Source organism: Hippoglossus hippoglossus, chromosome 5, assembly GCF_009819705.1.
Source record: "Hippoglossus hippoglossus isolate fHipHip1 chromosome 5, fHipHip1.pri, whole genome shotgun sequence".
NCBI classification, from domain to species: Eukaryota; Metazoa; Chordata; class Actinopteri; order Pleuronectiformes; family Pleuronectidae; genus Hippoglossus; species Hippoglossus hippoglossus.
The window spans coordinates 6,658,399-6,902,705 of NC_047155.1; the positions used below are offsets into that span (position 1 = coordinate 6,658,399).

General features: G+C 41.3%; 4 protein-coding genes across 6 annotated transcripts; 2 read left to right on the forward strand and 2 right to left on the reverse strand.

Moving 5' to 3' along the window:
* Positions 1 to 5,847: 5,847 nt before the first annotated feature.
* pacsin1b (protein kinase C and casein kinase substrate in neurons 1b) lies at positions 5,848 to 29,184 on the reverse strand. 3 transcript variants are annotated; one of them, XM_034585908.1, is made up of 10 exons: positions 28,994 to 29,184; positions 14,537 to 14,662; positions 11,775 to 11,931; positions 11,451 to 11,686; positions 10,221 to 10,376; positions 9,316 to 9,491; positions 9,122 to 9,242; positions 8,194 to 8,318; positions 7,600 to 7,796; positions 5,848 to 6,464 (listed from the first exon to the last, which is right to left on the reverse strand). In XM_034585908.1, exons 2-10 carry the CDS (start codon positions 14,594 to 14,596, stop codon positions 6,355 to 6,357), a joined length of 1,338 nt encoding a protein of 445 aa, XP_034441799.1. In that variant the 5' UTR covers positions 14,597 to 14,662; positions 28,994 to 29,184; the 3' UTR covers positions 5,848 to 6,354. The 3 variants fall into 3 exon arrangements, with proteins under 3 accessions (XP_034441799.1, XP_034441801.1, XP_034441800.1); XM_034585910.1 differs by lacking the exon at positions 28,994 to 29,184 and adding an exon at positions 21,141 to 21,264 and having other exon boundaries at positions 6,355 to 6,464; XM_034585909.1 differs by lacking the exon at positions 28,994 to 29,184 and adding an exon at positions 17,462 to 17,588 and having other exon boundaries at positions 6,355 to 6,464.
* An 837-nt stretch (positions 29,185 to 30,021) lies between these two features.
* On the forward strand, positions 30,022 to 33,650 carry rps10 (ribosomal protein S10). Its single transcript, XM_034585911.1, has 6 exons — positions 30,022 to 30,153; positions 30,593 to 30,742; positions 31,880 to 32,054; positions 32,948 to 33,025; positions 33,268 to 33,323; positions 33,566 to 33,650. The coding sequence occupies exons 2-6, from the start codon at positions 30,593 to 30,595 to the stop codon at positions 33,605 to 33,607; spliced, it is 501 nt and encodes a 166-aa protein (XP_034441802.1). The 5' UTR covers positions 30,022 to 30,153; the 3' UTR covers positions 33,608 to 33,650.
* A 3,170-nt stretch (positions 33,651 to 36,820) lies between these two features.
* nudt3b (nudix (nucleoside diphosphate linked moiety X)-type motif 3b) lies at positions 36,821 to 43,764 on the reverse strand. Its single transcript, XM_034585382.1, has 5 exons — positions 43,366 to 43,764; positions 41,851 to 41,961; positions 39,432 to 39,476; positions 39,258 to 39,342; positions 36,821 to 38,993 (listed from the first exon to the last, which is right to left on the reverse strand). Exons 1-5 carry the CDS (start codon positions 43,462 to 43,464, stop codon positions 38,797 to 38,799), a joined length of 537 nt encoding a protein of 178 aa, XP_034441273.1. The 5' UTR covers positions 43,465 to 43,764; the 3' UTR covers positions 36,821 to 38,796.
* An 11,536-nt stretch (positions 43,765 to 55,300) lies between these two features.
* Positions 55,301 to 212,663, forward strand: LOC117761660 (metabotropic glutamate receptor 4-like). The gene is made up of 11 exons (XM_034585752.1): positions 55,301 to 55,997; positions 87,887 to 88,925; positions 146,269 to 146,485; positions 177,379 to 177,514; positions 177,742 to 177,896; positions 178,608 to 178,748; positions 188,033 to 188,233; positions 198,172 to 198,308; positions 199,849 to 200,784; positions 208,548 to 208,794; positions 210,823 to 212,663. The coding sequence occupies exons 2-11, from the start codon at positions 88,383 to 88,385 to the stop codon at positions 210,870 to 210,872; spliced, it is 2,763 nt and encodes a 920-aa protein (XP_034441643.1). The 5' UTR covers positions 55,301 to 55,997; positions 87,887 to 88,382; the 3' UTR covers positions 210,873 to 212,663.
* The last annotated feature ends 31,644 nt before the right edge of the window (positions 212,664 to 244,307 follow it).

Genomic DNA, 244,307 nt, shown 5'->3' on the forward strand with positions numbered 1-244,307 from the left:
CTGCATTTTACGTTATGTAACATTTATCATGGAGAATCCAACTGCTTTAAATAAAATATGTAGAAAAAAGAATGAATAATAAAACACATACAAACACACTAAACAGACCACGAAATTACAAATGAATCTATATTTGTTGTCGTGGATCCATGAACGACAATGTTAGCACAATACTGAAATATCAAAGTAATAATTTGATGGATTAAATGAATAAATAATACAAATATTCATATCTTCCTCAGCATAAGCAGTAATTCACTTTGGGGATTGTCCGACTTTTCTTCGTGGGCCTTTTAGTCAATATCTGTAAATCACATTATCCGCTGTACCTTGTGTTTTAGTGCTAATTAGCACTTTCTAATAAATGCTAACAGTCTAGGATTATAAACATGATAAATGTTATCTGCTTAACAAGAACCTGCTGGTGTTGTCATACTGATCATGTTGCCGATGTTATTATTTAGCTCATAAACAGCTGCTGGCTCGGAGTCTTGTTATTTGAGTCCAGCAGGTTTTTTATTTTTACAAAGTCTATTTTCATTCACCAGTCCTTCCAGATAAATGTCATGACAAACATCTATCATGCCAAACAGGACCGAGTCGGTTGTTATCTTTGTAAGTTTTGTCTGGATGTTGTGGAATTAAATTGCTCATAGTGAAAAATGCTACTGTGCATAAAAGAAAAACCCTGAATGTTAAAATAATGGACAAAAACAAATAATAAAAAGTATATTGAATATGTTTTTCTATTTTGAAAAGATGTGGAACGACTTTATTTCAAAACATGTGTTATTTCAGATTTATTTTCAAATGCTTTGCGTGTTCACACTTTACACTCTTGCTGCTATAAACAAATTCCAACCAAATGTAGATCCTCAGTGTTTGTCTGAGCAGGGACACGATACCTGAGCCTCACACAGCCTCAATAATCGTTATTTTCTAACCACACGTGCACCTGTGTGCTGTCGACTCCATCTCTGTGCAAACCAAACCAAACCCACTTCTCTATTCATTCTGCAAAGCTCAGCAATCATGATGCAATTACTCGCTTTGTGCGTTTGTTGACATTTTTTATCTTCACCAACTGTTTGAAAAAAAAAAAAATCCAACAGGTTTTTTAAAGCTTTATCATAACTGCTCCTCACATGCAGTGAGCCAGAGGCTGAATTCCTGCCAAGAAAACGTGTCCTCGAGCGACATGGAGCTGTTCAATCGTGCAGGTTCAAAAAAGGGGGGAAAAAAACAGAAACCTTTGTTCTTGGTTTTCAGTCGGGGGGTTAAATTACTTCTGCATTAACTGCACAGGTTTCAAATCTCACAGCGGGAAACATCAATTACAAAAAGCATCAGGAAGAGTTAACGTGTCAGTCGACAGGTGGATGTTGAGAGTGTGAAAGCCAGGATATAGTTTAGAAGTTAAAAAACAGGGATTACACAAATTACAGACCTGTCAGACAAAGTGACTTTGGCACTTGCAAGGACTAATAGTTTATTAACAGGCCTCATGTTCATAAATTGTTCATGCTCCCATGTTGTACCATCAACAACATTCATTTTAATTCTGCATCCACCCTGCAAACATCAAGTCTTATAAATGTCTTAAATTCATATCCAATTTCAGTTTTGTTGACATCAAAGTTAATTCTATATTTTTTTAAGTTTGCAACAAAATGCAACAAAACTTTAGATGGGAAATCTTTTATTTCTGCTTCATCAACAGGGAATCTTCTCCCAAAATACCACAAAAATATGACTTTCAGCAGGATTACGCAAAAACTACAGAAGAGATTTTATTGGAATTCTGTGGAAGGGTGGGCTATGGTACTTGTCCCATGGAAATCAATCAGGCATATTAAGGGGGAATGAAATCTGACATATGCATCAAGTTGGGCTATTTAAATACATGTATTGTTATAAAAGGTTCGACCTGTACACTGACTTCAAGCCACACAATTCATTTTAAATAGACAATAACTTAAAAAAGTAAATAAATAGCAAAAATAAAAGTAATTGTTGTCTGTTTGTCAAACTGACACCAAGATGTGTCAGTGGGAATAAAAAAAAAAATCCCTCGACCACAAGATATATTAAACAAAGTAAATACAGCTGCTTTTTTTTACGTCATCTGGAAAGAAAAACCGACATATAAACAAATAATAACCACAAATTTGACAAGAATTGCAATAGTGGACAAATGTTGATTCAGTTATCACAGCACAAAGAGGAGGCTCATTATCTTTGACGTAATATTGACAGGCCTGAGGTCCCATGGGGAAAAGGGCCTGTCCTGTTGCCGTGTGGGAACTGTGCTGGTCTGTGGATGACGTCTGAAAACTGGAAGCAGTTGTGTGTGTGTTGAATTTACAGGAATGATTGTGTTTGTTTGTGGGAATGCGGTGACTTCATGCCTCTGAGTGTGGTTACTGCTGACCTCTAGTGCCAGAAAGTGTTCATAAAAGTTATTAAACCCAGGAGGACACAGCAGCAACCTGGATTTAACTCTTTCACAGGCCAGATTAAAAGAGAGGGAGTATAAGTACTGTACTTAAGTACAATTTCAAGATACATGTACTCGATTTAAGCGTTTTAAGTTTACTTCGCTACTTTCAACTGACAGTTGCAGGTACTAATTAATTGTTCTACTTTCAGTGTTCGTCATTCTCTGCTCGTGAAGAACAAGTTTAACAAAACAACCGTCACTCAGGAGCCAAAATCATTCAACTTAAAGGAAATAAGAATGTGACATATATCATGATAATTATTAATTTAAAATCATCTTTTTTGAAATCTTATTATTAAATTACATATCACTTATTTGGGGTCATATTGCATAGTCCTAATATAGAGGTTTTAAAACAAAATGATAAAATAAAAAATTCAAAGAAAAAGCAACATCTGAGATTAAAGCAGTTGTTCCCAAACTTTTTCCGACTTGTAACTGTAATATAAAATATGACATAATGAACTGTGTGTGTTTCACTGATGAGTTTTGCTGTTGTGTGACTCGACACATCTCTGAATTCTCCACGTTGTCATCACAGAGGCTTGTTTGGGCCTGACAGTTTTCTGATGACATCGTTTATTGTTGCGTATGCACATGAACAGGCACTACAGTTTGGAAATGACTGAAGAAAGAGAAAGCCCTAAATCGTTTTTCCTTCCACGTTGCAGCTCGATGTTCAGCGTGAGCAGAAAAGAAAAACGGAGCGTTTTCTTAAAAAATATGACTCAACTGCAGCCGTAGCTTTACTTTAACAGAACCCTTGTAAAAAAGTCCCATTCTGTTTCAAATACAGTCAAAGACAATGAACGCTAAGACAGTTACGATGCGGAGGTCTTTTAAAAATCAGTGAAAAAAGGGCCTGGGTGCAGCGTCGGTGTAAACTGAGCTGGACGACCTGGCATCGGATTCTGTGGCGAGCTCCTTTCACTTTGTTGAACGTGATGGTTTAGAGAGTCTTTGGAGAGGCAGGGTGGCAGAATTTGGCATAAGGCAATTTTTTCGTTTCACCAGACTCCGAAGCCAGTGTTCACAGGAAGCAGCTCTTTTTTTTAAAAAGCACACAGAAGCACAAACACCTCAACCAGACCCACGTCCCTGCAGAAACCGTCTCATCAATATTTCAGAGACGGATCCTCTGTCTGCGTTTTTCTCGCTGCAGCTTTCTCTCCGTCTGCATCAGTAGAGAACAACCGTTGGTGTCGTATTCGCCAACGCTCGTGGTTACCAAGAGTAACGGAACCGGTCTCATATGACATGTAGAGCACTGACACATCCACTTCTAATCTTTGTTCATTCAAAGGTCCAGTGTGTAAGATTCAGGTGGAAATTATCTATTGGCAGAAATTGAATATAAAATAACTAGTTTTCACTAGTTTGTTTCATCTAAATTGTACAAATTGTTGTTTTCTTTACCCTAGAATGGGCCATTTATATATAAATACTTTATACAGTAGCCCAGACTGGACAAACTAAACACCTTTTGAGTTTTTATGACAACTGAAGGCTGCCACAGGTTCTCTTTCATGTTTGGAAGGGGAGGTTGAGGTGAGGTGGGCTGCAACGTGAAACTGAACCACTAGATGTCACTAAATTCTACACACTGAACCTTTAAGGTTTGATTTAGGTTTTCTGACCAAAACCCAAATATTTAAATATAAAGACGTACACTAGAAAACTAAAATTGTTTACCAACTTAAAAAAGACAACAAACAAATAAAGATTTGATTTAGTTTTCCTGATTAAAATGTAGATTGTTGTTCAATAAAAAATACAAAAAACAAAGGTTTGTACATTGAAAAAAAGGAAATAGTAAAAAAAATAGATAAAAACAAATGAATTTAGATTTTTTCCAAAGTTAATAATTGTGTCAATATAAACTTAATTTGAACATACTTAATTAATTTGTGTGGTATCAATTGACAGTGTTTTTTTTTTTATTGAATCAACAATTTTCTCTTTCCAGTGTAATACAGCCAGTATTTTAGAACACAGTGAAACTGATTACAATTCAAATCAATGGCATTATTATAATCATCGTCATTATTATCCCGATGAAAATTTTAATTTAATCCATATTCTGTGAATAACTTAGTGGAAACAAATGGAGGCCATGCACTGGATCAGTTCAGATCAGAGCGGTTAACAGTGTTGGGGAGCATCAGCATGCACATAATCACAGAGATAAGAGCCGGAAGCCGATAATACACAGTCAGTAGCATTCACTCATAGCAAACAGGTCTCAGCAGGAAGTAGAAAGAAAAGACAAATTAAAACTTTTGTTGTGAGATGAGGCTAATACAGCCGTGAGCGAGTGTGACTTTCCGGGCAGGTTTTGTGGGCGTCTAAATTATTAACTCACGTAGGAACAAAACAGGAGGAGCGAGTCGATGAAAGAGAAAAGTTTGAACAGCCACGTTGTCGTAGACGAGTGGGAGCGGAGGCTAATGTAAACAATCCTCGCAGAAGTGTGGTGGAGAATCTATTTCCATTTCAAAGAGAAGTTCTGCTGAGAAAGAGAAACTGCAGGGAGGTTGTTTTGTATTTTTTACAGAGGGCGAAGTGTTTTATCTCGTTTTTCCAATTACAGTGATACGCTGTGGAATGGAGCAAAAAACGACTAAATTTATAGAGCAACATTTTTGAGAATTATGCTTATTTACGCTCATTTGCCGACAGTTGAACTCGATGAGAAGATTTGTTTTCCCTTGTTCCCAATCTTTATGCTAAGCTAAGCTAAGTAACACTTGTAATGTTGTCAGACCCTTAGCAAAGATCCAGAATAACCTTTTGAGCATTTTATTGATGAGTTTCTGTGGACATTTTGTGGACTGTCGTAGTTGCCCCATTGGATTACATTGGAGCCCATCCCACCGTGTTGAAGCTGCCAGCGGAGACGATCTACTGGACCAATTTCAGAAGTTTTTGTAAGTCCATCATCTACAAGGCTTTATCCTTTAAGGGACGGGGGCGTCAGGCCATCACAGGGCCAACAAAGACAAACAGATATGTCAATCTAGAGTCTCCAATTAACCAGTTTGAGATGAGGTCCAGACATACGGAGAACATCCAAACTGTGCACCACCGTGCTGCCGTTATTTAATCAGGAAGGTCTAATTGAGTGATATATGTATGTATCTTCTACCGGGGAATCCTGGTTAAGATGGGCAGCAAATAAAATTCATATATATTTCATGTATAAATAAAAGCAGGGACAGACACCACATAAAATATCAGACTATAGCACAGATCGGTGGCAAAAATAAATTATGGAAAATGAAAAGCACATGTTCAAAGTAAGGAGACTGTTGTATGAAAACTGATTTGATGTATATTTATCGCACAGACACGAGAGTGGTGTCAATCTTCTCATCTAAAACAGCAAATGAGCACATTTCCCCCCAAAAATTGTCAAACTATTCCCATGAAGCTAAACATGTAAATATTTCACAAAGGAAGAAAACTGTACAAGTATCCAGACTGTAAAAAAAAAAAAAAGAGATTAGAATATATACATGAAATGCACAATGCATGGCTCGTTCCCGCTGTCCAGGCACCAGTGACGACACCATATCAATAAGATGAGAGGACATACTGTATGGCATGTTAGCATCACAGCTGAAATCAAACACAGCGACACACAAAAAGAAACTCGGATGTTTTTGCTTGGGTTGCGGAGTCTGTGGGTGATTCGGTTTCAGCCTCGTCTGTGATGAGCGCTGCGATGGCGACTGAGCCCCGAGAGCACGAGGAAGCTTTGCTTTGAAAAGTCTCTGGCAATGTGCGGTCATGACCGGACGGTTCAGTCTGGGTTTGTCCCCTCCGACGAGACAAGCGTCCTCAGCTGGAGCAGGTTAGACCGGCTCCACGTAATTGGCCGGGTACAGACCCAGCTGGCCGGTGTCCAGACGACCTTTACACCAGCCCTGCTCGTCCTCCTCCTCCAGCTTCATCAGCTCGTCGCCTTCATCGATGAGAGGAGACAGAGATGTGCGGCAGGGTGAAATCACATGATAAAAAAACATGTGGGACTTCAGTTTATCCTTAAATAAATATACGGAAGAGGAGGGTATTAAGTCGAGTTAAGTTTTTACTTAATTAGAAATGCTTTTACATATTTTCACATACTCCAAGAAGCTGCTGAAGTTGTTGGTTGTTTCCTCAGACTTTTTAAAATTCTCTGTTTGGACTGGGTTTTGGGATTTATACTCCAGTTGTTTGGACTTTGATCTTATTATTTCCTGTTTTACTTTGTCAAGTTTTTCTCTCTTGCTTTTTTTGAAACTTCCTGTCTTTGTCCCATTTCCTGCCTCTGTGTGTGTCTGTCCACTCCTGATGTGTTTCACCTGTGTTCAATCGTCCTCTGTGTATTTAGTCTCGTGCTCCCAGTCCTCCCAGTTCCTCTCTTCAGTTTCTTTCCTGCTCTGTTCCCTGATGTTTTCTCTCGCTTCTGGTTCCATGAGTTTTGGATTCGTGACTTTCCCTCAGACTGTAAACTGGTCTTTTTGATGAAATACTCTTTCTTTTTAATGTTTTGGGGGATTTCTCATGAAATAATTAAGGGATCTTGATGAAAATAACAAGGCACATTTAGGGAACTGGTATCTATGAGTGTGTGCAATTTGGTGCAGCTTGATTGAAAGGAAGGGGACTGTTGGGCCTCAGCAGTGGGATTTGCTCTACTGACCTCTATATATATTTTAAATTTAAATTGACCGGTTCTTATTGCTTCTTATTGTTTCATTGTTCAAGCTTCGTATCCTTAAAACCTTATTTTTGTGCCATGTTTTGGTAAAGTATGACAAAACACTAAGATTCTGTTCGTCTCTAGTGGATCTGGATATTTCTCCTGATTTCATGTAACTGCATTTTGCTCATGTTGGTTATAGCTTTTGTTTTGCTTTTGCAATTCAGCTGGATCAGTGTCAGGATCGTAGTATAGTGTGTGTATATATAGTATAGTATATAGTATAGGAACCTTGCTTGGAAACTAAACGATGGCTTGAGTGGAAACTGTTGAGGCAGCGATTCAACGCGCGCGACGGGATCAACCCTGTGACCTTCAGCGTACGTCAGGAGTCCCCAGGCACGACTCTCACCTGCTTGGAAGCTGAGCTCGTCCTGCTCCTGTCCGTGGTAGTCGTACAGCGCTTTCACTCTCACGCCCGTCCCCGCCTCCTCGTCGAAGGGGTTCACGGCTCCGTTGGTGTCGTTGCCCGAGTCCGGTGCCGTCTGGTCCTCGTCCGACCACTCTGTGGAGGCCGTGAACGCCTGGTTCTTCTCGTAGCTGCTGACACTGAACACAACACAGTTCAGCAGAAAATTAACCATTTATATATTTCATTACTGCCAGTTTATAGGTTTCATTGAATCTTTCCAGTGTGTAGTTTTTTTTTTGTTCTTTTTAATAGCCAAAGATTTACACAGGTATTGCTTTCATTATTAATAGTAATATATGATGTGACATGCTGTGTTTTTAAAGTACCTTTTATAGCACTTTTTGCACATGTGAGCAAAGTATTTTCTATTCCTAAAAGATAATTTATAAATACTTTTAAATAAAAAGAAAGAAATCCATTACATTTTTCTCGAGAAGCTTCCAAATATTAAATCTGTATCAGACAGTGAAGCTCACGTTTGGAGAATCAGAAATGTTACAAGACACACAAAGTATAAAAGTGAATATGTTTTACCTTCCGCGGTCTTCAGCCTGAACTTGGTCCACTGCTGTTGTGACGTTGGTCAGCATGACGCCATCGCTGCCTTTCTTTGACTTCTCCTTCTTCGAGATGCTGTGGGAAAGATCTGGGTTGTATTCCTGTGAAAACACCATTGGATTGAGATTTGTTATTTCTGCCCTGAGTGATAACTATTTCTCAATGAATCAGTGAAACCGTGTATCATTCAGTAGGTTGTGTACATATATTTGTTGTTATAATTAGCGACATGATTTGGTCTCTGCAAGCAGAAATGAAACATGTGATTATTTGCATATGGAGCATGGGAGGTGAGATCCGATCACACATTCAGGACAAATTCTAATACCAGGTGTGAACAGGGCCATTTATTCAGGGGATTGTTTATTAGGAAAAAGTAAATACACTAAAACTAGTGATTTGTTGTGTTGTTGTGTTGTTTCTTTTATTTAAAATACCCTCACTAGTATTATTTTATAAACAAAATTACTTTTATCCAAAGGGACTTCCAATAACTATTAGGGGCACTACGGCGTGCAGATGGGAAAAACTAGATCTAACCGCCGACCTTGTGGTTGGAGGACGACCGCTCTACCCCTCAGCCACAGCCGCCCATGAATCATAATAACAAAATAACAAACGTGTAAGTATAATGTATAATTCAATAGCACCAGAAATTGGTTATGGCCGTTAACCTGAACTCTCTGAACAAAAATAACATTATAATGTACATGAAGGTAATTTTTTATATTTACTGTTGTGTTAAAGCTGAGTGTTTTTCTCATCTTCATCTTTATTGCTCCTGTCAAACATGTCAAATGTGACACGTGTGATTGGCAGCACATGAGACGGGATGCTGCAGGTGTCCAGGGACGATATCACGTCCTCACATTGTACTCATGAGCCTGCGAAGACATTTCTGTACCTCAAACTGGGGCCAGTTCATGGGCATGTCGGGGCCGTGGATGTTGCTGAACAGCTTCAGGTCTTCCTCCGCGCTGGCTGACGTGATGGTGCGTTCAAGATCTCTGTATACTGTGGCATAACTGTGGGAAAAAAGAATTCAGAGTGAGTTATGAGCGGGTTTCGTCGTCTTGGTGGTTTTTGAACGTCTCGGACCTTTGGTTCTCTGTGAGGTTGAGGTGGCGTTTGACGTCCAGCAGCACCTCTCGGAGGAAGCTCAGCCTCTTCTCTTCAAACTGCTGACACTGGTTGAACATCTGCTCCATGTTGTCCATGTACTGAGGCGTGCTCTTACTCAGCTCGTCCAGAGACTTCTCGTACTTCTCCTTCGCCTTGTTTACGACAGAAACAAAAAACAAACGCTCAACAGCGTGACCGCGAATGTTTCACAAGTGATTGGTCATTTATTTGTACTAATGTCTAAACCTTTAACGGCTGTGAGGACTTTTCATACAAGCACATTAACAGAAAACGAGAAAGTAAAAGCCACAACACGGAAACACACAATTACAGCAGGAGTGAAAACGTACAGATTTACTTTACTGCGGTAAATTGTCTTTTCTTTCCTTGACTCAGACATCCATGACTTGACCACAGTAGATAACTCTGCTCGTTTCATTGTCAACAACTGACTGATGTTATAGTTGTGTTTCTGTTGTGTGTCTTTCGTAGTTGTTTAGTGGCTTTTGCCTTCGTGTTTTCTGTTGTGTGAGACGTCTCTGCCGCCGTACTTCACCACGTCTTCCTTTTTTTCCATCTCTGGGGTCAAAAGTGAAGCGTGTTGACCTTAAATGTGTCTTTAAGCACGAGATTAAGTCATGAGTGTGAAGGTGAAGGCCGTCACTGAGGATCAGAGTCCACCTCCCCACAGAACAGCTCGTGTGGAAGCAGTGAGGGGGGGAGATAACAATCTTACGCTGACTCAACCCCTGCTGCCTTTATAGCTAAAAACCAGCTGTACATTTTTTTTAAATAGCCACTGAGCTTTGACTTGTTCTTTTGAAAAAAATAGCTGTTGCGTGAAGTGGATCCCACAGATCTGTCGGAGCTGCAGTTCTCACCTTCTGTGAATCCTGTTTGCACTTGTCCAATTTCTCTTGGAGTTTCTTCTGCTGGTCGGCTGCGACCGAGGCCTCGCCCTTACTGTTGGCCTCTCTGATGGACGCCAGCTTCTCCTCTTTACAGGCCATGTGGTACGACTTCTTGGAAGCCTCCAGCTGCAGCGGGAGACACAGCATAGATGAAACTTTTTGTATGAAAGATATATGTGGAGAAAATAAATAAATATACATGAAACAAGCATAAATCAAATTAGGCTGCAACTAAATATTATTTTCAAGAGTAACTGAGTAATCATTTGGTTTTAAAATGTATGAAAAGTGTGAAAGATTTCATCAAATGTCTTGGTCTGTCTGACCAACAGTGCACAACTCAAAGATTCAATTAACTAACACGTGACAAAGAGAAGCAGAAAATCCAGACACTGAAACGAGGATGTATTTGTACTTTTGCTTCCGATTATTTTTCCATTGATCGACTAATTGATTAACTATGACGAGGAAGTAGAATTTTCACCCCCTTGGCCATTTGTTGGTTGGTTTGTTTGTTTGAAAACAGGATTTTGCCAAAACTACAGCACGGATTTCCATGAACCTTAGTTGAAGGATGATGTTTGAGCCATTAAATTTTGGAGTGGATCTGGATTTTTTTCACATCTTCTCTCTTTAACATTGAGAGATATGGTGTTTTTCTACATATGTATCGATCTCTCAGAGAATAATTCATGGATTTTGATGAAAACAATCATATTTGCAGAACCGATATCGGTGCAGCTTGATTGAATTTAAAGGGACTGTTGAGTTATTTTTAGATGTAGTGAATCACAGTCTAACTTATAGTAATTTTGTATTGCATATAATTGTATGTTGGCGGCTTACTTTGTCGAGAAAACAGTTTATTTATTTTTAATGGGTTTTGTCTCAAAGTAAAAAGTGAGTTCAGTCACATCGACGGCTGCTGTGCTGCTCTTGTGAAAACTCACTTTTGAGAATTGTGACTCAGCAACTGTAAAGAAATGTAATTTGTCGCTCCAAAAAATTATATCTGAGAAAGTCAACAGCAGCACATCATCTCAGAAACAATGTTGTGGTAATTTCTCAACACTGTCAACACCACAAACAAATCTCATTCATCACTCGTGGCAGAAAACCTCAAACATTCAAAACGAACTCAGGAACCTGTTTTTCACTAGGATTAAAAATGGGCGGATCAGTGAAACCTCACTCCCTCACCTCTTTTAGCTTCTTGGCCCACGGTTTCTGAGCCTTCTTGAAGCCCTCGTCTGCCTCTTTGGTTTCCTTGAATCCTCCCATCATCTGTTTGTGGTACGAGTCCTTCTGCCAGTTCTTCACCTTCTCGAAGTCCTCGTTGATCAGATGGTTCTTCACGTCCTGGTGGAGCTCGCTCACCTTCTCTGCCTCCGTCATCACCGCCATCCAGGCGCGCTCGACCGTGCCGTACTGAGGTCCTGCACGGCGGAGGAACGAAGGGATGAGCAAAAACACTGATGCTTTGATATCAAGGCGAACGACCTCCAGACGTCGCAATCGTCTCACCTTTGTCCACCAGCTGTCTCCATCTCTTGGACCACTCGGTCAGCTGCTGCGAGTAGGCCTTCTCGATCTTGGCACGCTCCTGGATGCAGTTCATCACGTCGTTGCAGAGCCGGTGACCATCGTCGATCCGCTTCACTGAGCGTTTGTAGTTTCCAACCTGACAGGAAAAAAAACAATATCTCAAGTTTCTTTCTGTAACTTTATTTGACCGTTAGCTGTTGTATATTGTGTGTTGTTTCTTTTTAGTTTCACATGTTTCATTTGTTTTTTCTCTTTGGTCGCTGCACGGTTTCGGCCTCTGGCTCTGCCCTGGTATTTGATCTGAGGTCAGGTATTGATTTACTGTTCGACGCTCCTCAAATATGATGAAGGAAAAGATCGACGTCTTTCTGAGAGTCGGTTGAGAGGATCAATATCACTTCCACATCTGTGTGTTAAGTAGCTTAGCATGAAGTCTATCTTGGCTGTGACCAACGGGAACAAAACCTGTTTGTTAATTAAAGAGCGTGAGAGGTGCTGTGTGAGTTTTTAAACTTAAGAAAGTGGAAGAGCAGCTGATCTGAGATAAGTCGACAGGCTGCTGCATCATATTAACGGGAGCAGCATGAGAGTTGTGTCAGCGAATTAAAGTACTTTCCAAAATGTAGAACTATTTTCACTTCCTGCTTGAAGATTAGATTAGTGTCATCGATGTAAAGCATAACAAAGTCCAAGAGCACAAGACAGAGCCATCAAACGGCTAAATATATATTAATTGCCAATTTAATCTTCTTTTGATCGAGTAATCAATTTATCAACTGTGCTTGAAGATAAAGATAATCTGTCGGGGTCGATTTGAGAAAATCTGAATTCCTAAATTGTTATTCATGCTCTCTCTTAAAATCATATTTGCTGCTTTGGAAATTAGAATGTGGATTTTTGTATAATGTTATGGATATTATGGCTGTGCAGTCTATTGCTATTGTCTCGTCTCAGCCTGCAGGTGATGCACTGAATAAACTGAGTGTGTGTGTGTGTGTGTGTGTGTGTGTGTGTGTGTGTGTGTGTGTGTGTGTGTGTGTGTGTGTGTGTGTGGAGTTGCAATGCCATAAATGTCAGTGGGGTGTGTGGGCAAGAAGGATGGTTTTGGATTGGATTGTGTTTTGTGGACTCAACACTTCACCCAGTATATGATGAGTAAATTTCCATTTTTCGGTGACCTACCCCTTTAAGTTCATATAATTTATAACCCCATGGACGCAGGAGCAGCAGCCTCTCAGAGAGCTGCCGGCTCTGCCCGGATACAGAGCCAACCACAGCTCACTGCATCCATCTCACACCCTTATGACACAGGGGAAAATCTTTGCTGCGTCTTCACTGGAAGAAAACTACATGTTTACCTGCTCCTCACGGAACAATGCCCTCAACAGACGTGGACTAAACGTGTTCCACAGCAGCTCTGGGCTCCAGCAGAGCCGAGTCAGCGATTAGCCGAAGCGGCACTGCAGCAGCTCGGCTGTGATGTAGTGAGCGTGTGCTGAGAGCCGACACCTCGGCTAAAGGGACATGATGAGGATAAAACACACACACAGTCGAGTCTGAGGAGAAAACGTGTGTGAAGACAAGTGTTTTACTGCGGAGTAAATCCATCCCACGTGTAGCGTGTCCCAACATGCAGCTACAGTGTCTCTCCAGTTTGTGTTTACACTGTGAACAGTCTCCAGCTCTCATATATAATGAAAAGACTTCTGGGAACTCAAATTACAGCAAAATTATATGTGTTTGAAAAAGGTTGTTGGTTATGTAATCCTGTGGGAGAAACCCCCGTACAACACACAAGCTCAAACAAATAATCAATTATTCAATCGACAAAACTCTGCCTCGGCTTTGATGGATGATTAAATCATTTTTCAAGCAAGTTTTCCCTTCGCTCTGCTTCTCATACACTACTACTTCTTTCTTTCCTTATGTGACTGTCACAGTCTCACTTGTAATAAGAGATGTTTAATATCTGCCCACAACAATATCGAACATTTTTTATTTAATTAATGTTATTGTCAGGCAAGGGAAACATTTCAAGAACTTAATTAAATAAATGTCTTTTATTCCTTCTAATGTCAAGGCAGACAACCCAAATACAGACCGCACATGGGGACAGGTCACATACACAGTTCTATTTAGAGTTATGGGCTCAGTACACAGGTACAGTCAAATCGTGCAGAGGTATCCAAACCCACAGAAGCAAAGGCAAGGTCAAAAAAACCTGGTCATATAAACACGAGGAGTAGTAAACACTAGGGGAAAATGCTGGATGTTACAAAAAATATTTGCAGCAAATAACAAACTCAAACAACTCAAACAACAAGGACACGACGACAAATCAAAACCTCGTCAAACTATCCCAATAAGAGCAGAGACGTGACAAATAAGACCTGAGGAAACTTAGTTCAGACTCCTCGAGACCCGCAGACACAACGTCTGAGGATCAAGTGACGCGTATCAGCCATTTCCCTTATTTTCTGACTAGGCTACAGGTGAGTGTTGTAAATAGATCAGACTCCGAGGTCTGTGTATGTGATTACACACTAACCATGAAGCTGTTGCTACATACAGACGTGTGCATTCAAATCTGTGCCGACACGCAGCTGATGAATGACATCTATGTGTCCCCCCCCCCAGATAGAGCAGGTTCAGAGGGAGTTCATCACTTGGCAGTGTCAGCTCCCAGTCAGGTCTAATCTGTCAAAAAGGTGTCCCCCGTCCCCCCCCGCCTGCTGCCTCACCTCCCAGAAGCTGTCTGTGGTCTCCTCCTGGCTGCCGGGCTCCTCGAACACCCCAGACATGGTCCCAGATTTGGCAGGAAGGCTTCAGGCTGTGGCGGTCTGCAGCAGAGTGACGCTCCTCATGCACTATGAAGAGAAGAAGAGAAGATGAGCACGGAGGAGTGTGAACACAGACGGAGACGTGAGACGCATTAAACACCTCCTGAGCTGATGAATCTGGTTATAAGAACAACCTGGCATTAACATGTGGCCCCGCATGCGTCTCGGGGTCGGATCTCACGGAGACCACATGTTAAGACCAGGTGTCTGGGTCCATGTCGCTGTAAAAAACAAACAAGCTTATTCATCTTTTGGTTTCGTCGCATCACTTCCAGACTGAGTAATTATTCCTGCAGCTCATGTGATCACAACGTCACAGTTTTAATCCTAATTAGAGGAGGGGAAGTATTTATGTAACTGGGGAAAAGCAGCACGTGAAATTTTAAATGCAAAATGCTTGGAAACAATTAACCATGCCGGCTAAATGCAAGTGAAGATTATTCGATAATTTACCTCTATTCATGGCCCAGATTCTTTGTGACTGAACATATTTGTAACTTTGGCTGCTACAGGTCTCTCAATTAAAACGTAAAAAACAAAACCACTGCAGATGAAAATCTACCTGATGCAACTCGGACGCAAATTATGATGTTAAGAAGAGGTGATGTATTAAAGTTTATTCACGTTACACAGACATCCGACTGGCTAACTGTGTGTTTTTCCTTCATCGAAAACGATCAGATCTATCTGTCCACCTCCCTGCGTCACCTACTCATCCATCTACTGTATGTTTGACTGAACAGGCTGCTGTGCCTGGGCCCAGGAGGTCAAGAGGTCATCTTTGAAGAGACAGTTTGTTTTGGAAAACGACTACAAAGACACAAAATGACCAGAAAGAGATGTAGAAACCGATGAGCTAAAAGGTGCAAAACAAACCACTGTGACTACAAAAAGATGCAAAACCACAAAGAAGCTGAAAAAGAAAATTACTTCAGAAAAGAAAAATGTCTACAAAGAAACATAAGAGATGGAAATCAGCCTTTATCTCACATTATGCTTTGTAGTGTTAGAAAACCGTTTCATATTTGTTTATTACACTTTGTCACTTGCTCTGGGGAAGGTAAATAAACTTTAGGTACTTAATTACGATCACAAATAGATGCCAAACAACCACAGAGGGACCTCAAAGAGACAAAAAAGGTAAATTGATTGATTTTCAAAGTCACAAAGACGATCAAGACGGCAGTGAAGTATATGATTTCAAAGACTCAGAGTAAAATGTCATAAAAGACACAGACAGACTTTAATAAGAGCCCGACAGCAATTTCACGAAGGTACTAAACCATTTAACTGTCACAGATTCACAAAGTGTGTTCAAATCATAATGGGTAGGAGATGACCAGTCTCTGTTTTATCTTTTTATCGTTCTTCAAATACAATATGAAATGATATTTTGACTGACATCTGAAGATCCATGAATTATTCCCCCCGGAAATCAGTGAGAATGAAATAAAACACCCTGTCATGCACAGAAAGTGCCAAAATGCAATGGGTTCTTTCTTGGCCCCTGTTTCACCCTTACACCAAGTTTCATGGAAATCTGTTGAGCAGTTTTTGTATAATCCTGCTAAAAATACTAAAATGAACAAATTTACAAACGCAGATGTAAACATTTCCTCCTTGGCCGAGGTAACAACATGGTTAATTCGAGAATTTGATCAGGATCTGTTGTTAGTGGTTGGAACTCATTCTAATTTGAATGCTTCATTTAACAATCCATAGTTTGCTGGGAAATTATCCTCAAAAGATCATTTTGTTTAATCTGAAGTAAAAGAAAACTTTGAAAGGGATTTTGGTCCTGATTAGAAATATATGTAACATGTTAATTAGTGAGGTTTTGTGGTGCTGGTGGTTTGACTTTGTTTGATTTGTTTATTTTTTTATGGCAAATTCGAAACTTAAACCGTTATTTGATTAGTAACGGACTGTTATTATCTCCTTATCGACAAAAAACCTTGACACAGACAAAGCTGCGGATGAGGAAGAGTTGGATCCAGAAGAGACACCACAACAAAACAATAGAGCGAGAAGGAGCAGGGCTGTGTTGTGATAGGAGGTCAGGGGGAGGGGCCGGAGCTGTGTGGGTATTTGGGTCAAACGTGAACCGACGGATGGATCAACACTTTTCACAATGAAGCGATGAGAAAATATTTTAAAATCCAGTCAATCGGAGGAAATCTCACCCGAGAGCTTTGGGCAAAACCAACCGTAGCGTGGAGCGCGGGGTGGAGAAGTGGGTGTTTATCATGCTTGGTTAATCCATTAGCAACATGCAGAGAGGGGGCTTTTGTTCAGGGTAGAGCTTCAGATAAAGGCAGGAAGACAACCGCTGACTGGCTTCTTCCACTTTTCATCACAACCAACAAGTGAGACGGACGCAGGAATCTGACTGTATTTCTGATTGATTTGGAGGAGACTCTCCAGAGAGTTATTCAATGTAGACAAACAACGCCCACATCCACATCCACACACAAAACCCCCTAAACATTGGCAGCACCATCCAAGGTTTAGCCCCTTCTCCCTTCTTCGATTCGTTCTTGACTCTGTCTCCTCTTCTGCAGCCTCAACATCCTCACAGACAAGAGCACCAGGAATCCCCCATCCCTCTGAAACAAGTGCACAGATATAAAAAAAACAAAAAGAAAAACACATCACCACAACCTCGCAGCATCGACCCGTCAAGAGAGTCACAACCCCCGGAGACAAAAGGCCGTCAACGCACCCAGAGAGAGAGAGAGAGAGAGAGAGAGAGAGAGAGAGAGAGAGAGAGAGAGAGAGAGAAGGAGGGAGAACGCAGCCCCTCTGCAGAAAGCAACAAAAGCTTACCCCTGGTCCTCCATGAACAGCGGCTAAGGCTACAGCTAGGAGAAAAGAGACACGTGGGCTCCTCTGGCAGACAGCCCCTCTCCTCCTCCTCCTCCTCCTCCTCCGCCTCCGCCTCCTCCTCGCCTCCTCTCCTGTATACGTTTTTGGTTTTGCTCACCGCCGTCCTCTCTGACTGGCTGGAGCATCAGCGAGCACAGCAGCAGAAGAGGAGCCGGTCACCCTGATCTCAGATCTGAGGACTGCTGGCCCAGAGAGCACTCTGCAGGAAAAGACTGAGTGTGTGTGTGTGTGTGTGTGTGTGTGTGTGTGTGTGTGTGTGTGTGTGTGTGTGTGTGTGTGTGTGTGTGTTTTTTCTCAATGAGCGAGGGATAATCCTGTGGTGCTTTGGCTGACAGGCTCAGACGGAGCAGCAGGCCAGGAGGAGGAAGCTAAAGGGGGGAGTAGGGCGGGTGGGTGAGATGCTGTAGTGTGGACGTGTGGGGGGGGGGGGGGGTTCAATGAGCAGAGCGAGAGAGTTGCAGCTCCATCAAAAGTTCCAACTCTGAAGACTGGTTACCTATTACTAGTATTATAAGTGGGCGGCTGATCTCAGTTTTCCGGTGCTACCAGGATGTTATTTGAAAGCTTAAAGACTTAAACTTCCTCCATGTCAATACACCACAGTTTCCTCCGGCAGGCTCCAGCCGGGTGGAGACTAAAGTAATGGAAGGTTATGACATATCAAGTGGAGCATTTGAAGGGCGGAGGTAACTCTGGGACAGATAAAGCTTGAACGGTTCAGATTGAGCACGAAAGGTCAGAGAGCAGGTCTGTGCTGTTGACACGGCAGCCATAAAGTGATTAATAATTACACAACTGGTCATAAAGTTCAGATCAAAAGTGAAGCTACACAACTTTATGGCACGTAGAAGTAAAACACCGAGACAAATGAATGTATAAATCAATGAGATTCATGAACAAAATCATTGTTAGAAGAAAGAAGGAAGTTACTGAGACGTTTCACCAGGTTGATTCTCCTCATTTAAAGCTCGGCCCTTATCGAACACATCCTGTGCTTTTCTAAAAACTGCTATAGAACAACAGAGGGAGACGTCGGTCACTGTGACCTCCCTGACAACCCCACTGTCACCGTGAGACCACAGGGGACGACAGATTGTCTCTTTTAACTGATCGTCTCTCCGAGCAGTTTGCTGCAGGTGAGGAGGAGGACAGACGTGAGGATGAGGAGGATGAAGATGACGTTGTAGAAAAGATTGCGCTACAGTTTGTGATCAGCGAGAGGGCATTTGGTTGCATTGTGGGAAATGCAGGATCCAGTGTTTTTGGAAAAGTTTCTTTTAAAAGTCAGGATTTCTTGGCTTCTTCGACTACAGTTTTTATTAATCATACCTTTCTAAGAATCACTTATTTTCTTGTAAGAACTGTTTAATGCCAACATTCAAATATCATATTTGCACCAGTATATCTATATTTTTACAGAGTCCTCTTAAGAAGATATATTATAACAATATAAGTGGAGGACAGTGTAATGGAGGAAAACTGTAAATAAAGATGGACGACGCATTTCCGCTTCCTCCCCATGTCCAGAAATGAAGCCAGAATATCCCAGATACAAAAGCTGCCATCTTTCACAATTGGAATCTGCACTGGTGTTGAGGGGGTGGAGTCAAGGTAGCGAGGTAACGCAAATAAATGCACTCACCCAATCATCATTCAGTCTCAGCTGTCAATCATGACGTTTTTATAGCATCAAATAACAAATTAAAACCAAACTTATCAGAAACATGAACACTTGAACAAACATCAGTATCATGAGAACTACATAAAGTAATAGAAAACTATCTCGTGAAGCTAAACTCTTTTGGTTTTGTCCCATCCGCTAACCTGGAGGAGACAGGGTTTATGAGCTATACTGCAGCCAGCCACCAGGGGGCAATTGTGACGGCTTTGGCTTCACTTTTAGCGACAGTTGTCATCTCGTCCGTCTTTTTATCTACGGTCCTGACCGTCACATAGAAGTTTTTTTATCCTCAAATATCCACGACCAAGACGCACATCCTCTCCAAGTGTCCGTGGATTTACCCTCGGGGCACAAACAGACATCTCGGCCACATTATTCAAAATGCAGCACTTTCTTTCCCTCAGGACAAGGTGTGATGCTGCTGCTGCCCTCATCAGATTCAGCTCCTATATATAGAGGCACATTCATCAATAATTCACACTGCTGTGTAAACAGATAGGTGAGACGACCGAGCCGACTCACACGGACAAACTCTTTAAGGTTTGAGGTAATCTCATGTCATTTCCAACACAATTAGATCATGAAACAAAGAGGGTGATGTAAGGGAGCTGCACCGCTGACTGCGTGTAGTTTGTGTGTTTTACGCATCGTACGTCATGATATTTTACAGTTTAACCAAACTATATTATAAATAACTATAAATATAGAGAAAACTAAAATACAACCAAATATATAGAACTTGAATTAAGTAACTAAACGTAATTTATTAACGTAAATATAACAGATACATCTTTTCTGCATTTTTCAATGGTTTTCATATCTGCTCACATAAAAGCAGAACCCAATATGTCTGTGAAAGGTTCGTATCGGCTGATTTGTATCAGCCCACTGATAAATTGTTCGGGCTGTAATCTACACAGCAATCTGACCTTCACAGCAGTGGGAGAGTTCATTTCAAATGTGGTGTTATTGTGTGTTTATGTTGTGAATCAATACGCTTATCCCCAGTTTCCACAGAGAATAATATCACCACTGATACTGCTGCGATAAACAAAGGATAAACAATTCCAGCTCTGAAAAACATATCCTGCATCCTCATCTGTCATCTCGGCTGCGAATAACAAATGTTGCAGGACAATAAAAATGTGAAGGAGGAACTGTGAGAATCTGCACAGATCAACAGATGTGATATCATCATTAAAGAAGCGATGCTGAAACATCCCTCTGCTGCTCGGGTGGTGTTGCTTAATGACCACCAGTGGAAGAAGTGGTGCTGTTGTGCATTTCCCTGATACAAATGTGTGTAACTGTATTAAGAAGAGAGAGTCCAACGAGAGAATCCACTGTAAAAAGAAATATAAATCAAGCAGCTGAAAACCTATTTGTCAAATCCACGGCAGCCCGACGGTCTTCAATATTCATGTAGCTTCAAGAATACAACTGCTGAGCACACGCTGACTAACCCATGTGTACAACAATCCTGTTTTTATCAGCTAGAGCCGTTTACAGTGCAATCAATGCAAAATTGATCAGCAAGCGCAAAAGGTGACTGCGGAGGAAACAGAAACTCAGATGAGCAACGGCAGAGTGAGAAGACAAATAAAAGAGGGAGCTGGATGCTTCTTATTTGTGTAAATGTTCCAGGGATGTTCAAGGTTACGCAACAGAAAAGACACCGAGAACAAATCCATACCCTCAGTCAGATAAGACAAAGATCGACGTCTGCGTGAACGGAATCTGAGATGATTTTCTCCACTGTGGTAACTTTCAACTCAGAGCTGCATTGTCTGTTAAGTGTCAGAGAACTTGGAAAACAAAGAGAAGACAGTTGAAGGAAGCTCGCGGCTGCTAACTTAACTCTAGCGGTGTAAGAAGCAAACATCCAGACGTGTCATTACAGATCAGAGGAACAGTTTTACCTGGAACCTGGTCTGTCACCTGGTGCTCGGCCGCTCGGTCCTCGACAGCGTCACTCCCAGTAATTGTCTGACAGCTTCAAGGAGAATCGACACCTGAGACCGAGAGTTAAAGAGCGTCTCTGCTCACCTGCAACCATGACGCACACACACACACACACACACACTGTGAGACTGAACTTTGACAGATCCCTGAGAAGGCGTATTAGACCATCAATAATTAGCTAGCTGCAAGGAAGGGTGGAGACTGAGGGCTCTCCCTTGTCACACACATTCCTTGTAACCACGTACAATACCTCAGCCCTTAAGGGGTCGGATTTAAAATCACTAGATTATTATTTGGATTAGCACCAAATTGCACATATTCCCAGATATCATTCCCCTAAACATGCCGGATTGTTTCATTAATATCCGTGCTTGCACCGTACACCTGCTGGAGTGCAATCTCCGGTTACCTGATGAGGTAACTGTGTAACCGGCCAAGAGCTGATGTCATCAGGTGGTACCCAACCTTTACTCAGCTGCTGCAATGCTTAACCACACCACTGGCCGGTAGGCGTCCCTTCGGTGGCACATCACTGCCCATCAACTCATGGCTTCCATCTTCCGTCCTCTTTCCTGCTTCCACAGCTTCCACAAGAAGCTTGTTCCGCCTCCTCCCCAAGAAAACAACCAGCGTTAGCCACAGCTACCAGTGTAGAACGCATCGTGGATAATCTCTTACAAGAGTTCCTGACCTTGTTGTCTTTGCTAACAGCTGCTGTGTAGTTAAATTCTGCATTTTACAATGAAACAACTGTTTACATGTGCAGGACACATTGTTGTTATAGAGGCCCAGAGTGCATGAGTGGTCCCGTGTCCCGTGTTCTGGCGTTTTAGTATGGACAGGGATTACAGAGCCAAAACATTCATGTGGACAGTTTCAGTTTGAGCAGGACGTTTTTCAAACCACAACATGGTCGCATGGATGTAGACTTAGTCTTTCTATCTAGTCCTAGAGCTGACAACAGCTGCCTCGTTGATTTTGCTGGGAAATCCTTGATCTCAGCAGGGAACAGGATTCCTGGATCCGACTCATCTCACCAGATCTGCACCAAAATGAATGTGTTCCTCCCTGACCCACACAACATCTTTCCAACAAGTGGTCCCTGAGGTCTTTACGTAATCCTACTTTCTTAGGAAACAGACTGATTCACTCGATCAATACAGATTTGCTCCACCCGGGGATTCAAATAAAAAAGAAAACCACAGTTAGGTCAGGAGGATTTAATTTTTTCCCAGAAATGAAAATGAATCCCAACAACACACAAATCCACAAAGCTCTTTCGTAATTAGGTGCAGTGCTGAAAATAAAAGGAGTCAGAGCAGACAAAGTGTGTGTGTGTGTGTGTGTGTGTGTGTGTCCTCTTATATTGGCCACAAGCTTTGAGCTGAAGCAGCCGATCTCTTCTCCAATCATCGTACGACACGAGCCGCACACAGGAGGACACAACACGCTGCCATGACTCTCTCCTGTCCCCTGGAATCCTTGAAAAGTCCTGAAAGAAATGAAGCCACTTGTCTCTCCACGCAGACAGATGCTCGTCTCCTCAGTACGGGCCATCTGTGTGTCATCTAATCATGTTCCTCCCTACAGGCCTAACTTCATTTGACCCCGGTGTTTGGTCCTATTATTGCAGGAAGTAATTTACGACAAGTGCGCACGCTGCAGGACTGGTGTTGCTCCTCGTCCTATAGGAGATGATCAGGCATTCTGCGTGATGGAAATATGGGGTTTCCATGGAAATTAAATTAAATATATTATAAAGTTCAGTGACTGTTTTACTTATATACACATTAATCTTGTTTTTGTTCGACCATAGACACAAATATTTGACGACTGAAGCTGCATCAGTAAGTTGATTAATTGATTATTCAATTAACAGAAAACTAATCAGCTACTATTTGATATAAATAAATAATCATTCTTTAACTCCAGAGAGTGAGGACTTGGTGCTTTGTTTCATCACAGATGATTCATAATGGTCTTTTGACTGTTGCTCAACAGATATAGAACTGAAGATGTCACATTCGACTGTCGGGAGTTAAATGGGCCTTTTTCCTCATGATTTTCTTACATTTTATATACATCAGAAAGATTTATAGATAATCAAGAAAATATTTGACACACTGCACAGTAGCCTTTACTCTTGTATTTCTTCATTTTCTAACTTTATATTCTATTTATGTAATTTCTATCTGCTTGTTTGGTCTGGATCTTTGGATTTTTCAGTTTAGTCCGAACCAAACTAACAGGTGTGAAAGATTGCCTCAAGGAAAAGAAGCTGAAGTGAGTCACAGGATTACTTGTAGTCTTCGCCTCAAATGATATAATGTTTGAATGTTCAGGACGTTCATTTTGCTGGTGGTAAAACCATAGTAATATCACAGTGGCAACAAAATCAACATCTCCATTCAAATGGATAGACTACTTGATGCAATACGAACCAATCAACCAATCATTGGCTTTATATGACCACCTCCTCTTGTCTCTCACATCTGTGAGACTTGGCTGGGACATTTGTATGCATGTGAACGATTGGAAACAAAGAACCAATTTCTTGTTCTCCAGGGTTAAAAGAATTCAATCAATATTCCAGGACGAGTGTGGAGGGACCTCTGTGCTCACTGCGCTCCATCCCATTTTGTTTTGTAATCGCTAACCTCTTTTTTCTCTGATGCCCAGTGCAGAGCAGCGGACTAGACAGGGCATTTATTGAAGCCCCTGGTTTCAGCTGCTGGAGACACAGTGCGCACACACACACAAACAAACACACACAAACACACTGACACACACTCTGAGCCCCGGACAGAGGGAAGCTGATACAAGACAGGAATCTCTGAGGGCGAGATGCAGCGACTCATTCACTGCAGCTGCTAAAAGCTATGAGAGGTGCATACACACACACGCCCGCACACACACACACACACACTCAACCACAAACACATTACACAAAAAGCCTCAGTTGTTGTTCTGATGAATGAAAACTCCTCTTGCTGTTGGAAATGAGATCCACTCACAGGAAACAGGATGCAGGTACGAGGTATAAATTAAATATCGTATTTTTATTGCATTGGCAAACACACAAAAATCCATCAATACTGACACAATCTGAACTGAAGCAGTTGACAAACTTTAACTTCTTTTCTTGATGTGTTTAATTGGTATTTAGCTTGTTTTCCTCACTCTTTAAATCCACGTTGGGTAACTTGAAATCCTAAAACAAACGACAGGTTGGAATGGGTGCAGCTGTAATCAATACACAAATGCATCTTCAACCTAAAGGGTCAATCAATCAGTCAATTGATAGAAAATGTGCGTTTTAAGACGTTTTTGCAAACAAAACTAGAAGGTTTCCCGAAGTTTCGGCTTCTCTGTGGGATTTGCTGCTTTCCTTTGTCCTTGGTGTGATAATAAACTAATTATTTTGAAGTTTTAGACTCATGGAACAACACAGGCCATTAAAAAACAACATCTTCAGGCCCATCAACTTCAAGAGACTGTGTTTTCACTGTTATCTGTCATTTTAATCTGTCAAATTACCGATCTATTACTCGAGAAAATAAATAATCATCAACATCCAAATCACATTAACAGTCACTCAAAGACCTGCACACAGCACCTGAAACACACGGCAGCATCAAGCTCCCTTCCTTCCGCCTCATTTGTTTGGGAAGCACTTCACCGGCACCATAAATCTGACACGCCGGAGCCTCGGAGGACCAAAGCAAACCTGCAGCCAACAACTTCTAATAGCCTCCCTTGTTCCTGCGAGATGGCTTCTGCGATGCACCATCTCTACTGCAGAGATGCCCCGGAGATACGCACTGATTTATTACGCTCCGCAAAGTGGAAACATGCACGACACGTGACGCGGACCCACAACGACTTGTACGAAAATCACTTTGTTGACTGAAAGTCTCACCAGCAGACACACGAGGCTGAGGCACGTTGAAACTTAGTCTGAAATGACAATAATAAAAATGAGTTTTTGACTTTTAACGACCAAAGCGGTTGAAGGGTGAGACTTCAGTTTGTCTGGCAGCAGAACCATCTGTGCTTTTGAAGAATTGGCAGCAACCAGGTAATTAAAAATGAAGACAGTGTATAAATATTAGAAGAGGCCTTACAGGTTTATTGTGTAGTTTGTTATTTGAGGGGATCTATTGGCAGAAAAATGTATATAATATTCATAATTACATTTTCATTAGTGTATAATTGACTGAAATTAATATATGTTGTGTTTTTCTTCCCTGAGATTGAAACCTTTAAATCTACAGTAGCATCTTTAACGATGTCGGCCATGTTGCACTGCCATGTTTCTACAGTAGCCCAGAGCAGACAAACCAAACTGACTCTAGAGAGGCTCTTTCGTGTTTTTTCATAACCTGAAGGCCACTATAGCTTCTCTAGAGACCTGGACTCAGCTAAAGCTCAGAATATAAGAGCTGAACACATAGGGTGTTGGCATGAAGCTGCTAAAACCTGCTTATTAAATTCTGCTGATTCAGGATCTGTCGGCTCGGTGCAGAGTCAGACACACGAGCAGGGATTTTTAATCAGTGTCTGGACGGGTGTTTCTAAGGTTACGTCCACACTGGTGCATGTTTTTGTTGTTAAAATGGAAATGATCTCCGTCCATATCAATCAGAGGAAATCTCTCCGTCATTCAAACACACCTGGACATGCATATCACATGAGCGTTCACATGCGCTGGTCATGTGCATGCAGATCTAATTATGAAGCAGGTTGTCAACTCTGCAGTTGGTTGCTTAGGTTTTTGTCTTTGTGGTGAATACAGCTGACTGCATCATTAATGTGTGTATAGTATTATTTATAGATCCAAAGACATGAGTGTTTGTATGATAATGACAAGTCCAAATTACTATACTAGAAGAAAACAGACTATCATAATTTTGTTTTATGTCTATTTGCAAAAAAAAACGATTGCTTTCTTAAGTATTATCTGATCCTGAACAGCCACATAACGACACCTCTGCCAGTTTTCCTACAGAATCGCACCATCACACAGTGAAAAAGCCCAGAGTCTATTCATGTGTGGTATCAGCTGGACAGACAGGACCATGGGGTGCAGACCCCTGAGGCCTTTCAGGAAATGCAGCCCTGCCTTTTTCCCATGATGCCTTGAGAGGATCCTATCTCAGGCTCCAGTTACCTTCCAGTTCGAGCCAAAGCCAAAAGCCCAGTTCTCTCACCACTCGGCTGATAAGGACGAGCCTCTGATCCTGGATGTAGGATCCTTTCGACCGTGTTAATCAACAGCTTCCGTGTTTGATTTTACATACAGTACAATACGAGGGTCATACAGAGAAATGGTGGAATTACGTTTGTCTCATTACTTTAATATAAATACAAAACTTTGGCTCATTTAACATTAATTATAACTTAAGTCTTTTGATTTGAAATGATGCATGAAATCAAATGAACTGCTGAAAGTTTTGAAAGAAGCATAACCAGTCGAACACAGACTTGATGGAAACTCGATGACACTGGAACATAAAACCCTTTCTGTCCATAATAATGACGACAGTGTGAACCGTGACGAAGCTCATTGGAGCCGGTGCCTGAAGTCAGCGTGAGCAGACTCACATGACGTCTCCATCAGGGTTTCCCCAACCACATGACGCAAGTGCAGCACTTAAACCAAATGACATGCATCATTCATTCAAATAATATAACGTTTTAATCAATACAATATTAGTTATATAGAAAGCATATTTCACTAACTTTCTCTAGATTTGGAGCCAGTACTTATACTCATATTTTCATGTTATACGTTCCAGCGTGAGTTTGTAAAATATTATAGTAATTCTCAAAAGGAGCTGAGATAAAAAATGATTTTTTTCATTTGCACTGACCTCAACCCAGATGTGAAGCGGTGGACGTCTGAGGCCATTACAAAGGCTAAAGGGACGTGTGGAGAAGAATAATCGCTTTCTTTCAATTATCTAATGTCAGGAGGGGCTGGTGAGCACCAGCTGTCACGTGCCAGCCTTGTAGGAACAAATGGAAATTGAAAGCAAACTGTTGTGTCTCTGCCCCGCTGGGAATAACGTGGTCAAATTTATTTATACAGAGAAAGAAAAAAAAACAGGATTTCGGGTTTAGTCTAATTAATTGCATTACCAATGACACCTCATCTGTCACTGCTCCTCCATAAACAGACAGGAGGGCAGCAAATGAAATGAGTGTTCCTAATTTGTCACATGAATTAAACCAATTAGACACCCGCTCAAATAAAAGCAGGGACACACACGGATCCACTCAGCGATGAGATTTCTGGGAAATAGAGCAGAAGTTTGTCCAGCACTTGGATGACTGTGTTTGTGTTTCATGAGAAAAACACTTCACTGACTCACAATGTTTCTAAATGGTCCTGAAAGCAGCAGAGTGTTTGTTCTAGTCACGTTATTGCAGGTTGATGAGTTCGATGAACAGAAACGAGATGAGATGATTTCATCTAAACAAACATTTACTGGAGGGGATTTATATTCAGTCTGCAAACACACTGAGTGAGAGGATTTGTGTAGCTGTAGTCATTCTGTGTCTCTTTGTTGCTGTTTTGCATATTTTTTCGTTGTTTCCTGGTCATTTTGTATCAAAGTATTAACACTTTTTGTTCCTTCTGTGTCTATTTGTTGTTATTCTGTGTCTTCCTGTCATAATTTTGTGTCTCTTTGTAGCTCTTCTGTATCTCTTCGTAGTTTTGTGTGTTGTTGTGGTTATTGTGTGTCATTTTGTAGCTGTATTAAGTCACTTTATTGTTGTTTGGTTTGTTTGTCTTTACATTGTTGTTTTGTGTCTTTGTGTTGTTAATTATGTGTCTTTTCTTTGTTGTTTTGTTTCTTCCTGTGATCATTTTGTGTCAGTTTGTAGCTGTTTTTTCGATTTTGAAATTGTTTGTGTATTTTGTTGTCATTTAGTATCAAAATTTGTGTCTTAGCCTTGTTATTTTGTGTCTTTCTAATGTTGTTTATTGTCTTTCAGGTGTTTGTTGTGTCTTCTTGTGGGTATTTTGTGTCCTTGCACCTGTTTAATATCATTTTTCTAGTTTTGAGTGAATTTGTGTTCATCTTTTGTCTCTTTGCAGCTATTTCATATATATTGAAGTCGTTTGGTGTCTCTATGTTTAGTCAATTCGTGCTCCTTGTGTGTCTTTGAGGTTTTAAGCTGCATCGGTCCATCAGAGTTCAGAACCGTGGACAGAGCTCGCTCGCAGTGAGAGATGGAGGTCGACACTTCCCAGCAGCTCTGACCTGATCCACCACCAGCTGCTCTACTCCGGCCATAAATCAGAGAAATGTGCTGGTGTGGAGGAAACACAGGATTTCCCCTGCACAGACGAGCTGTGGGACTTTATGGACATCATCCCTCCCTGTGCCCTGCTGCAGCCTGAGCCGGCTCCTCTCTGCATCACAGCTTTATTCCACACTGCAAATGCTGCTAAATGCAAATTTTCACAAGTCAAACTGACATTGCACTGCATTATTTTGTATCAGAGGTGTCACAAAGCAGGAGTTTACAGTCTGGTTGTGGTTTGAGTTGCATCTCCTGCATCTCACCCTAAACTGCTGGTTGTTATTGTGCAAACATGAAGCCAAAATGAGACTTAATCCTCAGACTTTCCTTCTCAAATCGATTCATTTGTTAACATCATGGACTTTAATCGTGTCTCCTCTGCAGCATCAGTGGTTAACAGATGCCTCCTCTCATCGACAGGGTTCGTAACCGTTCAGCGATATAAGAAGCTTTGAATAAACCTATTGGACCAACAACAAACCAGCAGTGGACACGGAATAGAAAGAGACACATACCGGGATGAAGATGTAATCCAGCTCCTGCGTGCGTTGTTTAAAATGTGATCATTGTCTTCATCAGCAGCCTCAGCCTCCGTCCTCTCACCGCCGGTGAATGTCTCTGAAAGGAGCCGCCAGATGGGGGATGGTCCGGGCTGCTCGCGTCAAGGCAACCACGACGAGTAGATGACTTCCCGGAAGCTCTTTCAAAACAAACGCTGTAAGGTATGGCGCCAATTTACAATTTTTAAATTTTAATTTAATAGTTAACGAAATGACACACAGCACAAAGTTGATAAAAAAAAACCATATTAATAAAAGGTATTAAATAGTGTAAATTAGTTTTTTCAACATACAAGGAGTTTGCTTATATAACAAAATATATTAGTGCAAAACATTGGGGGAATAGGCCTATAGAGAAAATTAAGAAGCAAGTAGCCTGTAGTACAAAACTATACAATAACATTAAATAAATACAAAATAAAGGTAATAATGTATCTTACAAAGGACCTCAGATAGGCCGAGTAAAGAAAAAGGCAATGAGTGACATGATATACTCCATGCACTTTATGTATGTTATAATCATTACACCCAAGAGCCATATACTACACAGGAGTAAGTCTTTATTTTGTAAAGAGTAGTTTCGGGAAATGTATGGTCAATATCTGAATTATTAGACCATGAACGATTTTACACTTTTTTGCACCTGTTTCTATTTGCAACTCAAGGGATTTAAATCCTGGACATGATAAAGCAAAAAAAAAGAATCTCCCACACAAATGTTTAAATAAATCAATTAATAAAATAGTAATGATGCACATAACCTTCCTTAAACCCTCCAAACTAAGGGAAAGAGACACAGTTTAAAACCATGAAGAATTACCTTAAGGCTGTGTTTTGATATTGTTGATAAATTGTGCTCATTTTGTGAAATACGGATGAAAATCTAGAATGATACGTGTGTTTGTTTGATATTCACAAATAGATCAAATACAATAAAGATACAATGTGTTTTTTTCCAGTTTCTCTCTTTGGAGATATTACATCATTCAGACGGCCTGTGTTCCTCCACACCGGCAGGGGGCAGCAACTCCCCTCCGGGCCCGAGCGCAGGGAATAACCCTTTCCCACCAACGACAGTCGTTCCTTCCGGCTCCGGTCCCCTCACAAGTGGAAAGGTAAAGAAAGACCCGGCGATTTAAATCTGAATAAATCTGCTTCATCTGCGTCTCTGCGAAACTTTAACGTTAAATATTCGACTGATCTTTGTGTCACTCGGGGAAACGTTGAAGAATTTCGGCTCCAAATGTTTTTAAACGGCGGATATTAAACTTAGAAGTGGAGCAGTCACCCTGAGTGATGGTTCACGAACTGGCCACCATTTTTTTTCCTTTAAAACACAGGCCTCCTCCAGCAGCGTTACCGTTTATTAAAGTGTTCTTTCAAGCACGTGACTGTAAACGTTAATATACATTTTTAATTCAATCAAGCATTAGCCCGTAGCTTCTCTGCACCGTCTCCTTCGGTCGCTAGCTCGATCGTGCTAGGTGAGCTAGCCCGTTAGCGTGCTGCGTGTGGGAACTCTTTGACGCCTGAACCCGTTTCCTCTGTTCGCAGATGCTGATGCCCAAGAAGAATCGCATTGCTATCTATGAGCTGCTCTTCAAGGAGGGCGTCATGGTGGCCAAGAAAGACGTCCACCTGCCCAACCACCCCGAGCTCACGGACAAGAACGTGCCCAACCTTCATGTGATGAAAGCGATGCAGGTGAGGCACTAGTGAGGATGAAGGTTCAACTCTGACTCTGTGGATTGTGTGTATTTGACAGAACGCTGCTGAGTTTAACTGTGACAAGGAAACAGGTTTATGTTATAGTATATGTTAATGTGGGGTGTTCTTTGGCGGGTAAACTACTATTTGTAGTATCAATTCACTTTTCATTCACCTGGAGGATTGATTATAACGGTAAGGAAACTGTTCCTCACATTTGCGAGTTCAAGCCAACAGAACATAAGATGGGAAATGGATTGTAGCCATGTCAAAACTAGAGGTGTGGACATGTCTCCATTCTTAGATGCACCACGATGCAGATGTGGATGATGATGAAGTGACAAGAACGTAATCAAATCATATTGTTTTTAGCGATGTTCCTTCACTGAATAGTTATAACAGCGCTGCATCAGGACAGACGCACATTAAAGTTCCGGTCCTCCTGTGTCAGCCTGTCGGAGTCTGTTTCCTGCGCTCGCTTTACACTTTAACCATAAACACCATTACTGACCACAAGTTATTAGGACATGTACAGGACTGACATTTTACTTTGTTTGTTTGAGTTGCTTTAGAGTTTATGGGACACATGTTTAAACTTGCTACACGAGACGCGCACAGTCAGGACATCAGGGTTAAAGTGACCGGAACAATCCAGGGTCCTGATCCGAAGTCATCGATAACTTAATACATGAAACTATAAGTTTGTGTGTGAAGAGTAAAAGAGACGAGCAGACACACACACTCCTGCAGACAGAAGAGAAGTTCCTCCTGCAGATTATGACACAACGCACTGTTTTAACTTCGTCGTTGCAGAAGAAGCGACTTCCCGTTTATCCAGGATCACAAATATGAATTCAGTACGTTTTTAAATCAAGATCAGTTCTAAGTGTGATTGATTAGAAAACAGCAGAGGAGCAGAGTCACTTCAGTGCAGTGGTGCTGCTGAGGGGGGGGCATGTGGGGCCACCTTGATGTAGTAAAGGCCACAAATACATGTAGATGAAGATTCGTTTTATTTACACGTCTGGGTGAAAACTGAAGACTTTAAAGATCCTCTGTATCAACGGACTTTGATTGTGATTTGTTGTGGTAGCATCTACAGTGTTTTAATACTGTGCTGTCTGTTTTTCTCAGTCCTTGAAGTCCTGTGGGTACGTCAAGGAGCAGTTTGCCTGGCGTCACTTCTACTGGTACCTCACCAATGAGGGCATCCAGTACCTGAGAGACTTCCTTCACCTTCCCCCTGAGATCGTGCCCGCCACTCTGCGCCGCCAGACCCGCCCTGAGGCCGCAAGGCCCAGGCCCAAGGGTAAGTGCCCCTGTGTACATGTTGTGTGGCTTTGGCCAGTTGTGTTGTTTCTGAAAAGCCATTATCACAATGTACAGAACACAGGCAGTGATAACTTCACACATACTGTTATATTAAATCTTCTCTGTTCAGAAGACATTGAATTCATTGTACACTGATGGTAACTGTTGGAATCAGACATAACTACACAACAGATCATTATCTGCTGATGTAAACCTGCTGAGTGGAAACATACCAAAGAGCTTAACTACACACAGAGAAAGGGCTGCAGCTGTGGCTCATGTTGACTTCAGCAACTCAGATTCTTTCCAGTTGTTTCATGTAGATGGTTCATCCACCAGTTAAATCTCTGGATGCATCCACAAATACAATTTTAATTAAACATTTTAAAACAAATTATCAATGCATGAGAAAAGATTTTAACTATCAGAAATAATGTCTGTCTGTACTAACATGCCTGAAACACGTGACCATTCACTGGTCATGTGCATGCTGGTGTGAACAGGAAGCAGATTGTTTACGCTGCAGTTGGTTATTTCATCAATGATCTTCCCTCTTTAGTTCTTGAATCTGGTTAATAATGAAGAGGTTTTCATCAGTTCAGTTCACATATGAAATGTGTACTAATAAATAAATCACAGGGTTTAGCAAACATCCTGAGAGAAGGTTAATTCTCCAAATAATTTAGGTTGGTCATGAATAATCTGCACAATCTTGAGGCCAGATGTTTTAGTAATCTTTCTGTCAAACACGTATTTAGCTAGGACCCTTGGTACTAAAATAATTGAAATGAACTTTCACTCATTTTACAAAATTCTCTTTCACCATTTTGTGACGTGAAAGAAACTCTAATCAAAGTGTAAATTGAATGTGTTTTTCTTTTCTTGTTTCAGGAATGGAGGGAGAGAGGCCCGCCCGCCTTAACCGTGGGGAGGCTGACAGAGACACATACAGGCGATCTGCAGCACCTCGTACGTATACTATCCCATAATACTTATCTTCTTCAGCTTATGTGCTTGGATTGTATAAATTGAACTGAAATCTCAAAATGACTTTCGTTCAGATATATTGAATTTTATAAACCAATAGATGAATGATGAGAACTTCAGTTGCAGGCCTGGTTTTAATACAAATAGTTTAAACTCTGCTGTATGTGTTAGAAGTGTGAATTGATGAATGTCATTGGCTGACTTGTTCATGATTCTTCCATCAGCTGGTTCTGACAAGAAAGCAGAGGCCGGTGCAGGAGCTGCAACAGAGTTCCAGTTTGTAAGTACTTTTCTTAATCTTGTTTAAGTGTTTTGGCTACAAGAAAATCGTGGACTTTGTTCTGTTAGGGGGAATCAGACTTGATTTCTACATCAAATATTATATATTTTTTTACAGTTGTAGTTTTAAACTGTTTAAATTAAGGAACGTCAGGAAGCTACATATTGTTTTATTGCAGTGATCAAACGTTTTGCTAATAAACCTGGTTTGAGTGATGTACTGACAGAAGCTCTCTGTTGCAGAGGGGTGGCTTTGGACGTGGCAGAGGACAGCAGCCTCAGTAAATTTCACTGTTTCTTTGTACAATAAAGAAAAATCAAAATACAACCTTTGCGTCTGTATTTAATTATTGGTGATCGTGGTGACTGTTGCGTTGTTCTGCTGTGATCTTGTTTTGATGCTGAGCAGCAGATATAAGAATTAAAGAGTGAGCACAGGTATATGGGGATGACGGTGACCAGGTTTAAACTAAAATATATTCAACATGATTAAGTCAGTTTTACTGAACATTAAGTTCAGTTTCCGAACCACCAAGGACCTTTTAGGTGTTTGAATGTAATTATAAAATGTATCTGTCTCTGCTGTAAGAAGATCTATATCAAAAGATGCCTAATTAAGTTTTCAACTGAATTTTACTCTGCACCATCTGACCTGTAGCAAAGACTCAGATGGTATCTAATACCCAACAGTGGGTCCAGGGGGCATTGTTGTACTGCAGGAAGAAATATTGATAAATATTTTTAGTTCATATCATCCATGCTGATTTTTCATCACTTTAATATTTTGGCCTGTATGATCATACGTATTCTGAACAGCATTCAGGACCTAGTAAGTCATTAGAAACTTGCTGCCTGTTCTATAATCTAACAGAACACTCCATAGCCATTATCAAAACAGTTATTTTGACTTTTTGTCCCAGGATGTAACTGTTAATCGCAATAAAGTCACTATAAATTACGATTCACAACTATGCTTGTGCTGTGAATTGTCAGGCCAAGTGCAGAAAGGGCCTGTGGCTTCATGTATCTGGCTTCAGGCTGTGGTCAGTGTTGGATCAGATAGTGGATCAACCCGACAGGCCTGGAGTCTCTTGATGTTCCATTTTCAATCACCAGGACTGTGTGGGTTCATTGACTGTCCTCTTACCATCTCCCTCATTTTGCTCTTAACTTTATTGCACCTGCCTCGTTTGCTCATATCAAACCTTTTTAAAGTAGATTATTTGGTGACTGTCTAACTTTAACATAGACTTATAAAATCCATCTTTTAAAAAGCATCAGTGATGTTTATTTGCAGCTTAATGTTTGATATGCACATTAGATCATTTCATGTTAATTCCTGCTTCAAAGTTCAAAACCAGTTCATTGTAATAATCTAAAGTAGATCAGAGCTGCAGTGATTAATCAACAGGAAATGATCTGCTACAACTTATCAGTTTAATCACATTTAAGCAAAACTTGCTGGTCCATGCATCTCAGATGTGAAAATATGGTGCTTCTTCAGATATTTGATTGTAAAGTGAATTTGTTTTTGACTGTTTTAAGCAGGAATTTGAATACATCAACTCTGGGTTATGTAAATTGCCACTATTGTTTCTGCACAATTAAGGAAAACTTCAGATTAATCAAAAGTTACAACCCAATAGGTCAGTGTGTAATCTCAAAATCATCTCTACATTAGAGCATTTCATGTATTTGTGTGACAAACAGTACAAATTCTCACAGACACGGGCCTGAATGTGAAATACTGGTGTTTATTTGTTGGCACATTTATATTACAATCTTCAGTCTTCTCGCACTGGTTTAATTCCACAGTCCCAAATGACAAGAGAGGAAAAGAATATTCCAGTGACACACTTCAGAGAAAACAATTGCGAGTAACTTCGAGGCTGAGGTTGACAGCTACAAGTGCACGTGTTCATTTTCTTATTCAATTGCAAAGTATCTTGGGGGCAATGTTTTGTTTAAATAAATTTATATTCGTAATTTAGCTGATTGTTACAATCCTCAGCCGTTTAGTGATGTGCTTTTCATTTTTTTTTTTTTTTGCTTTGGCCACAAGATGGGGCCAGTTAATGGACATGACGATAAATATACTTCATCAGTGGATCCCATTGTTCTTTAACTAATAAATCCTCTGTTTTAACCAAGCTCACAAGCTTCAATATCATAGAAAAGGGTAGAATTGTTTGCTCCATCTTAACGTTAATCATATGGAGATATTCATTTCACAAATGCCCTCCTGAACTTCAGCCTGAATTACTCCATTTGTGACGGAGCATGAGTTTTGAGTTGAAGGGGAGTCGTTTAAAAAATAAAATAAAGAAAATCAATTAATTAATCCTTATTGACCAAAAGCCAGAGTGCGTCCTCCGGCTGTAAGGAGGCTGTGTTAGCTATATACAAGACATTAGCTTGTCAACAACACAACGGATTAAAGAAAAAGCAGAAAAAAAAAAATATGGATAAAGAACAAGTGGTCATTAATAATCAAGTCACTGGCTGTTACTTGTGGAAATCCTCCTCACATTCATTTTGCCAAGTATCTATCGCCCACATCAAACCACCGAGAGTGAATTCAACCATTAAGCCAATTACTGAGGGTTAAGTTTGGTTTTTCATGCCACAAACTGGTTTGTCCCCTTAAAAGTCTAATAGCACATTGAGATGAAGACTAAAAGCGCTAATCAACACAAAAATCTCAAAGGAAGTGCCAGGCAGGGCATCGTAAAGCAGGACTTTGGCCACCGCACCTTTCTGATACACAGCAGTAAAACCAGCTCAAAGTCACTCATTGTTGTGAAGGAGACTTTAGACCTCTTTCACCTTCACTGTCATTTAGGGGGAAAAAAAGCTGTTTCATTCCTGGATTATCACAAGCCGGTCTGAGGAGTTTGTGTGAAGCCTAATTCGCTGAGAAGGTGAAGTCACCGCAGCCCTCGCCACGTCTTATCAGTCTCTTATCTAGTTTAGCATTTAGTCCACTAGCTTTCAGTTCTCCATGTTATTGCCCACAAAGGCAATTCCTGAATCATGACAACGGGCAGCTCTCGTATGTTTGCAACCAAAACTGCAATTCCCATGATTTTTAGACATGAACAGATGGTAAAACACAGGAATTGTAGTTTCTTTCCCAACCTTCAAAGCCAAATTGTTTCTTTTATATCAACAGTGGCTCACATACACATATTGATGAATGCAAAGAGAATTATCAATCATGTAATCATCAATCTAGCCTGATATTGACTGTTTTGGGTCACTTCAATTCTCATAGCGTTTGCTTGTTTTCAATGAAAAGGCTACAACTCAACGTTACCTGCCTACAGTTATACGGCAGACACTGATTAACACAGTGGAGAATTGGGCAGCTTCAAGAACAGTATATTACCATTACATTTAACAGGTGGACACAAACGTGTCTCAATTAATGTTTCCCTGTAAATGTTGGATGTGCGTTTAAAGCTCGTTTCAATGTCCCCAAGTGGCCAAAAAATAAGCTGTTGCAGGTTTAAATATAGACAGAAAATAACAGAATGATCTTTGAGCTTTTGGGAAAGAAACTACTGAAAGAATCACTCTGAGGGAAATATACTGAAAACCAGTGGAACAGCTGTTGGCTTAAAAAGACAGCAGGTGCTAAACTAAATAGGAGGTTTAGAAACAATTTTTCGTAGCTTGGCCAAAGTAAAAGCAAAAAAACCCTAATCTCTTGACGTTAATTAGATTTGGTCTGAAGAATATTTGAGAGTTTTTGATTATAGGCTCTTTTCTCGCATGTACGATCTCAGCCACATTCCCCGTTCTTCTATCCTCGGATGTTCTCTTCGCTATCTCAAGAGAAAAGTCCAAACCGCTCCAGAACCAACAGCGAGAGGTTCAATCAATTCTTCCAGCCTCGATGACACTCACTGATGTGTAAGATGTGTTTAGTCATTTGTACTCTCACCTTTGATCTATACAGAAATAAACAATTTACAATAAAAACCTCTTACATGCTATCTACAGCGCCTCCAGTTTCACAGTATTGAGCCAGCTGCCTCGTGCCACAGAGGCCAAGTGACGCAGCTCAGTTAAAGAGACTTTTGCCAGACGTTAGAGAGGAGAAGAAAAAAAAAAAAAAAGGTATCCAAAAGCATTTTACATGTTAAAAACGAGGTCTCAAACTGTACAAGGCTTGTTGTTCTGCATCTTGCCCAAGACAGCATTTTAGATTCCATTACTTTCAATGTCAAGCAGGTGTTTTGAGTGTTTCTGGGGATGCAGATTAAATACTAAGGACAGAAGGGTAAAAAAAAAAGAAAAAGTGCCCACTAACGTCACCTGTGCTACGAACACAATGTAAACAAATGCTTTTAACCAAACTGAATGTGAGGAGTAAAATGCGGAAATGGGTTTAATAACTTAAGTGATATGTGCTGCATTTTGAAATTACAAGTCCATGATAATTGAAATCTACCGCTTCTACCTTCTAAGTATGTGGAGGAAGACTTTGTAGTCAGTCACAGGAAAAGCATTAAACAAAAAACAAAGGAAAGAAAACAAAATGGGATTAAAAAGGAGGTAAAGACACTGAGGAAAACGGTGGTTCATTTACATTATATGTTGAAATTCTTTCACTCTCTCCAGTCTATACGCTCTGTTTGAGAACGAAACCTGTAGTGCTTGGGTTGTTTCCCCAAATAAGAGCGAGCGCACTTGAAATTGAAATACTACTGAGGGGCCGTATCCTTCTGATAAAAGAGACATCAACAACCACGATAAGTAGCAAAATGAAGAGACCTTTTCCAAATAATCCAAAAGACTTCACCACAAATCTGTCGCGGTCAGCATCAGGTCACTCGACTGAGCGTGACGCAACACAACGGTGCTCATGCAAGACAAGTCACTTCCCACAATTCTGTTCATTCAGACAGACAGCACTTCTGATCCTTACAGCGGGGGGGGGGGGGGGGGGGGGGGGAGAGAGACTACACTAATGGGCCCATTCATTCACAGAGAAATAACCAAAGAAAAATGGAGGAGACATTAAAAAGACCACCAAAAGCCTTCAGCTTAAGCACTAAGTATACACTTTTACATTACAACAGTAAAAAGTAGTTCTTGCATTCAATAAACACCACGCTAAGGGCGCTTTAAGGAAAGAGAATGAAGGGAGCAAGAGGACATTTCATGCAGTTGTCAGTAAAAAGAAAAACAAAAAGAGGTGGCAGGGGAGGGGGGTCCAAAATTACATTTACAAAGTGTTTCAGACTTTTCACCCAACACTTGTCATCAAGTCTGTGCCACAGTTCTGGCACAAAGGAGTTGGCAAGGCAAACCATGTTATTGAGACAAAAAGAAAAGAAGAAGAGTAGAGGAAGAAGAAGAAGAAGAAGAGGAAGAGAAGAAGAAAAGAAGAAGAAGAGACACAAATAAGAGCGCAAGTGGTGGCGAAAGCTCAAAAGCTCCAGGGGGTGTCAGAGTTATGGTTTTAGTTATCTGATGCCAGAGACGGAGCTCTGATTGATGCTGTAGGTAGGGGAGAGGTCCCCACCTATCGTGGTCACCAAAGGTGTTCCGTTACTGGTGAGGCAGCTCTCCTGGAGCGCCTCAAAGTAGGTGGCCTGCACGGGCTTGTGACACAGCAACACTCGCATGGCTTCGTCTATTTTAAACCATTCCCTTTTTCTCCCTGTTGACAAAACAACACATCATTGTGGAGCAAGTTAGGACATGAGGAGGAAAAAAAAATCGTAATCATAATTATCTGCACTATACGCAGCAGAGAAGTGAAAATCACAAGGGCAGGAACAAAGCTGGTGTTATGACCGGCTCCAACAAACATGCAATAAAATCCCTCGACTGTGATATTACTGAGGCTGAGGCGAGACAAATAAAGCCACTGACATCATGTGACGGCCTGAGAACTTTGTCGAAAACAAATAAGGTGATTTACCAATGTTGACAGAGTCCTCCCAGTCCTCCAGCACCTCCGTTACGACAAGAACGTAGACGTAGGTTCTGTGTTTCCTCTCTTGGTTCTGTTGGGGAGAACATTTTCAGTTCTCATTCGCAAACAGTGTGTGTTTACATGTGAAGACCAAAAATAAGTTGACAGCAAACAGCTCACCTCAAATACTCCAACTAAGCGACCTAAAGTCCCCTTCACACCGGCCTGAGAAGTAAAAAAGGAAATGTTAAAAGAGATTAAACACTGGATTTTTCTAAATATGAAGTTATGGGGTTTAATCCAATGTGGCTCATACAATAAAAGCCCTGTAGAGACAGGGGCGGAGTTGTTGATTTATCTTTATTCAAGGTATTTCTGGTGCTTGTTGTTTGTGTTGCAGTGGATTACATTACATCATAAGACTGTTTTTATCCCCTGCAAATTCACTCCATCCAGTTTCTGGGAAAACTGAATCCACATAATAATGCACAAGGACAAAAAATAACAAAACACAAACTCTTTTACTCGATTTACTGATTCTTCATTCACTTTACTCACGTCACATTTCAGTGCAGTGACGTTTAATTTAGCCAAAGGCGAGATGAAACTGGTTTGCATGGAAATATCTTCAAATGTCTACTTTTTAAACATTTGGTCTACAGTGAAGACAAAAACAGAAATGTTGCGAATCCAATCCAAACAAAGAGAAAGTTATGTCAAATAATCGTTTAAATTTTTGCAGTGCTGTAAAACAACTGTCAACACAGTTGTTCGTTTCTCGCTTATTGTCACACACTGACCACTTCTCTAAGAGATGCTTCCAGAACACGTCAGTCGCAGATACAATTTCCGTGATCATAAAACTTAAGCCCCATGTCATCAGCTTTCCTTCAGAGCGGACACCATGAACTCTTCTGTTCCTGTTCCCTTTAAACACATACTAATAACAAGAAATTGGGATCTTCACTCCCAGAGGAGAATAGCAGGTTAGATTTAGACACAGAGCCAGGCCACTTGCTGACATCTTTGAAGGTTCTTCTTCAGGTTCCAGTTTCAGTCTATAAATAAATGTTGACTCCATGCACTGTACCACAGACTCAGTGTTGTACTCTTACGTCCTCCAGCTAAGATCATATTAAATACGACCAGGCTCACTTCTAGAAACCCCAAAGATGTGCCAAGGATTAAGTAATAGGCCAAAAGTCAACCTGTATGTTTTTATGAGATGGAAAATGTCTCCCAGCTCAAGCATTCGTGTAACTCGAAACCACTGGTCATCGACTTGGAAAAAGATGTAGAGCATTGAGGCTGAATTACAAGTTATGCAACGCTGTCCTGTGTCTTCACGATGCAAGGCCGGGGGTGTTTGACTACCAAGGATAAGCAGAGGTTGTGACTAACAAGGAAGCTCTAACTTTGGGCCTGCTCCAGATTGCTGTGTTTTCACTGTCATCCCTGGAAAGACTCCAAACCAATAAGCACCAGCAATCACTCACCACTCATATGGTCATTAGAATGAGCTTGTAAGGATTAGGATATGTCCTGTTACACCACCGTCCAATAAGAGGCTTAGAAAGCCACAGGACGCGGTGATGCATCGAGAACCACTCAAAGTCGCCACAAAGTTCCTGATTGTGGTCTTTCAGCACTTTCCACAAACTTCAGTAGTGATGTGACATTGCTTTTGACCCTGTGGAAATGTGTTGGCAAGGCACAGCATCCTGGGACCGCCAAAGGAACCACACTACAAGAGCCAGGATAAGAAATGATATCAGCGTCCATCATTGTGATGGATCACACACAAGAGAAGAAGCTTTATATGGTCAGTGACCCGCCAAGGGCTGACAGCCGGGCAAAATTTACTGTCTTCAGTGCCCTCTCGCCATTTTGATGAAAATGCTGAGGCGATAAACAGCATGGCCCCTTAAGGGCCTCCTGATTTAAGGAAAAAAAACATAGGTAGCATCAGCAGGATATTGATTTCCAATGAGCTTCAGAGCTGTGGACTAATTGCTATACATCTCCTGCACAGATACAAATGTCCAGTTTGTCCTTCAAGATGACGCAACAAGGCTGCTCTGGTAAAAATAGAAATATCTAAAATGTATGAACAATGAAAGTCGATTGTTTTCCTTCATTTGACGATTGGACAGCACCGCAGTGGCACCTCTGGTTAGCCAGTGTACAATCTCAGTGTAACCTTATTTGACACCTTAACACTGCTTTGAAACATGATGCTATGATACAGCTTACGCGTTGCTAGGCTTTCTCTCTGTCCGCACAAACAGGATGACTGCACTGACAAAATGGGCTTTGAGAGCAAGGTATTAGGGCCCAGCGTTAAATACAGATATGATTTAATAGAAATGAAATACAAAACATTGCATGAGCCTATGCTCAAACCAATTTGCCACGCCGTGAATGGAAATCCATTCTCAGAACAATAAACCGAGACTAGAAAGGGATGTTTCACATTCATGATTAAAATACAAGGGTCAAGTAAAGTTTATACAGGCAGCCTTGGTAAAAAAAAAAGAAAATAGGGCCCGAAATAAAAACTCTAACTAGATGTAATAATGAAAAATTATAAACAACTGACCTCTTCACACACTTCTCGAGCTGCTGCAATGTTAGGCTCTTCCTCCGGCTCCATCCCCCCTCCGGGAACTATCCACTTGTCTGGATGTCGACTACTGCTCACCAGCAGCACCTGAAATGCATCCAATGCAAGACAGTTCAGAGACCAACATCTAACATAACGTTGTTTGTTGATGTGTGTTCACATTACACAAGCACTGTTGCACGAGCGTGATACATTTAGCAATCTGTGTTGGTAATAAAGCCCAACGGATGACACAACAGCAACCTGTCAACTACCCCCGACACTTGAAGTGCTACACTGGATCTATCTCTGAAGTTGTGTGTCGCTGGATACTGTGTGAACGCAGTTAACTCGCTGTGTCATGCTTGTTTTCAGTGGCTTGGGCTATGAATCACTGGGTTTGCTCCTTTTCCAGTTCACGGTGTCAGTCTGCTGTGGTAAATCTGAAACTTGGCTGACTGTCGATCTGCTGGATTACAGTGTCTGGTTAAAAAAAAAAGGAGAAGAAGTTTGGAGCTACGTGCAGGTCATACTGATGTTTCCTGAAATCAGCCCATGTGGTTCACAAGTCTTTCACCAGAATGAGGAATTAGTTTAGTCTCATTTCATCTCCTTCCCGGGTCAAAGGAAGAAAAAAAAAATGTTTCCACTACAAAGCCATCTTTGTGCTTGTTGTTGTTGTTGACTGGACCTCCGCTTCCCAAATCGCTCCTGATCTCAAATAACCCTTTGCAGGGGTAGCTGCAGCGACTTTGAGAGGGGAGAGCACGGAGGTAGCCACATTAGCTCATTAGCACAGATGTCAGGTGGGGAAATGTCAACAAAACGTGTAGATGTTGACACTGAGCAAATATTACAAAGCCCAGAAATATCCGTGTTGTGAATATAGAGTTATAAAGGATCAGTGACGGTGTTGCAAAGTAGCCGGGTATCACTACCAGGGGTTGGTCTTCTAGGCTAAAGCTAACACGGCTAATGGCTACATGTCAGTGTTTGGCTAGCAGGACCAGTTGCATTAACACCATCACAGTTAGCAGCAAGTCACCTAAACGCGCCAAATAACCTCTGAGCACCGGCAGATAAATGTCTCCACCTGTCACTCTATAAATCTAAGTAAGTATTACCATCCATTAAACCGCTCCTGGTGCTACGGTAAGCGCTCAGGACAGCCCGGACCAGGGGCTGTGGTCGCTGGCCGAGAGCCGGCTGCCCACGGCGGCTAGTTAGCAAGCTAATGCTAGCGTTAGCATGCAGCTAGCGGGCTGGCTCGGCGTGAGAAGCGGAGGCTGCTGCCCCGCACAGCTAACGGGGCTTACATAACCGCGAGTACCCGCTGAAAACTACACATTTAATTCACAACACCGGGAGGCTGAGGCGGCGGCGAGTTGGTTCGTTTCCAAGCCGAAACACACGCACAAGCCGCGGGGACGATCGATGTAACAAGACAGGAGGAGACACCGAGGCGGCTAAGGTTAGCGCGGCCCTCCCGGACGGCAGCATCCCCGGCCTCACCTCCTCCTCGCTCTCGCTCCTGAAGCACAGACAGGCGGCCCGCTTCTTGTAGCCGTCCCCGTCGTACGTCCGGGTCTGGTTCGACTTGAGCTTCATCATCTCGGGGGCAGCGGAGTTCAGAAGCACGGCTGAGTTAACCACGTTAAGAGACGACGGCCGCAGACGCGCAGTCCTCCTCCGGGGAACCTCGGCGTTTCACTTAAAAGAAATAACTTCTTCTTCGCTTCATTTTCACAAACCTGGGCACAGCTACGGCACGGTCGCCATTACAAGGAGCCGCTACGCCCACGACGTATTTTAACCTCTAACAGCTCGGGGAGCGTAAGGAAATCACTCATCGCGCGTTGGAGAATTCGGAGCACGGATCTGCGGTGGGGGGGGGTTGAAACCACGCAACACCACGCTGTGTCTGGAGGGAAACCCGCACTTAGATGCTCCAACTGGCTCCCGCGACCACTTGTTAGAGACTTTTTTATTAATACAAGCGCGTTCCGGCTCACAGTGAAGAATTCAAATGTTACGTTATCCACGTAGTATGCGGTCAGAAATAGCAGAATTGCGCGCAGGGTTTGGTTTATGGGTTTCAGCACCGCAGGTAATGGACAGCGACAGAGTGATCCTCGAAACTGTTTATTTTTTTATACATTTAAGCTTTTCAACAGGTTCAAACTGAAGTGACTGGTCGATTAATCAATTAGAGCAAATGTTTGATTATCAGTAAACTATTTTCACAGTTTTATTCTTTTCATGCATGAATTAATATCAATTATTTGCTGTTTAATTTTCTGAAAAGTGAGAATTTAACAACTACTTGTATGGGTTGTTTGCATTGATGAATGCAAAGAGAATTATCAATCATGTATTGATTCTATAGCCCGATATTCACTGTTTTGGGTCACTTCAATTACACGGCAGACACTGATTAACACAGTGGAGAATTGGGCAGCTTAAAGAACCAGATATTACATCTATATCTAAATTAATGATGCTTCTCTGTAAATGTTGGATGTGTGTTTAAAGCTCTTTTTTATGCATGAATGAATATCAATGTTTCATTTTCTGAAAAGTGAGAATTTTGTAGTTTTATTTGACACACGGTTCAAAAACCTCACACCATTTCCCCATTCAAGTTAATGGGAATTTGACTCCACAGCCATTTGAACATTTGCCATTTTCACTATTTTCTGGCATATAGCGACAAAACAATTTATCAGATTATTAAAAAAATAGCCATTAGATTGATTTTAATAATGGTCATCAAATCATTATTTGATTATAAGATTATCATGGCAGAATAAGCGTAAATTAGCCAAGGGTACTACTATCATATATTAGATTAATTGATTTAATAGTTTCATATCTCCAATACTTTTTTAGAATATAGGACAAGATGGTGAATATTCCTTATCCCATTAATTTAGGTTAGCAAATACCAGTAGACGTTAGCAGGTGTAGTGCACCTTAGGGTCATAAAGGGTTTTGTCCTTGTAATCAACGACACAGGCCGAACTTGAGGGTACGCTGAGGCTAAAGGGAAATCTGACTGGCTACTGGCTTGTATGGCAGCACTATGAAAGCCATGTGGCCGCTGAGTAGATCTGACATCATTACCTCTATGCCTTTTGAAACTAAACACTATCCCCCTTTTACAACATAGGACAAGATGGAGAATATGCCTTGTATACAGCACTAATTAATGCCTACCACCAGTTGATGTTAGCGGATGTTAGCGACTATCTTCAATATCATAATATCAAACATTATCACCCTTATTAACTCCACCATTAAGGATGTTATGTTTTGGTCTTTTATGTTTTTTTGTTTGATAGTGAGCAGGATTACACAAAAACTATTTATTCCCCATGAAATTGTGTGGAGGGGTGGTGCATGATCCAAGGAGGAACCCATTATATTTGGGTGTGGATCTGGATCAGAGGACACTTTGCCTTGGTGGAGGTATGTGCTCTACTGCCAGTTGATACCTTTATTGTTTAAGGTTGCCAATGTCCTGTCTTGTCTGTTTGAGCCACTTGAATGCGTCATTAACAGTGTAATTCTAACTAATTATGTCCTTGTACAATTCTGTCATTAATTTCTCATTTGCATCTTAAAACAATATATATCTTTTATTGGGAAATAACAAATGTTTATGGCATGAATTCGCTGAAGTAATGAGCTTCTGTATATGCTGAATGCATGTGTGAACACAAACGCAGCGGGGAAGCAAATAGTGCAGAGTTTTCATGTGCTCATGACGTTAATCCTCTCGACTCACTTCAGTCGTCTTCTCGCTTTAGGGGACATTTCTCAGCCTTTGTCTTGTTCTCCAGAGAGAGGGAACATCATAAAAGTCTTTGGAACTAATGACATTTAGCTTTAGTAAAAGAAGTAACAGCAGAGGGATAGAAGGGTGAGACAGGAACTGCTGCCAAGTACAAACACAGTTTTAGGATATAAATTATAACTATATATATTTACTTTGCTTTGAAAATCTCAGACCAGCAATAATATTTCATATCAAAACAGAGTTCAGATAACTTGAACTGGATAATAGACAAAACTATAGTCATTTTACATTTGCTATCAGCATTTTTTCTTACATGATGCTACGACTGTTTGTTCTGTTCTGATTCATGTTTTTCCATCAACCTTTTTCATACCCTATTTTTATCTTTATATACTGTGGTACTTTTTCTGCTGGAGTCTAATTGCTCTCACTGCTGCAACATTTCAATCTCCCACCAGACATCAACAGTATTTCTTCTTATCTTATTTACTCATGATCCCTCTCCAGTTTCTTCCCATAGAAACAGAAATCCTTACCTCCCTCTTCAACTGAGTCACGAGTCTATTAAAACAAATCTCAGCTTTTTCTATCCCAAAACTTTTTTGTGCCCCAAAAAACACCAGTTTTATACCACAAATGTCAAAATACATCTATATATTTCTATATATACATAAATAAGTAGAGTCCTCTTTTATTATTAATTATTTAATTTAATTTAATTTAATTATTTTTATATCTATAACATTTAGGAAAAAATGCACTTTATTACAAGCACCTGCAATATAATGACAATCTAATACAGTAATTCTGCAATAAATCTTACCTACTAAAGTTTGTTATGTATATTTTTTGCACATAACAAACTTTAGTGATATATTCTTACATACACAAACTTGTGTGTACAAAACTTACTCTAAAGGGCTGTTGTGGTTTAGATTTTGCATTTTTGGATTATAGTGGCAAAAGGTAAATGAAATTAGGTCCCAAGAAAAGTTTAAGAACTAATTGCACAGTTGTTGTGTTGGACAATGATACAATCACCAGTTGCTCATGATACTGGCCTCCACCACTTCATGTTTGTTGCTTAGTCAATTGATTATTCATTAAAAAACCCACAAAATGAAGAAAAGAAAAATATGATTAATTGGATGTATTGCCTCCGGCCGCCTGCACACAGTAAACACACAACAGTAACATATAATTAAATATGATTAAACAAAATTTAATATTCTTTAGCCGGAAGGCAAATCAAAATATTCTCAGCTTAAGGAAGATAAATTGTTTAATTTACTGTAAGCATTCACATTCAGCACTAACACATATTGATATTGACGGAGGGTTATTAATAAAAAGATAATATGGAAATGCTAAATTACAAAAGCCCAAACAGTCTATGTGGTAAAAACGTGATATTCCCACTACACATCCAACCCCAACTCCTAATGTTGCTTTCAAAAAGCAAGGTTGTGAAAGCAATACATTTCTTGGGCTATTAGCAAGTATTGTTTTTAATATTTATTAACCTCATAATTTGCTGATTGTTTAATTAAAGTATTGTTTATTTGGTCTATATAATGTTATTAAATATAAATATTACAGAATAGTAAAAAAACTAAACCTCACCAAACAGAATTTTTTTTCAAAATAACAAACAATCAATTACAATTAAAATATTTGTCGATCAACAAATCAATAGTGAAACAAGTTGATGCTCTAATGATTGTACTTTTTTCAAATGTTTGTTGGCCAGGCAGTTTAGGCTAAGTCGCCCATCTCGTCCATATCTTGCAAAGGTATAACTGTCACATTAATTATTCAATAGTGGTTATATTATGTAAAAACTGTAAGAAGAACAAATCCTATAATCTGTTTCATCCCGAGCTTCATGCCTGTGTCTTATTTCAGGGGGACGAGAACAGGCTTCATACAATCAAACTAGCTGTACAGTGTATAGGGTCATACTCAAGAGGTTGCACTTTTACTCTCTGCAGTTGCTATGGCAACCATTTTTCTCTTTGCAAGTCTCTGGTGAACCATTCACACACTCGGGAGCAGAAATAAAGTCCCTGTCTTTTCCAAAAGAGGGCGCTCACTCCTTTCAATAAACACATACGTCATATTTAAAATAAGAGTGCCACTCCATTCTACAATTGTTGTGAATTACAAAAAAATACATTTACTAAATAATTATTTGGTCACTAGGAACTCCCTGTTTAAATTAGATATCTTCTAATTACTTCTTCTCCAGTATTAGCTTCGCTACACTGGCTTCCGGTTAAATCTAGAATAGAATTTAAAATTCTCCTCCTCACCTTCAAGGCCCTTAACAATATGGCACCATTATATCTTAAAGAGCTGTTAGTACCTTATCAACCCACTAGAGCACTGCGCTCCCAGAATTCAGGCTTACTTGTCGTCCCTAAAGTCTCTAAAAGTAGAGTAGGAGCCAGAGCTTTCAGCTATCAAGCTCCTCTCCTGTGGAATCATCTCCCACTTTCAGTTCGGGAGGCAGACACCATCTGTACGTTTAAGAGTAGGCTTAAAACCTTCCTTTTTGATAAAGCTTATAGTTAGAGCTGGTCCAGGCTTGTCCTAGACCTGCTCTTAGTTAGGCTGCTATAGGTTTAGAAGGTCGGGGGACACATGACACACGGAGCTTCTCTTTCCAGCTTCTCCTTCCTCTTCTCAATCTTTATCACATCAAAGTAATTCATATCCCATCAATACATGTTACTGACTTGACTTCTTCCCCGGAGTCCCTTTGCCTTATCGTCCACAGATCCAGGGCCGCGGCTGTGGCCACATCATGGATTAGGATCTGTGGATCACGTATCAGAGGTCGTAATGGTGGATCCAGTATGGCGGATTCTGCATCGTGCTGGCTGATCGTGATAACAAAGGCAGATCCTTTATCGTGTTGGCATCAGATAATGGTAGTGGACCACGACCGAGGTGGCAGCTGATGATGGATCCTAATGGCGGCAGTGGACAATAACTGTGGACTATAGTGGCATCCGATCTTGATGGTGGATCATGATCTTGCTGGCTGCTGACCATGGACTATGATTGCAGCAGGACTGCTCGATACATAGTATTTCTCCTCTGACACTCGACCATTAATGACATTAATCCACCAATTCACTGACCTTCAGTTATACTTCAAAATGTTTACCCTAATCAATGCTGCTAAAACCTTTATCTTGATGTTCTCCTTTACACTTGACATCCATTGCACTTCTGTCCGTCCTGGGAGAGGGATCCCTCACATGTGGCTCTCTCTGAGGTTTCTACGTTCTTTTTTCCCTGTTAAAAGGGTTTTTAAGTAGTTTTTCCTTACTCTTGTTGAGGGTTAAGGGCAGAGGATGTCACACCATGTTAAAGCCCTATGAGACAAATTGTGATTTGTGAATATGGGCTATACAAATAAAATTTGATTGATTGATTGATTGATTCTTCGTACGCTACAACACTTAATGCATGTCTCTCCATCTGGGAAGGAGTTGTTTTACTGAGATTGTCCTTTTTGTGTATTAAAATCTGAGAGGTTTCCCTTATCTGATTCGATGGCCTGAGGATATACAGTTATACATTGTACAGGTTTGTCAGGAAAATACTAATAAAGGGAAACATATTAAGTTCTTTTTAAGTTTTTAACTGATGTCCATATGAAACCTGATTACTGCCTCACATTAGCCAGTGATGTTGGTCAATATGTCTCACGTACTAACAGTATTTACTTGTTTCAGGCAGATGTTGTGGGTGTGGATACAGGTAAGGCTTATCTGCACTCAGCTTTGTACTGAAACTATGTGTAAAGGATGTTATACATGCAGGGAAACGTTTTTGAAACCAAATATGTTGCCAGTTAGTGGCAGAGTTGGAAGAAGAACTCAGATGCATTCATTAATTTAAAGTATCAATAAAAATACACATTTACATGTAAGTGCTCCTTCAAAGTCATACTCAAGTAAAAGAACAGAGGTTTTTTCAGTTAAAGTAAAGGAAGTGGCAGAAAACGGTCCCCTGTGACTGATAAAATAAATGAAATGATCATAGACTGTTGATGTTTAAGCTTTTTATCTGATACAACATCTGCTTTATAGTCCTGAGACAGAAACGGCACAGGCCTCAAGGGTGTAAACAAGAGTAATGTTGCATTAAAGTTGTATTATTGTTATCTCTTTATATTCTGTATATTATTTACTGCAGATAAAAGCAGGGTTTGTTGAGCATGAGCAAGTTGCACAGCTCAAACATTGAAACAGGTTTTCTTTTTTTTAGCTAAGGTTAGTTTTTCCAGTTACACCTGCTGGTTACCGAGTGTAAATATGCGACTAATATCCACATAAAGAAGACGTCTGGGCCTTTAATCCAGTGGTGCATGATAAAAAAAAATCATATATACCTCCAAGTAAAAAACATTGCTAAAAACATTGTAATGTTAGCTAGTTTGACATATAAAGGTGACATAAAGTGACTCTAAACACACATTTCTCCATTTCTATTAAAACTAAAGCCTTAGAGATAAGACCTTAATGTACTGTTGGCACATCTTACACTGAACAGTTTGGAAATGACATTACAGCTATTGTGATTTCATCTTGCAAAGCAAAGCTAGTTGTTCGTGCAACCAATGTAAGCACCAAAAAAGTATTGATTAGCACTGATTAGATGTTTTAAGCCAAGTTACAAGTTTGAAATTAGCTAGACGTCTCTAAAACTTTCAGACCTTAAAGTATATTTACAATTTAATGTAGAAGTCTGATAAACCCATTTGTTTGCTAGTTAAACTCAACTATATGAGAACTATCTTGTTAGCAGTCACCTACAGCAGCATATGTCGGCACATAGACAGAGCAGACACAACCAGAGTTTGATTGTGGCACAAGTAAAGACCAGGGGATTCCAGCTTGAGTGCTTTATCTCTTCAATCCCTGTCCAGACGTATGACACACAACTAAAGGCTATGCGGTGGCTGAGGTTTGTTTAATCGAAGACTGCAAAGATATTGGCAACGTTACCCTTTCGAGCACCTTTTCTCTCTCCAAGTAAATATGCACGTTAATGACTAAATAAGCAGGAGATTGTGTTGTTCTGCCCAAAGCCAGACTAGATTGTGCTCGGCTTCACACACACGAGAAGCAATTTACTCTGTTGTGATTTTCTGGGTTTAAAGTGACTTTGGCCTCTCTCTGTATGGTGCCTTCTGCTAAAAGGCTTAATCTCAAATCATTAGTTTCAGACATAATGCTCAATAAGAATATATTGGATGTTTTTGGAAAAGAAAGGATTTAAAGACTGAACAAGCATATCAACCATTCTCCATTCAGAAAATCTACTTTAAATCAAACACACATCGCTCTTATTGTACTTTAACTCATCATATCATTATTTTATAAATAAATGTGTCACTCACCACTTTTATCTGCTAGATATTTGTTAATTAGCTTTGATTATAGCAAATTTGCCTTAAAAAAAACGATTACAGTTTTTAGTTTCAGTTTCAGTTTTCACGACAGAATAATAAATAAATAAATGTCAAAACCTAACCACCAGGGGCTGCTCTCATGCCAGTTACAACTTGTCCAAACTCATTTCTAATGGCGTTTAACTAAAATAACCCAGAAACTATGTGCACAGAATGTTTATAGATTATGAAATCAGTGAAATATCCCAACTAAATATGTCATAATTATAGAAGTAGGGTGATAAAGACGTTACAAGCTTGAGAAGACCTTAAGTCTCGTGCTCCTTGGGTGAAGCTTACATCAGGCTCATAAATGCACATGTGTAAAGTAAATAACTGCACCTTGGAAAGTAATACATTTTTCTGCATTTATTTCAGGTTAATTTCAAACTATTATGGCAGATACATGCTCCAGAAATGAGCAGAAACTCAAAAGGCTCAGAGGTTTCAGTGGGGAAAAGTGCAATGAGTCTGCTTCCACTCTACACACCCACAGAAAAATTATATTTTTAGATCAGAGCTACATGAAACATCTACATACTGTACATCATGGTTCATTTTTGTAATTGTTGGCATCGGAGTGGAAACATACATCTGACTGCCAGCTGCAATATAACACTATCATCTGTACACAGTTATTTACAAAGACTTGTGGGGGTGATATCTGCCATAAATAATTTCAGCAGCACATTTAATTCCTATGCTTGAGTAAAGCAGCAAAATATGCATACTGCTATATCCTGAACTGCAAATTGACTTCAGTAATGTCCTACTTTGTCTGACCAGCGCTCAAAAAACAAAAAATAGTTGTTACTATCATTTAAGATCAAGACAAGTAGCAAATTTCAACATTGGAGAAGTGAAAATATCAGATTTTTAGAATTTGTTTTCATAGTAAAGAGTTAAACAAGCAGTAATTGTCCATCAAAAATAGTTAGAGCTGAACTTTCCTTAGGAATATTTGCAGGGAGATGCCTAGGAACTAGATGTATTGCTTATACATCTAGGTTATTTATCTGTTTGTGTTTTGTAAAAACTAAAAATGTCCTGAATAAAATGTCAGTGTGTTGGATAAAAACAATGAACAAGCAACCATTTTCACACGAGGAAGGGAATAACATCAGAAAACCTCTGTAAGCAGTTCATCATGGATTTTATGAATGATTTGTATATTAATACATTACTACCCTACTGATCCTGCAGTAGTGGTGACTGATATAATTTAGATTTAAAACATTTAGGTATTCTTCAGATGAATTATAACTGACTGTTTTTCCTTGTGCACACTCTGCACCATAGACAGAATTTACACAGCCTCTTTATATAAAAAAAAGGCTTCAAGGGTTCAAAAGTTAAACGTAACAACTGTCAGCCAATCACAGTTAAATATTTATCACTCACACATATGGCCGATCTCTCTGCCCTGGCCGGCCTCTTTCATCTCTGTAGAATATAGCTTCAAACAGACGACTTGTCTTCCAACTCGTGAGTGTGTTAGAGAGTCCGAAACTCAATTTGATATAATCAAATGTCAACAGATACAGTCTGCGTGTGCGCAGAGTTCAATTTTAGATGTCACAGATGTTGATGAAAAAAGATGCAAGACACAAACATCATATTAGATTGTTATTTATGTGATGCAGAGGAACTTCCACTCCTCCTCCTCCTCCTCCTCTTTCTTCTTTTCATCAACGTCGTTATTCTTTATGGGAAAACTTTTACAGCAGCTCCTCTTTCGGCAGATTAATTCAACGTTTAGTGAAGCAGCTTTGAATTCTCTTCAAAGTCTTGGATAAAGAGGCAAAAACAATCCTCATAATAACCGAGAAGGTAAAACAGAAACCAGTTGTCGTGAGCAGAGGTCATTCTAAACTAAGTAGTTTGAAAAGATTATCCCGTCACTAAACAGAAAATCTCCTAACCTCGGAATTTACATGTCGAGTAATTCCTATAATGTATCCATGAAATGAGAGACGTCTGGGGGCAGGTGATTATGCCTCAGTGGTTCTTCTTCCTCACTGGGATTTTCACAAGTGACTGGAATTAACATGGCTTAAATTCTCTCCGGCTCATGGCTAATTGAAACAAGTAATCTCCAGAGTTTGCCTTGCACAGTGGGCCCGGGGAGGACTCGGCAGCGTCCTGTGTTATCCTTCCAGCAGACTCAAGGCCGCGTACTGGTGCACTGCATCTGAAAGCAGAGCAGGAATGGGTCTCCTGGTGGAAATAACTTTTGTTTCCCATCCTCCACAACTAAATAATTTACTTATTATGCCAACTACGCTAAACAGAAATAGAGCGACGGTTTGAGGAGCTGACAGATGGAGCACTGATGCTATGTGGGGTAATAAAAAAGTTGTAAAACACTGTTCAATAATGTGCGCAAGTTAGCACTGTGATTTTTTTTTTTCTTCCTTGAGTTATATGGTCCCCTGGCAGCTCACAGGGCCGTCACTCAGTGGAGTCATTTAGCTGGAATTTGCTCCAGCAGAGGTTAGGGATGGAAATTCAGGGGCTCAGCTGCTTCGGGGGCCCCACAGAGATCTGACACACTCCCCTCAAAGGACCCTCCCAACCCCTTCCTCTCCGCACACCTCTCTTGATGTGGTGGAGCCCGTCCAACACTCCACAGGTGTGACCCACTCAGACCCGTAAAGGCCTCCTCAACCCCGAGATCAAGGAGGCAGAAAGAGCAGCTGCGCCGACAGGGAAGCAAAAGGAAGAATTATCACCATGAGGCTTCCATTGGACATCATGGAAAATGAATCGCCACCTTCTGCAGGTTGCACTTAAAATGACATATGAGGAAGTTCTTTGTGTTCCTGCGACACACTTTCCAGACTTCTGAAAGTTAATGGCCGAAATAAGCCTCCATCGTTCACATTGAGGTCTCAAATAATAACATTCCATGCTTGGTTTAAAACTAATTTCTCGCTTTTTTGCTGGATAATGTTGGACACACATAGAAATGCCCTTGGACACGATACTCTGCCGCAGAATGTGGTGGCTGTCAGTCAGAGTGGAAACACACACACAGAGATTTGTGCAGCTATCTTTATTAGGACTTAAAATTAAACGATTTGCGTTAAGTGTAAAAAGATTTAGGTCTTGACAACATGAGTAATACCTGGACCACACACACACACACACACACACACACACACACACACACACACACACACACACACACACACACACACACACACACACACACACACACTCCATGACTTCAGAGAACATTTTATTGACTTAAATTGATATTCTGGAGACTTAGCCTAACCTGAACCTTTAAACATGCATTTAAAAAATGTAATGATTAACATTATGGGATCTAGCTTTTTGTCCCCATAAGGAAGATAAGTCCCCATAATAGGACTGATAAACTAGGATCTAGGTCCCAACAACATGAGTAATACCTGGACCACACACACACGCACAGTTGCCTCCATGACTTCACAGGACATTGCATTGGCTTTCATTGATTTCCTGGAGACCCTAACCATAGTCACTGAACTTAAATCTTAACCTAGCCATAGCATTTTTACACCTTAAAAATGAACGATTTGCATTTTTGCTTTTTGTCCCCATAAGGCAGACAAGTCCCCATAATGTGATTGGGGGTAGGTCCCCACAACACCAGTGATACCACACACACACACACACACACACACCCGAGCATCTAGATTGAGTTTTCGCACTCATGTGATTGGACTTGATATATTCGTCACGGTCCACGCGCAGAGACTCAACACACTGCAGCACCTGTAACGTGCGCGTCCACCCAGAAGCATCACATTTGAAATAATGACACCGGGACCCTCCTGTCGTCGTCACCGTGGAAATTGAAGCGATTGCCTGCCGTGCCGTCACACTGCAGATAATTTAATAGTCACAGAATATCATCACATTAAGACATCGCCGTTTTAAACATCGGGGCTAAAAGAGAAAATTGCTGCGTGTGTAAACGATGTGGAATAGATCAAATGTGAGTCTGTTAACTTCCATAAGTGTTGATGGCGCTGGAGTTTATTAAGAGTTGAATGTGTGTGATTGACTGAAGACTTTCACAAATGCAAAAGAGGCTGCGTGTGTGTGTGTGTGTGTGTGTGTGTGTGTGTGTGTGTGTGTGTGTGTGTGTGTGTGTGTGTGTGTGTGTGTGTGTGTGTGTGTGTGCAGCCACTGCCGTAGAGCTGCTGGTATTACATGCTGTAATCTGGCATTCACTCCCCCCTTCCACACACACACACACACACACACCCATTGATGGTGCATTCTCTCCCTGATAAAGGCGGTGTGCTGCGATGCATTCAACATCAATCACTTCCAGCGCGCGTACCCTCTCCAGTCCATCAGCCGGGGGAAGTGCTCTCGCCTCGGGTGCGGGATACGCGTCTCTCCGCTTCATTATCCCGTAAGAATCCGATCCTCTCCGCGGCGGGGCGGTATCGTATGAGTGGCTCTGTGCTCTGGAACCTGGACGTGCCATTTATTTATTCTCTCCCCATTCACACACTAAAGAAGTTGGGGGGTGGGTGGGAGGGAGGGTGGGGGGGGACTTGAGACTTTCAGCACCACTTTCTCCGTGGACAGCGCTCGCAATGGTTCCGGCGCATCGACGCAGCCTCGGAATTGCGCGTGGATTCCCTCTGGATTTACTACTGAGAAACATTGTTCACATGTTGATCTGAGGAGAGAGGAGAAAGAACAAACCCACCAGCTTTCTTATTATTTCTTTTTCCCCCTCAATTGCCGAGGAAATCCCCCCCTCAGCCCGAGCGAAGCAGCCGACAAGATACGATTTTTTCCTTTTGGATATGGGTCACTTCTTATAATGCAAAAAAAGGGATTCCTCGTTTCGTGCACGGGCAGGATGAAGGGGTAAGTGCAGCCACCCAACCTGCCAAAAAATGGGTCATCTACCGCGATCAAGTGTTTCGAATAGAAAACGTCGTGACATCAATTTACTTCATCCTCAAGACGGAGTAGTGTCAACAAGGAAACGATGCGAATCTAAAAGGACGGTGCATGCAAAAAAAACAACTGTTTCAATGCCTGAAAATGATGATTGATTCGTGGCAGCTTTTGAAAAGTAGATGCGTGTGTATGTGCGTTGCCTATCAGGAGTGCAACGCCCAGAACTGTGCATGCATTGATTGTTTTTACGCGTTGTCCGTGGAGCTTCTTGGACGTTGCTGCGCCGCACACACACGTCTCAAGTCGCAGAAAATAAGATTACCCCCCCAAAAAAAGCATGAGTCAATATCCCAACTGCTGCAGCTTCAAGGTTTTAGATGCAATTGTGGTTGCATCTCTAAAAGCACATATTGGATAGAATTGGGGAGGGGGGGATCGGGGGGGATCGAGGGGGGATCGAGGGGGGATCTGTGCATCAATACCAGCCAGTTTGTGCAACAACGGGATGCAAACAGTCGCAGCTCCCCCACATTCATCTCATCCCCACCTCCCTTCTTCTCTCCGTGTCCCCCCCCCACCCCCACCCTCAGCCCTGGAACAAGTTGAGTCACGTACAGGGGGGGGGGCTGGCTCCCTGGCTGGGTGGTGCTTTGTGAGTGTCTGTCGCTGGTTGGTATTTGGGGGGGGGGGGGGGGGGGTAAACGTTGTGAGAACTATCGATTGTCAGTCACTGTGCTGTGCAGATGTGCACCCTCCTGGCACTGGAGGCGTGATTTGGAGACGGCGTATGGAAGTGCTGATGTGAGGCTGCTGCTAAGCCCCCCCCCCCCAGAGCAAACTTTAATAGGTTACTTAAGCATGCACGGCTGTTACTCCAAGGCCATTCCTTTAGTTGACAGGGATGTACATTGGGCTTTAACTTGCATGTACGCAGTTTGTCTGTTGGCATACAAAGCGATGCTGGAGATGCTCGTCAAGATTCCTATAAGACAAAACAACTACACCTGACTCGTAAAGACTATAATTATTAATATCGCTTCCATTTCAGGCTACTCTCCCTCAGGCCTTTTTTGTGGGACCAGAGATTAGCTTTGTGCTATCTTGCTCTCATAGCTTCAATTCAAAGTGTGGAGGGGGTGCTCTGTGTGATTACAGCCAAATATGCCATTGTCTGCATTCCCTCTGAACTTACAGCCAAGAGGGGAAATGTTCCTCATATCAGTGGGTAATTATCTAAAGAGTCTGACTCAGCAGAAGGGAGGTTTTTTAATTCAGTTTCACCAGCCTCCGAGCTCTCATGGGATACATTTTATGTCTTACGTCGGGTTATTCTTGTTGGCATGTTCCTCACAACTGCAGTGACTGATAGCCTTACCTGGATCTAGCTACAAAGCGCGCTTAAGAAATCTCCCCCAGAGAGAGATTGGGAGGAATACTCCATATGTGTAGATTGTAGCTGGGCGAGAGGTGCAGGGCTTATTCAGAAAGCCTTAGATTTACTTTCCCGAGCTTTGCCTGGCTTATCTTGTCCTGCAAGTTAGTTTAGCAAGTGCAGACTCAGCGTTAGACCCCGGGTTCGCCCGCTGCTAAGTTCTCATATGTCATGGGCCAGAGTGTATAATCAGCTATGAGGAGATACTGTAGCACTGCTTCATTCTCTTGCTTAATAATACAGGAGGACACGGCAGAATGTTGTAGCTTGGCCAGAGGATACAAACGCTTCTTTACGTTTCAGGCTGTTGGCAACGGGGTCATTTAATGAACACATCACATTCACTTGATGGATGATCAAAGCGATTGAAATCATTTCAGGGTGGGGGGGCTTGATCCTGTTCTCCACTCTGCAGAGAGACTCCCCCCACACCATCTTTTACTGTAGCTGCCGCATGGATCCAAGAACAAGACTGCAAGAAACACACGTGTTGTGCTCTGCTTCCCAGAACAGACCCGTGGTTAAATTCCCGACAGACCTCCGTTGTTCCCCTTTTACAAAGCCTCGTGCTGGTGTACAGAGCCCAGGTTTCAGCCACATTCTCCTCCTGGCAGACGCCATCTGCTCACTGGGGAGGTTTTCCAAACAATTCCATATTAAAGGCAGCGGACGTGAGAAACATGGCAACACTACAAACACAGCATCCTCAGGTTTTTTCCTTCAGTATAAAATAAAAAACAGGTCACTTAATTTGGGAAAAGAAGGGAAAATACCAAAGTAAACACATGGCTAAATAAATTGTTGTGTTTATGTATTTAAGTATTGGAAGGTTTATGTGTGTGTATATATATATATATGTATTCACACACAGAAACCAATCAGCACCTATCTGGTTTTAATGAGTCTTTTATTTCAAAATTTGACGCTCAGATTTTGTAATGCATTCACTCAAAACCCTGCACTAACACTCAAACAGCCCCTGCTTGTGCTTCGATTTGCTCTGCTTGTTTTCAAACTGTGCGCTTGCACTCTGATATTTTAGTTGCTTGCACTCCGATGTTCTGCGATCCAGCTTCAGCTCGTCTCCTTGCTTTCAGACCACCTATGTGCATTTTGGGATTTCTCCTCTGCTTTTGAATATATATTTTCTTCTGCTCTTGGATTTTTTGTTGAAGTTTGTCAAAATTTCTCAACCAACCTAGTTCGAGTGTCGTGTCTCTAAATTAACTTGTTGTGGTTACTTGCGCTGTTGGTGCTATTCCCATAAAATACAGTATGAGCAAAAACAAACAGGGTTGCGTCTATCTTTTTTTATAGTTACTAGCTCGAGGAAATCTGCCCAAGCAACAAAATATCTGAGTGCAAGTGTACAGTTTGATCGATATTTAAGCACAAGCTAGGGCTATTTGAATGACAGAATCTGAACATGAAATCAATAATTCCTGGTCTCAAACTGAAAGACCACATTCTTGAATAAAGATAGAAAAAAAATCCATACATTGACAAATTGTCCCTTTCAGAAACAGTAATTACTCTCTTACATTAATAATCTGAGGTTTTCTGGAAAACATCCCATAATTAGGAGCCTGCTACTCTTATTATGGTGAGCGTTTAAGTCTTATAATGGTTTTTCAATCGACGATATTTAAGCTAATGGACACGTGTTGGGTAACTTGCATCATAAGGAGTTTCATAAATATTTCATAATATTCCGAATCAGTCTGTAATAGACCATCAACGCTCACAGAGATTTTCCATTATAGATGGAAATTAAATGTTTGTCCTTGTACCAGGATATTGCATTAAAACAGATGGTGCGGTGCTCTGAGGTTATACTATTCAAATTTTGCACATTAGCTTGTAAATTTATAACTGTGAAGTAATGTGGAAAAACAACAGGATTTCAAATTATTAACAATGGAGAAAAACAACAGAAAGATCCAGAAGAGGGATGCTGTGCATTTCCTGACTCATCATACACACAGATTCTTCCTGGGGCAGCGTTGTGTGAAATGGAGTGTGAAATGAGTGCACTTAACATCCCTGCAGTAGATTATACACATTATCTTACGCCAGGGTTTGAGAGCATCTTGCCTCTCGCCTGCGAATCTGTCATCAAGTTACATTCACCTTTACTCCAGTCCATTTAATGTTCCCCACAGGCCCCAAGACCATCTCTTCAAACAGTCCCGCGCTTGTTGTTCCAGACCTGCATGAAACAATATCATCACGTAACTCGGAAGGTTCACCTCGACTGACTTGGAGCGCCACACGGAGTTTGCGTCATTAGTGCTTCATGCTCTGCATTTTGCCCTTTATTACAAACTGTGCTCATTCACCTCTGCCCATGAGGTGAAGTTTTCATCTGCATTTGTTTGTAAATTAGCAGGATTAGGCAAAATCTATACACAACCAATTTCCATGAAATTTTGTGACGGGTTGGGGCATGACCCAAGGAGGTGGGATTTACATTTTTAAGTGGATCCAGATCAGGGGGCAGGTTCAGTGTATATTTTTTTCACCTTTTAATTGATTTCTCAGTTGGAAAAAATGCAATTTGTGCAATTTGGTGCGGATCCAAATAAAATACAGATCCTGGGAATTTAAAAGTGGTTTCATAAAGTGACTGTTGAGCCTTGGTGGAGGTTAATTGTAATAAATAGTATGTTGGTCATATTGAAAGAAGAGAAACATACTTTGATATACATATCACACGTGAAAGCACTAATGAAAGAAGCTGTTGCCAATGTTATGTTTCATTTTTTGTCTGTGTTGTGTATTTTTCTAATTAATTTGTGTAACTGATCAGGAGACATGTTGACAATCACAAATTTTGCAGCACAATTAACGCCTTTGTTTTCATTACTTGGTTGTTTAATCATCATCTTACTGCAACAAAACATTTAACTGTACAACAGGGACCAGTGATTAGCCTCAGCCATGGGCCAGTTTTTTTTCAGCCTTATTCAGAGGTGGGGCAGCTTCTATAGAAGAAAATAAAAAAATCTTTTAATTAACTGATTTATAAACATGTCTCCGGATTTTATTTATATTGGCAAAAGTCATAATTTCCATGATTTTGTACTAACTGAGCTCCAGCAGTCATGGTGATACTCTTATCTGCGGCCTGCTTCAGTTATGATTGAATGCCAGTATTGATGTTGACACAAATTGTTCTGTGCCAATTTGACCCAGGAGTCACTTCTACACAACAATATAATCACTGAATTATTTACATATACGTTATTCTACATATATTATTTTGCTGGTTTGTTGTATTGTTGTGTTGCGTAGATTGTGTATGTGAGCAGCTTCAGTCTCTGTCATGAGACTCCACCCTAATCATGTGACCTTGTCCACACTCATCATGTGATCACTTGAAAACATCTGGAAGAAAGAGCCCAAAGGCAACCATCTTAAATTACCCTGAACAAGGCTTCAAGTTATAGGCATTTTTTACTATTGAAAGTATACTATATATATATATAGTATTATTTACATCATTTGAATGTGACCTAACCTCCCTGAGTGCCTCAAATTTCCCGAACCTTCTGCACAATGTACTTATACTTGATGATGACATTTTTTGTGAGAGGGAAAATCAATTATACGTGTATTTATTTAAAATAGGTAAATATATCATATAACAATATAAATGTAACTAGTTAAAGGAAGAAAATACATTTTATATAGTTGTGTATAGAAAAATCCCTTGTTTCTGTATCTCGTTTCGATATATAAGTGATGAGCAGTTCTTAGTGTAACACTGTTCAACAACTGTCCAGGGAGCGCTGGGCCTACATCATAGAACAAAAGATGTATCACTCCTTCCCGTTCACTTTGACTGTCTTCACCATAAGTGGCCTCAACAGACCAAGATGCAGTGGGAGGAAAAATACTGCACTCTGAGTGAAAAGGGACGTGTACGAGTATTTGGTTTTGCGAGATGTATTCAAGCGCCCGCAGCTCCGTAATTGCTGGAAATGACTGTAACAGACACACTTCCTCTTGTCAAAAAGGCATTCTGGGAAACCACAACTCCAAACAAACATTAGCTGCAGTGGAGGTGAAGGAGGCAGGTGGACAGAGAGTGTGTGCGCGCGTGCTCTAAAGTAAATAGCACCCGTTGTTAATGAAATCGATCCTTAAAGATTCTGTAAACATTTTCTCAGTCAGCTTCCAACAATGAGATGTAACAGTTACAGTTGTCTAAGATAAGAGGTTTTCTGTATTTTACATACTAAGCATCAATAGCATTGATTTGGAGCCATGTTTCCGCCCACCTGGCGAACACAAGTTCATTATTCATGCTCTTGTAGCTCTGTTTTTGGTCTCTACCACCTCCTGAGGGACCTTTTTTAGCGCCTCTATTAATCAACTCATTACCTATTATGTCCGCCTGCTGTTTGTTCCTGTGCAAGAGATTGAGTTAAGAGTTAATTAGAGAACAAATGTCAGGAGTGTGCTCGTCAGTGTACGACAAACAAGGTGAAATCACTGTTTCTTTCCTATGTCCCATAGTCCTCAGCTTCCTTCAAGCTCCCTCAACGCCGACCTCCCAACCACCACCTCTCCCTGAGTCAAATTTAACAGCGCAGCGATGCTCCTGCCTGGATGTGCTTTCCACCTCTGAATGTGGGCGTAGCTGGACAGAGGCAAGAGTCTGCTGTGATCTCGCTGCATTGCTCTCTGTATATTCAATTTGTGCGCAATTCGCCTGGAACAGCTCTGCTCAGCTGACAATATGCAAACAACGTGAAAGGGGTCGTTCATCGTTATGAACCACACAGAGAATTATCCTGTGTCTGCAGCTTTACCTGATGAGACGTGTTCAGCACCAAACAGCAGACGGACTCATAGTGAAGCATTCAGCAGCTGAAGGACCTGATATTTCTATTAGTTAGAAGAGATCATAGAATGTGTATAAAGATGGACGACATGACTGCTCCCAAAAGTGAGGCCAAAGTGTCTTGATCAAGATGTAAATCCTGCCTCCTCCATGTTAGTGGATGGGAGATGGATTAGTCATTTAGTTATACTCATAACAATGATGTATGTCCAATTGATTGATTGACACCTGATTGGTCGAGCATGTGTATCGACAGGAGTTCACTACCGTGGCTCCACCCCCTGATCGCTTCTGAGCAGACTCTGGCTCCAAATGCCCAAGATGGCCGTGTTTGTATCCGGGATAGTATAGCTTGATTTCTGGATAGTGGGAGGAAGGGGAGACACATCCTCCGTCTTTATATACAGTGAGACACCCCACTTCTAAATCACAACAGCAGGGGGAGAAGTTAAATAATGTGAGGTCTACAAAAAAGTGATGTTCTGCTGCACATCATAGCAATCAGCCCCTTTTCTCTGTAGTTGCTAAATACTCGTTGTGTGCCTGATTTTTGTCGCAGGGCTGAAAGACGCCAAAACGCACTGTGCAGAGGTGGATGCTAATTCTCCGTGGTTCTGTCACTCTGAGCGACCCATTTCAGGTTTCAGAAACTTTGATCCATTGTCAACAGGAAAATACTGAACGCTGCAGTTTGAAGGACAAATCAAAGAAAAAAACCTGAATAAGAGCGAGGAGGAATATATAAAAGGCTTAAGAAATGCAGAAGGCCTCAACTCTGACGATGCGACTAAGGACTCAAGACCTTGTTACACGAAGCACAACACGTACAATGGTGAGATCAAGGATAACCTCAGCAGATGGCAATCACGTGGACTATAGACTCAAATCCTGGTCTCCTTTGTATATGAAGTGAAGGCTCTTATGCATTCACCTAAAAATTGGCCGGGAATCAAGGCTTCACCCGCGATCTGCGACACACTAAAGTGAAAACTGCAAATGAGTTGTTCTCCTGTCGAGATCAGTCAGCGCAGCCTATAAAGGGAACGCATGGCTCCTACTTACTGGAATATGGCTGATGCAGTCAGGACAAGCAAGGCAAGCAGTACTTAACCAATTTAAGCTAAAAATAGCGATATATGTCCTTATATCTCACAACAGCATTTTCTCTCCCACAAGGGTCTGCAATGGACTTTTTGCATCTATGTTACAATTTACTGCCCTCTGGTGGTGGTAGCAGACCATTGTGTTGAGAAGTGGAGAGAGCAGCATTTCGTTTTTGACGTTGTCTCTTGCACATTGCGGATAATCGTCAGATATTTGATGGATGACTAGCAAGGACTGTATAAGATGGACGATTTCATAGTTTGTTAAAAGTGAAGCCAAAATATCCTCATTGCCCCCTGGTGGCTGGCTGTAGTATAGGCCATAAATACTGCCTGTCGGGCAGTTGTCGGGATGCGTCATCCTTCTTTGTAGATTGACTCACTAGGTTTCAATGCGCTAGTTATTATATCACACACATTGTCATACACATGCAGAGGTGTGTGTGGAAACTGCATTTTTGCATTCAAACATTACAAACAGTTTTTCTTCGTAAGCACTAAAATGTACTAAACAAATTACACTGTGATCTTCTCTGGGCACGAATCTGCAGAAAGTTTGAGAAGTAGTTTGAGACTTCATATTGTTACACAAGAAGTGCAGCCTCTTTTCAGGGATAGTTCAGTCGGTGTGGGCTGTGTTCGCAGCAAGTGGGAGAACGAGAGAGCAGGTGTGTGAGGCTGGAGCGCAGAGAGAGAAGTTTGCAGTTGAGCTGGGAACACAGTGAATGTGCAGTTTAGGCTGTTTGTCAGTAAACAACTCCTCGAGGCCCAGGCCAAGTTCCTGCTCCTTGACGCCATCGGCCTCGGAGCACATCACAAATCTGCCCTGTGCTTTGATTGATGATGAGCCAGGAAACACAGGGAAATACGGGATCCTTCATTGGCACTGGAGTTTGTAATTGTTAGTTAACGGTAAATATTTTGAGGATTAAGATAAGAGTGATTTATGGATATTTTCTGCTAATTCAAATGAATAATCCTAATGGGCAACTTCTCCAGTTTCTTATCACCCCAGTCAGTAGTTAAACCTGCCTTAGTCACCAGATCTTGTGTATATATATATATGTGTGTGTGTGTGTGTGTGCCTACCTGTATATCTGCCGGTGTGTGTGTGTGTGTGTGTGTGTGTGTGTGTGTGTGTGTGTACCTGTGTGTGTACCTGCCTCCCTGCCTGTCATCCCATCTGCCTGTGAGCCTGTTCCTCACCGTTCACTTCATCAGTCGCTCTTTTAAGTCGTGCGTGTGGCTGCTCGCTGTCTGTGCTGTTACCAGCCACCACGACAGTTTAATGCTCTGCTCGCTGATACAGTTGAGAAAACAAAATGAATTATGTTTTGCTGTAAAGTTCAGTATGAACCTTTTGTAATTTGGCAGATCTGTTAATCATCAACGCTCCCTTGTTATGTTGACAGAACACTATCTGTCTCTCTCTAAACATATGTGCAAATTACAGTTGTGAACAGAAACGTACGTTCCGACCACACGGGGATGTGAGAGATTTCAGAGGTGAGGCGCTGTTTTCATAATTGAAACATCATGTGTGAATAGTCATCGTGTGGACTTTCAGACTCAATTCTTTTTCCATTAATAAATCAAACTAGGCTTGCAGATTAGCTTTTTTTTGGACAATTCCATATGGTTTGGATTCTTCTTTTTACTCTAACATTCTTCATTAGTTCTAGTTATTACAGTTATGGGCACAATAGGATCCATTCTAGTGAGAATAACTCCCCAAAGGTTTGTGGCAAAGGGCTCCAGTGCACTCACAGATGTCAGGATGCCATAAAACATTGTATACCCCTAAATGTTTTCCTGCATAATGGGCCAAGTCTGAATTATACATTCCACTGTCTGAACTCGGCTCGATCCTGTCCATAAACACCCTTAATGTGACAGGTTTGTTGAGTGGAGTTCAGGTGAGGTGCTTACAGGAAAGAAGAAGCTCTGCAGATGCACTTCAGCTGCTCGCTCCCGACTGGGCCAGCGAGAGGATAAATGCAAAAAAGATGCAGATTTGATGGGAGTAGATGCTGATTTCACCTCACATGTAGATGAAAGTTCTCCTAAAACACGAGCCCAGACTTCAGAGTTGCCGGGGCTTCATCTGGGGACTGCTCCGGTTCTGCAGTCACACTCCGCCGGCTGGCACGAAGGTGTTTGATCCCCCCCCAAAAATGGCTTTGCTCAGAAATAGATCGCTGTGCTTAGTGTGATGAGATCAGCGTGGTGCAGGTTCTGGAGAATCGACAGAACATGAAGAGAGCGCTGTGGCTGCTACACGGCCGACGTGCCCCAGAATTAGCATGAGCGGGCACCGAGGTGAAGTCAGAATCCTCTCATGTCCTGCGGTGATTCATTATCAGCCACAACAGCGATGCCCGTATTGTCCTCACCTTGTGAGTTTATGTGCGTGCGTGTCACACGTGCGTGGCAGAGTGTGGTCGTGGAGACACCGACGGTTTCAGGGAACTTCACAGAGGTGGGTTTGATTACGTTTGGCAGGTGTTTGTGTGTCTGTGAACACATTTTGTCACCTTGACAGCGTCACGACCGTGCGAGACGCGGTAATGAAACTTTAGTGTGTAGCCGAGATCGAAATGAAGGTCGAGTTTGGAAGAAGGGCGTGTTCCTACCCACGACTTCTGAGTACTCATGCAATCATGTAGTAATGACTCTTCAGTACTTGTAGGTCTGGACGTCAAAAACCTCTGTTGTCTTTTTAAGAAAGCGAAAGAGTTTGACAGTGAAACCTGGTTCATTTTTAATCAGTTGTGCATCATTTACTGCTACTAGTGGCGTTGACTTATTAAAAATGTAATACAAATTTGCAATCACTGGTGTAGATGCACATGAGGGCGTTAACTCAATTTATTTCATATACCGTCTTAATTGCAGCTCCAACACGGTTTCAAATTGTAGCTACAAATAAATATATGTATGTGTGTTTGTGTGTGTGTGTTTGCACAAACATTATTTTTAATTTATTGAAGACACAACCTAGGAAGGAAGGAAGGAAGGTGGGGAAGGTGGAGGAACAAGCAGAGAGGGATTTGTGCTAAATTGAGGTGTGTGAGTTATTCCTGTTGTATTTTTCACATGACAGCAAATAAGAAAGTAGCTTGCGTCGACTTATCAGCATTCACACATGTGAATATTTATTGAATCCCCGTGCTATTGATTTAATCCCCTACATGTGGGCATCATTAACAGGGGCTTTACCAAAATAAAATCAAAACCTATATCTCCTCTGACCAAATGCTGCACATGCACACATGAGAGGCAGAAAATGAAATAAGTTGTGCGGATATCTGCCTCAACCACATCCGCCCACACTTTGCTCTGCACGGAGCACAAAAGCATACGTGCACGGTGTTGAAAGCCACTGACACAAACACGGAAAAAAACTATACATGCTCAGGGACATAGACACGTAGGACAGCACGCTACACACACATGACGTATGACAGGCAAACATGCGAATCACAAAAAGCCTGCACGGCTAAGGGGGCGGCTGCAGCGGGAGTGAGTCCACGAGCTGGATGAGAGCTCTCCTGAGATCCCTGGAGCCCATCGTGGGTGTTTAGTCTTTCCCGCGGGGGACGCTCGTTGCTTCTGCGGAGGCAGGTTCAGCTCGAGGATTAATGAAAAGCTCCATCTTAGTCATGAAAAGAGCATTTTCACAATCTATTTAACATCATGCATACCAAAGGCTCACATTAGGCACCGTTGACTTATGCTCGCCTACAGCAGTGTTTCCTGATGCATTCATTGCCACTGCTGTGATCTTCCGTGGGTAGGCTGCCCCCCCTCCAGCAGTGCCCATTGAGTCTCTTGCATTTCTCATGTTCGCTGTCATAAAAACTCATTCTTCAGCGCCGAGATGAAAAATGGCGCGCGACAGGAAGTCTGAGGGATTTATTGAAGAAATTAGAGTAATAAAGCTTCCCGTGACTTTAGTGTTCTTTTGGGGTAATGTCTGTTTTTCTCTCTTCTGTGCGGTGATGGATGACTGTCCCACAGAAACAGGAATGAGCGGCACAGAACATGATATCAGACAATTCAGTCGAACATTCACAGGTGAAACTAACTCCCTGTGAGCGGGGCTGTGAGTGGGACCAGGTCACATGATTGTAATGCAGGATGTTACTACCTCAGCAGCCGGGCTGACCCGACAGAGGCTAGAGTGGTGTAATAGGCTCCAGTGGAAAAGCTCAGAGAGGAGCATTCCATGAGTGCTGGATGTTATTTCAGCGGTTGCCTCTGGTGAATTATTTAGTGCAAAGGGTTGTAATTACACAGCAACTACACAAGGCGATTAGGTTGTGGCATGTCCGGATCTTCCCCGGAATCACAGGGCTACGTGACGAACCCAAAAGGCATTCCAGGAAACTGCTCCGTGCACCCGCCCGCCTCTTGCACCTTTCAGCTCTGTCAGCGATTTCTCTCCTGCGTGGCAGTGGCTGGCGTCAGGGCCGGCCCTCTCAGAGCTTTTAAAAGGTTGTTAAAGGTCCTCGCGTATCCCCACCCACACCACTCCAGCCAGCCCGCCCACAAAGCCCTCCAAGCAATCACAGCTTCTCAGGATGTCAGCGAGCATTATGGTAACCCCCCGCCCCCCCCGCGAATGCCTGTGATCAGGGCTCAGCCATGCAGGGAAACTGGGGGGGGGGGGACGAAGCCACTCGCTCGTAGCAGCCATGGAAACGACCGGTCATCTCTGCCACACTGACCTTTCAGGGCCGTCTGAGGACTGTGATGTGACGGCGTGGGCGATGGCTGATGGCTGATGGGGAAATTAATGCCTTGATTCATCTGTTGGTGTAAACACAGGATGACAGGCACAGTACAACAAGATGCAGCTATAAGACTCAAATAAGACACAAATGTCACCCAATGTACTTTTATAAGGGGAAGACAACTGGAGGGCCCATTACATGGCTGCGCTCTCTTGTCCTGTCCAGGTTGGTTCGTCTGTCATGGTGAATTGGCAGCGCTGCAAATTCTGCCTGACAGCGGAAGCTCCCCTTAGGGAGACTAAGTGGCATCAACCTGTCATAGTCGCACACTGTTGCTGACAAGGTGATGACGAACACCTTTCATTAAAAGGCAGAAGCCGGGTTGTTCCTCTGAGGAAGCATGCTCCGGTCTTAATGTCAAAGGGAATGGACTGGGGCTGGAACAGGATTTTATATGTCACCATGATGCACTCTCAAACATTCATAGGACCCACAATCAGGGGCAGTGGGAGGTGAACTCCTGCCTGGATCGGACCTCTCGTGGAAACTGTTTGAGTCCTGTCACAAGCTGCCAACATCGCCGATGCTGCAGTAAAGCAATGTGGATTCATATTGCTCATATCCACCAGCGGTGACGGCTCCAAATGGCAGTGACAGGTGAGTATTTTGACAATTTAAAAATTCAGCACCTGAGAAAACCCGGTTCGAGAAGTCATTAAACTGCACACGGCAATACTGGCCAGTGTGTGACTGCTTTAAAGAGACAGCAGAGGCTGAAAGCTCATAGCTGGCAAAAGAAACATTGCTGAGTTTGGTTTTCTATAGTGGGAGCGCTCACTTGCTGCTGACTAGGAGGCCTTTTCACCAGCTGTGACAGTGTGGGACGGTTGTTGTTTTCACCTCGTGTTTGTGCGTAATCATGAACAGAATGTAGTACTGCAGCGGGAACGACCGCAGAGGCCATTTTGACGACTCTGGCAGGTGTCTGTCTGACAGATGCTGTCGACGCTTTAGCATCGCCACCATGTGAGATACGGTCATGCAGCAGGTGGGTAGTTGAGTGACGGCCAATTGGAAGCCGAGTAGCGATGTGTTGGAATGTCAACATGTTGACGGGGGTTGCAGCTGGTGCTCTCTAGTTTATTGCAAAGTTTGATTTGTCACTTCTGAGGGAAAGCAACAGCATATTTAAATTGGGTTAAGTTGCATTTACCAAAGCCTGAAGGTGTTTTTATATCATCTTTTTTACGTTATAGCTTCTAAATGTAATATAGAGCCTCCATTTGATTTTGTTTCTGATATACTGTCTGTTGTTGCCGTCACACGGTCACACATGTGCTTGTTTTGACAGATGTTCAGTACCTGTTAGTGACTGAGGGAGTCAAACTGTCAGCCTGTGTTGCATAACACAGTTTTGCACAATGGCTCATCACAGGCAAGAAGAGAGGAGTCACCTGCTGTAAAGAGTCCGAAAAACATACAAAACAAACAGTAATAATGACGCTAATAATAATACTGTAATTCATACGGCGAGTGAATCCATCATAAACACATTTACAGTTTCCGTAGGATCAGAAAAGATTGAAACCTACATTTCCATTGATTATTCAGCTGAGCAGAAAGGGAAAATGCGGAGCACTGGATCCATTAGGGTCCACTAGCAGAATGTAAATTATCACATTAGGAGCAATAAAATAGCTGGAATCTCTCGGCAAACACAAGTGTCTGAAGTGCTGCTGGCGCACGGCTTCAAATGAGACACAGCTCCCACACCTACAATCCATCCACAAATCATTACCGGCCAACTGAGTGACATCAAACCCCTGACATTACGACAAGTTACTACAATCTCCATGACAACTGTGATTGCAGGAGAGAATGGCGATCTGTCACCGGCACTTCCTTTTGTCTTCGCTTTCGTTCGCCGGAGCTCTGTATCATCGGATTCTCTCCAGACTTTGAGATCTGTTCAGTTTCAGCTGCAGCAGCATCTCTGAGCGAGGTGATGAGTGAAGAGTTAGAGGACTGCACCTCCGCTCTCTATCGCTCTGACCACACTGTTTGATTGTATTGATTTTTCTTTTTCTTATTTCTCTGTTGTCCTGCTGGGTATTTGGAAGATACACTGTGTAAAAGAAAACAACCTGGGATGTTTTTTAATATCATTTCAGAATGTAATGAAACACAATGGAACAAATTTTGAACGACTACATTGGCAAAACAGTGTTGTACAGTGACAACCTTGAAATTCAATGTTTCTTTATGCATAAAATAACATATCTAGGAAAAAGGAGTGACAAACACATATTTACAACATATAAAAATGTATATATGAAACCTTGACATGTAAAAAGTCCCAAAAAAAAGGCTTTATACATTTTATGGGTGATGTCGTCTTATCGTCGTTATTTTCACTCAATGTATTCTTGAAATCCCGAATGTTAATGTTACAACCTAAGTGGACAGATTTCTTCTATTTTCCTGAGTTTAAACAGACCAAAAAAAGGTAAAAATTCAGGAGAGATGTTTTGTAAGGTTTTCATGTGCGTGTGACTACATTTATTATCGGCTGCACAGTTTTTTCCATTTGGCTGTTATGATGGCACAGCAGTTCCACGGCCATAGATCACGTTTCCATGCATACGGAAAGTGCAGTCTATAATGTGATGTAGACAGTAATGTGAGTGAGGTGTGATGAGACTCTAACAGCTGTGAAGAAAGCCTCGTTGATATACTGTATATATACAGAGTATACACGTAGAATCAAAATGATGAACAGCTGGATTCACTTGTTTTACTGAAGAAGTAAGATTTGTTGTTATTCCCTCTTCCAAGGATTTTTGTTTCCCTCCTGTTCACTGGCTTGATTTTTAGGTGGATGGTTTGTTTACTTGTTTGTTTGTCAGGTGGATGATGCAAAAATCACTGAACAGAATTATTCAACATTTGGTGGAAGGATGTGACACCACTAAAGAAAGAACCTGTCACATTTTGGGGCAGATTTGAACAAAAGGGGCAGTTCCAGGAATATTTATCACTTTCTTTATTTCCACCTGAATCCAAGGGAAGGATCTTGATGAAAAAAGAAATCAGCCATATTGACCAAACTATTCCCATCAGTCTTTATGTTTAGTGCACGTTAGCAGATGTACTAAAATACTCAACAACACATGGTGCTACCGGTTAAACATCAGCACCTCAGCACGGCCTTTATAAGCATGTGTCATACTGTAGTGTAGCATCACTTTGCATAAGTACAACCTCACAGAGCCATGAAGCCTGGCTGCAGACTCTTAGTGCTTTTTGATTTACGTTGCATCGCATAAGATAAATTATGCCACATATTACACATCATTCTACAGCATGCATCAGCTGCACAGTCATTAAGTGAGCTGTGGCTCTAGGGAAGCAGAACTTCCTATTATGATGCTATAATGATCTATAACCAATGATCTATAACCAGAGAGCTGTAGCGTTTGTGCTGGTTTGGCTGATAATAATGCACATTATATATCCATCCAGTATCTATACTGTTTATCCTGTAAGGGTCATGTGGGGGTGGGGGGCTGGAGTCAAACCCAGCTGGGTGCACCCTGGACTGGTCGCCAGTGTATCACAGGGCCAAGATATAGAGACTATTCACATTCAGATTCATTGTCAATTTAGAGTCTCCCACACATAGAGCTGAATTGTTTTGGCCCAGATTTGGCTGATATCCCACATCCGGCTCACATACTGCATGGTATGATGGCGCTTGGGTGATCCTCTCCTGTTTGCCACATCTGGGCCATAATCACCATTTATCACATGGACCACTTCAGGTCCACATCTGGATACCACCTTGTAGAGCACCATATGTTTGCCACAGAAGGCCCACGCTTGTTTATGGATATTTGGGCCACATTTGCTATTTTACAAGTGGGCCACTTTAGACTCACATTCATTTTGTCCGTGGCCACAAAAAGACCAGAAGTGCTGCATTATTGCCTGAAGTGTCCCACATGCTTATGCTATCTGTGAAATACCCTAACCCCGATCTTCATGTCTCTGGACTGTAAGTGGAAGCTGGAGAAAGCCCACGCAGACACGGGGGGGGGACATGCCAACTCCACACAGATCGACCCCGGCCAAGCTGTGAGTCGTCAGTGCAAATCCACTGCACCGTCCTCATTAGGAATTATATTACACATAATGTTATCTACAGGTGTTACTCTGAGGGACACAGGGTTTGCACGTATTTAAAAATTCACTTCAATAATTTGCACTCACTGTTATTTTGTGGCCGAAAGGTCATTTCAGGTATTTGTGGAAGCTGTTCCACCTGTTCATGAATTTATGCATATCTCATATCTCGGCCACACCTTGTTGCATGAGGAACATCTTTAACATTCGCAGTATTAGTTGTGTTGCCACGTAGCTGCTTGTGGACGTGAGGTCGGAGTTGTTGTGCTCGCAGGTAAACGCTCACACTCATCACAGCAGATTGGACGGCACTTTAATAAGAGGTGCGGACTTTTAAAAATTAAATTGATTTCTGGACGCAGTCTCTTTTAGTCGGCACCTAGCGACAGAGCAGCGCTATCTTCCAAATGGATTTTCTGAAATATCTTTGTTAGACAGACATAATGGGTTATGACTGTGGACAGAAAAGTAATCACGAATTAGTTTCCAAGGTTGTGTCAGTTAATTAGTACCTGATTAAGCGGTCAGCGGAGATGTCTGCGCGCTGCTGTGTGTGTGTGTGTGTGTGTGTGTGTGTGTGTGTGTGGGGGGGGGGGGGGGGGGGGGGGGGGGGGGGGGGGGCGGGCGAGCTGTCTCCATCAACCAGAAGTGAAGTGAAAAAGAGAAATTATTAGAAATGTTTCACGCAGGCAGTGCAAAGGCTGCACAATGTAAAACAAAACAATGTCGCCGAATGAGCCAAGTTTTTACAATAATGTGGCAAACAAAAATATATAAATCACTGAGGAGAGAATTAACCGTCCATTTAGTCGTGCACAATAAGAGCACAAGGAAAGTCTTAATCAGAAACATTGTTTGGCTTTTTTAGTTTTTTACACAGGAAATGACTTATTACTTTTGCTGCTGCGGCGAGAAAAAGAAAATCTCATCAGCATTCAAGGTTTGCTCTCTATAAACTTGTCGATGACATCCTCTCCTCTCGCCCCTGAAGACTTGCCACTGTGTTCAGGGCGACTTGTGAAGGCATGGCTCTGTAAACTGATGTTTGAAGTGAAGCATGAATGCAGACTGAGAGGCAGCTTTATTTTTCCGGAGGAGACGTCTCTCTCCTCCAACAATGTCCCTTTTCTTTTTCATTGGCGCACTCTCGTTTTGACACCGCATAGTCCTGCTGTCTTCAAAAGTGTCATATGGCAATTACGCAGCGGTTAAGATCTCGGAGTTAGGAGAGGCCCTGGAGTTAAGACGTGTGAATTATTCTCACTCATATGCTGATGTGTTATACTTGTGTGTCGGGATAATCTCCATCTGCAGTCACGACAGTTTTACTCCGTCTGAATCTATAACTGCAGATTTCAATAGGGCTGAGCTCGAACAACCATAGACTCTAAAAGAATATGCACGACGCGTCTCCACTTCCTCCTGCTGTAGGAAAAAATGAAGCCAAAACATCCCATATACGGGGGCCACCATCTTGTTCTTTTGAAATCATTTGAGGTCAGAGTCTGCAAAGTAGTGATTGTGGAGCCGTTGTGACAAATACACGCACTTTATCAATCGTGAACAAACATCAGTGTGATAACAACGACCTAAAATGACAGAAATGATCTTATTTAATATGTACTTTTACTTTTTAGATTGGTCCATGTCCAGTCTGCTAACATGGAGGAGGTGGGGTTTATGACCTATGCTGCAGCCCACCACCAGGGGGCAATAAAGAAGATTTTCAGACAACTGTTAAAACTGGGTGTTAAAGCCGAAAAGTGCCAAAAACATAGATTTAAACCAATCACGTCTTGTTGTGTCGAGACATAGAGATAGCTTAGTGTAACCGGTCCTTCCCTTGATGGGGTTGCACTCACTTTCCTGACCACAGCGAAAAGATGCAAAGCAACAGAACAGTAAATATTAACCCTCTTATCCAGTCACCTGTCCCTATAGAGCCCTTCATGTCATAGTCTGACATCAGTTGTCTCCACTAAACATCTTCAACCCCTACTTCGTCTCCATCTTTACTTGTGTTGAATGAAACTCAGATCCTGGTGAGTTCCCATCACATTTTTCCAGATTATTTCATGGGTCCTCACTAACAAACCCTGTTAAAGATTCCCATCGCTGTTCCCCTGTAACCAAGACACAACGAGTGGCTGTTGCCATTTGGCTGCATGTGTGGATAAATAAATGTGGTGAACAGAAGGACATGCAGCCGACACACACTGACCATGCCTAACATGATGTGTGTCCATGCCCACCTCCAGCTTGGGGAAAGAAATGTCCCCTTTGCTGCCAACATCTGCTGCTACAGATCAACAGCTTGGATATAGAAGTGTTTGCCTTTGGTCCACATGGGTGTTTGACGGATAATAACAAATAAGCTATTTAAATACACAAAAATGAAATCAATACATATATTATCAATGGAAAGGTGTTTTTTGCCGCAGCGAGGATTCACCCTGAACATGTCTGAAGCGTAATTCATGGAACAGGTGTTCACACTCCTGAGCTGGCAGCGTAATTGAATCAATTATGCATAAATAGGATTCTCCACGTGCATGATAAAATGAAGATTCTCTGTCGAACAAACTATAGATCCAGCACCTGGTGTTGCAAGAAAACACTCCTGTTAATAGAAATTAGAGCGAAGCAGAAGAACAAGGCATTGGTCAATAGATGGTCTGACACAGATGAGGCTGCTGCTTTGCATGAATATAATTGTAATGATAAATTCTAATCTGAACGTGTAATAATAAACACAAGCGTCCTCATTTCCTTTTTGTCCTGGTTAGAAAACTATTTACTTATATCATGAAACTATTATTCTATCTATGTATTATTCTATAGAGTCAAGTGTTTTCTAAATTAGTTGATAAATTCTTTGGTCAAAATATCACATTAAAGTTTCTCAGAGGCCAAGTTGACACGTTCAAACTGCTGTTGTCTCATGTCATGGACAATATCATCAGATGTTTACATTCTAATAATAACATAATAAAAGAAAATAATGACACAAATTTCGTGTAAGTAAATCTAAATTTAAATTAAATGTCATCCTGAGTTGAAATAGAAATTAAATGTTATTTTTTGTGTGTTGGTCCAGGGTTAAGTTATACTACAGACGAGTAATATTCACAGTTTTAAGAGAAAAGGGAGGATTTGTACCCGTCTCTTGATGTACTGGACCGCTGTGGGATATACACAGCAGGTGACTGTATTAAAATTAATGGCCTGAAGCTTTGGAAGTTGGAATAAAGCAGGATTTTTACATATTTTAGTTTTCTTTTATCTTTTCCCAACATACCACTTTTTTGCTGTTGCACAGAAAGAAGTTAGTTGAGTGAACGTCTGATGTCTCGTCGTCTCGGCTTTTTCCTTTATTTCCTTTTGTTCAAGGAGAAGAGTGCGGGAACATGGAGGAGCTGTTGTCTCCTGTTGTCTCACAAACTTTTAGGTGCAGACACTTGAGTTTTCACCTAATCAGGCCATTCTGCATCTTCCCAGAAACACGAGAATATAAACGTTCCTCGTCTGGATGAAGAGAGGTGTTCTGGGGCTGGGTTTCCTCCCCCGAGTTTGCAGCTCCTCCCGTGTTTTTGTTTACCAGCAGTTGAAGGTGATGTCTCTAATCTTAGATGAATTTTCTCTTTCCCCTGCAATTTATATACAATGTTTTTGATAAGAGCGCTGATGGGATTCAATAAGCAGATCTGAGGCCAGATTGAGACTCTCGCTCAGACGCTTGATGCTCGTGCGACTGTACATTGTGTCGTTCCCTTTTATCTGGGAGAAATCAACCAAACACAGACTACACCTCCAAACCACTTGTTCTTGCTGATATGCCCCAGTTTCCCATATGTTGCGGCTTCAAGTGCTTCTTTTGGAAGCGGTTGTCTCAGGAGCGCAGGTTTGATGAGACATAAATTCCTTAATCCTGACAGGCAGGCGGGTCGAGCTCAACAGATACAGTAAATCAATCAATCCGTCTGAGGAGAAGCAGCCTTCGGTATCGACTGTGACCTCCTTCTTTACACACTTTCTAGGACGAGCTGAGCAGAGGAGGCTTGTGTCGTCTTCTCTCTTCATGCTACAGCTCTCTAACATGGGGGTTTGTGTAATTGCTCATGCGTGAGGGGAAATGATGATGCGTTGTTATCCTACTTTGTGGTTGTAGTCTGTCATACGGGTACAAATAATGTCCCCGTCTGCGTCAGGACTGTACATGAAACACTAAATCCCACAATTCCTACCAAACTGTCCCTATTTATTCTTAGTGAGCGTTGAGCGGCAACACAATTTCTCTCTCTCTCTCTCTCTCTCTCTCTCTCACACTTTCCTAAACCAACATAAATATATATATTGTGACCAAAATTATCATGATTATAGGTATTATCGCTGTATTGTTAAACATCCCCCTCCCAAAATAAAATTAATTAATCAATCAATGCATTACTAATTACTCTCTACCTGTCTGTGGTGTGTGTGTGTGTGTGTGTGTGTGTGTGTGTGTGTGTGTGTCTGCCTGTCTCTGCCACAAACTGACGATCACGTGTCTTTAGTTATTGATCGAAGGTGTCGGATAATGAATCCTGATTGTTCCAGTCACTTTAACTCTGATGTCCTTGCTCCTCACGTCTCGTGTTGTGTAGCAGATGAACTACGTGCAGTGCAAGATGTTGGACTTTTTTTTTTCAACATGTGTCTCATAAACTCGGGTGAATCAAACGAACACAAACAAACCTCACATAACAAACCGCTGCATGCCCGTCTGTGTGTGGGACACAAACAGTTTTTACCACGAGCCTCACACCGTGGTAATCAACCGCGGTTACAATGATAATAAGAATTTTACCGTGGTTAATCGTAAAACCAATAACATTTCATCCCTATGTGTATTTATTTAATGTTTTAATAGTTTTAATATATTAATGTTTCATACAGTTGTATTGTCGCTGCAATAAGGACGATGGTTACACTAAAAAGTACTTAGATTTGCTATTCTTCTTGTGTTTTGTAGCACCTGTGCTTTTGTGTGTATTATTTTCATAAAAATTGTTAAAAAATAAGCGCATTTGAGCCAGATGATGAAGTAGGTTAGGCATCATTACCGAGCAGCGCTTAGAGTCAACAGGAGGCTGGAGATGGTTCACCTCATGCCATCTTTTTTCCTGGACCATTAACCAGGCGCACAGAGTGAGTGAGAGCAGCCTTCTGCGCCAGAGGCTCGGAGAGACCAGGACGTCTGCTTGTATTTCAACCTGTAGGTTCAAGATTCAAGTCTGCGCTTGAATCGTACTCAATCCAGGCCCCGAGGTGCACGTGTGATGATGGGTAGGAATTGAAAAGCTTAAAAAGGAGGGAAACCTGGTGGTGGTGATGAATATAAAGTTGCTGCCCTTTTTCCCCAGAAGCAGCTAAACAAGCGTACAGGAGGCTGAGTGAATAAGACTGTGCAAAGACAAAGACTGGGAGCTGAGGAATGCGTGGGCGTGTGTTTCATCGTTGCAGCGAGATGATCGTCATCGACTCAGTCAGTCAGCGAATGGGAAGTCAACAATTTTTAATATGCTCTTCTGGCTCCCCGATGGTTTCCCCTCATAGCATCTTCATCCTTTATAAGCCGCGTGAGATTTTTGCCCTCCGCTCTTCCAGCGCAGGAGAACCGGGGCTTGTTCTCACATTTCAGTCCATTTATCTCCGGCTGGATGCAGCTCAGTGAACTTAGCCCTCCATTAGCCGGGCGAAGAAAAGCATCGAGAGCAAGTAAACAAAAAATTTAGGGGATGGACAATTTCTCCCACCCACCCCCACCCCCCTTTCTCAACCTTGTCTTCCAAATGACTTACGGTAGCGTCAAAACAACACATTACACTCGGCGAAAAGCACGACTCTGGCCTCGTGCTAATAAGCCTTGTTTGCATGTCCTTAAAATCTCTGTAGCCGGCACAGTAATGGGGCAGCTCTGTGGTGCGGTTGTCACAGAGTTGATATTTCCAGAGATAAATTGCACCCGTGTTTTTCTCAGGGTTCTCAGGGAAGGGAAATCAAACAGCCACAGTCAGCTATTGCATAATGTCGTGTCTTAGCAAGATTTACCACATATCTCAGGGTTCTAAATAAATCACAACTGTCAACTGCATTTTACGGTTTCTGTAATTAATGCGCCCCACAGTTAAAATATTCAAGCTCCCCGCTCCCCGTCTGTGTTTAAATCTAACGGTGACAAAACGCATCAGATGTCAAGGGAAAGAGAATGGGATCGTTTGCGAGATTGCTTTTCCCATCAGTCTCCTCTGGTGGTGGGAAAATACATACATCATGCTGGACATGAGACCATCAATGTGAATGAACATGGTTATTAACCTGGTTAAACATTTCAATTCACTAGAGATGTTTCCAGTATCCGGTACCAGTGCATTTAACAAAGAGCAACTCATATAACGTATTTTAACAGCTTTATGCTACTAACTATCATTGTTGAATGGCTTGGTTCATGTTAAACTCTCTATATGAATTCCATATAACATCTTTGATTATCTAGATTGACATTCCAGGAACACACAACGATTACTTCCTTTAAATTACTGTTAAGAGGCACTTCCCGTGTGGAATTTAGCCAAATTACTGACATCTTAGCTAGCTCTGGCTAACGCTACAGTATCAGAAATCACTTCTTCTGTGCTGCTCTAAAAACAGTACTTTTCAATGACAAATGCTGTTTTGGACTGACGAAGAGAAGAAAAGCTCTATCTGGGTGAAATGATTGTACTTTAAAGATGTGGTATTGGATTGGTACTTATATTTTTGTATTCGCTGATGCCCAACACAGCACTGTTGGTAGCATCAGAGGCAAATCTAAGGCTGGTATCGGAAAACCTTTAGTACTTGACTTTATTTCTATTAAGAAAATGAGTTGATCGATATAAAACAGATGTACAAAACACTTCCACATTCCTCTTCTGAGATGCTTGCTAGCGTCGTCCATTTTCATAACAGAACAGCATCAAATTTCTGGCTTAGCAGTAGGTCAAAGGAGGGGGGCGTCTCAGCTTGGTGCCCCATGCACTTGCCTGCGTTTCCTACCCTGTTGCGACGCCCCTGCTTGTGCTCTAATGCTCTCTGCCTCGACATAAAGACGACACCATCACAGGGAGACAACAGACCTGCATAGATGGTGCACAATATGCACACACACACACATATAATATACATGGTGACATCACATACACAACAATGTGCAGTGAATGTGGTTGCGTCAGCTGTTCAGCTACCGGACTGCCGGAGGAAATAAATTGTCACCGAGATGGGTGGTTGTGTGATTTGATGCTCCGGTAACGTGTCTCAGATGAAAGCGACGAGCTACAGAACATGAGCGGAGCGGTTTTCGTCCTTAATGATGTTTTGTGCCTTTCCTCTTGCAGCCAGTGGTGCTAGATGTTATGAAGCAGTGGTAGTTCTGTGCCGGCGGTTTGTGCTGTTGTGTTTTTTTACAGCCCTTTGGAGCGGTTTGCTGTTCTGAGCAGCGAGGATGCCAAAAACCACACTGAGATGCAGACTGCGAGAACGATCTCGATGGTGCAGCGATAAAAGTTCACAAGAGCTTTGGTGCTGATGCCAAAACATCATGAGACGACTCAGAGAGTGCAGTTGGTGCTGTGGATTCTCGAGGAGGCAGTTGTTGTGTGAGGTTTTCTGAAATGCGCACAACAACAATTTCAACAAATGACCCAAAGATAGAAACATGGTTTTATTTGATCTTACTGACATTTAAAGGGACATTTTTTTCACAGAACTTGTTGCCGATTGATCCAAACACTGCGGTGTCATCCGCAAATTTTACGATGCTGTTGTCATCGTGGCTTCTGGTGAAAATATTTCATTTTTATACCATTGTAAACTTGAAGGACACTTGGAGAGCCCATACCTCTGCCAAGGCTAACGCTCTATCTTCCATGTTAGAGACTGCCATAAAAAAAAATGTCTTGATCTGCCTGCGCAAAAATTAAATGGGTTCTTCCTTGGCTCCAGTTCTGTAGGTTTTGCATCATCCTGATAAATAGCAAACAGAAAAACGCTGATGAAAACATAACCTCTTTGGTGGCGGTCATTTAAAAGACCTTTGAGCTTTTGGAGAGAAATCTGAGGAGTTTCCAGAAAATTGTGATGGGTATTTGTCACAGTTTTCTGGTATTTTACAAACTAATAATTGATTTATAATCAGCAGATTGAACCGATAATGAAAAAAATCATTAATTGCAGCCCTCCACCTCTAAATGTGCTCTACAGAGAGCTCAGACTCATGCTGCTAAGACTGAGAGAGAATCCGATTCTAGGAATTATTATATAGATGTAATAGCTCCTAAAATGATCCTAAAAGTGGCTTCACAGTGTGCTGTAGAAATTTGCTAAAGTTCATACTGATCATTATTTTAGAGGGGAAGTGCTTTTTCCTGCAGGTTTCCCTCGGGATTCTAAAGACAATCATATAAAAGATGGATGAGAAGTTACAGTGGAGGTTCACTGTGATTAGTTGAACCCGGCTCTTCCGTTGTTCAGTTGCATTTATATCCTGCCCAGTTAAATTAAAACAAGCTTGTATGAAATATATATATATATATGAGCACAATAACCCAAATAAGTGTCGCAGCTGGAATAAAATAAAATATGTTTTGAACTAATAAGATAATTGTTGGAAGCTTAAACTGTTATTTTTCTATAATTTGCTTCACTTGACTCACAGTGTGCACATCAGACCGCTGTGCTCCGAGAGGTACTTTCCTCTTTGCCAACTGTTTGCAACTCTGGTCACTTATTACTTTGAGAATTTTTAAAACCCCTGCTCACCTGCTGCAAGGCTCGGCCGAGGAGCTGCACTTTAAAAAAAGGAAGTTGAAGCATAATAGAGCAGAAACCCCACGTTTCTGCATCGACTGCACAGATCTGAGTGGAGGAGGCTTCTCTCTATTGTGAAGTATAACACGGGCTGGTATCGAGATTTGCTCTTTGTCTCAAATGCATAGCGTGACAGCTGGCAAAAAAAAGCATCAGTGTACTTGAAGACGTTCTCTGTGGTGATGCATGGAGGCGTATGAAGGCCTGAAGATTCACTGTGCACATGCTTAAGCAGTAACTGTGCTGGGGTGGAAAGTGTTGATGCTTCGTGATAAATCGATGCCTCTTAAGACATTGTATAGATTTCTATAACGTTTATGTTTAATATGACCATAATGATCCGTGCGCTGATGATATACAGTATCATCTCAGTCGATCTGTAGCAGCTGTTCTTAAAATCCATCATTCATTTCAGCCATTTTACAAGAAAAACATCAATCATCCTTCCCCATCTGCTGCTTTTCGCCGTTTTTTTATTATTACTGAATATCTGAGGCAAGCACAATATCACCTTGTTCCTATTTTATTACACAGGAGCATTAATAAGAGTAATTTTTCAGCCGATTAATCTAAAGTTTAAATAAAAGTTAAGTGCAGCCTGAGACAATGAACTATTTAGTCTTGATGTAGCTGTAGATGACAGATTGGCGCAGGGAAGCATTATACTGCTGCACAATAGGATACTAAAAATGGCAAAGCAGCAACAATGGCATGAAACTAACATGTGACAGAATTGTTTAGGACCGGAGCAGCTGTTCTAGAAGGCACAGAAGAAGAAGAGCACCGATGGGAGTAGTTTAGTTTATTGCAGTTCTTCAGCTTCCTGCTCAAAAGTCAAGTTAATAAGTTCATTATAATAATAACCAACATTAACCTATAAATGTACGAAGAGCGTTAGGGATTTTGAGAGTGTAGCGGTAACTTAATGAGAATAAAGTCATGATTCTAGGCTGCGTGTGATTTTAGAGGGGGAGTATCAGAGGATCAGCCTGTCTTATTATATAATATATATTTATAATTTGGCTCATCAGCACCACATTATCATAAATATCAGGACTTTGAAAAGACTGTGCAAGAAACTGAATCTGTTCTGCAGAAAGAACCTCACGGACTGGAGGAGGAAATGCTTGGTCGTGGTTGAGGAGTTTCTCAAGAAAGCGATGAGGTCGGTGATCACGAGCTTGGATCCAGCAGGACTCTGACTAACATGAGTTCTCCCTGCTGCTTATTCCTAAAATGAAATATGACCTCATACGACTTTATTCTCGCAATATTATGATTTTATTCTATTCTATAATGACCACATACCTCTCTGCAAATGTCTTTTCTTCATAGGCCCTTATTACTCTGTCCCACTAATATGAACACAGAGCAACGTTGCAGCTCTCATCCACTTTACTGACGCATCCTCTCTGGGCAGCATCTTCTTAGCTCTCCAGTCCATGTTTGCATCTCAACCCTCCTCCTCTCTCCATTCATTTCCCTCCGAGCGGCCCTGCTCTACCTTCCTATTGATCGTCTGTGCAGCTCCACCACGCTGGAGTGTCAATTAGAGAGCCCCACCTTTCCCATCTGTGAGGGGAGAGCTACAGCTTCTCCAGAAGTTTCCCCCGGCCGGCTTTGTCATCTATGGAGAGGAATTAGACCCAGGATGTTGACAAATGAGCATGACCTGATCTATGATTGAAAAACAACATGTATAAACCTGTGTGTATTAACATAACACCAAACCACAAGCAATGTCAGCGTATGTAGAATAATTCACACACAAACATTTACCAATGTGTTAGTGAACCCAGACGAATGTCAAGGATATTTAGACATTTGTTAACAAAGGAAGCTTTTTGAATCCCAACATTTTTCAATTTGAGAAGTAAAAGATGTACTCATATTCGTCTTTACATCGTTTGCTAATAGTGTGGATTGGAACACATTTGTGAGTTTGTAAAATTGTGCCTTAAACGGTTTAACACATTATTACATTTGATTTTTCATCGGAAGATAGTGTCATACACATTTGTGACCATTTTGTGTCTTCATTTCCCAGCAGCGCCTCGACTCTCGGACAATGAATAGGGGAATAATCCGCTGAAAATGAATGTACACATATATCAGCTGTATTTCTCATGCAGCTCTGATTGGACTATAAAAACGCTCGGGCAAGAGCCGTGAAATTTCTAATTTGGAGCAATAAAAAAATATGAGGGAGTCTAAAGGTGAAGTGGCTGGTCACATTCGGATGAAGTGTATTTTTTGAGGACAAGCGCGTTGAGGAAAGTGGAAGGAAGGAATGTTTCTCAGTGACTGGGTACGATGTAAAGCAACTCCCACGCTGTGTCTTTCTGTTCACCGTCGGATTCATATTTTATTCATTTATTTATTGCATTTCTCGCTAAGTTGAATCTTCTGTGATAAAGTTGTTCAAACAGACACTTTTTTAATGTGCAGGAGGTGAAATCTTTAAATTGTTTCAAGGAAATGTTATTATTTCACTCACATTCAGGTTCATAACTTTAATTTGTGTTATCACTTGAAAAGGTTTTCATGCTTTATTCTTCAGAAAACACATCAGTGACCTCATCCTGTCCATCACTGCAGCTCCTCTTTTCAGCCTCTGTCTGAAACACTCGGCTTTTGCCTCTTTCTCTTTGTCGTGGACCAAGCAGTCAAGGACAAAACACAAATTTAGAGCTCTTGGTTTGGTCCTTTGCTTTGGCCTTTGTATAGAACCAGGCTCCGCCCACAGCTCAGGGTTTCTTTTTCTGGACCAGGAATCAGAATCCAGGCAGGTAACTCAAACAAAGAGAAATTAATTAATACACTTTAAACCGACTTTCAAAGGAACAAAGGTCTTTAAGAAGAAAACAAAAGCTTAAAAAGCACAGTAAAAGGTAAAAAGATTTGGTATTAGGTCTTTATGACATTAGAGTCGGTCCTCATTATGTTAAGGCACTTTGGTTGCTCTTTGAAAATAGTTATTTTTAGGTGTAAGGGAGGTGTAAGTAATTCTGAGACTGCAATATTCCTTCATATCTGTTGAAATTGACAGGCGTCTAAAATCTCTTTCATTATTGCCTTAAAAAGATCTTAAAAAAGTCTTTCATTTAACTCATTGAAACATGCAGAAACCATAAAAAAATTTGATAAAAACCACATGTCTCCCTTTAAATAAACATGATTTTAAACAGTTCTGGTGTTGTCAGAATTAAGGCGTTGCTGTTTGACTCAGCCGCTGCTGCTCCTTGCGAGGCCAAGTCACAACAGACTTATTTGCCCGAAGGTTATTGCACGGCCTTTTTAAAATGAATGCATAAGTCTGCATCCTGAAATACGCTCGCGCACCTGCGGAAAGGTTGCTCTCTCCCGACAGAATCTCCAGTAATTCCTGCAGCTGTCTTTGACATTTTGTCTTTGGAAATCATTTTCCTCACGTCTCTGTTGCACATGTTTGTTGAGGTGAGCCATTTGTAAACAAACACACATTTTGTCTTCTCATCTGGAGACTGGTTCTCTCTGTGAGCACAGCGATTCAGAAACAAAACCAGAACTGAATCGTCCAGCTTTAAAAAATATTAAATGAGCCACAGCATTGAATGTGGGTTACAGCAGGGCTCTGGAAACACACTATACACTGAATGCATTGGTAATTGAGTATGCTAATACTGCACTTTTCGACTCGGTTACTACATCACCACGTGTCATGTTGAATGAAACTCTGAGGGGTGGTCTGGCCTAACCCCCCGCGCTTGATTAAAATGGGATCCATAGATTTCCACCGAGTGATGAAATGAAGTGATTAATTCAAAGGATCTAGGCAGCCCACCCTGAACGAGATGTTTCCGATTGTGAATTATCTACATCCTGGTCGGAGAGGAAACACTGTCAGATATTCATCTGGAACGAGACAGAACACAGCGACTAACCGGATAATGCTTCATGTAATCTTGTGATGTGGAAGATCTTTTTTCTTTCAAATGCACGTGTGACGCTCTGTCAGCTGGTTTTCAGAGTGAAGCTCTTCTCTGTACAAACACAAAGTCTGATGACGTGTGTCTTGAAATCAAAAGCCTTGTAGAACATTTTCTTATTTGAACTCTGCAGTGTTCACAGCTGTATTTTTTATTCTTATCTTGCCTACCTCTCTGCCACGATACGCTGGCAGCAGCAGCAGCAGCAGCGTTTGCTCTAAAGTCAGATATGCTCGGGCATGGTGCTTATTCGGTTGCAGGGGCTCAGGTGAGCTGGCCGACTTTCCAGTTGTCATCCGCTCTGCAGCAGTTAAAGTGGACCCGCAGTGAATCAACTCTGAAAAATTACTTCTCACTCAGTGGGAGATAGTTGGGTGTATTCAAAGGACCTTGTCACTTCCAATATGCTCTCAATGAATCTCGGCTGTTGCAGTTTCAAGGCTTCAACCCACTCTGCTGGAAAACCAATGTCTACAGCCCGGCTCTGTGACTGTGTGCCGCTAGATTGTTCCTTCAGAGCCTATTACCGCTTCAGGAACGAACAGGGTGTAGATATGTACATGCGAGATAGCTTGTAGTGGCATATTCTGTGTGTCTATCCAGCAGGCATGTGTCGTGCGTGTGTGGAAGGAGGAAAAAAGCGAGGAAAGGTGGGAGTGATACTGTCAGAGTGCGTAGATGCATGACAGCACGGAGATAGGAATCTTAACATCCAGTTTTAAATCTGTATTATTTACCTGGCGCGCTTGTTCACGACACTTGAATCTGTACAGAATCTGCATTTAATGCCCCCTCACTGCTGCAAAGCAACAGACAGAACCACCTCGGATTCAGCTCGGTGCAGCTTCTATCATCGAGCCGAGAGAAGGTTTTATGCTTATCGACGTCCTGCTGCTCTGTTTCAGCATGTGTGAAATATTCCTATCCCTTCATGAGTAAAACAACAGGCAGCAGTGATCTGATATTAAACCGAGTTAATAATAAGACGCTGTCATTTTCTGATTATCTCAACCCGAATAAAGCAATACTCGTAATCATGGACTGTGTATGAAGATTGACAACAGCTCCCCTGCTCCCTGGTGGCTGGTGGCAGTACAGGTCTTTGGCCCCACTTCCTCCATGTTATTGGACGGGCCATGGACATAACTTAAAGTCAAAGTACATGTCATATACATTTTTTCTCAAAGACGGTTTCTGACATTTGTATTTATACAGCACTTTTCGCGTCTTGATGACCACTCAAAGTGCTTCACAGTACAGTTTATTGACATTCTGAACCACCTAAGACTGGGATCGAACCGCCTCTGGGTAGAAGACGGCCGCTCTACCCCCACAGCCACAGCTCTCATCTCACTCAAGTGTATATTTTTCCGATAATTTTGGTTTTATGTAGTTATTTGATTTATAAAAACAGGATTACGCGTTGTGGCAGGACCTTGTTACCACGGCTCCATCACGACTGTGCAGACTCCTAATGCGCAAGATGTCAGATTTCCCATCAGCATATTTTAGCTTCATTTCTGGACAGTGGGAGGAGGAAGAGACGTGTCGTCCATCTTTATATAGAGTCTATGCTCTGAATAAGTATTAAACGACCTTCGTCATATTATGTAGAGATATACACGTCCTAATCACATTATAAATTCCTATCGGTGTTTTCAAATCATTGTACGACATCGACATGTGCGGCAGTTTCCCAAATGCTGATCATGATCACACTGTGCTCTTTGAATGGGAATATGCATGGGATATTCTTTTAGCACTTAATACAAGTATCAAAATCTAAATGAATAGTAGTCTTAATATTTCTGTCTTTATAAACGTAGTCAGTGATCTGGATAATACTCCGGTCAGGTTTTTAAAATGTACTTTATCCTCTGCTGTGTTAACGGCTGCTGCTACAATCAGGTTCCATCTTAATGCAGCGATTTCCTAACGTGGATTTCTTTCCTTTGTTCTTACTTTGGATATAAAACCTGTTCCCCGTCTGTAAAACCATAATCACAGTTTCAGGCTCAACCTGTTCGTCTGTTGTACGTTTGACTCTGAGACCGCATGAAATACATTTTAATATATGTAACAGATTTTGCCTGTAGTCAGAAGAAATGCGTAGGTGAAGTTGGAGTTGGCACAAAAACATTCATCAGCTTTATCAGTTCTTTTTAAACCTTAATGTTTCCAATGATTTGCAGCTTTTGAAGACATATATGTGATGCGGCAGTGATGCATCTTCTGCAAAATAACAATTTCATTGCAAAGTCCTAACACAGAACAGCAACTTATTATTCCCTCCAACGGAAGCAGCACAGCGTGGAGCCATTAATAAGTCTGACTTTTGAAAAAATGTGACGTGCAACAGTCACAGAACGTCAAATTATTGTGATGGAGGTTAAGTTCATCCGCTGACATGGTTGATGGGTGAGAATGAAGCACAGGGGATGTGACTCTCTCTGCCACGTCAACCCTGAGAGCCCGTGGCAACCTTTTGAATTCAAAGCGGTAGACGTAGGAAGACTGTACATACGGGAAGAGAAATGAGTTCGGAGGCGGAACAGTCTCTTCATTCCACATAATGCTGCAGTAAAAAGGTTAAAGAACAGGGGTATTGAAATGCTCGTACCAATATAAATCCATTTGCCTTTTTTCCCTGTTTCCTCTCTCCACTGTCTCACCACCCTTCTCCTTTTCATCTTTCAGGAATTTACAGTGAAGCCTGTGGACCTAAGCAGGCCTGAGGGCTCTGACATATACCAAATCCCTGCCCACGGGAACGGGGGAGATTAAAAACTTCTGATTGAGGTGGAGAGGAAAGAGGAGCGGGAGAGAGGGACGCAGAGAAAAACACCTATCGCTCACCTTTGTTCTTCCTGATGCCCCAAGTGAAGGATCTGCACAGGAAGAGTGTGTGAATAACAGCCGACGCAAGAGCAGCTGCCCACCGCCGTGGTCAGAGGATGGAGTGAGGGTGTGGAAGAGGAGAAGAGAACTGGATTACAAGCAGTGAAAGAGCCGAGCTCATATTCTCTGTTAATTGAATGCCTGCGAGAGAGGGGAGACATGAGAGGAAGCCTTTTCCGTGCCAACTGGTATTGCAATTAACCCTCTGGCCATCATAAAGTAATACCTGGCTTCTGCTCTTTTCTGATTGCTGGGCTCGGTCGCACAGGGGTGGACGTGCGCTCAGGCCGTGATCATGTCTCAACCCTCGGCGTGTCGACCGGATTGGACCGGCTGTCGGAGGAATGGCCTGCTTCTGTCGCTGCTGCTGCTGCTACTCAACGGCTCTCTGAAGGCCGCCCAGGCTGCCAAACCCAAAGGGCCAGGACACACACATTTGAACTCCATCCGCATAGACGGGGACATCTCCTTAGGTGGGCTCTTCCCGGTGCACGCCCGAGGGCACGACGGCAAGCCGTGCGGGGAGCTGAAGAAGGAGAAGGGCATACACAGGCTGGAGGCCATGCTCTTCGCCCTTGACCGCATCAATAATGACAATAATCTGCTGCCCAACATCACACTGGGAGCACGTATCCTGGACACCTGCTCCCGGGACACTCACGCCCTGGAGCAGTCGCTCACCTTCGTGCAGGCTCTCATCGAGAAGGACGGCACCGACGTCAAGTGTGTGGGCGGCGGCGCGCCCATCATCACCAAACCTGAGAGGGTGGTGGGGGTCATCGGAGCGTCCTCCAGCTCGGTGTCCATCATGGTGGCCAACATACTCCGCCTGTTTAAGGTAAGACGCGGGGACAGATTGTCCCAACATGCACAGAACATGCAGGAGCTGTGCTTGGATACTGAAAACTATTATTTGTGCTTTATCGATCCTCATATATATCTGTGTGAATAATTAATAACGCCGGCTGATACAACATGAGCCGCTGAGCAGAACGATATGTGTTGGATATCTGCTGCCGCACGATGGGCACTTTCATAACTTTAGATAGGAAAATCCCCTGGTGAATCTCAGCTCTCTGACTATTGCCCTGGAGGAGCTGGTTGCTAAGCAGTGAGAGGTATTGCCTGTCACAGATGTGATTAATAGGATACGTCTTGATTTCATTTTCACCCTATAGCCCTTCTCCAAATCGGTTTGCTGTTTACATCTGATTATACGCTATGGGAAAAAAAATCAAGTATGTACATTGCACATGGACATTTAATGAATTATTTAACACATTTTATTTCCCGTCCAGCTGTAGCCACGGTGTGCATAATAGCCATTTCTACACTATTGAAGGTTTGATTGGTATTTACGGCTCGGCTCACAGCAGAATAACACACCTTTCTCTCCTTTAGAGGGAATTACGTTTCACAGAGTTCCGTCGTGTGTTTGAAACAGTTTCACGGACAGTTAAACATTTTAGCATAGATATAACTCAAATTACTTTCAGTGGGACCGGGCGAGTTAGTGGCTTATTGAAATTCTGTGTAATTAGAGCGAGGGATTCTTCCTCAGATAATGCTCAGACTTCAGAAACCGACTTAAAGCACTGATAATAATCCGGAGAGTTCCCTCCTTCACCTTGATATTGCATTAAAATTCATGTCTAAATCAAACTTTATTCCCTCCCGTCTTGCTTATAAACACCTCGAGGTGAGACGGTGTGTCTGGGTCACAAAACGGCCCCCGCGGCTGATTCACTGTCTGTCCTCTGCGGCTGATTAACTGTCTGTCCTCTGCGGCTCCGGGTTTCCCGTCATCACATCGGGTTTTAACCTCCCTGACTACAGACTGGATTTTGATCGGGCTGCTCCATAAATGTTGATGATTTGAATCCTCAGCGGAGAAGCCGCACGTCTGAACCTCGTCTTGTCAAAGCATCTGTCTTAGTGTTTTTTTTTGTCACGGTGTCATTGTACACGGAGCAAAACAGGATCAGAGTGCAGCCTGTGACAGAGACCTCAAAGATCTGTAAAGGGAAATAGAGAAGGATGATGATCAGAGGAAATTACTGAGGACGAGGATTGATTGATTGATTGATTGATTGATTGATTGGTTGGTTGGTTGGTTGGTTGGTTGGTTGGTTGGTTGGTTGGTTGGTTGGTTTCTATGTCAGCAGGATTAAGCAAAAACCTCCGCATGGATTTTCACGTAACTTGGTAGAAGGATGAAACATGAGCCGAGAACGAACCCGTTAGATTTTGGTGTGGATCCAGGATTTATATTTCAATTTCTTTAACATTGTGTGATTGGGCGTTTTCTTGGTTTTTGACATTTTTTTACCAATTCCTCAGAGAATAATTCATGGATCCTGATGATTTATGGATTTTATGGATCTAGTGAATTTGAATGTGGTTTCATGAGGGGACTGCTGGAGCTCGGCAGAGGTACTTACTCTACGTAATGATATTCAAGTTGATTAATTTATCAATAAAAAACATTTCAAGCACAAATGTCCTAAATTCATCTTCTCCAATGTCATGAATTAACTTACTATTGTTCAGATTTGTCTTTGGACAAAAACATACAAGACAAAGACAATGAGATGGACACTTTGATGAATTTGGGGTATTTCATAGATCAATAAATACATTGAAGAAATTACTGGCTGATTGAATATTAATGAAAGTAGTTGGTAATTACAGCCACAGGTGGTGGAAATTAGAAATATCTTTTAGTTTCTGCTCGTCCTCTCTCGTGTTAGACTGAACCAGACCGGACTCTGGCACTGCTCCCTCTCCCGCCCTCGAGTGTGATCAACACCATTATGCCGGCGCTCTGCAGGAATGAGGCTCTACAGTGTGATCGGATGTTATTACTGAGCCATGATCAGGAAGCACTTATTATTTTATTGTCTAAATCTGGTGTTTTTACGTCACCGATGATGACGAGGTACGAGCGAAGCCAATGACATGTGAGTCTGGAGGTAAAAACGTGAGACTTCATGCATATGTCTGCTGCATGAATACTATAGCAATACTCATACTTAGGTAATTGCCTGTATAGTGTCTGACCAGTATGGATTTCTGGGGGCAGTGAAACATACATGTATTTGCACTGTTTCCTAAGATGTTGTTATCGAACCTTAGGACAAAGACATATTATTATGTCTGATATTTTACAAATACTAGTAATTACATTAAGAAACTTTACATATTCTTTTCCACAAACTTTAAACATAAAAAACACAACTTGTCTTTATTTATTTATTTAGTAAAAGTGTCCATCATAAAGCATAACCACCAATACGGATTTGTCTGTGAGAAGCTGGTATTCCCTGATATTTATTGGCCAACAGAGAAATCAGTATTTACTGTTAGGTAACAAAAGTCGCAGTAAATCATCGTAAATATGTGAGTTAATTTGAAAATCAATCATTTGGCCTCTGAGTTTCGGTAGGTTTTAACATTTATACGTTTTTAATGCTTTCTTTGTGTATTGGGTAATATGATGCTCCACAAACTCCACCCTGCTCTACGGTTTATACAGGATGAGTTGTTAATCTCTCAGATTCCACCCTTTTACAAACCACATCAGAGTTATGCTGCTTGTCAACATTAATCTGAGGGAAGCCGGTGTATGTGTGCATCTAATCATACCTGCAAAGCCCTGTGCATGATCTCTACATTGCTCCCACACAATAAATATGCCAATATACGTGCTCACATAGGTGAGGGTCTGTGCGGGACACGGTAATGAGCGTCTCCAGCAGTGCGCTCTTGATCCCACTCTCCCATGGAAGCCTCAAATCTTTGGTCATTAGCACAGCGCTCACCCTCTCTTCATTAAAGCACGTAAGCGGTGTCCTTGCATATTTAATTTGGACTCTTCTGATCTCCTTTATCTTTATCCTCAATGTGTACAGTGTGTAAGCATCCCCCTCTCCTGCCTCCTCGTATGCAGACAGCTGGAGGTTTCAGAAAGCTGCTCCAGTCAGACGGCAGGTTGAGAAGATCAACACAGCGAGATCTCACCAGTTCATCTTCAGTTACCATCACTCGGGCCTGTGAGTCGCACAACTTGAAAAATCTAACGCTTTCCGAGGGCCAATCAATCAACATCCACTCTAATTGAATAACAGTCATTACAACAATCAAAAAAGAGAGTATGCTCCTGACATGATGTAAAGCAGTCTGGTCAGTTATATAGATTAAACTGTAAAACTTTAATAGAGAGTGGTGTGTGGTCATCAAGGTGGGGTCCTGAGTTATGGCTTCCCAGGGATCCACCGCTCAGGCAGATGCCAGCTGCTCCTCCTGGTCCTAGAGGACCCGCTGATGACCCCGGAAGGTTTGAACTTTACTGCCGCCTCGTAACACGCCCTGCAACCTGCGACACATTTGCATGCACGATCTAGAGTCGGGCGAGAAAAGGAACCAGCAGGTCGCTGCAGCCAAACATAAATGTTTGCTTTAAATTGAGGCAATGCATGCACACGGATACCAGCTCAGCATACTGATGAAGACAGGCAGACTGTGAGGCATTTAGAAACGTGCACTGCTGTATGCTTATTCACCCACACACTCAGACACACACACACACACACAAACCACGTGCATGACTGCACCTCTCAAACGCAACATGTATATAAACACTTGATACAAGCGTACACAAAAGCAATCAAGCACATTTACACACAAACCACTTTAAAGCCAGCAGCGGCGGCAGCAGCGCCCGCCCCGGTGTAGTTATCAGGTTTACGGAAAAGTGTTTCCTCAGCACTCCGCTGCATACAGATGTGGACCAGAGCAGCTTGATGAATATTTTACTTCAACCTTATGTAACTGTAGCACACGGACCGGGAGCTGCAGCTCGAGAAGATCTCAGTGGAAAATTGTGTGTGTGTGTGTGTGTGGGGGGGGGGATAATCCAAGATCACAGATAAATCGTGTCAGATGACAACATTATTCAGATCACAGAGTTGACAGACACCGACAACACAGGCCGGCCCCTCTCCGCTACCTGCTCATCTCTGCTGGAGCTGGGAAACAAGATGGTCGACGCGGCTCCACTTCCTCTTGCTCTCCAGAAACAAGGAGAATGATAAAAATTATAAGAACGCTGCCATCTTGGGATAATTACACAATTTGGGGCCAGAGTTTACTTTTTAGTTTGGCCCATGTCCCATCCACTAACATGGAAAAGGCAGGGCTTATGGCCTATACTGCTGCCAGCGACTGGGAGGCGATCGAGAGGTTGTCTTTACTTATGGGGTACAGTCATGTCGTCCATCTTTATATCCAGTCTATCGTTGAAACACAGTAAATTTAAATAAAGTGAGTATATATGCTGTATGTGTATTTATACATGTCTTTATTAGCTTCTGTGCAGAGAAGCTTATTCATTAACGATATATTGACCGACTGATTTATTTACTTAGCAACTCGCATCACTGTTCGAGTAAAAATGAGCACGGACATTTGGCAGCGTGATTAAAAAAGTGCCAAAAATGACATAAATCATCTAAAAGAAAAAATTATTTAACATCTACTTTTTAGTTTGGTTCATGTCCTGTCCGTTAACATGGAAGAGACAGGGTCCTATGATGCAGTCAGCTACTGGGGGCTTCAATTTTCTCGTCCATCTTTATAAAAAACTCTATAATAATTCTTCTCACCTCCGCTGCAGCAAAGTGTGGCTCTCGTTCAGCTGAAAGAGAAAAAAAAAATGTTTTTATAAATTTCATTAGTTTCACTCTGTGGTGCACATGAGGAGCACAATGGAGAGGCAGTGACCCAGCAATAAGAGGCTCAGCGCGCTCCGGCCCTTAATGCTCACTGGGAAGCATTTTGCCGGCTCCTTGTTCTGACATTACAGCTTACTGCTGGCTGGACAAACCACCGCACGTCCACTGGAGGGGTTAGTTTCAGCAGCGCAGGGACCACAGACCGGGGAAAACAAACACAAAACAAAACAACAATGACTTTAGAGGGGGAAAAATACAAGAGGCTGACTTTTTCATGCAAAAGCACACAGGCCTTCAGCATCCCACTCATTCTGACATTTTCTCTTACCCCGAGTTAATGATCTTGTTTATGAGTTTCCCACTGGAGACGCACACAAGCCGACGGACTGAGCTTATTGGATATGCGTCTGCACATTGTGTCTGAATCTTACCGAACATCTTGCACCGGCAAATATCCTCTGCCGGGGATTTTCATAAAGGTTTTCACATCTGATTCTGACCTGGGCTGTTACTGCCCTCGCACGGCATCGCTGAAATTATGGTCAAGCAGTTTAAGTGGTTTGAAATGTCATGAAAAAGCACAGCCAATAATGTTTAGTGCAGGGTAAACACCACACAATATGAATTGTTGATTGCGAGCGAGACCCTGAGCTGTCGAGCATTATTTTCCAATGAATTATTTTTACACGGTAGCTTTGCCGGTTAAAACTTGTAAATAACAACTGTGAATGTGTTGAGAAATACATTTTTAAGGCAGATTACAAATTATGCACAGTCTGTTATTACTGTTACCTAATACATTGTTCTCTGATATGAAAATTTATATTTTACGGCACAAACAATGCAGAAAAGATACAATATAGGTTATTATTTAAAGTTATTTTTATATATATATATTAAAAATAACGTGTTTACAGGTATTTCAATTGCTGCAGTGCAATACAATGATCCAAGATCGTGATTTTACTTGTAATTTATTTGCAAATGTACATAATTTAGCTTCTGCTGACAAATCGCAAGTTTCGACTAACTAATACAATTTTGCTAGAAAAATTACCACTCGAACATACATCAACAACCTAAAATGACAGAAACTCACTTTTAGAATAATTTATTTGATGTGTACTTCTTTAGTTTGGCCCTTTTTTTTAAATTCAGATTCTAAAACTGCTCACTTTTTCCTTCACTGGTGCATTTGCTACAGCCGTGACTCACTTCTGAGTGTGTGCACGCTTTAAAACAACACTTAGCAAAAGCTGCCATTACACCAGAGCTCGCAAGGTAAAAGCTATCATTGTCGATCTCATTCAAAATATATGCATCTGGCGGAAGCTCAGCCGCACGGCGCCCTGCGAGGAGGATGGCAGATATCATTAGCAGCTGACAGCCTCTCTCATGATTCCTTGAATGAGCGAGCTGATCCATTCTGCAGCTGTTTTGTGGTCACAGCTCCATCACATCACGTCCCTCCCTCCCAGAGGTCGCTCACCATCTGCTTTGTTGCAACCTCTTTTTAGCAAGTTAACGGTTATTTCCCCCCAGTTGATCTTCGACTCCTGCAGACGTTTTGGCTTCGGACCAGTTTGGTAAAAATCAATTCCTGTTTGATTGGTGCGATCCAGAAACGGTGCAGTAACTGCTCTTCCGCAGCATTGATGAAATTGTCGGCAGTTAATGTTTGACACGGGACGATCCATCACTTTTAACATTTTTTTGTTCTCAGAATGAAACAAAAAGCACATTTCTATACGAAATAACCAACACCTGTCAAGCTAAATGAGCAGTGACATCACATGCTCAAAGGGATTCCAGTTACTTTAGGTGTTTTGTGTAGGTTTGATTATTTCATATACAGCTTATAAGACATTGCAATAAGTTGGGTTATCTTTGTAGTCAGTGTTTCTGACGTCACCTTGCGTCAACTACTGTTATTACAAACAGCAGGTAGCACCAACTCTCCAGCAGGTGACATGAAACCATCACATCTGCAGTGGTTTCCCCCCAAAACCATGATATCATGTCGTCTTCTTTCTTTGGAAATTTTATCAAATCTTTCATTTAAATGAAATCCACACTCCTCCACATTAGTGGAAGGGACATGGAACAGACTGAAAAGTACATGTCAAAAAAACATTTTCTTAAAAAAATGTATCTTGAAAATGATTTCTGTCCTTTCAGGTTGTTCTTATCACACTTTGTTCAAATTATATATTTTTGTCCCGTACATTTGGTTTAAATCACTGAGTTGATGCTATGGAAACGTGGTGAAATGTCATGATTGACAGCTGAGACTGACTCTCGATTGGTCGAGCACGTGTATAGACGTCTAGAAGGTTGCAGCAGACACATTGTCCATCTTTATTTACAGCCTGTAGGTTGCCCACAAGTTTAAAGACTCTGGAGGAGCCTGATAAATAGTGCAGGCGATAATCTGACTTCTTTTATCGTCGTCAATCCTCCGCTTTCTGACATATTTCTCCTAACCCCGTTATGGCCCTCTTATGGCGCCTTCTTGAAACGGGGGGGGGGGAAATGGTTGATGTCATGAAATTTCATGCTTCATCTCATCTTGTTCTGATGGTTTTTATTCGCCTATAAACCTTCGAGTGACACAGCGGAATGACGGCCCCGCGTCAAAATTGATTTAGCAGCTCGTTTGGGGGAATGACAGCTAAATCAAGATAAACTGGGATCAGCCCATCGAGGCATCTCGCCCCGACCAAACCTACTCAGTCAGCCACGATGTGATTGTTCACACTCGAGTCATTCACTCCCAAGCCTTTTTAACTTTGTTGTCCTCTTCGCTGTCGATTAACTTCATGCAACGTGTTTAAAGTTGAGTCTGAACTGTTGTGAAATCAATTTGTTATATGATGTTTGTAGTTCATGCAGTTACACATTATACTTTCACAAAGTTGTGGTGTTTATAGGCACATTCAAGTCGTATTGTGTCATTGCTGTTACTTAAAGGTTTCAGTATAAGCATATTTCCATTGAGACTATATCACATTCTTCATGTGATAGAAGACTGGAGCGTGTCATTGTTGTGTCCAGGAGGGAAAACGAGGCACAAATGAAAAGATGCTACAGGACATTGTTGGTCTGTAATTTCAAAATGAGAGCCATTTTGGCTGCAGTACTGTAAGTCATTGTGGGAGCTGCAGATAATCATCCCGCTCGGTTCAGGGAGGTGATATTTTTCCATTTTCTGTGTTTTCCTGTAGCGTATGAAGCCAACACGCCTTCTTTCTTCCTTTTGTTGATATCTAATATACAGTAACAAGATGTATCAGCCTCGGTTTTTTTGATTCCGATCAGTCAGACATTATTACACTTTATGACATTATGTTCCTCGGACCAGGAGAGGAGCTTTAGCCTCATCCATGTTATTTCATTCTGCTCATGCACACACTGCTGGTCTGGCTGTCCTGATGTTTTGGTGATTTGGCCAAATCCTAAATCCGAACAAGGGTACATGTTAGCTTGATTCCACTATTGGCAGCGACTGTTGATTCACATGCATGTTTGAAGTCAGTGGTTCCTAATCCAGTTACATGACCAGTTGAAAACAGAGGAGATTTAGATTTGAATAATTTGTAGAGTCAAAAATCACATAAGGAACTATTTAACTGGAAACACAGAGGAAGTGCCACTAAACTGCTTCTCCTCCTATGGGACGATTCGTTCTGTGGTCCAGCCCCAAAACCTTCTGATGAATTGGAAATTAGAAAAACATTAAAATCATTAAAAATTGATTTGACTATCTTAACACACCACCACAGAAAAACATGAGTAGCTTCAACGTGTTGTGAACAGTCGTCTCGTTCCAAAAACTAAGTTGTAGACATCATTTTCGATCCTTTTAAAAAGCAGCTGGCCAACTCCCCGAGCTTTGATGTAATGGAGGAAGTGATACAATACGATCCAAGGGCTATCTTTGTGCTCAGGGCACACAGACACACACACACACACACACACACACACACACACACACACACACACACACACACACACACACACGCTCTCTTGCACTATCACTGCAAAACTATCTTTATTATTGCTTCTCCACTTCTGGTGTTGTTCTGCTGCTGAATGAATAAGTGACTCATCTGTCTGAAAGTTCTGACGAAAAAAAAGGCCACAAGACAGACACTTAATAACATCCGCAGTAAGAATATAAGAGCTGCATCCCCGAGGTTTCACCAAGATCGGATGTGACTTAAATAAATGTTTTAAATCAGGAGTAATTCCTGATTGCATTGCTTGTGATCCTTCATGATACATGTTTTCTTTCCTTCTCACTCTGTTTCGCTTGCACGGAAGAGACAAATTACTGGAGGCGAGTGCTGGCCTCTTCAGTCGGATCTGTGTGTGGCGTGTTTTCCTGTATAATTATATTGTTTTGCTCCGTAATTATATTTTCGCCTTAGCTGTGATCTCATCCCGACGAATAAAAGTGACTGTGTGTCTGTGCAAATCAGACATAACAACATTTCTGTATCTTCAAGAGTTGACAAACGTGCATCCGTAATCCAGATCCAGACCTTCTACCATCTGTCAGTTTTTCTTCACACGCCAGACACACTCTTGTGTCTGTGTGGCTAAGTGTGTGTGTGTGTGTGTCTGTCTGGCTTTAAGCACATATGTGCATGTGTGTCTTACAGGCTGCTTGTTTACACGTTTAATTGTGTATATCTGTTTGTTTATATGGAAATGAATTCTGTCTTTAACAGACACATTTTCCTTAAAACATGAAAACACAGAGAGTGTGAGATCTGCCTGTGAATTCTCACTTGACTCAGTACACTTTCAATAGATACCAATTTTTTTTTACTGCGTAGAATCCATTGAATTGGTTTGTCCCTTTGAAAATGTGACCGTGTCAGTTGTGTGTTTGTGTCACATTGAATATGGCAGCGAAAACAAGTACAAACACATGAGAACTAACACCTCCTGCTGCCTTTATCTAACCCATGTGGGCTGATCTGTAGCTGTATCAAAGAATCAATGTTTCATTTCATCCTCAGTGATACTTTTGAGTGACAAGATAACAACTTCGCCTGGTTTCAGACCTCTGGATCCAAATCTTTAGTTTAGTGTGACAATAACAGCCTTTACATACCAGGAATTTGTTCTCCTAAATCATCCATCCATTATCTATAGCACTTATCCGTTGAGTTTCATGTCAGGAGGTGGAGACAATCCCAGAAGACACTGGGTGAGAGGCGGGCTACATCCTGGATGGAAAGCTAGTCCATCACAGTCCATTACATTGGTGGCTGGTCCTTTTACATGCAGCCCGTCGTGTTTTACTACCATAGACTGTATATAAAGACATATGTATAGATATGTATAAACCCTGCCTCCTCCATGTTATTCAATGAGACATGGACCAAAAAAAGTCAAAATACACGTCAAATAACTTTATCTCCGAGATGGTTTATGTCATTTTAGGTCATTTTTATTACAATTACTTACAGGTTTGGTTGAGTCCGTGTATCGGTGGCACCTTGTTACCGTGACGCTGTCCTGCACAGACTCTGGCATCAAATGGGGTCATCGATGTTCATATTCGGAATATTTTGGCTTAATTTCTTAATAGTGGGAGGAAGTGTATCAGTCTGTGAGACGAACAACCGTACAGAGACAAATAACTCACATTCACACCTACGGGTAATTTAGAGGCTCCTATTTAACCTAAGCTGCGTGTCTTTGGACTGTGGGAGGAAGCCGGACTACCTGGAGAAAACCCACACAGGGCACAGGGAGAACATGCAACCCCCCCCCCCAGGGAAGATTGAACCCTGAACCTTCTTGCTGTTCCAGCCGGCAATCAATTTGCACAGGAAAACAACCTCATGTTTATCCATGATTTGTTTTTCCATCTGCGGCTTCTGAATCCAACTTTTAATTCAGACACTGGAAGCAGCACAATCCTTTTAAAATCTAGTTCTGTTAAGTTGGACCAGTTATTATCAGCTGGCGGTGTGACAGACACACAACGACTCTGCATGGTTACCCAGGGGAAAACATTATCTTTAAAAAGCAGAGTGTTTTTATTGTGCAGGGAACAGATCTGATTTATCTCTCACGTCTCCTCCTGTGTTTCTTTCTGTGTGTTCAGCTCATGCTGGTTGTTAGTTTCCTCCCCGATGCTCCAGTTTCCTCCCACTGTCCAATCCCATGTAGGTCAGATCAGTTTGGAGACTGTAAACTAGATGTGTGAGTGACTGTTTTATGTGTTGGACCAGTTTCTCTGCCTTTATACCTGATGCCTATACACCCCTTCACCCTAAATGGCACTTAATAGAAACAAGTGTGCATGGAAAAACTACACCCGCTGAAATAAATCTGAGCGGTAAATGTCAGGTGTTCGCTCAGCCCTTCGAATCTCATTTTCTATTTGACAGTTGCCGAGATCTAATATAGAAATGAACTGAGGAGGAAATAGATGCACTAATTTCTACATTGACTCTTGCTTCAATAGACAATTCCCTGCAGGAATCGGTCACATGCCTGCTGATTTGCCTATGGTGGCATATGAAATAAGCACTTTATTAGGACCAACTCACCAATAGCGGGTATAGCTCTTCTTCCGTTTGCTCTCAAAAAAACACATTCACTTCGTCGCGGCATTGATTCCTCAACATCCCTTTGAGATCCTGCTCCGTCCTAATTCAGTAGCATCACATCCTTTCCTGCACATTTGTCGGCGGCCCATTCATTCTGCCAATCTTCCGCTCTGCCACGTCCCGAAGGTGCATGTGTTGGATTCAGATCTGGTGACTGTGGAGGTCACTGGAGTTCACTGAACTCACTGTCATGCTCATGAATTCAGTTTGAGGCGACTTTTCCTCTGTGACACGTTGTGTTAACATGCTGGAAGTAGCCTGTGGCCGTAGAGGGATGCACATGGTCAGCCATTGTGCTCATAAGGGGCTAAGGCAGTCAAATAGTGATTGAGTTTTGTCATGTTAATTGTATCAGGGGGCACAGTTTATTTCATTCAATGTATTTAAGGTTATTTTATGTGATTTTTCATATATTTGTAGTATTTTGAATAGATTATTTTAACAAGTATATAGCCAGTGAAATATAATGGTTATTAATTTACTTATGATTAATTATCTATCCAAGTTTCAAAGTTATCAAAAATTCTTATAAAGAATTGATTTCTTTGTCTTTGCACATAGTGAATTTTAAATCTTTGGGTTTGTTCTATTTGTTAGACAACAAGTTCACGTTTTGAAGGACATATTACTGACACTTTGTAGAGCAAATTATTAATGAAATCATCAAGAACATAGAAGTGATTATAATTATTAGATGATGAACGTTATTTGTAGTTGCAGCCTTGTATCCCTCTGTGTTCTTTTTGTGAATACAGCCACAATCACATAAAGGTTGTTCTGGGTAAACACATGAAAGTAGATAAGTAGGTTGTGGGAAGAGGAGTTCGGCAAAGATAAAAAAAATCACATTGTGCTCTGAACAGCCTCAATTATTCATATCGAACAAATTAGCAGTTTAGATGAAATAAGGTTTTAATTTGAGGCTTGACTCAAACTCCTGAGTTTTGCCAGAAAAGTTTTGCCAACTACTTATCTTTTGCTCAAAAAACGATATCACAATATTAAAATATACCAAATTAGAGTGATTTTTCCAAACAATAATTTGTATCATCTTCAGGTATTTGTCCTTTCCCACCCGGTTACGAGGTTTCCTACAGATATTTGACATGACCTTTTCTAGTCATTAATGAGCACTCAGAGCTATTTTGCACTGCAAGTCACATTTGCACATCATTCTCACAGCCTGTGGACGTGAGGAGCCGGGGATCGAACCAACGACCCTCTGGTAAGGGGACGAAATGCCCCACTTCCTGAGCCACCATGTTAGAATTACTTAGAAAAGGATTCATTACATTTGAAGCAACAGTCTCAGTAAACTTCTGCCATACAAACGAAAACATTCACCTAAAATGTTGTGTTTTGCCACCTTAGAAAACTAAAGGAACTTAATAAAGCAAAGTCAAGTTCATAGCGTCATTAAATATTATTTTATTCAGTTTATTCAAAAATCACATTTCGGTAACTAAGTTGTTTTATCATATATCATGAAAACCTTTTTGGGGGTTTTGCAGTGTGATCAGAATTTTCCAACAAATGGACAAAATAATTATTTGATCGATCCAGAAGGTCACGGTCAGGAATCATTAGTTGCAGCTTGATGAAAATGCCATTTCACTCATTGCATGCATGCGTTGAGTCTTTAATAACCAATCAGGCTCGTAGGCGTGAAGCGAAGGGAAAGCACAGGCGTGTGCGCGCTTCTATTTTCTAGAGAATGAAGGTCGGTGGTTTGAATACAAATGGCAGCATTCAGAGTGCGTCAATGCCTTTAGCTTTGACATGTGCTAATCTGGCTGTGGGAAAAAAATGGAAAGGTATTGATTTGATATTGAGCTACACAAGGTTGATTAAATATTTTCCCCGGGTGGATTTACTGATCAGCGAACATATGCAATCACGTCTCTGAGCTTATCTTCAGGACAGAAAAAACAAAAGGCTTAAAATATACAATCGCCTTGTGAATCATATGATATCTAAAGCTTGGTGCGTGTGCTGATGAAGCCACTGATCCTCACTTCATCAGGAAACGTCCGTATCACACTGTGACCTAATAAATCTGTTGACAGGCAAAAAGATTGACGCGGTTTATTATTGAACAAGATGATGTATTGAGCTGTGGAGGTGAGGGGGGGCCGGTCTGTGGAGGCTTAGCTTTGCTCTTTTCATCCTTATCATTCCCACAAGTCCTACACTGGTGATTACAGGAGCTTACTGATCACTGCTGTTATAGACTGGTGTCAGACAGGGAAAAGGACAGGTTGTGGCCACAAAACATAATCAGCTGTCTGCGGGAAGCCGGAGCACTTTCTTATCAAGCAGCTCGGCCGAGCAGCGGAGATCAATTGTCAAGATGCTATAACGTCAGATTAAATCCTGTTATGGTGCTTATATATATATATATTTTGTATCCTCCTCCTCCTCCTCGCGGGGGACATCTGATTAAAAAAAATCATAGCCCCTGTAAACATAAGAGGTCCGCAGGCAGCCGGAGTGCGGCTGAGTGAGTAATTATTCAGGCCAGCTTGTTTTCACGACACCTCGGACAACAGGCAATTTGGTTTGACCTATAGTGATTGTCAGTATTACAAATGCCAAACAGTGCAGGGGAACTGCAAACAAACTCTGCTGGTGTGTTTCTCCTCTGCACACATGCCCCGGCGTGTGCGTGCGTGTGCACATTGTCAACGTGGGCATACCGGTGCTTGTGTTGTGCCTCCAGCCTGTTTGTGTGTGTGTGTGTGTGTGTGTGTGTGTGTGTGTCGTCTGGACGTCTATTCGTGAAAAGGCCAGTACACCTATTGGGAATTCTGGAAACCCGTTTGACACCAACCCCCCACCATCAAATTCTGCATGTAGTTTCTGCAGAGTGAATACAATCTGCACTGAGGCATGAGAAAGACCATTACACACGTGTCTAACACGCCACAGATGATGAAGAGATCTGGGAACGCATCCCCCCATGGAAGCCGCCTCTGGCTGAGACGCTGCTGCGTGCAGTGGATACAGGCCCCAGCCAACGCTCGCCAGGGTCTGGGGACATAACACACATGGTGGGAGGCTCCAGGAGACGGCCCTGTGTCGCGGTCAAGTGTCAGTGATGTGATGGAATGAATAACGTGTTCCCTCCTTTGGAGAAACATGGGAATGCATTTTTTTTTTTTTTATAAAGCTTTCAAACATAAGCTATGTAGAAAAGATTTAAGATAAGATTATCATTTGTTTGTCGCTCAACTGGAAACAGCAGCAAAGGGGATAAAAACATCAGTAAAAAGGCGATAGATAAGTAATATGGTGTAAACATAGGTTATAGGCAATGAAACAATATCAATAATTATCGCAATATAATATATATTGATATGTTTCTTATGCTTTGTGCAAATACAGAGAGGAGGATCTATAACAGGTTTTGCTGTTTATCAAGTGTTTGTCATTCTCTGACCATAAATGAGTCTTTAAACATCAATAACAGTTTGACGTTTATCGTGATATTTATTGATATCGACTGATATGAGATTTTTGATTTAGATTTTTTTTGGCCATATAGTCCAGCCCTAAGTAAACATGAGTAAAATAAAATAAAAATAGTAATGATGTATACAATGTTAACAAGATATATACAAAGTATTGTAGTTTAAGTGAGATAACACCTGAAATTTGGTATTTAATATTGACAAGACAAGAGCTTTAAAAAAGATTCTCATGACAATTTCTATATTTGGTGTAGGTCTTAAAATATTTGTATTTATAGAACATATAGTACGTAGTCATCTTCCCTTGATCAGTTACTTCTATTTGAGAATGACAAAGGTATATGTATATATATACATCTTTAAAAAAGACATGTGTAGGTGTGGATATATGATATTTATGTTGAAAGTGTCGAGAAGGGTGTAGGAATAGCTCCTCTTATAACAATCTCCTGGGTTCCACTTGTGGTAGCGGTAAATGTCAGGCTCATGTTCTGTGTGAGAGAACAGCATCAGCGAAGCAATTAGAGGAATTCTGACGGCCAGGGAATGTTAAGTAGTCACACAGCATGTCTGTCTGATCAATTCTGTCCAATATCTTGTCAGCTGCTTCACTGGAGGCAACGTTTCTCCTGTGCGGCTGCGAGTGCTGAGGGTGGGAATCTCCAAGTTTCTCACGACTTGAGTTTGATTCAGGAAGCTTTGATACCGAGGGCCGATTCCTATTCTGCTCAGATCTCGACGCGTCACAGTTTCTGATTCAAGTTCTGCTTCTCCTTGCAGTGTGATGACAATTAGAGTGATAGTATATTTGATTTGCTTGAAACAACAATTGTTCATGTATATAATTACCTAAAAAAGACTGACCTGGACGTACAATAAAGTTCAGAACTTAAGGAAACACCATTTAATACTTTGTGATCTCACTCTTTCCTACATTTGTTAGTTGACTGGACTCAAAGAGATTAGTTTATGTTAATTTCTACATCTTAAAAACTGCAATTTGTCGAATGCACATCTCAAATCGTTTTTTAGCAAATTAGATAAAATGTGAGATTAGAACAAAGATGGATTTAACCTCAACCAAATGAGGACTTATGCAGCCAATTGCTTTCAGTCTCAGAGTAAACAAATTGGATTACAGTCCCTCCAGCAGAAAAAAGCATGTGTTTAAACATCACCATCGTGTTTACCGTCATATTATTAGCACGACACTTCGCCAAATGTCACGAGCGTGACTCGGCGTGTTTACACCACCATTCAGTGAGAAATCTGTATTTTAGTCCTGAAGATATTGTGATCCTTGGATAAACAAAGCCGGTGCAGCTGTCGTCTCTGATCGGAATTCACTTATTTCTCAACGAGCCACCTCCTCGTCATCACTCGCCGCTTCTCTCGCTGTCTCACCCACAGCAACTGTCGCCGCTCAACTGTCACTCCGAGAGACGGTGTGTTGCGCTACATCATGTATATATACGTGTGCGTGATTGGATAAGACGGAGCAGCGGATCGGCTGTTGACAGCTCGGTTTTTTCCGGGCTGATAAAACAGCAGCAGACTCGCTCTCGACTGAGCTTTTAATGAAACTCACACATCAAGTTACCCGAGTGTGAGAAACAAGAGGGGAGGCAAACTGTCAGGGAGTAGAACCCATCCCTGGTCAGGTTCGGTCCAACTGTAAAATAACTAGTTAACTAGCATTTGAGGGACCAGTGTGAAAAGTTAAGAGGGATCTATTAGTAGTACTTATAATAATTATGTTTTCATTAGTGTGTAAACACCTGGAACTAAGCATTGTTATGTTTAGCTTAGAATGAGCCCTTCATAATCCCACTGGTTCTTTACCATTGAGCCATGTTTCTACCACAGACTGTAAATAAATATAGACATAATTGTAAGTGTTTCATTTGCCCCCTGGTGGCAGGCTGCAGTTAAGGTCATAAACCCTTCCTACTCCATGTTAGTGGATGGGACATTATCCAAATTAAAAAGTCAAAGTACATGTCAGACGGGTTTTAAAAACATTTTAGGTGGTTCTTGTCACACTGTGATGTGTTGATTTATCTGGTCATTTTGGTTTCAATGAGACTGACTCTTGATTGTTCGATTGCATGTGTCGGTCAGACCGCGACCCATCCAAATCCCCCGATCACTGCCGTGCACACTCTGGCTCCAATTGACGTCATCGGCACAAGATGGCAGCTTTCTGCTTCAATTCTGGATATTGGGAGGACAAGGGGATGAGTCATCCATCTTTATATAGTCTATGGTTTCTGAGTTTATGTGTGGATGCTGAATGTACATGATGGAAATAAAGATGCATCTAAAGTGTGGCAGCACAGCTTTCCAGTGGCCTGGAGACCAGAGGGACGTCCCCAAAAACCCCAGATGTGCATTCCCTATTTATTCTGCTTTGTACAATGATCACACAACTCTCACTACAAACAGAGATGAAAAGGGCCTGAAAAAAAGAGTGGCTGTCCTGGTGGCATCCACTTCGCTGATGCTTTTACAGACTTGTGTTCTTACACAGCAAACTATTGTACCGTTGTTTTTTTGTCCATTTTCAACTGAAAGGCTCCACACCCAGATGAAAAAGACTCTTCAGTTTGGAAATGGAAAACAGGGATTTACTCCGAATGTATCTGTAACATGGAGGAACATAACAAAACAAGGTCCAGGTTAGAATTATACCGAGATATGGTTTATCTCCGTATAAAGATACTGTAATAATGAATATACGTGTTGCATTTAAATAAATTGTACATAAATTGAAGAAGTGTCATGTTAACATCCACACACCTAATAATATTTATATAATCATATTCCAAAGTGAAAAGGAAGCGACACGTTTCAGCAATTATCACATAAACAAATTCTTAATTAGCATTTTCCTCAGTGTCGGCACGTAGATGACAGCTAAGCTAACAGCAGACCTCGTTGGTGAATATTTTTGATCTGGAAAACATGTTTCAAAGACCACAGACAATCCATGAAACAGAATCAAAAGGTGGAGGAAGTGGATTCCCACCAGGTTAGGTCAGACTGTCCCTCCAAGACGGATGATGGTGCATGAGGAGGGTTGAAGCTAAGAAGCCACAGCATCCTTGAGATAAGGGCAGGGCTGTGTGGTATTGTCCGGCCGCCCTGTGGTATTAAAACCCCCTTTGTGAGTGCTTCGTCTGGTCCGGACTGAGCTGTATGAGATGGAAAAAGGGAGGCTGGTCCAATCTTAATTGCACAAGCAGATGCTGTCAGTCTCCAGAAACCACGAGCTGTCCTCTCCGAAGGCAACGTGGTGCAGGAGCACTAATAACTCCCCGCAAATTCTCCACAAAAGGATACATAACTTCACACCCTTCAAATCCACCGAATATAGTGGCGACTTGTGAGCAGGAAGATGAGCAGAGCATCACGCTGTGGGATCCTCTTCAGTAGGGACAAAAGCTGTGGTCAGGCTGTAGAGAGAAATGAAAATGCTCCGAATATACTAACATACACTGAGCAATCAGCTGCCCTCTGCGTGTAACAGAATACTGAAGAAAGATTTTATTTTTCCAACATCACACTCACCAGTAAAAGAGACTCGACAGAATTGATGCTCTTCATCGAAACCATGTACTTAATGGATCCTGGTTTGTTGAGACACAATAATATAATTGATTAGAATATATTTACATACACTGCAGAATACGAGGTTATGGGGTGTAACCGTAGTTTGCTGTAGTACCTGGTTGAACCACTGGATGGTGCCTCCTAGTCTTTGCTTTCCGCACAAATTATAAATTTAACGTACTTTCCTTCCATCCAAGGAAGAAATGTTTGTACTGTGGGATGTTGGTCCCAGTTGAGCAGATGTTTCCAGCAGCTGTATGGCGTTTTTTAAGACGACGGTAAGACAGCTCCTGTAGTTTGACATGTTGACATCACCAGTCAACTGCTGGAGCTGCAGCACAACGTTGGAAACACAGATCATGGAGGTGATTAAGTTGCTTTAAACACCCACAGCTCCAGAGGTGTGGGGGTGCATGTTAGCAGATGAACCACCTCTCTGCTTGAGGGATTTACTTCATATCTACCTAGAGATAGCTTCATACGTGTCAGTGCACGTCTTGCACAGAATTATGTACAAATCTTTAAGGGACAATAATCCCTGATATTTACTGCGACCTGGAAACCTCTGTTCCCTGATTTTAGCCTTGAGGGCAGTGCCACGCCACAGGTAACATATACGTATCCTGTTAAATCTGCACCGAGCCTGAGGGACAAACCCAAGGAACAAATGACTCGCTTGCTAATGTTCTGTAACCCGAGAGTCGCAGCAACGCACAACAACAACAACAACAAATATGAAGCAGGAACCGTCTACGTGCTGGAAGGAGAGACGTCTCGAATGTAGATGTTATAATGAAACTATCTACCGAGTGACATTTGCCTCGATCCCGCCAAACACTTGTGCATCAAACGTGTTGGAGTTTTTGCAGTTTCAGCGCGCAGTCGAACCCACACAGGCAACCGCACGTTGGAGAAGAAAGATCTTCTGGCAGAGCTGCGGGATGATGCAACAAGGTGGTGCAAACTGTTCACGTCCCCGACACAGACAGAGAGAGACAATGTGAGAGAGCTAAACATAGGAGATGATGGAGTGCATGTACGCCTGTATTCATGCTGCGTCTGTTTGTCTGCGAGTCGCTTGGATAATGCCTCACCGGCGTGAGGAATGAAAGGATTCACACAACAGAGGCACAACACAGGAACAGGTGTTAGTGTGACTTTGAAAAATTGTGTTTGTGTTTGTGGTTGTGGCGATACACAGGGATTATAAACAGATGCTTGGATATCCGCATGTTGTTACAGTTGTGTATCACTGGATTAAAATTAGTTTCTGATCTAGAAGTGGAGCAGAAAGTGAAAATCTCTAAATCTGTCCTTTCGACGCTCTGTCTCGTAAGCATCACCTTCAAGACTTCGTAAATATTAGTTTAATTAATTTATCTCTCATTAAAGTCATTATAAAAACAACGCCCTGCTTGTTAAATCCTGTGTTTGACTTCGGCATCAACACAATGTTCTCTCTCTGACAGATGGTGATGTGAGATTTTTGACAACAATGGAAAAACAAATTATAATTAGGTTTTCAACTCGGTGATTCATTTTCTGTTCATCACCTGAAACTGATATTTCTGTCTAATTTCTGTGACTTTAATGATGTGAGATCCTAAGAAATACGGTGACAAGCTAAGATAAGAAAACGTAAAGTCATTCTCCAGCTTCCTATTTATTTACAGTTCTTACATTTTGTTGAAATATTCTATACCTGTATCCTCCTGATGAAGTTTCCATATTCACCTGCAAATTCATAAAAATAGATGATCATTTTTGTGAGCCGTGTTACAACAAAGTCTGACGAGGCAAGAAAATCCCATGATATTTGTGGACAGTGGAACTATAGGAAGTTTGTGTTCTGCTCTTACTTTCAGTTTTTCTAACAAAAAGCGCCGTCACGCTCATAGGACACCGACGAAGATGTCAGGAGAGTTCGTGCTGATCAGAACCGACGCCGGTGTGGTGTAAACAAAATCACATGATCGCCACAGCGGAATTAATACGTTACATCCTCCCTCTGTCTGAACAACTTTGGCTTAATGTGGTGGAATCAGACAGTTAATTAAAAATAAATCCTGTTCATCTTCTTTCTGTCCTCCACAAAGAGTTGGTCTGACCTGTATTTTCATATAAAATCTACAGGAGTCGTCTGATCTGCTTGTGTTTTTCGCCCCTGACGTATTTTCATTAAAGTCTCCAGATCTATTATCTCTGCGAGAATAACGTTGTTATGAGATCCCCACTTGTAATAAATGTAAATTATGCTTTAATTTAAAAATATTATGTACGGTGGGATTCATTAACAGTGAAATTTAGAGGAATAACCACATTATGTCTAAACTAAAGCACGGGATCATGGGATCAGACGAGTCCCACTGAAAACATCCCACTGTAATAACATGGAGTCTCTGATTAACCAATTATGAAATTATAAACATCACACACACACACACACAAACACACACACACGCACACACACACACACACACACACACACACACACACACACACACACACACACAGACACAAAAAGAGGAACCACTGAATATTTAAAGGGTCAAATCAGCTTCAAACTCTGTCAGAAGAAAACAGGAGAAAACCCATCGGGACAAAAGAAAGAAACAAGTTTGAAAACAATAACAATCCAAAAATAATTAGCCTGTTTATGAAGCTGCACTTCTTGTTTCTGTGTTTCTGAGTGAAACTGACTGGAAAAAATCTGCTTTTTGTTTCTTCGCTTGGTCAGTTTACAGCTCAATGTTTTCTCCACATCCATCCAACCATTTTTCCATCCATCCATCATCTGAACCACTTTGTCAACACACAGAGAGGAAGGTGCATTCACACCTTTGGTCAAATTACAGTCTCCAATCAACCCAACTCCAATCTGACTGTCTTTTGACGGAGTACCCAGAGAAAACCTACACAGACACAGGGCGAACATGCCAACTCCACACAGAGAGACCCCGTCCGAACCTGGGATTCAAACCAATACCCTTCTTGCCGTGAGGCGACAGTCCTCACACTGTTCCTTTGTTACAATGGATCAGGACTGTAGTTTATTTAGAGTCAGTCCCACAAACACCTTGCTGGTCCCTTTTTAAATATTTACCAAATTTGTATTCAATTCACAGCTAAAAACACTTTGTTTGTGTTTGAGTCCCGTGTTCTGTAGAAACTACAGTGGGCAGCTGTTTTCAGGACATCATGCCGTCCTTTGGCTATTTACACCTTCATTCATAACAAACATAGTTGGAACAGATGGGCTGGGGACACTGGAAAGAAGTGGGAGATTCTCATTGTGGGTTTGTGCTTTTCATGGGATTTGTTAACAATTGGAAACATTGTGAACACATTGCGAATGAATTGGTATTTTTTATATTTAAATCTGTAAATACTTGGGCCATCTCCATTCATGTACGACTAAACATAATGACTTGATTTTATATCCACGTCATTTTTATGTCCCTGTAATGTAATTATTTATAGTCTATTTTGTAGCACGGTGACATTAGATAACATGTTTATCGAGGAATGAATGGTGTTTTCCAGTGATGAGGTGAAACATAAAACTTTAATTTTTGCGCTATTAAATATTAAATTGTTTTATTTTCCTCCCTGAACCTATGTAATTTTAATCAGCTGTAGTTACACTTGCACGGCATGCAATTTATTTCCAGCCTACTGTGTATCCATCTACTATAAATAAATATGTAATAATGCTGTCACGAATGTTTTAATCGATTATGAACCCAGGCCCTGGAACATATGTACCACAGTGTGTCAGCTGTTTTCTAATTCTCCAGGTTCCTGTGCGATATCCCAGCATTAGGACAAGAGGAGGGGAAACCCCTTGAAAAGCTGGAATGAGACATGTTTATCGCTTTCATGCAGATACACGCGACAGCAAATCAAACCTCGGTGTGATGCGATGCCGAGGCAGGAGATTTTCCTTCCGTCGCTCCGAACACTGGCTACCTCTGACATTCAGCGGAAATGATCTGAGGTGGGAGCGCTATCTGTCGCCCGCAGGCCTCAAAGCCTATACGCTGCAAGTCAGTCACGGCAAAACTTTATTTCAAATGTTTTGCTGACGGGTAACAACTCGTCTGATCCTAATTTGGCCGTTTTTAATGCACCGTGCAGCATTTAACTGATGTGGCTGCTGAGACTGTTCTGTGAGCGGGAATTACCACTCTTTGTGTTTGATGATAATTGAATTGTCAGTAATAAATGTAGCATATAATTGTATTTTTGACGTTTTTGCAGGGAGAGCTTTATTTTTTAAGAAACCGAGCTCAGAGGTGAACAAGATGCAGTTAATTAGGCCTCTTCTCTGAACAGCATGTTTCTGGACCTGTGGGAGTAAATGGATGAGGAATTTGACTTTCTTTTGAGAAACGTTCTCCACTTTTTAAAATCTCCACCAAGGATGTCATGTTTTAATTTCTGGATATTGAAGAAAAAAATCTTGTATATTCAGAGGACAAATATGTACAACCTCTTCTGTGGCTGAGGGGGTAGAGCGGTCGTCCTTTCACCCCTCATAGAAAAAGTGCTGCCCGTAGATGCACTGAATGAATGTGTGTGTGAACGGGTGAATGAGAATATAAACTGTACAGTAAAGTGCTTTGAGTGGTCATCAAGACTAGAGCAGCTCTATATACACACAGACCATTTACCATTTCCACTACTCTTCTGCCTGCGATGGGAACGATCAGCATTCACTCCCGGGTCAAATGTCTCTGCAGTAGACTCGGGTTTCCAAATCGGAAGTGATGGAAACGTTACACCCAGGTGAACGCACTAGTTTGGCCACGGAACAAGGTCCAGCATGATGCACTGGGGGCAAACAAACTGGGATGCAAACTTCTCTACTGGCAATGGGAACGAGGTCAATTGCCTTTTTTAAAAACTGGTTTACCCAAGTTTTAAAAAACCTGCTTCTACCTGCAGATTTGGCTGTAAAAGAGATAAGTGTGCTGCAAATTGATGGAATTTAAGGGAACTGGCGGAAGTAGTCGTCCCTATTTTCTGTGGCTTAAATGTGCACCTCTCTGTTTTCTTTATCTGCAGATATGTGTTGTTGCGCACTTCTCTGTCACGGTATTTTTCATCGTGCAGTTGATCGGGTGTCTCGGCGGCTGATTGAGTTCCCTGCCGCTCTGTGATCCTCAGTCTTCTGCGTCCCGTCCAGTCAGGCGGGTGTCGGACGCAGACCCCCAGTATCACGGAGATTGATGTGCGTCTGTTCAACCATAACTTCTGCTGTGAACTAATAATATAATGATTTTTGCCTCTATTTGTGATAAGTTGGGAGACTTGCTGTTAGTTATTCTAATTAATCTGCTCCACTGTGAAAGGTTTCCACATCCGTCAGGCGTATTCATCTTCTGTGGCCTTTATCGGGGGGCAATGCAATTTTCTTCCATCCGCCACATATCACAGACTCAGAAAACAAACTGTGATGGCGACTATAGAACGCGGCCTTATGAAAGAACTCCAGTGGGTATTCATGAAAAATGCATGAGACCCGACTGCACATGGATGCTCCTTAAAGCTGAGGCTCGAAAAATATGACAGTGACAAACAATGGTCTGATATGTCATCGCTCCTACATCAAGGAGGAGTATGTGAATGAATGTGGGGGTGGGTTGTGTGCTTATACATATATTAGAGAGTCAGTGGGGCCGGTCACGGTCCCTCAGGCCCAGACTGTTATATGTTGTATGCTCAGACCTCGGAGGTATTTTCTCTGCTATACGACTGCAACTCCCAAGTACAGTAAAACCCCAAAACGTACAAGAAGAAACACTCAGGCTGTCTCTTGTGCCAGTTTCATGTTAAATCAGGGATTGTTGAGGCGGCGTCTTCCCCCTTGTCTTTGAAACATTGTGAGTTCAGAACAAAAAAAACTATATAACCTCTCGGAAGCCGTTTTCAGGAATGAACTCTGGAGAATGTCTGCACAATTGGGGCCAGGCTTTTTTTTTCTTCAAATTTGGCCTTTTAGATGTGAAGAACACAGCGGGAGATTGTCTGGGTCAGATGTGTTCAGAACAACAGGAACACTTCCAGAGCGTTCAGGTGAGAAGTGGCGTCCGGGTGGAGGAGGAAACAGGGACGAGCTGTGAATTCTGCTGTGGAAACATCTCTGTTTTTTTTTTTTTTAACATGTATGGCACCTCGCTTTCATCCTGAGACATTATCCAGACTTTTGACTAAGGGGCTGGGAGGGAGAAACTCATATTCACTCATTCTCATATACAGCTGCTCCAGAACATTTCAGGAGATTATCTGGAGTTTAATGCACGACTGAAAAGAGAGTGAACCATGATTCCTTTCTTTGAACATGGATACCCATGTAGACTTAAGTTAATCTTATGGGTGTAGGAGGATAAATCAGCAAATAGCCATATGCGTTTGATCAATTGTTAGTGGATGACTATGAAGAGACAGATTCTGCTATAATTCATCATATAATTCAATCACCCACACACGTTGCTCTGTATTCTCCCAGTTTACGTCAGCCATTTAAATCTGTAATTACACCACTTTCCCCTTTATGCAATGTGGACTTTCAATCTTCACAATTTGACTCGATTCTCTGAAACAAGCTTCGAAATATGACACGAGGCAAAAAACGTACTTCTCGTACTGTCTTCCTGTAAAACTGTCTTTTGGTCAAAGTTTTCACAGGGCTGACACAGTGTGTGTGTGTTTGTGTGTGTGTGTGGGGGCTGATAAGCCTGAGTGACATGAAAGACGCTAACAGGCCGACGTTAAGTCTGTCTCCCCCCCCCCGACGCTGATAGTCATGGTCTATTTCCACCAGACCGTGCTGAGCTGATAACTTTCGCTGCTGCATGTTTGGTCCCTGAAATGACACATGCAGTAACGACAGGAGGTGAGGAAAGCCGACCGGGAGGCGCAGGGAAGCCAGACGTTATCCACGAAAGTGAAATAAATGAAACAAGACAGAAATTCTCCGCCGTGTGTGGGAGAATCGAAGGGGGGGGGGGCAACGGCACGTTCGAGAGGTGTGAATAGTAAAATTAACCTGCAGAGTTATTATTCTGTAGTGAAGTAAAATGCAACATTAGATTTCTGTCAGGTGTCAGCAAATGCATATTTTACCAATGGGAAGAAAAAGCTGTTGGGCATGTTTCTTTAATCATACTGGGCAAAAAAAAAGAAAGTCTCACGAATATAATGAATTCCCCTTTTTTTTCTCTCACAGAAATACCTCATTCTCACATTTGTGTAATCCGAGTCAACCTAATTATTTTGGGACTCGTTCTGGCTGGGAGTTGCCATGTTTTCACTTTTAGCTCATGCCCAGAGCGTCCGTGGTAATGGATTTTGAGCCGCCCTATTTGTGACTCATCCCTGTTCCGTGAAAAGAAAAGAAGTTCACATTAAAAGGGGATTTTACATGAGGGTATCTGCACAACTATGGATTCCCACGCTATTGTGGCAGATTTCAAAAGGCGTATAAATGCTTTTTGGAACGACCTAAAAAAAAATTCACTGAAGACAAAATGAGTGAAGCGTCTGCGGCGAGGCTTTCCCCCAACTTGTCTCTTCGGTGCCATCTTCTTATGTGGGAGAAGAGATGATGTCATGACTCCGTCTTCAGGGACCACTTTCTTTCAAAATGTCTTCTCGGTGACAAATGGACGCTTTTGCTAAAAAGACCCAAGTTAAACAAATTTAAAAACAGAGAAATCTTCCTGCAACCTGAGCCCTTCATTGCAGCTGTCAGAATGTGTAACGCTCGCCATCACTCTGAGGATAACAGAAGAAATCTTTAACGTTGCAGCAGGGGACGATGCGAGAAAATTGGAAAAAGTTCTCGCTTGCCGATATTCACGTTTGCTCCGCCGCGTCAAGTGGACAGCGTTTGACACACAGACTACAATATGGTACAAAGGTTTACGTCCCAGGTGGCCGTGTTCGCGCTATTGGACCTATTTGTAATATCGGACAGCACATAAAAAGATACTGATCTATTTAGGCTGGTATTATTCCATATGGACAGGCCATTGATAAGAGCTGTCTAATTGAAACAGCGAGTTGAGAAAAAGGGATCGATGGCTACACTGATGCACCGAGCTCTCCTTGTGAGAGTCATATTATTAGATTTCAGACAATCTGATAACCCTTTTGCTTTTGATTGATCTTTTCCATTTCAAACACTGAGGCCCCCGGATCAATGGTTGTGCCCTGCGGCTACAAACTGTCAAAGCAGGAGCGTCGGCCTGAAAGAGCCGGGCGCACGGTCGCTCCTCGACTCCCACATTCGAGTACAAATTGTGCGATGGTGTGACACAGGAAAACGCCGCCGCCCCGGTCGCCTTTTTTTTTTGTACAAATTATCAACGTTACTTCGCAGGAAAGCTGCTCCTGCGTAACTCCTGTCTTTCTGGTCCGTATGAGAAACCGTGACACTTTTCCAGTCGGGGCAGATGTGAATGAAAAGGAGCTTCTCGCCGTGTCATCTGATCTTTCCACGGTGTGTTTCTCAAGAGCCGGGATTTAAGAGTGGAAGGGTAGAGAGTGAGTAAGCAGAGCTAAGTGCCCCTCTCTAATTCTCTCTCTCTCTGCACAATCTCTTGAGATAGCTCCTGGAACTGGTGGGTGTAGCTGTATGAACCAAGGGGCTGAATGAGCTGTAATGAGATTAGTAACTACAGTGCACAGGAACAAGCATTTTGCGGGGCTGCATGGCTGGTGTTATATATCCTCCTTCAGCCGCTCCTGCCGCTGAGCTCGGTGTTTGTGTAGTGTGTGAAAATATAATCCTTAAAGAAGAAGCCACGTATACATGTGTTTCTAACCTTTTTGATTAAAAGCTTAGGTGTCTGAGGATTTTTCTTTCGTTAAGTCACAATTTGTTATTTGGATGTTTGGGCAATCCTGCAACACACAGCTTATATAGGACAGTTATTAAAGCACAAAAACGGCAGAGTTACAAAGTGAGAAACGCTGGTTGCCGCAGTGTGTTTCTCCATTTTGTATTAACAATAAAAAAAACTCTGGACTCTCCAGGATGATGTTCGATCCCATAGTAGAAATGTTCTGATGCGATTTGTTGCCTCCGAGACCGAATCCAGTACCACCCAGTATCATCCCTAGTAGTGTGAAGGAATTTTTGACGACCCTCACACATTACATCTGCTATTTGTTCACCATCTCTTCACTCCAAGCAATACCCAAGGTCAGGTCATATAGATGAAGGGCGGACTAATGGCTGATCCTCATGTCTACGCTCAGGGACACAACGTATGGGCACAACGTGATTCAGGGTATACGTACTTTAGGATTTACTGTGCAATTCAGGGGGGTAGGGAAGGACTTAAGGGTGCTAAGGGTGTTAACGTTGATATATTGTTCCACCTTCTGGTCTCCTTGACTCCTCGAGTCTACATTAAACTCTTTTGCGTCGGACATCAGCTGCCGCCTGAGTTCTCATTTCACCAGCTTCCGGAAAACGTCCATCACACCGAGTACCGGTCCGATATCAGTGCGTCTAAAGAAATAACTTGTATGACGTGTTTAAACAGCTGTAGCTACAAACCCTGTATGGAAGCAAAGGCTGCTGTCGTTGTTCAACGGCAGCGCTCAGGGTAAAACCCTAGAAACACCTTAGGAATACACAACAATTACTTCCTTCAAATAGCTGTGAAAGTGCAGCCACAGATTATTAAAATAAACCTGCTAAGTACTCCTCCAAACTGAAGTCTTGCTTACGACTTAACACTATTTTTGCTTGTGTGAAATTTTGTCATATTGCTGATATATTTAACTAGCTCTGGCTAACGCTACACTCCTGCAAATCACTTCTTCACTGCTCTAAAAACAGAACTTGCCAGTGGCAGCACAGCGCCATCTCTTTTTTGAGCGTCAAAGATGTGGTTGTAGTTTGATCCGGGTGAAACTCATATACTTTAAAGACGTGGTATTGGATCAGTACATGAATTTCAGTATACCTGACCTGGTATTTACAGCAGTATCATGTAATTTTGAAATGGCGGATGGCTCTAAATACTTAAATACCCATATACTTGAGGTACCACTGCTGAATTAACATTTGCTTTGTCGCTATAGTTGAAGACATAACACGGTGCCACAGTTGCTGAGTTCACCACATTGTGAATTGATTGTAGTTGCAGATCACGTATTTCAGTTTTCTTAACACCATTATCTTTCCAACCCGATACCAGCAGTTTGCAACGTGGATGTTTCTCTCCGGAAAATACCTTGAGAATGTCTTCCTCAAAAGTTTGAATGTGTACAGACCTATATCTTCAACTTGTTATCAAAGAATGATGTTGGATATTAATATTGAACCAGGAGAGTTTCATCTGATCCAAGTTGAAGAAGTGCCTTAACTGTGATGTAACATTGTCTATGGGAACAGTGAATCGAAGCCTGTCCCAAACCACGAGTACCAGCACATATAGTTTAGGTTCATTTCACTTCGAGTTCTGGTCTTTGTTATGTTTCAATTTACTTTTTTACAAATTGACCTCAAGCAGTAAACACAAAGTCACGAGTACTAATACGTTAGATTGATAATACAGTCCACACAGATGTACCACATGATATCATCAGTGTAAAAAACTAAATACGTCAGTCCCTAATGCTGCATCTCAGTGGCACATCAGTTCCTGTATGGCAGTAACTGTGAAGCCAGTTTCACATGTTCTTGGACTACACACCACTCAGTTCGTTTGTTCCTTCCTCACACAGAGCACTATTTAAAAATGTAGTCAGGTGCAGGTAGTTAGTCCGGCCTTTGAATTCATGCTATAATCTCATATCTGCTCTAATAGAATCCTTGAGTTTGCTGAGAGGACCTTTCTGTCTGAAAAAGGAGAATCTTGGTTCACGTTCAAGTTAAGAAAATGTATCGATCGCAGAAGTTTGAATAGAGTTTGAATCAAAAAGCTGAACTGTGATGATTAAATCCCTCTGCTGATGTGCGAGGGTATTTCTCCTGCTCATCTGAAAGGGAAATGTAAAAACAAAACACAGAGGTGTGTTCTTTGCATAAACTCCTTGTGACACCAGAGATAATAAATAAAAAAAACATTAAGGTGCTTCGTGACTCACTGTTGTGAGAATCTGAATTCCCCACACGGGTCCGCGCTGTGGAGATGATGCTGGATGACAGTCACCACATCTCAGCAATAATAACAAGTACATGAAATAACAACACTTAGCTTGAAGTCCCCCTCTTTATTATTTATCTACAGTAAACAGTGAAACAAGGTTCATAACACAATAAAACAAAAGTGTAATTATATCACATATTAGAATCTCTTCAGCCTGTTTATTAAGTATATGAGTTATAGAAATTACGGTATTTTATCCACTTATTTTCTTGCATCTTTCATGAAAAATATAATAATTATTATTATTATGTTTTTTAGCCCTCTTCATTGACTTTCTTCTTTTATTCATTTAATCTTTTTTAATTTAATACTATTAATCTTTCAATTGCTCTTATAGCTTTTCTTTTTTTCTATAATCTATTGTACTTCATGGCTTATTTACATTGTCATTTTTGAGAAGCTATACATGAAAAACACTTATAGATCCCTTTATATCTGTTATATAACAATGTTATAATTAATTTCATGTTTATAGAGGCAGATTTAAAGTTAAACCATAATGTGACATGTGCACAGCTGCTGGTTTGTTTGTGTAAATTCAACGTGAACACAAACAGAATCACTGAAACGAAGGTGTGAAGTTGAAGTTGCATCACCGTGGCAGAAGAAGAAGAAGAAACACACGCATGTTGCTAACTCCCCCAGTTCTCACCCTTCCCTCAGCCCCCCTCTCTCCTCACTGATGAAATTTTGATTCGACATTTGGCTTTGATAATAAAAAAAAGCATATAGTTCACACAGTACATGCTTTTTACCCTTGAATTTGTCCTCATGAAAACGTAACACGCTCTCATATACAAGCGAAGGAAAGATGAGTGAGGGGAAAACAGGCAACATGTTCTCCCCAGTGAGCGTCTGCGTTTTGAAAACCGGCGAAAGAAACAGAAGCAAAAATAACACAGCTACCCTCGATCGTCTCATTTTTATCTTATTAAAACCCAATTGTAAATACACACTCATTGGATTAGGAACGATTTACCAAAATAACAAACACTATTCAAAGCCACAGCTTAACCCGGGAGACACGGGAGGCTGCGGAAAAACTGTCACGGATTCATTTTCTGGTCATTACTGACACTGTGGAGGAAGCTTACTTCTCACAAATGATATTGGTTACCCTCTAATCAGGTTGAAGTTCCACGAGGACCTTTAGCGTTTCCCTGACCACCTCCACAAATCACCCAGACAGGCTGACCAGGAGAAATCCTCCCATGGTCCTCCTTGTTGCTGCCGCGCCTCATTTAAAGCCTTCCCCGGGTCAGGTTATCTAAATGGATGAGCGAGGAACCGGGCCCTCGCAGGCCGTAATTTGGGACTTTGTGGCGACTCTATGCTGCGATGCTCGTGTTGCTAATGGTTCCTTATACTAACGCTAAACGATGGGAAGTGGAGGGTGGGCTCAGGGAATCCATATTCTCTCCCCCTGATTTAATTAATTTGGTAAAACACGGCAAAATCTGACAGGTTATTATGCTGCGAGAGCTCGAACTTAAAGCCATTATTGATTAACATATTTTTCATAAGCTGGCTGCTCAACTTGTAGCATAATAATCGCTCAACCTGACCCCGATGATCTGTGGTGCCATCGCTAATGAGCTTATGAAAATCACGAGTTCCTGGCAGGAACGGCGCTCGGTGTTAATGAACAAATCCCGGGCTGATTTCGGATATGAAATTAAATATGAGGATAAACTTGTGCTCTATCTCGAGGGTTTAGATCTGGTTCCTTTTTGTTTTCCGCTGACGTATTAGAGAGAGAGGAGAGACAATAAGAGAGAACGAGGGCCGGGGTCAGTCAGACTGGAGAGAAAGGCAGAAAGAAAGTGTGGGGGGGGGTCCACTACAGAAAGATTGAGAGGCAGCCTGCATAATTGGCTGCAGTAATTAGGTTGTACTAATCAGTCACACAACATGGTAATCGAGTCTTGGAAGCATCTCCTGAGTTATGGAGGGTGAAGTAGACCCGTAACCGATTTTTATTAATGATTTGAAATGACGATTAGTGATTAGTGGATTTACAGAACACTAATTGACAACCGGCTAAATGTGATAAATCAAAAGTGACAAACTTCTGCTGCGGTGTATGTGACCTTTTAGGTTATTATAATGAAGGTGTTTGTCAGAATCACAGCACGTTAACGCCCAATCTCGGTTTGACATCATTACTCAGAAGTTGTTGTCTTCCAGAGAATAAAAGCAAACTCACAGGATTATGTTTTGTATTCATATTTTAAAAATGTGAGATATTTTTAAAACCCTACTGAAATCTATCATCAGGCCATTCTGGTTAGCAAAGATTCACTTACTTATACATCCAGAAATACAGAGCAACAATAGCATTAGCATACTTTACACATTGTCTTCTGCACGGTTTGTACATATTTTCAAATCATACATATATTTTACATTAATTTCTATATATTTTATCTTTGACGTATTGCTCTTGTACCTTAAGTACCTTTATCCTTCTCCTTGTGCTTACATTTCTTACTTTTTAAAAATTTTAATATATATTTGTGTATATTCTTAATATTTGTACTCAGTATTTGTTATGCAGCAAATAATTTGCATGTAAAAACCTACTTTGCAATCAACATGCTTCTAAATAATTTTTAGTCCTGTTACTGAAAACATGACGACCAGGTAGCTGCTAACTTTATCTGTCCGTTGTTTGGGTAGATCTTAAACATTGGGCACCTTTTTTGTCGCTAACAGCTGCGTAGAATGACACGGAATGTGACGATAAACCAACACAACATTGTTATGATTCATAAAAAATCAACAAAGAGCTGAAAGACACAATAAAGCTTCACAGAGCTGAGCTGCAGAGTCAGTGGCATCTTTAAAAAAACACCACAGTCAACATAAAACCGTTGTTAATAGCAGATTTCAGTGTTAGCTGAAGCTACAATATCGCTCAGGTATCTAACGTAACCTTGCGTGACTTACTTCATGGACATGGTTGAATACATTGCAACATGTCAAATTCAATATTCATCCTAACGTCATAATGAATAAATTACATTTTAACTCACTTTCTACAGCCCGTCAGATTTAATTAGCCACGGGTGGCTCTGTGAGTGTTTTTTATTTTATTTTTTTACTTCCTTCCTCTTCCTGTCAGACTTGACAGGCTGTGACTTGACAGTGACCCGGTCTATGTTATAAAGCTGCCCATCATGCTGTTTTAATCATCCGTCCAACCAGTCCAGAGAGCAAGCTGTGAGCTGCCAATCCCGCTCGTGTGTCAGGCTGCCCGATCCCCGCTGATCATGCCAGCAACTGTTGTGTTCAGGGAAAACATCCCAGGACTGTGTGAGGCACATTTCCTCAACCTCCCTTGACTGAACCCTGTTGTAGCATGAACGATGGAGGTTTCCCTGCACAGCATGAGGCCGGCGTCTTTAACATCCACTGACATGCAAGGAGAGCATGACCGAAATGGATTTCTGGCGGCCAATGACAATTTTATTGTGAGTTTTAGGGACTAAAACCCAAAATGGTGATGCATTGGCAGATATATTGTAAATATATATATAATAAAATACCATTAATTCCTAAGATGTGATCATCAAACCCTTATTATGAAGACATTGATAATTGAGGCTTGATATTTTAACAATAGGGGATCAGGGGGATATGCTATATACCGTTTAAACCGAAATGACCAAAGATCCATCTCTCTTTTTAACCCGCTTCCCCCCACCCCCTATAAGAGAGAGAGGGCTGTGTGTGCAGATGGAGAATTTGTGTGTGTGCAGGTGAACATCCTATCACCTGCTGCTAACTAAATATAAAAAAAAATTGAAATCGCCTGCGTCTGTTAGATTTGCATCAGAAGAGGTCAGAGCAGAGTAAATACTGGAGGACAGCTCTCTCTCTCTCTCTCTCTCTCTCTCTCTCTCTCTCTCTCTCTCTCTCTCTCTCTCTCTCCCACGGAGGCTGAGACGTCTCACACAAGTGCATTGACGGAAAACAGGAACGAAAAAAGCCACAAAATGCAAAAGTGACAAGAAAATCCACAACACAATACAGAAGCCACACAATGGAAACACAATCACAACTTGTCTCCATTATGTGGCTTTTGTTGTTCAATTGTGGCTTTTGCAGTTGTTGTGGATCTTGCATTTGCGTTTTCCGTTGACGTACACGTGTGATTCATCTCAGCCACTGTCAGATTCAGCATTAACTCGTAAGACAATGTGTGTACTGTGCGAAAATAACGCAACAAGCATTCAGTGCCTCTCCTACTGACCAACAACTGATCAGGTCCAAACTGCCTCGCGGTTATAAATCAAATATAAATGAAAAGCAAACACAAATATATAAAGGAAATAAGAAAATAAACATTACATTTTTTATGTAAAACGTGAACAAATCTTTTCTGCATTGCTTATTCTGTAAAAGTAAAGTTTTCATATCGACAAACATAAACAAAGATACATAAATGTCCATGAAAGGCTCATATCAACTGATAAATTAGCTCTACAAGCCATAGTGAGCAATATACAGTTATTTAGCCCTGATATATATATATAAAAAAAGAAAATCCTCTACTTAGAGAAAGTGTGCCTACTGTTAAATCGACAGTGTTCTCACAATCCAATAAGAACAGAAGGGATCCTGATCTCACACGTTTGACAAGTCGGCGCAGGCTGAACAGAAGACACTGCACGTCATACCGAACGTGTTAATTACTTTGTGAAATCTGTCTCAAAGTGCGATGGAGGGATCTCATTTGAAATGTGCCACACCTTTTCTAAAGAGGAGAAGCAGAATTTCACGGGCGCCGCTCGCAGCTCGGGGGACTTCCACTTTCTATGACTGGCTGTGACCAATAGCATTTTCTCCAGCTGTTGCAATTCTGTGGTTTATTCTCGGGGCCGGGGAGACTATCTTACTCACTTGCCAATAAAAATGTCTTTTGCCACTGGGAGAAGAGCAGGAGCCGTCAATTGGCTTCACCTTATCTACCTTAAACATGCCTCTGCTGACTTCATGCTTCTCCCCGTTTCTTTTCCACCGCCGCTTTGCATTGTTTTGCTCTATTTGTTGCCTCATCCTCCCTCCGCACACGGAAATTAGTGAATTAATGAAAATTATGTATCGGAGCTGAAGTTTTTAAAACAGACCCAGCAGCCCAAATTTAAACAACACTTTATTAGTCAACAGTTGAAGCACCATTTGAACATTAGAGCAAATAAAAAAACGGGTGTGTGTGGACAATTGAGTGCCTTTGCAGTATTGGATGGTGACTGGATATCTTTTTGTCTCTGGAGAGAAGAGAGGAGGTGAGAGGAGGTAAAACTGATTGGTCGCTGAGTGCTCCTCAACATCGGGGCTCCAAACAATTGTTGAAATATAGATGACAAAGCCCGGCCGGGGGAATTGCTCTCAAAAGGCCTGATTGAAAGCTCATGTCAGGGAGGCTGAAGCAATCAAAGGACTTGTGTATTTCAAGTCCAAAGAGGTCGTGTCGAGAGCTCGATAAATCCAAGATCCTGATCCCCCCCATTCAAAAGGCAACTGTTTTTCTTTATTGTTGCTGCTGCTCGCTGGTGTCCTGCTCTGAAATATCATCTCTTTCTATGCAACAGTCCCTTAAGAATGCTGCCGTGCATCGGTGCTGAGACAGTATCTAGTTGCAAATATTTGTAATATAATATTTATCATACTTAGTAGTATTTGTCAGATGCACTGAGTTGCCACTCTGGCAGATTTGCTAGATAAACTACTCAGTAATTGAGAACGCTGCCTTTTGGCTCAGAACGCTGCCAAAATGCCAATTAGCAGAAGTACCCAGCACCTGCCTGCTTCACAGGAACAAGTAACACTGGCTGGAAATACTGTGACACGTTGGCTGGAAACACTCAGATATACACTTTGTGTGCAGTGCCAGACTTTCATATTGTTAAAGCTGCTCTTATCAATATCTCTATGGATCATGGACATAGGTTTTCAGCCAAGGTTAATGTTGATAAGCCCTATTTGCACTTTATTACATTTGTATAATACATTTCACTGTAGCTTTAAGAAGACAATCATAACCATGACTAACTGTATTCACAACAAGCTGCTATCGCTGCTTCAAGTCACATCACAATCACGTTTTATAACCTTTGTAACTGTTAGGCTGCAACCAGACTGCTGATTCTAGTCATTGAGCACCAGGATCTTAAAGGTTCAGTGTGTAGAATTTAGTGACATCTAGTGGTGAAGTTGCATGTTGCAGCTGAATACCCCTCACCTCACCCTCTCCTTCCAAACATGACAGAGAACCTGTGGCAGCCTTCAGTCGTCAAGTATTTAAATATAAAGGGTCCATTCTAGGGTAAAGAAAACAAAAGAAATCATATAATTAAGACGAACCACACTAGTGAAAACACCAGTAGGATTATTTTATATTTAGTTTCTGCCAAAAGATCCCGTTCACCTAGATCTTAAACTCTGGACCTTTAAGTTACCTTAGAAACGAACAGATCCTCTCACAGCTCCTGACGTCCTGCGCCAATAGCAAAACTGCTTTATTCAGATTTATTTTAAGAGAAGGAGAACTCTGCATAATTCAGTTCCTCGTAAAAGAAAACTCCTGAACGATCCTGAACTCCGAAGGAATCCTCACTTAAAAGCCAGCGGAGCTGACGTGAGCAGCAGATCAGCTGACTGCCTGTAGCACCCCCCCCCCCCCCCCGACCTCATGTGTTTGCAGAGATGGTTTGGAACAGCAGCACAACCCAGCTGGACATCATATGCACCAGTGGGAAAACCCTGTTTGATGGATGATCATATGGTGAAGCACAGTTATAGCAATATAACATAAATAATACAAGTCCTCACTGGAGAAAATAGGATTTCTGGCACATTCGTAGATTAAAAAACAATTTACATGTTCTTATATCTGCTTACAATAGAGTTAAACTTTTATTAAATTCCTGTTTACAGCTTATAAATAGTAAACAGTGTTACAGACCTAAATTTGTCATGTTGACAGAAGCATTACATCAGATACATAATCGCTCTTCAGCCACTTCACACAGTCCATTCAAACTGGGAGCAGGAGATTCTCACATAAAGTGCAAGTTATCTGTTTAATTGCTTTATGTTCATGTAGTATATATATATATAAATGGAAATTTGATGGTAAGATGAGTGTATACAGTTGTTTCTATTATAAATGTTTAATATTGCTGTTGGAATTGCAAGTATAGGCAAGAAATTAAAAGGATCACTATATCAACCTCATGGGGGGATAATTAGTAAAAAGTGTCACGTTTACTGTGCTCACCGGGAGAGCGAAATAATCAGTAACTGCAGGTTTCAATATCAGTCTAATAGTCGTTTAATGCAAATGAAGATATACTGTAATATGTGAACTACTCTTCATTGAAATGTCTAAAAACAACTTCAACAATCTGTATTTTGATGATCGTAAACGTCTCCAACGATGTTCAAACCCCAAGAAATCCACAATAGAGTCTAAATAACAGGACGTTTCATATCCAACTGGAAAACACACTGCTACATTTAGCCAGTCGGCAGTTGCACTGGTTGTGTTGGTCACTTTGAATGGATAACGATTATTAATGGACGTTTGCTGCGTAACATGAACGAAACTTTAATACGTGACCTCATCCGTGAACGTGTTTTGCGCCTGTGTCCCTTCAGGTAGATTTTCCACTCCAATAATCCCACGCTGCGTTATTACGTCATTAAACTAGGTGTTTTATTATTGTTTTTATTTAAAGAGCCCTAGTGGCTGACGTTACCTATCGTACATATACAGTTTATCTCAACAATACTCTACGTAGACCTTTAGTTTACCTCTATTTTTATCTCCCTTCAGTTTTCCACCATGAAACCGATCGGTGGGCAGCCGGCACTAATCATCACATTTCAAGATTTCTTTCCCTCTCTTAGCCACTCCACCATCCACATTAACCCCAGCACTGCTTTCAAGTACAGGCACAATTTTAATAATTAAAGAACTCCGCGATCATCAATAATTGAGCCATATATCCATTAAACAACAAAAGGAAAGCAACAGGGGCAGAGTCAGTGAAGACGGCCGACAGGGAGGCCTGATCTTTTCAGGTGATTGGACTAAACAAGTTTGCGAATGGCAGCGTGGGAGTCGAGTCTCTTGCGGTTTGCAGACAGGTTCTGCTGGAGGATGACAGATATGCGGTAGGAATAATTGGGCCGCTGATAACTGTCATGTGGGCACTTAATGAAGATAATCAGCGTTTAGTTTGACAGCTCAGTTCCACCGTCCTCCTCCATCCACATACCTTTCATATCAGATCTTTCAACTAGAATTAAAATGTCGTCTTCGATATATCCACTTTTTTCTTTTGCTGACCAATCAATCCACATTGTCCAAAGTAAAGGGTTATTTTTCTACGTATGTTTCATTTCATAGCAGCTACATTCCTCCCACCTCCCCCACCTGCCTGGATCACCATCGAGAGGAAAGCAGCCTGAGCCTGATTTCACAGCTGAACTCCAGAAGAAAGGGAGATAGAGGCTTGTAGCTCGCCCTCCATTAGTCAAGTCTTTTTTACTTCAGTTTCCTTGGCTTTGCAAACTGAGTGGATATTGTTAACAAACACAGAGCGGCTGCCATCTGCACCTTGTATGCTAATGGAAAAATCAGAGGAATAATTTTTATAATTGCATTTCAAATGTATTCCCCATTAACAGCGAGCAGCTTCCCACTTCATTAAAAGGAAAAAAATTAATAAAAAACATAACAAATAGGGTTTTTCTACTTGAAGCTTCTGATGCACCTGCCGGCACAAAGTGATCCGTAGGTTTGAGGAGGACACTGGTCAACGCTGTCTCGCTGATTTAATTAATTTGCGATGCATTCAGTGATGAATGGACAGTTTTTCTAAGGACTGGGAGACGGGGGTGTAGAGGTGGCAGCAGCCTGCCCGCCATGGTTCTGATTAAAAATTGATTTCGATTGAATTTAAAAAGAATACATTTACTGAAGCTGTTTTCCTGGGGAAGTATGAATCATAATTTAATGCAAATGCTACCATTGGTTATTTTCTGTTGTGTCACCTACAGTAAAAGAAAAAGCAGGTCAGAGCTTCTAAGGAGGCCGATGCGATTATTATTTATCACAGAAGCCGTAAACAGAGCAAGTATGACTGGGGACTTCAGTCACACACCATTAATCATTACACACTCACTGACTCTTCTTATGAGATTCATTTTTTAAACCATTTATTTAAGAAGGTCTCTGAGGACCTCGTCTGAAAGAGTCGAGCTTTGTGGGTTTTGTTTGATTCTTTATAAATTCCTTTTCACCGTCTTTGTTGTGGAACCTAGATAGACAAATCATTTCATGTTATAGTTTTCAGTTCGCAATTATTTCAATGATTGATGAATATGTTATTTATACTCACAATGTGTTTGGTGAAAAATTCCACTGAACATTTGCTCAAAGCAAAGTAGACGTCTTCAAATGATAAAACTCAAAGGCCGAACAGTAAAACAAAGTTATTGCGATATAGTTTTATCAATAGCAATAACACAAGTCCAATATATATTGATGTAAAGTTAATGCAGTGTGTAGCTAAGCACAGTGAGGAGGTATAACACATGAATGGAGCGACGCCTGCGAGCTGGTTCAGGCAGCCAACTGGAGCTGCGCTGCTCCAATCATGTGACACACATCATGTGACATACCTCACTCTCCACAACCATCTATAATACACACCCACCTTATCAGGTGGTCTATTTAAGCAGAGAGAAATTTCCCATCATCCCCTTTGCTCGCATTGCTGCTGCAGTATTGCTACCAGTTGCTTCAGCCCCTCTCCACCATCCCAGCATCCGGCTCCGGAGGCTCCGACGGGGGGGTTACAAGTATTTGCTCATCACTCCCATCATTCCTGTGTAATCATATGGGGGGGGGGAGTGATTAAGTTGGAGCCTAGACGCCAAACACTGAACCTGTTCTACTGCTGCAATAAATGTTTGAACGTGAGTTGTCTGACTGAACTGTGATTAAGTATAATTTCACAACATAAATAGAGTCAGATTCATTGTCTTTGATCGACTAAACTAAAATATCAGTTCTGTGTTTTAGTGTTTGTCCGTGTTACACAAAGTAGTTCTGTTGTTTTCAAGCTATAAAACCTGTTCCACTTTTAAAAGTTGCGTGTTAGTGATTGGAAAGTGTGTTGAGTAATAGTTTATATATTCTTACACAACTGATGTAAATAGTTTTGCTGCTCAGTTGTTATGAAAATACACTTTGCTAAACTGTAGACGTCACAAAGTCTCTTTTTACTTTCTGACATTCTCCAACGAACATTAACTGAATGTGTTTGATAACAAACTCCATCGTGTGTGGATTTAAATTAAAGTTGAACCTGCTCTGCTGATGTTGTTTTTCATCGGTAAACCTCAGAATAAAGACACAAGTCAAAAATGTTCAAAAGTCACACACCAGACAGGAAGCAGGGAAAACAGGAGTCATGACTCATGAGCAATTGTGCATATCCATTGGTTTTATGAGAGGACCATAATGGGTTATTGACCCTGAGTGAAGTGAGACAGATGTTGCAGGGAGGGCATTTGTAATTGTAGACTCTCCTTGTCAACTCCACCACAACTCAGTATTTCATTTTCATTTTCGGAAAATGAATGTGACAAACGTTCTGAAGTTGAATTGGATCCCAATGGAATCTATTTATATCCAAGTTTGTAAAGATGTGTCAGTACATATTCTTTAAAGTTTATATGGAATATACAGTCACTTATATAGACTCTAGCATAGACTGTATATAAAGATGGACAATATGACTGCGCGCTACAAAAAAAGCCAAAGTGTCTCGATCACCCCCTGGTGGCTGGTATAGGTATAGGTCATGAATCCTGCCTCCTCCATGTAAGTAGTCGGGACATGGATGAAACTAAAAAGTCAAAGTACACATCAAAGATAGTTTGTGTCATTTTAGGTCGTTCTTATCAAATAGATTTTCTTGCAAATTTGTTGGATAAGTTGGGTTTTAATTAGTTATTTGATGCTTTAAAAATTTGTTGAAACATAATGATTGACAGCTGAGAACTGACTTACTATTGGTCGACCTCAGGTATCAGCGGGACCTTGGTACTGTGGTGCCTTCCCCAGATTGTGAAGTGTGCAAACTCTGACTCCAAAGGCACAAGATGGCAGCGTTCGTATCCTGGATCTCTCAGCTTCATTTCTGGATAGTGGGTCAGCGTCAGCCATCTTTATTTACAGTCTATTGTTTGAAGCAGAGAAAAACTGTTGGAAATAAACGGAAAAACACAGATTTTTAAATGATCCTCAACTGCAGACGGCCGATTCTCGTCCTGTTTTTTGATGGCGAGCTGCAAGTTGAAGATGTTCCCATGTAAACCCCACACAACACAACAAACCAACACAATCTTCCAGCACTGACTGGACTCGCCCTTCACTCAATATCGTGTGTTTGAACTCCGTCGGATTAAAGGTTGACATACGAGCAACGTCCCATTTTAAGGGTCAGTGAACGTGACCCTCTGCTCCGTGGTCTCCTCCAGTTTGAGAAAAAAGTAATTCAGGGTCAAGGCAAACGTTCCTCATCTCTTCACGTCAGTCCACCCCCAGCAGTGCAATAACTCTGACGGCTGGGTATTGATGATGTCTCCGGGTCTTTATGAGGACGCTCTGTATCCGTATCATTAAGTGGCATTTTATTGGGAAGCAAGGTTTTATCTTGGGTCCTTTTAAGCAACACTGCAGAGAAAAAGAAACCTGGCAGAGGATCGCCTTTTTTCTTCCATTTATTTTATAGCCATGATTAATAATTTCTGCCAATTGTCGCAATGCCTCACTCACTTTTATATATACTGTATACATCTTAGGTGTCATGGCACTGCATGATTTCCCAGTTTGTTGGAAGCAGGATGGTCTTTAGAAGACTCACTCATGTCTCACTGCAGTTGTGATCCTCTGCTGATGCGTAGGGTGGAGGGGGGGGGGGGGGGGGTACTTTGTGCTTGGGGCTGTTTTTCATCATGTGAGAACCTCATTGATGTCTTACCGGTTGCATCAGTGTTAGTAGCGGATGAGCAGCCATGCACCGCGTCGGGTTCCCCCCCTTGTGTCCTGTACGTTGCGGAGCAGGACACGGGGATGTGGCCGGATTGTTGTTCCCCCGGCCGCTCGGATTTGTTGTGATTGTGGCACAAATGCTGGAAAGGATTCAAACCCCCGTCCGGAGGCTGTTTCTGTTCTTTAACTCTGGCAATTACAAAAAAAAAAAAAAATGACACGAGCGAAATGACCGGCGAAGGTTGATTTGTTGTTGCTCTCAGCACAAGTGTTCACATCAGCTTTTAATCATAGGTTTCATTTATCCCGGTGGTAAATCAGCGGGATGTTCACCTTTATCTTCAACACGTTACAGCAGGAAGAGCACAGGTGTAATTTATGACCTATTGATGCTCGTGCTGACTCACTGGGACGGACTCTGAGGACATTTAAATGGACCCGTGCATCATTAATGTTATTTCACCTCTGCCTTCACTGTTTTGACAAGTCAGTCAGTTGCCATTAAAAATGTAACTGCTCAGGCTGAATACCTCTGAATAAATTAATACATTCTGAAGATTTATTAGAAAAAAACATGTGTCTCTAAATTTATGTGGTCTGAATCCTTGGTCAATGTCAAATGCAAAAATTCAAGTCAAGGCTTAAAATGAGTTTTCTCAAAAGGACGAGTACAATAAAAAAGGGTATTTTTCCGTATTTTAGGCAACTCACACAGAATCTTTAAGACTATTTGACACTTTTGAATTTGCACCACTTGAAAAACGTTCTAATCCGGTCTTTAAATTCGAATATAAGGTCTTTAAAGTGTGTGATATTTTGTATTTTAACACTAACTATATGGCTGTAGTTACATTGTACAATTAGATGCTCAGTTATACGGCTGAAACTTCAATTAGTAATTCATCTGAATTCATTTGTCATGACAGAAAATGGCAAAAATTTAATATGCTATGCTATTCACACTAGTATATGTTAGCAGGGAAAAAAGGAATCACAATAAATGTCTTTTTAAGTAACTTTTTGCCAGTTTATTGGGAACACAGCCTAATAACAAAAGTCTTTAAATAAGAATAAATAAATAATATCTCAACACAATCTGACCCACAGTGCCGGAGCTGTGAAATCAATAATTAAAGTCTGACATGTCAGTAATGTTTGAGTAGAAGAGTGGCTGTCCCAGTTGGCAGGGTCAGCAGAAATCTTCTTCACCAGCTTTTTCCTCCTCACTCTGTTATTCTGCAGGTGTGTGTGTGTCTGTGTGTGTGCGTGTGGGTGTCTCTGTGTGTGTGTGTGTGTGTGTGTGTGGGTGTCTCTGTGTGTGTGTGTGTGTGCGTGCGATGCAGTGTAGCCGGCACTCGATAACCCTCAGAGGTTTGAATGACACGCTTCCCTTGCAGCGACAGGAGCCATATGAGACTGTGATGGATGGTGTGAGGATGATTTCAGTGATGGATCAGCAGGGCCGGACCAGGACTGACTGAGACACGCCGAGCTGCCAAAACCCTGAGCTGGTGTGACGTCCTCTGTGATCAGACTTGGAGATACGCTCATCCTGTAGCCTTGAGATATTTGAACGACTCAATCACGGTTAGAGATGGAGCTGTAGATTTTACTCGTGGAGGTGATCAGTCCTCGTTTCTATCAGGGGGGGGGGGGGGGGGGGGGGGGGGGGGGGCTTGTTGGGGTTGTTTCCGGCCTCAGTAAAACAGAAGTCAGGCTTTTTTTTCTTTCAATGTGTCACAGATAAACTCTGGTTTGGTGTTTTCTACAAACTTCAGCACCCGGAGTAAAGGGGTCGCGGAGGTGTCGTCCTCGGCGCACGCAGAGAGGCGCGCAGGGAGATGCAGACCCAGATTGCAGGGAGACGATTCCTCACACGCTCGTCATAAGGTCTTTAACAGATGGGGGGGAGCTAAGTTTAGAAGACGAAAAGTGCTTCCTTGGAGAATCTTAAAAAAAGCCTTGTGTGACAGAGTTTGCTCTCTCAGGATGTAGCAGCCTCACTTTGCATCATTGTGCTACTTTTTTAGTTCTCCAGACGTGTATAGTTCTCTACGCTTCTGTCTGTGAGAGGAAGTCAGGTGTGAGCGATGCCACTGAAGGTATTTTTGAATATGTCTGCCACGTGTCTTGATTATTGCATTATTGAATATATATACTGAAATATATTTGCTTACAGCTCAACTAACTTTTTAGTTAGTTATGATATTATTAACAACTCAACCTCCAAAACCTCCAATTAAATTCATTGTAGCTTATTTTACATAACTATATGTTAATATCAACATTAAAGACAAATATAGCATTAAAGCTCCATAGTATATGAGCGTGCCACATTTCTGGATGTTTAAAGTATTTTATTTATCTGTAAAAGGTAAAATAATCGAAAAGGAAACTAGAATAATTCAGCAGAGCTCATTCTTCAACCCTTGTTCAACAGTCATTCAATCAAGCTGCACCGAAGTGCACACTAATAGATATCAATCCCCTAAATTGACCTTTTTTAAATGATCAAGATCCATAAATTATCTCTTGGGAAATTTGTTAAAATGTCAAAAAATGGAAATAATTGAATAACTTAAGGAGTTCTTTCTTGGAACCAGGTTTTGTTGAAATCCGTTCTGACAAACAAACCAACTAACATGGCTAAAAACATAACCTTCAGTGTGGAGGTAATAATCCGTCTCATGATATGAAAGAGGTCGTTCATAACCTACAGATAATACGCAGCTCCTGCTTTCTCTAAAGAGCTTTATTGCGACTTTCAGCTCATTGATTTACCATAAATTCACTGTTTAAGTTTCCTGTGACCTCTCATCTGTTTTCTGAAAAGGAACGTGTTCCTCTACCTGCTCTGATCTGAGCAGCAGACTGAGAGTTTGCAGTGAACAAACTCCTGCTGAGGATACTGAGGCATCAAGGGAGTACATGTTGTGTTTACAGATACACAACTTCATGCCATGTTGCTTGGTAACTACAGGAGGTGTAAAAGTTCATCTTGTTAACTTAAAAGGTGATTTTATGTCACAATCGTGGTCACAGCCTTTTTTAGCAAGAGGCCGAAAACTCGGATTTGGCAGGTTGAAGGTTCAAATACTGTGAATTTAAATGTTGATACATTGTGGTTAATGTTTAGGTAAATAAAAAACTTGGAAGCACAAGGAAAGATTACAGTTATACAGATTTAAAAAAAATAAAAAGTCGGGATGTGACCTCTGTTCTCCTGAGAAATCGTTCCACACTCTGACCTCCACACGCTTAACGTTCCTCTGGCTTCAGAGGACACACACACTTGCGTCACAGAGCGTGACACTCGTCCTTAAGTTATGGTAATTGTTATAGGTGAAATGTGCTTAATTCTGCCGAGCCCTCTACCGGGTGAAAGGAACCACGTCTGCTGCTCTCGAAGCTGCACAGCGAGAGGTGCTCTGTGTCTCGGGGTTATCGAATGGTCAGGGCGTGTCCTCTCTCCTGTGCAGCGCCGTCTGGGAGATAATCTCACTGCTTTGACTTTGACTTTGTGCCACTTCCGTCTTTTTGATTACGTAATTTGAAACTCTCCTCTTTTCGCTTACACTTCAACTTAAGTGAATTTCAACATAAGCAGAACTCTTCAAAAAAACAGGCCATTAACATATGGTCACAACGAAAGGGCCGACCGTTTCAAAGCTCTCCCATGTGATTACCATATTTTCTATCACTAAACTTTTTTCAAAGATTGACATAAAGGGAAAGCCAGGCTTAAAGCAAACTTGAGTGAAGTCTCCTGCTGTGATTATTTACTGTAAAGACATAACTGCAGCCTCCTCCGTCATTTTTGTCAAGGGTGTTTGATTACAACCCAAAATCGAATCTTTAGTGATCTAAAATACGTTCTACCTTTGAAACATCACTGTTTAAAACAGTAAGGTATGAAGGAACATGCAGGCTGATGTGAGCAGCTCCTCTTTATTCTGTCTGTGGTATGTTTCATAGACTCGCAGGTCAAATAAAAAGCTCTGCTCCGTAACTGTAAGGTCATTTGTCTCATCAATTCCAGACAAAATCAAAGGGATCACAGCTCGTGGAGCTAATCTGAGCATGCAGAGCAGAGGTGAGGCTCAAAAAATCAATATCTGGAAAATCTTTAGGGAGAAAACAGACATGCATTCACAAACGTGCACACACAACCGCCCACACACACTCACAGTGGGCAAGGTAGCTCAGTGACTGTGTGGTTTGCTCCCTTTAAAGTTTTTTGCGTTTGATTACACTGCACTGAGCTTCAGTAACTATGGACCAAACAATAATGACATCTGTGGCTAAATATCACGATTTATCTGGATTCATCTATTAATCATTCTGCCTTAAAAATGTTGGAAAATGGAAAAATGTCATTCACCATTATCTTATCCATATCGGCAGACATATTGGTTTTAAATTGTTTTACTTCCTATCGGTCTCGGTCGGCTCTTTCGATAAACAAATCAATTAATGAACTTTTTGTCGCACCTCAAACTTTAATGGTCTCTTCTTCTTTATAGAACAGCAGGAAACGGTTTTGTTCGAGCGAACATTTCTGCCGGAGAACATTTTACAAATGAAGCCCTTGTGCACCGTGTGTCGGAGAGTTTGAGTAAGACGAGGATTTTCCAGGTTTGAGGACAAACATCTCGAGGCAACCACCTCACCCTGCCTCATCTTTAATGGTCTCATCACCAGCAGGTTCGGCTCAGTTCGCCAATCCCCCCCTTTTTGAAGAGTTACTATTACTTGGAGTAGGCATGAGGAGAGTCTCTGGTTCCCTGGAGTGATCTGCATGATTGAAGCAGGGTCAGTGTCTGCGGAAGACAAAGCAGGAGAAGCTGTGTGTTATGGACTCGCCCTTCTCCTCTCAATTCAATCGAATGTCAAAATATTAAAGGTCAAACCTGAGAGATGGAAATATTATGAAAAGGTCTAAAGCATGCTCAGGGATATCCACTGTCTCTCGGGGCTGAACTCTGACAGTGGATAGTTCCACCGCAGGCTGAATCAGGCAGCCGCTGAAATTCTGCACCATTATCTGACCCCCCCCCCCCCCCCCGTTTACCATTAAAGCTCAATTAACCGTCGACATAAACTCATTATAACTATTGTGCATCCAAATAAACAGAGGGCAGAAGAGTCGAGGCACCGCCGACGTGGAAGTCACGGAAAATAGCTGAGATAATGAATTAATTTCCACCTCTATACAGGCCTCTTACGCAATAACGCATAAGTTTGAATCATAGCCAAAAGTCCCCATTGTGTTCGGTGCCGTGTTGTTGTTCATTCCCTCAGCCGTGAGAATCAGTTTTTCTTTTATCATTATGCAGGAATTGCTTTTCTATTCAGGAGGCTTGGGCTATTTGCTGCTTCACTTACCCTGACAGTAACAAAGTGAAACTTTAATCTCCCCTCAGTGTCAACAGCAGCTGATAGCAATTAAGGAGAAAACCTGGATAGTGAATTTGGAGTGTTTGACTCAAAGAGTTCAATCACAGAACTCGACTTCCCGTTGGGTTTGTGCCAAGTCCAGACCCCGAATCTCTGCTCAGACCCCGAATCTCTGCTCAGGCCCCGAATCTCTGCTCAGACCCCGAATCTCTGCTCAGACCCCGAATCTCTGCTCAGACCCCGAATTAGACTGAAAAGCTGCTGGAACAAAGTTATTGTTTGTGTCTATTGGAGATGTTGAGGATGCTTAAAAGAAATATTCAAGTTTTAGTTGTTTTCTGTGTGGATTCCATTCGTCAACACATATAATTTTAGCAAATTTAGGGGCAACATGTTCGTGTCATATATTTCCAATCTAAATATATTTCTTAATGATCTTTAAGTTGGTTTGAATTGTTTAATGTTGTTCAACTTTTAGTTTTTGTTCTTGAAAAGCACTTTGTAACTGTGTTGAAAAGTTTATTTTTGATTACTATAGTCTAAAGCATTCGAAAACGAACAAAGATTATCAACAAAATATGAAGAAATGAGTGATGATGTTGTGTGTGAGATTTGTCTGTTTTGTGTTGCAGATATCGAAATTTATTTTATTTCATAATGTTAAAATGATAAAACCAGTTTACCTAAGTACACCAACACACAACGAGCTACTAGAGGAGAGAGAAACACGTTTCCCATTATAACTAAACGGTTACTGGTTTTGTTATGTGATTGGTGTCGTTGTGTTCTTTGTTGTTTCTGTGTTTTATATAATTTCTTTTATAGTTTTTATATTTCATATGAAAGTTTATAACAAAAAACTCATTGATACATAACTAATGTAAAAAAAGGGCAGATTATCTCAACCATACAAATATTATTACGCACATGTTGCTTACACGTGTGGTACTAAACACACACGTATCCATAAAACACACATATATACGAACAGCTGTTGCTCAGAATATAGAGGGTCGTCCACTTCTAAGGTCGGTGGGTCGATTCCCAGCTCCTCCAGTCTGCATTCTGAAGTGTGTCGACGGTGTATGAATAGTGTGTAATAGAAGCTGCACTAAAGTGTGTGTGAATGGCTGAATGCAACTTGTACTGTGAAGCCCTTTGAGTGGTTGATGATGCTAAACATAAATACAGTCCACATACTTTGCTCACTTACACTCCCATACAGAGCTATTTCTTTATTTATACAGAGAGAGGATGCATTTTTTATGAATACATAGACATATGGTATATTTACTCATAACTGACCTTGTGGAGTTATCAATATTAATATTAATAGTAATACAACTCCAACCTTCACCAGATCCCAAGTTAATCCTGTGTGAAAAGCACCACACACGACCCATGCGTGTTTGACAACATGTCAACAACTGCCCCAGGCAACATGTGAACTATACCCAAGTAAGATATATGCGAGCTAACGTTAGCTCGCCGTGAGGATGAGGGTTGAAACTCAGTTGTGATCGGCCAGCGAGCCCACGCCCCAAAACCTGCAATCAGAGCCTCTGGTGTTCACAGCAGCCAGTGGAGACTTTATGGATTTTTCTGGACGGCCCATTGTTGCTGGCACCGGGATTTGTCCCCGTTTGCCCGATGCCCAATCTGATTCCACCACAGGAGACGTGCGGGGGGGGGGGGGGGGGGGGGTGGCACCAAACAGTGCATTCCTTTGTTTCCTACGACACAGGTGGTCGTCTCCACTCTATGGTAATACGCTGCCCACCTATTTGTTTGGAGTATGAATTCGGCAGTCGGTCAGTTCTTATACGTTGCCCCTTTTTTAATATGCATGAAGCTGGAGAGGAAAACTGCAGGCGTTATTTATATATATAAAGAGACTCCACTGCTGGTTTGCCCACTGACTCTGAGGTATAATGCAGCCCTTTGCTGTGCTGCAGCCAAAACACAAAGCTCCTGCTCGGAGGAAGGGAGGAGCTTTTTTTTTTTTTCTGCACTGCAAGCTTTGCTGCTCTGTGGCTCTGTGACACCGTGCAAAACAATGTCAACACCCACTGTTCACCGGCACAAAGCAGACGTTGAGCCGCTCAGACCTCGGAGCCTGGCAGATGTTTTGGTGTACGATAATCATAACGGTTTTGTTTTTCTACACGTCCAAAGAGAGCGGGCCGAGGCTGCTAAGTGCTGATGATGTGGGTAAAACTGCCTCGGGGCATTGGACTTGATTAGGTTAATGTTTGTCCCCACATGCTTTCATGTTGGAGTGTTAAAAATATATCTTCATCTAATGAGGACGCCGAGGGGCAGCCTTGACTCAGAGCAATTTAAGGTGAGTTTTCATTATTGGACAGTTTGGTTAAAATGAGACGTCTGACATGAGTGAAGAACATAATGAGCAAACGGGATCCCCTGGAAAGTTTGAACTTAATCAAAATTACTGCTTGGCCCACAAATAGGGAATCGTTGGAATGAAAAACAGCTTCATATTATAAGTAATAATTTGAACAGTGTTACTACGGCAACATTACACTTGACATTAACAATGGAACAGTGGCTAGCACCGTTGCCCCACTGCAAGAAGGTTGTTGGTTCCAAAACCGGTTCAGCTTCAGCCTCGTCCCACAGAGAGACTCTTAATGGCCATGAGTGAATATGACTTTGAATGGTTGTTTGTCTCTGGATGTTTGTGATATGATGGCGATCTGTCCAGACTGGACCCCCGCCGCTCGCTCAATGTCAGCTGGGTTTGGCTCCACCCCTCAGTGACCCTCGAATGAGAAGTGGTACAAGCCGATGTGGGGTTATTTTCTCGATTCAATGAATAGTTTGGACCTCAAAATGTTCGAATGTCAGTGCTGACCCATCACCTTGAAAATTATATTTGATAAAGGTCCAATTTCTTTGTAAACAAACAAGTATCATGTTTGTGTTCATGGTTCAGGTTCATTATTCTTTCTTATGAACGAAGAGATATGTCCATTTCAAAGCATGTAACCATCACTGCCCAGCTATACATCCAATAGAGGGCAGTGCTGAGTCGAGAGATCTGACAACATGGCGGTGGTGGTGAAGGGTTCTCACCAATTTGCAAAGTCTCACCTTTAAAAAGTTCCACCGTAGTAGAAACGTCCTCCTCGTTATTGTCGTCTCACTTGAACTAACGGCTAAACCGACCCCCCCCCCCCCCCCCCCCCCCCCCCCACGGTTTCCAGTGGTACTTCTCCATTTTGTCTGTTTCTTCCTTAAACCTAAGCTTTAAGAAAACGTGCACAAATACAGACTAAACAAATCCATTTTCCTTCATTTAAAACAAATGATTTCTCTGTAAAGACTAAAATCTGCATGGTTTGGATCCATGGTTACTCGCTCATAGTCTCTCATTCTTCGGTGCCTCTGTTGATGCATCTCTGCGGTGGTGGTTAATTACAATGTTTGGGCACATTTGTCCTCAAATGTTGGCACAAAAAATGAGTCTCCAGTGGTAACAAGTCCTCCGGGAACCTTCTGTTGTCTGACAAAAGGGTTAATCCATTTATAGCTTTAGCTTTTAACACATTTCTTATATATTTATATTGTCATGATAACTATTAATTAGAAATATAAAGAATCAGTTTCAGAGGTTTTGTTGTTTCTTTAATCATGTAGCTGCGTCCTGAAGAAACAGCTCGGCTTTGCTTGTGCGATATTGAAAGTCACAACTCTTCTGTGATGAAGCGAGGCTGCCAAGTGTTTAAGGATAAACTAAGTTTAACCCTCCGTGTTTTCCATATGCAACGTCACTGGAGCAGATGCTCTGCAGTCGGACTGCACTGCAGGTTGCAAGGATCTGTCAGGTGTCTGAATTACAGATGCAAATGTAGTCAGCTGTTTTGCATGCCAGCGTGCAGTAATTTGCACGAGAGAAAAAAAAAAACTGCACCTACACCTCGGGTCCAAACATTATCATCATTTGGTCTTTGTCTCAGCAGATGCTCAGAAAACAAACAACAGTTGAGAGTCACTTAAAGGTTTTAAATGATGCTGGGAAACATGTGAAGGGATGAAACACAATATTTCTGTTAAAATGTAATTCTGAGTGAGACATTATGACCTTAGGCGATGTTAAGACATTTGAAAATGTCAATAATAAATGACTTGATATCAAACCAGAGCTATCAGAGTGAGATATCAGGTTGTGGAGATGTGACTGATACAGTAAATCTGCAGAATTATTGTAAATATCAATGCATGTGCACATCAATCAATCAGATTTTATTTGTATAACACATACAAGCAATGTTACACATAGATCTTTACACAATAATAGTAATAAAAACCAGTACCTCCACTTAAACCACGCACAGAGCATAACACTATTAACTGAGGAACTGAGGAAACACTATCAGGAATCTCATCAATTTGAAATGTGGAAACACCAAATGCAGGTAAACAAAGATAAAACAATAAAAAAAACTGAAAGAGATGAGAAAAACATAAAGATGAAATAATAACGGTTTAATAATAAGATGCTAAAGAAGATGTGAACAGAATAAATCTGATATAAAGGTAAACTATCGGATGAAATAAAACCCAGAGACGAAATAGATTCAGGGAGGAGATCTTGTAACATGATTTATTTTCAGAATGTGTTGAGTTCAAGCTGAGTGTTGAAATCCAGGCAGTCGACTAAATAACGAGCAGAGACAGGTGCTGCTCCAACAGCTTTTTATAACAGTCAAATGGACATAATGGAATATGGCACCGGGGCATGATTCACACGCCGATGCCTCGTTTCATTCAATCACATGCAAAAAACACTTCTTCTAAAATTAGTATAATAAGCGTTGTTTTTTTTTCCCACCGCATTTCACAATCTCAGGTGCCCCCGATGCCGAGAGCACGCGGGCTCAGGTCGACGAGCAAGAACTCGGAATATTACGGTCGTGACGGCAGAGTTTACACGTCTCTTTCGGTAAACAGCAACTTGTCACCTCCGCAGGAAGTGACAGATTGTCAGACTGACGCGGCGTTACAGGGATCTGCTATTTTCAGTCCGGATCTGTACCTGCTAATCGTCACTACAATGACACAGTGCCTCACTCGCCTGAGTTCCTTGGCAAGCGGGCACGTTGGGTGTCACAGCTGAGAATGTCACATGCCAGGCACTTTTTTTTCCACTTTTTATAGCGATGATTCACTTTTTCTTCCCGCGCTCCTGCACTTTTTCGCTCATTTTAGATGCAAGACACACAACAGGGAAGCTCGACACTGTAATCCGGGCACCATGCTGTGCATACTCATGAGTTATTAGAGTTCCTGCAGGACACCTCAGCTGAGTTCCGTCCATATGATGTAAAGAAACACTTGATTAGTTAGTGCAGTGCAGGACTCATCTGTCTCCGTTTGATCCCCAACACAGGGGGGGGGGGGGGGGGGGGGGGGGGGGGGGGGACAGCAAACCCCTTAATGTGGTGTTAATTCCACAGAACTCACCATTACAGGGAGGCTCAGAGACCTTATTAGAAATGTCTCGATTGCAGTACTGCGTATTTCTCAAGGAACAACTTTATCTGTGAGGGATTTTCTTCAGATTTAGTCCAAAGGTTCAAAGGTTCACTTCGCAGATTAGACTTCGAACAAATGTCACGAGTCAAAGTCAAAACACGGGATTTTGGCCTTAACTGAAGAATTCAAGTCAGATTTATTAATGTAGCACATTAAAAACATCAGGAGATGAGCCACAGTTCTCAACCAGCGAGGCAAAGGGAAAACAACACGAGTATGGATAGAAAGAAAATAATAAAAACAAGATAAAGATGCAGTAAAAGACGTACAAGAGAGTAGATAAGATCAAATGTTATCAGGCAAAAAATCTGAATGAATTAACCAAGATTCAAAAGATCTTTACCTTTACTAAGGACAGACCTGAGATCGCATGAGGCCAAAAACATGTTTGTGAAGCCGCTGTGATCTCGTCCTTTGATCAACCAAATCGAATCCGTTAGTCCATTTGTCTAATTGAACATCTTTGCTTAATTTGAAAGGAGTCTCTCTGGGGAATTTTAAACAAATAGCAAAATATTTAATTAAATTCTGTATTTAACCGGTGACTGGGACCAGCAGCTGCATTTCCGACCCTTGGGAGAAGCTGGAGCTCGACAGTTAATGTGACTTTAAGTCAAACTTCCTCTGACAAAATACACTTTATAACTTTTATCATAACTTTTTCACTTCCTGTTGCAGACCTGCCTGTTCGTTTGTCCTGTGGTGATGCTGGTTGCAGCTTTTCTTTGTGAAACTGTAAAAGTAACCTGCAGTAATTGAGCTGCTGCAAATAGAGAGCTGCTGCTGCTGGTCGCCTGTTTATTCAAAGTGTATTAATATTGAAAATATCATCATGTCCATATCAAATTTAACATTTCTTCCTTGAGCCCTTAACAAAGCCGATATGCAGCAGATATGCAAACCACAGAGAGACAGAGCGTTCTGGAGTTATTATATAAATTCCTTCTAAATCTTCATAACATATATTAGTGAGTCTGGTCAGACTTGGATAACTGCGAGGCCGTGATTTGAGTTCTGTCCTTCTCCTCTAAACGACCTCAATCACAAGAATGTTATACTTTCTTTGTAAAGTCCCCTCCATGAATACACTCAGTTCCATTATTTCCACTATTCCATATCATTATTTCATGTTTTCCTGAGCTGAGACTCACTCAGCGGATCATCTCAAGGACCGTGGTTCTAAAGGGAAGTACCTCAGCGACTCTGGCCTCTAACCTGTCTTTGTGAATATATTTCGAACTGAACTTGGACACGCAAGGAGAAGGCTGCGGTGGCAGAGACTGAAAAAGGCCAGAAACAAACTCCAAAAATACACAATTTAGTAAAGCATATCATTTAGGAACAGTTTCAACACTCAGCTGAGAGTAGCTGCTCCATTTCCTTTGTGCAAACTCCAACTTACTGAACAGACATTATTTTGTCAGTAGTATGAACACATTGCATTTTAAAAACCTTAGATTCAGCCTGCAGAAATGAAACTGGACAGAAACAGATGAGATGAAACATACACAGACACATAAAGGGCCACAGGTAAAACATGAGATGGATGATGCAGGTGAGCTGACACTAGAGGAGTTAGTAAATACAATATTAGGTATTATAGGAACAATACCTGAGTAATACTGGTGAGTGTTTATGAAGTAAAACACATTTTATTAAGCAAAAAAAATGACAAACACAATTAAACAAAATACACCAAATACGTTAAACCACATATAATAAGCATTACATTACATCCTAAGAAAGACAATGGACATTCTTTTAAGTGTTTTAATTTATATACTTAAGCAGAATAAATTAGTAGATACTATTTTTTATTATCATTTAATACATATATTTTTTGAATATGCTGAACAAGTGGTTTCTTAGATTGCTCTCACACTTGAAAGTCTGAACCACGATTCATGTCTTTGCTGTTTACATTTGTAAATTAAAGACTATTTATATTTGACATTTACACAAACACCTGTAAATAGTCTGGCACCTCCATTTAGACATTTATACACATTTGCAGCATTCAACCATTTAAGTGGTGTCTTCGCATCATAAACACAAAAAGGTTCATGCTGACTCACCAGTGTTTTCAGTATAATTTGTTAGCTCCCTTCTATATCAATATCTTTCAAAATGTTGTTATCTTTTCCACCATCTTTTTTAACCTGGATTCCATCGCCAAGAGCCATTCAAGAAAAACTCTGGATTGTATTTTTTACCAAATAACTTCGCAGAGCCACAGCGTTGTTCTTTCTGTTGGGAGGAGGTTGCCTTGAAGTCAGATATTTAATATCAAGGGTTGTGTGTGTGTGTGTGTGTGTGTGTGTGTGTGTGTGTGTGTGTGTGTGTGTGTGTGAGTCCCAGCCTACAGGTCTGCTGTCTGTGATAATGAAATGCTGCATGTGGCAAAGAGGCATCTGGAGGGAGAACGGGCAGTTTTTTTCATTAGGATCGTGTTTCACTGAAAGCACCTTCCCCCTCATTTTGTTGAGAGACCCACAAGAAAAGCACGACGGCAGATCCTCATCAAAAAGGCACAGTGTGGGTTATTACCTGGAAACACCCCTGCCGTCTGTTTGGTGAATCACCGTGTGCCGTTGGGATTTTAACAATTCCATTTACACAAACACCGTTTACCCAATTCCAAAAAATGACACAGTGCATTCAGTGGAAATGGTCTCCTGCTTCGCGAAACACAACAACAAGAAGCACCAGAGAAAAACCCTCACATAAAATGATGGTCAACCAAGAACGGCTTCACGCTGCAGCTGACCTATTTATTTTCTCTATTTAAGTTTCTTATGTAATACTTTTCTTTCTTGAACACACGCATCAGTAAAAAATCTTTGGAGCCGTGGGAGCAGCAAGGAACTGGCCATGATGCAACTTCTTCACATTTATACAGCTTTGCTAATACAAATGCCGCTGTGTGCCCTGCGGCGCTGGAAAGTGTAAAGACAAGTAAAAACTATTTGTTTATCTTTAGGAAAGGTAAGAGGCAGCAGCCCAGCGAGCACATTTTAGTGGCGTGTAAAAGAAACATGTTTGTGTTTGCCAGCGCCGTCTGCTCATGAGTCTGACATGTTCATCGCCTCAGCTTGTGGAGCGGGCCGCGTGCCGCAGCTTCGCAGAGGGCGGAGGCCGGGGCGTTAAAAGACTCGGTGGGGTGTCGGGATCAGCGGCTCTGTTGTGAGTGTGAAAACGGAGGCAGGCTGTTCCTAGAAAATCTGGTTATAATTTCTACTCGTCTCATTTTTTAACGATAGTTTGTACATAAAGACGGACGACATGACAGTGATCTACCCCAAGAGGCTGGACGCAGCATAGCTCGCAAACCTCGCCTCGTCCATATTAGTGGACGGGTCACGTGAAAGTACTTTCTTTCATTCTAGATGTATCACACCGATGAATGTTGGGAGTCTGCTTTTAATTATTTAATTGATGCTTTAAAAACAGGATGAAACATCATGATTGACCACTGATCTTGGTCGAGTATGTCTAGCGACGAGACCTCGATACCGCGGCTCCATTTCCTGATCGCTTATGCACAGACTCAGGTTCAAAGCGACATCCAAAGCACAAGATGGCGGCCGATCTATTTTAGCAGCATCTTCATATAATGGGAGGAGGTAGAGATGCGTCGTCCATCTTTATAGACGTCTATGGTCATGTGATCATTAAACTGTTTTCTTACATGGAGATGTCCTGTCATGTATGTTTTGATGTTTTGTATGTGATGTACTGTTTGTTAAATCTGTCAGTTGATGCCAATTTTCATCTTGACACTATATTATGACTAAAATAAATTAGATTACAGCAGATTTAGGAAAACTTGTCAATGTTTTTAACATCATCAAACTCGAATATTGTTTCCTTACCAGTCTTTGAAAACTCCCAGCAGCATCTTATTCAAAACGTCTTCACTAAAACCAGTAAATTACATCCCATTCCTCCACGTCCCATCTCAGCATCACTATATTACCTTCTTCTTTGAATTTTAAATGCCACTGTTGGTCCACAAAGCACCGGATGGTTTACACATTAGTTTGAATCTCAGATTCCTGGGGACAGATCTTCTCCTGCTTCCCGGAGTCAAAAACTAAACAGCAGCGTTTAGTTTTTTTACGCTCCACATATCTGAGAACCCTGAGGCTCGCTCCGGCTCCAGTTTGTTTAAATCAACGCTTAAGATGTTTCCGCTCACCACAAACCTTTTATGAAATTAAATTTGGGACTATTTATTCACATCTTGCACCGCATTGTAGCCTCACTGTAATTTGTATTCTTCCATTTAATCTCATTCATGCTTATCCTCTGTTTTCTTTTTAAATCCTATTTGTGTGTTATTATTTCGCCTCGTGTTTCTTTTATATCTCAATGGTTTTTATGTCTCATGTAAAGCACTCTGGATTGCCTTGTTGTTGGAGGGTATTACACAAATACCGCTCCTCCTCTCTATTCTTTACTCTCTTTCCCAAACTATTTTCACTAGAGGCTACTCCAAGCTCATGATATTATCAATTTCCTTTCCTTCGCAGATACCCCAGGTGAGCTACGCCTCCACGGCTCCGGAGCTCAGCGACAACACCCGCTACGACTTCTTCTCCCGAGTGGTGCCTCCGGACACCTACCAGGCCCAGGCCATGGTGGACATCGTCAAGGCCATGCGCTGGAACTACGTCTCCACCGTGGCCTCCGAGGGAAACTACGGAGAGAGCGGCGTCGATGCCTTTATTCAGAAGTCTCGGGAGGACGGTGAGTGCACTCGGCCTCGTACATCATTTCCACCGCAGCGTGGGAAGATGCGATCCATGCCAACGTACTGCACTGTGGAAAATCGGTTAAGCCCGGAGACATGCGAGCGGAAATCAATTAGCGAGGTCAAATGTTAGTTTTGATCCCAGAACATAGGAAACAGCGATGAATGAATGAGAAATTGTAATATTTAACACAGCGGAACAAATTTGTTACTCCCCTGATTTACATGCATTTACATATGTGCATTATAAGACATTAGGTACAGCACATAAACCTGAGGAAAATGTTTATATACATTAATGTATTAACACTATATATAGAAGCTATATTATTATGCTATAATAATGCTAATTTTGTTGTTGAGTCGGTTTCACAGTCATTACAAAAACTTCTGTAGTAATAGGGCCGACTTTGTTGGAATGTGATGAGCTCAGTTTATCGTGGGGGTAAAAAACACGTTAATCCTGGGCAGCGTGAGCGGGAACCTGCTCTTCCTCTCTCATCTTCATCACCTCGTCTCTTTCTCTTCCTCTCATCTCCTCATCTCGTCCCTTCTCTTGCCAAAGCCGAGCTTTGATCGATGCAGCCTTTTAATTCTGGTTTGTCAGAGAACAATGTAAACACAGGGTCAAATGATAGTTATTGGGAGTGGGATCCCAATTTTAACATGTAAGTTCAACCCTTTACACAGTGAATTGAAATATAACAATAATAGGAATGATACATTGTTTATTCTTTAAAATAAAAGTTGTCAAATCTGTGCATATCAGTAAACACAGATACCGGAGGTGGGTAGTAACGCATCACATTTACTCCGTTACATGTACTTGAGTAGTTTTTTTCAATAAATTGTACTTCTGAGAGAAGAATGCTTTTTTTTATTCTCAGTTACATTCATGATGATTTCCCGACTGTGACAGTCAACTAATAAATGGGTCTGCCACTAGATGAGCAAACTGTCTGCTGGTTAAAATCCTCCAGTTCCCTGCATCACACTTTGCTATAGATTCAGTTGCTTGTCCCATTTGTTGACACATTCACAGATCCACCATGTTGAGTATAGATTTAAAGCGACGGCCCACCCACACACACACACACACACACACACACACACACACACACACACACACACACACACACACACACACACACACACACACACACACACACACACACACACACACACAAGGAGTGACACTGGTGACTTCTTGGCATTAAGCAGCATCTCTGCAGCCCAGGAGAAGGAGAGTTGTTTTCAGGTAATTATCAAACCCCTCAGTCACAATGCGGAGGTCCTAAACCTTGGGTGACCTCAGCGGAGCGCACGCCTATGATTGATGTGAGGGGGCTTTGAAGCTGCGTTCAGTTACGTAAAAAAAAATAAATCATGCTACATAATTAACACACTCATGTGTAATGTGGAGGGGCTGCCAATGCTGCGGGACCCTCTGAGGATCAACTTTGAAGTGCAAGCCTAACACTCCGTTTTAGCTTGAACATGCCCTTTCATCGCTGCAGAAAGAGATTGATTCAAGCCCCCCACACCCCCACACCCCTCCCCCATGGCACCCTGCGACCTTTGATACTCCAGCCCCCCCTCACACCTCTGTCAGACCATTACTGCAGCGCTCCTCTGTCTCCCTCGCTGTCTAAGCCAGAGCCTCTCAGCTGTTTGCAGTCGTATTCAGGGCTTGAATATAACATCTGATGGTGATACACGATTCAGAGAGCCGTAGTTAGACATACACCTTGTTTTAATCGTCTGTACTGGACAGTGACGGCTTTCGCTCGCACTCCTTTACCCAGATTCTTTCTGGGTCTATTTACTGTTTATCTCTGGTATTGTAATGAACATGTGTTGGGACCAGGACCATTTCATAGTCTTAACTAAGACGGCACTCAGATAAAGCCACATTTAAATTCACTAGAATTTTATTTGGATCTGCATCAAACTACACAGCGATTTTCTCTCAGAAATCAAGGAAAATGTTAAAAAAGCATCTTTTCTCACAAAGAGAAAAAAATAATTCCTGGATCCACCCCCTGATCTGGATCCACACCAAAACTTATTGAGTTATTCCCTGACCCAAAATCTCCTTCCAGTTAAAGTTTTGTTGTAATCCGCACATTTTTTTTTGCATAGTCCTGCTAAATAACAGACAAACAAAAGTTATTTTCTTGTCAGTGTGAACACGTCTGTCCCTTTTGCCCCAAATATAAACCATCTGTTTATAAAGTGAGATTGAGGTTAAATATATGTGTTCAGTCAAAATGTTCGGCAGTGAACATTTTGCTCACTATATGCATCTTTGAAATCCTCTTCTCTTTTTACGTTTACTCCCAAAGTTTACTCAGCTGAAAGATCGCCTGAGCAGTTTGAGTGTGTTTTTGTCGACTATGTTCAAGTGTAATTAGCAGAATGAGTCTTAAAGGTGCCCTGGTAATGTCTCCAGTTTGCAGTGTGCCGGCACAGAATAAAACCAACTCGGCTGTGGTTGTTCATCAATTATGTCTGTCGCTGCCTGAACACTTAATCGCCCGGGCACGAGTCGGGGACAGCCGAGGGAAGGAGAGCAAGTCGTGCTGGGTAAAAAACATGCCAGGGATTTTATCAGAGTTGAAAAATCTGGAAATGCATGTCCCTGCTAATTGTTTCCAAGTTGGGAATGAGTCTGGATGAAGACTGATGTGGTCGTATCACAGAAGAGGGCTGAGGTGCAAGTATGAGAAACAATGAAAAACTGACCTTACATTCTATTAAAGATCATTTTCAGTTGCATCAAATACAACCTATAAAAATTAGAAAGGATCTTCCTTATCCGAGGATTCGTTTTCTTGCAAACTTTTGAGACACAGTTGAGCTCAAAGAGAGACGTATAAATAAATGAGGAACTTGTGTCGCTTAAAATAAGTCTCGGTGTCGTTTCAAAACCACGGAACTCCTTTGCCGTCTGGAAAAAAAGAAGAAGAACAGAGTTACGTGCTCATCACTAATGAAAACATAATGCTTGAAAACAGCCCGACCCAAGAACACCTCACAGCTTTAAATATTTAGTCAACTTAAAGAGAAATCCCCAAGTCAGGTTATTTTTATTACACACAGCAACGAGGTGACATGTACGAAATACAGATTTCTCAATTATGGACAAACTGGTTAGAACATGATAACCATATTCACCAAAACACAAATCAAACAGCAAACAACTAAATCAAAAACCACAAACTGCACACGTCCACTCGGCTGGTACTGACGAACCGGCTGCTACATGCTAACAACACATCTGCAGATTCCAATTAGTTATCTTTCTACGACCGAAACTCACTTAACCTGCAGCCGAAGAAAAGCAAAGAAATACAGTGACATCATTTTGGGCCCAGAATTTGTCGAATTTCTAAGCTTTTTTAGAATGTTTGGAACTTTCCTTTCATAAACACAACACACGTTTTGTTATTCAGCTCAACGCCTCTGTTGTTAAATAATTTGCAGCCTCTGACCTGAGAGGATTTATTGTTTTTGTGAATATCATCAGGTTTACGAGGCTCTGAAATGTGTGGGGAAACATTTTAATATGTTATTACCGTTTGAAACCAAACAAGGAGTCAAGTAATAAAATAAAAAAAGACAGTAAATCTATTAAATTACCAGGAAATTATTGTTTACTGCAGCTCTAATGTGCTGCACCCTGACATTTATCAGCGGTTGACTCTCGAGCATTATACTATATTTATCACTCAACATGTGTTTTAATGTCGCTTGTTTTCTCAGTAACCTTCTACAAGTGTGAATTCTAAATCATTTGGTAATTTGTTTTTGTCTGCGTGAAATAAATAAAATGAATCAGCCTTTGAAGATGAAGTTAATTCCAGGTTTGTTCCACCTCACAGTGGATATATTTATATCTCTCCAATCAACACTTTCAAGTCAAATAAGAAATAATTGGCTCTGAGAACATTAACAGATATTAGCTGTAGTTATATTTCCTGCCAAGTGATAAGCATTTAGTTTTGATGTCTCAATTGAAAACACTGTCATTACTGCAGTAAGCCATTAGTGTCCTTTGACTTAATGTTGGCATATTGTATTACAAATATATTGTAAATTCACGGCTGCACTTTTGCTATCGCTTTGCCTGATTTGTGCTGAATTCAGCAAGAAAATAGTCCCAAAAAATAAAATCTAATTATGAGTTGGCTCCCTGGCAGCCCAGCAGCCACCTGCTCGAAGCTGCACCGGCTCCCTTAAGAGAGCTTGCAAATATGATTTGAGTGAGAAGCAAGACGGTAAAACGTAAATATGAATTCCAGGTGGGTTTTTTCTGATCTCTCCTTTTTGTATCTCACCTCACTGGCAAACAGTGCTTAGAGCTGGGAGTCGGTGACCTTCTCTGTTCCTCCGCGTGGGGTATTTGAGGTGAGCGGCTTCTCATCTCACATTCACCGACCCCAGCGTGTGACCTCACCTGCCCACAAGGGAGCGGGTGTAAGAGCAGATGAAGGAAACACGGAGATGGATAAAAAAAACAAAAAAAAACACTTTGCTGTGTAAGAACCAGCTCAGGAAAAACATCCAATGTGAGAAAATGTGTCTTTCGTCCTTTCGGATGTTTGTCCAGAACTTCGAGTCTCCTGTAAAAGGAGTTTAAAAGGAATATTTGTCATAATATTTGTTACGAAGTTGTGGTGGGATGAACTGTTCAACAAAACACAGGAGAGAGCTGTTTGTTTCCCGTGTGAATCTGAGAGCCGATGCCGGTCACCATGACAACAGATGTCCTGTAATCATACGGAGGTACTTATTTTATTCCAAACAATCGTTTTAGCCAAAGCCACAATTGTTCCCTTAACAATTAGTTTCTTGTGTTGCGTCACTACTTCGGGAGACATTAATGGAACAAATGATCTATATGGTTGTTCGGGTTCTTTGAAGTCTTGCTGTTCTCCTGGCAATGAACCTATTGCATTTCTATTCAAGCAAACATTAGGGAATGAGCTTTAGAAATATGTTACCATAGGAGCCTCTTAACTAATGTGTTCCTGGCCGATATGGACACATTTCTTCCATTTCAAAGGGCCTGTTCTCTGAAACACACTCAGGAAATGGAAAGTTTTAATGGTCATCCAGGGTCTACTTCGCGCTCTTCGCACTACTTTGGTATTTATGAATGTAAGATTCTCTGTGAGTGCAGCCTTTAGGAAACAAACAGGAGACGGACGGGCCAGTCAAGTGTCGACCACTGGGCAGCGGAGGCCCAGAGAGCCTCATCTGTGGCTGCAGACAGCCCCTCTCTGCAGAGATGTTGATTACTGTGGAGCCGAGACCCAATAGATGTCATTAATCAAGTTAATGAAACACAATGTCAATAAGAGCCCTAACAAGATTCCCCTCGCAAACCAATGGCCTGGCTGACATCAACATGAGAATCCGTGCTAATGGAGTAGCTGCCGTCCCTGTTTGATGAGGAGGATTACAAGCATTAGCCACAGAGCGGGGATGAAGGAGCACATGGGAGGAATGTAAAATGAAGAAGAAGAAGATGAAGAAGAAGAAGAAAGGGGGGGGGGGGGGGACACAAACAACTCTGCTTTGCTCCTAGGTGATTTATTTGTAGATGCGAGGAACAAACTGGGTTGAGGTTATTCCTGGTAATAGAAAGTAAATCATGAGCTACATAGTGGAATCTTTCTAAGTTGTGCTGGTTTATCTGAAGTTTCCTTCTTTAAATAATTTAAGTAATGGACAAAGTTAACGACAATGTATTTTCTTCTTCTGTCAACAAATCCAATAGTGAAAAGACCAAAGCCAACAGTTTGTCAGTCCAGCCCTCATTACCAACTCCCCTTGACCGTATGTGGCTCGTAGCCCTAAGCTCAAAACGTAAATCTTTAGAAAACAGCTCAAAAAATATCTTCCATGATGATGTTTGATATTTAAATAATACCTATCATATTGTTGTTTGACGTAACACACTGGTGATTGAGCAATTGGCCCACTGATGAAAGTATTGCAGTATTTATATAGTATTTGTAAAATTCCAAACTGGGTGTATGCAGCGACATTCCAGGTAAAAAAAGTTGTCTTTACTTACTGCTTATGTAAACTCAGCATTTCCTGCTGCTTCGCATTAAAGGCATTTAACTGGCAAAACATGAGTTGACACCAGAATTCGATGACCTGTACTAAACCACATCTGCTGTTATACCACCAGTCACCACAGGTGTCACCAAAATCAACCAAGAGTGAAACCTTCGAGATTGCCACTTCAAAATGTGAACGCCAGATTTCTTTTTAGCAGAGAACTGTTGTTTTACATAAATATGTCTCAGATCACAGGTGAACTGTGTGATATTTGTGTGTCTATTTTCATCTGTGGATTAATGAGTCATATACAAGAGTTCAGACACCTCGGGGCCTCCGACTTTTATACGACGCACGAATACTGTTATTATTATGTTTCTACTTTTTTCACTTTCACTTCCTGAATTTAAAAGTAAGAATGCATTTTATTTTATTGACAATTTCTTTTTTGCCCCAGGGGTTGTATTTACTTTTCACATTTCTTATCATGTGATTTGGTGAAGGGTGGTCAAACTGTGGCTCAAACCTCTTAGAGCCACATTTTGGCTGCGAGGTAAATCGATGGATAACGCAGCCGCCTGTGGTGATTGGATTAGAGAAAAGCATGGCTCCAATCAGAGCAACAGGACCACATCTGAGAACATCTGTATTCTAAGTGGCCGCAGTCACCCGGGGAGGAGATCACAGCACAGTCAGTGATGTTCCTGCTTCCATCCATATGGCCTCTTAATCTCCGGTTCACACCCCTGGGTGGCGCGTCAGCCAGTTATGTCTTTATTTATTATCTGACATCACGCAAATGACCCCTGAGAGCCGCAGATATGTCTTGTTGCAATTTGTTTAAACAATTACGTGTCATTGCTTAATTGGGCAAAGCGAATGGCTGAATAATCATCACTCATCTTCTCCCTCCCCCCCTCTCTCAGGGGCTTCCTGTCAGTGACATAACGGTTATGTATCTCCGTTAATTCAGAGATAGTGTAAATGGCAATTTTCTTAAGCAAGCACTGCCACTTCGACCTTGATCTTAAGGACCAGATACCCGGAGGAAATGTTAGACGGCCTATATACATATATCAGGTGCAGCATGGGGATTTAAGCACACGTTTTTTTAGATATGGGAGCAAAGCAGTGGATTAGGGTGTGGGGGAGGCTATGGGGGGGCGATGCTGCAGTTTAATTTATCCTGAAGTACCCGAAGGAGGCTGCACAAATTGGCCACAAAGAGCAATGTGAACCGGTACAGATAAGGTTAGTGGCTGGTAAGCTAATATGGTACATAAATAGTTACATGAAAAAAACCAGATAATGGATCCTGACGAAAAGACATCAAACGTGCTTCCTTGTCATGTGCGTAGGAAATTGAGCTCAAATGACATTTATTGGGCTTAATATTTTATCCACTTACAGAAGTATAGACTTCAAGTATTGTAAAAATGCAACAAATTGAAAGCTGGGCTGTGTAATGATTTGGGAAAGAAATGGAAAAAGAAAATTGGAAAAGTACGGACGGAGGTTCAAGACCGAGGGATTCGATTTTGAAATATGCTCGACTCTGCAATTATCTAATCCATATAGAGCAAGAACAGATTTTAATTTGACAACGTAAAACAATAATGTAAATTGGACGGCTCATGCAGCTAATCTGGATTACAATTCTCCAAACTAATTCCTATTCTCATTCAGCTGTTCTCCATTACAACGAATCAGAATCACTTCTGTCAGAAGATGTTCTCAGCTTCTATTAAGCCCTTTGTGAACGACTCCACAGTGATAATGTATGTTGTGGTTTGGTGCTTTACAAATGAAATGAAAATGAATTGAATTATCTTTCTGTTAGGATTACATATTGTACTATTCAATATTACAGAGTTTTGATGAAAACGAGAGAACATGATATCTTGAACTCGAAGGCATCATTGTGGTATTGAAGCTACAAATGATCATTTTAACACTAATTGGATAAATACAGGAGTTAACAGCGTTTGACAGTCAGTGTCAGTCATTGCTGCAAAATGACACAGTGTTAAATTCAAAGATAATCTCTTGATTGATTTTTGAATTAAAAAAGAGAAAGTTCATAATAACAAAGTATAGCTCAGTTATGAATTCTGTCTTTTCGTAGAGATTACGTTTTGACTCACTTCTCAGGTATTAAACCTTTGCAGGGTTGCTGAGCAGGACTGAATTTTAAATGAGAATATTAAAATCACATTTTAATATAATGTCGTACCTCTATCTAACAACCTTAGCAATTAACATATCGATGATATAACACATTTTGGAAAGTTTTAAGAAACACTGATGTTAATAAATCACGGCAGAGCGGTTGTGCTGGATTTGCTTTAGATCGTAGAGATGTCGGGGCGGCACTGTGGTGCAGTGGTTAAATCGACCAGGTCTTCTGTGGGGGGGGGGGTTCGTCCAGGTCCCCGGGCTTCCTCCCACAGTCTGAAGGTCAAGTCTAGAGTCTGATCCGCCCAGAGGTGGGAATGTGGGCGTGGATTTGTCTTCAGGTCTTAATGTGTCAGCCCCGTGATGGGGGGGGGAGAGAAGCTCCAGCCTCACCACGACTCTTAAAGGATGAGAGGAATAAAGAATGTATGAATATATGTATGTGTAGATGAATAGACCCAAAAACAGTGGCCACAAAGTGACACATATATTTTGGCACTCTTTCATTTATTTATGTTGTTATTGTACATGAGAATTATCAGTGTCAATAACATGTTTACAGTTTATTTTCCCTCTTCCCCACTTGCTATCACTATAGCTGCCTCTAAACCATGGCAATGAGACACTGATTACCCACAATGCAATGTGGTGGCGGCCACTTCCTCTCACAGACAGACTTAAAACAAATTTTTCTTTTATAGGGTAGAGCTGTGAACGTGAGATTTCCAAGGAACACATCAACAAAACTTTTTTTTCTCTGAGACACAACAACCTCTGAAAACAATTTATGCAAAACAGTTCAGCTTTACGTGTCAGCCCTGAAAATCCAGTTATTTAACTGGATTTTTGAAAATGTGTCGCTCCATTATATGAGTCACTTTTCTCTGTGGTTAGAACGGCTTTTTGGCAAAACTGCAGGTTCCTCTCAGAGGAGAAGGTACAAAATCTAATTCCTTGCCAATTTGCGTAAGATGCTTCCTGTGTTTCTGCAAGTAAAACAAAAACTGCATGAGATTTTTGTTCTTCTTTGGCTGTGGTGCGTTTTGCACTGTGCTTCCCAGAGGTCACTTGGAAATGAATCAGTGTGAATAGAAGCGCGACATCCGTTTATTCACAAGTTTGTTGCATCACATCAACAGGAAGTCTTTCCCTCGCTGGCTGGGGCGGCTGCCACTGCTCAGACTAATATACTTTCTTAATTGGATTAATCCACACAAATCAATGCCGCTGAATCGGAAAATAATCTTGTAACATTTTGAAATAAAGTGCATCGCTTTCTGTCGACCAGACGACCGACCCCAGCGCTGCGACGGACAAACCTGTCTTCTGGGAACAGACCACCAACTCAATTATTTGTCCCATGCTGATAATGTTTCCAGGAATTCTGTTTGGGGTTCCTGAAATGTACAGAGGGAGGTCTGGACATTGTTAATTATTATCTGGACTGCTTCCAGGAACAAAACGTTTCCGTGGTTTTATCTGCCCACACTGTCAAAGACCTTTAAAGTGATGTCTGCTGCTGTTTTCACACAGTTTCTGATTTGCACACTCCTGGATTACCAAATCCATGCCCCCATAGGCGAAGCAGAGCAGCATCAGTCTTGAGATTGGATTATTGAGTTAGAGTTATTGATCCCTTTGGGGAAATTAGGTCATTCCAGCAGCGACAATAATATGATTTAACAAAGGAAGAGAGGAGGATATACTCACACAAATCTAAAATAATCAAAGGGCATCAGAGTTTGGTTGGATAATATTGTTTAATCCGCTTCTCATCTTCTTCCCCTCTCAAAAACAGTGGCTTTGGCTAAAACCCATCCACTTCTGTGTTTCCTATTGAAACCGGAGGAGTTTAATCTTTAGCATAAACCGGTGGGTTCTTCATCACGGAGCGAGAGCTGGTTTGATTTACTGTGTGTGCAGAGTGGTGTGATTGCACTCTTCTGTTGTGTGGATGAAAATTGAAATTTGAAAACAGTCGAGTGCACACGTTGGGGGGGTTTAATATTTCCACGAGGTTTGCGTCGGCTTGTTTTCTGAAATATGACGACAGAACCCGGCCTTAGTTCACATTGCAGTCCACAGAGCAAATGTCCACGCATATTAATACATAAAATATGGCCAAGCAAGTAAGACAACTAGCCGGTAAAGTTTATGTGCTTTTCTGTTTTTAGCTCACCATACTTTTCTATTCATTTTTAACTATATACGTGTTATTCATAACATCCATGAGCTGCTGCTGCAAACCAGCCAACAGCACAACTTAAGATGATGCTGCTATGGCCTATGAGCTAGTTAGCTGTTAGTGGGTTGGCTTGTTAGCACTGTGGTGCTTGTTATCTCAATTGAAAGCTAGTTCGCTCATTGTGAAAGGCTGTGAGCTGGTTCTGGATAAAGTGACTTGATAAAGTTCTTCAATTTCAAACTAAATCCACAATATGCTGTTGATTCATCAAAATGTCATCATTCCTTTTTATTTACACTATGAAAAAACAAGTGGATTCTTCTCTATTCCTTTCAGTTGGAATTTATCTTTAAAAAAGCTAATCGGTGAAAATGCTTTGGAACAGATTCCGATTAAAAAAAATAACGATTATCTTAACCAATCACAGTCATATTATAGGTTATTCACTTGGATTATATACCAGTAGGCCTGGACCTTCCCTGCACCCTTTGAAACGTGGATCATTGCACCTTATGTTGAAGCCAAACTCAATAATTTAGTGATTTACTGTCCAACTGTGACTGATCCATCCCTGTATCTGTATTTAAAGTTTAACAGCAGCGATGAGTAATATTGTCCCAAGCAGAATATTCACACATCTGCTTGAGGAGGGCGCTCGGTGTCCCATAACAATGAAAACCAACCTTTTGCCTTGTTTCCATAATATTTTATCGCTCCGCAGTGTTCCCTACCGTCACAGAGTTGCAATGATTTCCTAAAATTGTGTGTGCTTCCTCTGATGGGGGATAAATGTGCTTTCATTCCTGCACAGGGAGCTTGATGGGTAGTATTTGGAAGTGATGGGATAGGTGCTAGCGAGGCGGGGGGGGGGGGGGGGGGGGGGGGGTTTCAACAGGGGCTCTGGAGCCTTGTGTGATGGGAAAACATTGGCACGCACACACGACTGAAACCAGGCAATTTCTGCTCGCCGTGTGCTGAAATATCCTTGATGGCAGCAAACAAATTTCATTTAGTGATGCTGTATTTTCAACAAGATTTCCATATGGTAATAGGCTGCACAGTGAGACACAAATAGGATTCCAATTGTCCCATTAGCCCAGATGAAATCAGGAGAATGTGTAGGCTGGGCTAAATATCAAAAATTGATTGTAGGGAACGTCAGAAGCATTATTCCTGAGCTTTTACGACGGCAGTGCTCCTGCCATGCATTAATAAATTGCGTGGAGGTGTTTTCCTCAAAGCGGGTGGTGGAATAAAAAAAAAAGATAAGCACACTCCATTGGGATTTATACTCTGCAAAACGCTGATTGATGTGTTTTGTATGTATGGTTTTGCATTTTCTGACTAACTGGGCATATTAAATATGGCCCATTTCACTTTCCTCATTTTATTCATTTTTCACCTCTTAGACCCAAAATAACCATTTTTTTGTTTCATGAAATAAAAAAAGACCTTTCATAGCTTCATAAAAATGTAACACCGCCCATCAATCTCCAAGACAAACAGTGGGAGTCTGAGGAAATGCTGTGAAAGTCGATCCTTTGTGCAAGTATAAGAAGAGACAGGCATTTCAGTGGGAAGGGGGGAAAACAAACAGCCCTTTCATTTGTTTGTTGCCATTTAAAAAGTTGAACGTAATCCCTCCATTTTTGTTTTCCGGGAGATTTCGCAGCCACTGAAGAGCCGTGGAAGTTTGCAACTTTCTTTGTAAAACTTGAGTGAAAGACATTGGCTCGCGTTCAGGATTTCAATTGTTATTGAAGACATTACACTGGAGAGTGTTTCTGAAGTTACGGGGGCTTGGAAAGAGCGTTTCTAAATGAATTCTGAATGAGGTCTAGCGCGAGAGTGATTTAGTCTGGCAGGAATCACTGGATAAAACTTTGACATAATGTCACTTTGACTCAGGGCATGTCGTTTTCTATGCAAACGACAAGGCGCTTAACAGTCACTTGAAACAGAGAGGGGGAGACGGGGGGGAGCGACGTGTGGGCGAGACAAAGCAAGATGGGATTTGAAGGGCTGGAAGAAAAGGAGATGTTTGCCGAACGCCGAGAAACATCTGTTCCATCAGCCCGGAGTTACTGTGAATCTGTTCTTTTGTCACACTGATGAAGCAGAGCTCAAAATGAAAACCTTTTTTTCAAATATCCGACAACGTTCACATACCTCTGTGTTGTGATCACACTAACGAGAGACGCGTTTCCCTGCAGGATTTAGTCCTGAAACATCACAGACATTTCCTGGTGTCCTGGTCTGTCGGTTTCGAGGGGGAGCAGGGTGGGATACTGCCACATTTTTCAGGGATGAAATCGATATTTTTTTAATCTCATACTTCCATTTTTCCTCCCGCTTCGATCCGTTCTGTACCGTCCGCGAGCTCCGCGGATGAATTAAGCAGCTGCACAAACAAAAAGCAAATGTGCTGTCCCCAACATCGCCGCGGTGATCAATGGCGGAGACAGGCCCGGGTCAACAATTTCCGATGCCTGTGTTTACTGAGGCAAAGTATTGGAGCAACAGAGGCCGGTGGAATAGAGGCTGCAAACTACAATCAATGCAACGGCTATCATCATTTGCAGGGTTTATTAATGGCTTCGCCCCGAGCCGGCACAGAGAGTAACACTCACTTGCATTTAGGCAACCAACACTTCAGCGTTTATGCAGCTCGCCTCCTATCAATCATCTCAGTCCAAGTTGCTCTCAGCGATGGTGTGGCTACCTTAGAAACCCCCCCCCCCCCGCCCTTCAATCCTGTAATGAATGGCATCAATTATGGGGCTGAGCTGCCAACATATACAAATGATTCAGAATGGGTCAAAGTCTAAAAGGCGAGCGAAGAAAGAAAGCTCTGTTTAATTCACTTTCCCTCACTCTGTTCCGTGGCCGCGGCTCGACGGAGTTTTCATGAATTTTAAAAGGTGCATCCACCTGTTCGCAGCTGACAACAGCATCAGTCACACAGCCGTGAGCCGGCGAGGGTTCCCCACCAACAGGTGCAGCCTGTCCTCGTGCTAGTCAGGAAACGTCCCATCGGTAAAAGAGCTTCTCTGCTTAGAGACTTTACAAAATGTGTCATCTGCTACATCTCAAAGCAGAGGAGGAAGACACCGTTCTTTCTCTTACGGCAGTTGAGTTGTTTCTTCGGGATGTGCCACCCCCCATTCTCTGAAGAATGGGGGGTGGGGGTGGTTCTGTTCAGTGTAAAGCAAAAAAGTCGGTTTTCCTTCTGTCAAATAAAACCGTTGAGCAGCAGGTGATAGATGAACAAAAAAAAGAGACATTAAGATCTGCTGTGTTTTTTCGAGCTCCCGGAAAGAAAATACAGAGGATTTATGATTAATTCAGAGAGAGAGAGAGATGTGATTAAAGATGCATTTGACTGAGTGGAGTTCAATCCACCAGGTATCGACATGAACCTTTAAAGGAACTGGTGCGGTGTCTCATTGTGAACCTGCCTCTGGGTAGGGGCTGTCTGTTTGGTCTGTGCTGATGCAGGTTGCAGCGTTTTCTTCCTGAAACTGTAAAAAGTGACCTGCAGTAATTAAGCTGCTTCAAGAAAAAATACCAGCTGCAGGAGTCAGAAACCTGCAGCTGCACCACGGCTGCTGCACAAACAGCCTGTTTACCCAAAGTTCAGTTCAGGACGAGTCAGTTCGCAGAAGCCTGGACCGGAGAATCAATTGTTGTTGCCGTTGTTATGAATCTGCTGTTGTTGTGATCGCCAACATTGAGCCTTCTTCACCTTATGAGACTAAAGTAAATCTGCTGTACCTGCAGGAGCATAATTATGTTGTTCTGCAGTTTGAAAACAATATTTAAAGGTGTAGTCATATTTTTACAAACTTATTTTTTACGAACACTGTCACTACACAAGAACTTCTTTACTTTAAAGTAATTTGCCACGTCATTGAGTCGTCTGTTATCAGTTCAGTGTTTGGCCTGTGTTCCTCCTTTAAGTCCTTTACTGGTAGATGAGCAATGTGTTAATCTAATTACTTACAAGGCTTCGAAGATAAAGCATCTCCACGGTTCCTCTCTCTCTCTTATACTCGATGTGAGAGCTCGACCCAAGTGTCTCTGCTAGTTTCAGGCCGACACAGTTGTCATTTCCCCATCCGGCGCTCCACGTTGTTTAAATAGCAAATGCACTTGTGCTCGTCTGAGTGCCAGTGGAAGTGTTGGTCCTAAAACCAGGTGCAGTCAGTCGCGTTGTTGACACCGTTATTATCTTGAAGCAGCGGAAAGCGATTGTGCCTCTGACCAACAGACACCTGGCCTGAAGTCAGTGTCAGTGTTATTTACTGGGGTTTTTTTGAGAGCACATTATCAAGATGGTAGAATACACCGACAACACAAACGCAGTTACACACATAGATCTGCTCGTGTACACAGCGCAGATCTGTTTCTTACTACCTGGCACATCCGCAGTTATCATAGCAATCCACCGAGGTGAAAGCACTTTTTAAAGCTAATGGAAGACGGCACTCTGATTGGTTTATTGGATGTTAAGACCAGAACACAGCCATGAATAATTAAGAGGCTAAGTACATCCTCTTCTGAACTATGCTCCTGATGCAGGGACTTTTTTTTTTTTTTTCACCGTTAAACAAGAAAAGTGGAAGTGAACATGTCCTAAATGCACTCGTGCCGTGTGCTTTATACAACGCACTTAAGATTGTTAAATTAATGTCTCATGTGTTTGATTGAAGCAGAATATCTGTCCCGGCAGGCTAATTAGCTTTTCCTTCAGAGTACTTTCACTTATTTGTCTCTGACTGTAAAGTTGGAGTTAGGCCCATAAATCTCCATCTGCAGGAATCATTAATCAATTTGCACAAAAAGTAAAGTAAAGATTGTGTTGAGTGCATCAAAAGTACTGTGTATTTTAACAACATTAATTATTATGTGGAGGCAGTAATGACGGCTTCTTAAGGTAGACAGACGGTTTTATTAAAGTAGAAGCTGCACACATTTAATCCCTATTCCAAACAATGCTGCAGCAAATCTATTTTGCACATTAGCTAATCCAAATTATCTTTAAATACAACGCTCGTGCACAGCTCGCCTTCAGTCATAAAATTGGGATATTTACTTCATTATGCAGACTAAAGAGAAATTAACACACGGAAATAAACTGGGCTGGCAGAGTGGGTGCCATGTCTTCAGGAGAATCTCAGCGAGCCCCGAGGCCAAACCCGGCAAATTAAAGTCTCATCATTATCTGACTTTACTCATATTGTTTATACCGTATGAAACGAGCGGGAGCCGTGTCTGCGAGGAGTGGTTCAAGACGTTTTTCTTGCTGAGGGCGCGAGTTAATGTGCCAGTGTGCATTAAGAGATAAATAAATAACGTGGGTTGCAGCGGCGGCCCGGAGGGAGAGGAACCCGGCTCGTGACAGAGAAATTCAGAGGACTCGTTCTGAGCTGGGAGAGGCTGACTGTGTATCTGCAAACATCACGTGCATGAGCAAGGACCCCGAAGGTGAATCCGTGAACCCTGAGCGCACGGCAAGCGACACCGTTACGGCGGTAATATATGCATGCATGAAAATGTATGCTGTCGTGGCACCGCTAAGCCGTTTCAGCGTTCGTGTAGCCGACCCGGCGGAGATGCACCGTGGCAGCGTGGACAGCTCCCACGAGCGTCTGTGCTAATGTGTGTGTACCTGACACTAACCCTGCATGTTATTTACAGGAGCCGCTGATAAGAACGCGCCTTATTAATGTAGACTGGACAAGATGTGGAGATGGTTTCCAGATAAGAGCAGTGCTGATGCTCTTATCTGTTTTGGGTTTTTAATTATTAGTGTGTGCTCGCAGGAATAAACTTCATGTCCTCTGTTTTTATGTGGAGTTCCTCTCTTTAAAAGCTAGAATGGAATTTTTAAAGAGGTAAAGATGCAAACACAACACTATCTATAAAGGGAACTAAATGAGATTGTTCGCTTAGTTAATTAGCAAAGTGGCAATATGCATATTAGGTAATTACCTCCACCCGGGAGTTTATGTTTTCACCCCTGTCCGTTTGTTTGGGGGTTTGCGTGTTTGTTTGTTTGTTTGTTTTGTTTGTGAGCGAGATTACATAAAAGCAACAGAACTAATTCCCATGCCACTTGTTGGGAGGACGTGGAATGGGTCGAGGAAGAACCTGGGCTGTTGACGTATGAACTCCATTCTCGTTTTCTTGTGTTATACTATACAACTATATCAGAGAAAGTACAACAATCATTATTATTTGACGTTAACTAGATTAAATTACATGTATGGTGGTTTTGTAGGTGCAGGAAATTCACATGTTGCAAGAGTGGAAGTCAGTGTCTGGACTAACAGCCACTTGTCGTGTTTTCACACATTTGTATACATCATTCATAAATATATATATTTCCTTTTACAATGCTACAAATATGGGTCTTATGTCATCACTACAGAAATCTCCCCATACAAAAAGGCAAACACACATATTCAGCCCCTTCTGCAGTGTTTTCTTGTTACGTCCTCTTTGTGCTTTTGGATTTTTAAGCAGTCAACAATGTAATCTAAAGTGTGCGAAGCTGGTCTTGCAGGTAATTAAAATGAAACTGGTCATTAGCTCTTGACTAGTGTTTTGTAAAGGTGCAGTTTGGAAAGTAATAAGAAAAAATAGCCTTTACAAACGGCTTGTTTGTGTTATTTACTGGGATATTTATAGACATCTGGTGAATAGAAAAATCATGTTTAAATCAAAACTGCTGCATGCACAGAAAGAAAAAGAAAAAACATTACTGCATAAGATTTCGGGGGGAAATTATATCACTGTCGCTTTGAATTCTTTTCATCTCGCTTCTTTGATGCAAAATTGGTTTGGTGCAGTCGAGCACTTAACAACATCACAGGGTGAGAGGAATATTTTTTCCATTCTGCTCACAAAACACTGAATACCAGAATGCTGTTTGTGAATGCTGCCTTTGTGAGCGACAGCACATACGTCTTTGTCCCAAGGATATTTGACTAAAAACAATTTTCACATGAAGAGGACTTCCCAACATAGAGTGTCCTTATATTACTGGAAATTCATAATTCTTCTGAAAGTGATCATCTGAGGACAGAGTGACTCTTAGTGCAGGAAACATTTAGAGAATGTGAATAAGTCGACTCTGTCTTTATTATCACTGAATGTCAGAATAGTTTAGTACAACCAAAATGCCATCCAACATTTTTTGACCAGGATCTGTCTGCGTGAAGAAGAACAAGACTGAGAGTGTGGTCCCTTTTGTCACCAGGATATATTTCCATAGTATTTCCAGACAGACCTGTGTCCAAAAAATAACTGAATTAATTCCAAATGTGTTGTGAAAATACATAATTAAAAAAATCTGAATGTTCCAGTGAAATAAAAGACTTTGGTATCAAACCTGGATCCTCTTCGCTCAGGCTGCTTCAGAAAAAAACAGTCAGCTTCTCTGAGAGTTGTGACCTGACCCAGACCGATTAAGCTAATTGCACATAAATCATATTATCATTTATAATTACATTTTCTCGCCTGTCATCATCGTTTTGAAATCCACTGCAAAACACACACTTTTGCAAAACTCGTTATACCCATGGAGCTAAAGCTAATGTCAGTGGAAGAGTCGTGAATATATAGATTCATAGTCATTCTGCCAAAATTACATAATATTAAATATGTGACGTTCATGTCGGCACAGTTTCAGACAGTGAACCGGAAGCACCAAAGATACCGTCACCAATAATATTATTCTGGTCTCAGGAGGTTTAATGCTGCAGGTACACGGTGACCTTTGTGAAATAACACCGACCCCTTCAGTAATATTTGTGGGATTAGACCAACGGAAAAACACTAAACAAACAAATGTGTACACACTCAGACGAGTTTAGATCAAAATGATTCAGACGCTGCTGCTCATCTCCGTCTCATCTCATCTGTTATTTTTCTCCAGTGGCGTTTATTTGTCACCGGTTATTGGCTCATTAACGATGGTTTGTCTTTAAACAGCCACATAAGTAATTTCCTGGAGCTTTATTCTCGCAGACAGAAATAAACGAGTAACCAGTAAATATAAATGGAATAAATTTCTTATAAAATTTGAGAGTGATTCATCTTTATTTTTTGCCTGTTTTGCTCAGAGGGGAAACTGAAAATAAAACAGTTTAATGCTTCACGTGTCATCAACCTTGTGTCAGTACTGAGGAAAATCTTTCCACAAAATCATTCTTCAACTTTTGTTCATAACCAAGACTAAGAGAAAATCAATTATCCTGAAGGGTGGGGGGGGGGCGATCCTACATGAATGGAGGATATCTAAACAATGGTTCCCTCCTCAGGGCAGCTCTCAATACACCAACCAGACGTCAACAATAACAGCAACTTATTTTCAACAACTCCCACACGGCAGACGAGTCCTTTGCCGCTCCAGATATTTGGATATCTATAATCTTATTGAAAATGTTCTCGGCTTTACATTATTTCTGTCTACGTCTATTTCTGTTCCGCAGACTGAGTGGCGACAGGAAATTAGCAGAACAAAACACTTGACTTTTTTTTCCCTTTTTGGTTTGCATCCCCAGCAAATGGTGTTTACATCACCTCCCCACATTGGCAGGTCCGGTAAATGAAACGCAGCGCCGTCTGCGTCGCATCATAAAAAGCATCTTATAGGCTGATGGAAACGTCGCCAAATCAATCGGTCAATTAGGAGACGAAGGCGACGGCTCCCTCTGCGGTGTTTTGTCGGCGTTTAATTGGTGAGGAGGTGACAAATGGACAGAGGTCGCTGCTCCCCCCTGTGGCCGAGGGGTTTCTTCAAGACGCGCTCGTTCGGAAGTGTCATCAGTAAACGGTCATTGAAGAGTTCTTGCACATAATTCAGCCATTTTTTTAAACAGTTTACTCCACACATCAGTCTTGAGGTTGCACTCATTCCGCACTGCTTGGGCCAAGTTTTTATGAAAATGTCCCCCCAGCTCTGCATAATGTATAACAGAATGCCTGATATGATTTCTACAACCCGGCATAATAATTGGGAGAAGAGGGCTTGTTTGTGGTCCGCATATTTTATCCATATATCTGCAGTTGTTATTCTCTGTTATCTCTCAGGCCCGGCAGCTTAAGGGCTCGGGTTTTCCTCGTTGGGAAGGCGGCTGTCCTCCCAGGCAACAGGTCTCTCTAATGATGGGAAATTATGCTCGTGGCACGTCAATTATGGAGCGAACATACTCTTGAGCCGCCGCGGATCGCTTCTTGATGCTTCTCTTATTAAAAAAAACCCTCTTCACTGTTATTGCAGTTTTCCATCCACAATACAACAGCAAATATTTTCACTGCATTCACTCATAAAAAAAAAGTTCTCAATAAGACTAATAGAGCTCAACAATGTGGTCAAAATCAGCCGGAACGTCGTAACCATCCACGGTAGATTTACCACCAGATTATGAAATGATGTTGTATTGAACGCTGAATTTCCCCCGGTGTGCGGATCAATAAAGTTTTATCTTATCTTTTCTTATTCTCCTGTAGAAGCCACAATTTTGTATGATATCAACAGCGTGTTAAGAAAAACAAGTCGTACTACATTACCCACAATTCTTGGGCGTAAAACCGACTTCCCTGATGTGTGGATTGTTCAGAATTATATTCGCGACAGAACAACCATGATTTTCTCTTTCTAACGTGCTGTGTTCAAAGGGGTAGAAGTCAGGTCGTGTACTGGAGAGCAGTGTTAGTGAGGGCCAGCATGTGGGTTTGTAATGGTTGATGGGATGTGTAGTCTCTCTTAACCCAATAGGACCTAAGGTGCCGGATAACAGCTCTCTCTTAAACCTAAGCATCTGAGCATCATTTGAAAACAACCACCTGGAACCTGAGGGTTTTCTGAGGAGCTGACAGAAACTCCTACGTTCTCAACAACTTTCTCAGCCTCTGAAGCAGAGAGAGACACAAAGTCAACAACGTTTGATGGCTTAAACATCTGGTTTCATTTTAAATCATTGTATTTTCCCAAACTCGCCGAGATCCCACTTCCTCCTCCTCCTCCTCCTCAAAAATGCCTCTGAGGCTCGGTCAGCACAACATCGTCTGGGTCTGAATTTTCCCTCCTTGTTATATCCATCATTGTTGTGAAACTCTGCTGTTCTCTGCTTCGATATCACTTGTCAGCCATTTTCTGAAACACAACTTTAACACCTTTTTGCTCTGAGCGCTAACTAACAAAAAAAAAAAAAGCATCAAGATGTATTTCATCACTCACGTCTGACTTCATATGCATCTCAGCCAACTCTAAAAGAAGAAGCACCCGGTCTTAAAGGCATACACACGTATTTGTTGCATCCGGTCTAAAAGGGTTAAAATAATCATATACACAGTCTTGTGCCTTTGTCTATTTTTTCCTCCATTTCCAATATTGTTTTTTTATCCAAATTAAGTGTTTCACGGTCGGAATTCATCTCAAATCAGGTCAGGTTGGTTTCAAGGCTAAAAACTATTTTTTAGAAATGTTTTCTGGAGCTGTTTTAAAAGTGGGTGGTCACTCTTCCACATTCTGGCGAAGCCGGGATTGACAAAAACCGTTGTAGCCAAATCTGCGAGCGGGGGGGGGGGCCCCGTGTGTGAGCCGACAGAGCACCAGAGGCCTGTGAAGACCTATTACCTAATCACTGTCAGCCTGTCACTGCAGATGACCTCAAGTCCACAGAAACAGTGAGACGAGCAGCAAAGTGGAATTCTGAAACAGTGGGAGCCTGCTGTTCGCTGGCCTCGTCCATATGGCCACTACTTCCCCCCCCCCCCTCTTTTTAATTAACACCTTTTGGTGAGCGGCGGTCCCTTTTCGCACAGGACAGGTCAGAGTTGTGAGAAACGCTCTCTGTGGAAGAGGCCCCGGCTGTTCACACAGAATCAAGAGGAGTATCCCGGTCGTCTGATGCGTTCGGTCCGAGGGGTGAAACAAAGGTCATTGAGATCTAAACGTGTTGATTACTACCGATATAACAAGTGTGGATTTTTTGGGAAGAATTATATGATTAGTTGAAACAGCTTTAATTGAATCATTTTTTCGCCAATTGAGAGCAAAGCTGTGATGTCGTTTTTTTTCCCCAACAAAAAATAAATAATTATCATGTTAATAATCCTCCAAATTACTCCCACTCTGTCTCTCCAGTATATATGTGAAGTCTGTGAATGTAAAAAAAAGGCTCAGCAGAAAGTGAACTCCTTTAGTTAGACGAATATAGACACTTTATTCCTTTACTTTTTTATCAATTTGCTTTGTTTATTTCAAGGTTTCCTTCACCTCAGTTCGAACAGATTTGGTCAAACACAACGATCTGCACATTTAAAAAGGAACCAGATCCTCATGTGGGCTGAGAGGATTATCAACAACCTCAGATGTCCTCTGTAAACAGTCTGAGTCAATTCCATCAGGAGAATGTTTTAAGTTGCCTGAATATAAAACAAGTAGACGTGGAAGGAAGTTTAGTGACTTATGAACAGCTATTGTACAAACAATACGTGTTTTGGAATTCTGCTGCTTCTCAGTCTTGCATGGACTGTCCATGGTTATATATGCTTTTGTATTTGACCTCTTTCTAATGTTTTTATCTTTGGATAATTGTTTTGTGTACAGGTGAGTCATGTGGTGCACTCACTGCCTCAAATTGGACCAAGGACGTGGGTTGAATTGAACTGAAAATGTGTTTGTTTCAAAAGTTGAAGACCTGGATACAAGGTCTACACTGGATCCATTCACCCTCTGTACATAGTATCCTCCAAATTTCTAATAATTAAACCGGTCTAATTTGCATAGTTTGCATAGTGGATCACGACTGGCTCAAAGACTAGTTGTGATGTTACAGTCACGGTCGTACGCTGCACATTCTCCCGTCCGATCCGTCCCAGCCTGACCCCAACCTGGCAGGCTTTCTGTTTGTCGAGCCCATTGCTGTGGCTGCACTGTGTGTTTGTGTCCTTGTCCCTGACACGCACGCTTGTTGCCAGATTACAGACATTTGCTGTGTAAGAACATCTTGTAGGCTTGAACCTGATCCAAACTCAAAGATCATTCTCGCCTCAGTGGGCTCGGGCAGTTCTACTGTTCTACTCAGACGAGTTCAGCTGAGATTTTAAGGTGAGCACTGAGAAACTGTCTTTCTTCAAGAAATAAATGTGAACGCAGTCAAACCTCATGTTGTCCTGCACAGTGACGGTTAAACGTCCAAATGAAGATAAGTGACAAGATGCAAATACAGGGTGTAATATGAACTGCTTCATCAACACTGTTCTTGTGCACGAAGGACTTGGACCGCGAAGCCTTTTTTTGTCATTTTTCATGGTATCCGCTTGAAATTTCAGTTCAATTTGGTGCCACTGAACTATGACACTATTACAGAGTCAATTAGGCAGGCCACAGTGTAAAACCCTCCTGTTCTCAGGGCTTAGTGTGCGGCTCCTGGTCTGTGTGTGGCATTTCTGGACTGAAGTCTTGAGGATTGAGGTCACGCAGAAGTCAATTGGTTTGACTGAAAGCGCTGCCCTTGCTTTAGAGGAGAGGTGAAAAATAAAAAACATGATACAGCCAAGAAGATTGCAGTGAAGGGGTTTCTGTCAAATCCATGTGTTAATGGGATATCTCTGCCGATCTCTCAGAAGAGTCGTCCTGACGGAGGGCTCCGTAATTAAATTCACTTTTTTTTTTTTTTTTTACCTTAATTGGATGTGGCAGACCCCACCTCCACGCAATGTCCCTGCTGCTTTGAGGGATGATTCATTGCGGCACTTTGTTCTGGTGTTTAAAAAAATCACTGTGATTAGCTTGATGGAGACGATACGAACTAAAGGTTAAAATTTCAAACACTGACGGGTTCTGACTGTTTCCATCGCTGCATGTGAGGTGCAAAATAAATTTAGTTCACAGCGAATTTCTGTCAGAGAAAAAGTTTCAATTTGATATGTTCATCTGGTTATAGAGAAAAATACTCAAATAGAAATGTTTTGTTGTATCTTTTGGAAGATAGAAAATACAATGCTTTCAAAATACCTTTCAACAAAAAACTTCTCATTCACTGAATACCTTTTTCAAAGTCGTATAATGATGACAATTTGTCGAAAATGATGAAATGTTAAGAATTATTATAGTGAAGGGAATTTTACTGAATTTGACCATTTAATAGTGGTTGGAAACATCACAATATTTGTAAGATTTCCAAGAGAAGCTATTAAGTAAAAGAGGGAAAAGATTTTAGCAGTGTACTTTGAAAAATATCACACAACTTTGTAAATTACCTTAATGTTTACCTTTAAATCCTCATCCAACTCAAATCACACTGACTTGTGCACTTCTCTTTCTAAGAAAGAGTTTTTGTGTTTGTGATTATTCTTATAAAAGGAAAATGACGATAACAGACAAAGCACGAAAACTGAAAAGCATCGAGGCCTTGAACAGTTTTCACACCGACATGTAAAAAGGCCTGAAGTCGTTGCCCTTTTAACCAATAGAGGAAATGTTTCATTTGAATGAAGAGTTCTGACATTGACCTGTAAAGAAAAGAAAAGCTCGCCCGATGTAAAAAACAGACATTATCAGGTAAATGGCATCTTGGCAGTTTCATGATTGCTACTTATGGTTTCTTCTATTGTGAAGCTGAGCAGCATAACAGCTCGTGTCAAACTCAGACATCTCCTGCACACAAGTCGGTCAAATAATTTAATTTAGCTCCCAAGCTCATCTGAAAACCACAGGATGACAGAAATATCCACATTTAGAGTCTCTCAACACAGCGGTCCGTTCAAATTCTTCCTTTTTTTGTGGGTTAAAGATTAGTCTGAGTTCGAATGCACAAACAGGAAACAGCACTTTCAAGAGTCAAGAGCTGGAAAAAGGAAAAACACACACGAGTCAAGATGGCGCGTCTCACGTGTTAATTATTTACTTGAGTTGCGCCACAGACCAAACACACAAAAAGACATGTGTGGCGAACGAATAACAGCGGAAAGATGTACAATTAGGAAAGTCAGCGGAGCAGGGAAACAACAAATTGTGTTTCAGACCTGATACTATTGTATTTCTTCGGTTTAATTGAACATGAACTGAGCATGAAGGCGACATGACAGATTAAAGAACACGGCGAGCCACGCTTGAGGAAAATACGTCTCGGCAAATTTATTGTGAAAAACAAACGCCGTCACTGGGCTGAAACGCGTCAGAGTCTCACAGGCGGTCAAAGTTAAGACTTGGCAAGAAAAGAGAGTCATTTTTTTTTTCAGAGAGGAGATCGTTTCAATTCTCCTCACACATCCGCAGAAACAAGCTCCCGACAGAAAGCGTGCCAGCAGCAAACCTAGAAGATCCGTCTTTGTGTTGTAAATGCAGCAGCCAGGTAGAACCATCACAGGCAAAGTTTACTCGCTGGCATCACACTGTGTCTCCCAGGATCCGGTTTCTCTCTTTGAATACAATCAGCACTTCAACTCCTTCCGTGAACTTTTGTGACTTTTCTGCAGTTCACGTTACATTTGTAAAAAAAACGGAAAAATAGTTCACTTGTGTCGGTTTAGGTGTTATTTCCCCGCTCGAGTGAGATTGACATACAGTGTGATCCCCGCTCTTTTCTGACCTCCTTCAACTAACCCACTGACACACGTCCTCATTACTCCTGCATTATTGGTGATTTAGTGCTATCAGTATTCAGCATGAGGACGTCTGCGTCTTCTAGCTTTTTAAAATTATTTTCTCACTTCCAGGGAATAACTTAACTCGCTGACAAAGAGGTCTTTACATAATGTATTCAAATGAGAGCACGGAGCAGGAACGCCGTAGTTTGCAGTGGAATTAGAAAGTGTTTTACAGGACTGCTGCAAGGTGAGCAAACTCGCTGCTGTTTTTACAAGCGCTGAAATGACTGTATCCTACCTGAGATTATTACATGAGAGCAATGACACAGGAAATTGGCTCTTAAAGTGGAAAATATAGACGGAGAGAAAAGCCTTTGTCGGCTTTAAGATTTTAATCCTGGATTTCTCAATCTTTCTTCACCACTCACAGAATCACTTTACAAGGAGCTGCATATACTTTACTGTAACGTATATATGAGATATAAACAAAAACAGAATACACATGCTTGTACATAGAGTGTGTTCGGTATACATGCATCAAACCAGTAAGTCTAAATGCAGGATTAAGATATTATTCACAACATGGACTGGAGTTAGAGATGGATGATGACTCCACTCCCTCCTCTTGCATAAAAACAAAGCCAAAACAATCCAGATACGTGTGCCGCCATCTTGTGATTGATTTAATGTCATCTGGAGCCACAGTCTGCACATTAGTAATCGTGGTGTGGGGCTGTGTGTCTGATAGATGCACAGGCTCGACCGTCTCAGCTGTCAATCATGATGTTTCACCCTGTATAGCATCTAATAACTAAGTTAAACCAAATTTATAAGTCACACTTTAATGAAGATAGATGTGAACTACCTGAATGACTGCTGTTGTGCCATGAGCCATGTGCCATGAGCTTCTACAACACAAGGACCAAAGTATGAAAAGTAATGATGTAGAAGATGCTCTGGAGTTTCTTTATCAAACAGTTGAGACCGACTGACTGACCTGGATTCATTCACCGATGACTTTATGTCATTAAAACATGAATCATTTCACATTTTGGACATTTCAAGTGTCCACTTCTCTACAAACCCATCGTCCCTCTGCTGTCAAAATCTGACCCTGAGCCTATTTGCTCATGTGGCAAACCTTAAATTCTCTCGTCCATTTTGACGTGATCCGGAATCCAATACCCACATGATTCAAATATTGAAATAATGTTCATGTGTTGACTTTAAAATTTGATGTGATTGCGTTGACTGTTTATTTCTCAATCACGCATTGCACTATTAATAAATAAGCAGAGGAAGAGGAGGAAGTGAGAGCGGCTCAGCCATTGTTGTAAAGAGGGACTTCATGACCGCGGCCGTCCCGACACCACAGCAGCTATTTGTCACTGTTGCTTTCCATTAATCTTAGTTAAGACATAGTTAAGATGCCACCGGGGGAAAGTCGTCCGCTCTGGCATGTGAGAAGCTGCAGAGCGATGGCGGCGGTTTCACTTTTCTCACTTTTCTAAACCAATTTAAGTAAAAAAAAAAAAGACAACAAAATGACTGAAATGATGTCAACTGGACAAGTGGGTCATCGCACACAAACGGCTGAAGTGATGAAACGCTGGGTCGACTGCAGCAGAGACACAATCGCCCTGCGGCAGCCGACCATAGACGGGAAGAGGCTTTGAAGCCAGAGGACAATTAAAGTGATTTTTTAGGAAAAAAAACACACATCACTTCTTGGATTAAACACATAATTATTCACTGGTGTTGAGATGCTTACATTTTCAATACCCACCAGACAAAATGGTGTTGTTCTTTAACCAATGGCTTAACAGTCTGTTGTGTTCCTCCTGAAAATGATGTGAGCAGGACACATCCATTACTTGCTCCGGCTCAGATGAGGCCGAACAAGAGAAAAACAAGCAGTTCCCTCCCAAATAGAAATTGATGAACCTTAAACTTGACAACAGCCCAAATAGAAGAGGTGAAACAAAATATATCTTCTGTCTTTTAAAGAAAACCTTAGATATGTTTTTTGGAACCAAAAATGGCAGATGATGTTGTTCCTAGTTCTGCTGAAAGTATTTCTTCTATACTGAAAGCTGTGTGTGCAGTGTTGTAATAAATAAATAGTAAAAGTTTATATGAGAATCAAAGAGCAGCAGGTTAGCATATCCAAACAAATAACAATTCAATAGTTCTGCAAATGTATGGTTTAATTTTCATTTTCATTGGGACTCTGCATCTCTTTAAGAGGAGAAGGAAAGTAAAAAGAATGTGAAAGTGTTTTCTAGTTTCTGCTCTTGTTGGTGATGTGTTTCACGCACAATAAAACATTTGGCTCAACCTTGTGACCGGCAGCATATTAAAAGGAGGTTATACCCCGAGGAGCAGGAACATGATTTGTAAAAAAACTGAACCAGAATTCAAACAAACCCAAAACTCTGGCCGTCTGGACGCTGGCCCAAAAGAACAAAAAGATGGAGGGAGTCTGGGACACACACACACACACACACACACACGCACACGCACACACACACACACACACACACACACACACACTGTAGGGGCTGTAGAGTTTCCCTTAAGCTAACTTCAAAACAAAAAACTAAGAGAACTGGAAACCACCAAACATCCAAGAACACAAAGCAAAGCAGCAGAGAGAGAGCTCCTTCCCGTCAAGCCTCCTTTCAATAGGCGACAGTGGACAGAGCCGTCCACTTGCTGGGAGCAGGACCCTGGGCCCTGTACCACTCAGAGTGGGTCAAACATGTACTGTGCCGGGTTTTGGTTATTATTCATTTAAGTTATATGAATAATTTATATGAAAAAACGTTGTTATCAAACAATTATTACAAAGAAATTGAATCTTGATATTTGATAGTTAATAACCTTATTCTAAATAGCAATTGATACAATTAAATACAAATACAACAAAATAAAGAACTGGAATTAAGAAAAAAAATCATTTTACATAAAATGTAAAAAGTACTTTCTGCATCGTTACCTCCAGCAGAGAGGTTATGTTTTCACCCCCTTTTTTATATGTTGGTTTGATTTTAAACAAAATACACAAAAACAAATGAACAGATTTCCAGGAATTGGTAGAAGAACGTGATGTGAGTCAGGGAAGAACTCATAACATTTAGTTTTTTTATGATCACTTTCTTTAACATTCAGACTTCCTAGGGAATAATTCATGGATCTTGAAAGTGGGGCATATTTAAAGGATTGATAACTTGATAACAGCTTGATTGAATTTAAAGGGACAGGGTTAGTGTTAGACTGGAGCGTTATTCTCATATATTTTGTGTTGTACTACCATCATACAATCAAACATAAACACCTACACTGATACATATATATGAAGCTCATATTGGCCGATATATTGACCGAGCTCTAATCTGCCTCGGGTCTGTTTACGATATTTCTCCAAACTGACCTTTACAGAGAAGAGAAGCTTGCATGACCTCTTACACACACGTCCACCAATTTACTCTATAAAAAGAAAATGATTTTCTTTGGAAGAACCTGTGCTGCTCACTTCTCTCAGAGCCGGTCTTTCCACAGCTCTCCGTGCAGGATTGCTGCGGATTTTTTCGTTCCTGACAAAAACTTTGCATTTCTGAGGACTGGCGCTGACCTTGTCAAACTTAATGAGGATTTGGTGACAGCTGTGCAGGCACACGACAGTTTCATCCAACACGAGGACTCAGACGTCCAAACTTTTTCACAAAGCTAAATTGGGACAGCTGCCCCCTCATTGCGCTGGGTACCAGGGCGGAAGACCACAGAATGACAGGAGTCTCCACTGCAGAGTTTGTTCTTTTAAATCACACACACTGGGGGACAGTAATCTGCTTTATACTCATCCCAACATAAATCAGAAGAAGCATTTCTGCTGTTTGCTGTTTTTGTCTCTTACTGTGTAGATTGGTGCATTTAAATCAACGGCTCACCTGATGGAGATGAACGTTTAAGTTGAATAAATTTTTCGGTTTATTGTTCAACTATCTCCCGCTGGTTGCAGGAGTTATACTTCTTTGTCAGACTTTTATGTGACACTATAAATAAAGTCACTCCCGCTGTAGGAAAAGGGTTATTTAAGCCTCTCTGAGTCCATAGTCTCTATCTAGCACAGTGACAGGTACAGTACGTGGCAGTTTGGGATCTACGGTGTACAGTGTGTACTAAGACATCTCTTGGCACCGAGTCCTAAATGTCCTGAGAGCTGCAGGAAGCTCAGAAACAATCCGTCAGACGAACACGTCACACTGAGACTCTGTAAGTCTCTCCATAGAAATCCTGTCGGGGAAGCACTGCAAACTCTGCACAGAACACATTTCAGTGTGTGTTAGCGAGGACTCAGACGGGTTAGTCATTTTGTGCAGGTGTCTGCGATGTATTTTGGGTAAAGAGCCACACTTTTCTGGGAACTGACTTTTCAGGGCTTTACAGCAAAGGAGCCAGACAACAACACAGCATTCCTGCATTTGTGTAGAAGCAGGACATTCACATGAATACTCTGTGCCTGTGAGTTAAAAACCTCAGGAGGAGCTTCACAGTAAAATACGAAAAACTTCTCTACTTCATTTCTAACAGATGTTGGAAAGAAAACGAATATAACATTAAGTCCAAAACATGAAATAGTAATTAATTCACTTCAACATAACTCACACATACAGCAAAAGATAATTACTGCCCTGTAGATGAATATCTCCGCCAACCAGTGGAGTGTCAGTGTGCTAACATTTTCTTTCAGACTCACATGAGTTCCCTGTGACCTTTGACCACTAACATTTTATCAGTTAATCTTTGAGTGCAAGAGACTTTGAGTCCAATTCCTCAAAGGCAGACTTGAGATTTAATGGTCAACAGGCCAAACACATTTTTAACCTTTGTGCAGCAAATTCTAATCAGTTCCTCCATGATTCTAAGAGAATGTTTGTACCAGATTTGAAAGGATTCCATCCACACGTTCTTATTATAAGACATTTACAAGGCAAAAAAAGGGTTTGTGAGTTCCCAGTGGCCTTGACCTTTGACCTATCTGTTCATTCGCAAGTCTAAGTGAACATTTGTGCCAGATTTGGAAGGAGTCCTTGGAGATGTTTCAGAAAGTAAAACATTCACAAGACAAAAAGTCTGTTTTGTGAGGTGACAGCGATCTTGACCTTTGACCACCAAATGATTGTGTTCACAAGAATGGGACAGAAGGACGACCTGAAAACATAAAGCCTCTGGCAACTGGCTGTCGTCGGCGCAGAGGCATAAGAAGACAAAGGAAACAGAAAGAAAATGTTCACCTTTCTTAGGAAAGTTGAGAACAAAATAAGGACATAAATGTGGAGGATGTTTACTGCAAACGGGCAAAACTCTATCTGAGAACCACATTTTCATGATATTAAATGATCATAAAAAAGATTACTTGAGGAATTATTAGAAAAGCTGGACATGTAACATTAGAGATGTTATTATGAACCTTTCAAAATGAAAGTTGCTAAATCCACGTGGGGTTGTACTGGACTTTATATAACAATGTACCATCTACAAGACATTTCCATATCATTTCCCTGATACTGGTAAACTATACTTCATGTGACATTGATCTCTTGGTGAACGGCAAAGCTTTTTTAATGCCAATTATCCCTCTGCTGCTCAGTCACTCTTTACAGCATTTCACTGTCATATATTCAAATTAAATTCAGACAGCTAAACAAACATAAACGTACAGTGCCATTCTGGATGTTTAGTTCAAACCAGTTTTGTTTCCGTGATGTTTCTGACACAGTGAAGATATTGTTGTACAGTTTTTCTTAATTCTAAACTGATGTCTGTAAACCTCTGTGTGTTCAGGTGGTGTTTGCATCTCCCAGTCTGTCAAGATTCCCCGGGAGCCGAAGCAGGGAGAGTTCGACAAGGTCATCCGGCGACTCAGAGAAAACCCAAACGCAAGAGTCGTCATAATCTTTGCCAACGAAGATGATATCAGGTAAAAAAACCCTGGTAACAGCTACACAACACTGCTTTGAAGAGCAGAAGATCATGGCTGCAGCAGACAGCGCACAAACATGTCTGAGAACACGGCCGCTTCAGTGCAGCTCTGCTAAACCACTGTGGAAAGAAATAGCGAAAAATAAATAAATAAAAAATCAAAGTGGAGCTGGCCGGGGGTTGTTGACCTTATCCACTGCAACATCTGTTTCTTCACCTTTGCAGGCGGCTACTTCATGCGGCTAAAAAGGCGAACCAGACAGGTCATTTCATCTGGGTGGGCTCGGACAGCTGGGGCTCAAAGATCTCTCCGGTTGTGCACCAGGAGGAGATGGCGGAGGGAGCCGTCACCATCCTGCCCAAGCGCCAGTCCATCAAAGGTACAGAGACGGCCATTGTGCACACACGAGAACTGCATGAGTCATAAATCCATGTGTACACACTGTTTATAAAGATGGACAATGTATCCCCACGTCCTCCCGCTATATATAAATGAAGCTAAAATATCCTAGATACGAATTCCACCATCTTGAGTCTGTGCTGTGCTACATGATCTCCACCAATCACAAATTAGTCTTAGCTGTTTCACCCCTATTTTTATAGCATCAAATAACTAATTAAAACCAAATTCAACATAATAATTAACTTTAACATCAGTGTGATAAGATCTACCTTAATTGATAAAGAATTATGCGTTCTTTGACTTTTTAATTTGGTCCATCTCCCATCCACTAACATGGAGGAGGCGGGGTTTCTGAGCCATACTGCAGCCAACCCCCGGGCAGAGGTGGAGTTGCTTTGGCTTCACTGTGGGGGAGCTGTCCTGTCGTCCATCTTTGTTTACAGCCCATCAGTGAAACATGATGTTAATGTGAGACAGAGCTGTGCCGTGTTCAACTCTTATCGTCTGATCATCAGATGTCAAAAAACAACAAAATCAATCAAACGCAGCAACAAAGTCAGTTGATCTATTCAGTCTACGACTAATTAACGGTGTATGAAAAAAACAAGAGAGCTCTGACTCACAGACTGAAGCAACACTGCTGCTCACACTCGCGCTGACTGCATCAATGACAATGAACCCTGTCTAGGGTTTGATCGCTACTTCATCAGCCGAACGCTGGAGAACAACAGACGGAATATCTGGTTCGCGGAGTTCTGGGAGAACAACTTCAGCTGCAAGCTCAGCCGTCACGCCGTGAAGAAAGGGTCCGGGCTCAAGAAGTGCACAAGTAAGATATTCTCCCTGTTTAATGTTCTCCTTGTTCGGATTTCTAACCAACCTGGAAACACTCTTTTGATGTCTTAAGGGAACTTGACTTATTTGGCTCACGGTGAATGTGTTTTGACAGCACCGCCAGCCTATTAAAAGTGTATCAGCTGCACGTTGAATATTCAAAAAATCGCAGTTCATCTCTGAGCTCATTTTCGGCGCTGCACTTTCTTTCTGCTGAGTCTAGTGCGTTTGCCCCACGTGGCTGGAACATGTGAATGTCCCGGCTGGTCTGGTTGATGCTTCAGGCTCATTACTGTATGTTTGAGGTGAAAAGGAAAACAAATCCTGGCACATTTTATTAAGATTTAAACACCAATTTACGCAGCTCAACATTTGTTTAAAAGAGGAGGATTAGAGTTGTGTTATCAGGGGGTTTCCTCAAAGGATCCTCCGTTGTCTTAATTTCCAGTTTATTTACTTGAAAGGAGTCTGTCACTGTTCGCTGCACTAATAGATCAGTGTGGACCAGAGGGAGCTTTATCTCGCAGATGAGCGCACGTCATGATCGAAGACATGCTTATTACATGAGTGGAGTGATTACATCCATTGTGCATCATTACACACGGATTCTTGGGGGGACATTCAGGACGTTAGTGATAATAGATGTTACGTAGATAAAAATAAAGCGTGTCCGCACACATACAGAACATTTGCATCATTTGACCGAAGATGTACGTGATCATTTTAGTTAAAAGATCACGTAGACAAGCAGATTTGTCGTGAGCATAATTGTTCAAATCCTTGCACGATGTACTTTGCATATAACTCAAGGCCACAGGACATTACACGCCATGGCCACAGTAAGGTGTGTGTGAGGCCCTTAAATCAAGGACATCATGAACACGTTACGTATCTCCCTCTACTGTTCTATTGAGTATTGCATCTTGCAGAGTGGTCATTTGCTGCAGGATAGGAAAGGCAGCCAAGATGGGTACATGTAGGCATAGTAGCAAGTCTATCTCTGACCTTACACCATGTTTTCGTCAGGTAATGTTTAACGAAGGTCCATGTCAACACGTTCTTTTTGTCTGCACACCTGATATAATGCCGGACTTTCACGTTCATCCTCGAGAGTTACATTTTGAGTGTCTCGAAGTCGGACTGAATTACGTGTCTTCAGGGCGAAAACAACACAAACTCCGGGGAATCCAAGTGCATCAGAGTAATGATCCTCGTTCTGGGAGACGGCCGCGCTAACCACCGAGCCACCACGCTGCCCTGGAGCCAGATGTGTGTACGCACAATCTGCATGCAGTACTTTCCACACAGACAGTGGTACTTACAAACACAAACACGCAGTGGCTTTGTGTGTGGAAACTGTACTTTAGATGACAACGGTTATCTATGGCGAGGCTACAGGTCAGTTCACCCTCCTGTATATTTTCTTACTGTGCCAACAGGTTTTATTTGTTTGCTCTGGACAATGTTTATCTACTGACTTTTAAATGAGAATTTAAAGTTTATCATTCCCATAAAAGGACTGGATGAAATATCAGAAACCCATTTCACTATCAAGCGCAGACCAACAGCACCACAGACTGCAGCCTCCAGAGTGACAATAAAGTTAATTGAATATCATCTCTAAAACAGTCAAAGTAAAAACCGAGTGTCATAACCTTCAGAGCTTATAGCTCAGGATTTATAGCACAGCTGTTGCATTAGACTCTTATTAGTTATAAAGAGCTGAACGTAATAAACTTGCAACTGAGTACGTTGCTTTCAAAGTACTGTATTCCAATAGTAAAGGCTGATGTCCATTATGGTTGGGTGATATTATGTAACTGGGGTTTTGCTATATTGTTGATGGGTCTACTGCAATGTTTATGCAGTAGACCAATCAGTGAGCAGAACTGGTTTATGTAAATATTTAAATGCAGATATTTAAATGATTAAGATACATATTTATATTTATGAACACTTTTTATATTTATGAATCTTTTTTGACAGATAGTTTGTCTGATAGTTAACTCAATAATCCACAAGTAGAACTTCCCATCTGATTAGTTTATCTGTGACGTTTCTCAATTAGGTTAGATTTTAGTATATCACAAAATATACTATATTCCCAATGCTAAATAAAATAAAATTGCATATACCATGAAGAATTGTATAACTATATTAGAGCCTGACCGATATGGGTTATTGTTGATATTATATACGATTCCTTAAGATGTCATTGTCAAACTATTTATGACAAAGTCATTGACATTTTATATTGTATAACTCTATAAATCTTATTATTAACAAAACAATCAAATATATAGAACTTGAACAAAGAAAATAAGCATTTTTTTCAATTGAAAACATTACTCCATATCTTATCTGCAATGTTAAATTAAAAGTTTTCATATAGGAAAACATAAACGTTGATATGGTCGGTGAAAGGCTCAAAATCTCACCACTGCCACAAAGAGCATTATAATCTTGAAATATACGTCATGTAATAAATGGATGTGTTGACATCAATTTATATATAATCGTGTGATCATCATTTTTATACATGCGCTGTGACAATGTTCAGGGATCAGAGAAAGAGCCCAATGTGGTAAGACTCTTTGTTTATGAGGTGTATTTATTTAATTAAAGCCTCATGATTCAACATGAACATTTTAAGGCCAAACAGTGAAGAAATAAAGTCGAACTGCTGAACTACCCCAGACTCACCAAACACGGCGGCGATAGACCAAAACTTTTCCTCCAGAGGTGGGCTGCGAAACCAACAGCTGCTGTTGTGTTCACAGGCAGTAAATCCCATCGCTAAGCACTCTGAGGAGATGACACGCAGGGTTATGTGTGGGGTAACAACCCTCAGGTGGATAAGATAATACTGATACATGAGTTAGTCTGGAGATGGGTAGGAGTGACCCTGGGGCACCTGCCAGCGGGGATTGAGGCGAGAACATCAGCGAGCTCCTCGGGGAGCAGCGGTGACGGTTCAGGAGTGTGCCGACTGATCAACAGCCTGGATAACGCTCGTAGCACGTGCTCATAATTACTCCGGTGCAGGAGGAAAAGTTGTGCGTTCCAAACCTTACTTTAGTTAAAGCACTGATACCCCACTGTGAAAATACCCCACTCTAGGTAAAAGCCCTTCATTTAAACCCTCACTTATATAATCATTATCAGGAGAAATATTCTTTTTAAGGTTTGACTATCACACATGTTGCTTTATTAATGTGTGTTTGAATTTACAGCTGGAAATGTTTAAGGTTGAGAATTATATCCCCTATTTTTAAATCGTTTTGCCTGGAGCAATCAAGAAACATTTAAACCTTTAGTTTATCAAAATCATTCAATTTGACAAAAATTAGAGAAACGTGGTTTTCACTGGACAGGGAAGGTGTGAAAAATTGGTTGTCGGACAGTGGAGTGCACAATATTTACCTCTGAGATGTAATAGAGCAGAAGTATGAAGGTACGTCTGACTGAAGTACTCAAATTAAAACAACCTAAAATTTGTACGTCACTACAGCACTTGAGTAAATGTATGTTACATTTCAGTATAACTGAATAAATGTTAAATATGGAAGAATCTGCATCCAGCATCTACATTTGGCAGAAAGACGATTCATATTTCTGCTGCTGTTCATACAAATGCTTGTAGTCTTGAATCTGAAGAGACTTTTATACATCCGCCCCTGGAGTCAGAGAGATATCACGAAAGAAACGCAGAAGCAATTCAATTGAAGTCAAATCAGGTCAATTTAGTAAAATCTTTGAATATTGTAACAGGTAGACGTGTTAGCAAACACTGACTGTACTGCAGAATAAATAATGATGCAAATAAGAGAAGATGTAAATCTTTAAAACAGGTCGGATATAAACCAAATTTTTTATAAGAAAGTGAAAACAAAGGAAAACCCAATCTCGCCAAGTCGAAGAAAGTGAATAAATATTTGAATCTGTATCAATATGTAATAGTTTCTTCCTTTGCTATAGTTACACCCTTCTGCCAAATGTAATGGAAATCAGTTGTGTAGTTTTTCCGTCATGATGCTAACAAATAAACCAACAAACAACTGCTGATTAAAACATAAACTCTTTGGTGGAAGTGACTAAAACTAGAAAATAAGAACTAAGGATGTAATCTGTCGTGAGATGTTGAATAATGTGAGTGTGTGAGATCCAGCAGATATCATGAATGTCACTACACCGTAAGATATCAAATACCCAGTCAAGGTCAGTATAAAAGTAAATGACTGGTCTCTTTGACTAAGTATTTGTACTTTAAATGTTTATGTACTTGATGTTATTTACTGTTTTATAATCTCTGGGAGCAGCTGGGTTTAACGTCATGTACACACACGTACCCACAGCAGCATTGTAAAGACTCTCTTCTGTCACTTTCTCATTACAGACACTCTAAGTGTTGAGCGTCATCACGGGCTCAGCTTCGCCCAGTTTGCCTCGCAGCGTTTGTTTCAGGTTCAAATGTGACACCGGCCGCGCCTCTCCGCTGCTGAAGAGCCCCGCGGAGAAAGAACCACATGGGGGCCTGCTGCAGATTTATCTGTGTCCTGAGTGGGTTTCGGCTGCTTGACGTGATCAGAGGATAAGGAGGGCATGAGTGACTGGGGGGAGAGAGAGAGACTGGTCTTTCATGTGTGAATGAAGGAGATGTAAAACTGATATTGATTAATGTCGAAGGCAGAGGTACGGCGGAGCGGGAGCCGTCTCATATAGGCTTTTTATTTCTCCTGTGTATTAATGATTGTGGGGGAGCAGCAGGAAACGCAGCAATGCAGATAAAGCAAGCGTGTGCTCTGCTTCTTCATCCGAGCATCTACCTCTTTAAACTGCTTATCCTGCTCAGGGTTGTTGGTGGCTGGAGCCTTTCCCAGAATGCAGTGGGTGAGAGGAGGGAGGGGGGGTATTTTGGACAGGTTACAAGTCGGCTGCAGGGGGATATTCTTTTGTTTGATGAAGTTAAATCCAAAAATAAAAAATAAAAAAAGGATTTGAGGGAAATGACTGTAAAATTACTGGTGATTATTTTCTACAAAGGAAATCATAGACCTGGGTTGTACATAGTACTAAACAAGATGAGTTTAATCGAGCTTAGTCATATGTAGATAAAAAGAAAGCAAAAAAGCACTTAAAATATTTCTTGTTTCAGCTGATAACCAACTAAAATTTGCTGTTTCAATGGTTAATGTTAATCAGCAAGAAGTTTAACTGAGAGATTAAAATGATGTGGAAGGATACGGCAGCATGAACCAAAGAAAAACCCAGTGTGGATCAGGGGGCGGATCCAGGAAATACTTTTCACTTTCTTTAACACTGGAGATAAGAGATTTTCAACATTATGTTTATTCCTCTGATAATAATGGATCTAGTGGATTTAAATGTGGTTTCATACAGGGACTGATGGGCCTTGGCTCACGTGTCATTACAGTGTAAATTGTAGCTTTTGAAATGTGCTTTTAAATTCATAATGTAAACATATTTTTAATTTCTTCTTCAAAAGATTACAGATAATGTTGTAATGAGTTGATTCGTCAATTGTGAACAAATTTGGTAATTGGCCAAAGTCCAGCTTTGCTGTTCCGTTCTATGTCTTTATTGTCTTATATAACAAATATATAACAAGACATAGTTAGACAATATGAATTTTACAAAGTAAAAAGGCACTTGAGCTGTAATCACAGTTTAATCATATACTGTTTATATAGACACGCAAAGACAAAGAAATAAAAGCACACATGGCAGTGGTGTCACATTAATTTAACAGACTGTCCAACTGCTTTGGCAGGAAAAGACTAAATGTCCTGCGGCCAATCACAAGCTGGAAAAAACAAGGGGGTCAAAGATCACGAGCCCACACACACTGTCACAAAACGTCTTGTGTGACACCTCGGAGCGGAAGACACCAACACTTTGCTTCTGCTTTGCTTAATTTGAATGGATTTCTCTGAAAGCAAAACGCCGGCCTGGAAAATGTGTGTGTGAGGGAGCCAAAATGCCAATGAGGAGAGAGAGGGACAGAGGGACAGAGGGACAGAGGGAGGTGGTGGTGGGGGGAGGGGGGGGGGGGCTCTTACAGAGAAGAGAGACGATAGAAAGTTGGAGTGGGTGGCCTGCCAAGCATGCAAGAGAAATATCGCTCTCACACTCACTCTGGCTCGCAGGATTCCCCGTGGCACGAGCAATGCCGGCCGAACTGTGACAATCTCTGGCCAATCAAGGCCCCGTGGCCCTTAATTACCGAGCCGTAACCTCCAACGATAATTCATGCATTTCAAAAAGCTCATGAGATAATCAGGGACATTAAACCGCCTCTGGCCCGCGGAGGAGCTGGAGATGTGGCGGATGAAAGATGGCTGACAGACGGAGACCTCTGCCGATTCGAGGGGGGTTACAGCTTTTTTTTCAGACTGAAGTGGCGATTTGAAATTGCTTGAACCTTAAGGGGACAGATGTTGCATGATAAATGACTTTTCTGCTGCAAAATGTGAAGCACTGCGATCCACATGTCCAGAATGTCGAGGCATAAAATATATTGAAGTCACATAGTACACGGCTTTATCATCATTATGATGGTCCTTTGAGATTTCTATACAAAAAGAATGTGCTGTAACCATAAGTGGGAAGAAAGCGTAACAGCATATTTATTTGAATGTTTACATATTTTCAAATTTTATTTTTTTATCAATGTGTGAGAATTGACATTCCCTCAAAACACACTTGACATATAAATGTGTTCTGCTGTCACCTTGTTCCAGTCAGTATTAGTTTATGTATCTCTACATGATTTCTAGATGTGAATACACATCCAACAACATACATTTGTATTCAGGACAGTTTGCATTATATTTTCTACAGTTGATTTTTATTATTCTGCACATCAGTGACACATTAATCTGCTGAGACGTGTGTGGTTATCCAAACTGTAGCCAGTAGATAGGAGGATTAGTAAACCACATGTAAATAGTGCATGTTAGTTTATTAACGATCCCAACATGAATTATGTTTACTTACATTTTATCATTCAAAACCAATAACAACAACAACAACAACAACAACAACAACAATAGCAATAGCTATGTTAGCTATATCATTGATTAAGTAAAATAAATGTTTAATCATTCCAATTTCCCAACTATGTGTCTTATTATGAAAAAAACCTTCTTTACCTACTACTATTAATACAAATAATAATAATTTATTGAAAAAGATTGTATTATTATATTATATTCATCTGTGTTTCTTGGTTTAGTCAAAAAAACATTTTTGTTTGTAAAAACGTTTTGCAATAAAGGAAAATGAGTCTCAGGTTTATGAAGGACATTTCACTCAATAACCAAATGATTGTGCACGACAATGTAATTTTTGAAGAAAACTCTTAATCTTTACATAATCCGAACCAATTGGGCACGTTTTACCATATTGTCATTTTAACTATAATGTGTTATTTCACATTTCTGCTCAATACAGTGGTTTATGATTAATTCAAACTGAGCCACGCTTGATTTTAAGTTTTTATTTTTAAAGTCTCACCTGCAGATTCCCCACTGTGCCCTTATTAACGTGCTGGATTCCATTTGGCAGCTATATAAATATGTGCAGCTCTATCATTAGCTCATCCCTGGTAATTAGCCCATTGTTAATCCAAATTGAACTCACCTGCTGTGCACATACAGCCGAGCAGCTTTAAGACGCGATGCTCGTGAGGACAAAGCAGAAGTTGGGATTGGCATGTTGTATCTCCTCCTCTGAACCCACATTCTCTCAGCAATTAACAATCACAGAAAGCCCAGAAACAACCTGGGCCAGGATTAATAAACTCCTATCACAAGTTATTACATTAAGCCCATGAGCAGATTATCCCTGTCCTGTGAATGGATGTCTCCATTTCCTGCCTCTCTCCCCGTATTGACTTCTAAATACGTTCCGGCAATAGCCCTAAAGACAGAATTCACATTTGGACGCTCGGTGAAACAAGTCGAGAATCAGGGATTCGATTAATTTGGAGCATTTATCCGTTTTTTGGAAGTTGCTAATAGAAAACTGCACATCGTAGTTAAAAGTTAATGACATAGACGTGTAGGTCCAAGACTTAATGTTTGCAAAAAAATCACTCAGAGGCAAAGTCTGTGTATTCCTGCAGGGCAGACAAGAGAGAGTTTTTTGTTTTCAAGTGATGAGATTTCCCCCGAGGGAGAAAACCTTGCACTTCAGATATTGGCATTGATTCGCTCCTCTGCAGCAATGCAGATATTTACCTTCTAGCTAATTGCAAGAGGCAAGCCTCATTCAGCACAGAGAGAATAAGACTCGGCGAAGAGCGATGCATTTTCTGTCGTGCCTTTCTGGACGGATGCCACGCTCTCCCATCAGACGGTTCAGCTCAGTCCAACTGGTTTGCACTGAGCTGTTGGGTCCGACCCGAGCTGCTCCCCCTGAGTGATGGTGACACAGCCGAGAAGTGTTGAAAATGAAAGTCTGTAGGGACTTGTTGGCAAACAGAAGCAGTCTCCTCAACTTACTCTTTGCTTCTTTCTGGTACCATTATTCATATTTGTTGTCTGGAACAGGCACTAAATGCGCCGCCCATTTCGAATAAGAGTCGGGCACAAACTCCCAAGTAGATCATTCTTTAAGATGGAGCCACTCACAGAAACCACTCGAGTGTCTAACTGAATAAATGTATCTTGATTGCGTGATTGTGTTGAGAGAGAATTGCAGATCTTTTTTCCTGATTTAGTATTTTAAACCCTTTTGTGAAAACCTTTTTCATTCACACCATCGCTTAACTACATCCGATCCGAAGCTGTGACTCAGCCTCGAACTCGACCGGGTTAACAATGAGCCAATGGGTGACCACAGAGGATCAGTTTTCATAATTTAAATTAGAGCCTCAGCTATTTATCGGTTGGCTGATTTTTTTATTGGACCATATGAACCTTTCACAGACAAATCAGTACAATTTGTCCATATGAACTTATATGGAAACTTTTTATTTAACAGAATAAAACAGTAAATGTACATCTATGTATGAATTTTACATAAAGATGTGTTCAATTTATTAATTGTGGTATATTTAGTCGTATTTATGTTTTATTTTCATTTATGTTATTTAGAATACATTTAATTGGAAAAACTATGCCTCCCACCGATCTGCATCTGTTGGGCTCTAATTTAAATGCATTTAATTGCATGATTGTACAAAATCACTCATAGTTTACGTGTGTAATGTGTCAACTTTATATATATATATATCTACATGTCTGTGTCTTACAGATCAGGAGCGGATAGGAAAGGATTCGAACTACGAGCAGGAAGGGAAGGTGCAGTTTGTTATCGATGCTGTCTATGCAATGGCACATGCCCTGCACAACATGCACCAGGAGCTCTGCCCAGGGAAAGTGGGCCTGTGCGCTAGGATGGATCCCATCAACGGCACTCATCTGCTGAAGCTCATCCGCCGACTAAACTTTGCAGGTGAGTTATGTTTATTGATGCCGGAGAGACTATGTTTGTTTCAGATTTGGAGGTTTATTCTAATGTGGGGTTTTAAAAACACTCGGTACTCTAACTAACATTTCAGAGGCAAATCATCCTCACATCCCCTCTTGATATGAGGCTGTACCTTGAAGGTCACAGTGTTGGAGTCTTTTTTCCTTCAACATTTGCACAGGCTACAGGAAACATGATCTATTTTTGCATGAAAACAAACAAATGACAGATGTACGGTAGCATTTCTGTGCCATAAACTAAAGAAATTTGAACAGGCCATACAAACCGTGGATATTTAAACCCAATAAAACAAAAAAGAGACTGTGAAAGTCATCGTCAGCACTGTAATAAATGTCTAATACAGTCAATGTACAATAAATAATCAGGGATTTGTAGAAATATTATTTTATTATTTTACTATAATGGAAGAGAAGAACAATGGGTCCCCTCAGTTTGATTCATCCTCTGTATATAATATATTGAGCGGTGGTGATGCTAAATGAAAAATGAATTGAATCACCAAAGTCATTAGGATTTCATCCTTTGAGAAGAATGAATGTTTGAACAAAATGTTATGGAACTCCATTTTAAAGAGTTGTTGAGATTTTACAGTCTGGACCAAAATGGCCGACCAGTAGACTGAGACTATACCATGAAAAAAATGATCAAATATTTAGTCAAATCTTAAATTATAGTAATTACTTTGAACCTGGCAACTGATGAAGTCTATGAATTACACCAGTCTTCACTCGCAGTCTTCTGTTGTGTAAGTTTTTAATTTCCTCCATGTAGCCCCACATTATACCCAGCTATTAGTCAGGATCACGTCACATATTAATATGAACTGCTCTCCCACAAAGAGCAGTGATCCAGCAGTGGGTTTCATTATATAGACACTGCCTCTTTAACACAAAGCAATTTGAGACAATTAAAATTCTTTGATAGAGACTGGAGTATGCAGGGATGGTACAGATTAATTATTCATTTAACTCCTGCCCGTCAAGTTCATTTGTCATTCTACATGTTGCGTTGGTAGAATATCAATTCTTCAAAATCAGAAAGCTGTTTATTATGAGAGTGTGTAATTACTGTTAGACGCTTTATTACAATATTTAAAGATTCAAATAGTTGTAGCCTTCTGCTTATTTATGGCTGTTTTTACAAGTTTGAGGAACAGTAGGAGCTTTGTAGGCGACATTAAAGCAACACTATGTAACTTTCACTGAGCAACAGCGCCCCCTGCAGCCACACGTGGTGATTCATTCTGCGGGGAATGGGAACGATCGAGGCTCCATTCGTTTGTGAATCTTCCAACTCATTTTAAAGCTTCTATTTTTAAGGTTTAAAAAAGTTGCATAGTGTTGCTTTAATGTGGATCTCACCAGCTGCCCAGCCGAAATGGCAAATAATCAAAAAGTGCAGATGAGATCAATTCAGCTTTCCAGGTTGTTACAAGTCGTCTCGCAGAAAAGAAAATCTCTCAAGCTGAATTATTTATTTAGACAACTACTCAAAGCAAACTCCACTGCAGCGTCTGAATCCACTGACGTCCTTGGGGCAGATGCGTCACTCGCTAATGATTTATTTGTGTTTACTATCACAACAAACCCATGTGAATTAGTCACCTACGTCTAGTGTGTTTCTCTATAAATGTTGTTATAGCAACAAGCAGGAAAAGTGTGTCTAGGTTCGGTTGTGTACATTTTTAAATCTGGAGTAGGATAAACGTAACATTTCCTCAACACTATATTCAATATTAGCTCAGTTTGGACCTAATCGAGTTCATCAATGTAAAGACGCTGATTTGAAATCACATTATTTGCTGGAAAAAATAAAACAACCATTAAAATACCCTTAAACCCGAACTGCACAGGCTGAGCATCCGAGAGCATGTGGCAGACAAACAACTGACAGATCACTGTTTGCATCATGCATGTTGTGTTCACTGGTCCTCAGACAAAAAAAAGATGTTTATCTCTTATCGTCTGTCTGGATTCATGAAGTTTACACAACTGTCTGCAAAGGAATGTGCTTGTCTCCTATTTGCATATACTCAATGTCATGTTTTTATTCCATCTCTGCATATAATCTTTTACCTTGGAGACCTCACTGAGTCTGGCACAGAGTTCAGAGTAGGAGTTTCAGATGCAGCTGGAAGACAAGGCAGCTTTTTTCCTCCCTTTGGCACCGATGTTTGTGTTCTTTGAGGTTTTTCTGTAAAAATCCAACAAGTCACACACATTTTTATCTAAAAAGGTGGAATGATAGTGTGGCTATTTTTTTATATATTTTTTTCGAGACGGGTTATAAATCGACTCTTTTAAAATGGTTCCAGTGCCTTAACCTTGATGATATAAACCCACTGCAATAATCTAAATAAAGGTTTTAGTGCTTCATACGGTAAATATTTCAGCTCCAAACTCATTGTCAACTGTCTCCTCACCACCAGGGGCAAACAAGCAACATCCTTCTGCTTTTCAAATGTATCGCGTGCGTTGCGAGGCTTCGTTAAGTTTGTCGTGTTCCTATCTTTTACGCTGAATTGTTTTCAAACATTTGCTGCAAGTCCTGATGTCGGAATCCTTTTTTGCGTGAAAAAACGGCAACAATTTCGACCATTTAGCTTTTGGCATTTTGTTGTTGTGTTGACTGGTATTTGAGGAAGCTACTAGCTAACTGTAGAGTGAGGTTACGCGCTGTGTCGCCACTAAAATTAAGTGTTATGTCAACGAGGCACGTGTCATTATGTTCATATTGCCGTATCTACTTAGCATCAAAACGAGGCACCAAAATCTGCATTGTGATTGGGTCCTGTATGTTCCAGCCGCGTAGGAACCTTTACGTGATTGGCCTTAGATTCCAGAACACAACCCTATTGAATGATGGATAACTCTAACCCTTGTAACTGCATCCACAAAAATTGGTTTTACAATGAGGACTAAGTGCTGTTCCTCACAAAGTGGCCTCCAGTGCAGCACTATTGATCACATTGAACTAAATATTTCCTGAACCAGGCGAACTATATAAACGTTGCACCACCGTCTGACCAGAGGGAGTTGCCTTGAGGTTATGCTACACTCCATCTAATTGCATCAGCACACAGCGGTATATTGAACTTGTCCAGATACATAAAACAACGTAAGTGCTGAGACTGGACTTGCCTGGCCTGTGTATTATATTTTCAAAGACAATATTTTTCTCTCTGTGCTGCGATATTAGTGTCACGCACCAGTAAACAAAAAGGAGCAGTCAGAAATTGTTTGTGAAAACAGGTAATATTTTTCCATCGTGATGATTCATTCTTGGGGCAGAGCCAGCAAAAAATCTATTATTGCACGTTTTCTGTTGTCAGCAGTTTTTTATCTGCTCAAATTCATTCGTATTGTCTTTCCCTGCAGAGCTCGCAGGAGTCCAGTAAAGCCAGACCCACTGCAAATGGATTGTGTCTCAGGTTGCATATGTACTGGAACTTTATAAAGGTTAAATGTCGAAATGTTCTTAAGAAGCAAAGACGCGGAAAAAAAGAACATTCATCGGCGATATCTCGGTGGACTGTCAGTGTCTCAACAGGGGACACGGGGAGAAGCAGACGGCTGATAACCTTTTAGAGAAGACGACAAAAAGTCAGATAAAAGTATTTGGTGGGAATATTTTGTGGTAGCCTGGGAGTATTTGTGTGTTTCCTCCATTTTCTCCACGAATAAACTTAAAGTTCCTGTATTAGAAATCACCTTTTCAAAAGCTCAATGCTATTTTTTCCCCCCGTTCATTCAGCAGAGAGCTGAGAGCTGTGGCCGATAAAAGCAGGAGAATCAAACGGCGTCAGTCCGTCTTTATGCACTGTTTGACTCTCTTTAGAGCTGCCTTCCTTCTTGTTCCCACCTCTTAATTCAGTGTGGCTACGAGTCATTCAGACTTCAGTGGGGCCTCAGCTGAATGAAGCTTCCCATCAGTGTTTCATGTCTCTCGCTATCACATCAGGGAAAAGTGTTTTTTGCTGCGCCGCCGTCTGAAAAGCAGTGGCCTTTCCAGCGTCATTCTCACCAGGGACAGTCGAGTGAGGAATAAAAGGCGAGTTCTCGGGTATTTTTTTCCCATCTTTCCACACCTATTCCTCTCCTGTCAAAGATGTGCTGCGTCCTCATTGCAGCTCAAAAGGATGATTCCAGCTGACACATTTTTTCGCATAATGCAAAACGTCTTCACTTCAATACTGACATGAAACCCAGGCCTGTTCTTCCTAAAAATCCAACATCGTAAGACTATGAAGCCTGTTCATTGTACCAGAGGCTACGTTTATATATTTTCTGTCACCTTAAAGGACCACACCAAAGAAATGTACTGTACATCCTCAGATAGAGCTTTTACTTGAGCTGCAGTAGAGAACCATGACTTTGTTTGAAACAGGCTTATTCACATCAAAGACAGGATTTGCCATTTCCCAGTTTTACGAGCGTGTCTTATCACATTATCCCAGTATCTGCACGAACCAAGTAAAATGTTTTTTAGGACGTCAAGCTGAACATTAGAGCTGGCCAATGTGTTTTTGAATCAACTGATATATTATTTTATGGATAATATTATATAACAATAATTTCTAGTGTGATGCCTTCTATTAAATAATAATACCTCCACTAATGGTCATGGTAATCTGGTAGTTTTTGCATTGTCCTGTTAACAGACGCTGATGAAGACATAACCTCCTTAGTGTAGCTAGAGGTGAATGCACAAGGGCCGATATCATTTCCAATAAGTCATCATCTCAAAATTTAAGATCTCTAAAAATGTAAAAGACTATTTCATGACATTTTATGACCTTTGATTTTAAAAATAAAAAGTTAAGATCTTTTAAATAGTTGGATCTGCTGATGCCCTTATTTGAGGTTAGATTTATTGACCTGCTGCTAATGCTCTCTCACTCTCACTCAAGTGCTGCTTGAGCCCAATTTGTTCTGGTCTGACCTTACCTCCTAGTATAAAGTCAGAAGAAATCCAGGAGAAGAAGATGTGTGAGTTGGGGGGGGTTACACGCAACAGATGGAAAAAAAACTAAAAGATAACAAATTTCTCGTTTGGTGTAAAACACGTAGACGACATTAACGGAGATGTTGAGAGAGTTTGTGGTGATAAGAGCTGACGCCGGTGTCTGGTGCTGTAAAACTGAATCACGTGATCTCTGCATTGGAGTTAACACGTCACTTCCTGTCTCTTTCTGCTGCACCTGGCTGCTCCACCTCTCGCCTGAATAAACGTGGAGGATTTGATGCTGTTGTGAACGCGTCTGTGCAGAAAACCTCCCGCTGTGTTGTGCATGTGTGAAAGACAAACTCTGGGTAAACTCCGCAGCCAATTCTCCAGAGTTTACCCCCAGGTAAAGTCTGAAACCAGCTTCACCGATTACCGAGTCAGTTTTCTGACATCACGACACAGCTCTCTTGCTGCTGCTGTTACACTATTTTCACATGTTGCATTTAATTACTGATAAAAATCGATCTATTCCTGTTATGAGGCCAAATTCAGGTGCTATTCATCCCCATAGAGCTGCAGGTTGGTCACCAAGCAGCTGCTCTGAGTTACTCTCCTGTAACACTCAGTTATTAGCTCAAGTCACTTCCAGTCTGCAGATCTTTGCAGCACGGTTTGAGTCACCGTCAATACACTCAATCCGTCTTGCACTGCTGCTTCACATTAAACACCTTTCAGGGGCTCAGAGGGCAAGACTCCATCCATTAGCATCTGCACTAACTGTTAAGTCGTACTATTAGTCACCTGACAGTAAAGTGCAAGGGCAGGACAAGGACAGTTGGAGATTAGCATTGAGCAGTGTATCTGTTCAGGAGGAGAAATGATGCAGCTTAGTAATGAGACGTATTATTTGCATGTACATTATGCTGAACTAAGTTTTTTTAAGCTAATTTAATATTTGCAACATTACATTATAGCAGAACCATATGTGCTGTGACTGGGTAATCTTTCAAATGTTGTGACAGAGGCAGGACGGTGAGGAAAGTAACACAAACACTGCAAAATGCATCCATGATAAATTCTGCATGATCTACCTGGGCAATGGTCATTAAGAGTTAATGACCCGTGTAGAGGGCAGCAAGCTGTGCTGCCGTTCACCAAGGTGTTCTGGTTGTGCATCCATGCAGAACAAGCACATGTTGGATTAATGATCACACTTGGGTAATTATTAAGGTGTGTGTGTGTGTGTGTGTGTGTGTGTGTGTGTGTGTGTGTGTGTGTGTGTGTGTGTGTGCAGCGGAGGAGGGAGGTGGAGCAATACCACAATCATTAAATATTACATGTAATTACAAGCACTCCATTAACCCCAGCGTTTATTTGAGAGCATACAAAGCAGGGAGCAAACGAGTGGCCTGTGGTGGAGCGCGGCACAATGCAGCGGTGGCAGAGGCCTCGGAGGGGCTCATTATTAACCTGACTAGTGAGCCGACTGTTTAGACAAGCAGTTTGTGCCACATGACAGGTTCTAATTCCTCATCTGCAACTCAACACGTTGAGCATACTGCCCCAAAATGCACCTTAATGAAGAGGATGCCCCTCTGGCTTAAGAAGATATATAAAAATGGATATAAAAATGGAAGATGGGTCTCCACTGTACAAAAATGAAGCCAAAACAACCCGGATACTTGGTGCTGCCATCTTGTGTTGGTGAGTCTGCGCCGTAGTGATTAGAGCTCACAACTCACAAATTGATTAACAGGTCAACAATCATACTGTCCAAAACATTTTTTAAATAAACTTGTGTATTACAAACCTAAAACTTTAATCTTAAAATCTTTGAAATTACTTGCAATTGGTTTTCTGCCAAATCCTCTTCACAATCAATAAATAAAGTTGTTTGAAAAAAAAACAATAGGAAGCCAGTTTCCGTTGCCCTCGCAGGATTGTAATAAAACCCAGCCAATCATTTCATCCAAACAAAATTAAATGATTTGCTGGTGTACCTGTCTGTCGGCCGCCTGCCTGCGTGCACCCTGCCCGTGCTCGACTGAAGCAGAGACAATAGCCAGACGTTGGCGAGCAAAGGGGGCGTAGCTTTGATAAGGGGGTAGATGGGAGGGGGGTGGGAAGTGTCTTTCTAGCTTTTCCAGGATTACCGACCCCAGCATTAAACATGCGTGTTATATACGAGCAGTGGTAACAGGTGCAACGTGTGCATACACACTTACAGATGTACAGTAGCTCAAAGCCACGAGTGTCAATCTCCGAAAGGTCTTCATTTGAAAAGCAAGCATGACCGAAAGACCCGTAAAGCAGTTTAATATAATCATATCAGCGGCGTTACGCTGGTAGTGTTGTTGTATTATTCTCTCAAAAACCACCAGTGTGGCATTCAGCGTCCAATTTCCTCTTTCAGTGACAGCGGTGTCCACATAAGCACTTACAGGCTCGAGCACATAACCCCGACCGTGACAGTAAAAGGCAAACGGTTTCAACACTTTTTTTTTAAAAGCTCCGGAAATTGGAGGAAATGGAAGAAAACAGCACGATTCTAATCTTTGATGGAAAATATGACAGTTTAGCAACACCATTGATGAGCTTAATATGTTTCTATAAACATAATGCTTCTCCGCTTCATAAAGTCACTGTAATCCTCCCGTGATCACAGACTGCTTTGTGATGTGGGCAGCATTGTCACGCAGGCGAGGCTGAGTGAAAAGGTAATGCCGTAATCCAGCAGGCCTGACTCATGGAGATGTGGATTAGGGCGCCGCATCCTCCAGGGTTGAAACAAAGAGCGAGGGGGGGGAAAAAATACTCATCAGCAGAAATCCATCAGCAGCAATTGGCCACGTTTACCCTCTTGTTCTTAACTGGGGTGCTCATTGTGTTTTGGGAGACTTAATAATAAACCAGCCAGTGAAAAAAAAAAATTAAAAATGCAAGGGCTTACGGCTTTCATCGGTTGGAAGGTATAGACGTTTGTGAGAGCTGATGAGAAAAGCAATTAGACATGAAGTTTCCCTCGTGCTCCCTCTGAGGAGAACCACTCCACGTTCCATCATGATTAAACAGATTGCTGGGCTGGAATGGAGGCTCATCTGCTTTTGCATTGGGGAGCTCACAAAGAAATCTTTGGTGTGCTTTCTCCGTGACACGTCATTACAGCCCATCTTAAAAAACGCCACACGGGAGCACATTGTTAAACATAGTTATCACAGCAGAGGACAGCTCGGACAGATGCCACGGATGGGGATAAAAGTGAGTTCGAGTTCAAGTGAGGGTCATTTGGGTTTTTTCAATTTAGAAATTAATCAATTAATTTTTTTACAATATATTTTCCCAACAGATTATTGGACATTACCCAGTAGGGACACAAGGCTGCGCTGGTTGCAAACGGCAGCTTTATTTGGATGGCCCTATTACCAAAAATGTTTTGTTATTGTAGTTTTGTTTTCTACAATAGTATTCTTGAGGTAAGCAGAATACCACACTAAACTACACCGTGAAGTTAAAATATAGCCTGATAATCTGATTTGATTTTGTTTTACATCATTCACCAAGCCTGACATCGCATTCATGCAGATTTATGTCAGGAAGTATATTATTTGGTTTCCTTTTGCCCAATCTGATGACTAGTGGGCGACATATCTGTCCCACTAGTGTCACTTTCACTTTGGCCACTTTAGTCACTTTTCTTTCTTCTGCCTGTTTTTGTCGTGCATCTATAGCTTGTTAGCTACGTATAAAGATGGGAGTCTCCATTCTTAATCCCAGATCTATCTAGTGAACCAGGGATTGTACAATGTATGATCCACTTGCCGTATATCCAGTAGTGGAGGTTTACTTGTCACGGACACACTCTTTATTTAAAAACTACCGAACCGATTTTGTGAAGGCTTGAGGCCTGACTCAAGGAAGAACCCATTATATTAATTTTGAGCAGATTTGCATGAATGGGCAGATCCAGTAATTTCTTTTTCGCTTTCTCTAACATGGCGAGATGGGTTATTATCCTATGAGGAGGTTTATGGTGCCCTTGTAGTTTGCATAGCGCCACAACATACATAGTCTCAAGTACCTGGCATAGTGAAGTCATGACCTGACAGTAGTATAAAGAGACACCCAACAGTTCCTACGATGAGCCACACTCGGCGACAGCGGAGAAGAAAAATCCCTTTTAACAGGCAGAAACTTCAAGCAGAACAGGACACAGGGTGGGCGGCCATTAGCCCTCGAGTGAGTTCAGGAGAGAGAAGAGACCAGGGAGAGAAGTATTATTAGCCGACTGTAGTAAGACTGTTTTATGGCAGCTATACAACTACATATCTGCTTGGTTTACATGTTAAATATTAGGGCTCGGCGATATGACTTTAAATTAATATCACAATTATTTCTTACTTTTACCTTGATTACGATCAATGAATGATTATTTTACGTCCCTTCGTTCAGGTCCTAATAACTTCTGATTAGTGTTTGAAGTTATAAATGTCGGTTTCTATAAATTTGAGGTCTAGAAGGATCATGGTCATGGTTGGAGAGAAAAAGATTGATGTGTTACAGCATGAAAGTCAGACACACGCCACATTCCTATTCACCATGTCACTTTCCACACTACGTATATATATTTTATCTTGAAACACAACAGGCACAGAAAGTCCTGCGCTGGTTTTTCAATGTTGGCATTGAATGTTTAACCTTATGTTCAAAAATCATCCGGTGTGACCATGAGTCTTACCATTCAGATTTCATAGGGAAACATCCACAGTAATTGAAAATATGTTCTTATTGAATTAGATCCAGAAACATCAGATTGGTTTATAATGTGCTGGAATGATCGCTGTAATAACTGCAATAATAATGGCATCGCATTTGTTTGCCTTCACGGATTCATGCTCACAACACAGACAATAGCATGTGCAGTAAATGATGATGATGATGATTTATCTCTCGTTTAGGCATAGCTGGCAACCCTGTGCTCTTCAACGAAAACGGAGACGCCCCTGGACGCTACGAGATCTACCAGTACCAGATCCAAAACCGAACGGCTGAATACAAAATCATCGGCCACTGGACAGACCAGCTCCACTTTAACGTAAGCATTTCTCTTTTTCTATTCATCGCAGATATATTCTCCATTCTGCTTGTAAGTGTTGTGTTAACGTTGGCGTCCGCAGCGAAAAAATCCCTCTGCAAAAACTTGACTTCTCCGCAGCTGCGTGTTTGCTCACTTCCTCATCCCAAACCATTTGATAGCGCTTAGTGCCATCTTCAAAGGTGTAAATATCCAGAGGGCGCTTGAATGATTAACAGAGCAGGCGGTGATGAAAAGAAAGCTATGAAAGCTTAAGGACAGACATATTAAATATCATCTCTCCAGACGGCATCGGTGACTCCCAAAAAACAATACTGTGGGCAGGCGATGTGATGGAGTAACGGTATTATAACTGCAAATTACATAAAGGCACCAAACAAATTATGTTTTGACAAAATGAAGAGGAGGCCTTGGGCGGGCGAAGGAGAGCACAATTGAACACATGAAGCAGCTTGAGAGGAGCTTTGTCTGCCGTAGCCCTCTGACAACATGCGCTATGCAGAGAATAAGGCGAGGTTTGTGGTTGGGCACCTACTGTGTAACGTGCCAGCTCTGACTCTAAAGCCGGCTATATTTAATTAGCGTTCTTTGAGTTCTTAATTAAATACATATTTAGAGACACATTTAACGGCTTTGGATGAGCAGTCACAATTGAATAAAAAATTGATAACATTAAAGAGAGCGGCACCGTTTTAAATGAGGAATTTAATTTATCTTTACAAGTGTGCCTGTAAAAAGGGGGGGTGGGGGGGGGGTGGGGGGGGTGGGGGGGGTGGGGGGGTGGGGGGGGAGGGGTCCACCAAAGAGAGGAGTCGGCTGAAATGGAATTCATCATTAATTTCTCTTGAGTATTGATTTTTGAAAACAAACAACTGAAACAAGAAGAATGAAACACTGTCAGTTTCCCGTAGAGCAAACAATGTGTCCCCCTTTTCCTCCTGTGTGTTGCCCTTCAGATAATTTGACCTCTCACTGGGAAATTTTGCTGAATCTATATAAAAATAGAGACTATCTGCACAGCGCCTAATATCACGCTGGCATTCTGACCCTGTAGCTTTCGGTAATTAAGGGTCAGACGACTCCCTTCCTCGACCTCGACCCTTCGATTTAAACTTCACAACTTTAAAGTTTAGTGACTGTATATTGCATGTTGTGATGTTCTTGCGGTGACAAAATATGTCCACACATAGACAGAGATGCAGGCAGGCAGACAAATCCTTTAAACACATGCCCAAGGCCTCAAATCCACCACAGTGGTAGTTCCTGCTACAGACTCAAAGGGGGGGAAATGATACCAGCCCCCCTGCTGCAGCTCATAACCAAGTAGTATGAAATCATATTTTAGCGTAAGCTCAAAAACCAAAGAATAAGTACCAAACTGTCTAGACTTTCCTTGACCTCCGGGGCTGCGGATCATCTGGGATCAGTAAAGCATCACTACCTGTCACCGCCATTTTAAAGGATACAGGCAGCTTAGCACAAATCTCTTCTCATCTGTCTTAACGTCCCTTCATATCTTTGTGTCTCTCCGCCGTCACAGGTTCGTTCGATGCAGTGGCCGGGTGGTGTCCGTCAGATCCCTTCCTCAATCTGCAGCCATCCCTGTCAGGCTGGTGAGCGCAAGAAAATCGTGAAGGGTATCCCTTGCTGTTGGCACTGCGAGCGCTGTGATGGTTATCAGTATCAGGCGGACACCTACACCTGTAAGATGTGCCGTTTTGATTTGCGGCCAAACGAAAACCACACGGGTTGTGCTGCGATCCCCATTGTTAAGCTGGAGTGGAGCTCTCCGTGGGCGGTCATCCCCGTGCTTATTGCTGTAGTTGGCATCATGGCCACTTTGTTTGTGGTGGTCACGTTCATCCGCCACAACGACACCCCCATCGTGAAAGCATCGGGCCGAGAGCTGAGCTACGTGCTGCTAACTGGCATCTTTCTCTGCTATGCCACAACATTCCTGATGATTTCAACCCCTGATGTAGGAATCTGCTCCCTGCGGAGGATCTTCTTGGGTCTGGGGATGAGCATCAGCTACGCTGCCCTACTCACCAAAACCAATCGTATTTACCGCATCTTTGAGCAGGGTAGCATGTCCGTGAGTGCGCCCAAGTTAATTTCTCCAGCCTCCCAGCTAGCCATCACATTCACCCTGGCGTCAGTGCAGCTGCTCGGGGTGTGCATCTGGTTTGGCGTTGATCCCTCCAAGGCCATTATTGACTATGAGGACCAGAGGACGTCTAACCCCGTGCTGGCTCGTGGTGTGCTCAAGTGTGACATCTCTGACCTGTCTCTCATCTGCCTGCTGGGCTACAGCATGCTGCTCATGGTCACCTGTACAGTGTATGCCATTAAAACCAGAGGGGTGCCCGAGACCTTCAATGAGGCAAAACCCATCGGTTTTACCATGTACACCACCTGCATTATTTGGCTGGCGTTCATCCCAATCTTCTTTGGCACTTCACAGTCCACGGAAAAGGTAAGATTACAACCACTTCTGCTTTATATCTCTTCTCCTACTATTGATAGAACTGATTGAAACTATTACTTTGAAATCATAGTCATTTCAAGGTACTTATACTTGGGACTATTGTGTATAGTAAGTACTTTGACTTTTAATGTTTAAATTGTGCCGTTACTACTCAAAAAGTTTTCCATTACTAACGGTACAGTTCAGCAATCTTAATACTTTTGCCTCCATCACACACGCACGACAGAGAACAAATGCTTATTTTCGTATCAAAATATTCAACTATGCTTTTTTAGGAAGAACTGCAATTTCAGAAAGGAAGTGAATGGAACTCAGCTGCTAAAAACAGCAGCTAAAAAGGGGGATGTCATGCGGAAGTCTCACACTTTGAAAACACTAACACTCTCCAAGTGTGGACACAGTTTTCTGAGTTCATTCTCTAATAACTCTGTGGGCAGCACACAAACCTGTGACTCACTTATATGTGATGGCTGTATGCCACAGTGCATTAGAAACCCATGAGCTGTTTACATAAACACAAGCGCACACTCATATTCCCATGTCAAATCAATGTTCCTGACCTCGTGAACCGTGGACCTGGATCACATCCAGTGGGAGCACTGGGAGGCTACAGGTCAAGAGGGATCCGAGGGGGCTTGGAACGCACATCCAGATGAGTCGAAGCCAAAAGGGTACAACAATGACACAGTAGAAATGTGTATATCCAGTTGAAAGAGGTCTTTGGCCGTGAAACGAAAGGGGCTCAGTGGCTACAAGGGAAGCCAAGAGGGAAAAGCCTCATTCTGGCATGGACACTATCAGCGGTGCCAGCATGGGTCTGACAGATGCAACAAATTAATCCTTACCTCCTTTACACAAAACAATGCATCAGAATCCTGGCCCAGAAAACTGGCTGCGATGGTTACCTGTGCGGAAACACAGATGGAGAGTGTGCATTGCATCATGCTCAGCATCCTAAAATCGAATTCTACAGTCGACAGCGTTGCAGAAAACACCGACATTGCTGCAGCCAATTGCATTTCATTAATAATGATTAGTAAAAGTGTGTGACTCGCACTTTAATGACGTCTTCTCATATGTTGCATGTTGTGTTAACACCACGGAGCCTCAACTTGTGTGAATCTGAGTGTTGGTCTCCTCGTGCCCCATAAATCCACTGATGTAGACAATAAAAATTGCCTGTGCACCAATAAAAGTACCATGGCTTTACGTTCTTGATTATCATACACAGTAAAGCAAAAGCTGCCCAAGTACAAAGCCCACATTATTTTTTAATGTGAGTGTTGCACATCCTAAGTCGCATGTCAACAGCAGCCATGGATACCGGCGAGCTCTTTGTTTAATCATCCCATCTCCTCTCTGAAGATGAAAGAGAATTAAACAATCACAGAGATATTGAGCAGCGTTTTTGGAGGATGAGGTAATCCATTAGCTGGCATGGCTCTGAATAGTAAAACACAAGTGGGGAAAAGAAAAAATCTTTAAAGGGTAAGTGAAGTCCTACTTTTTGTTTCGTCTTCTTCTTCTGTACCTCGGATGAATTTAAATGATGATGATTTACAAACTCACAAAACTAATCAAAGACCCTCAGTTTCCTCGCTCCAAATGTTATGAGTCACTCATTAATTTTTATATTCTGTCGAAAACTGTACACACAATGGCTGGGAGATAGGCCTATTTTTATCGTTTAGAGAACTTCTACCATTGCCCTGAGCCATAAGCGTTAAGGTAAAACATCAAATGAAACTCAAACATGGAAATTTAGCTTCAGGGAAATGTTCCACTTTTTCCCCTTTTATGCATTTAAGAGAGAAAAATCACATTTAATATAAAATTAAAAGGGCCTTTGAGTGTCGAGTCAGAAAAAAAGCTTGACACTCTAATACGGTTGAGGGGAAGTAAGGCCGTGCACGTTTCTTTGTCATAGTGGAATGCTTTTAACAGACTGGCTTCCCAGAAATAAAATACAGCATCAGTCCTTTCAACAAGTCCTCAAATGACAAAGCTCTGTGGTGATGGTAGAGTTCATAACTGTGATCCATCAGGAGCAACAGGGGGAAGTGGTGCAATGGTGCAATTAACTTATTATGTATATTTAAAACACAACAATTACAGTTTCCTATTGTCAAAGGCATGTTTATGCATGTATGTATGTATAGATGGACAGATTTATATATATATATATATATATATATGGATGTATGCATGTACAGATGTATATATAGATGGATGGATGGATGGATGGAGTCTGTGGCACAGAAGGAAGTGCAGGTTATTCACTAACCACTCAGGTGAATGACTTGTAATTGAACAAACATTGAAATGAAGAAGCACCGTATGAATGTGTGTGAATGGGTGAGTGCGCCTTCTAGTGTAAAGTGCTTTGAGTCAGACTAGAAAAGTTTGTTTAGCATTTCGTCAGACAGACAGATCCTTCCTGTTTCTCTCCTCTCAGCACACATTGCACTGCACAGAAACAGTGCAAGCTGCTGGACGCTGTCCATGTTTGTTGTGGTGCAAGAAAACATGACAGTTGGACACTTGTGGTGTTGTCTGTTGCCAACTCCTCTTGTTACCGACCAGTCATACAGTGTGTGTTTTGTTTATGCTCTTTCCACACTGTCGGAGACTAAAAATAAATCAATCAAGTTGGTGGAGACAGTCTTTTCGTGGGGTTTGACCAAGCTGTGTAAGTTTTTCTCTTAATGAGATTGCTAGTGTTGTAATTGTCAACACTAGTGTCACCCCTTGAAACTGACTTTCCTGCATGAATCAATCATTTGAGCTAGCTCTGCTGACGCTACACTACCTGGAATCACTTATTTTTCACTTATCTAAACACAGTACTTGCTAGTGGCAGTACAGAGCAATAGTTGTGATGAAAACGTGATTTCTGTGAAAAGAAAAACTGCAGTTTTATCTGGATTATACTTTAAACATGTGGTATCATATTGGTATAGATTTGCATGCTCGCCGATGCCGACCTGGCATTTTCTGCTTGCTTCAGATTCACAGCGAAATAGAATGACTTCTTTCTTGGCCCATTTCCAATCCTTTCACCACGTTCGGTGAAAGCTGTTCGTAGGTTTTGCATAATCCTGATACACAAACAAACAAAGCAACTAACAAACAAATCGACAAACACACGGACAGGGGTGAAAACATAACCTCTAATAATTGAAATGACAAATTACCCCATTCCCAAATAAAAAACACACGTGTCCTGTAAACATATGTATGTTCTGAAGACCAGGTACTAACAACCCATGTTCTTTTATTAGGAGTTCTTGGCTTTAACAGTTCATACGTAAGAAAATAAAACCTGTGACCGATTTTCCTGAGCGGTCACATAAACAATGTACCTATTAAAAGAATTAACATGTCAAAGCAAACGCATCTCGTAATCATCGTACTGTAAATGACAGGCCCCACAAAGCCTCACAACCCACGCTGACATGTATTTCAGAGCAATTAAATGCTCCACTTCCTCTGGGGTCTTGATTTACCTTATCTCGTGGCCTATGCTCTCATCACCAGTTTACAACAGGCCTCTGCCTCAGCATTACAAGCACAGCCATTTATTTGTCATCTGGCAGAGGGATAAACGTAACGAACGGCGCAGGAGGCTCCCTCCATCATTCAAACAGGGACATCTGCTCTATCTACGGAGCACGATCACTGAACTGTGCGCTGCCGTCAGGAATAGACGTGACACCTGCTTACCTGGAGAAACAGTCTAAATCAGGGGGTTGTCTCGGAGACAGAGGCCAGAGGAGGAGCGTCGCACAATAGCCTGCATAGAAATGGGCTTCAGAACAATAGGCTCAATTCAAATTCAATCAGCCCACACAAAGAGGCGCTGCCATCGCAGTGCATGAATGGACTGACGGATTGAGCGGTGTTGTTTATTTCGCTGCGATGTTTCCATCACACTTTTGGCAGTGTCAGCCGAAACTGCTGTCGGTGCACCGGTCGGACAAAGAGTGGGAGTTGAGGGGGAGTTCAGCGAGACCAGATGTTGGACAGGAGCGTCCTCGGTGTTCGTCCCGGCCCTTTTCCATTTCCTTCTCTGTCTCTCCTCAGTCCACAGATTAACAGCATTACTCACACTAATGTCCCACCGGCTCAATGATACATAATGAAGACCGATGCTACAGAGAGAGCCGAGCCACATCTTCAGAGAGCGGTCGCTGCGTTCATTAGGCCGAAAAGCACAGCGGCCCCTCTGGGTCCCGGCTATTGACCCCCAGGTGCTCCAGTAATGGCTGAACAGGCAGTGAACCTAATCAAGGCCAAAGGATTGTGATCTTAATAAATGACACTCTCCCATGAAGGTATATTATTGCGTCCCCCCAGGTCTCCTATTTGTTTATAAACTTAATTAGTGTGCAATTATAGAGAATTCTCATGCAGCAAGTCTCTCTGTGCAACATTTGTGCTGCATGCTGAGAAATAACCCAGTAAATCCGTGTAGAATAGGGAATTATGCAGTTTGAATGAATTTGATAGTTTGCATCCTGGAGCAGAAGCTCTCCCGAGTCCCCGGTAGAAAATAGAATCAGTTTATCTGTTTACATTTATTAACCCCCAGATTAATCTTATGTGATCAGTTATTACAGACGCTCTCACTTAGCTGAGCTCTCTCTAAAGCCAGTGATGTGCGGTCTTTTTTAACTCCTCGTGTCAGATACGGTATGGACTCATAGGTCCCCGTGGTTTTGCTCTCATGTTATGCGGCTGTACTTCTTCTGTGTTACCTCTTGCCCCAGGCACGTTCCGCTGAGGGCCTGTCAGGCGTGTGGGAAACACAGGAACTCTCTTTCATGTGCTGCGCCCGGTGCCCGACCAGGTGCACTGCAATAAGGAGGAAACAAATGAATGGATTGAACATGGGAGCAGGTCTGACACAGTGAACAGGACTCGGCTTGTGAGTAAACACAGTGCGACTCTCAGAGGCAGTGCAGTGGGAGATGGTTTTTTTAAATACTGATAAACAATTGACCTTAAAGAGCCATTATTAGTGAAGCACTAGTTGTGTTATATCTTTTAAATTTAAGTCTGTTAAGCATTCTCTCTGATAAAATAATTAAAAATAATTTAATTTAATTAAGAATGAAATCAAGTTTTCATTTACTTGACCTTAATGTGAAACAGTGACATGTATTTAATTGCATCGATAGTTTATTTTTTTGTCATCATACAATATTTACAAAATCAATTTAATCAATCAATTGGCAAATATTATTTCAAGAAAATCCTCAAATCATTTTCTGACTTGAATTTTAATTCACTGATATGACAACTTGCAATTTTCTTTACAAATTCTGGGAAATTAGACGTTGGTTTTAGAAAACTGCTCATTTGAGACATGTGAGTTTGTCACCTTTGAAAATTGTGATGATTGGTAATCACGGTTTCATTGCATTTGTTTTATAGACAAATAAATTGAGAAAACGTTTTGATGATGATGATGAAATAGTGTAGAATTTCATAATTGGAATGGAAAATATAGTTGAGACTTTTACGATATTGATATAACACTTATATATATATATATACTATAAATCTTAATACTTGTTTCAGCTCTGTCATCTCACATTATGACTTATACTTACAGAATCTATAAGTAACCGGTAACAGCTTGTCAAAGAAGGAAGCTATTCTTGGAGGAAAGGCAACACAGATTGTTTTTTTCATTCTTGTGGTAACAGCTTGGGTTCAACAGTCGGTCCCTGAGGCGGCAGTGAAATGAGCCCAGAGCAGTTCACTGGTTAACGCTCCCCACAGCTGGGAGAGGACCACCACAGCTGTCCCTCCATCATACTGCCTCAATTCTTCCACTCTTCTCTGAGGCCAGCCTGGCACCAGGCCGCACTGAGATGAGATGCATCCAGTCCGGAGGGAGAGCAACACGTCATACAAACAAACTGGATATTCAAGCAGAGGTCACATCTGCACATCAGCAAAATGTTACTCAGCTTTGATGAACAACCAGCAGGGACCTATAGTGGGGGTCAATTGATACAGACTCACCCAGTCAAACCAGAGAGATATGATCCATCTTTAAAGGTACTTTTAATTTCAGTCAATAATGGAAAAAAAAGACACGTAGCTCTTTTCTTTTTTAATTTAATAAGTAATAAGCTATATGTTTACTCAACTATTTAATAAGCTGCCTTTAGAAGACAGACAAATTAAGGCACAACTCAATTATGTTATTTAAAGTAATAAAAACAGCTTCTGCTTGAGGCAGTTTGAGAACAACACAAATGGGTTTTTTTTAACCACAGAAACTCCACTGAAACTTTTTCTTTATTTCTAACATATGGCTCAATAATCTATGGACTGAGAATAACAACAATACATTTCCCTACATTGTAAAACCCAGTGATAACAACCTCTCCTCATATGAAGTGTCAGCTCCCGCTCACATTGGAGTAAATATGTTTTATCCTGATACTGACAATGAATTCATAAATGAAAACATGTAACAGGAAGTGGAGGCTTTCTGTCTCATCTGTAAGTTTCAAGCACAATGCCGAGCCAGCTGTTTGTCGGTTTTCACGCGATGTCGGCAGAAACGAATGAACAGGAAGAATTCCTGTGATTCCCACTTTTACACAGATGGTAAGCCTCTTGTATTCACACCGGAAAATCCACCTAATTGAGCCTTTCTTGTTGCGGTGCACAGTCTGCACACACGGTTTGTTAACAAACATAACCACGTGTAAACAAGTTGGTCCTTAAATTAGGCAAATTGACTTTGTCAGTGTTCATATTGGACTCGATTTAAATGTAACAGCCTGTCATTTGTGTGGATGTTTTTTTTTACAGATTCCTGATGTGTAGTTGTGATGCGAACAATATGACGTGAATGTGACAAATTAAAAACAGTTACAAGTGAAAACTCGGATTCTCTGAAAGAGCTTGATCGTCTGTTCCGAGGTGATTTGGGCACAAAAAAACATATGATCTCTGTTTCCTATGTTTACATTTTTATTTGTGTTTGTACCGACGTGTCTGTGCCAGTCTCCCAAAGGTTGGGACTCCTGCTGCAGAGAGACGCAGGAGGGGGTTGGATGAACTCCACTCTGCAGTATCATTACATTGGAACTTCGCAAACACAAGTTCATTTCTCTCAGCTGGCCAGTCAAGCAGTCACAATATAGTGTGATGTATAGAAATTACACAGGCTTTCCTCCTACTTTAATGCTTCCCCGAAGATGACTCATTAATTTGCCGCAGCTTTGCAAACAATTAAAAAGGAACGGATGAGAACGATACCCCACCCCCACCCCACCCCCGCAAATCAGAGAGTTTGACCGTGTGTAAAATTTTCATGAGCTTGTTTCTTTTTTATGGGCCCGCTTGTTATGAGTCAGAAATAGGATCCAATCCGCCGGCGTTATCAAATAGCAAATATTAAAACTGGCATGGCAGAAAATTAAACAAACAAGGTGGCCGCGGCTGGTCCGGCACAGGAGCCGTAAAAAGCAGATGAGATGCTGATTTAAAACAAGTTTAATCACGTCACTTGCACGGCATAGTTCTGAAGCCTTTATTGGACGCAGTAGAAACTACTTCAACAACAGCTTGGCCAACAAACGGGTCATTGGACGCTCTAATTAGAATGACACATAGCAGATGTCATCGTGGCGGCTATACCCATACAGAGAAATGTGTAACATCCAGTGTTAAAAAGGCTAAACTGATTGTGCTGTGCACTGTTTGGTGTTTTCCCTTTTTCGCAGATGTACATCCAAACAACCACGCTGACCATCTCGGTGAGCCTGAGCGCCTCGGTGTCCCTGGGGCTGCTCTACATGCCCAAAGTCTACGTGGTTCTCTTCCACCCCGAGCAGAATGTGCCGAAGCGCACGCGCAGCCTCAAGGCCGTGGTTACTGCCGCCACCATGTCCAACAAATTTAACCCCAAGGCTGGACTCAGACCCAACGGAGAAGCAAAGACCGAGCTGTGTGAAAGCCTGGAAACACAAAGTAAGAGCATGAATACTGATGAGGAGGAGCCCAGTGTTACTTATAAACAGCTGTGTAGTGTGTTATTTAACACTCGACTGAATCCAGTAAATGTGCCACTGTTGTTGGAGGAGGAGGGGGAGGAGGAGAAGGAGGAGAAGGAGGAGGAGGAGGAGGGGGAGCAGGAGGAGGAGGAGGGGGAGCAGGAGGGCGTTCTGTGTCTCAACAATGCATCTATTCTACATCAGTGAAACTTTCACATATTGAAACAGGGATATATTGAATTTGTCTGTGTATCTGCAGTTATTTCACTTATAGGCAGACTAGTTAAGTGTAAAGCTCGTAATAAAATTGCGCTGTTTTTGGCGAATATTGACTTAAATGTTCCCCTGACCTTTGACCTAATATAAAATGTAGAACTTCCATTAATCACTAGTGTTTTAATTGGTTGAATTATCTAATTTCCGCTGCTTATCGAGTTTGCGTTTAATGATTGTTAAATTACTGAATAATTGATGAGTAATTTTTTGCCTTATCATCCCAATGGGGTATATTAAATTTAAACCTACCTATCAGTATGATGATGCAACCTGTATTACATTCTAATCTATGTGGTATTAAAAATGTTGCTTTAATTTAATTTGAGAGCAAAAAGCTAAACTAAAATCAAATGTTTTATGAAAAATAAAGGAAGAAACTCATTTTGAAGCCAGATGAGCAACTTCAATTTTAATGTCGTATGAATCATCATTGACATTTCAATCTAACTTCAAACTGTGAAGTTGCTCATTATTGACTTAACAACTCAATCTGTTTCTTTTAATGAAGCCAAACATTCACTGGCTGTAGCTTGAAATGGAAGAATATCATTTCTTATTTGAAAATTTGGCACAAACCCACCAATTTGAAAACTTCCCGTTGGGCTCAGAGAAACATTTCACTTGGTTTTAGTTACGTCATGTTTTAGTTAAATCGATCGATTTAGAATCAAATTGATGACTAATCGTTTAATTTCAAACACGTTGTAAATAAGCACGGGGCGTCTGGTTCTCCTCTGTGTCTCAGTGTTTACCAACAACAGAGCCTGGCTGCGCTGAACCAGTGACACACTCTGGATTTACACCAGTGAAGTAAATAATGACTTCAGCATGTGAGTCAGCAGAAATTAGTCATGTAACGTTCAAAGCGTTGTTCCTCTGCTTCACCTCAGGCGGGGGGGGGGGGGGGGGGGGTCCCGTCTGTCAGCACAGATACATTCCCTCTGTCTGGACTTTACTAATGAGGACTCAAACCTTTTGTTGCACATTTTTGAAACTGTATTTACTTCTCATACCAACAGGAGAGAGGGAATGTTTTCCTTTCACCGGAGAATAAAAGAGCTGACATCGTATGTACTGTTAACACAAAAAGCAGACATCAGTAGTGACAATGCCACCGTGCTGTGAGGTCCGGCAGCGCAGCCACACAGCGCGGCACTAATTCCTATCTCGCTCTAAGTTTTTGTGTGGAGGGTTAATAAGGCCTTTTGTTACAGTAAGTGGCGAGAAGGCAAAGACACAGAATTGATAGCCAGCAGCAATTTATCCTGATGGGGTTAGCGTTTACAGGGGCACGGCTATTTGAATAAGCACCATTTGTCACTGTCATTGGCAGCGCGGATATATGGCTTGATGAAATTGAAAAATTCCTGTCCGGGCCGGCTCCCACGACTGTCGAGATTCTGGTGGCGATATGTCAGGATTTATCTGCTCCACCTCAGCGAATCGGCTAACACGGTCGGGGGAGACAAGCGGCGAGTCGAGGCCTGATAGCTAAAGGAAAGGGAGGCGAAGGGGGGGGGGATCTCGCTGAACCTCCCCCTTGTGCTAGGATGTGTTTTAGGCTCAAATGTGGCCGGAGATCAAAGGGATCCTAACGAATTATTGGCTTTAATGCAGCGCCGCGGCACGAGAGCTGTTCAGCGACTGGACACAAATCTTCAGCTTCTCATCTTAAGCAAAAATGGCCACATATCATAATTTTCACTCCCTTTTTTCTTTTCTCTTTCAGCATTCCCAACAAAGCAAACCTACATCAGCTACAGCAACCACGGAATCTAATGGAAGGGACAGAGGTTCTTATCGTAATTCAGGATTTCCACCCTGACGGACGGAGGAGGGAACACGCAGGGGAACTTAACACAGCCGGGGGGGAAATGAAAAAAAAATAAATGAGAGGATGTGTCATTGGACGGGTGGAGACCAGAGAAGCGTTGCCCTAAGAAACGACATGGTGAGGAGAGACCACAAAGACGTGCAGGGACGGACAAATCACAGGACCTGAACTGATAACACTACATTTCCTAAATTCCATCTTTTGTCTGCCTCAGAAGAATAAACATGAAAATGAAAAATACTTGCATGGCAGAGATCTGGAGACTGAAGGATGGAGCGTTTCCTTTCGAGTGTTTACATTAGAGCGATGACCTCGTTCCGAGACGTCTCCCGCGGTCCTGAGCGGCGCCGACTGAACCCGAACTGAAACGAAGAATATGTTCAGGTGTTCTCGGTGTTGTCTGCCAGTTTAGCAAACTACAATTAATCTTAAATCTCTCAAGGCGTCATAAGGGATTAATCATCACCGGAAAGGCATGAAAACGTGGTGCTTGGATTTACCAGGAGCGGTTTGTGTTTTGTTCTTATTTTTTTTTTTTATCTCTAAATGTATTCTGGTCCCACGAGTCAAAGGACTGGAGAAGGGGATCATCTCAACAGTGCAGCAAATCTGCTGTACCCGACCACGTGTTTTGATTTCTTCTTCCAGGTTCCCACTGACTTACCAAGAATGGCTCCACGTATAAGACGATCTCTGCTAATTTTGAGCATGCCAGTTTCAACATCCTGTGTTGTGTTGTTTAAAAGAAAAAAAAAGAGGAAAAACTACCGAATAAAAAAACAAACAAAGAAAATGAAAAAATAAAATATCTTTGGAATGCGTTTTTTAAAACTCTGTTGCAGCGTTGTTAACAATTGTTTGGGCCTGAGCCTATCGTGCGTTTAAAAACTGTTCTCAAAATGGTGACGGCCTAGTGAGTGATTGTTTCTCTGTGCTTAAGTGAGGCCATGATTTGTATTACCAGCGAGCCCGAGACTGCCACTCAGCATACCTGTATGTGCATTGACACAAGCGGCTCCTGGTTAAAATAAACAGTGTTTTAGCCGGGAGCAGACGTCCTGGATGACCCTCCCATCACTGCCACCAGCTACTCTCTCCACCACACGTAGTGTAAGGGTATTAGGAGGGGAATTAAGATGAAGTGGGCCCCTGAGAGGACGGTGCAATATGCCCCGAAGGTGATATCCATAATGGACCGGCCACTGAGGAAATTCATTACTATACATGTCCTCTCCAGGCACTTTCCTGATAGGGAGGAGGTGTCAGGGAGTTGTAAGGCTTTTCAACAAATGAAAATCTAATTGCAAAAGTATACAATATCTCTATCAATCACCCTGAGCTCGCTGAAAAGATTAATAGTTGGCTTTGTGCAGTATAAAAGCCCTCTAATGTCTTGGGGGGAAATATCGTGGGGGTCATTTGTGTTGTGAAGTCAATGCTGCTTTTCATGCCTCCCTCTGTATTACTTTCGACACCATTTGTGTTGCAGAATAAAACGTGAGTGCTGACCAAATTAAATGGCGAGTTAATGTATGTTATTAAATATTGATTGATGATGTCTGCTTTATGTCCTGACATATCCTAAAACTGGGGAAAATGTACAAAAAGATACAGTGCCTGGCTATCTGACTATGTATTTGTAAAACCTCATGAAAACTAATGAAGTGTCTGAAGCATGTTTAGTTTTTTTTTTGATACAAAAATTTTATTTCTATTAAAAATGTTTTAAAACTTCAGCAATTGTCTGATTTCGGAGGATCGAGCGGAGGACGAATATCTTCAAACCTGTTATTACTATTCATGTATTCTACAGTCCGCTGCCTGAATGGAAAAAACACAATGATACTTCAGCAAACTTACATTATCCTCAGAGAAATGATTGGCAGCGTTTCTGTGTGAGAGTTTTATTCCTGTTGCTAGAAAATAACATAGATTAAAGAAATATCTATAGTTTAACGGCCTTACAGAAGAAAAAGGCAGTGGCGGCCGTCCTCTAAATAATATGTTGCCACGATTGCTCTGACAATAGCAGAGAGAGGACAGAGAATTGTGGAAGGCAAACATGAAATTATTTAAAATGAATGGGTATAGCAGCTACTTGAAACCGAGGCCCCTCTGCAAGCTCTCACGATCTATCATCTTGTCCACGCCTCCCTGATACAGCGAGCACGCTACAACAAAAGGCTCGGAAATAACAGGTATTGTATAGAGAGGGTGTTAAATGCACGCACAAGCACCAGATTACTGCAACATGCAGAGCAGAGTATATATCATCTTCACACGGCCCGAGACAGAATGAGGTGTCTCCGGTGTTCGGCCTGAGACGGCAAGGTTTTTCATGACATACATACTTTTTTTTGTTTCAACAAAATGATGTTACAACTTAGGTGAAATGATGCAGAGAAAAGCTTTTAAATTGTCTTATTAAAATAGTCTCACAGCTCATCTTCTCTCCTGGGAATTATTTGCCGAAAATATTTAGTATTGTAAATAAAGTCACAACCTCACACCACGACTTTTCACTTCATCTTCATTTTCAGCCGCACTACTGAACTTTAGAGAGCAAGAAAAACTGCATGTAGAAATGGAAAAAAGCTAAAACACTGAAGGACACTACAGTGATGTGAGTGGCTAAGAAAATAAATCTGTCGGTCAATATATTAATCGATAAATAAAACTTGCCTCAGACCAACAGAAGCTGCAAATGACTTCAGGCTTGTTTCTTGGGACCTACAAACAGACATAATCAGCTCCACCAGGATCTCACTGAGTCCCTTCGCTGGAAAACATCCACAACAAAATCCGCAAGACGTGTTGGGGACAGGTTGACTTTTCTTACAAACACAGCAGCCAATAGGATTTAGATTTTTAAAAGTTACATTAAAAGTATTGAAAGTATATGTGTTCCCCACTGAATTAAGTCAATCTATGGTGGCAACGCATGAACCTAACCCCATGCCACAACTGTAGCTTCAACTGTGAGCTCTGACTGTCTGCGTGGATGGTAAAAACATTGTGAACCATAGCGTAAGAATGCAGAAGCTCGATGAAGAAAGGATGTGTTATAAAAACGGGCTGAAAAATATATGATTGACAGTGTGTGTATTGGTGGGACCTCACAGCTCCTCTCCATGATGACTACTTGCACAGATTCGGGTTCCAAATGGCGTCATCAGCGCCAGATGGCAGCGTTCGTTTCCAGGATTGGCTTCATTTCTGGATAGTGGTGACATCGCGTCCATCTTTATTTACAGTCTATCACCAACAGCAAACACAGACGGAACGGCTAAAACATTCAGTAAACAGCACAACCACATACAGAGTTGATTAAAAGACACATGTCGAACCTCTTAATTAATCAGGTGGTAAATTAAGATTTGAATAGTAACCAAATTAACAAGATTTTGTTTGTTTTCGTCTCAGTTTAAATAGTTTCTGGTTTATGTCAGTAAATGCCATGTATATGAGTTTTGGAAATATTTATTTGACGTGACGAGACATCTGAAGACGTCACCTCGGGCTTTGGGAATTCGGGATGGATATGTTTGCCGTCAAAGCAGTAAAGCTGCGTGGCGAGTGTTTACTGGGAAGCAGCTGCCAGGAGGAGGAGATTTTTCATCAACAGCAGAGAGCCCGAGAAGTCACGGGGCCCCTGAAGAAGTGACAGTCAATATTTCTTTTCTTGACAGTCGGAGAGAACAAAAAGAGGCAAAACAATCCCAACAGAGTCGCAAAACCAACACAAACAGACGCAAAATGACCAGAGAGACACACAAACCTATAAAGAGAGGAAATAACCAGAGACTAACATTTACAGGGGGTTTTGTTCCTGTGATTGAAGGGTGGGTTTTTCATAATCTGTGCGTATGACATAAACCTGCTCCTAACTCATGAGTTATTATGTGAATTATGTCAACATTAACACGTTGGTTCCTCAGCCAGTCTGTGTTTCTTTGATTGTCTTTCTATTAGTCAACAAAACTGTGAGACAGATTAACATGAAATGATATGAGTCGAGGGAGAACCCTTTAAATTTTGGAGTGGAACCGGATCAGGGAACGAATCCAGTTTTTTTCCCCACTTTTCTTTTAACCTCGTGAGTCATTTTCAACATTTTACTTGATTTGTCAGAGAATAATTCATGGATCTTGATGAAATAAACCAGGCGTGTTTAGAGGAAGTGATATTTATGCGTGTGATACAAATTAAAATCGAGTGAATTTAAAATGTGCCCGTAGAGGAGTTGTTAAGCCTTCGCAGAGGATGGGCTCTGAAGATGTCCTTATACCTTCATTTGTTTTTTATGTCTTTTGTGTAGGAGGGTTATGGAATGCAGATTTGAATGTGCATATCTATCTATCAATCAATCATATAACATCAAGCAACCATGATGGCACCACTCTAATTGTTCACATCAGCTCCAGTCAGCAGAGACTTCAGCTCACAACTGTGGAGAAGGAAACCCCAGTTTGTGTTATTCCTCCAGCAGCTGTCCTCTCTTTGCTTCGATGCATCTGAGCCTGAAAGCAGCATTTTTTCAATAAATTCAAAGATTATTTAAGACAATTTGAGATATAAACCCTAACCCTATATGGGGGCTATATGAGCCGCAGCTATAGTGCCAACACAATCCTGCGTTCCAGTATGAACAGCAGAGCAAATAAAATGCCTATCCACTGTTCCCCTGTGCAGCTGGAGACCATACAACTGCCCTCAGGTGACAGAATGAGCACATTTATGCACCTACATCTCCAGCAGGTTTGCGAGAGGCAACGCAGCGATGCTTCCCTCCCAGCTCCTTTGACTGAACTCTCTCAGCTGTGCAGAGATTCTATACAATCATAAACACACTCAACACTGACAGCCGCTGCTTTGCTGTGAATAGAAACGATCCAGAGGCGAGGGTTTTTCCAAACCGAAGGCATCAACGATTCACTGTGGACGGAGGAAAGAGGAGAAATCCTGATGGGAAAGAAGCGACTCAGAATATATGTATGAGGCAAAGAACTAAGGAGGAGTGTGGACTGCCTGTGGAAGGAAATAACGTAAAAACACAAAAGGCTCTTGTGTGTGTGTGTGTGTGTTTGGAATCAAAGCCTCACATTTTCTTTTTCTAATATTCAGTTAAAATTTCATTCACCTATTGTCTGTGATAGTGACGAATGATCAGAGACATGGCTGCTGGAGCTCGTCCTGCTCACACACTATGTTGCTAGGAAACAGAAGCTCATGAATATCTTGCAGTTAATGCACAATCAAAAGGAATAATGTTTTGATAGTTCAGTCATTGATGCAAACTTTGCACCTCCTTCTATTTAGCTGTATTTTCCACACTTCCATTTAGTTTACTGGTTTGTCTAAGAGACTTAATTTAGAATTCAATAGCATTAACATACAATTCATATCCTGACTAACAAATATCATTAATGTTGCTATTGCAAGTGGAGAGGACAATAAAAGACGTATTTCCTATTTGCCAATACAATCTTTGTAAAGGATTTTCAGTTCGCAGTTGATAATAAGATAAAAAAGACATGAGTGGTTCTTTATTGTTTCCTTTCAGAGTCTATTGTGTCTCGATGTTTGTCTTATTGTGAAGTTATGCTATAAAAGGACCAAAATGAACCAGGCAGTGTTCTCAGTACTTTCAAAACAATCTCCCCCGACGTGTCTGTGGAACTTCTGACAACATAAATCATTGAAAACAAGTTACAGAGATATTATGTAATTTATTTAAAAAACTATGAATAATTTCCTCAAACATCTGGGCACTGCAGCTTTCAGCAAACACCACTTCGACAGGAGGAAAATGTTTTTCTGTGAAATTATTTCAGAAATGGACGAATACAAAAACTCAAAATAAAGCACATGTTCATCCTGGTGACGCAACATGTGTGAATATATAATGTATTTTTATAGTGTTGGACTATAATGAGGCTCTGTGGCACGGAGTACTTCATATATTCCATTTTCCGTCTTTTCATAGGATTTGTTGTTTGAGTATCACTAAACAATTCATTAAAAATTTATTTTATTCATCGAGGTACATGATTGTACGTAATTATTGGCTGGAATTTCATTAAACTCTGAACGATGTATTAAATTATTATAAATTATATGAAACTATAATGCATTTTCTCATTTATTGGTATAACAATTATTATTATTTATCAGCCACTTATATGTTGTGCATGTATGTAGATTTCATATTGTTAATTTCATTGTAAATTACTACTTTGTTACGCTTGAAATCAGCTGCAAACACATTATATAGTTTCTTCAGTACTTTCTTTGGTGTGAAAACTGTGCTTTACTTATTCTAATCTTCATGATAATTAATGTATTACAGTATCACACTCGTCACTTTTGATGGTTGTTTATTTCACCTTTGTGTTTTCTACTACAAACAGTAATTACATTTAGATGATGCGTTCCCGTGTGATCATTAACTTCACTCCACTGATTAAATTGATCCTGATTTAATTGGTTTAGTTAACTTTGCTGACTTAGGTTTCTGTTTCCGTCATCACGAACAACATGTAAGTGTCATCCACAGCCGACCAGGATGTCATTACTCATCCTTTCTCTCCATGTCTGTGGTTTCAAGGAGAACACTGTCCTCTGTCTGTAACACACAGTCGGCGATCGCCACGTCTGTGGTGTCCACTGTGGGACGAGGTTTCTAATTGAGCTCCAGGGAAGGAGGGGGACCAGACGAGAGCATGCATCCCTCAGGGAGGGAAAAAAAAAATCAAGTGTGAGGAGGTGGGTAAAGTCCTTACAATGAAACTAGGCCATCCTAACAAGGACTGGAAAAGAGTGTGACAGTAGAATACAGAGCCTCGTGCACCACAGCCAGGGTCTCTCATACTCACTTGCCAATATTGCTTTCATTGGCTATGCACCATTTCTCTTTTAGCTCCGCCGACCTCTAATACATGATGATGCTGTATGGTAATTCTGTCAGGAGGCTGCATCACTCCACCAATCTGGATCCTGATGAATCAAATGATGACAACGGGATGTTAATGTTCAAGCTGATGCTACAACAACATGTTCTTCTTATAACATGTTATTCCTGTAATTAATATTTATACATAGGCTGTTTTTTGTTCATGTTCAATTCTTTAACATATTCATGTTGTGAATTTTTCACTCATGAACTGCCTGTTTCTCTTCTTTTGTGTTTCTTAAATAAATAACTGGTTTGGGTTAGAGGAGCCGTGATAAGTACACGGTGTTGTGAGTCAGTCCACCACTGAGGCCTGACTGAAGTATCTCAGTAACTGTTTGCTATGACGTTTTGAAGACAACCGTGCTCTCCAGTCTCATACACTGGTATTTTGGAATAAATTTTGATAAAGACATTCATGTCCCCATAGAGGAAGAAGTGGACAAACTTTGATGATCTCTTCATGCAGTATTATGAGATTCAAATGTGGTTTACTGACAAAAACTAGCGACATTCCTCTCAGCTGTTCCTGGCTCAGTTAAGGGCTAATAGACTTAACAAACTTTAGTATTCCAATACATTCAAATAAGAAGGTAAACACTGTGAACATTATACCTTTGTAACTTAAGTTATGCATTTGAAGCCTCATTGCATCACAAAGGTGCAACTTAGCGGTTTCAGCCATTTCAAATGCTCCTTCAAATGTGGCTGAGACATGCTTCCTTCCATTCTTGAGCAATATCCAGCGGGTGTACACATGTAAATGCCCATGTAGCAGCTCAAAGTAACTGTAATGGAATAGTAAGGGCGGGACAAGCTGATGATGCAAATATGGAAAGTCGTCCATAGACGTCTCATTTGGATTTTGCTTTGGCGGTACACTGAGGAGTTGAGGATCCTAAATCGGGACACAGCCTGTGTGCATGTTAGCATGCTGACCTCAGCATTAGTCTAAAAGCCCCATTATACCTAAATACAGCCGTACAGAGCTGCTAACAGGAGAGTGTGACCTACCAGGATATTTGAAATAAGTTTCTTTGCAGCCACGTGTAGCAATTACACAAACATATAAGGCTAGTTTTTAACTTCCTTGGTCATTACAGTGTGACTCATACCTGCCGGCCAAAGAGAAAAGACATGGTGAGAAACAAATTAAGTTGTTCCAATGCTACACATCGCTGGCCATGAAAAGACAGATGTTGTTATGTTGTTAAAGCTTTATGCTCATACTCGTTCACCTCGAGCTACAGCACACTCCCCGATTTTCTGAATGCACTCATCCACAAATCCACACGTGATCTTCCTGCTCGCTGATGATATTTAAAAAAAACTGCGCCGCACTCCACTGTTTGACCGAGGGCAAGAAATGAAACCACGAAAGCGCAAAACGTTACATAAAGATGATGTAAAAGGCAGACAAGCCTCGTTGGGTGTGAATCTCAACCCTAGTCGCAAATAACAGATTTTGACATGCTGCATTGACCAGTAGTGCAATTATTCAAACTGATCCTTTGCTTGCAAGTGACACACAAATACACACGCGATTAGAAAAGCACACGTGAGCTAAGAATCAACAGAAGCATATTGCAGAAAGGAAATAATAAGCAGCGTTGTCGTGGAAATGTCAAATTTCTGCTTGTGTGGCTGAAATCTCATTCTTGCACCTCCTGTCTTTTTTGTGCTGCAGCAGCTGGTGGCAGCAGGAGAAGAGCTGTTAATCAAAATCTACAAACCAAAATCCAGGTGAAGTAATTTGTTGAAGCATTGGGATTGAATCACAATCCTTCCGGTATGAGCTGTCAGGCATCGACAATCATATAGATTCTGCTTCAAGTAAATGTATGGGAGGTTTTAAATGCCCACATTTAAAGATACACTTTAGTGAAATAAACTACTTAGCGCTGTATCCACTTGCTGTGTTTCTGGCTCTCTAATAATAAGAGTTTCTTTCTCTCCACTGTCACCAAGTATTTGCTCATGGCCGGAAATGTCAGGTTTCTCATTATAAGATTGTCAGGTCTCGACTTCACTGCACTCAAGTGCTTTGAGGTAATGTATGTTGTGATTTAGCGCTCTGCAAATACATCTGAATTGAATAACCAAGACGTTTACATTTGACCCAATAATGGCTTTGTGGGCCAAGAGTGGGTGGTCCATAAAACAGAGGGACACTGGTTCAATCCCCGGCTTCTGCAGTCCATGTGTCAAGGTGTCAGTATTTGAATGGACTGAGTGATGGAGCTACATGAATGTGACTCATAGTGTAAAGCAATTTGAGTCGTTAAGTGCAGTCAATTTATAAACATGTACTTTCACATCTTATATTCAAGGAAACAATAACATTGTTGTTCACCTTTTAAATCCACACAAAGTTTAAGGTCCCTTGGTAAAGTCTGAGAAGTTTTATGCAACACTGTGACTCATCTGATGTAACTGAGTCCTTGAGAATTGAGTCAAAAATAATTAAATGAAATCAAATAAGTGCAGATATCCAGCCCCTATTCCTCAATAGCAGTAATGTCATAGACACAGACATTTTTGTAGTTAAAAAAATGTCAGACACAAAGTCGAGTGGTGCTCAGTCGACCGTATACGTCCTCTAAGGCCAAGCAGTCAAGTCTGAGCTCAGAGCCCTTATCTCCAAAAACTCTCGCATCTCAATGTCTTATAATGACATATTCATCATCTATGTGTATGGATTTTCTTTTTAATACTGGAATATTTTCACTCATTCTCTTTGTTTGACTACATTTTGCACCATTTCTCACATCCGGAGCTCATCTGCAGGTTTTACATCGGGGCCTGTGGGAAGAAAGAACATCAGCAGCAACTGAATCTGACATTTGCGTTCTCACATTCAGCCTCTCCAGGTAAATTCAGGAGATGATCCGGAGTTCAGTCTGAAAGCAGAGCAAAGAAGTCGTTCTGGATTGAAGCAGTGATTGTGTATGATATATAATATGAAGGAAAATTTCCCATTTGCCTCCTTGCACAGGGGACTGCACAATAACTAAGTTTGTGTGGACTCTGCCAAGAAGTGGGTCAAGTCTGGATGGAGGTGAAGACCAATCCCTGAAGCTGTTAAAAACCATGATTTATTGCAAGCTAGTCAAGCTGTCCCCACCCCCCCTCACCACAGTGACACTGCGGATGACACTGTAAGTAAATGTGATGCATAGGCTAGAAAAAACCGCAGTGTACTTTTATGAGCGGGGAAGGCTGTCTGGTCACGGAGAGGATGGGAGCTGATACAGTAATATATGTACACAGAGAGCAGGAGATGCAGAAGAGGAAATTGCTCCTCATTCTGAATGCAGCCCGGCTTTCCAGGCAGACAGTGTGCAAGGCCCCGCGAATATGACCGCTCGCACTTCAGCAAATGTGGTCGACACTCAGCTACACTTGTTTTGATCATGTCTCAAAGAATCTGTTCTGAGATATCTGCTTTTCTGATGAGGCGAGGCTGGAAACAAATTGTACTTGTGTTTCTCTTTGAGGCTCACTTTTATTCAACAGGAAAAATAATCAAACTATAAACAATAGAAAGGGATTAATTGGGCTTTTAAACAAGCTGTAAAAATAATATTAAATACCGATAGCGAATCAGTGTCAGCTCACCTCAAATGACGGAAACCATCTTTGAGAAAAAGTCGATCGATATCCCATCCACTAACATGGAGGAGGTGGGATTAGTGACCGTTACTGCAGCCATCCACCAGGGGGCGATCGAGATAATTTGATGACCATCTTTATATAGCATCTGTGGTTGTTGAGATAGTTAAAGCTCCACTGGAAATGACACATTTTCAAAATAAGACATCAGGCTGAAAAATGTTGAAATGTACTTTTTTAATGCATGAATTATGATCAATTGATATCGACACTTGTTAGAAAGAGTTGTTTATTTACACATCACTCAGTTACAGAGACGAAAGCATTAATCATGAGTCCTGTTTTCTGGACATTTGCAGAGTGAGCCCAATATTCAATGTAAGTTGTGTTTCTCAGTGTTGATGTCTCAGTATTTCAGAGCTGTGTCCAGGAATGATTTGGTTCCTTTATTATTTTCTATATCTAAAAGTAGTGGAATTTAAATGTATTGCTTGTAAAAAAATAAATGAATCTGCTCATCACACCTCCTCCATATGAAAGTGTTTCTTCAAACAAATGAAAACACAGAAAATCCTCTTATTGTGAACATTGGTTTGAGCTTCAGATCGAGTCTTTAAACTTTTCAAATCACAGTTGATCTATCACAACACACTAATGACACTTTAAAGATGTGGGAATAACTACCTATACTGTATTTTTTTGTTTTTTGCCCAGCAGCAAGAAAAACAACACTTTTGCTTTTTTTTAAAAGAATGTTCAACAACCTGAGACAAATGCTATTAGTCACTAAGTCCCTCTAATGTAAAGAGTGTGAAACTTAATCTCTCGGAGTTTTGACTCTTGATGAGCACAAAGTTCCTCCTTCCCTCTCACATCATTTCGTGCCTCAGGGCTTCGCACTTTGCTCTCACGATCATCAAGACCAAAAAAATAAAAGACGTTATATTTGTATTTCTTATTTCACAGGAAAAGACAAACTGAACTCAGGAACAATAATTGTAGGGAACAGATAAAAGCTAATGGAACTGGAAATCCTGCACGGATCAAAAGCCAAATACAAACAGCTGATTAGGCTGTGAGCTGAGGTGCTGAGCCCCAATGAGAGGTTCTCTGTGGAGGTACTGGGAACACTCACAATAACCACACTGCATCTTTCATCAAGATCTTAACCACACCAGTCCGCACTGATGTGTCAATTACATGTGAGCAATAAGAGGACGCAGTCTGCTTTCTGTGCCGAGCCCTCGTACAGCAGAGCCGAATGCCATGCTCATAAAAGTGACATATTTCAGCCTCCTAATTACCAACCACCATCTGCATAGCGTCTGAGGGATTAGGATGATTTGTTTTGGATTCTTATGCAACGAGCCCCCTTGCACACAAACAGTGGCACAGAGAAAACAAAGAATACATTTTATTGTGTGCATCGCAGACATCTGTACTGAATTTCATGGAAATTCATCTCGCTCTCGCCCGAAAAACCAAAAAGTGACACCCTGCTGCTGCTGGTGCTAACAACAGAGACATCCTCTTCTTGGGAGAATTCATGTTTACAAAATTTGTTGGCAATACTGGACTGACCAACACTGACATCCACAGAGCCATGATAGCACTGTGTCTAAAAATAGCTTCAATGGGGATAGTTCATCATTCTGGGAATCTGCTTATCCGCTTTCTTTCTGTTTTCGAGAGTTAGATGAGAAGAGCGTTGCCTTGTTAAACAAATAGAAAAACCAGCACCTCTGCAGCTCAGTGAATAACAGTATTACATTTATTTAATATATACAACAAACTGAAATGTAAAAACTATACAGCCTGACCAATATGGATTTTGGGGGCTGAAATTAGGAAGTGAACATTTTCTGATACTGATACATCAGCCAATACATGTATTTTAATTTAAATGGCAATGATTCTTAAGAAATATAACTGAGGCTTCATATTTTTAAACAGTAAACTTTGCTATAAATAATATAGACACAACCAAATAAATAGAAATTTAAACAGATGGAAATCTTTTCTGCATTTTGTATTTTCGTGAAATAACAAATCTGTTTGTTTAAGGCTCATATCGGCCAACTAATATATCGCCTGGTGTCTGGTAAAAACAACAATCTTTAGCCTTTCAAACGATTCAGAGCCAGATTCTGCGAAGGAACCCGACGAGCACTCTGAAGCAATTCAACTCGTGCTTTCTAAAAAACCAAACAAATCTGACAAACTTGTGGAGAGCACTCGAGGAAATGAGCCCAGGGAACTGCTCTGCTTACATCTGAGCGTTTAGACGGCATAGAAAATCACTGCGGCTCACTCCATTCACTTTTATCCGGCGTGACAACCAACACGTGTTTTCCTGGCCCCTCTATCTGTCTGGTCTCGGTTGGAAAATTGTGCTGCCAATAGATATTAAGTCCTATAGACCTGCCTAAGAGCTACTACCAGGAGAAAGTGTCAAGAAGGCACGGACGCGTGTGTTCAGAGGCCAAATAAAATAAATGTTTTTCATTCCGAGTTTTCCTGGAGCTCTTCTCCTCCTCCTCCTCCTCCTCCGCCCCGTCTCCATCTGCCTCCAAAACACACTCTCTATCTGGTGGGATCTGACGTGTCCGACCCTCCGACTTATACAGTAATTGCAGGACAGGTGATAAACTGTGTGTCAGGCTCCGTCTACGGTGTGTATGCATAGTGCTGATAGGTGAACAGATAAAAACAAGCGGGGAAAACAGCGGTTTGCCTGAAAGCTTTCGTCGCTGTCCAATTAGAGGCTATAGATTAAGAATAAGTCATTATCCACGTGTAACGCAGCTCTGTCCATAAACAGCTTAGTTCATCAGCGGCGTTTGTTTTTCACTATCTTCACCTGCCGTGCTTTTGTGTTGCCGTTGAATATAGAGGAGATGAGACTGGGGCACTTTCTCACCACAATAAACACAAAATGCTCAACCAAAGATGGTTTGTCAATTTTTTTCTTGTCTTAAACGGAAACTATTCCAACTCCTTCCTGTCTTTTTAAAGTGATAAAGGGAATTTATTGTTTTCTGTTACGCACTTTGGAAAGAAAATTACTACAAGATTCGCCTAAATTATTTCAACCTGCTGCGCTCGCACAAAATGTCGGCACTGGATGTAAATCATTGGATGCAGAATCATTTAATGTGGACAACATTTTTTAAAGCAACCCGGGCTCTTAAAATATTTTATTCATCCTTCCATCCATCTATCCAACCCCCCCCCCCCCTTCCCCTGTTTAACCAAATCACTACAAACCAGTTTGACACAAGGCGAAGACTCGGGGCAAAATATCATCCGGCTACCATGTGTAGTCAGCCGTGTGCACTTAACTTGATGACCACTTGAAGGTGACTGGGTTATGTACACAGTGCACTTAGAGTGGAGGCAAATTTGAGGTCAGTGGGTTCTCACAGCTCATTTTTGTCCCTGGGCGATGTAATGAGTCAATGCAGCCATGCACAAGCCAAACACTCGTGCTGCTCATGAGCAGTGTGGAAGGATTTGGATGTTTTTTGGGTATGTGAATGTTAATTTCGAGTAAATAGTTAGAATCTAGATGGAGGGTGGGGACGCAGATGAAGCCGTTGTGGTGTTTTAAGAAGTTCGAAGCTTTTACGCTGGACACATGCAGCCTTCATTCTCCATGAAGAAGCAAACTGAATAAACTTTTACAAGCATCTATCAAGTCCACAGAGCTTGTGTGTGTCACTGCAGGTTTCAGGTGGAGTACATCACTTTAACAGCCTGCAGGTGCTTGAGTATTTTGCAGCACTCGATGGAGAGAGGCCTCCCCGCTGCTTTTGTTTGAGTACAATCACGAGTCCTTGAAGCTGACAAACAGCTTTCAAGCTGCTCTAATGACCGGAGACACTGACGAGGAAACAAACAGCACAAGAGGAAGGTGCAAGTACAGGAGAATGAATGAACCTCATCGGATGGACTCATGACTCATAGTCTGCAGACATACAGTAGGTGAAGCAAATGAGTAATGCCGTCCCCTTCCTTGGACGTTACTGTCAAATTGTCCTGGATATTTAGCAGAGAACAGAGCACACAGTGTTACAGTAGCACCTCATTGGATTTATTCTATATACCATAAAATGAATTTTGTGGTACGGAGCATGGGAAGTTTTCTGTGTTTCTTAGGTCAAACAATCTCTTTGTGAAAACATATTTGAATCTCCAAGCTCTGGATTTGTTTTTGAATCCACACCAAATTACACACAGTCATAGTGTGCATGTTTTTTTTTATTTTCAAGATCTATAAATTATTTTAAAACTCCTTTAAAAGGGTTAACTCCTAGATCTGCCCTGTTAACCACATGTCTAATGGGTTCCTTCTTGGCCAATGTCCCATCCTTCCACCAAGTTCTGTGGAAATATGATCAGTATTGCAAAATCCTGGTCAGGAACAAACAAGGGAGGTGAGAGGCTCGAAGGCACATTGTGAAAAATGGTGTCAGAGAAAAATCATATAAAGAATTTGACAGGAGATTGTGTGACAAGCTAAATAAATGAGGGCTTTACATTCTGCTTTCATGGAAATACAGTTTATCATGTTGTACTTTCACATCTTATCATCATCGCTGTCTAATAATAATGATAATATTAATAACGATTGGATATTACACATCGTTGTTTAGCTTTTTATATGGAACATGCATTAAAAAACATATATGAATATATATATGGTTCATTCTTTCAAACCTGTCCTGTTCACTCTGGCTATTAAAAGATCCCCTCACATTTCTCTAGGGGAACAAATGAGGGACAACGTTCACAGTTATGATTATGTGCAAAACAAAGTTTATCTGAAGTCAATAGGAGGCTTTGAAGGTCCAGGTTAATCAAATAAAATCCATATTTTCCGAAGTCAACTTAGAATCTCTCCTTTAACAACGTCCTTGCTGAGCTGCCTGTGCATAATAGCACATAAAGGACATTTTGCACTGAAAGGTCTGTGAGTGTTTTTCTAACTCAATCGGCTGATCCTGTCCCCATCTCTTCCATCGGAAGCTCATCAGGAAGTCATCTCTTATTGGTCGTGAACAGGAAGAATGATGACACACTCATTGTACATCTGGGCACCATAAATGTGTTGGAGCTAAGTATCAAGGCTGAGAGAGAATAAACAAGAAAATACAAAACACTTATGATAAGTGCACGCACCGCAGACTGGTAAGAAGGTAGTTAGTCCACCATGCTCCTCGTGCCTTAACACTGACGATCCCTCTGAGCAGGGCAGCCAATATCACGGTGGTGCTGAGTCAACGTCACTTTCTGAAAAGGGGGAATCATCCCCTGGATTTAAGGGAGTTTCTTTATTAATGTTTCACTTCCACTTTCCTTTTTTTCTGCTTAGCTCGAGTTTAAAATAAGCGAAGCCCCGCTGTTTGCACAGTGTGACACACGGGGAGCCCGGAGAGATTACGTTTCACTGCTGTCTACAGTAATGTAATATCGTAGCGTCTTACCCTCCGACCTTGGGGCTACGCTTGTCACTCACACCGACTCGCGCTGAAGAGATGTGGATGTGAAATATTTATGTTTAAAAGTAGTTGTATGAGTAAAGGCTTAGCCGCGTAAACTTTGCACGTGTTTCTTTCCATTCTCAGACGTGTTACTTTTGCAGTGATTTGTTGTTGGAAACACTGAGGGAAGGTTTGGAGTGGAATTGGCCGGACCACAGGATGAATGGCTGCTATGATGGAAAGTGAACGACTGCGCAGACATAGTTATTGTATTTCTTCCTCATTGGTTGTTCCCAAGGTCAGAAACCGCCCAGACAGCAGGAAGGTTTAAATGAGCAATTCCAGTCCACACATGATACTCACTTTGTGCACGATTCTATTTCTTACTTTTCAAAATGTTCCACAAACACTATTTATGTGTTTAATCCATCACACTTACAGCAACACAGTGCAAGGTGGGGTGTGTAATTCACTGAAGAATGACAGTGTTTTAGTTTAGCTGAAATACATGCTAGTGAGTCGATCCCTTCACTTCACATCGTAGAGAAAGCAGAGCAGCAAAAGACACAGGAAAGTTATCTTACTTGTCCAATAACAACAACGCCAGGTCCACATCTGTCCTGCATCCTTTGGCCTCTTGAAGCTCTCGCCAACATATTAACAAACTGCTCCGATATTCACTGTTGTTTCGTATTCTGTCACTTTCTCTTCTCCTCTTCTTCGTCTCCTCTGACAATGTGTTCTTTTGTTTCTTCGGTGGCTCTGCCGTGGTGTCCACACTGAGAATGCCAAGCTAGTTGTTTCTCTTAGCTGTTAGCTTCGGCTCTGGTCCTAATGCTTACGGTACACCGGAGTTACATAATGCAGTCCCAGGTGTCTAGGGGGCGCTGTGGCAGTGCCAGACATGCCATATTCCCCCTATTATAAGTTTGTGTATCATCAAAATGATTCTGAAGCTGTTATTTGAAGGTATAAAACTACCTAGCTTTGCTTTTTAAAAGATAGTTCCCCTTCCAATATGGATGAGATTGAGTTGTGAACATTTTTTCCTCTTCTTTGCTTTCTTTTCTAGAGTAAATGAAGCATCCGAGCTGTTGTACATGGTTCCAGGCTCACAGCGAGCTGCCTTCTCGAACATGTTCCCGAAAGATGACGTGCCTGACATGCTGGATAGGGATCAAAGGTCAAGTGACAAAAGGCCGACTGATTTGTCATTCAGATTCCATTTGCCCTTTTCTTCACCTGATCCATAGCAAGAGGCCGATATGGGAAAGTATCTCACGGGGCCATTACCATGAGGCCTATCAGACAGCTCATCAGCCCCACGGCAGATGAATGGTATTCAGCGTTAACCAAAGCCTGAGATGGGGACCTTAAGATATTAGCCTAAATGATGACTGCCATTTCCCCCTGCAGAGGATAAGGTTGTTTGGTAGAACTGGTGCAATATAGTGGCCACAACAGCAATAACAAATGACTGAAGAAGATTTGGGAAAATATAAAACTAGTAGAGGACCTGTTATGCAAACTTCCCTTTATATTTAAATACGATAGGAGGAAGAAGAGAATTGAAGATAGTGTAGACAGCAGGATTTAAGATGAAAAGGCTTTGTGTCCACAGGTGCATTTCATGGATGTCGAAATCTATTATTAGTGTATTCATCGTAATTATATCATACCATACCTTTTAACTTACTCTGTATACAATATTACTACTACCTCATTCACTTAATTTCTCATTTTTATCTCACTTACTACCACCACTTATACTTACACCTGCACTTTATATACACTTATCATATCTACACTACCTACCTCTATTGCTGCTAGTCTTGTATCAATACTGTTCATATTCCATATCTATTTATTACTGTACATATCTTATTTATTTACATATTCCACTTTTCATATGCACATACTCTGCACTTTTACTGCTTTTTTTTGCACTTCTGGTTAGATGCTAAACTGCATTTCGTTGTCTCAGTACTTGTACTCTGTGCAATGACAATAAAGTTGAATCTAATCTAATCTAATCTAATTATAGCTGTAAATAAATGATGATGGGGAAAAAATATTGTTGCACCACGGTTCAAAAAGGTTATAATGAGTCTCTTAATTAATCATGTATGTGATAACTTACAACCTGGAGAATCCACCATGCAGGCAGCTTATGAGTAAGTAGAAGAAAATGCTTCTCTGCAGGAAATGTGCTTGCAAGTGAAACCTTGTGAGTGGATCATCATTGTACAAGCTGAGTGTACCCAGATTGTACAGATGCCTATTTCTATATTGGAACTATGCCCTTGGATGAGTGAAATACAATGGAGTAAGTATTTTTTTGTTTTATCAAGATAGCAGTGCACCAGAGATGACCAGGCCTGGTTTTCAGACACGTCCATGAGATGAGCACAAGCACGTGGGGGCTGAACAGGAAAATGACAAGTGTGGTAAGTGTGGCACCATTTTGTACGATCGGGCCTCAAAGTAAACAGTTATGCTAACAGCTAAGTGAGGCTGTAAACTTACTATGGAAACAGCTTTAAATATTGCTTTTATTTAGTATTAGAATTTGCACATGTGCCTGGGCGAAGATTTTATATTTGCAAATTCTGAGACTAATTAAACATCATATCTGAGTTAAATGAAAATGTCAGTATTTAACCTGCTCACGACAAAACACGTTTAATGTTTACGACCTTAATTTTACTATCTTAGTTTGTCATGTTGACATTTATCAATTTGCACTAATAACGAAGCTGATGGGAGTTTTATTATATCTGCAGTCATTGAGTATTGGGTTGAGTTACAACCTGATGAAGTTATTAAAAGTCAAGTCAAAGTCCAGTAGAGTTGTTGCCGTTTTTCCTGAGGGGACCATTAATATCAGGATAATCTATGAATCTGTAGCTGAGACACATTTTAATCAAACTGCAAATGTCGATCTCATGGTGGCACAAGAGGAAAAGTCCGATAGAGTCGTCGTCTTGGAACCGAGAACGACTCAACAACATTTTGTGTCAATGCAGAAGGTGGATGTTGAGATAATATGCAGGATACGGGAGCTGCTGGTGGCACAAAGTCAGGGGATCAGCTCAGTCCATTGGGATCCTTCTCTGTCAGGGGGGGGTGACTCTGCCATCATTAGAACCACAAAAAACAGCAGCTGAGATTCATATAGGCGACCTCTGACCCTGTTAGGCCCACATATGCGTCTCTCTCAGATACATTTACAGTTTTCTCCAGCGATAGCGGACGACAAATTATTCAGCATACTGACAACGAGCGGCTCAGACTTACACAGGTGTTGTGCAGGGGTTCCAGTCTCCTGAGTTTCCCCCCCCACATGACACGTCCCACAGAAAGGAGTTTTATTAAAGAAGTGCCTCGTGTTAGGAATATATTCCAACAAGGGGGGGGGGGGTTGCTCGTCTATCATGGTGGCTCCACACGGGTCCATTATTACATCAGAGTTATCACTTCTGTCCCTGGTAACACTGCAGTGTTCAAGCGGCTACTATAAGGAAGAGTTATGGTGACCAGGACGGAGAGATAAATAACGGCCGAGCATCACATGATGAATGACTACTTTGCCTGGGCTTATTTGTTGGTGCTTAGGGTCGGTGGTGATATATACCAAAAGGCCGTGGCATGATTCAGAGGTGGTTTGAGGTCGTCTGTCAGGGTGGTTGGGTGTCAGACAGGCCAACAGGCTGAGAGAAACTGGAATATAGAGGTGAGAAAAAACACATAATGTGGACGTGATTTTTTGGGTTCTAACATACAAGGTTTGCTCTATTTTATTATCCCATAATCCATCACTGCAACATGAAGAACATGCGCAACCCTTTAAGCTGCGATTCGTGGATGAGGCCATTCTATTATGGTGTCCTTCTGAAAAATATAACATAAAATATTTTCCCTTCAATGTAATTTCTTGTACAGAATCAGCAGAATAAAAGTGGAAAATAGCTGGATGGCTTTTCATCTAATATCCGGACTTAAATTGAATAATGTATGTTACAGAATACACCAATTACTGGTCAGGATTCAGTCCAATTGTAGCACAAACTTTAACCAAATCTCCAAATTGTATAAAAATTATAAATCTGCTCAAGAAAATGTCCTGTAGCTTTCACGGACATGAGGGGGTTCAACCAGAACCATTAAACCACTGTAAGAAGAGGACGCAGCCAGATATGATTGAAATTGTGTCAGTCAAACCTGGAACGGTGGAAAACCATGTAGAAAAATATGATGAAAATATGGACATGTTCATATTTGTTTTGAGGAAGGTCAAAGTTTCCCAAAGTGTTATTTTTGTTTCCACTATGTCTGTTGTTCAGTGGATGTTTAAGTTGCCTGTCACTGTGCTTTCACCATGTTTTTGCATAAAATTTTCCACCCCAGATTTCCAATATTTATCGTCACAGCGTTTAAATCTGACATGATTCATGTATCACAATTTACAATATTCACTTCATCTGAACAAGATTTTAATAAACAACCATTGACTATCGGTGGGAGACCGGATGCAAGTTGCTCTCCTCGCCATCTCTCCATCTTGACCTCCACCTTTAGACTTAAATATGATTTCACATTACTGCTGCCTTTTTTATGTTGGCACGATGACAAGAGGTTGCTGCATAAGAAGACATGAACATTAGCTGTTTGAAGCATTTGAGCCGTTGACCTCTGGTGAGGACGGTCGTTGGCACTTTCCTCTCTCTGCTCAGCCTGGACTGGAGCCAGCTTCACTTCTTACAATGTTTGAAAGACTTGATGTTTTCACTCTGGTCGTCATCAAGTAATTAGTGGGATTGAGATAATGGGCCTGAATTGACCAGGCATTGAAGTCGAGAACATGCCAGAGTTTGAATTGAACGAAGCCGTCAAAGCCTCGTGCGTATAAAGTTCATTCATTTATGTTTCTGTCATGAAAACTACAAGGACGTTGTCGTCGTCGTCCAACTCTTTGAATGAAATGTGCGACGAGCGCCAGAAAAACTTTGTGCGTGCTCACGAGTCGTGATCGTCACAACAAGAGTTATTGGCTGGAAAGACGTCACATGGGAATAGAGGCATAAAAAAAACCCACATGGTCCATATTCACATTGATCATCACAGGAAACATGCGTACACAGACACATTACTGACCATACATCGTACATGGGGTAAACTTATCCTACAAATTGCAATAATTACTGTTTATTATGTGAAATACTTGATGTATATTCAAGCCTTTTTTAAATATAATTACATTTTTCCGAATGTTCTTGTGCTTGTTTGTTATTCAAGTGATATTTCTAACCCACACAGTATTTGTTCTCCTGCCGTTGCTTCAGTGTACTCAGGTGTATTTAACAGGATTCAACAATATGCATTAGAGATTATCGGAGAAGTACTTCCTTTGGTTTTATAATACACAACTAATCATTACACCTGGCGAGAAGAAAAACATCTCCAGTCTCTATTCAACATTCACCGGAAAGAAGAAGTAGTTTGGATGTTTGATTCCTAACGTAATTTTCTTAGAAAATAAAGATATGCTAATCTTCTTAAAAGTGCGCTGTTGGGTAATTCATGATGTGATCAGGAATCCTCTTAGTGTTTGATCTCACACTGAGGGGAATGCAAATGACAATTCAGTACTTTCACAAATCTTTGTCTGTTTTCGTGAAATGATAATCACTGTTTGCCTTATTGTTAGTCAACGGCAAACCATACATACAAATCATGGAAGACTGGTTTGATCCCAGCTACCCATAAACTCCAATTGGCTTCAATATTTGAATGTTCTACAGCTGAATTAATAAAAAAGAGGAATTAGCTCATGTTGTCTATTGTTGCTTTTGTTTCTCTCTATTGACCAATGAAAGTTATGAATTACAAAAATGTTCCCGTGCATTGAAATGCCCAGAGAATCTTAATAAAAAACAATTGAAATAAATAAAATAAGATAAAAACCCTCCTTCGAACCTGTTCTGATGAATTGTATATAGATATTTCAAAGCGTAAACAACTCTTTTATATATTTACTGGAATCAAAGGTTTTGTTTGTGTCTATAGTCGAGTACAGCTGAGGAGCCCTGTGGTCATTAATTAATTTACATCGTGAAGAATAGAAAATAGCTCTGTGTGGCAGCTTGTAATTACCATATTTTCATTTTCTTAACAAACCCAATTTCTTAAACTGCTTCTCAAAGCCACCTCCAGAAAGTCGTGCACATGAGAAATGGTTAAGGTGATAGAAAAGAGCAAAGCAAATGGGCCGGTTCCCCTCAGTGAACGTCTGGAACGGTATAAAAAATGCTTTCCCTTTGGAAGTGCAATCCAATTTTACTTCTCTGGCCTCGGCCCACTGCTGTCTGGCTGCTAAGAAATGGCTGGCCATTAAGAAATGGAGGTCTTTCTGTTTATGAATATACATATTCCAGGACACCACTTATCATCTAAGTGAATTTCTTGCTGCAATCAATAGTTCACGGTCGCACCAGATGCATCAACACAATGGGAGCGCGCTCGCCAAACCGCACTGTAACACAGGGTCTATAAATTCTGACCAGTGTGCTCCAGATAAGTCCAGGACTTCATGTTTCTAATGTATTGAGCCTGTCCCCCTGCTATGGGGGAGGCCTCAGTGGGTGGCGCCGCACAATGAAGTGTAACAACGACATCTAGTGGCAGCAACACCTGCACAATCTCACACTGTGGAGGACATGACGAGGAACCCAGTCAATATAGTGCTTCACTGTTTGTTGAGATCTTGATTGGACGTTCAGAGAAATGAATAAATCAGTTTGAGGAACTATTCCATAATCTTGTTTTTTTAAGGATCTTTATTTCTTGTCCTCGTTCTGAGTAGAAATCTGATCTGTGAGGTTTTCACTGCTGCTCAGCACCAACGATCAGTTTCCCAGGAACTATTTTTATCCTTGCTGGACACACACACACACACACACACACACACACACACACACACACACACACACACACACACACACACACACACACACACACACACACACACACACACACACACACACACACACACACACACACACACACACACACACACACACACACACACACACACACACCAGAACATGCATCTGGCCGTCGCCTGGTGCTGACAGATTCAGATTGAAACTGACTGACTGACTGACTGAGCTCATGATATGAGCAACAATCCCTCTTTTCTTAACACCGGGACTGAAACCTTTTTTTTTTTTTGGACGTTCATGCAATACCCATGGGTGGGTTCAATCTATGAAATGCAATTTGGATCTAACACTTCAACAGCTTTGATCGTGGTTTATGGAAGTGTGTGATGGATGAGGCCACGCAGAGATCAATGTTTCCCAAAGTTGGTCCTGACAAGTCACAGAAAGGTCATCTTCAGTTCCCCCTGTCACAGACACATCCCCATCACCTCCACTGGTAATGACGGATTCAAGTTCAAAAGCACTTTGCTAGTTAATGGGCGATGTCTCGTAAAACCCATGAAAACCCAACCAGCAGCTCTGCTTCATGAATCAATATGAGGCAGTAAACTACCAGCCAATCATATCAAATCCAGCCGACCAATGCTGCATTTGTTTTTTCCTTTCTTTTCTGTATCTGTTGACTTTTTTACGTTACAGATACGTTTGCATTACTGTCTGTGTTTCTGTCTATTTAAATCTGTGAGAAAAAATAAACACTGTGGAGAGGAATGAATTGAAAAACGACTTAGAATTAAAATCATGTTATTTGAAGAGTGACTTCCTGCCTGAAGACCTTTCAAAGTAAAACACAAGGCCACTCGGCTTTTAAACAGTTGCAGATTCACAAAAGTCAAGTCAAGTTTCTTTTTCACAGTGAAAAATACCATTAATTAATAATCACAAGTAATAAAGAGTGTGACATTGAGGTGAAAAATAAATTCTGAGATCACTAATATGACTGTAAATAGCATAGAACTAATTCAGGGGTTGTGATCATCTCAGTTCTGTGATTGGTTGTTTTAAATTGGATGTAAACAGGCTTAACAGTCTATAGCTGCCGTTTGCAGAGGGAAAAGAAAAGAGTAGAAATAACGTTTATTATTTTATTATCCCATCATATGGAAATATTAATGTATATATTATCTAAAAATAAGCCAATGAGATTTGAATTACTTCTACCAAGAAGGTTCTATTTTTCAGCAGGATTACGTAAAAGCGACTGAATAGATTTTCCACGAAACTTATCCTCACTTTTTTAAACCGAAATTAACTGACTAATTGAATTTATTTTAATAATTTGCATCTCCATGAAAAAATAAATAGGCATATTTATGATTGTGTGCATTTGGTGCAGCTTGATTGAATTCAATGGGACAGTTTGTTTTTAAACAGCCTTTTACAGAGACAATAATAACTTGACTTTCTGTTGATGAAGTTTTGGATTCTGTAGGTGGCGCTATTTTCTTTGTCTGTTTAAACAATTTCACAAATCATAAATCCTTTTTGCTTCAGGCTTAAAAAAGTATGCATAAACTTCCATCTTCAGCAGTTTTGAGCAGCACATGTGGACGTAAACTGGTCAAATGTCCATTTTGTCCAATGGAAACATTTTGAGGATTATCACTTTAACTCAGATGCAGCCTTGAATTTCTGCCACAGCATCTTTAAGAAATACTGGAGCTGCGGAAAAAATGGAGGCCGTTCATGCGAGAATGTGCTGGAAACTCAAATGTCAGTTTACTGTTGCAGAAGAGTCAGGTTGAAACGGGTCAGACGCTCTGGACCAGTGGATCATCCATCATCTGCTGGCCGGGGTCGGACTGGGGGAATGGAGACACTCACGCTTTCCCAGCTGATGATAAAAATTCATCAAGATGGCAGTAGATTAATTACCCTATAATTGATTGTTTAAAAATTGCGGGTCACTGGAGCAAAAAACAGATCAATACCCAGACCATGTGAGGTAATCAGCTCCAATCAGAGCAAAATCTGCTTTTCAGAAGTTTGAAAGTATAAAGTTTTATAATGACCATTTTGTAGAAGAGTTTTATTTGCCAGGGAAACTTGTTAAACAAAGTTTGTTTCAGGGATCTGGTAAAAGATGGAAACGTTAACGTATGAACTTTGAGATTGTTTGATAAGATTAAAATATTTGGACATTAGTGGACAAATTAGCAAAAGATTGTTGGGTAAAATAAAAGCAACACATAGTTGTTCTATGTGAGGTTGTGAATCGGACTATTTCCTGGTGGGGCACTGCTACTTACCGGAGCTGAGATGGTTGCCAGGAAACCAACGGAGCCTTGAAGTCTATGGAACAGCTCAACTCTTCCCTTAAGAAAAATACAACCAAAGAAGGATGAAGGTCTGACAGCAGCACGATAGAAAAACCCACATCATTTCATTACTGCCTTCGAAATAGTGACTGTCACTTGTAAACAATGTTAAAAAGTTACTAATAGTTAAATCAAAATCCACTTGCTAGGTTTTCCTGGAGTTTTCTACTGCATCTCATGGTTGTCACGAGAGGATGAATCTTCCTCAGCTAATTCCATCCACCGAGGACGAATATGAGATGCAGATGAAAGTTTACACTCAGCATCAAAAATAAAGGGTTAGGGTTATTTGACAGTGTTCATTTCTCTGTGCAATGATCAGGATGTAACATGATGCTTTATTTGCAGTTCTTTTGATTTCCATTCTTTCTTTCTGTTTCAAGCACTTGAGGGCTACATAAATAAAGTTTGTTATGGGATATACAGTATATTGGCCATAAGTCACAACGAGTACCTGACGCTATAGCTGCAGTTGCCGGAGCCAAACAACACATTTACAAACAGTTGGATGTTTAACTTATCACTGGAGAGACTAACATTTACGTGTCAGCGGATCCCAGGTATATAATTACAAGCAAAACGTGCTACAATTATCATGGAGGCTGCGAAACAGAGCCAACAATTAAAGCAGTTGGAAGATGCGAGGCATTGACGTGCAATTACACTTTAGTACAGTATTTAACACTTTGCAAACTGAGAGAGTTTTCTTTTAATTCCGTTTAATTTACAAACATATTTTTCTGCTCAGGAAATTACTTGAGATAATTATAATTACGTTGCAACAGCTGCTTAGTAAAAAAAAAAAAAATAAATCCTCAGTCACTTTCAAAAAACACGTTTCCCCTTTGCTTTTTGTGAGCTAATTTAGCAGGATTTAATCTTGAGTGTTGATGTCAGCCGGCAGAACATTTTAAACATTACACCACTAAATCACCACAACAACATCGTACGTGATTATTTTCTGCTCTGACTGATGTTTTTGAAGAATCAAAAAATGTCTGGTTTCTGCAAGAATCCTTATTTGGTTACGGTTAATCCAAAAGTAAATGTGCGGGTTAGAGAGAGGTCAACCCAGACGTTGAGGTAATGGAGGGTTGACGTCACTGTGTTGGTATGAAACAGGAAACAAAGAGTGGACCACATGTGTTTGAGTCACAAGTTTGATGCCCAATCCATACACCCCCCCCCCAAGAGCCACCCCACGTCACGCTGCCTCTGCCTTTGTTCCCGCCCGCCTCAAATCACACGCGCTGCCAGAGGTCCTCGTCGAATAAAGACAAACATAGGTCGTATTAGTCATCACAGGAAACAAATGTCATTATTTTGTGAGAACAGTCTTGTTTAGAAATATTATCGTGTGAATTTTGAGGTAATAGCCATAAATATATACACATATTCTATATTTTCTGCTAAAATTGCAGCAGAATAACAATCTATTTTGTTGGGGGATGATGGTACAGTGAGAAAACCCTGCGTTTAATGCTGTTATTATGTTGTTGAGCTTTGAATACAATCTCTACAGCCCCAGGATTAACCGTTGCATCAATCACTCTAATCCTAAACTTCCCTAGAAGCCAGGCACCGTCCTGCTTCTTTCCTGCATTATTTCCACCTTCTGTGCAGCCGACTGAGCAGCATTCATTGTAAACACGTCACCAGTAAACTGACACTAGGGTAGGGCATGGCGGGGGAGGCGGGGTTGCAGTAAACCACTGAGTAGTGCCAAGTTTGCAGTATTCCAAGTTAAGCGTCCCGGAATGCACCAGCAACAGGTGGCGCCGTTATGGGTGTCCCGGGGGGTTACATGACAGCGACAGCTATGGGTTTATCACCACGTTCAAGGGGAGAGACACACGCAAGGTGAAAGTCAATGGATCAGTGCCAACAAGCAACGTGTGAGGACTAAAGGGGGGGAGGGAAATGTCACATCAGGGGGAAAATATCCCCGGGGTTTGAGGGTATTTCTCTCTTTTTTGAAAGTGGTGTGAGGAAAAGGAGGCAGATCGTTCCTCCCCGGGGCTGGAAATAGAGACATCTCAGTTATCGCACACACCCCCCCCTTGGCGGCCGAACCACGTGATGAAGAGAGAATTCCAGTGAGGCCACGCGAACCTCGACCCCCTCCCCCCCCCCCACCGCCGCCCCCCTGAGTCTCTCCAAGCTCAAGCAGCATCTAATCTAGTCACAAAATCAGACCCCAGAGAATCTCAACCAATTTTAAAATCCTACAGTACCTGAAAATGTTGCATCGATGAACGTCATTGAAAGAAGATGGATAATATGAATTATCACATCAACAGTTCAACAGCTTCTTTTTGTGTGACGGACACCGACTCCAATATTTCCCCAAAATCGAGGACGCAAGAGGTCAAAGGTCCGACAGACTGAGCTGACCCGGATCCAGGCTCATGTCCATTCCCACTGTCAGCGAGTCACTCCAGTTCAAAGCAGTCGCCAGGTTAATCAATGCTGTCGTCGACAATACATTAACACCCACTGGCATCACATAAAAGCAGAGAAAGCACTTTGTTTGGCTCTCTCCGAGGTTGTGTGTGTGTGTGTGTGTGTGTGTGTGTGTGTGCGTTCTGTCTGTTTGCTCAACACGGCAACTGCTCTTTTTTACATAATTACCATAACCTTGCTCCCGCCCACATAATTAATGCCTCGTTCTGACGATGCTAACCCTCATCCTTGAGCTCAAGAAGTCATGCGAAAACCAATTTAGCTCGATGTGCCACGTTGACAGGTTGTCACTCGCTCCCCGGTCTCGTGAGGGCGGCCGGCCAGGACGTGACCATGTCGCATTCCTGCTAAACTGTCAATTAACATGTATGACGACAGTATCGTCTCTCAAAGTACAGCCTGCGTCTGTTCAACCATCTGTTAGCGGCACCGCACCAGAGCCGCGTACGGGCCGCACAGCCGAGGATGATTCAGTTCATGTGGCTCACACTCGTCTCCTCATTAGAAGAGAAGATTGGAGATCGTTCAGTGGAGGAGATTCACAGCATTAAAAGAGTGGAACTCAATTTCCTTTAGATTATTAATGTATGAAAATATAGTCGAGTTGATTATAGATTTAAAAGTACATCAGTTCTCAGTGGTAACTAAGTACATTTACTCGGGTACTGTGCTACAGTTTTGAGAAATGTGTTCTGAACTAGCTTATTAACTTTATACTAGTAAACTTCAACAGGTAAACCCCCCCTCCTGTCTTTTCCATGTTAGTGGATGGGACATTGGGCTAAACTAAAAAGTCACAATACATGTCAAATAATATTTTTCCAAGATGGTTGTGATCTGGACTTTCTACTGGATTTTTTCACACTACACACGTTTGTTCTCCGGGAAAACGTCGTGTTCATAAAACCCCAAAAAGAATGTTTGGGTTCTGTTAGTTTTCGTTCCTACTTGATATAAAACCCGAAGGTCATGATTGACAGCTGAGACTGACTTGTGATTGGTCAAGCGCAGTTACCAAATGACATCATCGGCACAACATGGTATGTCTGGACAGTGGGAGGAAGTGGAGATGTGAATATGTTTGTTAAACATATTTGTATGTGTTTACTTTTGATAGTTTGAGTATAATTTGACAAAAGAAGAGTATTTTTATATTCAGGTGATCCTACTTTACCTTACCCTTTAACAATTTAAGTGTTTTCTCCATCACTAGAACAACAGTATCTCCAGTTTGGTTTGTAAGTCACATCATATTTCACTAAACTGGGTCCAGTCAGTCATTCTTCATGTATCTAACACTTAACAGCATGTTCTTCACTGCACCACTGCTCAGACTGATAACACAACGTAAGGCTGACTGCTCTTGGAGTCATGATATTGAAATGACAACCGACACATGTCGCACTAACTTGCCGAGCGCGTGCATCTGTTTGACGGACAGGTGGCGGTGAGGATGTCACCTGATTCACATCAGTCCGCGGGTCTGCAGAGCGTGAGGAGCTGCGAGGACGACCCTGGTCAACGTCTGCTACCACACTTCCAGTAAAGTATTCCTTTTCAAAGTGTAATTCAGCCCAAATTGAGTTTTCCACACTGTTGAGTCCATGACGGGGACATGATGAATGGCACTTTAGAGTCAGAGAAGTGTGAAAAGCAAGCATTCAATTATCATGGGGGTAAAGTAGGAAGTTTAGCTGAGTCCTCCAGCTCACTGGTCGCTTCTGTGGGAGTAACTTTAAAGAGGTGGAAAGTGTGAAAAGGTTTTATTTACTGGAACATCCTGGTTCAGAGGTCACGCAGAGGCCAGATTTCAACGGGAACACGAGACACCTGCAGTCAGAGATCGAGCCGTTTCCCCTTCTTTCGTGACTGTTGATCTTGAAAACACAATATGAATACAAATGCGTGCGAGCGCCAGAAATAGAGAAAGTGATGTTTAGAAAAACAGCAAACTTCCAGACAGTTTGAAGTGAGGAAGTGCTCGGTGGAAAAGGGAGCGGAAAACTTTCCATTTTAGGTTTGAGATGAAGAAGGAGCATCGGTTATAAAAGTTAGTAAATAAAGAACTATAACCTTGACAGAAATATTAAAATAGCAATACTATACACAAAGTCAACATTGAAGGATTTTGAAACTGAACAGATTCACACTTTTACAACCAAAGGTATCAGAAATATATATAAAATATCTCCTGATTGACATAATCAGCCGAGTGCCGGGTTCTGACAAGAGAGCCTCAGCAACACGAAGCCAGCAGAGCAATAAATCAGACACATGGTGTGACCTCATCAGCCCCTCGCCTCCCACAAGGATTGGGGGCATTACCCCCCCCCCCCCCCGAGCTCCACCATATTATCCCCAGATGATAAAATGTGTCTCTGATTTTGACATGATTGAAATTCATAAGAAAATATTGTACAGGCACAGACACCCGAGGAGGAGAGTCGGTGTCCTGTACGTTTAACCTGGGAATATGTTGGTGTTCCAGGTTCTCCCACTACAAAATAAAACCTATTTTACCATCATTACAAAAAGTTACAAAACACAGCAAATTACTTTGACAACATCTGAAAAAGAAAAGTTACAAACCAGTGAATGCTTTACGGGCAAATATCAAATACAGCTATCTGGCAGTAATGAAGCAGTAAAACACTCCAAACCTCGAGACGGATCAAAATGACAGAGTGAGATGAGACATTGTTTGAAGAAGACGACTTCGGGGGAATGACTCAAATATCAAAGAATGGCTGGAGATGTAATGAAGTGAAAGACGGGCAGCGGGGGAGCCAGAGGAGGTGGAGTGTGAATTATGAGACAGACCATTAGAAACAGATGCAGACAGTTGTAAGGAGCCAATTGGCATGTGGAAACTTCACAGTACAAACATACCTGGAAGCTCCAGTCTGCGAAACAGTTGTCAGGAGCACAGATAGCAAGTAGCAGCAACGACTCTGTCTATGTTTCCCTGCAATGCAGAATCGATGTGTGAGTGGGATGAGAGCATCCATCACGGGTGATGATACCATTTGCTGACTCCAGAAGGAGGTCAGGAGAACTGAGAGAGATCACAAGGTAAGTCTGAGCGCCAGTTATTTCACTCACTCACATCAGTTTATGCAGGGATTTAAAGATGAAGAGTTAACAAGTTTTTTATAAAACTTAAATATAAAGTTGATTAAATGATTTTATCATGTTTTGAATAAAATGTAGACATATTACATTTGATCAATTCTTGTATTGATATAAAATTGTATTAAATTGAAATAAAGGAATGATCAAAATCAACGAAATATAAACATGGAAATATAAAAATGTTTATTCTGCATTCTGAACTAAGGAGTTAGCTGTTTATTATTGTGCCATGTATGTCTATGTCCAGTCTTGTCTTGGAAAACCACAAATCCATATCAAACAAATCAACAATATTAAGGCTGGGCGATAAAACAGTATCAGTAATAATCACAATATATATTTTTCGTCGATTGCCATTTAACAAAAGCCTAAATATATGTAAGTATATTCTTTAAGCAATGTGTGAGCACAGTGAGGAGGTAAAAACACATCATTTTAAAACCACAAACTTCACTCAGGAGCAAAAATTCAAGTCTTTACATTAAAAATAAATAATAATGTGACATTCAGCTGAACAATTATCAATATCAAGTGACGTGTTTGTATATTAAAAAGAAAGGATCAATGTTATGGTCAGTTATGATTAATCATCCTCTTCTCCCAACAATAACAATCAAGGCAGATATAGCGTCGAGTCTGGTTCTGTCCGACGTTTCTACTTTCTGGTTCTTTCCTGTGAGTTTCCAGAGTTATTTTCTCTCAACTGGCACCAAGTGTTTGCTCTTGGGTTTCTTTATTATATTGTGAGGTATTGACTTTACTGTATAAAATGCCTTGAGGTATGATATGTTTTTGATTTGGCCCGATACAAATAAAATGTAATCAAATTCACAATGTAACCATATAAAAATATAACATGCTTTTTTTTCCTCAGAGAAAATATGTCAATCTTATGAGTCATTAAAATTTTTTGTATTTTATCATTTGTGTCCTTCGTCATCACAGTCGTCCAAATATAGCACGGGAGTCGGACTTTAACCCCTGAGACCACAACCTGACAACCTGACATCTGTTAAACCTCTCGCTAGTAAACCAGAACATGCCTGTGGGGGGTCCTTTTCCCATGTAAGTGAACCAGGAGTGAACATGTATGTATTAAGCTTCAAACACTTCCAGACACATGTAAGCCTCTGTAGCTACTATATCTGTATTGGATTCTGTAATAGCACACTGTATATTAATGAGTACTGAATAAAGCTGAGTAAAAAAAGGTTAATCACAAAATAACGTATACGTGCAATGAGCCACAGCTGCACATGAAGTGCATTCTGTGTGACTTAAATAGTCCCAGACTTGCAACCATCTGCTAGAAAATAATACCTGAAGACATTTATTCAAGTCCGACAGATTTATGGTTGTTGTTGTTTGCTGGAGGCAAAGTTCACTGGTTTTACTGCCGGGGCGTGAAAGGTTCGAGCAGTGGAGGGGACTGGTATGTGGGAGAAAAAAAACATTTGAGGGGGTCCGTCATACTTGAGTCTTTAGGAAACAAATTTGATCTTCATTTCATATCCGTTTTGTTTTTTTTGCAGAAACCCAAACAACCGTGTAAAAGGTAAAGGGCATAACACACATTGTTTAATGGTAAATGTCAATCCAGTAATTCACGTCTATAACTCTGGAAACTGGAGTTTTAAATACTGAGAAAAATGTGAACCAATGCTGTAAATATACTGTAAATACTTACAGCATAAGTAGGGTTCACTCTGTTTGTGACTATCATGTTTTACTGTTTATGTATTTCTGGTGAGGATGTTTTTCTTGTTTAAACTCTTGATCAGGTTTCACGTGTTCACAGGAACATAAACATAGAACAACTGGTTTGTGTTGGGCAAGAATCCTCGATGGGGGTGTGGGGGGGAACAATGTGATGCACCTACACCTCACCTCACCTCTTTATTTAAGCTTCTATTGACGGCCCCTGACGTGTCTTCAAATAATACAACTCTGGACAAGGCAGGCAACTGGGACACCAGAGCGCCGAGTGAAAGACGGGAGACAAAGGCGTTCGGGGGGCTGTAGCCTTGACCTCGGATTTATATGTAACTGTCCATCTTTAGAGTTTATTCAAAGCCAAACACAGAATAAAACTCTCGAGCATATCTATCGTTAAATAATCTGCTATAAATATATAATTACAATAAAATGTTAATAATTTGTGTTTTGAAACGGCAATGTCTTCAATGTTTAACTAATCATTGGTATGTGCAATGGTAATCGTAGTCATAAAATGTCTACGTATGTATATGCTTGTTCATTTTATTTTCTATTTTTCTCTGTTTACATCTGTCTCTATGTTATTTGTATGTTGTTTTTTTTACCATCAACCTGCCATGGACTACTTTCATCGTCTCGCCTCAAAAAGGAAAACCTGGATATCAATCTTCAATCAATAAACATTATCACTGCTTCATATTTT

Bases quoted from the DNA above. Each gene is read 5' to 3' on its own strand.
- nudt3b (XM_034585382.1), bottom strand. From the start codon at position 43,464: ATGATGAAGCTCAAGTCGAACCAGACCCGGACGTACGACGGGGACGGC. The intron at 41,962-43,365 runs GTGAGGCCGGGG...GATGCATTTCAG, and splicing joins GGAGCGAGAGCGAGGAGGAG to GTGCTGCTGGTGAGCAGTAG. The intron at 39,477-41,850 runs GTCAGTTGTTTA...TTTACTTCTCAG, and splicing joins CTCGAGAAGTGTGTGAAGAG to GCCGGTGTGAAGGGGACTTT.
- pacsin1b (XM_034585908.1), bottom strand. From the start codon at position 14,596: ATGTCTGGGGTGTTCGAGGAGCCCGGCAGCCAGGAGGAGACCACAGAC. The intron at 10,377-11,450 runs GTGAGGGAGTGA...CTCCCGCTGCAG, and splicing joins GGGCCAAGAAGCTAAAAGAG to CTGGAGGCTTCCAAGAAGTC. The intron at 9,492-10,220 runs GTGAGAACTGCA...GTCGTAAACAAG, and splicing joins GCAAACAGGATTCACAGAAG to GCGAAGGAGAAGTACGAGAA.
- rps10 (XM_034585911.1), top strand. From the start codon at position 30,593: ATGCTGATGCCCAAGAAGAATCGCATTGCTATCTATGAGCTGCTCTTC. The intron at 33,026-33,267 runs GTACGTATACTA...TTCTTCCATCAG, and splicing joins CAGGCGATCTGCAGCACCTC to CTGGTTCTGACAAGAAAGCA. The intron at 33,324-33,565 runs GTAAGTACTTTT...TCTCTGTTGCAG, and splicing joins CTGCAACAGAGTTCCAGTTT to AGGGGTGGCTTTGGACGTGG.
- LOC117761660 (XM_034585752.1), top strand. From the start codon at position 88,383: ATGTCTCAACCCTCGGCGTGTCGACCGGATTGGACCGGCTGTCGGAGG. The intron at 178,749-188,032 runs GTAAGATATTCT...TGTGTCTTACAG, and splicing joins CGGGCTCAAGAAGTGCACAA to ATCAGGAGCGGATAGGAAAG. The intron at 200,785-208,547 runs GTAAGATTACAA...CCTTTTTCGCAG, and splicing joins CTTCACAGTCCACGGAAAAG to ATGTACATCCAAACAACCAC.